The 288,358-nt window shown below is 27.4% G+C and overlaps 23 protein-coding genes, 1 long non-coding RNA gene and 1 pseudogene across 48 annotated transcripts; 11 read left to right on the forward strand and 14 right to left on the reverse strand.

The window, feature by feature from the left end:
* The first annotated feature begins 11,172 nt into the window (after positions 1–11,172).
* LOC149055849 (uncharacterized) lies at positions 11,173–17,186 on the forward strand. 3 transcript variants are annotated; one of them, XM_089227476.1, is made up of 10 exons: positions 11,173–11,619; positions 14,330–14,540; positions 14,706–14,858; positions 14,938–15,039; positions 15,141–15,287; positions 15,486–15,602; positions 15,675–15,776; positions 16,003–16,286; positions 16,410–16,569; positions 16,752–17,186. In XM_089227476.1, the coding sequence occupies exons 2-10, from the start codon at positions 14,342–14,344 to the stop codon at positions 16,877–16,879; spliced, it is 1,392 nt and encodes a 463-aa protein (XP_089083602.1). In that variant the 5' UTR covers positions 11,173–11,619; positions 14,330–14,341; the 3' UTR covers positions 16,880–17,186. The 3 variants fall into 3 exon arrangements, with proteins under 3 accessions (XP_089083602.1, XP_089083601.1, XP_089083603.1); XM_089227475.1 differs by having other exon boundaries at positions 11,177–11,633; XM_089227477.1 differs by lacking the exon at positions 14,330–14,540 and having other exon boundaries at positions 11,196–11,633; positions 16,752–17,185.
* On the forward strand, positions 11,677–14,173 carry LOC149055850 (uncharacterized). Its single transcript, XM_089227474.1, has one exon. It carries the CDS (start codon positions 12,002–12,004, stop codon positions 14,171–14,173), a length of 2,172 nt encoding a protein of 723 aa, XP_089083600.1. The 5' UTR covers positions 11,677–12,001.
* Positions 17,187–29,752: 12,566 nt separating the features above from the next.
* SdhA (succinate dehydrogenase, subunit A (flavoprotein)) lies at positions 29,753–40,001 on the reverse strand. Its single transcript, XM_015508215.2, has 12 exons — positions 39,765–40,001; positions 36,928–37,005; positions 36,483–36,700; positions 36,222–36,322; positions 34,997–35,283; positions 34,620–34,927; positions 34,064–34,259; positions 32,579–32,776; positions 32,302–32,493; positions 30,309–30,452; positions 30,139–30,252; positions 29,753–30,079 (listed from the first exon to the last, which is right to left on the reverse strand). Exons 1-12 carry the CDS (start codon positions 39,819–39,821, stop codon positions 29,993–29,995), a joined length of 1,980 nt encoding a protein of 659 aa, XP_015363701.1. The 5' UTR covers positions 39,822–40,001; the 3' UTR covers positions 29,753–29,992.
* A 232-nt stretch (positions 40,002–40,233) lies between these two features.
* LOC107161711 (cytochrome c-like) lies at positions 40,234–41,415 on the forward strand. Its single transcript, XM_015508226.2, has 4 exons — positions 40,234–40,384; positions 40,565–40,629; positions 40,689–40,830; positions 41,215–41,415. Exons 2-4 carry the CDS (start codon positions 40,603–40,605, stop codon positions 41,358–41,360), a joined length of 315 nt encoding a protein of 104 aa, XP_015363712.1. The 5' UTR covers positions 40,234–40,384; positions 40,565–40,602; the 3' UTR covers positions 41,361–41,415.
* Positions 41,416–52,608: 11,193 nt separating this feature from the next.
* Polr1B (RNA polymerase I subunit Rpl135) lies at positions 52,609–64,013 on the reverse strand. The gene is made up of 21 exons (XM_015524697.2): positions 63,779–64,013; positions 63,573–63,710; positions 63,189–63,383; positions 62,809–63,048; positions 62,563–62,735; positions 62,316–62,465; positions 62,092–62,254; positions 61,829–62,027; positions 56,710–56,912; positions 56,383–56,595; positions 56,035–56,238; positions 55,856–55,963; positions 55,599–55,775; positions 55,419–55,517; positions 55,239–55,351; positions 55,030–55,174; positions 54,801–54,957; positions 54,609–54,734; positions 54,345–54,472; positions 54,119–54,283; positions 52,609–52,897 (listed from the first exon to the last, which is right to left on the reverse strand). The coding sequence occupies exons 1-21, from the start codon at positions 63,845–63,847 to the stop codon at positions 52,697–52,699; spliced, it is 3,366 nt and encodes a 1,121-aa protein (XP_015380183.1). The 5' UTR covers positions 63,848–64,013; the 3' UTR covers positions 52,609–52,696.
* A 6,259-nt stretch (positions 64,014–70,272) lies between these two features.
* LOC107161493 (mitochondrial coenzyme A diphosphatase NUDT8) lies at positions 70,273–71,986 on the reverse strand. Of its 5 annotated transcripts, none has more exons than XM_089226809.1 (3): positions 71,408–71,986; positions 71,283–71,332; positions 70,273–71,211 (listed from the first exon to the last, which is right to left on the reverse strand). In XM_089226809.1, the coding sequence occupies exons 1-3, from the start codon at positions 71,760–71,762 to the stop codon at positions 71,197–71,199; spliced, it is 420 nt and encodes a 139-aa protein (XP_089082935.1). In that variant the 5' UTR covers positions 71,763–71,986; the 3' UTR covers positions 70,273–71,196. The 5 variants fall into 5 exon arrangements, with proteins under 5 accessions (XP_089082935.1, XP_015363413.2, XP_089082933.1 ...); XM_015507927.2 differs by having other exon boundaries at positions 71,278–71,332; XM_089226807.1 differs by having other exon boundaries at positions 70,273–71,332.
* Positions 71,987–73,586: 1,600 nt separating this feature from the next.
* On the forward strand, positions 73,587–79,901 carry Mlf (myeloid leukemia factor). Of its 2 annotated transcripts, XM_089226804.1 has the most exons (6): positions 73,691–74,331; positions 75,031–75,280; positions 75,352–75,553; positions 76,178–76,265; positions 77,145–77,222; positions 79,738–79,901. In XM_089226804.1, the coding sequence occupies exons 1-6, from the start codon at positions 74,279–74,281 to the stop codon at positions 79,838–79,840; spliced, it is 774 nt and encodes a 257-aa protein (XP_089082930.1). In that variant the 5' UTR covers positions 73,691–74,278; the 3' UTR covers positions 79,841–79,901. The 2 variants fall into 2 exon arrangements, with proteins under 2 accessions (XP_089082931.1, XP_089082930.1); XM_089226805.1 differs by lacking the exon at positions 77,145–77,222 and having other exon boundaries at positions 73,587–74,331.
* A 297-nt stretch (positions 79,902–80,198) lies between these two features.
* Positions 80,199–84,658, reverse strand: LOC107162136 (uncharacterized). The gene is made up of 6 exons (XM_015508914.2): positions 83,940–84,658; positions 81,600–81,969; positions 81,338–81,536; positions 81,086–81,263; positions 80,682–81,025; positions 80,199–80,617 (listed from the first exon to the last, which is right to left on the reverse strand). The coding sequence occupies exons 3-6, from the start codon at positions 81,362–81,364 to the stop codon at positions 80,399–80,401; spliced, it is 768 nt and encodes a 255-aa protein (XP_015364400.1). The 5' UTR covers positions 81,365–81,536; positions 81,600–81,969; positions 83,940–84,658; the 3' UTR covers positions 80,199–80,398.
* A 1,224-nt stretch (positions 84,659–85,882) lies between these two features.
* LOC107161543 (uncharacterized) lies at positions 85,883–104,744 on the forward strand. Its single transcript, XM_015507990.2, has 4 exons — positions 85,883–85,982; positions 96,003–96,232; positions 97,316–97,485; positions 103,792–104,744. Exons 2-4 carry the CDS (start codon positions 96,167–96,169, stop codon positions 104,162–104,164), a joined length of 609 nt encoding a protein of 202 aa, XP_015363476.1. The 5' UTR covers positions 85,883–85,982; positions 96,003–96,166; the 3' UTR covers positions 104,165–104,744.
* Positions 104,745–108,184: 3,440 nt separating this feature from the next.
* Positions 108,185–114,202, reverse strand: LOC107161668 (ferric reductase SjCytb561-like). 5 transcript variants are annotated; one of them, XM_015508189.2, is made up of 6 exons: positions 113,928–114,202; positions 111,461–111,597; positions 111,264–111,405; positions 108,963–109,171; positions 108,706–108,860; positions 108,185–108,641 (listed from the first exon to the last, which is right to left on the reverse strand). In XM_015508189.2, exons 1-6 carry the CDS (start codon positions 113,929–113,931, stop codon positions 108,476–108,478), a joined length of 813 nt encoding a protein of 270 aa, XP_015363675.1. In that variant the 5' UTR covers positions 113,932–114,202; the 3' UTR covers positions 108,185–108,475. The 5 variants fall into 5 exon arrangements, with proteins under 5 accessions (XP_015363675.1, XP_015363666.1, XP_015363658.1 ...); XM_015508180.2 differs by having other exon boundaries at positions 113,919–114,201; XM_015508172.2 differs by lacking the exon at positions 113,928–114,202 and adding an exon at positions 112,953–113,094.
* LOC107173843 (glutathione synthetase-like) lies at positions 113,112–131,720 on the forward strand. 6 transcript variants are annotated; one of them, XM_089225260.1, is made up of 14 exons: positions 113,115–113,252; positions 114,496–114,569; positions 117,044–117,182; positions 117,247–117,430; positions 117,493–117,568; positions 118,273–118,409; positions 124,867–124,909; positions 129,033–129,106; positions 129,309–129,473; positions 129,548–129,701; positions 129,923–130,030; positions 130,104–130,217; positions 130,292–130,461; positions 131,410–131,720. In XM_089225260.1, the coding sequence occupies exons 2-14, from the start codon at positions 114,567–114,569 to the stop codon at positions 131,537–131,539; spliced, it is 1,497 nt and encodes a 498-aa protein (XP_089081386.1). In that variant the 5' UTR covers positions 113,115–113,252; positions 114,496–114,566; the 3' UTR covers positions 131,540–131,720. The 6 variants fall into 6 exon arrangements, with proteins under 6 accessions (XP_089081391.1, XP_089081386.1, XP_089081390.1 ...); XM_089225264.1 differs by lacking the exons at positions 113,115–113,252; positions 114,496–114,569 and adding exons at positions 115,571–115,854; positions 116,261–116,347; XM_089225265.1 differs by lacking the exon at positions 114,496–114,569 and having other exon boundaries at positions 113,112–113,252.
* On the forward strand, positions 126,751–129,017 carry LOC149055851 (uncharacterized; annotated as a pseudogene).
* A 3,542-nt stretch (positions 131,721–135,262) lies between the features above and the next one.
* On the reverse strand, positions 135,263–146,132 carry pds5 (cohesin associated factor B pds5). Its single transcript, XM_015508334.2, has 20 exons — positions 145,641–146,132; positions 145,055–145,163; positions 144,795–144,995; positions 144,548–144,732; positions 144,265–144,472; positions 143,702–144,208; positions 143,335–143,633; positions 143,084–143,265; positions 142,847–143,016; positions 140,921–141,025; positions 140,712–140,853; positions 140,367–140,644; positions 139,078–139,182; positions 138,755–139,012; positions 138,468–138,690; positions 138,130–138,398; positions 137,783–137,953; positions 137,613–137,723; positions 136,078–136,122; positions 135,263–136,014 (listed from the first exon to the last, which is right to left on the reverse strand). The coding sequence occupies exons 2-20, from the start codon at positions 145,136–145,138 to the stop codon at positions 135,946–135,948; spliced, it is 3,612 nt and encodes a 1,203-aa protein (XP_015363820.2). The 5' UTR covers positions 145,139–145,163; positions 145,641–146,132; the 3' UTR covers positions 135,263–135,945.
* A 6,533-nt stretch (positions 146,133–152,665) lies between these two features.
* Positions 152,666–175,891, reverse strand: LOC107162108 (oxysterol-binding protein-related protein 6-like). Of its 3 annotated transcripts, none has more exons than XM_015508857.2 (17): positions 175,627–175,891; positions 175,481–175,568; positions 175,156–175,298; positions 174,913–175,080; positions 170,735–170,861; positions 170,384–170,544; positions 170,124–170,300; positions 169,954–170,065; positions 169,691–169,884; positions 169,379–169,628; positions 157,662–157,837; positions 157,075–157,287; positions 156,893–157,010; positions 156,644–156,816; positions 156,285–156,438; positions 156,087–156,213; positions 152,666–155,652 (listed from the first exon to the last, which is right to left on the reverse strand). In XM_015508857.2, exons 1-17 carry the CDS (start codon positions 175,729–175,731, stop codon positions 155,424–155,426), a joined length of 2,715 nt encoding a protein of 904 aa, XP_015364343.2. In that variant the 5' UTR covers positions 175,732–175,891; the 3' UTR covers positions 152,666–155,423. The 3 variants fall into 3 exon arrangements, with proteins under 3 accessions (XP_015364343.2, XP_015364332.2, XP_089081520.1); XM_015508846.2 differs by having other exon boundaries at positions 157,662–157,840; XM_089225394.1 differs by lacking the exons at positions 175,481–175,568; positions 175,627–175,891 and having other exon boundaries at positions 157,662–157,840; positions 175,147–175,286.
* Positions 175,892–176,026: 135 nt separating this feature from the next.
* On the forward strand, positions 176,027–179,902 carry LOC149055852 (uncharacterized). Of its 2 annotated transcripts, XR_016191343.1 has the most exons (3): positions 176,027–176,683; positions 177,347–177,460; positions 178,828–179,902. It is a non-coding gene; the product is annotated as an uncharacterized LOC149055852 (long non-coding RNA). The 2 variants fall into 2 exon arrangements; XR_016191342.1 differs by lacking the exon at positions 176,027–176,683 and having other exon boundaries at positions 176,695–177,460.
* On the reverse strand, positions 178,036–181,699 carry Rs1 (Dead-box helicase Rs1). The gene is made up of 14 exons (XM_015524956.2): positions 181,539–181,699; positions 181,338–181,469; positions 181,093–181,275; positions 180,948–181,032; positions 180,523–180,880; positions 180,333–180,456; positions 179,946–180,271; positions 179,729–179,873; positions 179,541–179,675; positions 179,310–179,487; positions 179,000–179,218; positions 178,554–178,751; positions 178,388–178,499; positions 178,036–178,296 (listed from the first exon to the last, which is right to left on the reverse strand). The coding sequence occupies exons 2-14, from the start codon at positions 181,425–181,427 to the stop codon at positions 178,152–178,154; spliced, it is 2,298 nt and encodes a 765-aa protein (XP_015380442.2). The 5' UTR covers positions 181,428–181,469; positions 181,539–181,699; the 3' UTR covers positions 178,036–178,151.
* A 3,421-nt stretch (positions 181,700–185,120) lies between these two features.
* LOC107173834 (uncharacterized) lies at positions 185,121–195,569 on the reverse strand. The gene is made up of 19 exons (XM_089227946.1): positions 195,108–195,569; positions 194,083–194,252; positions 193,299–193,433; positions 192,656–192,923; positions 192,485–192,583; positions 192,304–192,408; positions 192,123–192,227; positions 191,949–192,053; positions 191,775–191,879; positions 191,537–191,623; positions 190,923–191,066; positions 189,986–190,237; positions 188,347–188,451; positions 187,904–187,984; positions 187,633–187,829; positions 187,151–187,336; positions 186,938–187,062; positions 186,498–186,619; positions 185,121–185,589 (listed from the first exon to the last, which is right to left on the reverse strand). Exons 1-19 carry the CDS (start codon positions 195,168–195,170, stop codon positions 185,275–185,277), a joined length of 2,769 nt encoding a protein of 922 aa, XP_089084072.1. The 5' UTR covers positions 195,171–195,569; the 3' UTR covers positions 185,121–185,274.
* An 87-nt stretch (positions 195,570–195,656) lies between these two features.
* IntS8 (integrator complex subunit 8) lies at positions 195,657–205,142 on the forward strand. 2 transcript variants are annotated; one of them, XM_015508961.2, is made up of 16 exons: positions 195,657–196,020; positions 196,652–196,865; positions 196,972–197,193; positions 197,339–197,540; positions 197,620–197,847; positions 197,945–198,202; positions 198,622–198,868; positions 198,949–199,088; positions 199,355–199,465; positions 199,584–199,734; positions 199,832–200,074; positions 200,135–200,378; positions 200,524–200,642; positions 201,571–201,725; positions 201,792–201,974; positions 204,874–205,142. In XM_015508961.2, exons 1-16 carry the CDS (start codon positions 195,903–195,905, stop codon positions 204,994–204,996), a joined length of 2,958 nt encoding a protein of 985 aa, XP_015364447.1. In that variant the 5' UTR covers positions 195,657–195,902; the 3' UTR covers positions 204,997–205,142. The 2 variants fall into 2 exon arrangements, with proteins under 2 accessions (XP_015364447.1, XP_015364455.1); XM_015508969.2 differs by having other exon boundaries at positions 200,527–200,642.
* Neto (Neuropilin and tolloid-like) lies at positions 204,752–234,921 on the reverse strand. Of its 2 annotated transcripts, XM_015509007.2 has the most exons (11): positions 233,778–234,921; positions 213,201–213,245; positions 212,921–213,112; positions 212,692–212,845; positions 212,412–212,518; positions 211,465–211,622; positions 209,385–209,628; positions 207,473–207,582; positions 207,242–207,388; positions 205,980–206,091; positions 204,752–205,898 (listed from the first exon to the last, which is right to left on the reverse strand). In XM_015509007.2, the coding sequence occupies exons 1-11, from the start codon at positions 233,827–233,829 to the stop codon at positions 205,504–205,506; spliced, it is 1,716 nt and encodes a 571-aa protein (XP_015364493.1). In that variant the 5' UTR covers positions 233,830–234,921; the 3' UTR covers positions 204,752–205,503. The 2 variants fall into 2 exon arrangements, with proteins under 2 accessions (XP_015364493.1, XP_015364483.1); XM_015508997.2 differs by having other exon boundaries at positions 204,752–206,091; positions 233,778–234,920.
* Positions 234,922–245,665: 10,744 nt separating this feature from the next.
* GatB (glutamyl-tRNA(Gln) amidotransferase subunit B, mitochondrial) lies at positions 245,666–249,438 on the reverse strand. Its single transcript, XM_015507657.2, has 10 exons — positions 249,182–249,438; positions 248,844–248,988; positions 248,655–248,768; positions 247,857–248,029; positions 247,461–247,609; positions 246,707–246,939; positions 246,481–246,639; positions 246,267–246,403; positions 246,072–246,195; positions 245,666–245,982 (listed from the first exon to the last, which is right to left on the reverse strand). The coding sequence occupies exons 1-10, from the start codon at positions 249,277–249,279 to the stop codon at positions 245,761–245,763; spliced, it is 1,554 nt and encodes a 517-aa protein (XP_015363143.2). The 5' UTR covers positions 249,280–249,438; the 3' UTR covers positions 245,666–245,760.
* Positions 249,439–249,773: 335 nt separating this feature from the next.
* On the forward strand, positions 249,774–251,895 carry NELF-B (negative elongation factor B). The gene has a single exon (XM_015508736.2). It carries the CDS (start codon positions 250,011–250,013, stop codon positions 251,781–251,783), a length of 1,773 nt encoding a protein of 590 aa, XP_015364222.1. The 5' UTR covers positions 249,774–250,010; the 3' UTR covers positions 251,784–251,895.
* Positions 251,896–251,929: 34 nt separating this feature from the next.
* Positions 251,930–255,798, reverse strand: Dhpr (dihydropteridine reductase). Of its 2 annotated transcripts, none has more exons than XM_089225869.1 (6): positions 255,665–255,798; positions 254,861–255,019; positions 253,423–253,506; positions 252,862–252,967; positions 252,448–252,781; positions 251,930–252,156 (listed from the first exon to the last, which is right to left on the reverse strand). In XM_089225869.1, exons 2-6 carry the CDS (start codon positions 254,942–254,944, stop codon positions 252,057–252,059), a joined length of 708 nt encoding a protein of 235 aa, XP_089081995.1. In that variant the 5' UTR covers positions 254,945–255,019; positions 255,665–255,798; the 3' UTR covers positions 251,930–252,056. The 2 variants fall into 2 exon arrangements, with proteins under 2 accessions (XP_089081995.1, XP_015364245.2); XM_015508759.2 differs by lacking the exon at positions 255,665–255,798 and adding an exon at positions 255,150–255,567.
* Positions 255,799–259,597: 3,799 nt separating this feature from the next.
* On the forward strand, positions 259,598–267,865 carry LOC107174132 (zinc finger and BTB domain-containing protein 41-like). Of its 3 annotated transcripts, none has more exons than XM_089226207.1 (4): positions 259,598–259,865; positions 261,009–261,386; positions 261,553–261,741; positions 267,810–267,865. In XM_089226207.1, the coding sequence occupies exons 1-4, from the start codon at positions 259,850–259,852 to the stop codon at positions 267,848–267,850; spliced, it is 624 nt and encodes a 207-aa protein (XP_089082333.1). In that variant the 5' UTR covers positions 259,598–259,849; the 3' UTR covers positions 267,851–267,865. The 3 variants fall into 3 exon arrangements, with proteins under 3 accessions (XP_089082333.1, XP_015380462.2, XP_015380454.2); XM_015524976.2 differs by lacking the exon at positions 267,810–267,865 and adding an exon at positions 263,373–264,511 and having other exon boundaries at positions 259,599–259,865; XM_015524968.2 differs by lacking the exon at positions 267,810–267,865 and having other exon boundaries at positions 259,600–259,865; positions 261,553–264,511.
* Positions 264,692–279,072, reverse strand: tsl (membrane-attack complex domain containing protein torso-like). Its single transcript, XM_015524998.2, has 5 exons — positions 278,924–279,072; positions 266,888–267,122; positions 266,576–266,760; positions 266,027–266,259; positions 264,692–265,112 (listed from the first exon to the last, which is right to left on the reverse strand). The coding sequence occupies exons 1-5, from the start codon at positions 278,925–278,927 to the stop codon at positions 264,717–264,719; spliced, it is 1,053 nt and encodes a 350-aa protein (XP_015380484.1). The 5' UTR covers positions 278,928–279,072; the 3' UTR covers positions 264,692–264,716.
* LOC149055853 (uncharacterized) lies at positions 271,825–273,708 on the reverse strand. The gene is made up of 2 exons (XM_089226208.1): positions 273,008–273,708; positions 271,825–272,927 (listed from the first exon to the last, which is right to left on the reverse strand). Exon 1 carries the CDS (start codon positions 273,665–273,667, stop codon positions 273,305–273,307), a length of 363 nt encoding a protein of 120 aa, XP_089082334.1. The 5' UTR covers positions 273,668–273,708; the 3' UTR covers positions 271,825–272,927; positions 273,008–273,304.
* Positions 279,073–288,358: the final 9,286 nt, after the last annotated feature.

Raw genomic sequence — 288,358 nt, forward strand, 5'->3', positions numbered from 1 at the left:
GTTTCGTGTTATATAACATTATTACCTATACATTAATTTAAAAACACATATTATTAAAATTGACAATTTCTGTGGCTTGCATTGAATTACTTATGATAACTATTACAAACTTGAAACTAATCAGTTATAACTTATAACTATTAACTACGATTAGAATTTAGATGACTGATGCGCACTACTGCACGTCTGCACTAGTAATAAATAATATAATTTTAAAAAGTGAACAAGTAAAAATATTAAAATCCACTCTGCTGTGCAGTCGATTCATTTCGTCATTGAGCACTGAATTCAACAAAATTAATTGTCCTCACAAGTCACAATTACACATGCATAGGCACAAATCCCTGGTAAAGTGGTAAAGGCTAAACTACTAAACCTCAAAAATGCTATTTGGGTTTATGATTCATAGGTAATAATAATATTCTAGAGTCTAAATTTAGTATATAATACGTAGACATATAGAGGTAATTAAAAACAAATATTAAAGTCCGGATAGTATATTGATATTTTATAATTGCTATACCTATATTACCTATAGGTATTAATAATGTGTTATTGTTATAAACTTGAAGGTACAGTAAATGCTTTACAATTTATATCCATCATCCATGTACTGTTTAATAGGAATGGACGTACAGAGGACTATTTTTTCTGCGATGTTTTGTTTCAAAATTTACCTATATAACTAAAGGTGTCACGAAACCGCATATCAAACTTTCCACAATCTTTGATGGCTGATGACAGAAGTTAAGTAAATATTTTTTGGTTGTGTATATGTGTACAACGGTAATTTTGAACCACTAGATATTTATCTAATATGGTGGATGGTAGTTATGTGTCAAATTTGCACAAGTTGTTTATTTTTTAATGCAGCAGTAGCGGATCTGAAAATCATTTGAGGAGGAGGGGAATTGGTATCATAGATTGATAGGTACCAACAAGAATTTTCACTGAATACACATTTCCTATATTCATATTAAAAAAAATACTTTTTTGTATCATTTAAACATAAGTTTGAAGTTATAGTTATAACTTATGAATTTCATATTAATTTTATCATATGGCGCTATAATTTCAAGTAAAAAAAGCCATAGGGAGGGGTAATAATCACATCACCCCCCCCCCTTTCAAATCCGCCACTGGTTTTATGACAATGCAACTGATGGTAGGTATATGTATTAAACAGTAATAACGTTATATATATTATAACATATAATAAATATATGTAATATATTGCATTTTTCATATGACTTCATATTATAAATTTCAAATAACCTTGTTAAAATATGTATTAAATATTGAATTTCATACAAATAAATTTATTGTTAAAAAAATTAATCCATAAAGATAGTAAAATAATTAGCCTTTTTTTTATTATGAAAGTCTGCTTAATAGTTAATAGGTCTACAGACCTTTAAGCTGTAATTTTCATAAAACTTAAAAGTAACAATATACATTAACTTTAGTCAATATTCATTATAGTTTAATATCATATTTACTTTTCAACAAGCTTCGTAGGTACTCAAAGAAATAGGCGCTAATTGCTGCGCCTTCAATATAATAATATATTAACCCGTTAATAGCTGTTACTTAGATTGTTAGATACCTATAACCTAACCTATTTGTAATTGACGGTAAAAACTACCGACTGGTTTAAATATTAATATGAATTCTATTTTAAATAAAGAGTTATTTAAATCAAATTATAACCACAATTCGTTTTAAAAATTAGAAGTTGTAAAAGCATAAACTTCCACTACAGTCATAATTGAATCGTGCCAATTTCTCAACTTCTATTTATGTACGCAATTGATATCTATATGTAGTATATGTCATAAACTATGACCGATAATATATTAATTTATATTAGATTGCCTAATAAAATTCAATATGTTCATATTAAACAATTAAACATTTGGGAAATGGTAAACACATAAATAACTTAATAACTGTACGTGATAAATAGTAATAAATAGCCGATGATTGACTAAATATAAGTATTATTGAGTATTGGCTATTGTCTCTATCGACAGTGGAAGAAATAATAATAGAAGATTTAATTAATCTTATGTCAACAAAAAAATATATTACAGACAATGATACATCGATATGCTCTAGACCAAAAATAACGTAAATATAATAGATTATTAGAGCATATAATTAACCGTATGTTATTGTTACCAATTACCATGAGATGGCATTAGGACAACGAATATCGTGGTGGATGGACACAACGTGATTGTAAGATTATTATATTTCCCTTTGTACTTTGCAGTATATAGTTAGTGCCTCCACGAGCGGGTGGTTAGATCTGGAGTACTGTGGATATCCGTTAAAATTTGTAATTTTTGAAATTTTTATAGCTATGCATCTTATTTTATATTAAATACAATTTTCTGATATATATATATTATGCTTATTTGTTGGTTTGTCCGCATATTGTTAATTATGCTCGCCAACTATAATAAATGTCTATCTACCTAATGGCTAATGGAGGTCTGATACAGTGGTACTGGTTTGTTTGTTGTGCTATACATATGCTTCCAATTTATAACTTATAACTTATAAGGTACAAGTTATAAATATGTTAATAATATATAATATATATTTTTTTTTGTTCTGCAGTAAGCTTTTATTAAATAATTAATAATCATAAATGGAATTTTAATCTTCTTAGAAATTAAAATCATTATAATCACATGATACAACTAAACAAATATTATACAGCTTACTAAAATGTCTAAAACTAAATATATGTATAATATTATAATTTATAATCATACAGCTATCTATATTAAATAAAAATAAAATAAAATGTTTGTATATATTAGAGGTGTGGGAAGAGGCTCGTTAGAGGAGCTGCTCCCCACATTCATTTTGTTCTTGAGATCATTTGGGCTCAAGCCATGCATTTGAGGACCCTATATTTACGTCGATAACAACAATATAAACTATATGTGGAAAGTTATAAGTAAGTTAATGTTTAAATTATTACTTTTGATTAATGAAAAGTGATATTTAAGGAGAAAATCTAAAATATGGACAATATAGTGAATATAGTAATTTTCTTATTAAGACTTAGTATAAACCTTCCTGTCAAAACTGCTTTTGATCAGTAACAGACGTTACGACTATGTTATATTGCTGATATTTATTTCTGTTGAGTACTGACCAGTAACCAACCGCAACTGACTATTTGTCCACTAGAAATAATAATAAACGTATTCGCTATTCACGTAATGAAATTATGTATTACATTAGTATAGGTAACTATTATTTATTAGTAAATTACACTACTACAACAGTACTAGACATAATATATAGATGAAGTATATTAGTATATACCGTATAGTATAGTGCATATTATTCTCTTACAATAAAATATTATCAATTACCTACTTAACTTTTTCCAAGAACATGAGAAGTCACATATTACATCATCGGGTACTGGATAGCGTAAAAATTAATATATCAAAAAATAAATGGTAAGATTACAGAATCCTTCAAAATAAGTATTTTTACACCTAATTTAAATAATAATTGGTTATCAATTTATCAACATAATATACGAATTATAAATAATAAATATCATTGCACAAACTTTATACAACAGCAGATTGGGCTAATACGCCAGTATTTGGCAGATAATGGATCATTCATGAAATACTTTTGAAAATAAAGAGTATTATAAAATTAATAAAATTTATTATGTTCTATTTCACTGACTGCAAGGTCAGTTATATTTAGAAAAATTATGATGTTTGTTTTCTATAAAATCTTCTTTCATACATTTTAATTAGGATCAATGTGTATAAACTATAAAGTGTTGAGTACATTTTGACCAAATTAGAGGCCTGATGTTATTTTTGTATTTGATAAAGTTTGAATAACTCATCGATTATTTTAAATGTAATTTATAATTATGATATGAAACTGGTAGTTGACAATTATCATTACTGACTTTTATCATTTCCTTTATTTTAATTAACTGTACTTACTGATTTTCTACCTCACAATAGTCACATTATTCTATTTCAGTAGCTATATAATCAGTACGACAATACTTAAAAAGGTATAATGTATAAATTATAATATAAATACATACATATATAACATGTAAAAGTTTAAGGTTATATACCTACCTACATGCCAACGTCACAGTTTATTATTTTTGATTTTTCCTTGTTTTTAAATTAAATATTACTATGGTACTATTTTACTATTTTAGTTAGTTTTAAATGATTATCATAATATTATATGTGATTATTAATTACTACAAGGTACACTTTATAGTCGTTTATACAGTATGCACCCTTGAAAAACCATACAATTATCTATTATTTGTTTTTATTGATCTAAAATATACTTCAACTAGTTTTAAAATTGTTTATTATAATATTGTCACATTTTTAAAATGGCAGCTAGGATAAATCACATTTAGATTTATATGATAATATATGGACAATTTTATAGAAAAAAGGGTTAATAAACTTTATGATTTTATTTTTTATTGACTAATACGTATGAGTATCATGAGGTAGTAAGTGTATTTTATAATTTCTGAGAAAAACAAATATTATAATACTAATTCTTGAATGTTATTATGAAACGTCAAAATGGATTTATGCTGAATGATTCGACCTTGAACGTAAAAATCTTGAACTATTCATTCCTTGAACGTAAAAATTAAACGTATGTCGTACCTATTCTGCTATTCCAACAAAGTGTACTTGAATGAAATAATCTTGAACCTTGTAATTAATTATTATAGTAATTACACATTAATACATTATGTAAGTTTTAAAAAAGCTTTAAAAATAATTTTCAAGAAACTTTTTAAAGATTACTAGTATTATTAGTAACTAGCATAGGTATTATTATACAACATTACGCGATGCAAAGCCAGGTATCTCACTTCTGCCTTATATAGTTACGTATATGTATATAAGTATAGAATGTATTAATGTATATAATATATATACATATATCTATAGATATAATTTAGTAAGTCACTATAATGGATTTGTTAGGTTTAAAAATTGAATTCTTATAAGGGCCCGTCACTGAATAGCTACTTTGGTCTTAATTTTTAGCCTCTTTTTATATAATTTCTATCTATAAATCTATTTGCGTAATTTTTTGGTACAGAATAAAAATTATATATTTGTATAAAAAAAAAATCAATTAAATAACAAATTTGTGTTGTTGGAAAACGATTTTAAGCGAAGGAGGCGGGTGAATTAATAACTATTTCTAAGGATATTTTATCTTAACAACGACATTCTAAAAAGAAAATATTCATAGATACATGTAATTTCAAAAACTTTCAAGTGCCAGTGATTTATCACAATTCAATGACAACTAGACAGCTAAAATTCATTGAGGAAATATTGTTGTTAATATCCAATTTTCAACATAAAAAACTAACACATATATATTGTTGTATTAACATAAATATGTTTTTGGGATGAGTACATTTCTTTTTTTCTAATTTCTTTTTAGAGGTCATTTTACATAACGCTATGTTTATTACCATAGAACGTAAATAAAAAATAAAAACAAAAAAAATGTAATTTAAATCCTAACAAAATATACCGTGTTGCTATATGATTATCCAATGCCCTATACTCAAAAACATATCTATGATTCCTCAATTCTCCTTACTGAGAAAAAATATCTAAGTAGCAGGCTACTTATAATAATATATACTTATGGCATTTTTTTAAATTTTACAAAAAACTGTACTCTGTTCGGTGAAAGAATACCTTGATCCCCGCGTTACCCTGCTACGGAAACCGGTTCCCCTTTGACATTGTGTTGCTTTAAGGATTTGCAGAAGAACAGATTTTGGTCCGTCAACGGTGCGTTCTCTCTCAGAACCAGGGTCTTAGTTATGGGGAGGGTTTTGGGGGTTCTAAGCCCCCCTTTAGCAAAATATAAAATGTAAAAATGTTTATAATATTCTAAAATTAAAAATTTTAAAAATATCTTAAAAAATACTTAATATAATATTATAGTAAATTTATAGTATAGTGCCTAAGGTATATTGGTAGTGCCTGAAGTGTATTGTGATTATTTATAAGAGTTTAAATAATAAAACAAAATATAGAGACAAATTAATTCCAATCATTGAATGCATTTTGTGTGGTATACCAGGAATTCCATGCTCCCATGCTCTGAGTATATAATAAGTATCGTTTATAATTTTATATCTTATATGAAATTAATAATGCTTATTAAATAAATTATAAATTAATAAGTTAATAAATAAATAAACACCCTTTTAATTTTATAAAGTCGTCATTACGTTAATTTTAAATACTAAGTAAATATTTTATTTATATTTTACAAACTTAATCTATATTATTTATTTATAGTTGATTTAATTTTGTCAGTAGCCACTTACCAGTAAAATTGGCACTATACGTAGGTACCTACGCATTATTCAATATGTAGGTAGGTAATTATTTGCTTCTCGATCAATTAATTAAAATGCACATAAAGTATGTCAACAAAAGTCAAATTATACACTATAAGCACAAGAATTTTAACTATTTGTATTGCTTATAAAAATATTTATTGGTTACATTTGGCTTGTATAAAATATATATTTTATTTTAAAATGTATTATTTATAGGTAATTATTAATTTTATGCTAAATTTCACACAGACATAAATCTATCGTTTTATTTTTGTTAATAGTTTTCATGCCTTTTCACTCTTCCGATAAATTATGTTAGTAAAATAGATGTTTTTTTATTCATGTTATACACTACAAGTGTGCATACAAACCATAAATACACAGTTCCCCAGTCCTAAATAAGACAATTAGTATGTTCTACCTATAGTACCTATAATATATTATTAATAGGTATGTACGATGTACCTATGTCAAGGTGGGTTACCCTGGCACCCCAGTGTTCGAATTTTTTATTATTTTTTTTTATCATTAATTGTACTATAATTTGTACCAATTTGTACCGTAAATTTCAGAATTTATACCAAAGTATTTCCCCCGGAAAAATCGATTTTCCACTGGGGTGCCAGGGTAACGTTACACCAGCACCCCCGTTGCTAAAAAATGGACTTTTAACAATTATTTTTTTACCATTAATTGTACTATAATTTGTACCGATTTGTACCATAAGTTTCAGAATTTGTACCTAAGTATTTCCCCCGGGAAAATCGATTTTCCGCCGGAGCGCCAAACGTTACACCAGCACCCCCGTTGCTAATTTGACTAATAAAAATGTTTGCTTACTTATACAGCTGAATTTGCGCCTTTTATTTGTCGGGTTGAGTATTTAAATGCAGGGTACTATATCATGAGCAATATTTGTATTTTGTACCTAATTTTTCCTAGTACAATCCAGAAGACAGAATAAGTTTGTGTAGTCAAAAAAAATATTTAAAAAAATGTCTAATACAATGTATTATTATACACATTTTATACGGTATAAAATTAAAATTATTTTTTTACGTACACAAATTACTATTATCATATAGAAGATAAATATTATAACGAACCTAACCTAGATAACCTAGAAACCCAGATAAAAGGCGCAAATTCAGCTTTATCTTGATTTGTGGAGATTTGTGCTTTACGAAAATGATAATGTCAACCCGTAATATGGGCACTTTTATTTCCACTGACGATAAATGTATACTAGATAGATAGGGGCTGCATCCGAAATGGGTCCCAAAAATATTATAAATGTTGAAACCAAGTATAAAAATACATACTATATAATATAAATATAGCCATATAGGTGAAAGTGAAAAAAAAGCGGGTAAGTCGTGGATGTCGCTCAGCTGTACAGTCGGTTACTGTAATGGATGGGATTAAATTTGAATGCAATGATAGGTATCATTGTATACGAAAAACGATTCTGAACGGAGATGATTTGTCAGTCTAGGATATATTATATTTACATATTGTCATATATTCTATTTTGAAACAAATAAATTATTTTTCAATTAGGACGCATTTTAAATAAGGCATGGTTAATCAATTTTTCCAAAAACATTGCATGTAGTTATCATAATTCATAATACTTTATATTATCATAGATATACAAATACCTGGTTTGAGGATAAATCGTTATCATTACGCGATTTCATAAAAATTTAAAACTCAAATGCTCAAAACATTTTTCCTATAATGACGCTTCAAATTTCCTCTATAGCTATTTGAAGCAAAACTTATGGAAAACTTAGTGTTAAATTTTATAACCTTAGATATAAATACAAAAAATTTTATGATTTTTCAACTTCAAAATTACTTGCAAATTTTCACGTTTTCGACAGATTTCGTAAAAATTTGAACTATAAACGCTTATAAAATTAAATTGTGACTAACGATTTTTAATTTTTTTTAGCTACAATTAGAACAACTCATAAGTAACCTTGTATTAAATTTTTATGTTTTTTTGGTTGTCCAACATTTTTTTACCGATACTTCAAAAAAAATTCTCAAAAAAATCGAAAATTTCAGTGGTCTATAAATAACTAAAAAAAGTCAAATTTTTGAAAATTATACTGTATATAGATATCACTAATATTAACATTTGGTGCAAATTTCAAGTATTTACAGTGATTAGTTTTTGAATTACAACCATATAAAAATATCGATTTTTTTGAAAACTGTTGGAAAATGTTTACTTTTGACCTGTTTAATGCACCAAGGATATTCACTTTTACATCGGAAACCACCCCCTAAGTTTGAAATCGAAGCATTATTTCGACTAGTTATGCTGTACAACAGACAAAAAACACACATCATTGTAAAATCAATACATTCATTACTTCGTTCAGAATCTAAAATATTAAAAATGTTAAAATAATTACAGTAAAACTCCCTTATTAAGACGCTTTCCCGCATAAGACGCTGTTTTTAGTCGGTCCCTAGACATTTCCTATACTAGTCAATGTAAATATCACCTGTTAAGACGCTCAGTTTTTCTCTGTCTAATCGGGTAAAACGCTCTTTTTTTCAGCAGATTACGATAAATTTTAGTAGTTTTGTGAAAATAAAAATAGAATTTTTAGTATTATACTTGTTCTTATCGTTTTATTTTATCACTATACCTATTTTATTATTACTTATTATAACAGTTTCACTGTATTTCATCGTATTATGAGATTTAGTAAGTGCTGTTCGTTCGCATGTGTATAACCGTAATTTCGTTATGGCTAGTTAGGGCTATCGATTTCGGACAAACTCAACATTTTGAAAAAGTACGATGAAGGATTAGCTGAGAAAAAAAACAAAAGGATATTGCTAATGAACTGGGGATACCTCCTTCCACTTTAAGAACTTTATTGAAAAATTGTAATTATAATTAATTTATAAGTGTATTTCTCATTAAATTATGTTTAATAATAAAAAAATAAACTCGATATTTCAACCACATCATTTTGTTTCATTCCCGCATAAGACGCTTTCCCGCTTAAGACGTTCTAGAGAGCTGGTCCCTTAAAGAGCGTCTTAAGCGATTTTTACTGTATATGATATAAATACAAATAAAATAATATTTATTGAAAAATCACACAAATGTGTGTTGTTGAAAATATATACGACATTAATTTTACAAAATCAAATCGATTGCTGCAATTTTTTTATTCATATTGTCATCTACAAACTTTGTAAAACACAAAAGTGATTAATTTTTATAAAATTCTAATAACTTATATTTTAATGGAAAAGAAACAAAAAAAAAATACTGTAAAAAACATTTTTAACCATACCTGTGGTCTAAATAGATTATAGACAGTCCTAAAGTCTGTTAAAATGGGAAGGAAAATGTTAGTATAGTGTAGTACTTACCAAAAAATATTCAAGAACTAATGTTGTAGCTAAAATAATTCAGGACCCAACTAGTGTAGTAGGTAACTATAAAAATCCGGGACCGAACTAGTATAGTACCTACAAAAATCCGGGACCCAACTAGTGTAGTACCTACAAAAATCCGGGACCCAACTAGTGTAGTACCTGCGATTAGACCCTAGTACCTACTCCTAACCTAACCTAACCTAACCTTTAATGATGTGTAAAAATGGAGCATGGTTGAGTTTACCATCATCGCCATAGCACCCATAGCAACGATTTTTTAACCACAGTCGCTGTATAATTGTGTAAAGGCAGGTTTCTCTAAACAAGTTTGGTTAAATCACTTGCTATGATTGGTTGATTAGGTTAGGTTACCACAATACCACACGATTAACCAAATTTACGTGTTATTGGACATGTGTGAATATTTTCAGTGTACACGGCACACATGTATTGTGGAAACCCACCTTAAAGCACGGTCAATATTGTACGAACACAAATGGAAGCCGGTAAGTTATATAGCTACCCACACAACAATTATCAATCAATACGATTGTATAAATATTCGAAATAGATTGCAGTTTAAATATTTAAAATCAAATATGTGTACATCATTGAATAAATATATATATTTTTTAATTGTAATCGAAATATTTAATACTGATTAATAAACATTTAAATTAAAATATTTTTTTTTCAATCAACATTTTGGATTACAGGAACTTTTAATTGTAATGCATATTAAATATATTTTAATTATATTTTATTGAATGTTGGCGTATCATAATTTACTCAATATATATATTTAAAATTTAATTTTTATTTATTTTTCATTAATTCAAAAATTTTTAACTTATTATTGTAGTAAAAATATATTTAAATAATATTAATATTAAATATTAAAAAGGTTGGCAAATATATGGTTTATATCACATTTTAGTCGTATTACAGTCTGTCAGTCTACTCTACTGCAGAATGCAGATACTATAGATTGGGCATACTGCATAGTTATAATAACAAAAACAGTATAATTAATATACTACAATACCTAGTTAATAATTATCGTATTATATATCGTCGGCTAAGACGTAATACCTCGTAAGTCAAAAATATTCATTTATAAGTTAAAAAAGAATTATGAATAAAATATTATTGAGTCTTACGCAATAAGTCACAAGTCACAACCGGTGTACAATCTGTAGTTGTACTATAATATCGTACAATGTACTATACAATATTATATAGCAATTTTATTTGTCTTGATTTCAACGTTTTCGTTATTGACTATTATTATTAAATATTAATAAATAATAATACATTATACGTAATTTATCGTTACCGCACCGCCCTATTCCGCATACCCATTATAATATGCTTCGTCCTCCGTCTAATATAAAAAAAGAAGTCGGGTAAAACCACCGTCTACCGATAAATATTATAACTGTTATCTGTGTGTAAAACGAATTCTATGTTTAGAGTGTTTACTATTTCGACATGGATATCGATGGCAATGAGCGAAGTGCGGGGCGCGCGACAACGGTCTGGTGTTTACGATTATTACATAATATATAGATTTGATTAGATTAGATTAATTTTAGTTTATTATTTCGTGGTTTTGTCTTCTGCAGTACAGACGTTCGTTTTAGAGTTTCAGAGTTTCAGACATTTCAGTTGTATATTGGTGTTTATTCTTACCTAACCGTAAATCATCGTTATCCATCTGGCATCATCAGTTTTCTTTTTGCGACATTTGCATTTCGCTTCATAGTTCATAGCATTTTACGTACTGTGTAAGCTACACCAGGTAAGTATACAATTTCATTCGTAATACATAATTTAAGTATATTGTATAATAAAATATAAAACCTAATGAATAATAGGTATTTATTATATTTTTATATTTTTTTCTCCAAGTAAACCAGTAATGCGATTATACAGTTTTATGAACCTTCTATTTTTACCTATTTTAATGTTATAAACTTGAAACACATTTTTGTTTTTATATTAGATAATTTGTTTTTGTTTAATCATTTTTTAAATTTTTTTTAATTATGAAAATTAATTTTGCTACAGACTAAATCTACTATATTATAGTCAGACCTAACCTAATTATTACTATATTAATTTTGTTAAGTTTTTGTCAGTACCTAATCTAAATAAGTACCTATCATTATGTCACTCAATAAAAATACTGTTAGTAGGTCTACTAAACGTAGAAGGTTTTTGGAAGATTTAGAAATGGTAGATTATTTGTATGAGAATGATACAAATGTAGAATGTGAATTACAACCATGTACATCATACAATTCTAATTTAGCAAATGAAAATATAAATTTATCAGTTTCAAATTCCAACAATCCATTTACTGACATAAATTTGCCATGTAACCCAATCTTAGGTGATAGGCTTTCAATTGATTCTATAAATTTAGCTGATAATGAATTTGAAAATGTGTTGTTTTCTTCAGATTCAGATTCAGATTCTGATATTGACATTAATAACCACCTTAAAATTAGTGGTACATTTGATGTATTTGAGGGCAATGATTGTATTTTAAAACCATTAGCAAAATGGGCAGTGACTAACAATATTACACTTGCTTCTTTTTCTTCTTTACTGAAAGTATTAAAAAGTCACAAATGTTTTAAAGATATCCCAGTTGATGCTAGAACTGTATTAAAAACTAACAAAACTAAGCAAGTTAATGATATTCAAATTGTGGCACCGGGTTTGTATTATCATTTTGGGGTCGCTAATGGCTTAAATTCTTTTGGTGATATGCTAGTCAATTTTAATGATGTAATCAAAATTGTAATAGGAATTGATGGATTGCCCCTTACAAAAAGTTCTTCAAGTACATTTTGGCCAATTTTAGGATATGCTCGAGACCCTATTACTCCCTATAGTCAACATATATTTATTATAGGGTTGTACTGGGGAAGAGAAAAACCTAAATCTTCTAATGATTATTTAAAATATTTGGTTTGTGAACTAAAAGATTTGTATAAAAATGGCATGCAAACAAAGTTTGGTAAAAAAATTGTGATAGTTGATGCTTTTTGTTGTGACTGTCCGGCTAAGAGTTTCATTTTATCTGTAAAAGGGCATGCTGGATATTCATCTTGTATAAGATGTAAAATTGAAGGAGAACGTATAAACAATACAACGTGTTTTTTAGAAATCGACTTTTCTAAAAGAACTCATTTAGATTTCTTAAATCGTGTAGATGAAGATCACCATATCACATCTACTATTTCTATAGTTACTGAAATACCAGGTATAAATATAGTTGAAGATTTCACTCTTGACTATATGCATTTGGTATGTTTGGGAGTTATGAAAAAAATGTTATTACTCTGGTTAGGTGTATTAAAACATGCTCCTGTCAATGTTCGTATTCCAAATCGAAGTGTTTACTGTATTTCAAATAATTTATTGTTATTGAACACATTTATACCTAGTGATTTTTCAAGAAAATGCAGAGGGTTAAATGAAATTTGCAGGTTTAAAGCAACTGAATATAGGTTATTCTTATTATATACAGGACCTGTCGTCTTAAAAGATATTTTAAATGATAATTGCTATTTTCATTTTTTGTGTTTACACATCAGTTTTAGAGTTCTCTTATGTCCTGGTAGTTCTGAAAAGTTAGTGAATTTCAGTGAAAATTTAATTAAATTTTTTGTTAAAAACTTTAGTAAATTATATGGCCCTCAGTTTGTTTCTCATAATGTCCATGGACTATTGCACATAGTTGACGATTACAGAAAATTTAAATCGCTTGAAGAGTGTTCATGTTTTCCTTTCGAGAATTATATGAAGGTTTTAAAAAAGATGGTTAGGAAGCATGAAAAACCACTCGAACAAGTTATTAAACGCTACCAAGAATCTTTATTATTTAACCAACCTGTACTCTTAAAATCTCCTAAAGAAATAAATTATAGAAAACCTCACAGTAATGGACCTTCAGCATTCGAGCACTTAACTGTTCCAAATTTCCAGATAGTTATAAAAAATAATATTAAAATAAATATTAAGTCTACATCTGACAGCTATATAGGTTTCACAGATGAAACTGGTCTTAAAATTTTTAAAGTTTTTAATATATGTCTTGATTCTACCACGGAAAAATATGTTTTTTTAGTTAAGCATTTTGAAATTATTGGAAATTTTTTTGATAAGCCCATCAGTAGTCTTAAATTAGGTATTGCTGTCGTTAAAAATTTATCAGAATTTTATTCCATTATAGACATAGAGAATACTGAATTCATAAAATATATGATATTGTCTAGTAATAGTAATGTAAATATTGCATACCCTATTTTGCATACATTTATTATTTGAAATAATTACAATTTTAATTATGTTGCTATTATTAGTATAAAATGTAATGTATATGTTTTCTTAGGATTATTAAGTTTTTTTAAAATTAATGTTAATTGTATTCTATTGTAATTTATTGTATTCAATAGTTTGTATTATTTTTGTATATACCTATAGTGTAATATAAAGATGTCCCAATATTTGGTTGTTGAATTTGAGGATAATTCAATAGAAGCTGTTCCGGCTGGCTGGTTTAAAAAAAAAGAAGGCACATGTGCGTGGCCAACCACTAAAAATACTAACTTTATAAGAAAATGTGTTGAGTTCAAAAGTATTCCGAATGATGTTGAATACAGTTACCATGCAGCTAAAGTTTTGAAAATATCTGGTAAAAAAATATAGGTTATTTCTGTAACATAATTTAGTTAATCTAGTTGTATAATATATTATTGTGTATTGTATACTGTCTTATATTATAAGATATAGGTTATTTTTCAGATTTATTATTGAAGCTAGTTATTGTTAGTATAAACTATATGCATATATTTTACAGATTCATTATTTAAAGCAAGAAAAATGGTAAAAAAAGGATTAAAAAACATTGATATATCATCTACCGATGATGATATTTTATTAAAACCCAAACAAAGAACAGCTAAAACTGCATCAAATCTACAGTTTTCATCATCATGTCCAACATTTTCAGGTGTTATATTTAATAAAATTATAAAAATGTTATATAATCAAATCTTCATGCTATTCATAACTATTAATATCCAATTTAGCATCTGAAGATGATAACTGCAGCAGTGATGAGAATATTAAGAAGAACGGTACTAGCAGGACATTATTAAATGGATGGTCGCCATCTCCTAAAAAAGTTAAACGTATGTCCTCTTCATTAGCTAATAAAATTAAATCTTTCAATACTTTCACAGTTAATATTGTGTTTAATTACTTTTATTATTGGTTATTTATTTATATTTAGTTTATGAAGGACTGAAAAATCCACCAAATAATAGCCTTACAAAAGATAGTTATATTAATACTTCTAAGTCATCAACTGTGAAAAAATTATCTTTTAGTGATGATAATAATACATCTTTGAATGGTACTTTGAAGTACAAAAATATAGGTAAATGTTTACAACAATAAATTTATGTATAGAATTGATTAATATGTGTGGTTTAAATGGTAGGTACAGGTAAATCAAATAATATATTTTATTGGTTATATAGTTTTTTTTATCAAATGCCATTTATAATTATATAGTTGTTTAAGAATTGTAAAACAATAATATAGTATCTAATTTTATACATTTCTTTTTTTATAGTTGATCAAACAAATCTTGCTTGTGACGTTATTGATATAAACTCTGTGGATAATTATGTTTTTGAAACTCCCGGGAATCTGAGATATAATGTTATTAAATCAACTGATCTTGAACTCGGTAATTATTGCATTAAATTATATTTTACCTTTTAAACAATCAAAAAACTTAATATTTCTCATTTAATTATAGATAAAGAAAACTCAGATGTTATTGTAATATCAGGGACACCTCAATATACCATTGATCCATTACCATCGACCAAAACCCCAGAAAATGTATCAACTCCAAAAAGTTAGTATGATAAATTAATATAAATTGTTAAATATCCATTTCAACAATACATTGTTACTTAAGATGTTGACTGCACACATAATCTATTTAAAATTTAAAACATTTAAATATTTTAGACTCCAATTTTGCAGATATATGTAGTTATTGTACTTAATACAGAATGTTTGTATAAACTAAAAAATTTTAATTTAAATTATAAATAAACAATATTTTTTTTTTTATTCAGGTACTACAGAATTCGAAAAAGAAGTGCTTCATAGGCTAACATTTTTAAAATTTGAATTAAAGCGAGCTGTTAATAATCAAAGGGAAATGGTCCAAAGATTGGAAATGATAGAAGGTAGACTTGAAAATATTCCATCACATGGCGTATCCACTTTTAACAATAACAATAATGGTGATCAATCATCTTTAATTGATAAAGATTTCAATATTCCTCTTGACAACATAATCGATCTTGAAATATTTGAAGACAAAATTTCTGACAATAAAGAATTCCGTAATAAATTGGTAATTATATATATATTAAATAATAATTGTTGGGTATAGTGATGGTTTTTTATACATTATATTTTTTCTTATAAAGTAAAAAAAATGTGTTTATTTTATTTTTTATGTTTAATAATTTTTTAGGTAAATGAACTTTCATACATAGGCGGTAAGCATGTTAAAGCAATGGTCAAACGGGTGATGGGAAAATTGTTTAAAGATGAATTATTAAAAGATTTCTCTTACACTGGTAAGAAAGGCAAAAAAAAATTCTGTTGCTTGGGTTGCTGTTCTGTGATTTTTGGTAAGTATTATGTTATATTATGTTATAATATTTACCATTACTATTATTACACATAATGGAATAAATTTAATAAATTTTGGTTTATAGTGATAAAATAATACACCCATACCTATATCCTAAATATATTTTTGCTATCCATATAATTATGTGTTTATTATAATACATTTGTAAATATTTTCTAGATGCTGTCAAAAAGCAAAATAAATTTAAACATTCATCTCAAAATGAAATGGAGGATATCATCAAATATGTCCTTGCTCAAGCCCCATTTAATTTAAAAAGAATTTCGGACAAGAATTTTTCTACTTAATTATTATTATTATATAATTTTGTTTTAATAAATAACCATTATATTTTAATAACCGGCCAACCCATATAATTTTCATAAGCAGTTTTATCTTATTTTCATAAGACAATAATGTTTAAAGTTTGTTTGTATAATATAATATAATATCATTTTATTTTAATAATTTTTTTTCAATTTATAATATGTAACATATTTAATTTTCACAAGATTTGTTGGTATTATTATATTATATTATTTTATTTTAATAAATAACCATGATATTTTAATAACCAAGTTCATAAAATTTTCACAAGCAGTGATGATGATGATTAAAGTTTTTTTGTATTATTATATTATATAATTTTATTTTAATAATTTTTTTAAATTTATAATATGTTCATATTTCATTTTCACAAGATTTGTTGGTATTATTATATTATATTATTTTATTTTAATAAATAACCATGATATTTTAATAACCAAGTTCATAAAATTTTCACAAGCAGTGATGATGATGATTAAAGTTTTTTTGTATTAATATATTATATTATTTTTTTTTTTAAATTTATAATATGTTACGTTTATTTTCACATTATATAATTTTATTTAAAAAATATTAGGTATAATGTATTTAATTATATAATATAACATATAATATTCATAATACTTATGAAAATCATAATTACGAGTTATTATTAGCATTGTTATTATTTATAATTACTTTGTCATAACAATTAATATATATACATATTCACCAATAATGTTTTTTATGAAAATAAATAGTTGCACGCGCTTTTATTATGCCTCCAATTTTTTTTACCTAATCTTTACCTGTTTTACATATGTTATCTATATATGACACATATATGTATATAGAATATGCAAACTAATAAATAATTTTAAGTATAATAATATTTTATTTTACAAGTGGTAAAAATAGTCCACTGTAACTCTAATATTCAAGAAATTTTTTCTCTATTTATTTTAATTAGGAAGAATAATATATATAATATAATTATTGATGATAATAAATTAACGATTATTAGATATATAATTTTCAATATATAATGAACGTTAATCGTTAATAAAAATTAAATATTTGTTTAGAAATATTTATCGTAAAACTCCAAATGGTTCAAACGTAGTTTATTAAACATTGATAAAATATTTAAAAATGAAAAATCAATAACAATAAAATATTTATTAATCACCAACATTTTTTTAAAAATATTTATTGTACTTAAAATAAATATATGTATGTTGTGTGGGTATATAGGTACTCGCTAGACTGACGTTAGTGAGTAACCGCGATATTATCTGATGGTTCCAACCTTCACCACCAATCATTTTTTCCACATTTGTCGTTTTAATGATACATTGTCAAAAACAATTTTCAAATCACCGCCGCCACCGTCCAGACCGTTTAATATATAGTATTATTATATAATATTATTATAGCAGAGGCCTAAGGGAATATTATATTAAATTATAGTAATATGGAAACTGTAGAGCAACGACATTCTATAACGAAACAAGTGCAGTACGTTCCGTATACTTGTGACTTGTGAGCCAGTTTCATTATTTCCGGTTAGACGAAACACATCGCCCGTTCACCAAGAACAGGGTGTCAACATAAGATAAGAGTGTTAGTATGTGACATTATAGAGACTAAGACACACTTAATGGCACATCATGATGGGTACTAGTATATTTTTTATGGGTTCCCTAAGTGGGTTAGTAAAATCTAAACAAAACCTTGATCTTATGGCCACTATACGTTATTCGCTATCAGATGATTTTTAGTATAAAAGTATAAATATGAAAATAATATGATGTTTAAAGTCACTTAGTTTTATTCATATTATATATGATGTAGGTATCTAGATCCTAGTAAAACTTAAATAGAGTTCTTTTACAAAATCAGTAAATTATAAACTACAGCACCACAACACAACAACATAATTTGGTATAGGAGGGTGAAATAACTGAAATATAACAACGCCCGTGCTTGTCAATATTAAAAAAAAATATTCATCGAGTTTCCCACTTTAAAGTAAAGATGTAAAAACTAAGCGTTTATGCCTAATCATAAATTCATTGTCATTCATTGAGATTAGGCCTACAAAAACAATCAAATTATATATAATGATAATGACATATTATGACTATATGAGTGAAATTATTGTACACGAATAGCTTGATGGAAAAAGCTTTTAGTGTAATACTTCCTATAAGATTTTTCAGATTCTGAACGAAGTGATGAATGTATTGATTTTACAATGATGTGTGTTTTTTTTGTGTGTGTGTCTGTGTACAGCATAACTAGTCGAAATAATGCTTCAATTTCAAACTTTGGGGGTGGTTTCCGATGTAAAAGTGAATATCCTTGGTGCATTATACAGGTCAAAAGTAAACATTTTCCAATAGTTTTCAAAAAAATCGAGAAAAACAAAAAAAAAAATGACAGAAAAACGGGAATTTTTACGCAAAATCAGTTTTCGAACAAATCGATTTTTTTATATGGTTGTCATTCAAAAACTAATCACTGTAAATACTTGAAATTTTCACCAAATGTTTATGTTAGTGCTATCTATATACAGTTTAATTTTCAAAAATTTGACTTTTTTTAGTTATTTATAGACCACTGAAATTTTCGATTTTTTTGAGAATTTTTTTTGAAGTATCGGTAAAAAAATGTTGGACAACCAAAAAAACTTGAAAATTTAATACACGGTTCCTTATGAGTTGATCTTATTGCACTCAAAAAAAATTAAAAATCGTAAGTCACAATTTTTTTAATAAGCGTTAACAGTTCAAAATTTTACGAATTCTGTCGAAAAGGCGAAAATTTGCAAGTAATTTTAAAGTTGAAAAAGGATTAAAAATACAACACTAAGTTTTCCTTCAAGTAGCTATAGAGAAAATACGAAGCATCATTATAGGAAAAAATTTTTGAGTGTTTGAGTTTTAAATTTTTATGAAATCAGGTTTATGTATATCTATGATTAACCATGCCTTATGCAAAATGCGTCCTAATTGAAAAATAAAATATTTGTTTCAAAATAGAATACATGACAATATTTAAATATAATATATCCTTGACTGACAAATCATCTCCGTTCAGAATCGCTTTTCGTATACAATGATACCTATCATTGCATTCAAATCTAACCTACCCTAGTCAGAGGTCCACCCCACCACCTAATGTACAGCAGAGCGACATCCACTTTCCCGCTTTTTTTATTTAGAAAACCCATATATATTGATATAATGTATTTGAGTGGTTGATGACGAATGGTTTTGTATATGGACATAACGTTTTCTCTTTGGTTTCGGATAAATCGTTTATGAATTGTTTATTCTCCATGTAGTGTAGCGTAATATTTATTATAATACAGTTATTAAGTTTTCTTGATAATCTATTAAATCATGCGATTATTGCATAATATATTGAGTGGCCGAGTTTATTTGTTTATATTAGATCAAATTGATTACGTGTAAAATAAGAATATATTATGGTGAAGACCAGGGGATTAACCAGTGAAGCAATTGTTTTACTTAGGGAATACTTTGCGGTTTGCAGGATAAAAGTCAAAATTAACATTAAATAAAATCCAGTAACTATATACCAAAAAACAATAAATGTTGTTATGGATTAACTGCAAAACTTGGAACCTTTATGATTTTTTCGGTTTCGGTTCCAATTCGGTTCATCGAATAAAAAATTCTGTTTTGGTTCTTAAAATTACAGAATTAAGATTTCGGTTCCGGTACCGATAAATACCGGTATTTAGAGGTATATTATTTTCAAAAAGTAAAAAAATCCAAATATATCGTATTAGTAAGTACACAATACTTATTATTTAAAAAATAATAAGATTACATTATTGCTGTCCAATGGGTTAAAGTAAGTTCGCAATTTTGTTTTTAAAAAAGCCAAAATAAACATTAAAAAATAGTATTGACTCATGTTAATATTACAAATTATTCGTTATCGCCCATTACTCCATATTTTAATATTATAGGAAAATTTTCAGAATTTATATTTAATATTATGTATATGTATTATATACACATAAATAAATAGCTATAATTAATAACATTATTAGTCCATGTCACAATCTGATAATAGTGATAACAATTTATACGGGCGTGTATTTTGATCGTTTTAATAATAATTTTATTAGACATCATTCCTCAACATCAGTTCCAGACATCGTCATCCAAGACTATTTATAAATAATGAAGTATAAGGAAATAATCATAACACAGGTTATACAATTTTACGGGAGAATAATAAATGACAATATTCATTATTTATAAATTTTTATTTTGGTAACTGCACTCATATTTCATCGTTTTCTGAAATTGTTGGATTATACTATTAAACAATTGTAAATACACGTATACATTTTTAACTACATCAACCAAATTTTATGAATCAACTATTATTATTTAATATTTATTATACCTAACCTAGAAGAGGATGAAATAATTTGCTTATCGAAATGACATAATTTTTAAATTATAATGACTATATATATATTTATAAAATCAAGGTATGTATGTCCTTTTTTCCCCTTAAGAATCGCCAACATGGAAGGGGGAACTACGCTAGCATTATATCCAATGACCTCAGTGGCGTAATTAGGAATTTGGCTTGAGGGGTAAATTATATGTTTTTGGCCAAATCAGTAAGCCTCATACAGTAACCTAAGCCACCAAATATAAAATTTTAACAGTAAAATAAAACATTTTGAGGGATATACTCCCTCATCCACCTTTAATTACCCCCCTGAATAACCTAGTACAGACAGTATAGTATACACATAATATGTTTCATGATTTTAACCAATTTAACCCCACAACCAGGGATAGCTTTAGAAAATCAGTTATGTGCATTCAAATTCATTTTGATATCTAAAGCTCAGAATCTTTCTAGTTTCTAAAATTTAAATTTCAAAATAACAACGAAATATTGGTAACTTATTTACTTATTCTTAAGTCTAAAATTAAAAGCAAATTTTGTATGTCATGTTTTAAAATAAATTTAAATAAGTTTGGTTTTCACCTGTGCGCCATAGGTTCATCTAAGGACCTAAGGTTAAATATGATATTGGTTCGAACTTAGACGGATTATAATATAATAGGCCGAACAATAATAACAATGGATATCATAATAAATTGACAATAATTATGCCTGCATTTTATGTTTGGAATTCTCATGCCTTATATACTTTTAAAAGTTTAAGCCTTCCTACCATACCCTCCCATCACCCAATGAATGTGTGTGTGTATGTGTTATCCACATACGTAAATTATTGTTCCGCGGCGCATTAAAATATTATAATACGATATAATATTATATTTATATGGTCTGTGTGCAGACGACGACGGCTTTATCGATGACCGGTGTCGCAAACGCCGAGTTCCCGTAAATAAAAATAATAGGCGTTGTCAGGCTGAATTTCGTATCGATTAAAACTTGCGGCAGCCACACGCTTACACGCGTATATAGTACGCGACTACACACCGCCACGCGTTTCCCTCTCGTTCGGCCACGACGACGAGGCCTATTTAATATATTATTATTATTATTATTATTATTATATGTATACGTGTAAACTCTCCATGCACTCGCCGCACCGCCAATGTCGGAATGCCATTCATTCGCAGATCCGGCAAAACGAACGACGACGAGTGCGGGCAGACATCGTTGCAACTACCACCGCCGCGCGCGCATACATAATATTATCTCGCTCACACACACACACACACACACATGTGCGGGCGCGAGTTAACCGGCCTCTGCGGACGCGATCACCGTCGCATTCCACAGCATCCGGCGTACGGCTGTCGACGCCGCCGCAACCGCAACCACCACTCTTCCTAAAGTATAAACGACGCCGCGCGTCCCGCGACTGTGTCGTCGTCGTCAACGCGTGTGTGTATGTGTGTGTGTGTGTGTATATATATGTAATACAATATATACGTGGACGCGCGCGCGTACATATTATATACGCCATGTCGCGCCGTTTTGCGAATCGACCCGCGGAATACGCCCTACAGACGACTTAGTCTAGACGTCTTGTTATAATACGGATGCGACGACCTACACAAATAACAAAAATAGATTATTTAAAGGTGTCTCATCTCTCTATATCGCTCTGTACAATACAGAAATGCGATGTCTTAAACCACCGATGCTCGCACTCATGCACACATTATTATTTTATGTAATATATTATACGAATATAATATAGTTAATAGTTATATTTATACCTTACAATATAATAATATAACAGTGTGCGTTTACGATTAGGTACCTACTTGGGATCTATTTTAGCGGTATATTGTTCCTATATTATATATTAATCATAGTAATACACTCTTCATATAATCAAGAACAATTTTATACGAAATTCGTTTTCGGCTACTTCCTTGATAATATTTTATTAGTTATAAATATGCATAAAGTACTTCTAATAAAGTAGACTGAGTAGATATATATATATATATAATGTATATCCGGTATCGGTATAATATTATGTGCAAATGCGTATCACTACTTCACTAGTGTGCGCGCGTGCAATGCTAACTGCAGCACATTGCAGTAAGCAGTTACTGCAGTAAACCTACAAGTTAAAAACTTATTTCATTGCAGTCCAGCGACTACCGTTATGTTATTATTATGTATATAAATACAATAATATTATATACAGTAATCGTTACTGAGTAATGCAGTATACTCATATATGACTATAGTCTTAAATCATTTACTTCTCATTTCACGTTCGATGGTTATTATAAATGTTAGGTCTACTAGTATATATTAATTAACTATAAATAATTCTATGGTTTCCTACGGTTTTTTTTTTTCATACAGCACTAATTGGTAAAAATTCAATCGCGATACAGGAGTATTACCGGCGTACGATATACCTACAACTGTTAACAAAACAAACTATCGAACGGACGTTCGTTTCGCGTTTCCGTTGTTTTATTAACGGAGAGGCAGCGCCATAAAGATAAATTATAATATTATAATTATTATATGCAATATGTCTATATGATATCAATGTGTACAGCATACCGTTAAACGTTAAAATCGAGACGCACACTCGCTAAAATGTCGCGCCGTGCCACATATTTAGTGTCATGCACCATATATGTAGTGTACACGTTACAAACATGCATGCATGGTATATTTATTGTATAAATATAGATCTATACGAATGTATAAACGTGCGCGCTCTCGATTACACATACCTATAGATACGTCATACGATCGTTATTTACCGTGGAGAAAGAGGTACCTATATATATGACGTGCGCATACCTATGGTCTACATAGTAGGCACACGCACACACACGCTGTAAAAGTGTGTAAAATTAATAATTTGTGTTCGTTTGGTAGTCGTACAAAGCGAATATCTTCAGACAAGAGTAGATATAGGTACAAGACGATAATCAAATGTACCTTTAAACAACTAAAATAAGTATACTACTAAAAAATAAATGAGCTCATCGTATTAATTATACTAACATTCCCTACTCTCTAAATTTAGATATATGATCGTCTAATATAATTATTTATAAGCTCAATATGTCGATTATTTTTCATTAATTATGTATAATATAAAAAGGTTCAAATCTTCGTAAAATCAACACCGAGCGATAGTGGCGTACTTAGACCTGAACTTTGGGGGGCAGGTGGTTAATTTTTTAATTAACATATTGGATGACGTGACACCTGAACATAACAAATCATATAAAATATTTTAAAAGATAACAAATTTTTATTCATGACATTATTTTTAGTAATTGATAATTAAATATTAAATAATAATTAGGTACACCGATCGTCCACGTCAACAATATTTCGTGCGGATATATACTCATATTCCCATAGTTACCCACATTATTAGATAATGTAAGTTGTACTATTTTATATTTATAATCACAGTTACATAGAACAATATATTACAAAGGTATTTTAAAATTGTATGCTGTTTATTTTATTATGATTTATGATGGATAATTTGTTATACCCAAGTACCTACAAGACAATTAATTTACAGGTAGGTACCAGAAATTTTAGGTTTCTCATAATAAATCAAATCTACCAAACATTTCGGAAGGGGGTTAGCCCCCCTTCTCATCATTAATATACACCACTATATACCGACGTTATAATCGATTATATCATTCGACCAATTTGGCAGTTTTTAATACTGCAGTAAAGGATATTTAGGGCGTAAATATTTACATAATACTTATACATACCTATACAAATATACAATATTATTTATTTATTATACCTACTTAATAATAATAAGCCATTTATCCTCATATAGCAGGCTTGTATATTATTTTAAAACTTAAATACCAATTGTCATTATATAGGTAGGTATTAGTTATTTACATATTGTATATGAGTAGGTATATAATAATTAATATACGTAATAAACTTATAACTATAATATGTAATATGTTATATGTATAGTTGTAGTACGTATACGATAATCCAATAATCCATATAACTTTAAGATTCTGTTTCATAAAAAGAAAATATACGTAAATTTGCGAATAATGGGCTAATGAGTGATGGTTGAATGGTTGACACTACTCCGTATAAAGTTAAACAAATAAAGCAACATTTTTTTTCTCACAATAATATTATAAATTTGAATGACAATTTTTTTTACATGAGATAGATGTGCATGATTACTATAATTTGCCCAAGGAAACAATTTTTTTTAAAAGAGCAAGTTCAATTTTGACGCATATATAATATATAAAGTATTCATCGACTTTATACCTACCATTCGTTTTAAGATATTAGAATTATTACAAATTTATTGAACTTATGGTGATGGTATAGAGCCGTTTGTGATGGCAATTTCGCATATATACTGTCTATATTACTATAGGCATGCATACTGCAGTATAACTATAAGCATATACGTTCACACTCGATGAACTAGTCGAACTACTACTAGTATATATAGCATTGTATCTAAAAAATCTATTTTTGGAATTAGGGGCATCACAAATAATTTTTTAGGGGCCCCGCATATTTTAGCGCCGGCTCCGAGTGTCTCAGGTATGTATATACTATATGCAAGCATTTGCTTAATATAAACTGCATGAAAAGTATTCATATTTCAGCAATTAGTGGTCTGTCTTTGTCTTTGAATTCATCACAAATATATAATAAGTTATCTCCGAGTAATGAGTATTATTTTAATAAATAATCAACTAAAATTTTAAATATCAGGTGTCTTAATACTCTTAGGAATGACGAGATACACTTTACACCTTCTGTATATCAGTTTTTTCTAATTTGAATTGTTTCCGGAGTCCGGTTGCTTTCGGAGCCAATTTTAGCGTGCCCACCTAAATATTATAAATAATAATAATAAGTAGGTAGGAAAAGAATGGCTAAAGTGGCTGCTTTTATTACTTTAATAGATTTGATGAATTTTTTCACACTTCTAATTAAATTAAATATTCTACTAGAATATACCAATAAAATGTATATGGTCCTTTATTTTTTTTTTTTGATAACCTTCTTATAATATAAGAATATTAGTTATAAAATAAATTTAAAAAGTGGAAACTTTGCCCACATTATTCGGGTAAATGGTCAGTCCCTAAAAATATATTTTTAGTCATATAGTTTGATTCAAATTACATGTTGGTATGTTACAATATTATAATATTCATTTGGCTTATTGAAAATTGGTCGAAATACATTTATTTAAGTACAGCAAATAGACAAATCTTTGTTTGGCAAAGTGGTTACTTTTACCTTGTAGCTTTAACCTTTTAGACGGTCATATTGCCCGAAATGACGATTGACGAAAATAATAAACTATGGTCTGTGAGCTCTAATTTACATAACTATAAGCGTATTTAGACAAAGTACAAACAACGTTACAAAGCTTAAAAGGTTCTGAACAATCAATACTAGACCGAATAAAATATATACCTAATATCCTAATCCTAATAATTATTTATCTCAAATCAACAGTATTCACTATCACTGTCACATCCCAAATCGGGATGGTGAAAAATTACAAAAAAATTATATTAGAATTTTGAACGCGAACATATGTAATTAGTTAAAATATAATATAAATAGCTTGAAAATATAAACAATATTATATTCAACCATTGTTAAATCATGCAGCGACACAGTCCACAACCCCTCATAATTTCAGCGCTATAATAATACGAGTACCTACCTAGTACCTGTATCGGAGAAATTATACAGATTAAAATACATTAATATAATATAGGATCTATATTATAGGTACCTGGTCATATAAACTTATAAAGTTACAGTAATACAGTTATAAAGTAGGTATTTTTTAACTAAAAAGAAAGACATTTCCTAACAAAAGTTTCAGATGTGTTTTTTCGTGATAAATTAATAAATGTTTTATGAAGAAAATCTATGTCAAACTTAGTCAGAAACTCAGAACCAAGTCTAAGTATATTTAGCCACGGTCCGAATTTTCTGGATCTAAGTAAGTGGATATCTATAATACCGGATATATTTTTATCTATAAAAATATTGACGAGTACCGCCAGTAACCGGATATGTGCACGGTAGTAGGTATATAATATTTTATTCCCATACATCTCGTATTTTATTAAATTCCATCTATATTATTAAAAATGTTTAATGAATAATAAAGTGGTAAATAGTTTTAGGTTACATGTACCTACCTACATGCTTTAATATTTCGGTTGCGACTTACAAGTTACAACTCATAAAATAAATCATAATCTATTTTATTTTTTGTGTGGTATCATTATGATGTAATAGGAATAACGTGATGATTATTTATATAGACCTAACTTGTGAAGCTTAAAATAATTTTATATTAGTAACATTTTATCAACAATACATAGATTATAGGTTGTTGTATAGCCTGTTGATGCGTTTTATATCATAATTGAAGCTGTTTATCTGCGTTTTCAATATAGAAATTGATTCATATTATTATATACCTAAATCATAATTCATATTAGTCATAATATTAAATAACTAATGTATCATATAAATCGCAGTTTACTATTTAGTTACATATTAACAGCCAGGAAAACAGGTAATACTAAAATACCTATTACGTACCTACTATAAATTCATATTATTACATTTACCTTAATAGTTATAGTTTGAGGCATACCTATTGCTTTTAGTTGCACACCTACAACAATGTTTATATAACTGAGTTTTTAATTTTTAATTTTATCCATGATATTGAATATTGGACTCAAATAAAAAATTAACCTAATTTTGTATTTTTATGTAGGTGACAGGAAGTATTAAGAAATAAAATTTTATTAACCATCAACATAATGACTCACAAATTTAATTAAATTAATAGGTATAATATCTACTCTTTCTAGGTTCTTTCATACTGGGTATTTAGTTATTTCTTTAATATCAATTTTTCTTTATTTTTGTATTTTTCTTATTGTTTAAGAATAGAGAATACATTATAACTTATAAGGTTCTATTTTCTTAAATAATACAAATTCAAATATAATTTATATCATTAAACATTTAACACTATCTAAAATTTTACCATAATGTGTGGTGCATTTATTTATTTTAAAAACATTAAAAGTTTGTACATCTATGATGAGGTGAGCTGTCACTTATCCCCGTTTTACTAATATAACATATAACATACTTACAAAATTGTACGGTTATAATAATTCTAAATTCATATTGCTGTTATTTTTAATATTAGTGACTTGACCTATTATAAAATTTAAAGCAGAGAATATTATGCACCCTGTTGGTTATTTTAACATTGTTATTTCTATGCAAATAAAGTATTTAAAAATTTTAAATTTCATGACAGGTACTTTTAATTTATCAGTGTATTTATGTTTCAGTGACAGATTTAAAGGGAATAGAGACAGAGTTACAATGTGAAACTTAAAAAGTAGCAAGATTTGAAAACAAATACTTTTCAAATAATTGCATAGGGTTTTGAAAGATTAGTTTTCTAAATCTTAAAAGTTACTGGAACATTTAAATAGAGACCAGAGATAGAAATTGATTATTTTACAAGATAGTTAATTTTTACTAATTTTAACTACATTAAGTCATTCTTAGCTGGTACAGCGTTCACAACTATGGATGAGTCAATATTAAACTAAATTTATAAACCTTTCTTTTAGCACACAATTATTTGAATTAATATATTTATTTGACCAAATTGTGTATATATTGCTTTACCAAAAGTTTTTATTTTTAAATTTAAGTACAATACTAGAAAATTTCAATTTATTAAATTATTTCAAGTAAATGCTGCTATAATACACATTCATATTGGGAAGGAAATTTCAAAGATATAATATCAAACTGTAAATTATTGTCACTAATAACACATATTATATTATTTTTAGTAACTTATATAATAATAATAGAGTTATACTACTCTAAGTACTATTATTATTAAATTGTTATCACTTTATTTTATCATAATCCACTTAAGTGTAGACACATTAAAATAAATTAATATTAATTGTATATCCTAATATATGTATCTGAATAATAATAATAATATTGATGAGTAAAATTTACAATTCAGTTACTAGGATAAAAATGATTAAATATAATGTGAATATAACTAGTAAAATTATCTAAATAGTAAACATGTTTAGAAACAAATCATATGAATAACATGATAAAGTCTATAAACATTGAGTAAACAATTTAAATTTTAAAATAATCAAAATAAAGGATAATCATCTGCAAAAAAACACAACATTTTATCTAGGTTGTTGAAAATATATATATTACCAATTTCAACAAAGAAATCAGTTGAAATAATGATTTACAGGTAATAAAAAAATAAAACAATAACAATAGATTTATGAAATGTATTTTTACTATTATTAACTATTAATACTTCTTTGAATTCTGCTCGTAACTACTTGTATTAACAAATAAGTAGTATAGGATTTGCTGATATACCTTTTTAAAGGTTTTTTTTTTTTAATTAATATTTTTAAATGCAAATGAGATTCAAGATGTTTTGTGATTTGATTATAAGTGGGCAGACTAGGGTTACGAGCAATACCTGGTTGATTAGTGATGGTTGAATCTTAATATGATCTAATCATAGGCGGCACTGATTTTACTTCTTTTTCATCCAATGTGTGATCAATTACAGGTCTATAAGTTAATTTGATCTAAAAAAAAATTAAAAATAAAAATATAAAATTTAAAAAAAAATTCAAATTTTACTAACCTCTCCTGATTCTGGATTTATGCATGCAAGTGTATGCTTTCTCCAGTGTTTTTCAATTGGTACTTGGGTTTGTCCTTCTAATGGTTTTTTGTAATCAAATTCATCAATACGATCCTAAAAATTTTTTTATTTGAAATGTAGTAGAAAATATAATAATAATAATATAATACTTTGAAATCATCTCGTGCATGTGCCCCTCTGGATTCTTTACGTTCAGCAGCAGATACAATTGTTTGCTGAGCATTGATCATTAAGTTTTGTAATTCTAATGATTCCACCAAATCTGAATTCCAAACCATTGATCGATCATTTATCTATAAAAATATATGGTTGTATTTTATTTTGAGCGTAAGATTAATATTTGATCAAAAGATTTATTTATTTATTTATTCAAAAAAATAGGTAATTTTAAAAATGTTTAGGTTGGAAATTTCAACATTAGTAAGAAAATGTAGTTGAAAATTGTGTTATCCTTAAATATAAGACTAACTGAAATAATTGTGGTTTTAGTAATTATAGACTTTACATTTAAATAATTTTCAAAGTTTAAAATGCTATATTTGAAATTTTTGAAATTAACATCAAAGGCCAGTAAAAGATGAAAATTTTAGTATAAAATAAGTTGTTAATACATTTTCATAATTAGCTAATTTTGAGCATGAAGGACATTTCTCATACAATTATGTCCCTCCACATTCATCATATTTGACTTAACCCTAGATTACACGCATTAAAAATATTCACGAGGTTCCACGAACACGGTGTTTTTGACCGTGTATTAAAATATTTCAATTAAAACTCGATATATTGAAATAATCATTATTTTATTGATTTTAAATAAATAAAAATTGTCAAATGATTTTATTGATATATAATATAAACAAATTAAACTTTGTAGTTACACACAGTATGGCGAACCAATGTCAACTACAGTAGAACCTCTCTGATCCGTCACTTTCGGGACTGTGGGTGTGGTCGGAACGCGAAAAAGGTCGGATTATCAGAATATACAGAACATTTTTATATACATATTACATACAAGATTATATTAGAAATTTATTATATTTTACAATACTTAGAAAAAAAGCCAGTTATAGATTTTTCTTTAGCAAATGATATTCTAGACTTAGCTAAGACTAATAAGGGAAATATTAAACTAGCAATTATTTTTATATATGTACTATAAATAAGAAAATCCAAATTGTACTTTTTAAATTACATACATAATATTCATATCAATAATACTATGGTCGGATCAACCGGATCACTAGCCGAGGGTGTACGAGAGGGGTTCTACTGTAGCAGCAATCTTGCCAGTCTCAATGAAAATAAAATATTCATTTACATTTTATAGATAGAAAATAATGTCTTATCGGCGATAAGAGATTTTAAAAAAAACCCATATTTTGAGTTTTCATAAAATTAAATTGTGTATTAATGTCACATTATAGCACGCACACAGTCTTTAAGATTGGCAGAGTGAGTGGTACGGGGTTAACCCATAAAATGTTTGTCCACTACTCCACTTGTCTAAAATTTAAATACTTATAACTCATAAACTACTCGTCATAAATTTGATTTTTATGAATCAAAATACTTAGAAAAATATCCTGCTTATGAATATGAAATTAAAACTCTATGTTGTCATTCAAAAAAGTAAAAAACTTAAAAAATAAGGATAAAAAATATTTAAAAATATAATTTTTTAATAAAATAGTTTGTTTTTAACAACTTGAAATTATGTAAAAAAATATTTTGAAAAAAATCAATACTTTTTTAAATAATGAGTGTTCTTCGATAAAAAAAATACCCTGTATATAAATATATATATATCATATTATTTATAGATTTTTTGATATAGGGATGTGTTAATTAATAAATAATATACATAATATCTTCTTCTTCTTCTTTGGCTTTCTACAGACCTTTATTACATTAACTATCATAAAGCCACTCTGTTTGATTTCTTAATATATAAAATATGGAAACAGTTAATTATACTTAAAAAGTGTATTTTATATGAGATAAAACTATTTATGAATAATAGATTATTATTTTAGCAAGTAAAACCTTTATTTTGTGTAGTAATGTACATTACAATAGTAAAGGAGCTTTCTCAATATTCAAGTAAATTTTTATAAACAAATAAAGAAATAATAATACCTTAATATCCTTAAGCTTTGAATAAATGGTTTGCATTTTAGTACGGCCTTCATCAAGTGTAGATCCAGTTCTAAAAACAGCAGCATAAAGTTGCATAGTTTTTTGCATATCTAAACGTAAGTCTGCTGTAGGTATTGTTCCATTTTTGAAACGTAATTTATCAATGTTGGCAATGGATTCTTCACCAGCATTCTATAAAACAAATGTATCAATTATTTTTCATAGTTTTAATAATATAATATTTTAAATAGTAATACAATATTATTTTAAATTTTACATCACTAATTTGTGGTATTTTATCTCCAGGTTTGTTGTATTTAGCAATATCTAAAGCACAAGATCGTCCAAATACCACTAACTCAAGTAATGAATTAGCTCCAAGACGATTAGCTCCATGAACAGAAGTGCATGCAGCTTCACCACAAGCATACAATCCAGGTACTACTTTATCTTCCCCATTATCAGGATTGATTACCTAAATATAATAATGGATAATAAAAATTGAGTAACTGATGTGATATAATCAAAGATTTTTATAACTTAATATTATAACTAATACTAATCATCTTAATTATCTGCATTAACACATAGTTTAAGGGTCCTAAATAGTTATTTTAGTATTGGAAGTTAAATGGTTAAAAAATTATTTTAAAATTATGATTTATATAAATTTATATAAATAATTATATACCTACCTCCAACTTGCTTATTAATAAAAATATAAATAAAAGGCTACAAGGGGCTCTAGGTAAATTTTTAACTTTAAAGTTTTATTTTTGGTAAAATCTATTTAATATTATAGCTAACAACGCAAATGGCATCTGCTAAATGCAAATTTGGTATGATTTATGAGGGCCAAAGAGAAGAAACAAATAGTGGTCTGACATATTCTCATGTAACAAATAATGGTATATCCAACAATTATAATTTAAAATCCTTATTGAAGTAGTCAAAATGTTATATTTTTAACACAAGAATTGTTTGTATGTAATCTGAGTATTCATATAAAAAGTGTTAAATAACAATATTTAATATTAAATTATTATTTATAAGGTATATTAAATACCAAATGTGCTGATTTCTCAATACTGCATTGCATCGCTCTGCCTTTCAAAGTAAAATGAAACAAATAAGTAACTAAAATGAAGTTGCATCTAATATGTAGATATCACATTTGGTATTTAATACACCTTATAAATAATATTTTTATAATAAACATTGTTATTTGATACTTATAATTTCTGTATAAATATTCAGATAATATAGTTGTAATTTTACAAACAATTCTTGAATACAAAATATAAAATTTTGTCAACCTCAATAACGATTTTAAACTGAATTTGTTTGACATATCATTATTTGATACATTGAGGAGATGTCAGCCTACTATTTGTTTTTTCTGTTTGAACCTCATAAATCATAACCAAATTTGCATTCAGCAGATACAATTTTGTGGTGTTAGCTTGAGTATAGCTGCGTTTCAAAATAAAATGAAACAAATAAGCATTATCATATGATTTAAAAAAAAATTAACCCCCCGCTCCTCCCCAAGAAATTTTTGAAAATACGCTACTGCTTGTAAGTACACAGCTTCTAGATAGAATTTAATATTCTTAACATTTTAAAGTTGATTAAAATAATAATTTAAAAAAATAAAGACGAATACTATTGAATTTATATTTTTTATGAGACAAACTTCAAAGCTAAATTTTTTTAACATTGATTTAATATCATAATTCATATTAATAAATTATTTAATAACCTGTCCTCTATAGTTTGTTGGTATTCCACCCATGTTATAATGGACTGTTGGCAACACAGGAATAGGCTCTTTAGTAACATCAACTCCAGCAAATATCATGGCAGTTTCCGAAATACCAGGTAGTCTAGCATGAAGTTGTTCAGCTGGCAAATGATAAAGTTGAAGATAAACATGATCTTTTTCTGGACCACATCCTCTAAAACAATATTCAGTTAATTGGTCAAAGGATAAGCCTAATATTTTTTTCATAATTATATAATCGTCTTCAACCAACAAGTAATCAAATAACACATAGACATAATACATTTCTTAATTATAGGACAAACAAAATTTTTTCCTTATTTTTGTATCAGCTCTGTTATTATTTGAGTAAAACTATGCTAGTGTTGCATAAATATTAAATTATTGATCACCATGATAACCAAATAAATCAAACAACCAATAACATTGAAAATAGCAATGATATTACATTCTCTTGTAAGTTACTGAACCAAAATCTGATCTGTAGTTTAGTTTTCTTTTTTTTACATAATAACTTAAAAATATAAATATCTACCTTCCTTCCATGATTTCAATAGTCATTGACCTAGATACAACATCTCTAGATGCAAGTTCCTTAGCATTAGGTGCATATTTCTCCATAAATCTTTCACCTAAACCATTGATTAAATATCCTCCTTCACCACGACAACCTTCTGTCATTAAACAGCCAGCACCATATATACCAGTAGGGTGGAATTGTACAAATTCCATATCTTGCATTGGAATACCAGCTCTTGACGCTAAAGCTTGACCATCGCCTGTACAGGTATGAGCAGCTGTACATGAAAAGTAGGCCCTAGCATAACCACCAGTAGCTAAAACCTATAAAAATTGAATTAATAATGATATAAGTAAAATAAAATATTATTAGCAAGAAAAAAAAATACAAACAGTATTCTTAGCTCTAAATCGATGAATGGTACCATCTTCCAAGCATAAAGCAATAACTCCAACACATTCACCTTTATCCATAATTAAATCCAAAGCAAAATATTCCACAAAATAATTGCAATTAAATTTTAATGAATATCCATATAAAGTATGCAAGAGGGAATGACCAGTTCGGTCAGCTACACAACAAGTACGATGAGCCTGACCACCTTTTCCATATTGTAAGCTCTGGCCACCAAATGCGCGTTGATATATTTTACCTTCATCAGTGCGACTAAAAGGCATACCTATACAATTTTATAAATTATTATAATGTTAAAGAGACTTAACTTATAAGCTAATACATTTTTAGTAATAAATACAATCATTCTGCTAGTTATTTAATAATATATTAAAAATGTATAGATCCTGAGTGATTGTATTAATTTTATAATGAGCTGTTTATTTATTTATTTTTGTGTTTAACTTTTGGGATATTAAAAATCTTTAGTTATCTCCAATAACACATTTTTTGGAAGAAAAGTGAATCTAACTGGTACTTCAGAGGTTAAAATAAAAAATTTCCAGTTTTCAAAGGAGTTGGGAAAAACAAACAACAAATTAAGGAAAAACTGAGATTTTGTTTATAGTGTTTTTTATTAACTCTAATAAAAAAAACCATAAAGACATGAAATTATCGAAATATTGACTCATAAACAAAAAATGTCAAGTTTAATTTTTTTTTAATTTTTAAATTATGGTCAATTTTTTTTTTGGACAAAAGTTGAAAATGTAATATGACATTGTTGTGTAAAACATGAAGTTGTGCCTATTGAAAAATGTGTTTAAAAAAATTGAACGTAAATCCACAATAATAATGTAAAAGAATCTGAAGTCAAAATATTGATAAAATTCATCAAAATCAAGAAAATTGGTAAATATTTGTAAATTAGAAAATTCATAAAAATTATTTAATAGCAGTTGATCAATGTCAGAAATTAATTGGCATAATTTTTCTTTATGAATATTAAAAATTCAAATTTTGACTTAATTGTTTGTTGTTAATTTTATCGCCTTTGTCTTTTTGAAAACAATTGGGTATTTTGAATTTTGACCTTCTAAATGCGCTAACTAGATTACTTACCTAAAGGAAAAGATACTGAAATCAAAAACCACCTGCATTTTTTTCTTAAATATAAAATATAGATAACTTTTTTATTTAATATTAAGTTACAAATATATTTACCATAATTTTCTAACTCAATAACAGCTGCAGGTGCTTCTCTAGTTAAATAATGGATAGCATCCTGATCTCCTAACCAATCTGAACCTTTAACAGTATCAAACCTAAAATACAAATAAAATAACTTTTGAACAATATATTTCATAAATAAAATATTTTAGAGTTACAAAATGCTTAGTGGCTATGTGAGAATGTAAATTTATAAATAGATTCATGACTTTATTTACGGAGTACAAAAAAAAAAAAAAATTATAATTTACATACATATGCCATCGCCAGTCATCATCTTCCATATTCCCTAAAGCAGCATTAATTCCTCCTTGTGCAGCAACCGTATGAGATCTTGTCGGAAATAGTTTAGTAATAACTGCCGTTTTAAATCCTTCTTGTACCAAACCAAAAGCGGCTCGGAGACCAGCTCCTCCAGCTCCAACTACGACAGCATCATATTCATGATCAATTACTGAATATGCATTTGTTCCCTAGAAATTATTTTAAAGTAATTAAATAAACTGAACAAAATTATATTTTTATAATTGAAAAACAAAAATAATACTTGGGAAATCTATACTATTTATTAGAATTATTTCACATTAATTATAAATAAATTATACTCATTATATAATTTTAAATAAAAATAAATCTTAAGTTGTTCATTTTTGGATAAGCCATTAATTTTTTTTTCTTATACTTTGGGATATATACTTACTGCTGTACTCTGTTTAGATGAATAATATTTAGATAGATGTAAGTTTTTTGTGTAAATTAATGGACGGCTCCAATTGTTCTAAAATATAAAAAATATATAAATAAAATATAAAATACATTTTGTTAACTAATGCTACTTGAATACAGTGGTGCCATTACAGTTTATAATATGATAGGGCACAAGCCCATATAACTAAACCAAAAAAAAAAAAAAACTTATCATATTGCAAACAAATTTATACTTAGATTTTTATCTCGACACAATTCTTACCTTACATGAAATTATAAGTGTCTAAGCAAAATAGACACAGCAGAACAAACTAATTATGATACCTATCTCAGACTTTTTTTAAAGATCAGCTTAAACAAATAAAATATGATATGAATCACGACTACTAAGACAGAAAAATTGAAAATGTTAGATAAAATAGAAACTTGAAATTTACACCAAATGTTTATTTTATCAACTTCTATACTTGATAAAATTTTCAAAATATTTTAACTTTTTTAAAGATATTTATAGACATTTTAAATTTCAGTTTTTGTTCTATAAATGTCAATAAAATTTTATTCATTGGGTTAAATAACTTGAAAATTTAATACAAGATTACCCATAGGTTGATATAATAGCAATTTGAAAATAATTAAAGTACATAGGCCCTTTTTTTTAACCATTTGAATTTCAAATGTTGACAAAATTTATTTAATTGAAAATTTTTAAATTCTTTGGTTGGTAAAAATTTATAAAACATTTAACTTTTATAGCTAATGATCAAAAATTTAAAACAAGGTTCATCATAAGTAATATATTCTTCTGCAAAAAAAAAAATCTAAAACTCTACAAACACAGTTTTTTTTTTTTATATTTATTTTAATTTTAAATTTGGATGAATGAAGAATAGCAGTTGTAGTTATATTGTTGAAATTTAAAAATATTATTTGTAGGTATTTAAAAATTTCAAGAGTATACTTTATATTCTAATATTAATAGTTAATGCCATTAATGACTTATATTAATACTTTATAATAAATATTAAATTGTATATACCTACTATGAATGACATAGTGAGTCGGGTACATAATGAATCTGATTGATTAAATTCAATCAATTTTTCATTTGGAATTTATTTTATAGGTACCTACATTTTTTTTTTTTTTTTTGAAATTATAGCAATATAATTTACATGATATAAAACTAAAAAATATAATAGACTGACAAACCATCTTCATTCAGAAATGTTTATTGTATACAATGATATAATATCATTCAATTCAATTTTTTTTTTTAAATAGTTTATTTTTAAATCTAATTTTTAGAAATCTTTTTGTTGTAAAATCATTTATATAAGTCAAGTAATTTATTTTTTATGATTTTTAAAAATGTTAAAAATTATTATTGTAACCCCCATAATTTGAAAATTAAAGCACACAACTTAAATAAATGTATATACAGTGGAAATATCTACCTCCATGCCTCAAGTGACACCACTGAGCGAATAAAATATAATATTATTTTATAAATATAAATATATTTGAATTATATATTAAGATTATTTTACAGTTTATTTACATATTTTTAAGTGTACCCAAATAGATATTCAAAAAATGTTCAATTAACAATTATGTTAATATATTAATATATTAATTTATATATAATATATTAAAATTAACATGTAGGCAAATGAAAAATATAAATATAATTAAAAAAAATTTAATTAAATGTTTTTTTTTCCTTAAATCATTTAATTATTTAATCAATTTAACAAACAATTATTTACTGAATTGTTGCATCATATTACATCATATTTGCAATAACTAAAGCTTGAGTAACAAATGATAGATTTTAGTACATAATAATGATTAATGAGTTCTAATTAATGTTATGTTAAAATGGACAAATAAGTGTATGAATAATTAAGACCTTCACACCTCAGGATATTTTTTTAAGGATCTTTTTTGTGTCTTTTCCTGTGGTATTGAGGACCGGAGAAGGAACTATGTTGCCAATACTTCTCCTTAAATGGACACATAGTAAGTCCAATGAACACCCACCCAGAGGGATAAGATTTTTCTAACTTTGTGTCTAAGAGACTAAATAGCAGTAACTAATAACTTTAAATTTAAATATATTTATATAATTATTATTTTTAGATTCTTCTTCTTATATTATATTTGAAGTAAATATCCAATCTGTTGCTTCGATTGTAAAATAGGATAATTGGAGAAATCACATAAAGCAAGGGGGTTTTCTACTAGTGAAACTTATTTATAAAGGAGGAGGAGTGGACACACAGTGGATATTCCATAATAAATGGCCTGTCACACACATTATAATGCATTTTGTTTGTAAGATTTAAAATTAATATAAATATTGCAACTTTATTAAATCATCTTACTTTTTTTAAATGTTTTGGATATTTTGTTCTTAATTATAATTAAAAATGTGCCTTTTATACAATGAGAATTATCTAAATATTAGGAACTGATATGATAGCATATATATACAACTCTAACTTTACATAATTTCAACACACAAATAGCTTAACTTCTAGTAAATTATTTGAATTAACTAAAAATAATTAGGCTTTCATAATTTTAACTATTATACAAAAAAGTGTGAAGTGATAGTAATTAATTGAATGGGTCCAGAGATTAAAAGCTCAATAAAACAACTACAAAAATGAATATTTAAGTATTGTAGTGTAAAAATATTAAAATTAGACCAATAATTAATTTATAATTTAACTAATTTAATACAAAACTGTGCCAAACTACCTATACTTGTATTAGTTTGCAACCTAACTGGTTTACCAAATTCATTTAGGAACAAATACTTACAATTTTTGAATAAGTACTTCGTGGGATTGGATTCACAATTTTTAATAAACCAATCATTTTTATAAATTTTTAATGTTATTTTAATTTCACAGCGAAAATGTCGAATGTCACGGACTTGAGAAGACAAGAAATGGAAAGTGAACTTAATATGTCTTATAATTCAACTTATATTCTAATCAGCTGAAAAAGAAGAATAGTTGAGATATGAGATACTATTCGGTCTATTCGACAATAAACATTATTGTTAAAGCTGAAGCTGATTCATGGTAGGTTATAAAAACGCGCAATTACATATATATATATATATTTAGATTGCACGGTTGTAAGAGATAAACGAAATGAAATGTTTAACGCTATCTACAGTATCGCCACCTTGGTTCATATCTAATCAAAAATAATTAACACTAATCAATTCTTCAGTCATGGAGGATAAAAAACATGACCTTCCGGCGTCCCCACCCAATGGGCTTACGACATTATTCGCAATCGTGACGATCGGCATTGTGAGACTGGGTCAGTTCCTATATTCTATAATACGATTCTTTTACTTTTTCGTTCTTCGTTCTTTTCACATTGCATTTTGTGTTGACAGGTCGTGCGTACGCCCTTCTACTCAATTCGTAAGTACATATTTCAATTTTATGAATGTATTTGATTTTTAATAATATTTTCACAAAAAAAAAAAATTATTTGTTTAGTTTTGCAAATTATTATTTTTTATGCCATTTACTTATCTCATTTTGATTATTTTTTTGAGGTTTAATTCTCTGAGTCACGTTTTGATTTTTAAAATTTTACAGATTTAATTCATTTTAAAATACCTACCTAATTAACAAAAATGGGTGACGTAGAAAAAGGAGCCAAAGTAAGTAGTTTCAGGTATACTTAGTATTTAAACTAAATTAAATATTATCTGATTTTAAGGTATTCCAAACTAAATGCTCTCAATGCCACACGGTTGAAGCTGGCGGTAAACACAAAGTTGGGCCCAATTTGCATGGTTTATTTGGACGTAAAACTGGTCAAGCTGCTGGTTATTCTTATACTGATGCCAATAAACAAAAGGGTAATTTTTTTTTATTATATATCAGACTTTTATAGAACAGTTATTGTTTTTAAAATATGATTTTAGTTTTTAGTTAATTGGTGAATCATTAAAACTTTCAACTTTTATCATTTTACCAGTAATTTTTTTATTTTTCATATAGTACTAATAATAAATTATTCATTGTTTAAATATCAAAATGAGCAGTGCACTTATATTTTATGAAATCATCCTACTTTCTGTCCAAAGTTGAACTTTTATAAAAAAATTACATGTTATGTAAATCTAATATAATTTAAATATTTAACAGCAGATAACTTATTTTAACTTTTTGTTTTTGAAATGTATATGATGAAATTATGTTTTGTTAACCTTGGATAATTTATATATTTGTTTTGATAATAGGTATTACATGGAGTGAAACAACATTATTCGAGTACTTAGAAAATCCTAAGAAATATATACCTGGCACTAAAATGGTGTTTGCTGGCATTAAGAAAGTTGATGAAAGGAACAACGTAATTGCTTATTTGAAAAAAGCTACTGCGTAATGTCAGTATTTGTGACAACACTATAATAGATTAAATTATGAGTAAAACCACGTTATTTTTTTGTTATTATTATTCCCAGTGATTATACCTAGTAATTATTGTACACGTACACTTAAGAAATTAAGTTATTTCTTGTTTAAGTTTATTTGTTGTACAGTGTTATAGTGTCAAATATTAAATGTTTTAGAATTAATGCCTTGTAAAATTTATGTTGAAGGTCAAGGTTTAAAGAATACTGATAAAACTTGAATTGGAATTAACTAATAGATAAAATATGACTTTGACCTAAAAGTGCGTTTTCGTTTATTATTAATTGACAAATAGTATTAATTAAATTTAATATTTGTTAATGGTATTTAAATAGAATTTGGCACTAAGTGTGAACTATATTTCAACATTATTTTAAGAACTAGGTCAAGTTATTGGCACCCTAATTTAAACTTAAGATGTATTTAAAAGTTTACAGTTAATATTATAAAATCAAGTTTTTTAACTTTAATGTAATATTCAGTTTGAAGTTTTTTTGTCATATTAGTAGTTGTTACTGCTACACGTGACACAGGCAATAATCTTGTACATCCATGAGCATGACTAATAATTGCTATTTAGTATTTATTATCTTAATGTTCCCTGATATTTGGTAATCGGTTACAAATAAGTCGAGGCTTATCAATTTTATAACATTATTTTGTACATTTTTAATTTTGCTACAATGCACTTTACTAACTCTCGCTATCTTCATTTATTTTTCATTCTTAAAATGTTTTCTATTAACTTGTATTTTAGAAGTTATAGATGTTTCACATGTGACGTATGATAAATAATAAAATAGTATTATACAATATATCATAAACTAAGATATATAATCTTACTGCATCGAAGAGCTGAGTAAATTTAAATGAATATCAAATGTTATTTCATTCTAGCCTCATTGTAGATACTATATAGTTATGACATTATAGTCACTCTGTTGGTCGTAATTTGACGGCGTTGAGTTCAGTGAATTGACCGCAGTACTACCAAGAAGTGAAGAAAGGTGATATTTTTTATATAAATTTGTGTAGCGGCATACTCATGCATTAAAACTTAAAAATTAATGCAATCTACTTTTCAATCGATTTTAGTATTTAGTCAGCACGTTGATGAATTTACCTATAGTACTTATTTTATATATTGTTAATAATACCTAACCTATCATGAGTTGAAAATTGAACAGAAATAGAATTGTGTTGAGGACTTATCAAGAATATGAATATCTACCCGTTGAGTAATTCAGTAATTGTCATAAGTACATGATGTTCTCATACTGTCCAACGCCGACAGACAATTTAGGTTAGATGTAAACTATTTGAAAATGACATATTGAAGACCCTATGAGCTAACGTTAGTGCTAATCCAGGAGAAATATAGAATCCATGCTATGACCAGTTCTAACCATTTTATAATTTGGTAGTCACTCATCAGTCATCGGTAGATAAAAAAAAAAAAATATAAATCATAAATATGGATTCAAACATGTTATGAATGGATTGAACAACCATTTACAACAGCTATTATCACAGTCACGATTTTTCTATTGATAATTTGAATAATTCATATAGAAATAAGTTAGTTTAGCTCACGGTTTAAGATATCTTAAATCGTGGTTTAGCAGTTAAGAGGACGCTACACCCGCATGTATTGCCTCCGTCTTACAAGTGCGTAACATTGCAAAAACTGTTTCGCGCGGGAAAGAACCGAGAAGGCTACAGCTATAACTAAGAAACGAAATTTTCACCACATAATAAGAACATTTACTGTGCAACGTTGTTTTCAATTTTTCGATATCACAAATAGAAAAAAAGTTCTTATTGTTTCAAAATTCATTATTTTTGCATTTTTCAAAATCGAATAACTTTTTTTTCAGTTCTAATATCAAAAAAATAAAAACAACGTTGCACAGTCGAAATTCCCTTTTAGCTGTGGTGAGAATTTCGTTTTTTAGTTATGACTGTAGCCTTCTCGGTTCTTTCCCGCGCGAAACAGTTTTTGCAATGTTACGTACTTGTAAGACGGAGACAACACATGCAGGTGTAGCGTCCTCTTAAGCTAATTCGTGAGGAATTATTGTCCAAAACTTAAAAGTGTACAAGTGTAGTGTACTAATGCTAATTGAAACTTCTTTGGTCAGTGGAGTGTAGACACCATAGACTTATTAGTTAATAGGTCTATGGTAGACACCCTTGCATGGAATATTACACAAATCTAGCATCAAAATCCATTTTTTTCTTCCATGGACGAAAAAGTAGACGGCAATTTTTTACTAAAAATGGAGTTATAATCCTAGCTGTGCACGATTATCCTATGTTAGCATAAAATAGAAATAAATTATAACTATTAAATTAATTATTCACGATCTATTCTGTGTTATAATTATAGATAATTAAGTCTTTAATTATCTATGGCTATAATTCGACTATTTTCTGTATCATAGAAATGACAATAACAGCAATAACTAGTTTTCTGATATATTTAACAATTTATAATATAAGGACCTTTGTCTATCGTAACATTCGTAACATTAAAGTCTAAAGGTCATTTAACAATTTGTTATTTTTAATATTTTACAAAATTATTTGTTGTTCCAACTATATTTTTTTTATAATTTAGTATTAACTAATTCAAAATGATTAAAACTAGTGTAAGTTGTAAGTCGTTTAATTGATCACCATCGATCAGTTGTTAAAACAAAGTACCAAACAATATCTTAATATGGTCGTAGAAAATGTTGACGACCCTGAATCATTTGAAGTTGTCATTACCAACAGTCAAACTGGGTTTGCTTGGCTTGTTTGAGGCAACAGTGTCTATTGTGAGAATGACTGACGAGTGGTCAGAGCATAAGTAGATCATTGTCTCATTGAGGTTGATTAATGTGATGTGTGGGCTGTTTGGGATTTTCGTGATGAAGATACAGTGGCGTCATTTCAGGTTTTGATAGGGGGGGGGGGGGGCAAAAATTTCGACCGGCCCATAGGCCATAATTTAAAAAAAAACCACTCGCTAACAATTACTTTTTTATCTCAGTACAAACAGTCTTCTTACATCTTACACAATTATATACATACTAGTTTGTTATCTGTGATAACTGTGGTTACTTTATAGGCATAAATAACACATTTTTTTTTAAAGATAACAATGACTTATTAATACATAGGTATATAAAATATAATATGTAGAGGGATACCCTTATTACCTATTAGTATTTAGCATTGAGTAATTAATATATGCTTAATGCTTTTAGCTACTTATTTACGTGTTAGTAGGAGCCACGAATCATGGTTATATTCTATTCAGCAATGACATGAATGTTATGAATCATTTTTGCGGGCTTGTGGCCCAAAACTAGCACCATATACCCGGCCCGGGCCGGCCAAGTCGACCGGCCCGATAGTAGCCCGCTAATGACAAGGGGGGGGGGCAAATGCCCACCTTGCCCCCCACCCCTCAAATGACGCCACTGTGAAGATATCTAGTATATTTAGTCTTTTTCTAAGGAAAGTAGGATAATAGGTACTAGGTAAGAAAAAGATGGGCCAGGATTTTATAGTTATTTTGTGGCAATAGATTACCCATATACTCAAGGGTTTTGACGTGATAGCCGATTCGGCTCCCGACGCTCCCGTTTTACATAAAGCTCAATTTCAAAACGGCTCTCGTCAAAAAAGGTCTAACGAATAGGTTAATTCCTAAACGGCTCCCCAGTATTTTTACAACATAAATTCCTTCTCACTTTATACAGTTAGGATTGTCTTAAAAGAGGAGTAGTTAAAATATCTTGTAGTACTCTAAGTATATTATTATAATTATATATAAAAAAGCTTATATTTAAATTTTAAATTTTTAACGTTAAAAAAATGTTTGTATAGATAAAAATACAAAAAAAATTATACATATCGAGTAAATTTGTTAGGCGCAATTATTTCATGTACAGCATGTGCGTGCTATTTTGTTTGGCGAAAACTCGTAAATGATATTTTATTCAACAAGCTTTTATTTTTTTTCGATCTTAGTGTACTAAAATGACTTCAAGCAGTTCGAGCTCTAATTTGCGTTCCAGATTGTATATTGGTTTTTCAATATATCCTATATTTTTGGTATTCCGTTTTATAAATTTTAAATTTAAAAATATCATGCACACTGCACAGGAACTGTATATACTTTAGGTATAACAACAGCATTACGAGGAGCGTAAAAACATCACGCAGTTATTTGTAGGCTGTTTCGGAAGATAAACGGCTAAATAAATAAATAAATGTCCAATAATTATTGTAGAGTAAAATTATACAATAATACCTGTTTGTACATTTTGTTTTCGACGGGAGCTGTTTGAGAATTTACCTGTTCGTAAAACCTTATTTGATGGGAGCCATTTGGAAATAAATAAACAATAGACGGGAGCCGTTTGGGATCCCACGCCCCATTATATTATACTCGTAGGTTTTCGCATTTAGGATCGCTTCCGATCATTTACAAAATTATTTTGAAGGGGGGTGAAATAATTTTATAAATTAGTATAAAATACTCTTTAATCTTTATTATACCTTTTAGTAATTAGTCCTTAATGTTAAAGAATTAAAATACAGGTTAAAACCATTATTTTTAATTAAAAAATCCCGATAAAAAAAATTACATAATATTATATTATATCTTTTTGTTAGGAGCCCGTATCTCTATGCTCAAATATAGAGTAAATTGTGTTGTCACAAATTAAATTATAAAGTCAATTTTTCTTCTTTTATTTACCAATTCGTCAACATATTTTTAACGAGAGTATTACGATACCAACGAACAGTGATTACGAGTGTACCGATCTCGTAGGCAGGGTCAGGACTGGGTACCAAGGGCCTCACCGGCAATTTACTTATAAAGAGCCTCAACAATAGTGATAAATAATAATTCGCTTAAAAAATATGATTAATTTTTTTAACAATAAATTAATAAACTTTATAATTTACAAAATCGTTAAAAATGTTATTTATTAATTTAAGGCAAGTAGGTAAATGTAGAAGAGTATACCTATAGAATCAAAGGCATTGTGTTAATTGTTAAGACATAATATAAACAAATAATGAAATAATAATATTTCATTTCACTTTAAATACAACTTTTATAATATTCTAAATCAAGGATTGTAATAATTATAATTTAATAATTTATAATTAGAAAAATTTTATTCTAAAATAACAATCGCTTCATTTCATTAGATATACTTGCAAGCTTATCAATAATGTCATCATAGGATTCGGAAATAATATCTGCTTCAGAATTTATTAAAATTAAGGATTCCAACAAGTCTTGACCAATAAGTGATCTGAGACGAGTTTTGATAATTTTAAGCTTAGAGAAAGAACGTTCACATGAGACTTGGGTAAAAGAAATTGTTATAAAGTTTCATATACAATATATAAATCTGAGTATGCGCTACTATGTAAATTAAAATCTTTCAATAATTTAATAGCACATGGAATACACTTTTGACAGTTTTGATCAATAGAACAACGTGTTAGAGTTTCTTCTTCATAATTTTTTGAGATAATTATGATTTTTCTGTTAGGTAGGGCCCCATATCGTCATACAGACAAGGGGGCCTCACTGGCTAATACCAGTCTGTTGCATGTCCGACCCTGCTCGTAGGTAACGTTTAGACAACTGCGTCATAAAAACTATCTATTTAAAATAGAATATATAACTGCTCCGAAAATCTAGCTGTGTCGGCGTGTCGCGATCCTCTCGTTATTTTTATACACATGGTTTGCTTAAAATTATATTTATGTTTAATTATATTTTTATAATAATACAGTCAATATAGATAAAATCTTTATATTAATAAATTGAAAATTAAAGCGATTGGGTAACTTTATTCGCGCAACTTATTCCAAGAAAAACCATAATGAATTTTGCGGTTTAATATTTGTAATTTATTAGTTATAAAATTAAATATAGGTATCGTCGTATCGATTTAATCGAATTAAATCAATGCGTAGGCGGTACTGCGGTAGACAACAATAATAGTTTAAATATAATAATAAATAATAATACTGACCTTCACTGTCTTCTTTTCATTTGTCTTGAAGAATCCAATGTTTTTAATTTTTTTTTTGCTGGGTCCATTTCATAAACGTTATAAGTGTTATAACGTTATATTGTTTAATATTTTATGTTGTACACAGATGCATATTGCTTAGTACATACTGACAGTCACGAACTAAGATATAAATATTCTTATCGACCGATCATTTCCCCACATCAAATTATTTATATACCATAATATAATGTGTGTGAGTGCCGACAGTGTTGTGCGGTCGAATGTTACTATTATTATTATTCGATTACAATTTAATTATTAACAATATTTATATTTATTTTAAAATAGGTTATTTTTTTCATTATGCTTTATAAAATAAACAAACCATTATATTATAATATTATATAATACCATAATACCATAATACCATGTTATTACATTATTGATAATATGTTTAAAATTTGACATCTTCAATTTGGCCCTTGTGGCTTGTTGTGGTCGTTGTGGAGGGTAACCCTCCCACTGCTTCCGATCATAAATCTTTGTCCTAGTGTATTAAAAAAGTGCTGGAAGAGAGCTGGTGCATTATGGGGTAGCGGGTAGGACTGTATAGATTTTAGCATAGATATTAATTTCGATATTGTTTGATATTATAGAGAAACTCCGTATAGGCTTGTACCTATATAAGCTTTTATATATTTATTTGAATTAAGTTTATCATTCTTGAACACGTTTGCTTGCCAGGGCATACGTCCCCCTTTAAATTTTTTACTAATTTATATAACTGTAGTCTGTAGTCCAATATTAATTTTTAGCTGTACCTACCTATATATTACTTGACTTCGCCCGTTAAATTATAAAATGGAAAATATAGCGCTATATCATGGATCGCTTTGTGATCTATTTCGACTGAGATGGACAATTCGCCTGTGGTGAATTGGATATACATATTATAGTTTGATAAAAACGGTCAAATAGTTTTTGTGTACAAACTACCAAGATACCTACATTATCCTCGATTCTCGTGTTTCTTATAAGATATAATTTCTTTGTTCATGGCAGTATATGTGTCGATTTTATGCATACCTTTACCTCTTGTTCCCGAATAACCAATAGCAACAATGCAGCCGTTTGTTATATTATGTATAAAATAATATTGATTTCTAATAAATAATAATCTTTGGTTATCATTTATTGACAAAAATAAATAAATTCTTTTTCCGTCAAAAATCTCAAAATCCTTGTGCGCTAGAACCTCTTCAAAATGTGAATTTTGAAAAATCCTTTCTTAGTAATATCCTACATGGTGGTGGTGGTACGCAGATAAAAATTAAGCCTCCAGCTCTTATAACATTGTAATAATGTACCTATTTTGCCTATACTATACGCCGGATTACACTGTGTTAGTGGAAAATAAATAAAATACATCATATTATAAGGAATACGAGCTGTATCCAGGGCTTGTTTGATAAAATTAAGGTCAAGTGCATAATTTTTTTTTTGGCCTCCAAGTCAAAAAAAGTTCTAAAAAAATCTACATATAGATAGGGGAGAAATTTTGATAATAATAAAAAAATATTTATACGTTAAAACTTAAAAGAGTTAAATACCTATCACAAACCTTATAAAACATTTGTACATAAGTTCATATTTGTAATTTGTTAATGACTAAAAGTCTAAAAATATATTTTAGATTCTGAGCGGAGCGATGAATGTATTGATTATACCATGATGTGTGTGATTTTTTTTTCTTTTTTTGTGTCTGTCATCACGTTTTGGGGCAGTAAAAATGCTTCGATTTTTGACTTAAATACCTCGTTCAATCAGAAAGTGAATCTAGTTGGTACTTTGGGGGGTCAAAAGTAAAAAATTCTTAATATTTTTCTAAATAATCGGGATAAACAAACTAAAAATTAAGGGAAAACGGGAAATCAGTTTTCGACAAAATCAATTTTGGTTTTTGATGTAACTTTAAAAAAAATAACCATACATGAAATTTTCACCGAATGTTTATATAAGTATATTCTATCCACCATGCAATTTTCAAAAATTTTCGACTTAAGTTGAACTATTGCATAGGCTTATCCAATTTTCGATCAGTATTAGTTTTTTTAAAATTAATATCGATAAAAATTTATTTTTTGAGTAGAAGATCTTGAAAATTTAATACAAGGTTTTAAACATATTGTTACAATAGCAGTTGAAAAATAAAATAAATTCATGGTCACAATTTTTTTTTTTATAAGCATTCAAACTTTGAATTTTGACAAAATACGTAAAAATCACGAAAATTCGCAAATTATTTTAAGCTAGAAATTCATAAAAAAATTCTTTTTAAATCTAAGATTTGAAAATGTAATACAAGATTCCTTACAAGTTTGTCAATCTTTATCACAAAAAATAAATGACCACCGGAAATTCAAATTACATTTTTATGATCTTTTGAAATTTAAATTTTTACAACATTTGATTTTCACTAGATTTTACATTTAGCGATTTTCTTATTTTGGTGCAACTCTAAAACAAATGACCTCAGATACTTGAAATTTTCACTGAATGTTGATATATGGCATTTAATTATATTATTTTATATAATTTTCAATATATTTAGATTTGTTGTAAGCTGTTAACTGACATTTTAATTTTTCAACTTTTTTGGTTTTTTTTTCTATAATTACCGATAAAAATATATTTGTTCGGTATAAAAGCTTGAAAATTTAATACAAGGCTTCTAAACACATTGTAACAATAGCAGTTGAAAAATATTAAAAATACATTGACACGATTTTTTTTATAAGCATTTAAAGTTCAAAGTTTTACTAAATACGTAAAAGTTACGGCAATGTTTAAATTATATTATACAGCTAGGGTGATTTTTTTATCAAAAAACACTTATTATTTAAAAAATTATTGACTTTTTTCAAATTTGTAGATTTACACTCTTCTTGAATTGTTTATTTTTTTATATTTTTCACCCTTATATTTATTAGATAAACCACTATTAACTTTTGATTTTCAAATGGTACTTATACTTAAAATTTCATAAATTAATAAAGTTATTTTTTTTTTTGATTAATAATTACGTTAAAATTTCGAATTTAGCGGTACGGTAGTAGTTTATGAGTTTAGGTATTTAAAGTTTAGATTGGCAGAGTGGAGTGGTATACGGGGTTACCCCGCAAAATGTTTGTCCACTTCTCCGCTTGCCTAAACTTAAAATACTTATAACTCATAAACTACTCGTCTTAAATTCGATTTTTATGTATCAAAATGTTTAGAAAAATATTCTGCTTTGGAATATGAAATGAAAAAACTATGTTGCCATTCAAAAAAGTAAAAAACTTAAAAAATTATAAGGATAAAAAATATTTAAAAAAATATTTTTTTATAAAAGCTTTGGTTTTTTAACAACATGAAACTATGTAGAAAAATATTTTGAAAAAAGTCAATACTTTTTTAAATAATGAGTGTTGTTTGATAAAAGTATCACTCTATAGAAATTCATAAAAAAATTTCTATTTAAATCTAAGATTTGAAAATTTAATGCAAGATTCCTTACAAGTTTTTCAATCTTTACCACAAATAAAAAGTCCACCGGAAATTCAAATTAAATTTTTATGAGCATTTGAAATTTAAATTTTTACAACATTGGATTTTCACTTTTAACGATTTCCTTATTTTGGTGTAACTCTAAAACAAATGACCGCAGATACTTGAAATTTTCACTGAATGTTTATATAGGTATTTCATATATTTGTTAAAATTGTTTTGAGCTGTTTACTGACATTTTAATTTTTCAACTTTTTTAGTTTTTTTTTTCTATAAATATCGATAAAAAATTATTTGTTCGGTAGAAAAGCTTGAAAATTTAATACAAGGCTTCTAACACATTGTAACAATAGAAGTTAAAAAATATTAAAAATTCGTAGGCACAATTTTTTTTTATAAGCATTTAAAGTTCAAATTTTGACTAAATACGTAAAAATTACGGCAATGTTCAAACTATCTTAGATAGAAATTCATAAAAGTTTTTTTTTAATTCTAAGATTTGAAAATTTAATACAAGGCTCCTAACACATTTTAACAATAGCAGTTGAAAAATAAAAGAAATACATAGTCACAATTTTTTTTTTACAAGGATTCAAAGTTTGAATTTTGACAAACATACGTAAAAATCAAGAAAATTCACAAATTATTTTATGCTAGAAATTCATAGAAAAATTTTATTTTAAATCTAAGATTTGATTTTTCATAATCTATAATATATCCTAGACAGATAAACCTTTTCCGCTCAGAATCGTTTTTCGTATACAATGATATAATATCATTGGATTCAAATTTAATTCCATCTATTACAGTAACCCATTTGTAACCTACTATACAGCAGAGCGACTTCCACATTCCCGATTTTTTTAAATTTAATTATTTCTTAAAACAAAAAAAATAACTGTGAATAAAAATAAGTTGATAAAAGATTTAAAAAAACTGATAAATTTGACGCTTATTAAGTTTTTAATAAATTTTAAACAAGTACCATTAAAAAAATAATTGCTAGCTAGCTATAACACAATTCATTTAAATTAACACACATTTTTATAGATGGCAAATGGCAATGAGAAACTTTTTAGGTTAATAATCATATCATATTCTATATTATGTTTTAGTAACGCTTATCTAGTATTTTATTAAAGAATCGATCCATAGACCCTGAAAGTTTTTTATTTGTTCTTCTTTTCCGAATTTAATTTTCCACTTTGCCGCGACATGTTAGTTATTGCCTTTAAGACTTTCAAAACAATTATATTTAAAAGTCTAAAAAATATTCATGAAAAATTAAAAAGGAACAGCTAATCGGAACTCAACACAAGAGCAGACTGACCAGTGTGGTGACTCGTTAGTCAGTGATACATTGTAGTGTCATAGAATAAATAACATAAGGTGTTGATTTATACAGAATCATGTTGTTGAATTACTGTGTGTTTTGTATGAATATAAATAAATGGTTGTAACAGTAATGTTAAGGTTTTATATCAGTTTCACTGAATTCACACCATATCATATTTTATTTTTAAATTTAGGATTATAAGTTACAAATAATCTTTTGTTTCTAGGGAAATATGATGGAATACAAAAGGAAAACCTATAAAAATAATACCATCTAGAAGATCGAAAACAAGCATATCAGATAGTTTCAGTTTTTATTTATTTAATTGTAATAGAAAATATAAAAACTAATTTAAAATGTAATTATTTTTAATTTTCAAAACATTTATACTTCAATATTTAACTGTAGCTTAATATTAATTGCTGCGAGTTCAGAACATAAATATCGAAACACATTAGGTATTCCAATTTCTTGTACATGAGTAGAGTCACATGTTTTACATTTTGCCATTTTACTTGAATAACTGTCTTCTTTAAAGTGAATTAATGAAGTAAGTATTGTATGGCATTTCAAACACAACAGAGCCTAAAAAAACAAAGAATTAGGAATTTAGTGCAACATTTTTTAGAAAAAACAACAGTTATAAACTAAATACTTAAGTTTTCTAGTTTAAAATAATTTTACTAGTAATTGTTAGAAAATACAATATATTATGTGAAAGCTTGTATTCAAAATGTTTATGTTTATTAAGAGGAAGACACAGACGCATATGATCTTTGTCTTAAAAACATTAGAATATTAAGTCTTAAGGTTCACAATAAATCAGTTATTTCACTCTTTATTAAGAGGAGCCTACACCAGCATAATATGTTGTTTCCTTCTTTCAAGTGCGTAACATAGCAAATTTTATGCTAAGCTCAAAAGCTTAAATTTTAAAAGCATTTAAAGCTAAGCATCTCGTAGGCTTTTTATTATATTTTAATTTTAAAGTGAGTTATGTGTATTTTAAAATTGTAAATTGTTTGTATATCTTAAGATACTCATAACTCACTTTAAAATTAAAATATAATAAAAATCCTACGAGATGCCTTCAATAATAATGTTACCTTTAATTTTTGTAAGAGGTCAATTTACTCTAAATTTTAAACTAACGGAGCTAAACGTGATCTGCTGAACATAAAATTTGCTATGTTACGCGTTTGTAAAACGAAGACAACATATGGGGGTGCAGCATCCTCTTAATCTATTAAGGTTTTATCAGTTTATGTCACATTTAAGGTCCCCACACACTTCAGCAGTAGTATTGCATACTTTAATAAAATTTAAAGGCAATATTGTTAGGTAATTAAAACTATGGTTCTCAATCTTTTTATATCTACATACTCCCATACAGTTAGAAAATATTCATGTACCACATGACCAAATAACTTTTTTTTTTTGTGAATCAAAAATATGTAGGTTATTTGATAAATATAAAATTTAATTTTGTTAAGAAATAGAAAATCATAGTAATATAATCATTTATTGCACAAAAAGTAAATAAATATGAAAAATTATTATTAATATCAAATAAACCAAAATAATATTTATTATTTAATGTAAATAATGGATAGTGGAGCATTCATTTTTTTTTTTTTTTTTAAAGGAGATTTTCGTTGTATTCCTACCACCTATGAGGTTTCTGAATATTACTAGTGGTATCCATACCACAGGTTGAGAAACCCTGATCTTGGTCATCTTCAAGGATTTTATTGATATTTTAATTACTAAACAAATAATGAGCATTTTCAAATTGTAAATACTAACTGTTGATTTATCTGAACAATCCATAAATCGATCTTGCATTAAAAATGGAGTTCCGTGTGATATTAATGCATCTCTTTCCATCTCACCAACACGACCACCACCACCTCTTTTACGGCCTTTCACAGGTTGTTTTGTAACAGCATCAACTGGGCCAGTGCTTCGTACCTAAAATTAAATTAGTTAAATTTTTTCTTTTAAGTTATATACTGTTTTATGATATAATTACCTGCCACTTATCTGATACCATATGTCTCAATCTTTGATAATGAACAACACCAAAAAATATAGATGCCTTCATTGCTCTGCCATCTACACCACTATACATTTGTTCCGTTCCAAAATAATTGTATCCACCTAAGAATTTATAATAATAAATGTTATTTAATTCATATAATTTTATATCTTTAAAATAACCAAACATATCAATAACACTAAGATAAGAGTAAAAGACTAAATATATATTTTTTTCAATAAAATATAGATGTCTTACCTGCTTCTAAGAGTTTTCCAAAGAAATCAATTGCAGTATCTTCCTCACTATATTTAAAAGGTGTAGCATCATGTACTACACCATGCACTGCTGCAGATTTGCCCGCCATACATTCTATCATCATAGCTAAAGAGAACAATTTAAATTAGTTTATAAGAAAGTTTACAATTATAAGTATAGAAAAATATTCACCGATAGTCATTCTTGAAGGAAATCCATGAGGATTGAAAATAATATCTGGAACCATTCCACTTTCTGTAAATGGCAAGTCTTCTGCAGGCCAGCCTTTACTAAATATCCCTTTTTGTCCTGCACGACTTGCAAATTTATCTCCAACTGTTGGGTTTCTCTGATTAAATAAATAAAATTTAAAAAAAGATACATTTTTTTAATTTAATATATTTTAATTAAATGCACACACTTGAACTCTCACAGTAATAGTAGCTTTGTTTGGTATTTTTCGGCCAGTTGTAAAATCTCCACATTGACGAACTGAATCAACAATAACTTCTTCATTGCTTAAATACTTGGCTATTATAAATCCTTGTATTTGTTCATCAAAATAACTTATAAAAATAATATTTTAATTTCATAGAATAACTAGTAAAAATACTTAATAATTATAGTTACCTATAATATGGTGTTCCTTTAGACAATTTTAAGCCAATATGTGGAAGACCATCTACACCCAAAGAATCTGAAAGATCTTCTTTAAATGGATCACGCATAAAATAAGTATGTGGCTAAGTAAAATAGTTGAGTTAGGTTAGGTTTAATGAATAATATTAATATATAAAATTTCTATTATACTTTGGTTTCAATTAATTCAGTTTTGAAAATAGAACCATGAGCGAATCCTCGATCTAATGCCATTTTATTAATAATCATAGCATCTTCCATATCATAGCCCTAAAAATAATGTGATCATAGTTCACATTTTATTATATACTAATATACTATATATTATACTAATATAAAATTTTATTTTACTGTGTATGAAATGACAGCTATAACAGCATTTGTACCCATTGGAAAATCATCCATTGATAATGCATCATAATGAACAGGTCTGAACAATGGTGATGCTGGTGTTTGTATCCTATACAACTTTGTTTCCGACTGTAAATGCCAATTATGACAAGCGGTTCCCATTGTTTGTTTCCCCATCTAAAATTTAATATAAGTAATTAAACATAGATTTTAATACAAACATTATCTATTTTTTTAAAGTGTATTATTATAGTTACTTGGCACTGATACATATTACGAGGACTTTGATTGTAGTCTGGTAAAGGAATTAAACATGCTAAATGACTAAGAAAATCTGTTTTTGTAACTTCTCTATATGAAGTTATCTAAAATAAGAAAATAATACATGTTATTTTAAAATAGTTTTCAATTTTTAAAAGTTACGAGGTTTACACACATTAGGTCTAATTTCATCTTCTGAAATACTTATATCTAAGTAAACTTGCTCAAAAGTTCCAATCAGCTCTATTTGTTCTAAATCTAAATTAAAAACGGGCCTCATCATTCTTGCATTTCCAGTAAACAAAAAAAGACCTGGAAATTGACCCAAAATATTTTCTTCTTTCTTTTGAAGCCATACAATTTCAGTAGTCTCTGGTATCTAAAGATTTTAGTTTTAATTTATAATTTATAAATTAAGTAGGTATTAAGAATTGTATAGATTATAGTATAGATTGGCTAAGAAAATTAATGTAACTATTTTATAGGCAACACCTGTATGCGTTTGAATCTAAATTGTATTTACTTGTTTGCCTTTCACTTTCAGGGTACGAAGCTTGTTAATAAATAATGGTGTTAATGTTTCTGGTACATATCCAATTATACGACCATCGAGAATTACATCATACACAAATCCAATATTGATATCTTGAGGTTTAAATGATGTTTCACACATACCAAGGGATACTAATACCTTTGGGATGTCACGCAGTATTTTTCTACTGACTGATTTAGTGACCTAAATAAACATGTGTTTAATATTATTAAAACCAAATTAATTTAAATATAATATGCTACATTTAAAAATATTGTTTAATTTATACTAATTTTATAATTGTTAGTTGTTACTCACAATACAAGATTTTGTTAAATGATTAAGAAGTCCACAAGGAGTTCCATCAGGAGTATGAACAGGACATATGAAACCCCAAGCATCTGGCAGCAACCTTCGAGGTTCGGTTGTTCTCATTGATTCAAAAATAGCACCACGATGAACTGCACGGAAATGAGCCATATATCGCATTCGGCTAATATTTTCAACCAAAATGGTAAGACCTATGATAAAGAAATTTAAAAAGATAAAATTTTATAAATTGAAATAATTATTTGGTACTGGGTTTGTAAATGAGTATTATATACATATCTTCAACAAAATAAATAACTGATTAAGAACATCGCTCGGTTTTCAATTGGATCAATTTACCTAGTGATGTTGTGGTAAACATTTAAAAAAATATGAAAAAGGATCTATCGTTTAAATTGATGAATTCTTTTTTCTAAGGAAAAATAAAGTATAATAGAGGAAGACTATGTCTTAGAAAAATTATGGAAGCTGAGTTTATGTTTGCTAAGGATGATAATTATTTGATAATTGATATTAGGAGAGATCAAGAGTAGGACTTGGAAGTTATAAGAGCTATAAACTGAAAAAATTTCAAATATGCAAAAAAAAAAATTATTTTATGTTGTTGAATATGCACTAAAATAAATGTTAAATATGAAAAAATAAATTTATAATATTTCAAATAAGCCAAAAAATATATTTTAAAATATAGTATATCCGAATATTATTATGATTAATGAGATTCAATGCATATTGCACTATTGTTATTAAATTAATAGTTAACTGAAACGATAATAATAAATACCACTGAGCCTCTGAGGCTAAAATATATTTTTTGTTGTATTACACACTTTAAATATAACTTAAAAGTTAATGTTAGAGGCTCTGACACTCAAAAAACAATGTATTTAATCCATATACATTTTTTTTTTTAAATTAGGCTATGACTAGATCTATGGATATAATGAACATAATTTTTTGGCTATTTTAAAATGATAGTTAAATCCATACACATAAACAAAGGGTAGTCAATTTATATTTTTCTTTATCTACAAAGTACAGACTACACCACAATAAAATGCTATCAACCTTGAAAACATTACCTATGGACTATGGTCTATACAATTGAAGAAAAAACTGTAAAAAAAGTTTATAGTTATTACAGGCAATTATACTTTAATTTCGTATTATACACTTGGTATTTCGTACTGCATACAATTTTAGTCCCTGAAATACCTATATTATTTAATGTTGAGGTTAAGAAAGAAATTATCAACATTTTTAAGAAATTTTAAATATGGGTAAGAACATCAAAAAATATACACATTTTCCTAGTACAGTGAAACCTGTATATAACGGACAGTCGCGGGACCAAAATAATTGTCCGTTATAGACAGGTGTCCGTTGTAGACAGGTTTCAATGTTTTAAAAATTACAATTTGTATTGTTTTTTTATTTTATAATATGTATTAATATCATAATATGTATTATATATATTATACACATATTATAAATTTAATTTAAATTATTATTTTTATATTACATGTAATACATACATGCAATGACACATTACATATAAATTTATTATTTCTTAAAAAATGATTCTATTGATGTTTGTTTTTTGTGCTTCGATTTGGTAATTTCCAACTCGTGATGGATAATAATGAATTATGTATATATGGATAATGTAATTAGTCATAATCCGTGTTTTCACTTAATGTCCTAATTGTGTTTCTTATCAATGTAGTATGTATGTATTTTTTTCCGTTATGAAATTGTCGAGTAAAATATTTGTGTCCATGTCTGTAATAGAAGGAGTTTGTTATAGACAGGTTGAAATACATAGGAATGCCTATCTTTTTGCCGGGACCTGGTTATTTTGTCTGTTAAGAGAGGTGTCCGTTAAGTCAGGTTTCACTGTATTGACAAAATATCAAAATGTGTATACCAAATTTTCGATTTTTTCACCTTTATACAGAGTGATTCTTTTAAGTGGGTACACTAATTATCTCGAAAAGTATACTTTTTTCAAAATATTTTTTTACATGGTTTCAAGTTCTTAAAAACCCAACGTTTTCATTAAAAAATTATATTTTTAAATATTTTTTATCCTTATCATTTTTTAAGTTTTTTACTTTTTTGAATGACAACATAGGGTTTTAATTTCATATTCCAAAGCAGAATATTTTTCTAAGTATTTTGATATATAAAAATAGAATTTGGAGCTAGTAGTTTATGAGTTATAGGTATTTAAAGTTGATGATGCTATAAGCACTTTTACAGAAACTATTCTCAATGCTAAAAAAAATGCTTCCGTTCCGTTACACGGACCGAAGTCTGACCATCTTATCACACCTGAAATCAGACAACTTATAACTGAAAAACGCAGAGCCCGCAATCGCTGGCAACATTCCCACTATGCTGAGGACAGGCGAAAATACAACTCACTATCTAATAAACTTAAATCTCTCCTCAAGACCCACAGAAATGAACTCTACAAATCTCACCATGCTTCTCTTTCTCCAAACAATGGCACACTTTGGAAAAAAACCAAATCTCTCCTGCAACATAAGGAAACACTTCCACCACTACTCCGAGTTGACAACTCATTAGCAGTCGACGATCAAGACAAAACTGATCTATTAGCTTCTCACCTTGCTGACTCATTCAAGCCACATTCTTCTCTTCCTAGTCAAAATCACATTGACTTAGTTGAAACATATCTCATCTCTCCACTACCAATCGCCCTACCAGCCAAACACACAACTCCTGCTGAAGTCTCCAACATTATCAAAAACCTGAAAAACAACAAGTCACCCGGACACAATCAAATCTCAAATAAAATCATCAAAAACCTCCCTCCTAAATCAATTATTTGGCTGACTTCAATGCCCTACTTCGCCTATCTTATTTCCCTCCCACTTGGAAGAATTCAATCATCATAACAATATTGAAGCCAGGAAAGCCTTCAAACAGCCCTTCCTCGTACAGGCCAATCAGTCTCCTGCCGGCATTTGGTAAAATGTTTGAAAAAATAATACTAAAATGACTTATGCCAATAGTTCAAAATGAAAATATTCTGCCAGACATCCAGTTTGGCTTCCGTTCTAGACACTCAACCAACCATCAACTTCACCGCGTAACCCATTTCGTCTCCTCGACACTCGAATCAAAAAAATACTGTGCAGGAGTTTTCCTAGATGTTGCGAAGGCTTTTGATACCGTTTGGCACCAAGGACTATTGTTTAAACTTAAAAAAATATTCTCAGCCCCCTACTATCTACTCTTAAAGTCATACCTCGAAAACAGATCGTTCAGAGTCAGGATCAACACTAGATTATCAACCCACCATGAAATTCAAGCTGGCGTTCCGCAAGGTAGCGACATCGCCCCATTTCTCTACATTTTTTACACTGCTGATATCCCAGTTAGTCAGTTCACTCTCATCGGAACTTACGCCGATGACACAGCCATACTTGCCTCGAGTGTCAACCCTATCCTTGCCAGCCATCAAATCCAAACTCACCTAAACATCCTTATGCCTTGGTTCAATAAATGGGGAATTAAAATCAATGAAACCAAGTCATCGCATATAACATTTTCCTTAAGACCACATGACTGTCCGCCGATCATCATGAATAATTCCACTATTCCTCACTGCAAGACCATCAAATATCTCGGTCTCACTTTTGACAGAAAACTCACATGGGGTACCCGCCTCAAGGACAAACGAAAACAATTAAATAGTAGACTTCACCTACTTAGACCCTTACTAAGATCTAACACCAACATTCAAAACAAAATCCTTATATACAAATGCCTCCTCCAACCCTTATGGACCTACGGCATCGTACTTTGGGGCCCAACCAAAAAATCAAATGCAAACACGATCCAAGCATTCCAATCAATTCGCGTACGTATCATTGCCAAAGCTCCATGGTACGTAACGAACAAATTACTCCACGATGACCTCCAAATCAAAACTGTCCACGACACAGCCACCAATTTCTACAAAAGATTTCATGGGAAACTCTTCATGAACCACAACCACCTCATCTCTCAACTGGCCTCAAAAACTCTTCCAGACAACCCCACAAGACGTCTCAAATGCAACTGGTGCAGAGACCTGCTTAATCATTAAAATACACTTATATAAGTCATAAAAAAAATATTTTAAACTCTTTATAAAAGGTGACTTGACTGCGAGTCTTCCTTCATGTCACTCAGTCTTTATATTATTCTTATATCATATTTACTTATTGTATATAATGTACAGATTGTAAATTCTCAATAAACGCCATAATTTATAAAAAAAAAAAAAGGTATTTAAAGTTTAGATTGGCAGAGTGGAGTTGTACGGGGTTACCCCGCAAAATATTTGTCCACTTCTCCGCTTGTCTAAACTTTAAATACATATAACTCATAAACTACTCGTCCTAAATTCGATTTTTATGTATCAAAATTTTTAGAAAAATATTCTGCTTTGAAATATGAAATGAAAAAACTATGTTGCTATTCAAAAAAGTAAAAAACTTAAAAAATTATTAGGATAAAAAATATTAAAAAATATAATTTTTTAATAAAAGCGTTGGGTTTTTAACAACTTCGAACCCGAGACCCGAGCTGTTAGTGATTGTTAATAAATACATTGAGTGATAATTAGATGGTTGTTGTTTATTAAATAAGGTAACTTTAACATATGTAAAAAAATATTTTGAAAAAAGTAAATACTTTTCGATACTTTAAATACATAAACAGTTATTGTTTTATGGAAAAAATCTAACAAAAATATGGTACGAAATCTCATAGAGCTACCAACTTAATATATTGACAATTATAGGAAGACTGGTGGCTATCAGTCAATTTGATAAATGAATTTAGAAGTTGTCTAAAACGTCAAAAAATATATTTTTAGAAAATTAATATTTAGTCACATACTTTGATAAAAGTATGACAATTGATAAAATATAGACTTCAATTAATTAAAAATAAAATTATGTATACATTTGTTTGTACATTGCATATTAATAATATTTGTGATTCTCATATAATATCATATTATATGAGAACCATAAATGACAATGAAATAAATCATGAATTAATAATTAGACGATTCATAATGAAGTACCTTTGTCTTGCTGCATTCCTAGACCAGATTGACTATTGAGATTACCAGTAGCAAAAAAATTTGTCATAGTGTGTTCAATTAAATCACATCTTCTCAATGCAGTCATCATATCTCCAATAGATGGCTGACCACCTTGGTCAACTTTAAGTAAGTTGATTTTAACTAAATTCAACCATGTTTGCAACTTTTCTTTGAGAATCTGTTAAAATATTAATTTTGTAAATCTATTATTTAATTTGAAATATTATTTTTTTCTCTATTACTTTCAGATAAAGATGACCACCAAGCATTAGTTCTTGCATCATAATTCCATCAGCACCTTCAATTAAACATTTATTTTGAGCTACTGAAAATAACTTTTGTAACATAAAAATTAAAAGTTTGAGTTTATCAAAATCAGTATTCAAATGGATTAAAACGTAACTCCTGGAAAAAATTGAAAATTATAGCATTTAGTAACATGATTTATGACAATTATAACTCAAACCTGAGCATATAGTCGCAAACTTCTTTATTGGTTTTCCATTCTGGCAATTCATAAAATCTAGGTCTAAACAGAATGCCAACATATTCCTTAGCATCTTCTTGACAATGTATATTACTTTCATGCAAGGAACGCATCATTTCCATTACAGATCTTCAAAAAAATGTTTTTATTACTAAGAAAATTATTTTTGACAATTTTGACATAGAAGTGTTATGCACTTATAAATCATTTAGATTAACAAATTTACCTGATGAAATATAAATCACCTTCATGTCCCTTAATAATGTGTCTAAATATAAACTCATCCGAACTGTTAGTAAGACATCTTATAATTAAAAATATTGGTGCATAAAATACCCTCTTCTTAATAGGGATCATTAATTTAGCAGTGCCATTTGTTAAATAATGTAAATTATTTGTCTGAAAATAAATTGCTTCAATATAGAAAATATTTTTTGCAATAAATATTTAAAATTTGTTATATAAAACATACAACAGTTGTTAAATCATCTTTAACACATCTAATCAAAATACCAATATCTGAAAAATATTGATCTTTATTTTTCCAAGTATTTCTCTGAACAGCAGTTGGAAAATTCCTTCTCGTTCCTAGTAAAAGCCTTACTAAACGTTCCTTGCCTTTAACTATAAAATATCCACCCCATTCATCTTGATGTTCTCCAAGCTTAACTAATTGTTTTGGGGACATTTTTTCCAAATGACATAATTTAGACTAAAAAAAAATATTTTATTAGTATGTGTCATAATACAAATCATATTTGTAATTACACTTTTTGTATTAGCTTAATAATATTCAAAAATTATAAAAATAAAATATGTTTCTTAAATCAAATGATAATAATAATAAAATACCTTTAACATTATTGGTACTTGACCGATATCTCTGTCAATTATCACCTGTTCAACATCATTAATTCTCCAACCGAGTTTTATTTCAAGTCTCCCCGAATAAGTACCATGACGCTGTCGACATTCTAATGGATATATACTATCTGATTTAACACCAAGTGATCCTGTAGGTACTCGAGGTTTACAAATGGCTGCTTCCTAAAAAAATACATAGATTTTATTAGAAAAATTAAATATAAGAATCATATTACCTTTCAATGGTATAGATAGTAAATTAATACTTTTACTTAATTAAATTTGTAATTTCATTCAAGTTAAATCATTCAATAATTTATTTAGTAACTTATATGTAAAATTGTTAACAAGTAATAAAAGTACAATAATTACCAGTAAGGTAAGTTTCACACGATACTTTCCTTTTGTATCAAACTCAACAGGTAACAAATCAGAGATCGCTAAATTCAATCCTTCTTCAATCATATAATTAAAGGAGTCTATGTGCGGAGTACCCAATTCTTGTAGAATCTAAGAAATAATTTTCCAATTATTATGTGTATTAATTATCAATAATGAAAGTCATTTCAATAACTTACTTGATTTTGGCGATCAGGAGGTTTACCGTAGTCAACATTTGTTAAATTTTTAAGTGTTGGTTCATACATTTTTATTTTATTTTAAATGTATATAATAATTAATAGAATAAAACGTTCAACCCACGTGTATTATTCAAATTGTATATTTTAAATATTGATAAATATAAGATAACAGTTTGAACGTTATCACTGGAAATCACGGTAAGACACGATTTAAGATATACAGGTTACTCAACGAAACTAATTTTTTGGTGCTCTTAAAATTAACGATATTGTCATAGCAAGAATAACAGTTAGCGCTTTTGCATTTTAGTGATTTATCATGGTACTACAAAGAATATCATTATCAATAATATCAAATTATCAACAATTAATGTCAAATATCAATATTCAAAAATCAAAATTCAAATACCTATTCAATTAAGTTATTAACGATTTAAGATATATCTTAATTCTTAAATTGTGTATTTATAATATCAATAATTTTTATGAAATACATGCCTTTGCTTAAAATCAACTGTTTTTCTAAATACCTTTGGCTACAGTTATTAAATTTATTTAAAGTATAGAATGTTACAGCAACTGGAAAATTATTATCAACCATTGATATATCAAAAAACCATCCTTTTGGTAGAGCAATGGAGCCAATTTGACTCAGCACTGAATTAAATAATGATTCATCTTGTACAACAACTTCATTTACACTTTCAATGTCTTCTGTAACCTAATAATCAACAAATTTCCAAGTTTATGTAATTTGTTTATACCTATAGACAGCCCTACAAAGCTGTAGTTATAGAAAACTGAAAAACAAACCATCGAAATACAAGTTCGTTTAGCATCACCAATTCTGTGGTGCAACCATTCTATCTTAAGCCTTGCTAATAAGTAATAATCAATCTAATCAATAAGTTTCGATGAACATTTCACGGAAACTTTTAAAAATAAAAATAAAACTATGACATAAGCCAAGGGGGGGATCCGGACCCGGGGTCCACCCCCCTGGGTTCGCCACTGTACAGAACACTAGCGGCAAACTGAAAACTATTTTTTCGCATTAATTTATCAATTAGGGGGTATTAAAATTAATATATCTATTACATGATACATAAAAATCTATTTTTATTTTATTTTAAAGCCACTAGTATACAACTATGATAGGTAACTTGACACTTGACAGTTACAAAACAATACAAATTAAGATTAACAATAGATTAATTCTAATATACTAATATATAATATTATAAAGCCAGTCTCCAACAAAAATAATATTAATAAATAATAAATATTTCTATTGCATAATTATGAATTAAATATTTAAAATATTTAAATATCTTTTGTCTAGATTACATTAATATAATTGATCATTGATCTTTTTTTAATATATTAATTCAAATAATAAACCATCCAATTCATTACTTGATATAGTGTTACTTTTTATACAAATGTTGAAAAATATGTCCATTAGGCATTATTATTTGTCATCTCTATCTTACAAATACATAAAATACCTGCAAATTGTATGGTCTTAATAATTCACTAAACTCTGTTATACTTAATGTTATTGAATTTAAAAGTAAGATAATAATGTAATGGATGTCATATTTTTAAATTTTTATTTTAATGCGAGTTATAAGCATTGCAATTTCAATGATCTCAGAATTCGTTTTAAATTAAAGTATAAAAAAAAACCTAAGAGATTCATGAGATTATATATTCTTATTTTTCTCAATTATCTAATGATAACAATAATAATTTATTCGACGAAAAAAAAATAGCATACATACTAATTAGATACATACATAGTAATAAATTCGATTAAATTAAATAAGAATTAGATTAAATTAGAATAAAAAAAATAATGATAATAATAATAAATATTTTAAATATTTTATCCCGTCAAATGTAGAACCAATGAGAAAGCTGTATTTTCATATGGGTTTTATTTCGTGTGCAGAATGGTAATATGCAGCTTAATATAAATAAAAAGATTAAGAATAAAGATTTGAGAAAACGCCGGCGCGAAAAAAAAATTTACAATTACTTTAATTTTATTGTTATTGAATAATTTTAATTTGTAAATGTGGGCTTGACTTATTTATCTTAAGAGTATTTAATGCTTTTTAATTATTATAATCTCCAACTGTTATAATGCCAAAGTGTTGTGTCAAAGATTGTAGATTCTTAATAAGAATTCTTATGCATCCTTATTTAGCGTACCTAAAAATTTATAAAATTAATGGGAAATAGCTCTAAATATGGATTTAAACCACAATTCAAGGATATGTGCTACTCACTTTAATCCAGATGATATTGTTACAACGTGTGAATCTAGTGTTGGTGCGAGTTAATATTCTGTGAGTACATTTTACTACAGACAAAGATTCATTTTCTCTTCAACTTTCTTTTAATATTTTTCAATTATTTTTAGATTTGTTTGAAAAGACCAAAGCTTAAATCTGGTGCAATACCAGTTAAAATTTTGAAAATCAATGAAGATTTAGTTGTTTCTAACTATAGGGTATATTGCATAAAACATGATCATACATACTTCAAATTTGAAAATACATCTGATTCTCAATCATATGAAATTCAGCATGCATGAGGTAACTATTTATTAAATTATTGATAATTAACTAGGTATATGTAGACAAGTTTTTTGTATTGTAATGATATGCTCACATATCATAATTGTATATTGTGTTGTGCGCTGACTAAATTATTTGTTAGTTCTCACTTTAGGAATATTCAACACAACAACTTGTTTTTAAGAAGTTATTTATTTATTTAATTTAAGGAAAACACCGTTATAAAATAAAATTATATAATACACTTGTCTTAGCGGAATCGCTGGTCTTTCACGACTGTCTTATGAAAAACATAAATCAACCGGCGATTGCGTCGAACAATGCATTCTGCTTACATAGCTAACTATTCTTAATACTACAGCCAAGGGGTTCCCAACAATTGCTTAGTTATCAAATAAAATAAATAACGGTCAAGATTTCGCCAGCAAATAACCATTAAACCCCAATAAATTTATTTAATCACTGATGGAAGGAACGATCTGCATTGTTTGGTCACGTAGGAACCCAGACGTAGTTGTGACAATGTGTCGCCGCACATTTGATCTATTTTGTGTGCCTGCGTGCCGCCAGAGACAAGGGATGGCCCAATGAGGACCTCTGCGACCAAGGATAACGGTAAATCTTTAGAAACGCAGAGGCCTTTGATATAGCCGCCTGCGACCCTGGCTGGCTTGACCAAGTCGTCTCCTCTCATCAGTGCATGAGCACCACTCTCAAGTGCATGAGCACCACTCTTAAGTGCATGAGCATCATCCAACACTAAAACAACTTCAAGAGTGCAGGAGCACCTAAAATCTTTTCAACACCAGACATTGCGAGCGACAGCTGGACCGTTTCTTTTTTAAAATCGAAAATTTAACAGTGTTATTTTTCTTTAATCTGAGTGTTTAATAAAAAATCTTTATTTATTTTATTATGTCAACTGCATATCAAAGACAGCTGCGAATAAGGTAAGGTGCATGGGCATCAATAATCATATACTTATATAATTTTATACATTAAAATATTGTATTTATTAAATTTTTTATAATTTAATAATTAATATTTTATTACTACGGTGTACTTGATCATTCTCGAATCACGACCTCGAGAACCCTCCGACGATCAGGATGAAGGTAATTGCGCAAATTTAAAACAACAAGACATAAGTTAAGATAACTAAAAATAATTAATAACTTATAAATATATTTAAGGCATTCATTCAAGGCTTGTGTCCCTTGTGTTTGCCTTACAATTTATTCAGACCAATTCATCTCCCATAAATAAATAATAAATAATTACATTACTATATTTAAATAATATTATATTATATTAATATTATTATTATTAATTTTATTTTTAACATCTCTCTCTCTCTTAACCTTTTCCTTTTTCTTTTCTTTTATTTTTGCGTTATTACAGTATATAATTACAGTTTGCCAATGAAGTTATGACATTTTTTAAATTGATTTTTGAAAATGTATCATCAGTAAATATTCCATCTAAATGGTGTTTTGATATTAATTTTAATGGAGAGAAAAAAATAATTTCTTTCTATAAACTTAGTTTATATGGTGTACAAATTACAGTCTCTCAATTGAAAAACAGTTGGTTATTTCTGAAGGTAATAATTTGTCTTTTTATTTTGTAAATGTCGTCAACACCATGATGTATAACTTATCTTAGAATGTATTAATATTTAATACTCTTACATTACAGATTCTGATATATATTTTCATTTATATGGATAACTATTTGATATGACTAACATTTTGAGTATCTATGGATTAAAAACTTTTGAGGATCTTAAAAATATGTTAATTACTTTTGAAAATTTGAAGGTGTGCCCTGGTTTAACTAACAAAAGAGATTTTCAAAAAGTTAAATCCACATTTAGTCCAGATCCATATATTGAAACTCTTGAATGTTTTTGGCATGCACAATTCATTTCATTTGAATGGCATTCACATTGCATCTAATGAATTAAAGTATACTACAATAGTTTGATTATATATGTGATTTAATTTTAGGATGTGGTTATACATTTTATGATTTTAATAAATGTATTTGTTTCTGTTAGTGGTATTTGTAATTTGTGTAAGAAACTGTATTATTCCATGAGGCAAAAGCTATTAAGGTTAAAACATACCTAATAAACCAGTTGAAAGTTATTACTCTCCGAGAAAGGAAAAGCACATTAAGATTTTACAGTTAACACAAAAAAAAAAATACAAGAATTAAGAAGGTTGAAAAATGTTTTAAGTGATGTACATCTTCAGATGCAAAATGTTTCAGATACTTCTTAAAAAGAGTCATTAGCTAATTTTGGTGTAAATGATATACAGGATGAACTTATTAAAGACATTTTTGCCGCAGCTAAAACAAAAAATTCCAAAGGACGTAGGAATAGTGAAAATTGGATGATGTTGTGTCTGTTCTAAATAAGGTAAATCATTTTATCTAATTTACCATTTTCATTAATTCAAAACAATATTAAATATTAATGATACCATTAATTGATTATAAATAATGTAGATCACCAAGTAGATACAAATTTTTAAGAAAACAAAACATAATACCACTTCCATGTGTGAACACAATAAGAAAACACTTATTGGCAGTACAAATTGGTTGTGGCTTTGAAATTAATTTTTTCAAATTATTTAAAAAGAAATTTTCTATGAAAACAGAATATCAAAAAAAGGGTATACTTGTTTTGGATGAAATTTTTTTAAGATCAAGTATAGCTGTAAATAGTAGAACCCTTACATATTCTGGTCTTGAAGATTTTGGCGATAAAGTTAAAGAAGATTTAAAGAAGCTGATAAAGCTGATCATGGACTTGTACTGAAAGGACGAGTTAAAGGTGATGTACATCTATTTGAATTTTTTTTCTTAATTTCAATATTTTATTTCCAATAGGCATTGATTTGGAAAAGCTAGTCATCAAAGCAATTATGTTACTCGAGGATGCTGGTGGTCAAGTTGTAGGGCTTACAAGCATTACAAGCAGGTATATCTTAAACCGTGCTGGAAATCAAGAACTTGTTATCATAACATGCATTTTCCAACAAGGCGCATTGTATATATTATCTATTCAATACTTTTATTCAGTTATTCTCTCTCTTTGTTTAACATCACAGTCCACAGAACAATAATTACATGCCATATACCACAACGACAACGTCCACAACCACATATGCGAAATGCGATGTACAAATATAGGATTTTACTATTTTAGTTGTGTTCTTGTGTATTGTGTTCAATATCGTTTGATATAGTAAAGTGATAGTAAGAATTATAAAAACAGATTTGAATTTTTCTTGACGTAAGCTTAAGAATTTTGATTGACTCCCACATTATTGATTTTAACTTCCCCAAACATCGAAAAATACAATTTTTCACATGACATTTTTAGGAATTAGGGAATAATATCTAAAACGTGGGAAAGTCAATCCCAAGTAATCTTGAGAATTGATAATTATTTACATGGATTCTCATGAATAATTCATACTGTAACCAAAAATCTAGAAAAATATTTAATAGTTATTTTTTTTTAGACATTTTGTAGTAATTTAAAAATATTATTCGCAGGTACTTGTGAATACATAATTATATTGTATTTAGTATGTAGGTACTAATCTTTATTATATTAATAGATTATCCTTTTTAGAATTTGATAAATATTCCTTATAATTATCTACAGATAATTAAACAAACATTGATCATTAGCCACTACAATGTAATAATAATAAACATTTAATATAATTACTTTTTCTTGAAGAAAGACCTATGGGATTTAAAAATTCTTATATTGTCATCTCATTATTATTGATTTCTAACTTTTTGATGTATTTGCTTTTTGCTTACTTTATAGTTTACATCATTTTAGGTTTATAACAATTATGAAATAAAACAACAACTAAATAAATACATGCATATAAATTGTGTATTAATGTATTATTCATTATTAGAATTACATTCATAACAATTATTAACTTAACATATAAAATATAAAATTGAATTTATTTAGAAAAAATTTACTATAAATTTATTGCAAATAGATTTTAAAATTTTGTATCACAATTTATTTACTTACTTATACATTTAATCATAATTTTAACAACAAACATCAAGTAATTATTTCACATTACTAAAAATAGGGTTTTATATAATAGTAAATTATAAAAATATTTTAATACATTATTTTCACTACTCATTAGATACTAAACCAAGAGAATTTCGTAACTGCATGTGTTGTATCTTTATTACTGTTTCAGTGTTGCATAACACATCAAAATGTATCCAGCAGTAGTAATTTTCTGTTGTTAGCTTAAATATTAGAGTGAATTGACGTATTATTAAATTTAAATGTAAAAACATTAACTATTATCCTTATGGTTTTTTTTAAATTTTAAAATGAGTTGTATGATTATGCAAAATATTAATATTTGAAAATGCTTGTAATTAAATTAAAAATTTAAATATTGTAAAAAACCATAGAAAAAACATAGATAATATTCTTACATTTAAATGTTATAACTAGCCAATTCATTCAATTCATTCTAGTATTAAAATTAATAAGAAGAAATTGGAACTGCTGGCTATACATTTGATATGTTATGTGTTAGTAAAACATTAGCGGGTATGACGTCCTCATAATATAAGACTTAAAATGGTAACTATCAAAGATAAAACAATTATCATACTTTTCAACTTCTATATAATTATGAAGAAAGTTTTTGATCAAACTTATCTGGTATAATGGATTTTAATACCAACCAAGTCATATAAGCAGTCATTCCCCATATTCTTTTATATTCATTTGTGTATACTGGAATCATCATTAATTTATTTGGCGGTTTTCTGAAATATGTATATTTACAATTAGCTGGATCACAAAAATGTTTTAAGGGAACAGCAAATGCATACTGTACTTCTTCAATGGAAATATTTAATTTCTCTGGTTCTATAACACCAATATTTCCTAAAAATGGCATAATTGCTATGTCTTTAGAAATAATAAATCTACCACTTCCCCAAATATCAATACTGGTTTTACTTATTCCAAGTTCTTCACAAGATTCTCTTAATGCTGTATCTTGTAGTTGTTCATCTGTTTCACGCATACCACCAGGAAATGATACTTGACCACTATTTCTTTTTAAATTATTGGTCCTTAATGTATACAATAAGGATATTTCATCTTTAACAATGCATAACGGAATAAGAACAGCAGCTTGGCGTTTACCATCAATATTCAGCTTAGGACATAGAGATTTAAAACATTTCACAGATTTTAATGAGTTTTCTTTGGAAAACATATCATGAAAATTAAAATGTACAGTTCTAGCTGAATAAGTATTTAATAAGAATCTTGAATACTTTGAATAATATATTAATTGAAAAGACTGCATTATAATATATTTAGTATTTTAAATTATTTTAGTGTATTGAACTTTTATTTTCAATTTAATTTATTTTTGGCCAAAAAAATATTAAAGTAAATTATATGATACATTTTAAAAGAAAATTTTTAAACATAGTATATTAATATTCTCATTCTACATATTTGTTATTAACATAATGTAAAGATAAATTATTGAATATATAACACATAGTATGCACTTGGGAAAGGAAAACTCACCATTTGTAGTTTGTACTACCTATTATTATTGATATAATTAATCTTTAAATACATAAAAAATATGAACATTACAATACAAAACAATATAATTAAACAATAAGTGACTTTTGGTATGAACCCTTTATAGAGTTAACTAAAATCTAAATTGTATTTTTTCATATTAAAGGTCATTTTAACAATTTATTACGCTTACAAATTATTGAACATGTAATAAAAACACTTATTACTAATTAATGGCAACATTGCATAATGCAATAATGCATATATAGTCAATACTGCAATAGGAATTGGCATTGGCAAAAATAAAATTGTCATATTATTGACATTTTTTGACTATTTGAGTTGTATTTGACGCCTAAGTATTATCAGGAGTACGACACTGTGTGTATTGGCAAAATCGGGTGACTGTGGCCTTGAACCATGATTAAAGATATCTTTAATCATGCCTTGAACACGGTCTCCGGGAGGGCGTGGCATACGTTATCAATTAAATATATCATATCAATATTACCGCTGTACATTGCTATTTGATTACCACAAGGCACAAAACGATATTTGTAGTATTTGTACAATACTTAGTAATTTTACTAAGTTTGAATGTTTTAGCTTTTAGCATTAAAATGTAAAATAAATTATTTAATCAGGGCCGGCGTTAGAGGGAGGCAAAACGGGGCATTTTTCCAGGGCCTCGTGCTTAAATATATTTTGTATAGAAATCTTGCAATAAAATAAAACAAGAATAATATTCTACTTATATTATAAGTAATATTATATTAAATATGTATGATATTTTGAAAAGTAACGTGGTGCGGTAAAATTACAAAACCTTTGTATACCTTAATATATTTTTTGGAAGTTGTCTGTTTACTCGTATAATATGTAAGTTGACGTATTACACATACGTTTAAAAGTAATCATTAAATAGTTGAAAATTGATAATCGCTATTTCGCTAAAGTATTTTTTAATACCATTAAACATCATAGATGTAACTAGGGTCAACATTTTGGAAGAGCTTAACTCCTTAATATGTTAAATTTAATTAATAATAAAATTGTTTTATTTGGACTTGTATTTTTGATAATTTTTCGTTTTTAATTACACATATAGTCTATAAATTATAGATAACTATAATTATTGCTTTAATGGTTAAATAAATTAAATAGGTTTTGCACAGGCCCTCGCAAAAGGTAGCGCTGGCCCTGTATTTAATTAAAAACTCTAATGAAAAAAATATTAAAATACTTTAATTAATGGCTTATGTAATAACAGGATATTGAATTTGGAATAGAATACTAGGTTTAAAGAACAAACAAATTATAAATTTTGTTAGAATAAATTTTATTTAATCAATGAAAATAGAAACAAAAAAGTAAAATAAAAATAAAAAATAATATATTACATTAAGAGGGCACTACACCTGCATCCGTTTGTAAAACAGAGAACACATGTGGGTGTAGCGCCTTCTTAAAACTTAATCATTAGAATAAAAAAATGATTGTTTCATCCTGAAAAGGACTGTTTAGTTACGGGATTACGTAGATTACTTGATTACAGGATACAGGACGTGGTTAATGGCGTTAATGCCGCCAGCTTATACTAGTATAAGGTCTATGGTCCCTACGTAAACCCGCACAGCCTGCTGATCGAGTGTCTATAAATCCGTGGTCTATAAATTCCATATTGTTCTGTGTCTATACCAGATTGTTCCATGTCTATACTGTGGTTTAATCTTGTTTATTTGTCTATTTTGGGTTATCATAAATTATTTTAGCATCCCATTTGTGGTCACACTGATTATATGAAGAAAGTTCTCGATTTTACTAGAAATTACTTTGAGGTACAAGGTGTACAACCACAACAACCAATTTAATATACAATATACATATTAGTAAGTAAAGTAAGTTGTGGTAGTGACATTAATTATTGGAGAACTGAAAAGTGAAAATCAAAATAGTTAAACCATTCAGTTTTGATTATCTCATTACTCATTGTCATTCGCTCATCGCTGATCGCTGTTCATTCAGTTCATTGTTCTATTACTGCTTGATATCCATCATTTTCTAATTTTCAATAAAGGTTTAAGCTTGCGAATTCTGTATTGTGATCGTAATAATATCTAGCAGCCTTGTTACGTACTAGAATTCAGAATATCTATACTTGTAAAATTTTTCGCGTTTTGTCATATACACTGAATCAAAATACACTAACGTTAGGAGCATCAATTTGAAACTACAATCAACTTGACAATTTTTAAATAGAAGTTGATTTTTTTCAACGAATCTAACATGTTTCCCAATGCGTTGATGACCGACATGTTTGGAAACGATAATCCATACAGGTATGTATAATGCATTATAGATAATACTTTTTGTTATTTGTATGATATATTGTTGTTTTATTGTTGGAAAATGGGGAAGTAGGTTTCTATAGAATAGTAACATTAGGATATGGGGCCAACTTGAAAGTCAAAGTGGTACTATAGAAGATTTACTTTAACTACCATTTTGTAAATCATTCTTTCAGTGTATTAATTTTTAAACTATACCTACATTGTATTTGGTTCTGTAATTATAATTGACTATTATTTAGTAATAATATCACTACATAGGTTATAAATTTGCTCTTTAGTTTCATATATATACATGTTGTAAAATATTTTTATCTAATACTGTATAGCACTAAGTTTAAAAGACTTGTGCTGTGTGTCATAAACAATCACTAAATATTTAATCAATCTATTGTAACCTAATGATAAAGAAATTCATATAACATTAGTTACAGTAGCACATAAATGGTCCATTTAGTTTTAGTGTTCAGTAAACTATTAATTAATATATTTTATTGCAACTTGTCATTAAGCATAGACATTTATCATCAATTGAAAAACAGCAAAACAAAATAAATGATCAGTTTCCATGAAAAGCATTACAATATTATGTTACTATGATCATTGTTTAATCAATTCTATGATTCAAAATTAATAAAATATTTTCATACATCTTCATAAATAATTTATTATCTATTTTATTTCATTCAGAAATTCAATGCAGCAAATGGACCAAATGATGAATTCATTTTTTGGAGGATTTCCTGATCCAATGTCTGGATCCAATGGTATGATGATGCCATTTGGTGGCGGAATGTTTGGAAATTTTGGTTCCATGATGAATAATATGAATAATTCTATGAATATGATGGTCAGTGGTAATCACCCAGGCCAATCATTCAGCAGCAGTAGCAGTACATTTATGTCATACTCATCAAATGGCCCAAATGGCCAGCCACAAGTACTTCATAATCATAAAATATTATGTAAAATATGTTTTGTTTATCTGTTTTCATTTAAAATATTTCCTAGATTTATAAAGCTTCCACTTCTACTCGTACCGGTCCAGGAGGGGTAAAAGAGACAAAAAAAGCTGTTAGTGATTCAAGGACAGGTGTTAAGAAGTTGGCTATTGGGCATCATATTGGAGACCGTGCACACATTGTTGAACGTCAACAAAATGTATATTCTGGAGACCAAGAAGAAAACCAAGAATATATTAACTTGGATGATAGTTAGTATAGTGAAAAAACAAATAAAGCTAATCATAACTGCTAGATATTATTTATTAATATTTTCTTAAGCACGATAGCCCTATTTTTTTTTTGTACTAGGCTAAAGCAGATAATTGTATGAACATCTTTAAACTAATTGTGAATATAGTTTATTGTTACTATTTGCTATTCAAAATACCATACAGTATTTCTATAAACTTATTACGTTTCTTAAATATCTAAATTCCACTGTATGGCAAAATTACATCATTGTCTCTGTTTAATTATTATTTTATTCCATTACTAAGTAGTACTCTTTACATTAATTATAGTCAAATTTAATTCTTTTGTGTTTCTGATAATACAATTTATCTACTCCATGTTCATTTTCTCTAATTATCTAAAGTTTAAAATGTTTAATTGTTTAATGCTATTATTTAATCTATTAAAATGAAAGCATGATCAAAAGACAGCAAACTTCATTAAATATAATATTTTAATTAATACTGAACCAATGAATGATTTATTTACACTTCTGTATTTGTGATTTATATTATTTATTTTTTAATAATAATGCTGTTATACATTATTATTCAATATTCTATTTTAAAATTAAGACTTAACTTGAACATTTTAATTTTTAGATGAAGCTGAGGAGTTCAACAATGAATGGCGCAACAAAGCTCAAAACTTGAATTCTCATCGTAGTCGTTACTTGCCCTATACTCATAGGTATGTATTATTATATTTTATTTTATATTATTTTTTAAATAAATATTAGATGTTAGTTAATGTTATTAGAATCAAATGAATTTAGTAAAAAAAAAGTGAATAGCTTATGATTAGATGTTTAATACAAACAAGCAGATATCAAAACACTTTGAAGGGATTTGGCTGTATTATTAATTGGGCCAGTCTACTGGGTGTTGCTCATTCTGCTTGTAACTCCCCCGCATATTCTCTTGTGGGACTAAGTATAAGATTAATTTAAGCTACTGATACTATAAACATATTTAAACCGTCCTATGGAATTTCATGAACTTTAACTTATAATAACAGTTTATAATATATCATAATATAGATATTATGATTGGCTGCATTATTTTTGGTAACAATTATTCATCCCTCCATATTTTTATTTGATAAATAAATTACAAATATTTAGTGAGAAATATTGGTCGAATCATCTCCACTCCAAATTCTTTTTCTTTTAATACTAGTCATTGAATTTAAAATTAAGACATGATACTGAATCAGTACACAGTCATCAGTTATGAGGTATAGTAGGTATGCCACCACTGGTATGCATTTAAGCTTAATACCTTATATATAGCAGAGCACTTTATTTTTTAAAATTTGGTTTATAAATACTAGCATGGTTAGATAATTTATTTAAACGTTTATTTAATCATTGAGAAATGAATGCCTTATCTCATGGAGTTTATGTTTGATCTATGTTTATGTTATTTACTGCACTATTATTTAGTTTTGCCTTTTAAGAATTTAGATGTTGAAACGTCTATATTTTTAGACACATTGATATTAGTTGATTTTGTTTGCACACAAGTAATATTATTATTATTTTTTTGTTTGATTTTTCTGTTTCATTAGAATTCAAAATTCTTCAGTTCCTTTAAAAAAACATCTCAAGGCATTACCTTCCCCTACTCCTTCAACATCACGTAACAGGTATGTGTAGTAATTATAATTAATTTGTTATTTAAAATAAATTTATTATTTACAAAATATAGGCCTGATAAACATGTTTTTTTTATTAGAATTTGTGTTAGTTAGTTTTTAATACTAATAGTAAATATTGTTAGGATATTCATTATATGTTAAGTTGTATTCGCTTACATAAATAAATTAAATATGTTTTTTGTTTAGTTTATATTTAATACTAAAAGGTTAGTAATTATTGCTTTATTGTGTATAAAATAATAACATTATCTATAGGTAATATACATAATTTAGTTTTTAAATATATTATATAATAAAGATTAAAGTATATAACTCAGTGGTGTGCTGAGTACTTCTAAAGAAGGTTTTCCTAGACAATGACCATTTGTCATAACTGATAAAGATATAACAATAAAAAAATACAAAACCATTTAATATAATATGACTATTGTTATTTGCTGTAAAAATTATGTTGGTAGTTGCATACTTAATTTTTTGTCTTGCTTAAGTAGTTAAGTTTAAAAATTATTCACTATGCTACTGGTAGTATTAAAAATCATAAGACAGTTTTGTCAGGTGAGTTAAAATTTAAATGAAGTTTTTATTTGAGCATGTTTTTAATTATTTTTGGTTCTTTCAATTATGCCTATAGGTTACAAATTCTACTTTTAGATTCTGAGAATAATGATGAATGTATTGTTTTACAATATCTTTTTTTTGTGTGTCTGTGTACATAATATGTTGTCCAAATAATGCTCTGATTGTCAACTTCATTAGCTTTTCAGATTAGAAAGTGTATCTAGTTGGTGCATTAGGTTGGTCAAATTATGAAATTTTCTATTCTTGATAACATTTTTTAAATATTTTGAAGTCATTTATAGGAGTTTTTAAATTTTAAATTTTTTAGTTTTTTTTGTCTTATAAATGACTTTAAAATTTTATTGGTTTAGCAAAAAAGCTTAAAAGTTTAATTCAAGGCTCCTTATATATTTTCACAATGGTAGTTAAAGAATATTGAATATACATAGTCATAATTTTTTAATAAGCATTTAAAGTTAAAATAAATAAAAATTTATCTTTACCTAAGATTTGAAAATTCAATATAAGATTCTACATGACTTTGACTACTTTTATCAAATAAAAAATATCTACCAGAAAGTCAAATAAAATTTTTATTAGCATTTTAATATTACAACATTGGAATCACTCAAATTTTCTAGTACTGAATACTGATGTTATTATTTTTTAAATAATGAATAACCCTAGAAACTGGAAATTTACATCAAATGTTGTTTTTATCAATTCATATACGTAATAATATTATGCACATTATTTCAACAATTTCTAAGTTATTTGTATACATTTTTTTTTATTATATTATACATACAATTAAATACATACAATTGAATAAAAAATTATATACCTTCCGTAAGCATAGCTTGTGTCGAAGGTATAGAGTAAAATTTAAATAATATTAAAACTACTTATTGATTCTGATACTTCAAAATTTTCAAAAAAATTATCTACTGTATAATTTTAGTTTAAAAATTCTCATTTGAAATCAAAAAATTTTGTTCACGGATATTCTTTAAGAGGATGTTCACCCTCATGTGTTGTCTCCGTCTTACAAGTGCATAACATTGCAAAAACTGTTTCGCGCAAGAAAGAACCGAGAAAGCTACAGTTATAACTAAGAAACGAAATTTTCACCACATTAAAAGGAGAATTTTGTCTGTGCAATATCGTTTTTATTTTTTCGATATCACTTATACGAAAAAAATTCTTATTGTTTCATAATACATTAATTTTGTGTTTTTTAAGCATGAATAACTTTTTTTGTAGTTCTGATATCGAAAAAATAAATATGATATTGCACAGACAAAATTCTCCTTTTTATGTAGAGAAAATTTCGTTTCTTAGTTAAATTGTAGCTTTCTCGGTTCTTTCCCACGCGAAACAGTTTTTGCAATGTTACGCACTTGTAAGACGGAGACAACACATGCGGGTGTAACGTATGTGAGTGATGCATAATATCAAGAATTTAAAAATATAGTCCAAGTGAATTTAAAAATTCTTAAAATACCATTTTGATAAATTGTGTTAATGATAAATAAAAAGAGGGTTGACATATTTGGTGATTCACCTAACCATGATAAATCTACTATACAATATTTTATTTTTCCATTTATTACTACATCTCGAGTCATAGTTTGCCATAATAATTTAAAAATTGGTTGATTTCCCATTTGTTAAATATTCTCTCCATTTGGGTCATATTAAAATTCTTTGAAAATAGCCAAGAATTTGTATATAAATATTTTTAATTTACATCTATTTATATATGTATACATATTTAGAAGTGTGCAAGATATAGATAATAACTTTCATGAATGTTGTGTGTACTTCATAAGTTGTGAAATGTCTTGATACATTAATTTTTGAATCAATTAATAATAGTATTTTTTTAATGAAATAATTATTTATATTTATTTAAACTTAATTATAAATATATTTTGTTTTGCAGTGAGGTGTTAGCTGTGGAAGGTCATCAAGATCAAGGAAGAAAACGTGCAGCTAAGCAGCGGACACCTAAAAAGATTGAACAACATCCTGTAAATGATGCTTAAATTAAACTAGCATTTCAATTTTAAATCTTCATTAATTAAATAATATAGTTTTATGTTTTTTTATTGTCACAAATTCATTTTCAAGCTGTGTTCCATAAAACGATTTTAAGAAATGGATGTGAAAAAGTTTAAAATTAAAATAGGATATGTTTAATATTGTAATATTAATTATTTTATAAGAATTATTATGATTTGATATAGGATTAGACCATTTTTAATGTTAGGTAACTATTTTTTATTTTCTATTCTTTATATGTGAGCAATTAATTGATTTTGTTGAATTTAATTAGTGATTCTTGCTGGTAAAGCTTAGCTTATAGTTTGAACTTATAATAATCATATAAATAAAAAACAAAAATTTCTTCAAAAAAAAAATATTTATTTTCTAATCAAATTTTCCTTGTCCAATTGAATAACTAAAATAATAATAAATTAAAAAAAAAATTCTGTAAAATATTTAACTAGAAAAAATTCTATCTAAATACCACATGTGAAAATAATAATTTAGTAAAGTACATAATAGAAAAAAATAATATTTATGAAATTGTTAATGCTAAATTAACCGGATAAATTGTAATTATTAACGCCTTCATTATTGTTATTTTCATCAACTCCAAGTTTGTATATATCATCATTAATCTTACACATTTGATCAAGAAAGTCTTTATCTTCTAATATTTTTGCAAGTGCAGATAATATGTTACAAAACTGAATCTTAGTCATCTTGAGATGTTTACTACTTGTATCTAATATCTTCTCAACATCATTATCGATTTCCTAAAAATATATTGATATTTAAATAAATAGGATACAATTTAATATTTAATTCAGTTTTCTTTACATGTAATGTTATAAATTTAGCAGATGGAATTTTAATTCGGTGTTTAATTGTTGAAGCTTGGTCATCATCGCAAAACAATGTAAATGTGGACTGTGGCGCTGCTTTGAAATAGACACCAGCCAGCAAATGACCTTTTCTATCAGTGGCCAATAAGCTTCTAAAGTTGTAAACCAAATTTCGGCGTTCAGTGACAGACACTGGTGAATGATAAGACGCCCCTATATATACCAAGTTAGTTTCTGGTTTCGGTGATCCATTCCATACAGACCATTGCACATATTTTTCACCAACCATTGTTTGATAACAATACTCTTTTTGCGGACAGGATGATGGCACAAAACGACCTAATAAATATAACATATTTGAGTTTAAATAAATAACATAATTTAAGTCAAAATATTTACCGGTATGGGGATATTGTTGATCAACCATTACAGTTATGACTCTACCTATTTGATAACCAGGATCCAGCAATATCACACCACTACGACCGTTGATTTTAATTTGCATTGCAACCATTACATGTTCTTTATCACTTACCCATGGGTCTGGGTAGTCATTACTTATGTATCCCTCATGGCTCTAAGTATATGAAAACAAATTTAAGATTTTAGTAGAAATCTACATATTTATATTTGCATAAAATGAAAACTTACTTCTATAGATTCCTCACAAGATACCATATAAAGACTATTTTTAACACCAGGAAATCTCTTTTCTAACAATGCTAATTTCCCAATCAATAATAAACCAAGTCCAACACAGGTATTTGCATTTTTAGTTAATGGTGGCTTATATTCCCGAAAGAAGTTCTCCAGCGTATCACTTTTCCCATTTTTGTATTCATTATAAAATCTAAAAAATTAATTATAATTTAAGTTTGATATCATAAGTACATTTTTTTAATATTTTATTTACTTTATGAAGTTAGTTGTTGAATCATAATTATATGCCTGAAGTAAAATCTGTACTTCATTTTCAAATTGTCTAGTCAGCTCTTCATATTCCTCAATCGAGCTGACCGTATGGGGTGGCCTTGAACTACCCCATTTCGGCAAAGGCACAGGCTGACCAATAGGCCAGTCGGCCGCTTTCTGGCCATTGTTCAGCCAAAATGTATACTCGTCATCATCGTTGTGGTTGTCAGGAGAAGGCCGGGTTTCGAGTCAACTCGGCCATTCGTTTCCCCATCTACCGACTGTTGGTATGTAGCTGGATTCATCCCTGTAGCAGCTGTCTTCTGCAGCGCCAACAGGTCCTTCTACTTCTAGTAATTTTTTCTCACGCTCTTTAAACATAAATAAAATCAATGTTAAGATGCACTTAGATTTACTGACCTTAATTATCAGTATAGATTACATGGATTTATATATTTTAGAAATGAATAATGAATTAAAGAAAACCTGTATGTCTATTTTGTCATAGGAGTATAACAATAATAATGCTCAAAATTAAAAATATGAATTAAAAAATATTATGTAAGTGAACAACAAGCAGCAGGGTTATGTTGTATTCAAAATAAAATTCAATAGTCTTACATTTTTTATGTTGCCTAGATAATATTTATAGCAACTAAATTATTGTGACATCATAAAATTTGTTGTTGTATTATGTTACATACTATAAACTTATATATTATGAATTATGTACTTAATTAATTATATAAATTATGGTATCAAAGTAGGTATATTGGTATATTCTATAATGCAATAAATTTAATAAAGGTAATGGTAAGAATGTAACTATAAAAAAAATATGCAAGATCATAATAAATTTGTATGAAAAATTATTCAAAAAATCGATAAATGTTATTTTACCACAATCAGTGCTGCTTATAGTACGATGCATATTATTATACATTTTAAGTAAAATTAAATGAATTATGATGTAATACTAAATCAGCAATAACTAAAATAAGCTTTAAAAACAAAATTTTTATACATTTGAACCTAACAATGAATAAATTATACCCGACAATTAACAAATAAATTAGATTAATTGAACATTTATGATATCACTCATAAATCTATTAATAACGTATGATTCATTAAAATATTAAACAAAGTAACATAGGCACATAATATATATTATTGTCCACTCATAAATTATTCAGGAGAAATCATTAGGTTTGTATAAAAGATCTCAGTTTTTGTTAAAATATCTTTCGTAGAAAAATAAAGACGGAAATAACCTATTACAGCGTTATTTCAATCAAAAGAAGTTAAAACGAAACGAGATTAAATTCCAACTACAGCTCAAGACGATAAAAAAATCTTCATAGAAGTAAATACAATTTAATACTCTAAACGAAATTTTACTTTATGATAGTCATAATACAAATGATGCGTAATATTAAGCATTGATAAGTATTGAGTAAAATTGAGTAAAATCATTGGTAATAGTGTATACGATTAATAAATAGTAATAGAAAACTGTAAACGTAATGTATTTTTTTATCACATAATCGTTTCGACACGCCACAGTTTCGAAACTCGCAGCTCGGAATAAGTTAGTAATAACTAACTGGAAATAACAATAATTCTACAAAACACGTTTGGTGGTGTGGGTACGGGTCAAATTCAATGAAATTAATTAATACTCGCTCGATTTGACACAATATATTATTAAAAATATCGAAAGGCACGTACAAACAATAACTGTTGAAGTGTACAACGAACGGTACTGGAAAGAGCGAGTCCGTGGCGAGAACCAGAGATTGAAATGCTTATTATAATTGGGCCAAGGAGTTCGAACCCACTCTTTCGCGGTCCCATCATCGTTCGGGTGGTAAAATACGGGTGGGAACATTGACACAGTTACGTACGTCCGTGACAGCGGTACGTAATTACCTGCCCGACAATTATAATAATTATTAGGTATAAAACTATGAATATTAATATGGTCGGACACGGTAACTGGAAGTCAGTAACGAATTGTAACTTGTGGTGGCCAAGACCAGTGCGAGTAGGTGTCGAAAACGGACGGAAATAAGAAAACCGCTTAGAGCGGCGAATATAATATAGGTTGGTATGTTATTACTTATCACCTACACATTGGTAGTTACAGTGGTCAACGTCGTACAGTTGCAAATATTACCAAAACATTTCGCGTTGTCGAGCCCGACAAAGCCGTAACTGTTATGATTCTATTGTACAAACGACGCATCGCACCGTCACGTCTTCTTCTTAAGAGTATTACGTGATAATTTTGCGATAAATACATATATGGACATTAGTTATTATAGTGGTCGACACTCACCCATACAACGAAAACACACGACTTGAAGAATACCTCTGCACTCGTAGCGGCTTACGACTATGTTCAACCGTCGACTGACAACTGGTGCTCGTCCGACGACGAGCCGAGATATTTATACGGTTTTTACGCAACCGAACGCGGTGGGTACGGGGAAGGGGGCTGTGCGTACGGTTCTGGCGGACTGGTTGCGCGTTCCCCACTGTCTATACGACCCACGTACGACACGGCGAACAACAAATAAACAAAACAAACGAAAGGCACGGCGGAAGGGAAAACGAACACGTTACGCGTACACAATTAATTGCGATCGTTAAAGGCTGTTATTTAATGCGCACTGCGGCAATCTTCGATTACGCGAACCCAGACGGCCGCCGCGTGTCGGCGTGGTAAACAACAATAATAACAATCACCACTTAAACACGCGCTTGAAACGGGACGACACGACGTCCGAAGTCCAACAGTAACAATTGTACTGCAATATGACGACCGCTACACGTTTAACGTGTAGGGATATCGTCATCGTTGTCGTTAAACGGCGAAAATGGAACAACACGCTCGTGAATTAATAGTATTTTAGTAAAAAAAATACCATTGACGATAAACTGGGACAACGACAAAATGGTAAATTGCACTCGGATCGGTCACGACTCACGACGAGTGACGCACTCAGCACTGGGCACTGGCCACCGAAGTCGTTTTATTAATTAAAATTACGTACCTATTATTAATTCGATCGCTTCCCGTTCCGTCGAATGATGATAAGCGTGATAAGCAGAACGCACTGAACTCTATACATATAGAGTTCAGTGGCAGAACGAAAAATGGCGTAACCCTGGAACGGCGACAGTGTAGGCAGCCGAAAATAAATAAATGCCGCCAAACGTAAGGTCAAAAATGCTCTTGGACGACGGGATGGGTTTTATTTACCACTTCATTTCCTCCATACTTTCATATTATAATGACAAATAACACATTAATATACATGTAATTCACTTCTTACTCGTAACAATTAACTAAACAATTACAAACAAAAAGTCGATTTATTTATAGTTCTAGCAGAGATTATACGGTGTAGACCATTGCGATTTGCGAGACGATGAAACTTTTGCAGCGTCTACGGGACACGTTTCAATCACGTAGATTATGTTAATATCTATGTGATAATAATAAAATATTTGGCATAAATTCACTTTAACTACCCAGCGTGTTTTTTGATTTTTTACCGAATCATACGTATTCCAACGAGTTAAGAACGATGGAGCAAAAAAAAAACATTGCGGAAACCATTGTTTTGGAAGACTCCATATTTTGTGATTTTACGTTTATACGTATGCGTGTAACATTATTTTAATGCCACACGAAGTTGTTTAATCGAACTTTTTTTTAACTATAGGACTGTTTAGCCTTTGGTAGTTTACTGCCCGGAGCTGGAAGTCGAAGTGGGCCCCTTAAGTTTGGCGACCGGAGCCGTTAGGAGAAGGAAGCCGCTATATTAATATACTTAGGTATGTTACTTTAACTTAGCGGTACTAATAATGATGAAGAAACAGATATTGTTTATTAATTTATGTAAAATTATGTAGAAAAAAAAATTAAAATTCGTTATAGACGCTGTATAAACGTAAAATCGCAAACTTTGGAAGTCTATAACTTCCAAAATAATAGTTCTCATAAATTTTTTTTGCACCATCATTCTCAACTCGTTAAAATACATAATATGATTCGATAAAAAAAATAAAATATACTGGATAGCTACATACCCGTCAAATATTAATGCCATAGTGGATTTGATTCAAAACGTACTTTTTTCCTAAAAATGTAATTAATCATAATTTAAAAACGAACCGTAAGTCCGCAAATATCATTAAGCCATTCATTACACGAACCTATAAAATTGTGCGTAGAATCAACATAAAGTATTTGTTTGTCAGTCTAACTATTACAGTATTAAGTATTACCATTGAGTTCTGAGTAGTAATAATACTCAATAGTATTATTTACTTGATCAATATTAACAGTGGTATTAAATATGAATATACTAACGTAAGTACCTCTAACTATTATAATTTATAATTATATTATATGTTTGTCTTGCCAGAGTCTCACAATATTATAAATAAGTATCGATGTATTATAATTTATAGCCTACAGGCATATAAAATATAAATATTTTTTTTGACGATATGCTGTGAAAATTATTTCATAATCGTTTATATGTTTATAAAAATAATATAAATAAAATTATGTCAAGTTTAAAATTACAATATCATGTTTTTATTGTATATTTATAAGATTTTTCAAATAATAATGAAAATAACGAGCTGGTATATATGTAAGAAGATAGATATTATACAAAAAATTATGCATGGTAATTCAAGTTATATGCTAGTAGTTAACTTTTTATATTCATTTTATATCGATAAAAAAAATTTTCTGCATTCCAAAATATTTCCATTATACATTTTAACATTTTAATGAGCAGTTATATTTATCAAATTATTACGAAGCATTATAGTGTTGGAAATATGGAATAACAATCAGGATTTCTATCATAAATTAATTCTAATTGCCTTATTCGATAGAAAAAAATACGAATAACTTGATGATTCATGTATCACTATAGTCGCAACAATAAAATGTTATATTAAATATGTAATAAGTGTTACCATCTAGCATTTATTAAATTCTAACGCGGACTATATGTATATATTACAAATGTATAATAGTCAGGTATTAATTTATTACTTAAAAGTTAAAACCATAGACTTAAAAAAAGTTGAGTATGTCTGTGCGACTGTGCTTAACACATAATAATAGTGTAACACTTATGCTATATAATTAGTACTCACTTATTTATTTATATTACGCAGTACCCATAATAAATAAGTTAATATAAGGATTAAACACGATTTATTAAAATGTCACTAATTTTAAAGACAAAACGTAAAAAAATTAAAATTTCCTCTGCAGTAATTTTTAAATTTTATTAAATTAAAATTATCTATTCTATGGTTACAGTATTCAGTCGATTCAGTATTATTTCTTGGTGACTCGGGACCCGGGACAGGAGCTCGAATTTTGTTTAGTGATTATGATTGGATGGCTTAATTTTCACTCGTTGTTATAAAGTTAATAGTAATCAAATATTATGAATCGAGTGGGCAATAGCCAATAGCTAGGTTGAAGATGTGTTCGGATAGATTTTTAATCTAAATAATATACAGTGCTTGAATTGGGAAAAATTAAGTAGAGGAGCTGAATCCAACGATTTAAAAATTGCATTCCAAGTGCACAATTAATCAACACAAAACCAGAAACCGTGGGGGGCTTTGCCCCCCACACTCCCTCCCCATCACCCATCTTGCGTACATTTTGAATATCTACCACTTTTCAGTTACACATATTTAAATTCCAAATATAATATATTTTCATAACAATATCTAAATTGATTTAATTATATGAAAAATACTAATTTTATTGTTATAATCTTGTTCTGGTCTGTGTGAATGTGTAATTTGTAAAGAAAACATATTATAATATTTTTAATGTCTTCAATTATAATAATTTTAATAATTAATTGAACATAAAATTACTTAAAAAGCCGAAATTTGAATACATTGCAAAATCTAAAAATTCAAAACACCGATAAATGATAACCATCATAACAGTAATAACTGAAACTGATAACATTTCGTTCAGAACCATAAAGTAAGATCTTACACTATGTACGTAACACGATTTTTTTAGATAGTCCCGTGAAAATTTGTCATGGCTATAGTATACCATCGTCCATCACACACTTGTACCTGTGCACCATATATCTATTCTATGGACCGTAGAAAAGCACGGTTGTAGATATTGAACCGTATATATATCTTAAACTATGTGGAAAAGATTTAATAAATTATTAAACTATGATTTAAAAAATAATTTTGATATGAAAAATAGTAAAAATTTTATATAATTGACATAAATTAAAAATCCATATTTTAATAAAAATTATTTCGGACATTAGTTTGTACTGTCCCCCGTCTAAGTAAAAAAAAATAGCAGGGATGCGCCAAAAAAAAAATTAAATAGTAGGAGAGCTCCGTCCCCCTGCGCACCCCCACCCACTCAATTCGAGCACTAATATATTTTGGAATATGATTGGCATCTGTAGTGGAGGGGAAACTTTCACGCGTAGAAAAGTATGCTATTTATATCAACATGCAGGACTCGTTCTAAAGTCTACTGCTGTGGCCAAACGTATATACTTAAATCATGGATAGGATCCAGAGTACCTAACTGTGTCTTTTTTTTTTTTTTGCTGAATTGCAGATAATATTTCCATAACCAATGGCTGAAAGTATAAATGCTTTGTAGATTGTAGAAAGACTTTTTGTGTCAGATACCCAGGAGTTATTTTCGAGCATTTTGATCGTATAAATTCTTAATTGACCTTCGTATTTTAATTCCTAGAAGCACAGGATGCAGATACTATTTTTAACAGAAAGTTGTGAATTCATTAAATTAAATTTTGGTTGGGAATCTTATATGACCGAAAAACTTAAACCAATTTCTGAAAATCATCTGAAAATAGATTCAAGTGCTTGTTAGAGGAAAAGGGTAGCTTTTAATATGTGATTTGCTACAATACGTTTGACAGTTGTCAGAAAAGAGAGTAAACTTTACAGGTTTGGGTATGTTTTTTTCATATATCGTTTAAATTTAAAGTATTAAACCTACCAGAAAAAGATTGACACTGATGAGTACAGACCCTCGTTGTATTAGTCAATTTTCAATTATATGGGAAGATGATTGATGAGATCTTGTCGTAGATTTCTACACTACATTTTTGGTCTATTAGGAAGTTTTTTATGAAGTTGAGGAGGTTGCCATTTATTTCCATGAATGGAGTATTGTTAATTCTCTATTTTTCCAGACAATGTCATATAGTTTTGTGGTATCCAATGCTAAGGTGCTGCAGGTTACATTTAAACACTGATCTAATGTCCATATATGTTGTTGGTTGCATTATCTTAATATATGATATAATGATATGTTATATATAGATTATTTTTCATTTTAATATTATTATAAACCTTAGGTACAATCTTGAACTTATATTATAAAGCTTATAAAACTTAATTTAATTCATTTTCAATTTCAATACCTACTGAGTTTTGATTGGCCAATGCATCTACCTTGTCCTTAATATGTCATATTGACTTAACAAGCTTCTACTTAAATATTTTGTAAATTAAATTTTCAATAATAGATAGTTGGCAGTTAGCTGTGACTTATAGGGTTTATAATATTTCACATAGGTACTACGAGTTATATTGGTATCACTATCTACTACACGTAAAAAAAAAAATAATAATCCAATAAATAATTCATTAAAAAATATATTACATTATACATATATTTTTACTATAAGATAAGTTCGTAAATAAATAAATAAAAGATGGGTAGGTTGGTAGGTACCACGCTCTGCTGTACATAATATGTCTTGTGTGGTCAATGTAATGGATACAGTGCCGTAGAAACCGCCGGTGCAGGTGCAGGTGCAATGCACCGGGGCACTTGATCTTGAAAGGGCCCTACGCCCTTACCGATTATCTGATATAACATGACCTAAAATATACAACAAAGAAAAAAGAAAATTATGTTATAAAATTATGGGGCACCTACACCAATTTGCACCGGGGCACACTAGTATCTAGCTACGGCACTGAATGGATATGTGCTAAATTTGAATTCAATGATATTATATACCCGAATAATGATTCTGAAAAAGTCTGAACTAAGACGGTCTGCCAGTATATTCTACGAAGTACTTATGTTATATGTTGTATTAATATATTAGACTACCAAAATAATTTTATTCGATTTGGCTGAAAACTCGTTTTGTGTAAACATTCCCTTTTTTACTTATTTTTTTTTTTTGTTTTTCTTGATTATTTTGAAAAATATAGGAATTATTATTACTCAAAAATACCACCTAGACCAATTTTCTATCCGAAACCACCCTGAAAATTGAAAATTGTAGTATTTTTTCCAACTAATGTTGGTGTATAGAGATATTACTATTATAGACACTAACAAAAACCAATACAAAATTCAATACACTCATCGTTCCCTTCAGAATCTAAAAATGGAAACACTGACATTTTTTTAACGACAGTATTTCAGTATTTGACAAAATAAATTCTGTCTTTGTTCCATAACTACCTAATAATTGAAAATTGCAAGCATCGTCTGTTGAGTTATACTAAAAACCAAAATCGATTTTGTTACAAATTGGTTTAAAAAAATTATTTATTTAATAGGTAAGAGTAGAATAATATTTATTACCCATAATATTAATTAACTATTGCGCATTTCTATAGTTCGATTATTAGTACTTGTTAAAACTATTGTTATGAAAGTTACAAACATTGTTTGTGATGTTTATGTTTATTATTCTATTATTTTACTAAGCTATTAGTTATAGCTGTGTATATGATTTAAAAAGGAATTGCACAATTTCATTGCATGACATGTGCATGGTATTCTATAAACACTCGCGTGCGCATAATTCAATATTATAAGTGCAAAACAATTACCTGTACAATCTAATAAGTAAGCCTTGACCTAGGCACCATCACTAAGCTTTTTGTTTCTATAATAGTGAAATATTTATTTTGCGGTGTAGATATTAAATATTTTTTGATAACATAGAGTTTCGCATTTCACATATAAATTATATTTTATTCACAAATTATAAAAAAAAAAATAGTAATATATTATCAAATAGGTACGATGAGGTACTTCAGTTGGTGCCTTTAAGCTATGATATAAATCGTGACGTTTAAGTATATGATAGGTAGTGTCTGAAGTTAACTGATAGATTATTATAGTATTGTATATAAATAAATAAAATTATTTACTAACTTAAATTATTTAGTTAAATCAGCTTTATATACCTATTTAGTATTTACTATATCTAGTGGATAGTCAGGTAGTTGCGTATATCTAGAAATTTTTCCAGGTGGTAGATCATAATTAAAATGTTTTATTATATATGTTATGTTATACTGTAATAAATATAAATGTCACTTGTCAGCAGAAAATCGATGAAAAACATTTAAAAATCTAAAAATGTAAATTTACTAATTAAATAATTAATATTGTATAGGCGTAGACACCAGAATTGAACATTATTTAGGTACTATTTAAAAATTTACATTAGAAAGTAAAAAGTTTAGAAATAATTGGGTACTCAACATAAAACTGCCAAGTGTCGTACCATTTTTCGTCTTGCTGACTATTAATAAGTAATTGTTCTGTCGTTCTGTGATAATTGATAATACAAATAATATAATTTTAGGTTTCCATCAGTGGAGTGATTAGCGATTAAAGTTTTGGTTTTACAATGATATGTGGTTTTATTTATATCTGGCGTCACCTTTCGGGGTAACAGAAATACGTCAATTTTCTACTTCCGTATCTTATTTGGTATGAACATAAAGAATCTAGTTGGGGTGTTCAAAAATTTAAATTTTCATCAAAGAAGGTTACTTTCCATGTAAGATAAAATTTTCAAGATATTTTAAGTCTTCTTGACTGTTTTTACTGTTTTTAGTAATAAGAAATTTTTCTTCTACAAATGGTTGTCATTGGTTACATATTATATATTATATTACTAACTATAGTAGAATTTTGCATATAAATGGTTGCAATTGGTTACTCCGACAGATGAGGTAAAAGCATGCATCAAATCGTCCTATCATGGCCTTGAAAAAATAAACAATATCTTAAATGAAATATTTGACAGTATAATGGAGCACAAAAGTATTTTGAGAGCAGATGCAGTTAAAATAAGTTACCCACACATCGGCCATCGCCTATTGTTTTTATAAACAATAATATTTTTGCTGCATTCCATAACTTTACACACAACACACATATTAACCACTGTAGTTCACGGAAATTAATTATTATAGACCAAAATGTAGATTTTAAAGTTATAAATTCCCCTGTAACTTCAGGTATTTTTAACCCGCCCCATCAAGATAGTACATGCAGTTGCAGTACTTGTTAACCTATCTGGGCACTACTGTATAAGAGTTGAATTGGAGCTAATAAATATTCAAAAACAACTTGACTGATTTTGTGAAAATTTCAAACTACTCTAAGAGATAAACCGATATAATAGTGCTATAGTTAGCGGCGTAATTAGGAATTTGTCCTGGTCCCCGGGGATAGACATTTTTATTTACACACATAATACTAAATTTTCAGGCTCATGACCTCAGTTGTCGAAGCCTTAACCCTAATAAAAAAAAAAAAAAAAAAAAAAATACTAAATTTTGGTAGCTTAATGTTTTTTTTTAAATCTTTTTACTGGAAAAGTCTGATTATACAGTTTAGAATTGATGTTAATTTATTTTAAGTTAATAGTCTCAAAAAATATTCAATCGTTTTCAAAATATCAATAGAACCCTCACTAGAGGTTTGAAGAGTATATATTGTATATAGCTTATTTTTACCAAACCTAAACGTAGAAAAAGGTAAATATGAATTTTTTTCAACTCACGTAAAAATAATATTTTTTTCTTTATTTAAATAGCTGTTATTGGTTACATATATATTACTATTATAGTAAAAATATGGCATATACTTATACTTTGTTTTAAAAATATATTTATAATTTTTGGCACAGGTTTAATGCCTTGGACGGGAAAGCTATAATTAATTAGTAAGTAATATCTGATTTACCCAATCTTATATCACACCTATTAAAATGTAAGACACGTAATAGAACATCAATAATGTTCCCCATATTATGTTTATTATTTATGGCCCTCCAACCTAGGTACACTTAAACAAAAAGTGATGTTAAATTGATAACCTTGTTAGTTAAGATGTGTATAGGTATTCTGCTTTTCTATATACATTTAACTGTATTAACGCACTACGCAGTAAACTATAAACATCAAGCTGGCTTAATTTTTTAATGATTTATAATCCATTATTAATGGAGTATTAATATTATCTAATTCAGTATTTCCGTTTAATTATTAATTGGCATAAGTTAACTCATGTATGTACCACGAGTCCATGTATCATGTATTCATGTTGTAATAACCGTTATAAATATTTTACACGTGATTATTTACGCATAACACCTGTCATTGATTTACCAACGAGTTTGTAAAATAAAAAGCCACGGGGCACGGGTCCATGTAATGTTTACAATGTTTAGATACATGAGATTATAAAATCATAATATTTACCTATATTGACTATCACGTGTTTAAAAATCAAAGGTACTTTCAAGTTGAAGTTTAAACTAGTAAATTTGCAATTTGAAAAATCATGCAAGAAAAAAACTTTAGAGTATATCAGTATAATTATAGTAGATATTACATAAGTACAAAAAACATTAATAATGATAGCTAGTTATCTAAATTCTGAATATTGAAGAAAGATTATAAACTATAAACATTTTCCATAAATTATAAAGATGTAGGTACCTACTTATAATTTATATAATATAATTATATTGTAACAGTGATATATAGTCATTACTCATTACTCATTAGTCATTAGTGATGATTATATATTTAGTAGGTAGGTACACGGGTATACACAAAAATAACATATCATTATAAGCTCAATCAATTAATTGGTACGCTCAACATTAAAATAAATCTATTCAGAAATCTATTTATTTTTGTGATAAATTATAATATGTGAGGTAAAATCAAATTCATTAAGAAATTATGTATTTTTATTATATATTTATATTACCATTTAGATGGGTATATCAGCTATAATTTGAATTATTATTAGTTGTTCTGATCAAAAATAATTAAATAAAAGTAGTTTAAATGTTAAAAAAACGAATATATATAAAATACAATATAATATTTACATGAAAATCGGGCATAATATAATATGTTATTATATTTTGATGTATTTACTCAGTTAGGTAGTATATAATTTAAACTTTAGGTATATTTATTTATTAAAAATAATAATTGTATTAAAGAAAATATACTATACTAAATTATTAAAAGTTATATTAAAATATCATTACATGCAGAAGCGTATATGTAGTTGTTTTCATAAATATTTATTATATTTGCATGGGCAATATATAACAATATCGTTACACGCTCAACTAAATATTAAGTATTGAGATCACGGTGCATTGCATTATTTTATTAAAATTAATAAAGGCAACACAATATACCAAATAACAATAGACCGTGTGTATATTGGTAAGAGGGGAATAGCTTCAAGCGTGATACTGTTGTATAGTCGTATAGAATCATTTAGTTATGGTGACAAACAAGTGAACAGCTGATGTTATTTATACATAACTATTAAAATATTAATATTATTATTGGAATATATACCTACTTTTATTTAAATTAAAAACGTTTCCTCGATCACCCAGAAGTTAGGTAAATAAATTAATATTTGTTTAACATAAGATTTAAACAAAATAATACTGGTGGAAAAATTAAAATAAAGTTCAAGTTAAACCCATCCATTTATATAGGTACGACTATAACTATGTAATATGACTTTAATCATAAATATTCTAAACATTTTTGAAATTCTCAATGAGTTATACGGTTTCAATCATTTTTATGTATAAAAATATCCATTATTCCACAAAAAACATATGAGGGGATACTGTAATATACACTTGATAAAAACAATATATAAAAAGGATACGGCAGATGCTACTGCAGTCAACTAAGGGTGTAATGCTAATCGTATATCATAACACGCGGTTAAACGGAGGGCGACAGTGTTATTGAACAAATCAAAATATGTAGGGAGGCTTAGCGCGAATACCCTCATTTAGCAAAATATTTATTAAATTTGACATGCGTTTCGACACACGACTGATGCCGTAACAAATTAAATAATTTTCTAGCGCTTAATTTATTATTTTATACATATAACATTTTATATATAGAGTTCAAAGAAGGATTTGTATATTATATAACTCATATACGTCATAAATCATCCTAATATATCAGCTACTGCTGTCATAATAGATGAAATTACATTTTTTTGCCCAAATATACGATTAGTTTCATTCATTGTTTTTGTAGTTCAAAATTGTTCAACGACCATACGTTAATAAATCATTGTTCATTACATCCATGAGATAAAATATATGGTTATAAATATGGATACCTTTTAAATTATTCTTACCCAGGTTTTACAATTGGACGTAGGTAACAATGGTAACATATAGTTATAGTCTATAGAAAAAAAATTTTCTTTTTATATCTAAGATTTGAAAATTTAATACAAGGCTCATAATATATTTTTACAATAAAAATTGAAAAATAAAAGAAATGCGTAGTCACAATTTTTTTTTTACAAGCATTCAAAGTTTGAATTTTGACAACATATATAAAAATCACGAAAATTCGCAAATTATTTCAAACTAGAAATTCATAAAAAATTTTCTTTTTAAAACTAAGATTTGAAAATTTTTAATAATCTATAATATATCCTAGACAGATAAACCGTCTTCGCTCAGAATCGTTTTTTGTATACAATGATATAATATCATTAGATTCAAATTTAATTCCATCCATTACAGTAACCCACTTGTAACCTACTGTACAGCAGAGCGACAAACACGACTTACCCGCTTTTTTTTTTTCATTTCTATTGTTGAATAATTTTGATGTGCAAATTGATGTAGGGTCTTTTAAACGGTCAATGTGCAAACGATAGATGATGGATGTATAACCATAACCCAAAAACCGAACGATGCGCAAATGTCTTACAAAAAAGGTTAAAATCAACAATAGTGATGCGCAAACGATAACCAGTGTTTACATTACACGTTGGTTGTAAAAAAATTAGAATTTTACTTATATAGATCTTTATCGTTTTTATATTTATATTTCATTCTGCAAATACCTACCTACCGGCTACCACACTACTAAAATGCCCTAAAAACGCAACATTCCTTTCCATACTTCGTATATTATATTATTTCTGATTATCAACAATTCAAGTAATGAATTTAGTTGGACATTTTTATGATTTTTACAGAATTACAAAATAATATTTCAAGGCAACAAGAGGGTTGAAACGGACCAACACCTGCTTGCATCGCCATTGGCTAATCTGATGGACCAATATCAAGCTTTTACAAAAAGCGAATACGCCCCCGGTAAACTCACTGTACTTGCTCTCATATTCTGGAGAACCGCACAATGATGAGCAACGGATTCGCAATTACGGGTCATACACCCACTTGGGATTCAAGTTTGACGAACACAGTAAGTAAACAATTTTCAACAAATATCTAGGATAATTAAGAGTTAATCCAGTTGTTGTTAATATGAAAAAATATTATAACTTTTCCAGTACAATTTTTTTTTTTTTTATGTAATTTTAAAAAGGACCTCCGCTATAGTTATGAGATTTCATCATAAGGCAAGCATCTTGAATTCAGCTCTTATATTATAACCCGTGCACTTTGTAGCCTGTTAAAAATCCTACCTTTTATATGTCTCAAACTGCAGTGGGTTAAATTCGTTAACTGTGATTATGCTTGCAGTATATTTTTATACATATAGATGGATAACGGTTAAAATATATATTGTAATAAATAATAATCCTACCATGATATTTAATTTAGATTGTCATTATGAAATTTTATTCGTTTTATTGAGAACATTTTAACAAATTATCGTTTTTTTAATCTCAATAAGTTTTTTAGATTTTTTTAAGAGGGTATTTCCTTATATTTATACTTGTTTGTGGCCTTTTTCATCCTTATTGGATGTGCATTAAGTCCTAAAATTGCTTAATGTTTATAATTAATAATGGTTAAAACAATTACTCTGCTTATATAACATGCAAGTAATACAATACTATATATAGTTGGTTTAACTCATTTTTGGTGAGGAGCACCACACTTGTACATTATAACGAAATTTCCATCACAGCAAAAAAAAAAATTAAACCAGCTATTATTGCTTATTTGCGTTTTCCAAATAATGCCATGCAACCGACCAACGACAGCCTACTACTTTTAGTTTTTACTACTAAGTACTAATTTTTTGAACTATAATTAACAGGTTTTATGCTGTAGATTGTAGAACGTATGTTACATATTAAGTAAGACACATATTACCTATGCGTAGAATCTATATTTTTATTTTGTATGATATACCTATTCTCTAAGGTGGCTTGGTATTTTGTGGCAGTGGGATCACCCATCCACCAACAATTTTTAAGGAGCAATTGCTCCAAAATAATACCTTCAACACGCAACTGGTCTAACTGTATTGGTTATAAATGTATAAAAATATAATTTATTATTAAAATAATACAATAAATATATAACACGTTAACAGGATAGTCAAAGTTACGATGAATGTTGGCCGGATGCTCACCTCTATCATCACCATCATCATTTACACCATCACCATATTCACCAACACTCATCTACAGTATCTCAAATGTGGCCTAACCCGCATAACCATCATTCTCAGCAACAAAGTATAACTCAAAATGCTCTTACCAGGTAATAATTTTATAATTTATTTATTTATATATCTACTTAATACACAATTTTCTGATACCACTTTATGTGTATTATATCGTTGTTTTCCGTGTTAACTTTATAGTAAATTATAGCACTCTACTATAAGTATATCAGCATATGCTTATAGATAATGCATAAGTATATGATTTTTGATTTTTATGATTAATCCAATAAAACAGTCTAAAAAAAAATAGGGAACCTTCCTATATTGCACCACGCACCTATCTTAAATACGCCCCATGTAATTGTACGAAAAGCTTAGAACTGCAGCAGTATTCAGCACTATATTATTTTTCTAGTTTTTTTTTTATTTATTTATTGGTATACCAATATATTTATATATACCAATATATAAATTATTAAGCATCCAGAGACGTCTTTTGAAGAGGTGATAGGGTACTATCAGGTAGGTGGACATTTTCTTAGAAATTTAAAAACGGAAAAGTATTGCTCATAACCTACGTCCTACTACTATATAGTTTATCAATCAAGAGATATAATAATATTATCATAATATCATTATAAATGTATGCATTATTTAATTAATTCATTCATTATATAAATTATTTATTTTATTTTATTTGTATTCATTCATTTATTTTTCATCAATTTTATTTTATTTTATTATTATTCCGGATAAAATATTGTAGACATGGTTAAAACATATCGATTATAAAACTATTTTACTTTCATATATTATACACAGGACCAAGATGTAACAGAAATACCTGACAAAACATTTTTTTACAAGTTAAACATATGGATAATAAAATATAATTTAAGAAATACCATTGACAGGAAATTACGTTCCAATATCCAATCTAATTGGTTTTTAAATATTTTAACTATGAATCATATTTAATACTTGGACTTAACGAATTATTATCAATTAAACGAATAAACAATAGAAACACAAGAGTGTCTATACTACGTATATGATATTATGAGATATGTCTATAAGGTATTGAGATGTATGAGTAAATATGACATAAGTGAGATAAGAATAGAACCGTATTCGTTCTAAAGAAGTAATCTACAATCTACATATTTATATATTATATTATGATACCTGCACACTGCAATTATTCGAAATTTCTATATACAATAATTATTAAATAAAAAAAAAGTTAAAATAATAATTTTTGATGGGAAGCGAAGGCAAGTACCTGTTTATGCAAATAATTCACGTCCCATGTATTATACATATTATAATAGCTAGGTATCTCAATATATATGTACAATTATTTCTGTAGACTTCTATATTAGTTGGTACATTTCACGCTGTTATTACTGAGAAAATATTATAAACTATTTAATAACAATAATAATAATAACCTATTTATGCTACAAAACATAATGCCGACACCTATACTAATACTATTAAATAAACAATACTATGTATAAGGTATGACGTATATTGTTGTATGTTTTATATTATTATATGGTCTAAAACAGTTTTACGCTGCACTACACGTTTACACGTATGCTATAAAAGTATAGGTAGGCCATAGTAGGTAGGTACCTACTAAATCAACAATTGTAAATACTTATAACATAAATAAATTGTACATTGATTTCTGAATTTTGGCATATTAAGCTCATATCGAGATACGCTATATAACCTTCTTTTCTTATATTAATTGTTTATACGGCACTTAATAACTTAATAAGTTAAGGTTAACTCTATGGGCCATTAGCTTCGCTATTATAATGAAATAGTTATGTTTTAAAGTCTTTATAAAACACAGAGGCGTACTCGGGAGTTTTCAATGGGGTGGGGGGTGGGGGGTGAACATTTTGTTTTTTATCACTGGGACTTCGTCACCTTCTTTTTAAAAATTTTGATAGATTATCAACATTGATGTTTGATAGAGATCTAATCTTATCTTACTTACCTATCTAATCTTACAGTTCTTAACAGATAATGCATGTAATCGTTGTATATTGCATGTTGACATACAATTTAAAATAGATCCTACCTATTTTGTTTATTTTTTCCCTTTAAAAATTTTTTTTTAGAAAATTGCTCCTGTGAGTTATATTATATTTATATATAATGTGAATTATGAAATTGCATAAATTATGTGCACGAACGCAAAAGACTAAATATAGGTTAGTGAGGTCATGGGGGAGGTTCAAACCCCATCACGACCCCCCCCCCCCCTTGAGTACGCCCCTGATACAACACATACACACATATACATATATATATACCATATGTATAATATATTTATATAATATAACAATAAACAATTGAGTTAAATAGTTGAAAATTAATTGCAAACCATATTTTTAAATAATTGAAATAGATAAAACTTATATCATTAGATTAAATTATTTACATAATTGAGTACTTTATTGTAAATCAGATTTGTTGACCGGCTGATGTTGGTATTAAAATTTTATAACATTAATATTCGATAAAATTTGAGTTTAGATTCTGAGCAAAGCTATGAATGCTTAGTGTAAATTCAGCTATGTGTTTTCTTTATATAGTGCATAAGTTTTGAATTTTATTATTTTTTCAGATAGGTAACTGAAAAGTGAAAATATTTGGAGCTTCATATATAGTTTATGGAGCCAAAATAAAAAATACTCAGTACCTACTTTTCTTAATAATTAAAAAAAAACCAAGAAAGTTGCTCTCCTGTCTAAAAGTCACTGTAATAGATGTTTTAGATTTGAATTAAATGATATGAAATTATTGTATTCGAAAAACGATTCTGAGTGAAGATGGTCTGCAGTCAGCATATAATATTCCTAGGCATATTTTATGATATTATACTATTATAGGTATTGTGATTGCTGATTAATGTAATTTATTTTATTATTAGGCATTAGCAGATAATATCATTGCATTTTAAATTCATTTTCGTCGAAAAAATTGAAAATATCATTCGTGTGTGTATATAAATTACAATTTACAATCGTAAAGTTCTAAGTAACCACGAATAATAATTATAACCTAATAACTGCATCATGTTATTCTTGGTTTAAAAATTAAAAAATGTAATTTCGTTAAAAGTTGAACTTGAAATTCCAGTTAAAAAGAACTATGTTTATATAATATATATATATATATATATTATACTTATGGTTACAGTATGAATTACTTACGTGGAACCTTGGTATACATATTCCATTCTTAACTATAAAACTTTAACATTTTATAAATTTTAACTGTAAAGTAATACATTTTCGAGAAATTGATGAGATTTGTCAAAATTTGTGCTTAAAATATTTAAAACATCGCACCCATGGATATTTGATATTTTTCAACAATTACTATAACAACTTATGAAGAATCATGTATATACTATATTGTATTAATAAATTTGTATGGTTGTTTGTAAGGTTGATGAATTCTCCCCTCAGATCCAAACGTTATCAAAAAACACGTAATTGTTAAATCATTTCGCTCACAAATCTAAAACTAATAAATATCGAAATTTTCTTATGCTTATATAATAAGGTTAAAAAGGTCAAAAAGAGTCGATGTAATTAATGGTGTAAAAAGTGTTAATACCATTATAGTATTATACTGTATGTTACAGTACCGGATTAAGATATTTTGCGCCTGTAGGCAAACATTTTTCTGGCACCCCACCCTACCCAGGCCTTTGAAAGTAAATGTAAATATTATGTACCTAACATAATATACTAATTATTCGTAAGTGCATAGGATTATAAAATTAATAATATATACTAGATAATATTGTATTTGTTTAACATTATTATCAGTAAACACAGTATTCAAATTTAGGAGGGGATGCTGGGAGACATTGTTTTTTTAGCACTAGGTTACACTTTAGATATACAAAATACAATATTTTATCATAAATTAGATTAAATTAAATTTGTAACTTATACATAAAAAAAACAACACAAATTTGTTTTAATTATTACTACTTTATTTTATAAAACAAATTGTCGCTTTCTAGTCTTACATTCAGGGAATTCTTTTATTATATTAATAAATGATATTTCATTTAAGAGTTCCCTTTCTATGATTAGTAATGCTAAAGAATTTAAGCGTTCAGCACTAGTAGTAGACCTTAAATAATTTTTGATTCATTTCAATACTGAAAACGATCGCTCTCCAGAACAATTTGTCGGTGATAATAAAATATAATCATTAAAATTACTTTTCATTTTTCATTTTACTTATTATAGTGTATATTTTTTGTAATATAAAATTTATACAACAAAAAAATATTTTTTAGAATTTTTCTAATTTTCAATAAATGTATTAAATTTTGGCGCCCCTCAAAAGCGGCGCCTGTAGGCACGTGCCTACCGTGCCTAGTGGTTAATCCGGCACTGTGTACTATGTACTATAAAGTATGTTACTCGATAACAATATATATCTACATTACTCGACACCTAGCTACTATATATCAGAACGATTAGCAAATTTTTATTTTTTGCACATTTATTTTTACAATAAAAAAAATTATTAGTAGGTATAGGTGCCTAAATTTTTTTCAACATTGTTATGTAAAGTTTTCTTTAGACGGGTAACATCATACTCCAAGTTATTCATAGTTTTAGTTTAAATCGTTTTAAAAAAGTTCTTATTTAATTTAAGTGAACAATACATTATATAATTAGTAATTAATTACATATTTCATCAGTTAATAAACATTAATTTTAAACAACTATTTATGGTTAAATTATTAAAAGTAGAACCTCAATTTCCCAAATTAATACCAAAAGGTAATTAATGAGTTATTTTTTTCATTGTTAATAAAGTATTAATTATAATATTATTATTATTATTATCATTTTATTTTGTATTTCGATAATTCTCATAACTATAATATTAACTAAGTTGTTTACTAATCACTGATCAGATACACAATTTTTATTATAACAAATACAAATTAATTGTGTTAAGTTAAATATTATTTAATGAAACTATGACCAATATTGTAAGAGGAATTTAATGACACCACGCCTTACTAGAAAAAAAACAGAGTTCATCACATTTGTGATTTCCTAATCATATACTAGCTAATATGGATAGTATATGTTCATATATCGACATATTATTATAACGAATTAAACAAAATTTAAAACGTTAATAAATAATCTATGAATTTATATTGTGCAATTTTCTATTTTAATACCTAATAAAAATAAAAGTTATTCAATTGATCCTTTTTCAAGCATTGCGCAACTTATCATTTTGAATATAAAAAAAAAACTTTAAATTTGTTTTGCTTATAATTAGCTCAACATGATTTAAAAAAATTGTATGATGTAAATATAATACTAACATAAAGATTCAATGAAAATGTCATTTAATCTACAGTAATTTGTATTTAGAGTTAAACCAAAATAAATTTTGAAAAAAACCGATTTTGCTTAAAAATTTCCGTTTTTTCTTAATCTTTTTTTTTTTTTTTGTTCCACACATTACTATAAGATCAATACATTTATTGCTTCGCTCAGAATTCAAAACTACTAGGTATTATCTTTAATATAATGATGAATGAACTATGAAGTTATGCTACGAGAACGAAACACTTTTTTGATTTCGAGTGATACTACTAACATAAAATAAATTTTAAATCAGGAAAACAAAATGTAAAAACAATAAACAAAATTTTAACAAATATAATAGATAATAATAATACACCACAATCTACTACAAGCAATAAAGTTTTTTCTTTATGGTTTATGACAACGTAGAGCGACCAATATTTATACTTTAACTAATGGTTACCATAAACAAAAAAAAAAGTAATACATTTCCGTTGCCGAAACAAAATCCTTGGTGAGCTCATCTTTAAAATGAGAATTTAGAAAAAATACTTTTTTAGTGCACTCCTACCCATAGGTAAACAAGACATTTGACAAGTGTACATTTTAAAGACTCTTTATATGTCCACTTTAGATTTTGAACGGAGTGATTTTCAAACCTTTTGGAGCAGTAAAAACGCTTTGATAATCAATAACTTCAACAATTTTTCGTGTAGAAAAGTTAATCGATTTCGTTCTTTGTAGGGTGGTTGGGGGAGGGGGAATTAAAAAATGCCCATTCCATGAAGCCTATTGTCTATTATGGACGTATATCATATACAAGGTTAGATAGAATAGAATAGAATAGATAATTTAAATAGAATAGAATAGATTCAACCATTATTGTCTTTGTATTATTATAATACAATTAATATAATTTGTCCTGCGACAATATTATCGAATTTCTAAGCGGCAACGGCCGCACTGTTGTTGTATAAAATCGAGTTGGATATATTATAATATTTATTATGATCGTTTCAGGAGCAGCGGCGGTAGTTCGCAAAAGTCGTCGTCAATGGCGTCGTCGAAGAAAATCCGGCGGCGGGTGGCCACGCTGGCGCAACGGCGTGCGGCCAACATTCGCGAGCGCAGGCGCATGTACAACCTGAACGAGGCGTTTGACAAGCTCCGGCGCAAAGTGCCCACGTTCGCGTACGAAAAGCGGCTGTCCCGGATCGAAACGCTCAGGCTGGCCATCACGTACATCGGGTTCATGACCGAACTGCTGCAGTCGACCCCGTCGCACGGTGCGGGCGCCGACGCTGTCCAGTCACCCGCGGCCGCGGCGTACGCTCTGCCGACCCAACACCACGACATTCCCTACGCGCCTTATTCGTTGATTCCACCCGTCTGAGGGATGAAGGTGCAGATGTATAGTGCACACCCCTCCGCGTTATTTGATTTTTCGAAAGTTGTTGCGCTGCAATATATTATTATATAATTTATTATGTACAAAACAATAATATTATGTATATGTATATACGTGTTGACCGCACGCAAAAATCTCCAGTTAGTTAAATTATATATAAATATCTGCAGCAGCTGTGAAATCGATCTGAACCTGTTGCCATTATAGTTATTGACATTATTATTGCTCCCCAAATTACCCCCCATATTAGAATACGGAGAGAATGACGAAATAATATTATTAAAAATATTGTTGTTATAATTTATACGTTTTACGATATTTTGAAAAATGTATATGATATATTATAAAAAATGATATTTTAACTATATTTTTGATACCGGAATCTGTGCGGGTTACAAAAAAGTCACGCTCTATCCACCTCTCCGTGTATGTATAGGTATAAACTATCTGTAGTAATACAAAATATTAACACTTACGAGTGAAATTTTGTACTTAAATAATGTATAAAAATATTATTGTATTTATCATTTATATTATAAAGGTATAAGTAAACATTATGATTTTATATGTTTTTTATTGATCTTGAAAAAATAATATCGACAGCAAAGGACATTATCTATAGTTACAAAAAGGTTTAGACATTAAAATGTTTAAATACAAAGATAAGTTAAAAAAATTGGGATATATATTATATTTATTTATATTTGATTGAATAGTTATGTTTGTTTCTTAAAATTCATTATGTCTAAGTTTTTTTCAGGATTGGGATCGAGTGCAGAGTCTAAGTTGTAGGATATCCTGTGCTCGACTCAACATTATGAGATATGCTAAAAAAAACCGTCTACAGTTATTCTGAGTGTTATTAGATATTGAAGTATTGATTTTACAAAAATAAGCTTTTTCAAACTCTTAATCAATCAGTATAATACCAGCTCAATAACGAGATGAACAATCGAAACCAGCTTATTTGCTATACATCAGAGCGTATTTCTAGAACTTTAATAATGCCATTGCCCGCAATTTTTTATTTATTTCAAAATTTCGATTTATTATTCATAACGTATAGCAGATATTATTCGTCAAACACCAAATTTGTTGGAAGAAACATGAAGTTCATTACATCGTCGTATGGAAAAGTGCATTGAAGTTAAGGGGGGTCACATCGAACAACTTTTGTAGATACAAATTGATTTTAAAAATAAAGTTTATTTTAAATATGATTATTTAATAATAATAATTTAATAATTAACACAGGGTTTATAAATCGTGTATGTTAAAATTTAAACGACAACAAATAACTATCAGTACTATCACCATTGCTTACCTTGAATTTTTCTCATATACGAATCGACGTGGCACACCATTTTTTTTTTTTTTAGTCGGCCATTCGAGCATGAAAATGATGTGATACCTCGATTCGTATAAGCATTTTACAAAAAATACAACTTGGATGTTTATTTTTACATTTAAGACAATTTTCCAAAAATAAATTGAATAAACCCAGGTTTTGAAGATTGAAAAAAATGTCAAAAAAATCTTCATTGGGTCATCACACTGAGTACGCATATAGGTACTAGTTACCTCAACCATTTCAGAAATACCCTGTATATTATATAACTAAAAATACATGATAATTAACTTCAAGTTTAGTCAATATTTTGACTGTAGGAATTATATAGCATATGTACGTAACTGATTAGCAATATGATAGATGGCTAACCAGTATATCTGATAAATTTTGGTTTTCTCAAACCATAAAAATCGTGACATTTTGTAATAGCAAAAGGTGAGGTTGGCGTTAGGTTATTCATATTCATATTCATATAATTTAACGAAATTTCAACCCAGAGAAATTTTTTTTTTAAATGTCATAGTGTCTCACTGTGACCCAGCCTTGTACACAATGAGACATACGTCACGGGGCACTATGGTACATAATATAAAACCTTTTAAATTTGTAGTTTATCTTTTATATTTAAACTTTTCATTTCACAACATTTATATAATATGATAAAACAATTAAAGAGAATTTTTTTATCAAATTTTAAGATAATTAATTGTGTTTTTGTACAATTAAAAAAATGTAGGTGTTCACTTTGTTTATTTCAATAGTTTTATGTTTAAGTTTTAAAAATTAAATAAATATCATAACCTAATATCACTTTATTATGATCACAATTTATTTCAACAGTCTTGTTTTAGAGTTAACAGATGTTGGGTACAGCGAGACAACTACAGTATTTATTTCCGCTTTTCTGTCATTTTTTTTTGTTTTTCTCGATTTTTTTTAAAACTGTTGGAAAATGTTAACTTTTGACCTCTATAATGCACCAAGGATATTCACTTTTACATCGGAAACCACCCCCAAAGTTTGAAATTGAAGCATACAATACCTTATACAATACCTTAAATACCTACCTTATCGAAAAATCGAAAATTATTGTAATCGTTTTGTTTTTAGAACTTCTATGGTATCTACACAACAGGTCAACAGCGTTTATATGTAAGTTTGAACTAAAAATATTTATTTATATTATAGTGACTTAAGTATTTTAATGCTTATACTATATTATATTTCCTCAAAATTAAAAAATATAGTTCTGCTATTTCACCAACAACTGGACCAACAATTGCTGCATAATATTATGGACTGGATTAAAAATGTATGAAACAGGCAAGTACAGTATTGTCAGTTGATAGGTACGTTTTTAATTCTATAGTAATGAAATAATTTCCACTTGGTTAAATGCGTTAAAATTGTTATATTGACAGCACCATTTCTTAGCGGGTTGTTTACTCGTAGACTGTAGGAAAAGCAAATGTTTTGATCTGTAGACCATAATAATATATACTGATATTAATATTTAATACACAAATATTAAGAGGACGAGATACCCGCATGTGTTGTCTCCGTCTTACAAGTACGTAATATAACAAATTTTACGCTCAGCAGAACACCATATAGCTGAGCGTAAAAATGGCCATGTAACGCACTTGTAAGACGGAGACAAGACATGGGAATATCACGTCCTCATTACTCATTAGAAACCAATAATGAATATATACAATAAAAATTGTTTCTTGGAAAATATTAAAATTAAAATAATATACTGTATATGTAACCCAATTACTGAGCTTTTTAATTAGTTTACATAATATAGTATTCCCACGTAAATTAACTTTTATTTATTCTTAAAAATTTAAACAACTAAGAACCTCTCACCTATCATTTAGGAATGTTTATCACATAATTATTACCACTTTTTGGCAAAATAACTTTATAGAAACTTTTAAACATACAATAGCCTCTAGGTGCTACATCACTTGCTAGTTTTTCTTTCATAGCCAGAGCCGCGTTTAACGAGGGGCAACCACCCAGGGGCGGAAAATTTTTGAAGTTCGACATAAAATAAAAAACTAAGGAAGGCATATTTTAATTTGCCCTAGAGCGGCAACATAGCTTAATGTGGCACTGTTTATAGATCACTCCAAAAAATACTTCCATATACGCCACTGCACTGAATCTGAATCAACTAGTTTAGTCGCGTGTACTATAGGTAATGTTTTTATATTTGATAACAATATAACATAAACAAATATCAAAATCTGTATGTACCTATATTTTAAATACTATATGTGCTGTGTCTGTACTATATGATACATTATACATATAAAAATATAATATTTATATGAATTAATTAAAGTGATGACAACATTTTTAAATAAGTTTAAAAAAAAATCAACAAATCAATGAAATTTAGTTGGTATTGTATTTCAATAGGTATAAAGTTCAGCATCTGCAGGTGCAAAAGCATATCTTTGCACCTGCTACATAATACCAGGGGGTACAAGTGCCCAAGTAATCCCCGTAATTACGCCACTGGAGAGAACAATCATAATGGTTATTTAAAAACAACAATTGGCAATGAAAATATTAATAGGTAGTTTCAATAATATAATGGATTTCATTATTATTGAAACTGATATTTAAATAACAAAAATACCTTTCAGTATATTTTTCAAGTATATTTTGACAAAAAAATAAATTATAATTGTGTAAAACAATATTTGTAAAAAACTTAATATTTTAATTTTGTATAGTAAAAAATAAAAGTAAAAAATGCAAAAGTAAAATTGTTTGTGTTAAACAAATTGTTGGAAAACAATTGTTTAACACAAAGTTCACAAAAAATAGTAAACAAAAGCAAAATCAGGTTTATTTAATTATAGAAATTGGGACATGGAAAAATAAAATATCCTAATTGATTTTATTAATAAATATATTTATTGTATCAGTTATTCTAAAGCTCCAGTTAGCAGCACACCATCTTCAGGTTTGGGTAATCTCTTAAAATCTGGTTTTGTTACCATATATACTACTAATCCACCGTAAAAAATAAATAGTAAGCCCAAAAAATTGCCAAACAATCCTTCTTTTGGAAAATGTTTGTATTCTTTATCCCTAATTAACAAAACATTAGTAATTAATAATATATCATTAACATAATTATCACTTGAATACATACAAAGCAAAAATCAATTTTTCACAGAGTCCAAGGACTGAGGTAGCAATTGCCAGAATAAAATTGAAAATTCCAAAGAAAATGTGATAAGGCATTACAGCTTCCCTATATTCGGCAGCTATTCCAGGATACAAGAAGGACACAACACCACTTACAAACTAAAATATTAGTAAAACAAATGCAGATAATAAATTAATATATTGAAAAACATAAATATAAAACAAATATATAATATTTATAATGAATAAAATTTAACTAACCTGAGAGAGGAACATTGAAATTGTAACAACACCCACCCAACTGTGTAAAGTATACAAATTTGGAATAGGAGGATTACTATAAAGATGAGAAGCAAAAGAAGCCCAACCACCAAGTAACACCAGAACAATTATACAGCCATGAATAATTGCATGTTGATTTTTCAAATCTCGTTTCTTCAAACTTCGGAATGTTCTATAATGAAGAATAGCTAAAAAAGAAAAAAAAGTGTCAACAAATAATTCATACATCATTTACAGACAAATAAATTTGTATTAAAAATGTATGCTGAGCTAATAAACTTTTATCAATTTAATGGTAGTAGTTTCATATGTCATAGAAAATATATGTAGTCTATGATGCAAAGATGTCTTGGAATACTTAAACAATTTTAAGCATCAAAAAAAAAAAATTTTAAAGGTAGAATTTTTGTTTTAAATATTTTGTGTTTATAAAAATTGAATTGTCAATGTATATTTAAGTTTTATAATTGGAAATACACAATTTTAATTTTGAAAAATAATTTTAAGTCAATAGCCTTTCTCTATATTTGTAAGAAACAGATTTTCAACTTTCGGATAGTTTATGTAGAATGGTTTCAAATTAATTTACTGAATTTCTCATAATAAACATGATCTTTAAAGGTATCTCAGAATTCAGTTTGTAAAACTTACCAACATTTTATAAAAATAACACAGATATTCACTTAACTAATTTTTTAAACTATCTTACTGTATTAATTTTTATTTTGTAATTTATAATTTTTGACATAGCCAGTGGCGGCTCAAAGCGAGTATATTTGAATCATGTGATTCACAAAAATATTATGGGTGGGTCTTATGGTTGGAAAAGGTAGACTGGTCCATTTTTGCAGGTAGTTAATTTAAATATTAAATTATAAATAATAAATATAATATATAGCTGTAATGTGTACTCAGCAGATAATGTACAGTAATAAGTAATAACTATATTTTAGGGTGGGTGGTGTAAAAATATTAAACGTGATTCGTGGGAAAAAAGTTCAAGCCGTCACTGGACAAAGCCCTGAGAAATAAGTAATCTGAGTTGACAGTACTATAGTTTTTGAAAAATGTAATCAACTATGTAAGTTTTTCTTAGATAATTTTTTTTTAAAGCAAAAAAAAATATGCATATACAATCTTTAATTAAATGTATAAAATATGCAATATGGGGGATGGATACAAGTATACAAGACTGTATGGCTTAAAAAAAGAGGAGAGGTTCAATGACAATTTCATAATTTTAGGCTGTTTTTTTTTAATATTGAGAAGACCTCGCCAATTATGCTAAAAACAATGTGGTGGGTTATCATTTTATCAGGAACTGTAAGAAAGAAAAGGTTTTATATTAGGGCCTAGGGGATTTGAATGGTTGAATGTGTTTTTGTGAAATAGTTTATAATAGTGGAAGATTAGCAAATCAATATTATGGATTTTGAGGTCAGTGCGAAGGGAGAAATTGCTGACATACCAGGGGCCATTTGTAATGAGGCGAAGTTAAATTGTCTGAAATTATTGGACATTTTTGATTGTTGAAGTTTTGGCCATACCCCATAGCTGAATTCTGAAGGTCTAGTTAGTTTGTTTTTGAATTTAGTGTAGGGAATACATTTTATGACTTGATAGTATAGGATTGATGTCAATATTTTTTCTAGAATTTTTGAGAAAAATGGTTAGACTGATTGGGCGATTAGAAGAGATTAGGTTTGGTAGCTTGTCAGGTTTTGGTATAAAAATTATAATGGAATGTTTCCATCAATGAGGTATGTGTGAGAGATGAAGAATGGAGTAAAAAATTAAGGTAAAGAATAGAATGGCTTGCATGGTTGATGTTATCTGTCGTGATGAGGAGAGAAAATGCTTTGAAGATGAAGGACTAATAGGTTTGATTTTCCTGGACTGGCCTTAGAATGATCAATCAGGATATATAATAGGCGGTATTTTCTTGGCTTAAAATCATTTTTATTGATGAAAGCCGAAACAGCAGAGTCAATCTCTGTGGGTTTTTTTTAAAGATATTTGTAGAGATAAACAACAATTCAATTATATGAGGATTGGTTCCAATTTGTTTTACCTGGGGTAAGAGTCTGGTATTTTTATTGTGTGGATAATTTGATTGTTAAAAGTGAGTAAGATTGGTATATGATCCGATGAAAGGTCAAAATGTTATATAAAATTTGGTGTGATTTGGTAGCGTGTGTATGAATAAATCAAGAAGATTTGGGGTTCTGTTTGTGTGATTATGCCAGTAAGGTGGCCCAGGAATAGTTAATTAAAACTTACAATTTGCAAATAAATAAACAAATCCAATTGTCATAAATAGAGGATGCCAGTTGAATATGATTTTGGGATCAGTAAATCCAAATCCTCCTCGGAAATTGAGAATCCAGTAAAATATAGAAAATACAAGTAGTAATCCAACAATCTAAAACAAAAAATGCCATAGTAAAAACTAAAAATAACTTTTAAAAAGTACTTACCTGGAATATTGTATACAACGAGGAATATGCACCAACATGGTTGAAATTTTGGGATGGCGCTTTGTTACGATTTTCTTCAGTCATATTATTCAATGTTACCGCTTCCTCAATTCTATTGTTCTCTAACTCTGGTGTAACTGAAATAATAGTAATACTTTGTTATTTATTAAAATTTAAAATACTAATCAATATGGTAATTTGATGTGTAAAATGTTATGTTTTATAATACAGATAGTAATCAGCATCAAATATTTTTAAAAATGATGATCGATTAATTTTTTAGATGGCTTACACAGATAATTCCTAACACTGAAAAATAGGGACGCCCAACAGAAATATTTAGACCAAATACCAATACTATTCAGCAACAGGATACGTAAGTTCGTTTTCGTTGCCAAGGAGACATTGCCAATATGTAAGGATTGAACGCCGAACGGCGCATGGTTAAAATTATGTATGATAAGATATTAGCTGTGTATATACTATATACACTATACAGGACGTTTCATTCATCTACAACTTACAGTCGACGGCAAACGTCCAATATTTCTTGACAATTTAATCAAATAACTATTTTGTATTTTTATCTCTCCGCGAGTCCTACAATGTTTGATCCCGCTTCGTTCTAATATTTGATTTTGAGAGATAATAATTCTGTTTTAGAAATATAACTGTATCATTAATAAAGTGATAATTATGTGTACAATAAAGATGACGCCAAACCCAAAATATTGTCAATAACGTCAATAATGTCAAATAACATACTTCTATATATTTATGTGTAAATTACAAATAAACAATATAACTAAAAGCGTTTTGCGCGGGATAACATTGCTCCCTCTGTACTTATAGTAGAATTACAAAATTCCACAACGCACTGTAGGGAAGAACTTTATCTGTGTCGTAGCTTTTTAATTTTTTTAATAGCACTAAGCCACTAACCAATATTGCTTACTAATTAAAAAAAAAAAGCATGTTTCAAACTGATAACATTAATTATATTTAATTAACATTTATGTTGTCCGACAAAAATAAAATTCTTCCCTGTACGTTGTGAAGTTTTGGTATTACTTCTATAAATACAGAGGGAGTAAAGTTAGTTGTCTAGCGCTAAACAGTTTAATATATTATGTTGTAAATTTATCTGACCGAGACAACACATGCGGGTGTAGTGTCCTTTAAATAACAAATTAAGATTTGTGCTTGTGAGTTGTGGTATAAATCAAGGTGTTTTGCCTTAAAATATTTGATTAAAAATTATAAAAGTGTAGAATATTTAAAGATTTACGTTTAAAATCACTCTGTAGATAACATGAACATCGCAGACTATTTTTTAAATTGTAATATCTATTAGTACCATAGATATTATAAGTTATAAATTATAATATTATTAAGATCCAGCAATGAGGAGCTCGGGGAATAAACATAATGTTCATTGTGATATTATTTTATCGTATCAACAAAATAATGTTAATTTATTATATATACTTACTTTTTAATCGTTTCCTAGTCATTTTTTTTTATACAGTACTGATATAATTTCGTTTGATTTATAATAAAAATCGTTATTAACCTCAAAACGTACGTTGCCGATAAGTTTTAGCGATAAAATTTACCGAAATGCTAAAGCGAACTTGTTTGAACTACGAGTAGAGTGCTTAATTTATTTACATTTCCTATTACCTTTTCATACACGTAATTAATTGTTTATCAGTTTCAATGAAATCAACATATATTTTAATCATACATTTCAGACGGCGATAATATTTTTATTATTATTATAGGTACCTACGTGAGTACATAATTACTTATTTCATTATGCGCTAGTAAGTAGTGATTGTAGGACATTTTGCGTACTGGTATATCACACGTATTATAATAACCTAGTAGGCAGTATAATATAATTACACTTAAGTCGTAATTCGTAATCAAAATTTTAAGTAGTGATCGACAATCGAAAAACGCACCGAATCATTTCAATAACAATTTTGTTTTATTTATCCGATAAATAAATAAGATACAAGAGCTTAAACATGCAAATCGCGACTAAGCGATTTTGAAGGCAGACGTGACATGAAAATAATATTAAATTAAAATAATTAGATAGTGAGTAGCGGCGATAACCGGATAATTACATAAAATAAAATATAGTATAATATAGTGCCGGAAACGACATCATTATAATATGTATTATTTTATGATGATTTGACATAGTATAGTTAGTTATACACACATATTTAACTATAATAATTAATAATACTCAATAGTATATTATAATTTGTTAATCCTGTATACTTTATGTTACGAGCGTATAGTATACACAAAGAACAGTATACCTACACTATATGTATATACATAGTGATAGTATACCTAAATAGTTAAATATAATGTATAGTAATTGTTATATTATGATGTTTGCAAATTATTGTTATTTATTGTAAAAACATAATACTCGTACCAATCGTACCCATGTTGAATGTTCAATATAATAGTGTTCAAATGCCTTTAACGATAAATAGATAAAATAGACAATAATACTATCATAACGGCGAGTCCGTCAACAGTTGAATTATGTTCTTTTTTCCACACCATCAATCGGGTTTTGTGACCAAAATCGTATTTATTCACTGCTTTTTTTTTAACGTTATAAATATTAAGTCATAGCTAGGTAGACCGTAGACACCATACTGAGCACTGACGATATAGTGATTAACTCGGTGACTAATTAGTGTCGAACTGTCGACTATCGAGTGATAAATACATCGATCTGTTAGGTTAGACCAGGGGTGGCCAACCCATGTACACTTTAATAATATAGGGACCAGTTTTGAGCATTTTACGAAGTGTCTGTAACAGCTATTGGATGTTATTCAATAGGTATGGAGGGCCGGAGGGGTAACCCAACACGAAATTTTTTTATAATTTTGTTATTAAAATTGATTCAAACAGGTTGTCTTGAGTTACAATTTAAAAAAAATATAACATTACTTTTGTATAAATTGTATGGTTAAAAATTAAAACGCGATTTTTACTAGGACATTTTCGCCATCACCGGCATCCAGGCAGCCAGACGTGGGTATAAAGAGGAAAGGGGAAGGAGCCATTCATGGTAAGGGATATATTATTGTAATTCATGGCATACCTCAAATACTCCCAACCCCCAAAAAATATAATTGTGTTACATTCAGTGTCAACAACGTGATGTTTTGATATAATTTGCGAGTATTCAAAAAAAGTTGCTAGTTACCTTTACTCATAAATTCCATTTTTCGAACGTCAAGTTGATCCAAAATTGGACAGTCTATTATAATCTATTGACAATAGATATTAAGAAAATTAAGAGAGAAAAACGGCGTCAAATGTTTTATAAAATTGGACAATAATTTGCTCAATGTTCACTGCTATTGCTTCCAGCAGAACCTGTGATATATCATATATGATATATACCATGACTAAAACAAAATATTAAATATTTAGTGTTATTATTTAGTCATGATATAAATTGTACGGGGTGCATATGACATATAAAACAATATTTATTGTGATGGTCTTTACACCCTTTGTAAAGTATACTTTACTTATCAAGATTGATTTATTAATTGATATATTATTAATTATATTAGATTATCAATCTTAGACTTTAATTTATGATGTTGAATTGTTGATCCCATGACCATAGTATAGCAAGATGTTCTGCTGGAGCCCGGAAGCACCTAAGTATTAACTATTAAATGCCGGAAGCTCTAGTAATCATCAATATCCATCTAATCTGTATTTTATGTCAGTATCTGGCCAAATACTATAAATATCTTATATCTTATCTATAGTATTTGATCTGGCACGAATTAAGATATATCTTAATTCTTAATTCGTGGCATGAACTAAGATATCTTAGTTCATGATTCGTGGCTTCTGGTTTTTGTAAAATTATTTATTTGATAAGAACATTAAACGTCACATAGTATTGCAACTTTAATAGGTAATTATATTATCATTTATCACAGAAGAGAGAAATGAATAATGATAAGTTCATTAAATTCTAGGTTTCTGGTTTATAGATAATATTATCTATTATCTATAAACCTTGCATCAAATTTACTATGATTAGTATGATTTCATAAAATACTTTAATAGAGCCTAGTGGACGGTGTCAGTTTAGTGGTTTAGTCCTTAAGATTATAGACTTTGGGTATCTATATTATATTGTATTGATCTTAGTATTCAGTAATTGTCATAATTATTAATACCAATAGAATGATAGAATAAAGCCAAAGACACTGTAAGACTTAAAAGAACGGCATACTTCCAAGTTCTAGTTTGTGTGTAAAAACATTTAAATTGTGAATAACTAGTCATAACTATTTTGATTTTATACAATATAACCGTGGCCGTGGGTGAGTTGGTGCATGTAGTATTTTACATTAAAACTTATAGATATAAATTGCTTATACTATAAAAAATTAAAATCTTTGAACAAGACACATTTGTAATATTTAATCTGTCTCCTTTTCTTCATAAACTAAAGATAACACATAAGTAGTTAAGATTATGAAAACTTATACAAATAATTACCTACTTCGTAAGGTTCAAGATATATATCATAGAAAAATAAGTATAATATTATTATCTTAGATATTATATATAAAAATTAATCATTTGTATAGTTTTTTTTCAAGTTTAAATGAATTAAAATTAATTTTATGATGTTTTTATTGGTAACCTCAAAGAAATTTTTATTAAATGTATAACATAAACTAAAGTATGATTAGCAACGTAACTGTGTATTTTGTCTAACAACAGTGTGACAAAAACCAAAATTTTGTCTGCTGGGCTCCCTGTCTATTCAACTTTGATTTTTAGTTTTTACACAATACTACGTTATAATAAGTAAGTCATTAATAATTTTAACATAAATTATTGTACCTAGACTTATAGCAATATAAAAAAATAATTATTATAATAATATAAAGAATAAATTTAAAGTTTATACAGGTTATTTCTTGAACCTATTGAAAGAAACAAATATTAAAAATTTGAGATACTGAGGGAAAAATAATTAATTTAAATAGCATCAATCAAGTGAAACGGAGAGATTATTAATGAGTAAATGTTAAAGGTCACATATTTCTCCTAGACTGTTAGGTAGGGTACAAAAAGAACTTGAATGAGCTAACATTTATATGATTAGAATGGTGCTAGGGGAGTGATAGGGTAGTGATATATATATGAGTGTTAGGGGAGAGATCATTTTTTATATTATTTTGCACCTAAAGGCAAAGATTCTGGAAGGTTTCCTATTCCAATATCAAATTTAAATTTAAACTAAATTTTTTAAATTAAATATTTATATTAAATGAACTTAAACATTTTTTTTAAAGAGGTACAAAATTAGATCTACTAAATTTCTTGTGCAATTTATTACTTTATAAAATAGCTAAAATATAGTTAAAAAAAAATATATATTTATTCATGATTAAAATCATATTTTCTACCTCGGTTTAAAATACTACCTATATCATGTGATTAAATTTTATACATATTTTATTTTACCATTCATAATTTCATATTATTTGTGTTATTTAGATTCAAAATCGTATACACTCATCAATATATCATAAAATGGCTGCAAGTTTAAATCCATGTGTATCACTTCCAATTAGTTTGGATGAAAATGATTTTAAAGATCTTGTACAGAAGGTTAAAGATTGGACCATCATGCACGGTTATTATAATAATGTTTACAAATTTTTATAAACATGTTAATTAACTCATACACATTATTTTAGGTGGTGGTATGAGGTCTAAAACACAATACTCCAATGATTCCCTAACTGTGGTGCCATTTACACTTTTACCATCGGTGTTCCCACGATCTGAATTCCAAAAAGCAGTTGCAATACAACCAGCGCTGAATGAGCTTACGCATCGAGTATCTAATGATCATGCATTTTTATACTCTTGTTTAGAAAAGTATTTCAATTTTTAATCAGTTATCATACAGATTGAAAAAAAAAATTATTTTTTATTTTTAGAACGATAGAAGTTGATGAATTTACGCGTAATTTATATAAATTATATGAAACTATGCGCAATGAAGGTTTCACTCAGGTAAGTTTCTGATTTTTATAAAGCATGTCTCACATTTTTCACTATTTTAAACAGTTATATACCTATATTTTTACATTCAACAAGCATTTTGAACTGTATGTAAGATAAAGTCCAAATATAACTAGATTGTTCCATAATCATGCACTTGGGTGGGACAGGATGAGCATGTGCAAATAACATTTTTATGTGTGACTACTACTAGGAGTTTTATACTTCTAAAATTATTATAGATAATGACACATTTTATGTATGTAAATCCCCCAAGTTAGGGGGGGGGGGTACACAAATGGTAAGATATCTTTTGCTAATAATTATTGAAAACCACTATAAACAACTGATTTAGGGTTTTGTTAAAACATTTTAATAAATAAGTTTTAAGATATAATAATTAAATAACAGCCTAATAATCTAGATGTTACATTATTCATATATAAATACATATTACTAAATGCTTTTTAGTCTAATACTCTAATAGCTTCATTCAAATTTTTTTTATAAAAAGATTACTAATACAATAATACAAATAATAATAATAATAAAAAAGAAAAATCATTATTCGAGTAGTGATAATAATCGCATCATTATTAAAAGCTAAAATTCATTATAATTATTAGCAATTCTTATGGAAATGCTAAGAAATTATAACATTTCATTTCATCTCAATGGGGATATACATATATGCTTATCACGTATGATTTTTCAAGCGCTTGAGCCTTGGAATATTGCGCTCAGACATCATGCAGGAAAAGGAAGCAAGCGATGATTGCATCAAACAAGTTGAAATGAACACAATTGCTAGCGGATTTGGTTGGCTTGGTATCGTTTCCGGGGACATTCACAGGTCAGGATTTAACACACCTAACTTTCTATATATCTGGACCCAAATCTTTATTTAAATATTATGTATATCAGACCTTTGTCTTTATCGAGTATCAGATACTGATTGGTTTGCGCCCCTTCTAATTTAAATAGTTTTTTATATGTTCTGACAATATAACAATATCATAAGTTATTTAAAATATGTATTTATCTTACTAAATCAATTATTATACAATCAGCTGTATCTGTTTAAATTTTTATGACAATATACGGGTGTAACCTGTTTGTGCATGTTTTAACAATTTTACTCATAAATTAATAGTATGTTTGCGCTTAAATAATAAAAAACTAACTCATTTGGACACATTCTTACAGATTCATTGCATAAAAATTTTTCCTTAATAACTTTTTTAATTATTATACTTATGTAAAATTGGATGAATCAAAAATCCCAATGTTAAAAAATTTTTTGATTATGGATTATAGCATTATATCAGATATTTAAATTTATGTAAAATAAAAAGTAAAAAATGTATTAAAAACTCATAAATGTATAGTATACAATAAGTTATAAACACTTTTATATATATTATTTTAATAATTGAGAAGATAGAAATTTAAATCTTATTTATTTAAAAATTTCAAATATCCCATATTGGGTGACATTGATTGGTATTCAATTCAATATTTCAACAAATTTAAAATTTTTTTTGAATTTATGTTCCTATTTTACATTTTTTTAAAAATATGTTTTAGAAAATATATAGCCAGGAATTTGTTGAAGCAGTGGAAAGTTTTAATCCTCAATTAATGCTTTTTTTTATTTTTTATTTTAAATTTATAAGTCATAACTAATAGATTACATAATATAATTTATGAACATGTTTTACATTGTCAAAATGTAATCTGAAAAAGTAATAGAAATTTATTTTACACAACATAATCAGAGCTAAATTATTTACTATTAGAAGGGTAATATTTGAATTATATTATAGAGGAAGTATACTTAGTGTGTAGTCATCATTTTAATCTGTTATTTTAAATATTAGAGTGAAATGATCTATTACAAATTTAAGGTAAGAATTGTATTTAGTGCCAAAAGTCACTCTATTTTTCATATTATAATTTTAAAGCAAGTTGTGTGTATTTTAAAATTGTAAATTTCTTTTAAAGTACTATGTTATTTAATATATATCCAATATTTGACTACATTTTAATATCACGAATAAAATATTTAAACGATAAAACTTTAATAATTGTAATGAGTGGACCTAAAAATCAATAAGATTTACTAATATTATTAAAAAAAAAAATTTGTTCACAAACCAGTTGTAAGATTATACCCAAACTTGTCATGAACCTTTTTTAAATTTGCACGCAAAAAGTTTTTTTTGGTCTTGTATGTGCGCAAACAGGATACACCCATATAAATTCTATTTAACTGTATTTTATAATCGTAAATCTATAAATGCATCATGTTACTCATATGCCTGGCTTAATATTACTAATTAGTTTCTATAGCTTAACCTATTAATTTATACCTGCAATTAATTTAGTTATGTTTAATTTTTACTATTTTGTATATTTGAATTTATTACTGACTGTTTAAATTTTGTAGTCTTTTTATAGGTTTTTATATAAATATGTATATTTAATTTATTATATTTTAATAAATTTAAATTATTTTGGTGGAGATTTAAGTACTGAACTATTTTAAGAATACCTCTAATTTCAACTTTTTTTTGTTAATATTGAAGTCCTTAATATATTATTAATACTATTTGGAAAAAATTATAAAAAATAGTTAATTAACGTTTCCTCGATATTGTTGAAATACATATTAGTAACTATTAAACAAGATATTTATAAATTAAATTCTCCAAGGTTTGAAACTATTCAAGTAAATGTTAAAAACAGTTTGTTCCACAAGTTCATTTTAATAGTATAGGTATTGTTATTAAAATGTTATAGTTAAACATAAGAACATTATGAACTATATGTAAATTTGTATGTTCTAAAATTATAAACAAGAATAGCAATTGATTTAATATAACACTATACACACTATTAAATAATAAAATACAAAGAATTGACACATAATAACAATGTATATTAATTTAATTTAATTTAAAATCTGTTTATTTATTATTAACAATAGTTGTGTTTTATTTTTATTAAAATAATAAGTATTTACTAAAATTAACTTAGTATAAGAAATAAATAGTATTAAAATACTGGTAAATATTAAAACTTATTTAGTAGTGTTGTTTTACTCTCATATGACTAGTGTAATAACTTGCTAGTTAAATTTTGCTGTTATTTAATATATTATTAATGCAATAGTTAGTTAGTTATAAGTTAATGTATGCTTTATAGTTTATTTGTTTTTATTGCAGATAAGCATGTACATAAAACTACTTGTTGTATTAGACTAAAAAAGGATCGTATTAACTATTGATTGCTATTACTTATAGAATTTTATACTATAACATTTATTTTCTCGAGAGTTAACCTGCTGAATAATTTAGGTTGAGTGTACCTCTTCATTGAGTAGTTTACTACAATGGATATTTTAAATTTGGATTCAATGATTGACATTGATGAATCATTGTATAAGAAAAATATATCATATTTTATGTATATTTATTATTTATATTGCCATCAGTAATTAATTTTTTACTAATATAGTAGATTAAACTATCTTACCAAAAACGAATCGCACATATTACCTATATATTTATAATTATTATTTTAATTTAAATTACTAATTGTTTTTTTTAAATATAAATGCCATTATATGTAGAAGGTGTGATAGCTACATGATATAAATTACTCTAAAAGTCAATCTTAATAATTTTAAAGTTTGATTGTGTCTAACAATTATAATATATATTGTGGTAAAAATCTTAGAATAAAATTTTTTATTGCAACTATTAATACTCACACGTTACTACATTTTAATGTATTGCCTGTAGTTCTATTGAGGAGGGAATTCACACAAGAAAACAGGACAATCGGTCTTTATATTACTAACGATTATACATATATTACAACTTAAATTTAATATTATTTAAAATATATTATATGTAGAATATATACTTAATTTCAATTTTTATTGGGGAAGGACCACATTATTTTTAGAATTTTACCACTTGCGCTCCATTTCCATGGCACTTGTTTTTTTTATTAGTTATTATCTCACTATTTTTACTATTGTTGTAATATCCATGATAATATTAATATCTATATAATATCCATATATCCATACACTCTTTTCCATGTCTGTTGTTAATGTTTCTATAATTTCTTCTGTCTCCACATCAATGGTGTAAATATAAAAATCCTGTACAATTGCAAAAGAACCAAAAATAGGTACCAAGTACTCTGGAAGATATGTTTGGTGATTTAAACTGACTAAAATGCTTCTTGGACATAAAGGCTTCAATGCGTCAATTTTTTAACATATTACAAACCTTGTTTTCTCTCGTACCAATGTACCATTAGTAAAAAGAATAAGGATAAGGAGTTTCAGATAAGTAACAATTTTGATACCATTATGGATATTAACTTATCATAATATAAATTAAATGTATGATTAAAATCAGAACTACCTATAGTCTTCAGACTTTAAAAATTATGTCTTAATTAGGTCAAGATGTGTTATTTAATATTGCATTACTTACAACTTACATCTAGATTTTTAATTGTACTTAGATTTTGTGTAAATTTGTGATTGCTCTTAACACCTATATAATTGTTGATCTTCGCTTGAATTGAAATTTCTTCGTTTTTTTCTACGCTTCTTATGGTTAGTATTTTAATTGTATTTACTGCTTCTTCTTCATGCACGTCTGACATAATTAGTATTCACATACTTTTGTGGTTATTTCATACTTTCTGGTAATGGTTTGCAAATGTTTCATTATCTTTAAATATTTGATCTAATTGGTGAAGAGTGTTAAGACTCGTTATAAACTTATCTTAAAGTATTGGTAGGACATAACTATTGTTTTTTAACATACATATCTAAGATTTGGTTCATCGATTAATTAACATCTTTCCATTATTCTTTAAATTTTAATTCCCATCGATAATAATTAAAGAGTAATTTAGGAGATAAGGTTTACACTATTTTGCAGCAGCATTAAAATATTTGATGAATAAATGTTGTCACTTTTCTTATTTTTGGCGTACTGTTCATCATTAAAATTGCATTATTTTTCCAAACAAAGATCCCGTGGATAATGTCCTCGGCATTCGTAGCATATTACTGTTATTCACGGCCTCACGGGAATAAACCTCTGTATGTGGTAAATTTATGATTTTGAGGTTTTGGTATCCCTAGATCTCCATCTTAGAAAAATTCACTTATATGTATTATCAACTATATAAATCGTTTATAAAAAAACTCCGATGTGATTTTTTTTTAAACGTTTTTTATGTTTCTTGAAAACTACGTTTTTTTCACGTAGCAAGTTTTTCCCGTGAAGAATAATATAAACAATACATAATATATAAAATTATAATATGCCGTATCGATGCTGTTTTTTGTCTTTTCTCATACACTCGTATACACACACGTACGTGGTACACATATTTATGCATAGTTAGAGATTGTATATAATATATAGTTATTAGTTATTTCTTTGAAACCTCTAAAGGGATCTTTTTAAAAAAAAAATGCTTGTTGGATGGATGTTGGTAGAAAATAACATAAAACATCATTTGTATGAATCTTTGCGCGGGGTTTAGACGACTCTTCTGTAGAAAGATACACTTTGTGTATTTGTGTTGATGTATGGTGCTTTACAGTCGCGGTGTCTGGGATTATTGAGATCCGACTACTTGTTGGACGTTTGCAATTCCACATCCGTGAAACAAGTGGAAATGAACACGATCGCTTCGAGCTTTGGTGGTTTGACATCTTCAGCCCCAACTCACAGGTACATAACAATCACCAGCAACTGCAAACAAATATCGTTGGATCTATACTCTATCATCTATATACTGTCTTATTAATACCGCCCCTTAACAATATATATTCTACATCTATATACCAGCTATATGTATTATATGGTAGTCAGAAAAAAAGCCACGGAAAAAAAGCCAAGAAAAAAGGCTACGGAAAAAATAATTCACAGAAAAAAAAGCGATGTGAAAAATAAGCCACGGAAAAAAAGTCAAATTACAATAATTAAATATACCTATAACAATTAAAATTAAAGTATTAAATTAAGTATTATTTAAAAATTGTTTTCAAATTATTGGTAAAATGTATAAAAAAATAATTATAGACTATAGTTAAATATATAAAAAAAATTAAATCTATAGTATTATTCAAAATTTTTAAACATTGGTCATATTGTATATATATGTATATATATATATATATATATAATTATTAATATACAGGTTATATATTAATTAATTTAAAATTTTTAACACAGTTTATCATAATATTAATATACTGTATTGTCCGAATTTATATATAAAAATAAAATTGTTAATATTATAGTATACATTGAATAAAAATAACATAATATATTGTGGATATATTAGGGTGATATACTGATATGTATAAGTATAATGTATATACTTTAAATAAATTTTAAAAAAAAAATACCATACAAATAAAAAAAAATATATACTTTGTACAGGGCGATTCTTTTTTAAATGTACATGTTGCAGTATGAACTACATGCCATCTTGAAATAAATTAATTTTTGTATATTTTTAATTTAAATTTTTTGTTAAAAAATCAATACATTTTCATTGCTGTTTAGAATCTAAAATATATTTATTACTATGAATAATAAATAATAACATATAACCTAGCTGTGTATTAATAATTATATAATATTATATATATACATATATACAATATGACCAATAATGTGTAAAATTATTTTAAATAATACCTAATTTAATACTTTAGTTTAAATTGTTATATATTTAATTATTGTTATTTGACTTTTTTTTTCGTGGCTTATTTTTCCCTGGATTTCTTTTCTTGGCATTTTTTTCCGTGGATTTTTTTTGTTGGTTTTTTTCTCTACATTCGTATCATATGTTTTCATACGCCTCTATATTATAAGTGTAGATAATATACATATATTTAGCGCCTTTACACCTATCTTATAATAATAATTTTATTATTATATTATTTATAAGTATGCTGTATGCACCTCTATTTGAGGTAGATATAGACCTCTGCCTATATAATATATATACATTTATATTACCGCCGCCTAGATACTTATTTTCTTTCTTCTCACTCGTAAAATTGTAAAATTGACCAAGGACAGAGTCTAATGTCGGATCGATGAATTATCTATACTACAAATAATAGTAATAGTACCTACTATCTACTACCTAGGTACGTACCTAATCCATAATATATACCAAAAATGCCAGCTCGCGGTTCGAAAATAACACGGTTATACCATCGACAATGTGAAAATCACTTTCTTTTTTTTCAGGTTTGTATTTCAACAGTTGGGCTTGTTGGACAAACTGGATGTGGTAAGTATTATTTTTAGTACTTGTGTAGATGTATTTAATCCCTCCGTTGTCTTCTTAATACAATAATACAATTATCAATTGCACTGCGTGATGAGCCATGTATTTATGAATTTGTTCTGAGTGGAGAGAGAGGGGATGGATAATTTTTAAACAATTTTCATATTATTGTCATAATGCTCTGTTTTTTTAACCCCTATGTACAAATAAATAATTTAAATTAAACATTTTAAATACATGATTCAAAATTTTTTATCGATATTCATTGAAAAAAAGTGGGAAAGTGGATGTCGCTCTGCTGTACAGTAGAGGTTACAAGTGGGTTACTGTAATGGATGGAATTAAATTTGAATCCAATGATATTATATCATTGTATACGAAAAACGCTTCTGAGCGAAGACGGTTTATCTGTCTAGGATATATTATAGATTATTAAAAATTTTCAAATCATCTTAGATTTAAAAGAAAATTTTTTATGAATTTCTAGTTTGAAATAATTTGCGAATTTTCGTGATTTTTACGTATGTTGACAAATTTAAAATTTGATTGCTTGTTAAAAAAAAATTGTGACTATGTATTTTTAGTATTTTTTAACTGCTATTGTTACAATGTGTTCGAAGCCTTGTATTACATTTTCAAGCTTTTGAACCCAACAAATAAATTTTTATCGATATTTATAGAAAAAAAATACTAAAATATTTTGAAAATTTTGTAAAATATATAAAATGCTTATATAAACATTCAGTGAAAATTTCAAGTATCTGCGGTAATTTGTTTTAGACTTTTAGAGTTACACCAAAATAAGAAAATCACTAAATGTGAAATTCAGTGAAAATCCAATGTTGTAAAAATTTAAATTTCGAATGCTCATAAAAATTTAATTTGAATTTCCGGTGGACTTTTTATTTGTGATAAAAATTGACAAACTTGTAAGGAATCTTGTATTAAATTTTCAAATCTTAGATTTAAAAAGAAAATTTTTATGAATTTCTAGCTTAAAATAATTTGTGAATTTTCGTGATTTTTACATAATATGTTGGCAAAATTCAAACTTTGAATGCTTATAAAAAGAAATTGTAACTATGAATTTATTTTATTTTTCAACTGCTATTGTAACAATATGTTAAGAGCCTTGAATTAAATTTTCAAGCTTTTTTGCCTAACAAATACATTTTTATCAATATTATTAATTTAAAAAAAACTAATAATGATCGAAAATTTAAAATGCCTATGAATAGTTCAACTTAATTCGAAAATTTTTGAAAATTGCATGGTGGATAGAATATACTTATATAAACATTTGGTGAGGTTAAATGAATTTCATGTATCTATGGTCATTTGTTTTAAAATTACATCAAAAACCAAAATCGATTTTGTCGAAAAATGAGTGTGCGTAAAATTTCCCGTTTTTCCCTTAATTTTTAGTTTGTTTTTCTCGATTATTTAGAAAAGCACTTTTACTGCCCCAAAACGTGATGGCAGACACAAAAAAAAAAACACACCATGATAAAATCAATACATTCATCGCTCCGCTCAGAATCTAAAATAAAATTTTCTTTCAAAAGACATACTTTAAGTTAAACATTATACATGGTAAAAATATAGATTATGTATACAGACAAAAAAATAATGATTTAACGAAATACATTGTAATAAGCAACATTGTATATTTTATTGCTTCGCTCATAATCTAAAAGGGTAGTCAGAAAAAAAAGCCACGGAAAAAAAAGTCAAATTACAATAATTAAATATATAACAATTAAAATTAAAGTATTAAATTAGGTATTATTTAAAAATTGTTTACACATTATTGATCAAATATATAAAAAATAATTGTAATTAAATATATAAAAATAGAATCTAAAGTATTATTCAAAATTTTTAAACATTGGTCATATTGTATATATATATATTTAGCCATTTAGGTATATATAAAATTTTTAATACACAGGTTATATGTTAATTAATTTAAAATATTTAACACCGTTGATCGTACTGTATTTTCCGTATTGATATATAAAAATAAAATTGTTGATATTATAATATACATTGAATAAAAATAACATAATACCTATCTTGAAATCAATTGAATTATGTCTTACATCCTAGAAATGTATAAGTATAATGTATATACTTTGTACAGGGTGATTCTTTTTAAATGTACATGTTGCAGTATGAACTACATACTATCTTAAAATAAATTAATTTATGTAAATTAAAATTTTTGTTTAATAAAATCAATACATTCATTGCTGTTTAGAATCTAAAATATATTTATCACTAGAGTTAGGATGTTGATGACTTTTGCGTTTTATTTTCTTTTATTCTGTACAATTCTATCCTAGCTAAAAATTTGTTTCATACTCCCTTGATGCAGAATATTCTAATTTTATTTTGCATTTTTTTGTTTTTTAACGTCATTTTCAAGTCATTTTTTCATCTTTTAAGGCATTTTTTGTACTTTTTATACAATGTAGGGCATTTTTCACAAATTATAGATTTTAGGGCAAATGTTACATCCAAGTTTGGAAACAAATTGAATTTATTAAAATCTAACTTTGGATTTGGACAATTAGTAAAAATTTATATCATTTTATCGCGTTCCGATAAGATTTACTCTTTGAGTGTTATATATTGATTAAACGAGTGCTCTTAATAAAATAATTCAACAATCGTCAAAATATTTGATAAATCTATGTTTATACTATGGCCTCTTGGTCAACGTTTTACTTTTTTTATCTGACGCAGCTCCATACATGTTAAAAGCAGGAAAAGTTATACAAAACCTATATTCCAAAATGATACACGCGTAATTTGCATGGCACATGCGGTTCATAGCTTGGCTGAAGAAATTGGGACAAATTTTCAAGATATAAATAAATTTATATCAAGTGTTAAAAAAGTATTTCTGAAAGCGCCATATCGAGTACAAATTTTTAAAACTATTGCTCTCGGAATTCCTTTGCCACCTGAACCCGTACTCACGCGCTGCAGGGGAACATGGATAAACGCAGCAAATTATTATTGTGAGCATTTATCTGATATAAAAAAAGTGATTCTGGAATTAGACAAAAATGATTCAGTCGCAATTAAAGACGCAATAGAACAAGTGTTAAACCCAAGTTTGGAAACAAATTTAATTTATTTAAAATCTAACTTTGGATTTATACCTTCGGAAATAACTCAGTTAGAGACGTCTGGGATGTTATTATCAGAGTCAATTAAATGCATAAAAAAAATTGAGTCTTTAAACCAAAAAGCTCCAAATAAAATTGAACAAACAATAGCAACCAAAATGTAGAATGTCATTTTGAAGAATAATGGATTTAAAATTGTAACTAAGATCTCTGAAATGCTAGATGGCAAAAGCGCAAGAGGAGAAGATATTCTAGAAGATTTAACTACTGATGACATGACCTACTTCAAGTATGCACCCATAACGTCCGTTGATGTTGAGAGAAGTTTTTCATCATCCAAAAATTTATTAACTGATCGTCGTCGTCATCTTTTGTTTGATAACATCAGACACATATTAATTGTACAATGCAACAATGCAATATGAATATTATTATAACATCAACATCCCAACACTAATAATGAAAATATTTTTAATATAATTTTTTTAAATTTATATTTTACTTTTAAATTTATTTTTAATATTGAAATTTATTTATACCCATATCTCTAATAAAAATTATAATTTATAAATAAGTTTTTTCACTTACTTAATTAGTATTTTAGATAATTTTTAAGGTCATTTTTTGAAGTTTTTATGGCATTTTTGCACTTTTTTAAAGGATTTTTTGCATTTTTTTTAGGGCATTTTTGTGTGTTTTATAGGTCATCAACATCCTAACTCTATTTATTACTAAGAATCATAAATAATAACATATAACCTGTGTATAAATAATTATATATACAATATGACCAATAATGTGTAAACATTTTTAAAAATAATACCTAATTTAATACTTTAATTTTAATTGTTATATATTTGATTATTGTAGTTTGACTTTTTTTTCCTATATTCATATAAAGGCTCCGGGGAGAAGGATCCGTTGCACTGCATCACTCCTATCTGCTGCAGTGCTGCATATATTATAATCGACTCGTTTTCAATTTTTAGTTACCCAAGAATAATGCATTACAAGGTCTGACTTCAGCGATCATTAAAGCTTGGGAACTGTTCAATGAAAAAGAGTATGTAAATTGTTAGATATAATTTATCCAAATAAAATAAAAATATTATATTTCAGTCCTAGACCGAAGCCGATTTGAATTTTTTTTATACCTTTACACTGATTGGACAATTACAGATGACAGAAAATGACAATATAATAATATATGATAATAACTATAATAACTATATGATACATTATACTACGTTTTTAAATTGTTTCAGTTCAGTTATCTTGGTGATTGTCGAAAATCAACCGATGAATATCTGTGACCAGCGTTTTCACCAATTCGAAATCGCTCGCCAAAGACCAGAAGTCAAAGTCATCGTCAAGACGCTGACGCAAATATCCAATGAAGCGAAGCTATCAGATTCCAAAGGCCTATTAATGTAAATTGATAAAAAATGATATATGAATCTATTAGCAAACTACGTCTACTGGTTAATGTAAATTCAATTTTCAGCCAAGGGAAAAAGGTCGCTGTCGTGTACTACAGGGCCGGTTATTCACCTGATCATTATTTTGGTCAGGCCGAATGGTCAGCACGCTTAATGATTGAACGTTCGACAGCTATCAAATGTCCGAACATACAATATCATTTGGCAGGAACTAAAAAAGTACGTAAATAAAGCATGAAATCCGGAATTCGAACACGTTATCGTCATCGGATTTAGAATTATAGGATAATTTAAACTATGCACTCGTACAAATGCAGTACATATTTGGATTTTATTTGTTGTGTGAATAAAATATTAATATAATTATAGCTTGAAATGCCGCTGCGTTATTTTTAGCACCTATTAAAAATAGTGTCGCATTTTTTGAAACTTTACTTCAGGTACAACAAGCATTAGCAACTCCAGGAACTCTAGAACGTTTTGTTAAAGACGCCAAGAAAGCTGCAGAAATCCGAAAAGTGTTCACAGGATTATACGCACTGGACTTGGTAAGCAATGATTGCCGCCTGTATGACAGTATTGTTAAGTGCGGATGCATTCATTTTTATCATCTTTTTTTAGGACGAAAATGGTGACAAAGCTGTCAAAATGGCTTTGGATGCTCCTGATCGGTTTGTGATGAAACCTCAAAGAGAAGGCGGAGGAAATAATTTGTATGGAGAGGATATCAGAAAAGTAATGTTTTGTGACTGAAAGATATTTAAATACTTATGTTATGTACTTATATATGTTTTATGTATATTTTTTAGAAACTCATGAGCTGTATGAATAGTAAAGAACGATCAGCTTGGATTCTGATGGATAAAATAAATCCTCCCGTCCAAAAAAATTATCTAATTAGACCAAATCAGGATTTCGATAAAAACTCTGCATTATGTGAAGTAATTTCTGAGATGGGCATTTTTGGTACCATATTATGGTGTGTATCTTCTTACGTTATTTATTATTGTATCATAATAGAAATCGGAAAATATAACGTATTTATAGTAACAGAGGTCGAAGCTATATAATTAACAGCTAGTAAAAATTGTAAGCAAAATGATATGTATTTAAGTACTAACCATCATTGTGTACACACAATAAAATAAGTCCCACGTTAAAAACTATCATACCTACCTGTCAATTTAATTTCGAAATAAAAAGTTAATGAACCTACCTATATTAAATTGATAAAATCCTATTTTAAAATTACATCGAAATAACTAAAATTGTTAGTTTTAAATTTTTAATACGTAATTTCATCCAAATTTGAGTTTAAAATATTTGTAAAAAAATAACTGCGTATTTTCATACTTTTTAGTTTTTTCGGTTTACAGTACGTATTAGCTTTTTATGACTGTAAGAATCCTTTACATTTTCGATAATTGTCTAAAAAAATTGAACATTTTATAATTTTTTAAATACTATAAATTATAAAATTTTTGAGATTTTGATACATTTCTTCAAAATTTGAATTTGAAATACTTATAAAAACATCATGCTTATGGATCTTTAAAATTTATTGACTGAAATTATATACAAAAAAAAATTGTACTACCAAAGAAAAATTTAATTATCGTGTTGAATAATAATAAATTATTATTATTTTTATAATTCTGTATCATCAGTTTATGTAATATGTAAACATAAGTAAATTATATAATTTGTATAGTTGATTGACATAAATGTCTTAGTACAATAATTAAGGGTGTTCTGTTGTGAATAAGTTTTCATTACACTATTTACATAAAATAATAATATAAACATGTACCCTAATTTTTTAAGAGTATGCATGTGCTTGTGCTAGAGTTTTAGCTCATAATTATTATGCTATACTCTGTTTCTAGCAGTTTTATTGTTGTTATTTATTTACAAACAAATGTTTCAGTGATGGTGATGAAATATTAATTAACGAACAAGTAGGACATATGATGCGCACAAAATTGACGTCGTCCAATGAGGGCGGTGTGCATGCTGGTGATGGTGTGTTGGACAGCCCATTCCTCATTGATGACTAGTGACCACGAATTAAGGTATACTTAAGTATATCTTAATTCTTATTAATCGTAAATTTAAAAAAATATAGCCTTGGGACCATATACAAAAATATTTTATTATTGTTATATTATATTAATTATTATGTATAAATTCTTTGCAAACGTTACCAATAAATATTATGAAATATCAAAGTATACACAAGTTTGAATATTTATTTTGTGATAAAACAGGTATAATATTTATACTTTATTCACAGTTTATTGTGAATACAAAGTACTGCGTGTCGTGTGTAGTTTCTAGAAACTAAAAAAAATATTAAAAATCAGGAAATTAATGAAAATAACATTTTGAAATGTCAATATTTTTAGAAAAATAAACTCCACAAAATGGCTATCTTTAATTTTTTTGGAAATAATTAAATAAAAAAATATATTTTTTAACTTTTTTACCAAAACATTAAAATCAATTAAAATATGAAATAATTGTAGTTATTATCCCTGTGAGTCTTATTACAAAACGAGAATTTCGATATCACCATTATTTCGGAAGATATTGCAATGGGTAAATCCTTACGAGACACCCTGTATTTTCTATATAATTCTAAACTTATACTAAATACCAACATTATAAACGAAGGCACTGCAATTGTAAGTGTACGAGTTTTGGACAAATGTGATGATAGCGTCGGCTGTGCAATTATCTATTTCAAATAATTATTTTCGTATATATAGGTACTCGTATTTAAATTGACAATTTGTTGTACCTATAATTAGGGATATTATATTAAGTCAAACCCTTGAAATATCGTTCAAAATCAAAAATGTATTCATGTATTTTCTGTAATATTTATCTATTTTTCGTATATTATAATGTATTTTTATATTCTGTTATAAGTTTTCATTGATTGATTTTTATTTTACGCGGGATTCTTCTACGTCTACTTTTTTCAATATATTGTCCCTGTGCCACATATATATGTTTTATAATTATATATAATAGTTAGTAGCCATTTTATAGTACCGACATGACAAATAGGTTCGATCAATCTTGAAAATTTAACCTACATATTATGTTATTTTTATTAGGAATTATGGCAATTAAAAATATAAATAACATTTATAAACACGATATTTCTTTAAAGTTTAAATATAGAAAAAATAATATATGTATTTAAATCACGATTTTCGTAATTTTTATTTTATTTATTAATTTAAGAGGACGCCACACCCGCGTGTGTTGTCTCCGTCTTACAAACGTATAACATAGCAAAATCTGTTTAGCGCGGGACAACTGTTCTCCCTCAATATTTATAATAGAATTTTCAAAATTTCACAACGCATAGGTAAGAACTTTATCTGTGTCATAGCGTCGTTATTTTTTTGATAGCACAAACCAATAATTTTAAGTAATTTAATGAAAAAATAAAAAATAAATGTATTTTCTTAACCTTATAACTTTAATTATATTTATGTTATCAAAAAATGAAAAAAATAACGACGCTATGATACAGATAAAGTTCTTACCTATGCGTTGTGAAATTTTGAAAATTCTATTATAAATATTGAGGGAGAACAGTTGTCCCGCGCTAAACAGATTTTGCTATGTTATACGTTTGTAAGACGGAGACAACACATGCGGGTGTGGCGTCCTCTTAATTGTGATGAATACCAAGTATTTTTACAATATTAATTAAATTTAAAATTAATATGTTTGCAATTATGTTTACATTGTTTACAACAATATTTACAAAAACTTTTAATTTTGAATAGCTAAAAGTCTAGATTCGAATTTGAATCTAAAATACCTTCTTTAGGTTCAAGTAGAATATTCTGTGCCCTGTGGTAGCCATAGTTTTAATCTTAGATTAGCGTATCTTCTGTCAATTTTTTAGTAATTTTGTTGTCGTTCAATATTTGAGGTGACATAAACTTTTAGTACATTTATGATACCTAGGTATGATTGTTAAAAAATCAATTCTTCACTAATAAGTTCTTAATTTTAGTTAATAAATATATATATGTCTATACCAAAAACCTTTCAAAATACTTGTATTTAGATTAATATTAACTTTAAAATTGATAATTATCTGTATATATAAAACTTGTCCTGGGTGACTCATCATCTCCTAGCCAGAACCACTTAAGCTATGAGTATAGACTTTGGACAGTATAGTATTGTTTTATGGATTTACACTCACTAATAAGTAAGGATTTTAAAAATTCAACCCCTGCCGGGGTTAAAAGGGTTGAAAATTAAAAATTACTTAGCCGGAACCACCGAAGATATGAGTATGGAATTGTGTCGGTAAATTCATTTTATAATGCGAAAACCCCCTGAGACATGATTTTTCAAAATTCAACCCCTACCGATTTGTTTGATCGGTAATTTTTGGAAAAATTGAACTGATTTTAAATTGTTTACCATCAGAAAGCTATATAATCCCATGAATCTATAGGCTATTATTATATCTTGATAAGTTATGCTTAATTTTTTTATTGGAAATTTGAGATTAATGATAATTTTGTGTATTATGTGGTCGCTCTTGGTTATACATACAATTTAGTATGGAAGAATAAGAAATTAGCAATTTGTTATTAGGTACCAATTATAAAAGTTCTTTCATTTTTTAGATTCTGAACGAAGTGATGAATGTATTGATTTTACAATGATGTGTGTGTGTGTTTTTTTTTTGTGTCTGTGTACAGCATAACTAGTCGAAATAATGCTTCGATTTCAAACTTTGGGGGTGGTTTCCGATGTAAAATTGAAAATCCTTGGTGCATTATAGAGGTCAAAAGTAAACATTTTCCAACAGTTTTCAAAAAAATCGAAAACAAAAAAAAAAAATGACAGAAAAACGGGATTTTTTGCGCAAAACCAATTTTCGACCAAATCGATATTTTTATATGGTTGTAATTCAAAAACTAATCACTGTAAATACTTGAAATTTTCACCAAATGTTAATGTTAATGATATCTATATACAGTTTAATTGTCAAAAATTTTCGACTTTTTTTGAGTTATTTATAGACCACTGAAATTTTCGATTTTTTTTACGTATTGGTAAAAAAATGTTGGATCACCAAAAATACTTGAAAATTTAATACAAGGTTCATTATGAGTTGTTCTTATTGTAGATAAAAAAAATTAAAATTCGTTAGTCACAATTTTTTTCTATAAGCGTTTATAGTTCATATTTTTACGAAATTTGTCGAAAACGTGAAAATTTGCTAGTAATTTTGAAGTTGAAAAATCATAAAATGTTTTGTGTTTATAACTAAGGATTGAAAATACAACACTAAGTTTTCCATAAGTTTTACTTTAAGTAGCTATAGAGAAAACACGAAGCATTATTATAGGAAAAATTTTATGTGCGTTTGAATTTCAAATTTTTACACGAAATAGCGGTAACGATAACGATTTATCCTCAAACGATTTTAAATATTTATTATTATTCAAAAAGTATAAGTCGTAGATACTTGAAAATTTTACCAGTTATTTAGATTATACATTTTCTTTACATGATTTAATTTTCAAAATATTTTGACTTTTTTTGAGGTATTTATAGACAACTGAAATTTTCAATTTTTCCAGTATACGAGTACTCCCTTCGAACAGTTCGAACCGCCACTGCCATAAATGTAAAATAACGTTATTTTGTTAAGTGGTACACAAACATATGTCCGCCTATTTTCAATTTTTTTTTATAAAATATTGTAATGAAAAAAAGTTACAATAATAAAATTCTAGTCAAAAATATTTTTTATTTTAAGAAAATAATTTATTATAAACATATGTTTACTTATAATATAGCTTATTCAGTATTAAACTCTTAATCTAAACTAATTATAAATGTAATAATTAAAAAATAAACAGTATTTTTATCTAACAGTTTAACTTGAAATTTTTACAAAAATATGATCAGAATCAATTTAATTATTAATGAACAACAGTGCTCTAAATTCCTTATTTTACATTTCATTAAGCAAGAAAAATTTTCATAAATGTAATATTTTGTATCATCACAACCTCCTTATGCCAAATTTAGGTATTATTTTTAAATACCTATTCATATTTTTTATTTCAAATACTATACTTAAAATATATCTTTTTATTTTTATTAAAAAAAAAAATTGGTTTGTGATTGAACAAGTAGAGGAATACTGATCAGAATATAAGACATATTTCAAGATGGAAAAATTATATGTGTAAAAACCATATAATCTTTTAGTTTAACATACAAGACTGATACCAAAATTTCACTTAATAAATTACTTACATAGCAAATTGATGTTGAGAATTTAAAATTTAAAAAAATAAAATCGAAAATATTAACAAAATAAATAAGTATTAACAGTTTTTAGTAGGTATATAACAATTAAAATATACAGATTAGCTGAAACACTAACTTAGTCCACACATGAATTTCAACTAAAATTATTGTTACGAGTGGTTCTCCTACGCTTAGGTTCAATAACGTCTTCATCTTCTTCTCTCTGTAAAAAATTTAAATCATCAAAATAAAGAATGTGGTGCTTGTTAATTAAATTCACACTTACTTCTACAGACATGTCTAACATAGTAGAATCTTGAGCGTCATTATTCTGTAGAAAAAAAGGTACGGTAAATAACAATAAAAAAAAAAGTTAAAAAGTTATTGAAGTAAACATAATATACTCAGACCTAGTGGAAAACACAAGACCTGGGGCGGTATTTTCTTGGTGATAGGTTGGGTCATATTTAAGATAGTATGTTCCTCCTTAGGCAAAATTTAGTGAATTATAGCTTAAAGGTATACTGTTATTTAAGCCCAAAGTGGGCATAAACATGTTTGAGGAAATGGTTAAGAAGATAAGGGGTAAATAGAAAGATTTATAATAATAGGGAGGCAAATTAGGATTTTGCTATTGTAAATATTTTGACTAAAGCCGGCTCCGAATAAACTGTTCATTCATTATTATTAGTTAGGCCATAAATCGAAAGACATAAAGAAAACATTGAAAAAAAAATGACAAGTTACCATACTGTTTTTATAGTTTATAAGAATAGATAAAATTATATTATTCTATTTGTTTGAAGTATAATTTTGTGAAATACTAAGACAAAGCATAAATAAAATAATAAAACTCCAGAAGAAAATTGAGGCCAAAGCCCTATTATAACTAATAAGCTTGGCTGATACTGTTAACATTCTTTAATATTAATTATAAACAGAACAAAAAATCTTAATATATGTTTTTGATATTGACTTCAGACCTCCTGTGAACAACAGTCCAGATTAAGAGGTCCCAAATTTCAAGTCATTTTCCTTACAAGACAAGGAATAAGCTCGCAAGGATGGTTTTGTCATCATTAGTCAGATTTTTACAAAACTATTCAGTATTCTAGTTAAATCTTCTGATCTCTAAAGGTACGTCTCCGCCAAAACAAAGTAACAGTTTAGGAGGAGACGCACCTTAATATATCCTTATGTAGGACCCACTTTGGATCTTATTGTAAAAAATGCCTAGCAACTACAATTAACACACTATTATTAACAGAACTATAATTTTAAAATATATTTTTAATATTGACACAGGCCTCCGAAGGAGCACAGTTCAGTTTAAAAGGTCCCAAATTTTAAGTCATTTTCCTTACAAAGCAAGAAATAAGCTCGGGAGGAAGGTTTTGTTATCATTAATCAGTTTTATTCACAGTTATCTAACTTATTATCTAGTACTCTAATTACAATAATTTTTTTATCACAAACATTTCCTATAACATTGGTATGGAAGTGGTGCCGAGCGTTCTAAATAAATACAACTTTACGTTTTGGCAAATATTTTTTGAAAGTTTTAAATGTTGGAAGGATAATTTACTTTTTGAAATTAATTATGAAATATTTCATTTTGAAATGTTATCGTATATTGAAAAACTCTTCAAAACTTATATTTTAGAGTTTATAAAGGACAAACAAAATAAATATTGTCTCTTTATACATTAGTTAAGATACAGATTAATTGTTGGAATAGGGCTGGTCCAAACATTTATATATAATCATTAATTGTACACTTACAATTAAATTATTAGGTTAATTTAGAGTAAAAATACTCACTACTTTAGATTCATTAGCACGACTAGTTTGTATGTTATTTTTCTGAATTCGAGGTTTAGTGGTTCTTAAGGCAGCCGAAAGTCCAGTTTTTTTCCCATTATTGTTTACTTGCTAAAATTCAAAAAGAAAATTGTTAGTATCAAATCCATCTCTTCATTACAAAAAGTTACTTTGATCTGGAATTTTTCTGGCAAATAAACCTTTACGTTCACAAACATGGGATCATCATGCCTCTTGAAAAACATTGCCGAAATTCTGATTTCAGAAAAAGGAGATGTTTCAAAAGTACTAGTATGAACTACTAATACACTCATTGCCAAATCACAAAGAGCCCACATTTTCTAAAACAAAAGTTTAATATACATTATAAATATAAAATTACTGTTGTGTAATAAGGTTTTATCAAAATTAATTTAGCAAAAAAATATTTTATTTTTTAAGTTGAACCTTCTTAAATTTTCAATACTTAAAAGTACATTACATAAGAAATAAAATGTTAGAAAATAATTATTATTACAGCATTAACAGTCTCATTAGTTGGTTCTACAGCGTCAACATAATTTTTGACTCGCTCCAACATCTCTTTATAAAATCCAAAGTTATAAGAATCATTTTTGGTGATCAATGGTTCAAGAATAAACCATAGGCACTGTTGCATCAATGTCAGACTTTCTTCATCTCTGTTATCTTTATACACTGGAGAATGGGTTAAAATTGATATAGCAAACAACAACATATAATCAGGTAAAATATGAGGTAATTGCGCCATTGCTTTTTCAATTGAACCTATACAAATTAAAACATAAAATAATGAACTTTGAAAGACATTAAAAACCACTAGAGTAAATAATATACATGTGGCAGATCCTTGAGTTAAATTTCTGGCATAATCACGTCTTCTGTTTATATCTTTTAAAACATAATCATAGATTTTACTCCTTAATCGTTCATCTGCTTCCAGTCCAGCCAGAGCGTACATTCCCATAAAATCTAACGGGAGACATTTGAAAGGTAAACCTCTTCCTAAGCCTTTATGGAGTTTTGCAGCAAAAATTTCTCGCACTTCTAAAACTTCATCCTGAAATTCATTTAATTTATTACACATTAAGATAGAAAAATAAAACGCCAAGATTAAAATATACCATCATAAGTCTTGATAATAAAAAGAACTGTTCAGCTGTATATTGATCTCCAACACCTTTTTGTTCACAAATCTTTAACATAGAACAGCCTGCTTGTAATCGTAGCCAAGCTAATTCAGATTTTGATAAGATTCCAGATTGTGTAAGGTCGCCTTTTTGTGACAAAAAAGCATTAAACATTCTAAATGTTTTTTGAGCTGATACTTTATCATTCTTTAAGCCAATAAGCCACCTTGCCATAGCCTTCATACCTTCAGCCTTAAAATACAACATAAAAATAAGCATACAATATTTATATTAAAACTTTAAAAGTTATAGCTTACTCTACACTTAGTGCCTTTTGGTAAAATTTCTTCGGAACACCAATTAGCATCAGCATTATAAAGTTCACTTTTAACAGACACTTTTACTAATAATTCTTTGACAATCTAAAATAAAGCAAATAACATATTTAAAGCTGTTATTCAATATTCACATATTTAAGACATGTGTAAACAGATACGTGCCAAAAACTTGAAGTCCACTATATTAGTCAATAGTTTACTGACTCCTTGTTTTGTCGTACACTGTTACTAATAATAGGCATGGATATAATAATTAGGATTATGCCTAAATACAGCCTTAGAAACGTGTTTTAAAATAATTTATGTTAAAATCACAATTTAAATAATACATTTTACATTCCTCACAGCCATTATGCTATACATAATTTATTATGTATAGCTATTATTATCAGAACTTTTAAGCTTTAATTTATAATCTATATTGTTTTGAAAAACTATTGACTTCAGACCTCCTAAAAAACAACAGTTCTATTTAAGAGGTCCCAAGTGTAAAGTCATTTTCTTTACACAGTAAAGAATAAGCTCGCAAGGATGGTTAGTCATCATTAGTCAATATAATTGTATGTATTATATATTATGTTATACTAGCTGATCCCTGCGCATTTTGTTGCAAATAATAAACTTTCCCCACACACTAAAAGTGAGCATAAACTTCCCCTTTCAAATTTCTTTAGAGCCGAATGAAGTCTTTGATAAAGCTTGTTATATAGTCTTGAATGATTCTAGAAATGTTTTGAGGATAGATGTGAGCCTGATGTAATTTCTTTTAAAACTGATGTTGGTTAGGAAATTTTAGGTATAACTACTTTTTCACCAATACAGCATAGTCCATGAGCTTTTTTATTCTTCAATTCTTGGTTGGGGCAGTTTTTAATTTTTTTTTATTTAAACAATGCAAAAAATCTGAAACATCAAAACTGATTCAAACAAGAGACATTCAGTACATTAATTTTACTGAAGTATCATTGCGTCATAGATTTTTGATCCACAAAACAAATTTTACGGCTTTTTAAACAGCAAATTCATAAATATCTCATAAATTCTTAAGTTCTGACTTAACCTGTGGACTCTACAAAATTTATATAGCTTATAACCTTCCTCGGTTAACCATAATAATATGGATAATTGCTTTATATTTTCAAAAAGATTAGCGCAACATATAAGGCCGTTTCACAGCACACAGATTAAAAACTGTTTTTTTTCCATCATATTTTAAATATCACAATTACACTTTGAAATTTCAAGCAATTTATATTAGTTTAACTTACCTTTCGAGAAATCATATTCTTGAAGTGGACATTATATTTTTCAGCCACATTAATAGCTAAATGTCCGAGAGCTACTATTGCTGTTTCATAATGCTTTGAATCTGGTTCTAAATTAGTTTTAGTAGCCTCCACAATATCGTCAAAAATGTCATTTTTGGATTTATATACATTGACATATAAACAACGTATAGCTCCTTTAGCTTGTTTTGGAGTACCACTCACTGCCAGTTTCTTACATATTGGTATTAGTTTTTCTGTGAATTCTGGGTACGAATCGCCTATAATATTTACAGAAGTATTATTTTATTTGATAATTTAATAGTATATTTTAAAAGAAAAATTTACCAAGTGCACTATATTTGCCTATTGTAGTCAAAATTGTGAGAACTTGAGGGGCGATGTATTCATCATCATGATGTGATAAATCTAATAGCTTATCCAGAATGTCTGGATGATAAAAGTGGCAAGCAAATGTATTTGATAATACCTAAAGTTATTAGATAGTATATAAATTATTATGATTAGAAAATAGGTGATAAAATAAATTAATTTACATTAAGAAGCTCAAGTCCTCTATAAGCGGCAGTTTCTGGGTGCAAACCAAGTTCTTCTATCATATTTCCACCACTCAAGCAGTTTTCCACATGATTAAACAATTCCTAATGAAAAACATAATGTTAAATTTAATACAATGAACATATATACTTTGACATGACAAATAGAAAATAATAACACAATATTTTAGGACTTAAATATGTTTAGTAGCTAAAAGGAAAATATAAATTCAATGAATCTATATGAGTTGTTTTAGTCTTACAAACATTTAGCAGACTAAATTTATGTTTTATAGAAATATGTAAAGTTAGTTTTTGTAATTAAAATTAACTAATAATTATTAGGCTTCTCCAAGGTTAGGTATTTGAAATTCAATATTGATATTGTGAAATTTATTTCGGGAATGGGGATTTGTGGATTAATCATCATCAATTTTTATTTTAAGGCACGTGCTGAACACATGCACTTCGTAGTCCATTAAAAATCCTACCTCTTACGTCTCAACTGTGTGAAAATTCGTTACTTGTGATTATACTAGCAGTATATTTTTATGTATAAAGATAGATAAGAGTTAAAATATACTTATGAATAATCTTACAACAATATTCAATCTAGTTTATCAAATAAATTTTTCTGACGCGTAAATTGATAAATAAAATGAAAAATTTCTATCGTAATCTCAAAATATCTGTTTGAGCGCCTCCCGTATTTGTCATTAGCAGTAATATTCCAGCAGTCATAGATTTGACCTTGGATTTTGAATATTGGCATGTAATTGTCGCACACAATAGTCGTTGCTCCCAATAATGTAATTAGGAAACACTAATTGTATTTGCGGATGTTTTCTAGAAATGTTTCTATATGCTCATGGTGCCTGATACCAACATTTGGGAACGTTAACAATTCATTTGGATGTTGGATGTTATTCTGGCAATTTTACTTTTCTGTCAGCACAGCACATAACTGATGCCTCATTATTAAATTTGAATGTTTTAAAATATATGCACAATTCATCACTTTTCCGACAACCACACTTGAATGACTGCTGTTATTATAATTAATAAACGTAAAAGAATGCACTGAGATTCAAATCTGTTCGAGTGACTAGTCCATATCGAGCATTAAGTTGTCATCGGTTTCCAATTTTGTATCTCATTGCTCAGTTGTTTCAGATGAACGGAATTGAGCTCAACTTTCTTTGACAGTTCCCGACATTGCATCTCTTTGCTCGTATTTTTCGTGCTTTAGATGTGCAACCGATAGATCTTCTTTGAGGGCCATAATTTAAGTGGTAGAATTTTCTACAGACTATGAGTGCACAGTTAACAATAACTCAAGGGTGTATGTTATAACAATAATTAGCGACCACTTATAAACAATAATATCCATTGTAAATCTCAAAATTTCTTTTTAAGCATCTCCTGTGGTCAGTTTTATCACTTACTGACTTGGCCTATCTTTTGCCCATAGGTCTAATACCTCTGTACCAAATTTTGCGCAATCGGTCCATACATTTAAGAATGCACAAAGGACAAACAACATAAATGTGATGTGTGTGTGTATATAGATAATATTAACTATATCAATATTTTTCAATGTATCGATACTTTTTTGATATAGAACTTTAATATCGCAGAAAACAAAACTGTATCAATACTCAAAAATATATTATTGGAAAAGCCTACTAAGTACTAAGAATGAATTGACCTTCTAACAAGAGAATGCCATACTTGTATTAGTTAACACCATATTAAAACTGTGTGACATGGCTAATGTACGGTCTATGTTTACGTTTAGCTTATCTAATTAAAAAATTAGAGCGAATAAACCTATCATTAAACTTCAAAGGACGTCAAATAATTGCCTTTTTCACTCCCTCCCCTCCAACAAATATAAAATGTAATTAATTATTAAGATTTATATACTTTAAGTGCTTGAGAGTCTATCATCACCGATGATGCTCTTTCCAAAAGTGCTTTTACAGTGTTGTAATATAGATTTGTCATTACTGGTTGACCAAGCTTCCTTAAAACTAAATTAGTAGCTTCAGATATTTCAGCAGTACTAGAATTCTGTTTTGCAATTGTATCCATACCTTTGAAAAGGATAACACGTTATTTTAATTTATTACTATATGTAATAGTTTGATAAAATCAACTTACAACTTAATAGTGTAGAATCTTTGATTAGATGCTGTGAAAATTTTCCAATAAACTCTGCTGCTTTAACTGATTCAGGTAAATACCGAGTTAATATTTTTATACTCGCCTGAATTTCTTTGTCTTTTTGAGGACTATCTTCTTTCTTGTGATTATCAAGAAATTCTTTTAAATGCGAACGGATTCTACATTTTTTTTTTAAATAAATAAATAAATGATACATTTTTCAAACAATTGAAATTATAGTTACTTACAAAAGTTGAGTTTTTTGAATCTCCATGAAAGCTTTTTTAGCATAATCATCAATTGTGCCATACAAATGATAAAGTCTCTTCATTCTCTCTTCAGGTGATAGTTGATATGGTACTAAAGATGTATTCACTAATCGTTCAACCAATGATTTATCTTCAACACAACTTCTATAATAGCCATGCAAAATTTTATCTTTGATCCAAGTGAATGCTTTTTTAGTGCCTTGAGGAATGTCTGGATCATTTAAATATGTCTTGTATATAAATGCTAACCCAGATGTTGCTTCTTTTCTTATTTTAAACTATAACAAATTCATTATTGTTTAAAATTAAGTAATGGTTTTTAGTTAAATATAATAAAATATAATACCTTTTTATCACACATTCTTTGCTTAACAACTAAAAGTAATTCTTCATTATCTGCAATCGGTTCAAAGTCATGTTTAGCTGTCGATACAATAGCCATAACTGTCTCATGCCGTACATTCATGTCACTATCAGAGCTTCTTAAACGCAATGCTTCTGTCAGATCTTGGCGAAGTTCAGGTTGATTTAAAAGTAAATGCATAGCGTACTGCACACACTTAATACGGATGCTAACAGATATATCATTAAATCGGCTAAGAAATGCTTGCCACAAAATATTATGATGACGAGCAAGATTTGAATCTCTTTCTGAAAACATACGAGCTAAAAGAGACACAGTACCATGACGTTCTTGCTCAACGGTTGACTTCAGTTTGCATTCAAGTTGTGGGAGAACTGCCAACAATACAGATGGACTGATTCTGTTCAGTTCATAAATGAGATCATAAGTTTTAGTACTTATAGCTAGATTTTTTTCATTCTTTCCCAATATCAAAACATGATTGAAAAACTAAAAAAAAAATAGTTAAAATGTAAATTATAATACTATTTTATCAATGTATTTACCGATTGGATGTAAGGCTCTAAAGTGTTTGAGCATTTAAGAATAAGATCTTTAGCCAATGAATAAGCATTTTTTCTTTGTGATTTATTGGGTTCAACAATATTTATTAAAATAATATCAAGAAGTTCACTGGCTACCATATCTGATTCACATATTAATGGACATAAAATGTCAAGCATAAAAGATTTGACTTTAGTTGAATGTTCATCACTAAAAAACAATATAACATTAATAATTAAATAAAGCAAAATAATAAGTAAAAAATAAATGTGTATTTGTGCATACTTGACAATTTTGAACATGAGTGAAAATAATTTGCAAAATATTTCTTGACAGTCCTCAAGTTCAAAGCACATATTAAAGGACTTGACATAAGCAAGATTTTCCAAAAGATAAAAATAACGTTTAAATGCTGGATCCTTAGGATCTTTTAGGCCAGCAAGTTGCTTGATTAGGAACATAAATATACCCTTTAACAAAAATACATTGATATCAAAAAAACTGAATCTTAGTTATAGCAAATATTTCGTACTTTAACTTGCTCTGGATCTTTGTATGGAGCTTCAGGAGCATAAACTCTAAGTACATCAGCGATACAACATGCTATTAAAAGCTGAACATCTTTACTAGCATGTTTTAGAAAATAATCTTCGGCCAAATGTAAAGTCAATGGTATATATTGTTGATACATGCCTTCATCTTGTCCCATTGCTTGAAGAGTATGAGCTAATGTCTAAAACATCAAACAAATTTTAATACAATTAATAGACTTTAATTATTAATTCATTTTACTTTTAATCGACGAATAAGTTCATCTGGACCCAGATCATCTGTAACTGGACGGCATCCAGCCGGGTATGTCATATCTTCCTGCATATTTATAATAGTTGATTACTTTTTTCTGAAACACAAGGACAAAATTGTAATTTAGTTAATTCACTTCTATAATAAATTCAAGTATCTAAGTACTCGTGGGAAACTATCAGTGTGATGGCGCTTTATTATCTGGCATATAATACATCATATAAACTATAATTTTCCTATTTAAAGTCAAGACAATTATCAATCTCATTCAATCATAAAAATTAAAATTAACTTGGCAATTATAACTTTGGGAGAGAAAAATAAACAAATTACCGAACCAATGGAAGATTTTTATATAAGTACCTACAACACAAATTATTGCAGAACAATTATAATGACAAACGATGATAGTTTATCAACTAAATTAAGTAAAATAAATTTAAAAACATTACCAGTCTAACAATATCGCCACTAATGTCATACGACAACAAAAGGTAACGATTGGCATGCCTTTGCTTAGAACCGTGGATTGAGGAACTAATGGAACGTGTTTGAAAAAATTGTATTTACTTACAAAACGTGACCGATCCCGCGCAAACAGCAGTATTGCATTTCCGAATGTATACTTGTCTAGTTGACTATAAGCGTCGGCTGGTGTAACGAGTAAACACGGATCGGCGAAAACAACGGGTTATCACATTGGTCACATCGTTGCACTGATCATCAAAGAAATAGAAACGATCGTCAACAAAAATTATCGAAACCGACATACAAGCGCGTACGTCAGTTCCGGCGACGATTATTGTAACGTGTTTGTGTTATAATAATATTCGATCTGTAGCTACTCAGTACGCGCACTGATCGAGTGAAAACTAAAAACCTGTAAATACTGAATAGTAATCACTAATCACTATTCACAAATGGAGAAGAATTTTCGGTTGGGCCTTGGAAGTGTTTGACGGAACTGTAAAGACTAAAGAGGAGCGACAAATATGAAAATATATAATATATTAAAAGTAAAAACCGCTAAGGAGTAAGGGATGCGATACAATAATAATAATAATATTGTAAATAGAACACGAACGAAAAAGAAAACACAACATACGTAATAAACGGACTCCCAAAGTCCCAACTCCAAAGATGCTAGTAAAGTCAAGCTGGTTCTGCAGTGTGACCACGTTAAATGACGATGATTTACCAACTGAAAATTTTTATTTTTCCTAAATTATTTTGTTCACAGAAGTAGTAGGTAAGTTTAGAGAACAGATATTAACAGAATTTATAGAATCTACAATTCTAAATTAGAATATTATATTTTGTAATATGCTTAATGAAAAATGTTTCGATATAATTCATTACTCAGGGTTGTAAAGTATTTGAGTAAAAGTTTTTTAATACTTGACTTTTTGTTATCTTAATTCTTAATTAGTTTCTATTTTCTATTAATAATTCTTGAAAAATAAAAATTCAGTACTGTCTAGCTTCACCATTAGGTATAACAATATTGTATTATATATTTATTATTTATCATTAATGGGCAATTCAACTTTGGTTTTCGTCAGTTAAATGTTTTTTTTTTCTCCAGGAAACAGTTTATTGTCCAATATTAAAGGCTATGATTTTATTTATAACTATTTCTGAATGTGGAAATATTATAACTATTTTTTTTTTTTATAATTATTACTACTGTACTAGGTACCTATTTACCACGGAATAGATTAAATCTATTCTGTGTATTTACCGAGAAAATGGTTATCATTATCAATTGACAATTATCAGTATCGCTTATCGTCGACGAAGATCGAATGGGAAATTCAAGTACCACAATTTTAGAGAATACCTGATCTTTCTTCTCTATATCACAGATTATGTAATCTGTGTCTAATGTCTATGTCTATATCGACATATCGTGCCAAATATTTACAGCTTTAAATTAAACTATCACTAAAAGGAACTAACATGATATGTTATTATTTACATTTTTAAAATGCAATAAACACATTTTTGACTGCAATAAATTATTTCAGAACTAACATTTTTTTTTTTTTTTTGAAGATTATTTCAAATACTTTACTATTTAATATAGTAATCGAGTGGTATTTTAAATACTTTATTAATAAAGTATTTTTTACAACACTGCTAATTAACGAGTTAATAGAAGGTGAATAAAGATGGAGATTGAACATCAGTAGGTACTTTCTTATATGAAACAACATAATAAGGAGTAGAAAACTATAAATTGTTCACTACGCGCCTGATAGGATTATACGAATATATTAACACTGTTCTATGATATTAAGTAGCATTGGCTCAAATTGGTGGGGGCTTGGGGGACTAAGTCTCCCCATATTTTTGCCAAGTCCCCCCAGTTCAAAAGTCATTAATTAGTACTGAGAATAAATAATTTTTGGAAAATATTATAGGAGGAGCTTTAGTCCCCCCAAAATAATTTGTCTATTTGCGCCTATGTTATAAGGTAATTGATATTTCCCTTGATATTTCGATTTGATAGCAACATTCTTTGATCTTCGATCACATACTATTATTATACCAATATGCCATCAATACAACATCAATGCAATTTATCAATGAACTATTGGGTCGTGAAGCGTGAACGTCATTTCAAGTTTTTTATGTTCTGCAAGGCTTCAAGCAAACCATTTTGAAATTTCACTTTGTTAAATAAAAATATATATATCTATGTATATTATCCTATTTTTATATTTTGTCCATAGATCACGAACTGCGTCAATACAAGTAGTTAAAAGTTTTATAAAAACTAAAAGATAATAAATAAGGTTCGTAATTCAAAGAATATAATAAGGTAAATATTCACGAAAAATTAATAAAATATTATAAATAATGAGCATAAATTAAAATTATACAAAATTCTAAAATAAAAATTATGAAAAATACAAATATATAAAATGGAAAAATAAATTTATACTTACAAAATATGGCGGAAATTATAGTTGGCATTACGAACTTTTATTGAACTGAAAAATTATTTAATTATTATAATTTAGTATTTATAGCAGTGGCGGCGCCAGAATTTTAATACCAAGTGGGCCAGGCTGGGGCCCAAATATTTTAGGGAGGGCCAAATTGTTGACTTGATATTTATATATAATATATGACAGGCAATTACGCAGAGGGGGGAGGGGGAGGGTCAACTTCCAATTTTTCAATTTTTTTTACACTTCATCGTGTTAACTTACTAAAACAATGATTTGTAAATATGTATTAATAGTATTTATTTCCTAACAAAATATATATTCATGTAAAAGTATATAAAAATAGATTGCTTTCCCTTGTATTTTCTTTATCATAGGTAGTTGGTTAATAATCCAATCCCGTTGTTCATGGAATTTTCAACAAAATTATTAATAACCTTGATTAATATTTAATAATAACTAGTAAGTATAACTTATTATTTTCGTATTCAGCCGCTGGAAAATACACGTTATTTATGAGGCTTGAAAGCATAGTGCATAGTTTTTAACCCATTCAAAATGTTGTTCACGCCATCTATTATGACTTTATATTTTCATATTTTGATTTATTCATGAGATATTTTTTAGTATTCTAGTATGATTAAATTAAATTTTTGGGGTGGGCCCGAGACTTTTTATGGTGGGCCCGTGCCCACCCTGGCGCCGCCACTGATTTATAGGTTCAGTACATTTTGTGAAGTTTTAATATGGAATAAATATAAATATAGATATAGCATACATTTTTGGGTTATTGCATTAAATTCAAGTATTCAAACACTAATATTTTCTCAGATTATTTAAAGAAATTATTGATCGACTGTGACGATACCAAATCAATAAACGTATACGTTAAATAGTACTGAGTTTTATACTGTTATTAAATAGGTGAAGAAAGAAAAAAACAAATTTTTTTAAAAATATTAAATATTCATAATACACATATGAATATCATGAAATAAGCAGTTTTTCCAAAAGTTTTTCCCTAAAATAGAGGAGGTATGCAAAATATGCATTTTATTTTTTATTTTCAACACACCATTGTATTATGAAGGTATTATGACTTGTAAGTCTAGACTCTAGGTGACTAGCTCTGTAATAAATCTAGCTATTACATCATTAAAGTCCTAATAATAAATAATTTATTTCTATAGTAAGTATACTTAGCCTGTGAAAATAAATAAGTAGTGCATTAAAAGCTTGAAAATTATAAATTTAATGAAGAAAAAATAGCATATATATAAAAAATGTACTTATAAGTAAATTATTAGTAAATATTAAAAATATTAAATATTATTCCTTTGCAAACTGCAAGGAAAATTGAGGAATCATTAATATATTTTTGACAATGAAGGATTTAAGGGTTCAAATAGAATGGGCGTAGCAAAAGAGGAGCTTCGTACAAAATGAATTGGTAACATATATACGAAATTGCTTTTTTACCAACCAAACGTAACCTAATAACTGTATAAAATCGGAGTTTCCGAAATGAAATGTTATTATTATCATTTGATAAAAAATAAAATAAAACTTACCATATAAGTTAGGTGGGCTTCCATATAAATTTCGGCATTTGCCGACTAAGCGACCGTTACCCCCCAAATGACATCCCTAAGATTTAATTCTGAGAATACAGAAAAAAATGTATATTATTGCTGATTGTAGCTAACACAAAATACTATATTCATTCTTTATGAACTGTCTGAACTATTTAGTCTTTTATTCATATTAAGATGAATAAGATGTATAGTTCGTATTCTATAATTTATAACAAATTTCAAATTTCGAGAATTATTAACTACTGAATTACAGGGAAAACTTTTAGCTTAGTAACATTATGCATAATTGGGCTGATTTCAGATTTTCAGTAAAACGAATTTAGTTATGTGTAAAGTACTACAGCAACCGCATAGAATTGATATCATAATGACCAAATTAAAACTGGCAACTGTATAATGTATGTCTGTATGATGGGGTATATCGTAGGTATATGATACCTGGAATAATAATTAAGTATATAAAATGTTTTATATTTATTTACAAATTTAAACTAAGTTTTCTATGAAATATTCTCTCAAATCAATGTTAATATTAATGCATACCGAATACCGATTCCTAAATTCCTTATTACGATAATATGCATTTATACAAGAGTACAAGACGCAGAATTCAGTTCGCAGTTGTCGTACTTCATACATATATAGTGGTTCAGTTAGTTTAATACTTGCAGTGACGTATTTTTTTGGTGAGGGGGAGTTCCACGGTGTCTGAACGGGGGGTCCCCCCCCAAAAAAAAAAAATTCAATCTTTAATTCTGATAAATTTTAAAGGGAATTTGACAAACAAAAATATGTGGTTTGTTATAAACAATTTTAATATTACATTCAAGTCCTTAACTAATTAGGAAAGAAAATAAATTTAGTTTTAAATAATGGACTTATTATTCTATTACATTTTTAATTATTTATAAAACTGTTATTCTTATTATAGTACCACTGGTATCGAATGTAATAAACAAAATATATAGTAATATTTATTAAATTATTGTGACCGATGATATGATAACTACTAATAGGTACTATTGTACTAATGTAGGTAGGTAGGTATATTAATATGTTTGAATAATATTATGTTATTATTATTCTATTACAGTATACATGCAATTTATATTTTTATCTTGCGGCTCCGTGCCTTCATATTATGTCTGTATTACTTGTTTTTCCAGCGGGAATTTGTGTATATTTAGATATAGCAAATGCTGTTTATTTTAAAAATATATTGATACATTGGATCTTAAACGTCCATGTACATTTATTTTAAAACATATTATTTATCGATTGAATTTGAATCATTTTGCATCTAATCGTCGTCTAAGAAACAAAGCAGATAAAATGTATTATCATATTATTGTGATTGGTGAGTGGTAGTAGATGTAAAACAGAGAAATATTGCAAGTGCAACCAATTAACAAATAAGTATATACCTATGTTATCTGAACACCCCCAAAAATACGCCTCTATATACTTAAAATCATACTTTTAGACTACTGGTTCCTTCTTTACGCGGAAAAGCCCAATTGTTTCATCGTCGAAACGAGATTTCAATACACTAGCTTGTGGTATTTTCCCTAATATTTGCACAATCTACGTCATGCTAGGCAAGAAGTATTTTACAGCCAAATTTAAATAGGTAACAGTCCCCTTAAAAATCAAAGAAATTTATTGGTGCGGAAAACGAATTCTAAGTTTTTTTTAAATTAAAATCCGAAGTTACGAAAATAGAACTATATCATCATTTTTACTAGGAATATTGCTTAAAATATTTCAGTTCATTAATTTAATGTTAGTTAGATAATATTTTGATTATAATCATCCAATGTCCAAACGGCTATATCGCCTATACTTCCACCCATTTGTATCTATTTGGGAAATAAATAATAATGCATATTAGAATCTACATGATGTGTTAATTCATAGACATATTAACATATTTCTTGATATGTCTATGGTTTAATAAAATTTACTTTTTATTGTTATTTAATATACTGTAGTGTTACTACTGAGTAACTACTCGCCTTAAGCAATTCACTGCCACTAATATAGGTATATATTATTTTCCTGTATGCTTATCGTAATTATTAATTATGTTTACAGATTGTATATTTTCTAATACCTAAATGTTAAAAAAAAAAAATTATACGTTGATTAATATTTTAAGTATTTATTTACATATTTGTTATGTATAAAATGCATAACGAAAAAAAAATATATAAATAATCTTCACTGAATTTCAATCTTATATAATTAATTTATTTGATTGACATGAGGTCGGCTGTTACCAATTTAGTAAACCATACAATTACATTCCATTTACATATTATAATCAAAATCAGTAACAATACAATATAATCAATATTATATAGTTTACATTCCTAAAATTATTCAAATATATGGGTAGTATTTGTTTTTTTTATATGTTGGTAGCAACTTTTTAAAATATAACTAATCAGTTGTCCTTATCACTCTTCTGAAAATTCAATGTTTTCGAAAACATTTGAAAAACACTGCTTGTTTTCTCCCAAGCTTATGCACAATTTACGCAATATCAATATATCATTTATTTAATGTTTTTGAGTTGTCTTTGAGTGAAATCGCTCATTACAAAAAGTATAGATTTTAATATTGTAAAAAAAAATTTTAAGTTCATTTGAATTTACATATTTTTTATTTTCATTGTGAGTCATATACAAAATCGAATGATAATAAGTAATGACATTTAAACCTGATATGGTTATATTTCAAACCTTCAAACTATTATCCTCTATAATTTCTGTAATAGCTGATTTGGTATTGGTTTACGATGGCTATTCAGGGTGAGCACAAACTTATGCTATGATGGCTTTAGTTTTTGCTCGCCTGAGGTTAGAAACAACAATTGGTAACAAACCAGTACTGGTGAATTTAGTCTTAGATTACAACAAAATTATAAAAACTGATTTTACATGATTGCGTATTATATTTGCTGCATTTGACTTTGGGAGAGATAACAAATATTGCTGACCTCCTCTTAAATAAAAATGTAATATAGATAATTAAGAAACACAATAAAAATTATTTAAGAAACTTTATTATGTTTAATAATAACATGCTATAGTATTATTAATAAATTATAATTGCATAATATATTAATTTATTGAAATGGTATGAAATATTTTATTGCTCAAAAACGTCATATTTTCTGCATAATGTAAAAAGTATCTTCTTAATATTGTGAGTTACTGTTACTGTCTTATTATCTTAACGTTGAGATGTTGACAAAATATGTTTTACGATCAGTTATATATACAGGGCGATTTTTTTATCATGAACCACTCATTATTTCAAAAAGTATCAATGTTTTTTAAAATATTTTTTTACAAAGTTTCATATTGTTAAAAAAACAACGTTTTTATGAAAAAATTATATTTTTTAATATTTTTTATCCTTATAATTTTTTAAGTTTTTTACTTTTTTGAATGGCAACCTAGAGTTTTAATTTCATATTCCAAAGCAGAATATTTTTCTAAGTATTTTGATACGTAAAAATCGAATTTTGGACGAATAGTTCATGAGTTATAAGTATTTAAAGTTTAGACAAGCGGAGTAGTGGACAAACATTTTGCGGGGTAACCCCGTACCACTCCACTCCGCCAATCTAAACTTTAAATACTTATAACTCATGAACTATTCGTCCAAAATTCGATTTTTACGTATCAAAATACTTAGAAAAATATTCTGCTTTGGAATATGAAATTAAAACTCTAGGTTGCCATTCAAAAAAGTAAAAAACTTAAAAAATTATAAGGATAAAAAATATTAAAAAATATAATTTTTTCATAAAAACGTTGTTTTTTTAACAATATGAAACTTTGTAAAAAAATATTTTAAAAAACATTGATACTTTTTGAAATAATGAGTGGTTCATGATAAAAAAATCACCCTGTATTCAATGGTGTTAACAACATGTATTTATAATTTATAATGCTCTATATATTTTCAGAATTCAATAATAATTACACAACAATAAAAAAAACCTACAAAATCAATTTTAAGCAAAAATAAAAATATAACAGACCACAACCTACATAAACAATTATCATAATTTAAATAATGTAATAATAGGTCATATGAATACAAACACACATGGTGTAATGTGTGTATAAGTTTATAGACTCATATAATTTAAGTAGCTTACTTAAATGAGATAATCACCCCTCCATTGTTAGATTAACATTTAATAACAAACAAAATTAATAAAGACAATGATAATGGTCAATAATATATCTATTAATAAAATAAAAATGTATGTTTTCGATTTTGTTTTTATGAGCCAATTAATAACGCTAATGTTAATAATGTACATTGGGAATGTAAGATGTTAGTATAATATTATTGACACAATAACTGGTATTAACGTTTAAAAAACGTATCACAGAATAAATATATCATAGTATATTGATATTTTTAAATTTAAATTAATCTTATTGCATTTATAATAAAATGCATTTTAGTTATGAATATAATTATAATCTAAATTAATTGTAAAAAAAAAAAAAAAAAAGAAGAAATATTGTAGTGATGTACTATTAGTTATTATAATTTATAATTTTTGTTCTATAATTTGATATTTATTTAATTGAAATGGAAAAATATATGTTTAACGTACTCTTGAGCTTACTTCATTATACAATTCAGTTAAATAATTTTTAATTAATTAATTAATTTACAATAAAAATAATCGTTGTACTAAAAATACATTATTACAATTGTTAGCTAGTTTCTGACCACAATACCTCAAGAAAAATAATAAGTGTAACATACAATATTGTTGTATTTACATTATTATTTTAAGTTTTGTCTATATGTAATAAAGTAATAGTATTAAATTAAAATAGTAATTAAAATTATTTTTACCTTTGTAGCTTAAAAAACTGTTTATTTAATTTTTCAATAGTTAAAATATTTATGTTAATGAAATTATATGACATAACTATGTCCGCCAATTTCATTCTATCTTAATGAAAAATAAAATAGGAATGTTTAATCATTGATTAAAAATAGCTAAAGAAATTATTCAGCTTAAAGTTTATCAAAAAGCCTTTTTTTTTTTTAAGTTGGGTTACCAATTAGTTAGAAATAGTTTGATGCCTACAAATGGATACCTACAGTCAACAATAAATAGTGTTATGATTAAAATTGTAACAAAACAATTACAATACATAAAAAATAAGATGTAATATTTTTATATTGCAAATTTTAAATTATTAAAAATTATAGTTAATAATAGATTTGGTCATGGAATTGATACAATAAAACTGAATGAAAATTAATGATTATATATTCAAAAATAATTAAGTTGTTCATTTATTTTTTCATATTCTGATTTGATAAATTGTTTGAAAATATTAGTGTATTTATATTAATTATACATCTACATTTTGATAATCAAGTTTCCATTCATTATAGTATATTATTTGTGTACCATGAACACAAAAAAAAAAAGTAAATAGCCATTTGACATACTAAAATTTAATAAAAAATATTATTTAATAAAGCCATTTAGTTAAACTAACAAAGGTGTTTTATAGAGATGAAAGACTGAAATGTATCAAAAGTGATTTTTAATGGAAGAAAATTAAATATAATGGAAAAGTACAAACACATGAGTGTGAAAGTATTGACTAGATTAACTAATTCGTCTCAGTTTCGAGACTATTTGATTCGTATTATTTTGTTCACCAGATTTTATTAAAACATAAGGCTAACCTAACCATAACACCACTAACTGACCAAATGACACTTTGATTACATAACGCTTAATGGTAACCTTCACCAAAGTTTTTCAAGATTATAATTTGTAAATCCTGGATTTTTACGTACATCCCAATACGTATTATTAAACTCCCAAGTTTCAATGCCATTTCTAACAGTTTTTCTAAACCATTTAGGTTCATGTTGTTCTCCTGTTTCTTCTTTTTGTTTACGACGTTCACGCTGAGTTTGCTCTAAATTGAGTTTCATTGCTTCCGCACGATTCAGATTTCCTTCTTCTAGTAACCTTTATTAATACAATTAATTAATTGACAGCCAATTGAAATTAATATATAAAATAATCATTGGCGCAACTTAGGTAAAAATTCTGGGGGGGGGGAGGACTATAGTCCCAAACAAATTTATTTGCTTCCATTTGACATTTAATATATAATGTTTTAATCAAAAAATAAATTCAAATAATAAATTTTCAAAATAATTGTTATTCTATTTATGCTATATTAATCAGTCCATTCAATTTATTATATTTTTCCAATATGCCATTATTATTTATATTTTTGGACATATATCTATCTTAGTATTTATAAATTAAAGAAACTTGACAGAAAAACTGGGGGTGAAGCTATTTGATAAAGTGGGAGGACTAAGCCCCCTTAGTTGCACTTATGAAAATAATTATCAAGAAAATTAATTCTTTTGAAATGTCAGTAGGTTAAATACCTTTGATCAGGTCGAAATCGAGTATCAGTTTTTGGTAAAAACTTGGCAGTTTCTAAGTCAAGCTCATTTAATTCCATTGCAAATCTCGTAAATCCATAGTATAACTCATAATCTTCTGGCATAGTACCTATAAAAAAAAATAAATTGATTGATCCACTCAAACAAATTAAAAAAACATTATTCATTTCATTCAAATACCTGGTCTCCATATACATTTTGCTGAAGGTGCAGCGGAAACTCCACAATACAGAGCTTCATTCCATTTACCAAATAGTTTACGTACAACTTTTCCTTCGTTATCATCAATAACAACACCATGTATTTCATGACGTTTGGCAGAAAAATAACTAGCCTATAAAATAAAACAACATAATAAGTTTGATTTTTTAAATGATTATAAAAAGCAATAAATATATACAAGATTTGTAATTAATTAATACTAATGATAATATACTATCCACTATTAGGTCACCCAAAATTAATTTAAAAAGATAAAAATATTTTAATTTTTTTAAACAAAATATTACATAAGCCACGATGATTACTTAAATACAAACCTTCAAAAATGTTAATTTGCAAGTAATATTTTTATCCAAATTAGTAATTTTCAGTTCACCGTATTGATCAACAGATCTTTGACCACCAAATAAGTTATGGACACAAGTTGTCACTTTATTCCATCTATAATGATCTTTGCTATCCTGACATAGTAATTGTACATTTACATACCCTAAAAAGTAAAATTAAATTTTAAAATATGATAGAAAATTTAAAAATATAATAAAATTTTATCACATTTAACAAACCTGTTGGTTGAAACTCCATCGATTTCCCCCAAAATTTTGTCTTAATTCTAACATCTTGCCAAAATATAAAATTTTTCGATTCAGCATGACATACACTAACTGGTGGATGATGACTAACCTAAAATAAAATGTAAAAGTATTTCATATTATAAGTGTAAAAATTAATAAAAGAATATTAATACCTGTTCCGCAATAAATTTGAAGCCTTTATCATCTCGTATGCATTCATAAGTCTCGCCCAAAAGTGGGTTAAATGGTTTTGAACCAGCTCGATAATAACTGGATCCATAACTAGACACTGCAAATGCTGCTACATATACCATGCGTTCATAAACATCAGATTGTTCTGATGCTTTATCTAAAAGTTCACTGTATTCTAGTTCTTCACACATGCGCTATAAAAATAAATATATAATATATAAAAATACGGGTTTAAACTTTAATGTAAAAATAATTATATTATGATTTAAATATAGAATATATTATTATCTATTTATAATATATTTTGATAAATAATATTTAACAAAAAAATGTGTTGAAATTAAATCCTATAATCAATTTTATATACAATAACTACAATTAATATTAATATGGATTTCAAAACTAAAAGTTTGATATTTCAATTTGGTTGGATTACACCAACAAATTAAAAAAAAAAAACAGTTTTAAAAAATTGCAAAAAAAAAACATATTTTATTATATTATTATTATACTTCTATTATATTTATAAAATAAAAAATATACAACGAAATTACATTTTAGGGTTTACCTGTAACATATTAAGAGGTTCATTAAGCGCAACTGGCATAGAAACTTGGGAAAGATCTTTACCAATGTTTTTGCATAAGAGATTCCATAAGGACAATCCTTCGGTGTCAGGTTTTGGACATGGTAGCTTTGTACGCCGTCCAGTCATATTCCGGGTATCCCCAGATCCTCCACAATCTGCTATAAGAAATAACAACAATTATTTTAGCAATAACAAAAATTAAAATTAGTATGTATGATAACTGATAACGCTTTTATTGTAAATTATTTAACTCACGAAAAATTATTTATCCATCTTCCATTATAAACATTTATTTTTGTAAGCTCACGTAAAATATTAATAATTTTAAAACGGGAAAATGTCTTATCAGAACATATTTTGTAAAATGTAGAAAATGGTGATTAGTATTTACTCAGGAAAATGCATTGATTTTACGAGGATAGTGGGAGAAATATAGTCTCGCCTGAACTTTTACCAGTGTGCAAACTTTAACAGAGTAGCCACTATCGCGTGTGCGAAATATTTGGTATTTTGCCAAACTTTCATCGTACCAATAAAACTGAAATAATCTCATATTAGAAGATAAGTTATACTTGAAAAGTTGAATACTTGAATACAAGTCAGGATACTATAAGAAAATTAAATTATATTTGTTTTTTATAAATTTTATTTTATGAGAATTCGTAATTTTAATTACCGTAAATGCATAATAAATACATAGTAATCTAAATTCATGATCGTTTTCCAAAATGTACAACGTAAGCTTATGTTTTTAGAACCAAGTGTAAACATCTTTATAAAATAGTACATAACATGGGTGTTTAAGTTAACTATATTTAGAAATACAGTAAACATGACATGATTATTGGACTTGATCACATAAAATATTTATATTTTTTCCAGTTCAAAATTAAAGTATTGAAAGTAAAATTGTATATTAATATATTATGTACATCATTAATATTATGTATTAATAAATTAAACAATAAAAACATTCTACAACCAAGTCAACATAATTTATATTAAGTAAATATTTAATAAATACAATATAGTCGCTCAAACAATATAGGTTAGCTTTAGGTTTTTTTACTGAACTTTTCGAATGATTATTATTTAGTAGGTATTTCGGTTTTAATTGCATCTATTTAATATTGTTCTCTATCAAAACCTTACCTTACCTTATTTCTATAGGAATAAGAATATGATAATAAACATAATTTAATACATTTATGTTAGGTACCAAGAGTGGTGAAAACAAAAGGGTAGGTACAGGGTAGATGTCAAACCAGCAAACTGAGTTACGTGAAAAAAATCAATTTTTCAAATTTATATTAAATCGTACAGAACCATTATTTTTATTATAAGTGTTATAATTCTGAGTAGACCGATGAATGTACTGACTTTATAAATTGTTAAAAATGATTTTTTTATTTTTTGGTTATAAGAATATTTGGAATAGTTGAGTTTTTTTTCGATTTATGAGACCATACTACTCATTAACCAATGGGTTGCATAAAACGATAAAAATACATAAGAAATTCAGCTGGATTCACTTAAGATATTGTGTACGTTATTCGATATGACGTTGATCAATAACGTACCAAACGATTTATATATTATATTAATTTAGTACTCCTTACCAATCAAATAGTATACAATAATATGATACAATATCGAATTATCATTTTCATCAAAATTATGTAGGACACAATTTACGGACTCGATAAAAAAAAAATCTGGACCACCTTACTTAGCTACCTGCAGTGGCGTGACTAAAATCTATTATCGGAAGGGGTTATATATAATATATAAATAAATAAATAATCAAATAATCAATAATATATTTAAACTTACATATATGTCAGCTATTATATAAAAGCACAATTTCCAATAATAAAATGCACAAAGAGACAAGGAATCGCGAAACCTAACCTAACCAAACCTATCACAGAGATATAATTTCAACATTTAGAGCATATTAATGGAGGGCACAATAAGTACAGTACATATTTTTATGTATACATCGAAAAAATCCACTTGATTCCCTCGCTAGGTACCCAACTTGTAACTACCATTATATTTATTATTATTATTATAAATACTGAAAGTGCTATAGTAAACAGTTGATTTTCGACGAATAACTACACGCGCATCACTTTGGAGACAAATAATTTTTTTACAGTGTTGAGTAACCTGTATATATTTTTAAATCGTGATACTAAGCAATAATATAGAATATTTTCGGTTAGGCATACTTTATAGAAGCGTACTCATCTTATTGGAGAATTGGAGATAAGTGATAAATAATTTTCGTTTCATTAAAATGTGTATGAAGTATCACGGCCCGTAATAGATCTAGTGCCTAGATAGAAACGTACTTAGATTTACACATTGACCTATTATAATAGGTCAGTGGATTTACACGATCCAGGTAAGATTTTATTACTATCCCTAATACATTCCCTCACCACAAAAAATGTCAATATTAGAAAAATAGTTATTGACAAACTGGCCATACATTTTATACACATAACATAACACAATAATTTACGCCTATGGATTTCTGCTCACTGAACTCTAAAGTCTTGTATATTTTTTCATACAATACATACTTAAGCGATTTTATATTTTAATTCACATTGCACTTGAAAATCAAAATTATAAAATGGCACCGGAGCGTTAGGCGTTTGCGCCTCAATGTAGGACAATTTGTTTCATATCCTATTTAAACCACATCGTTTATAGCCAAGATTTTTTTAGTGGTGGGGGAAGGGTGAAAAGTAAAAAATTTTAAGACCACCGGTATGGTAATTATATTATAAACAATTATCATTCCCCATGTGGGCCTAGCTACACATAGGTTCTGCATATAGTTTACTTATATAGTTTAGTAAACAATAATACTGCAACTAACAGAGTATGAATGATTTAACGATAACTGACCAAAAACATCTAAATAAAAGATATAGTACCTATTTTCTTAAATCATACCATAGAACAGTACCAAATCATACAGAATACGTAAATCGATAATTACTATTAGATTGTGATAATATGCAATATGTCTAAGTCTAGAACGTCCTAGTAGAATTAATAAATAATAATAATTGATAAGATTAAAATAATAATAATAAAAATGAAATATAAATAAGTATTTTCGTAAAATGTATAGGATTGTCTTATTACAAAAAGTTTACTGCATTGTTGTACGTAGGACAAATGAAACAAATGTAGGGCAATCCTCCCCGATGAAGGACGGTTGGCAACCCTAATATGCGACATGCACAAAGATAAATGTAGCATATTTATCAATGTTTTATATGAATTAAAAATTAAAAAATTAAATATTTATGTTAATTAATGTCTATACTATTTATTTTTAAGAACTATTATCCGTATCGCTGCTATTATGTATATTTTTCTTCTATATGATTATTATGCTATCTTGTTTAAAACCATAATTGTAATGTATTCTGTTTCATCGATAGAATTGTAAATGTTGAGCTATCATAGTATTTACTAATACCTAATAAAAAAAAATTAAAAACCAATAGCCAAATATGCAACGGTTCGCCTCATGCATGCGCACATCAAGCTCAGTCAGAGATTCGTCGTTTATAAATTAAAATATGTATATACGTTACAATTTTTCAAATTGTTTAAACTGGTGAGATACTGTTCTAGACGTGAAATCAGAAGATATTTAAAAAAACTCACATTTTAAAGATGAGCTCACACAGAAATTTTCGGCAAACAGAAATCTAATATTGTTTTTTTTTTAGTATATATAATATATATACATAATATATGGTTGACATTATTGGTTAAGTACAGTGTACAGAGACTAAAATAGTTATTATGATTGCCGATTGGAATGATTGGATATAATTTACAAAATTATATTTTAGATTCTGAGCGGAGCGATGAATGTATTGATTTTGCCATGATATGTTTTTTTTTTTTTTTTATTGTGTCTGTCATCACGTTTTGGGACAGTAAAAGTGCTTCGATTTTTGACTTCAGTACCTCATTCGATCAGAAAGTGAATCTAGTTGGTACTTAGGGGGTCAAATTCTTAATACTTTACTAAATAATCGAGAAAAACAAACTAAAAATTAAGGGGAAAACGGGAAATTTTACGCACACTTATTTTTCGACAAAATCGATTTTGGTTTTTGATGTTATTTTAAAACAAATGATCATAGATACATGCAATTTTCATCGAATGTTTATATAAGTATATTCTACACACCATCCAATTTTCAAAAATTTTCGACCAAAGTTGAACTATTCATAGGCATTTGAAATTTTCGATCATTATTAGTTTTTTAAAATTAATATTGATAAAAAATTTATTTGTTAGGCAGGAAAGCTTGAAAATCTAATACGAGGCTCTTAACATATTTTTACAATAGCAGTTGAAAAATAAAAGAAATTCATAGTCACAATTTTGACAAAATACGTAAAAATCAAGGAAATTCACAAATTATTTTAAGCTAGAAATTTATAAAAATATTTTCTTTTTAAATCTAAGATTTGACAATTTAATACAAGAGTCCTTACAAGTTTTTCAATCTTTATCACAAATAAAAAGTCTACCGGAAATTCAAATTACATTTTTATGAGCATTTGAAATTTAAATTTTTACGACATTGGATTTTCACTTTTAGCGATTTTCTTATTTTGGTGTAACTCTAAAACAAATGACCGCAGATACTTGAAATTTTCACTGAATGTTTATATAAGCATTTTATATATTTGATAAAACTTTCAAAATATTTAGATTTGTTTTGAGCTGTTTACTGACATTTTAATTTTTAATTTTTTGGTTTTTTTTCTATAAATACCGATAAAAATGTATTTGTTGGGTAGAAAAGCTTGAAAATTGAATACAAGGCTTCTAACACATTGTAACAATAGCAGTTAAAAAATATTAAAAATACATAGGCACGATTTTTTTTTATAAGCATTCAAAGTTTGAATTTTGACAACATTTTTTTTTTTTTTGCTTTTACGGGCCATTTAGGTCCATTGCCGCAACAACTACTTGCTTCCATCTATCTCTATCTTGAGCTAGTTCTTTTCCGTCATTCACTCCCAGTCTCGATGCATCTTTTGCAATCCTGTCTTTCCACCGCTGTCTGGGTCGTCCTCTCGGCCTGCTTGTGTCCGGCTTCCAGTCTGTGGCCAATCCTATGGGGCCTCCGGATCTCCATACATGACCAGCCCATCCCAGTCTACTACTCTTAAGGACTCCAATTATATTTGTTTCACCATATAGTTCTTCTACTTCTCGGTTTGTTCTTAATTCGAAGTCCCTCAGAGCATTTCTTTTTGGTCCAAATATCCTTCTAAGAACCTTCCGTTCAAACGTAGCTAGTATATTTTCGTCCGTCATCGTTGTTGCCCATGCACCGCAGGCGTATAGTGCTACCGGTCTAATCAGAACTTTGTACAACGTTATTTTCGTTTTCCATGATAGGAGTTTTGACTTGAGTAGTGGTACTAGTCCAAAGTAACATTTATTTGCCGCTACTAGTCTTAGTCTTATTTCTTCGTGACTGTCCGCATTCTCATTAATATTTACCCCTAAATATTTAAAATCTGCTACCCTTTCAAATTTATAATTATTCACTTTCATATGCCTTATCTCATAATTGTGTCTCGTGACTATCATGTACTTTGTTTTTTCCTCATTCATCATTAATCCAATTTTTCCACCCTCTTCTATCAGTTTACTAGTAGTTCTTTTAAGGTCTTCCTCGATTTCCGCCATTATTATTACATCGTCTGCGTATCCTGCCACTACCAGTTACTGATCATTTCCTATTTTGATTCCCGTTGCTCCATCCAAAGTCTCTCTAATTGCTGATTCCAGTGCTATATTAAACAGGGCTGATGTTAAGGCGTCTCCCTGTCTTAAGAGGACGCTACACCCGCATACGTTGTATCCGTCTTACAAGTGCGTAACATAACAAATTTTATGCTCAGCAGATCACGTTTAGCTCCGTTAGTTTAAAATTTAGAGTAAATTGACTTCTTACAAAAATTAAAGGTAACATTATTATCGAGGGCATGACGTAGGCTTTTTATTATATTTTAATTTTAAAGTGAGTTATGTGTATTTTAAGATATACAAACAATTTTAAATTTTAAAATACACATAACTCACTTTAAAATTAAAATATAATGAAAAGCCTACGTCATGCCCTCGATAATAATGTTACCTTTAATTTTTGTAAGAAGTCAATTTACTCTAAATTTTAAACTAACGGAGCTAAACGTGATCTGCTGAGCATACAATTTGCTATGTTACGCACTTGTAAGACGGAGACAACATATGCGGGTGTAGCGTCCTCTTAAAGCCTGTCCTTACCTCAAATTCTTCTGATTCCTCCCCTCCATACTTAACTTTACACTTCGACCCATTCACACATGCTCGAATCATTCTTATGATCTTTCTTGGTATCCCCAATTGGTCCATTACTTTCCATAGTCTTTCTCTATTCACTGAATCATATTCAGCTTTGAAGTCCACAAACAGTAGATGGACATCTTTGTCAAACTCATGGCTTTTTTCGATTATCTGTTTGACAACATGGATTTGGTCCAGTGTCGATTTGCCAGCCATGAAACCAGCTTGGTAATCTCCAATAATTTCCTTTATGTACGGCTTTAATCTATTGAGTAGGACATTCGATAACACTTTTTACGATGTATTGAGTAGGGAAATCCCTCTATAATTTGTACAGCACATAGTGTCACCCTTTTTGAACACCGGGCATAGTACGGAGGTGCTCCATGCTATTGGTATTTCCTCTTGTTCCCAGATTTTATTAATTAGTTTATGCAGCTGCTTTATCAATTGCTCTCCTCCATTCTTAAGACATTCCGGTATTATATAATCTGCTCCAGGCGCTTTCCCATTCTTTAGCATATCCAGTCCTGTCTCCACTTCTTCCATTGATGGCCGTTCAATATTTTGTTCAACAGTGTCATATTCTTCCGTTACTTCATCTCTTCTAGGTTGATTCAAGAGTGTCTGAAACATGTTCTTGAATGCCTTTGCTATCTTGTCATTTTCTGTTAACAGAGTCCCATCCTCCCTTCTTATCATTGTATGTCTAGGGTTAAAACTTCTTCTCACCTCGTTTGCCTTTTCGAAGAATATCCTTGTATTATTTTTTCTGTTATCCTCTATTTCCTTCACTTTGTCTTTTTCCCATATTCTTTTATTCATCCTAATTATTCTTTTTGACTCTCTTTGTCTTATGGCTAATCCTCTTTTGTTCTCATCTGTTGGGTCTTGTACTACTCTTAAACGTGCTTTATCTCTATCTGCAATAGCTTCCTTACATTGTTCATTAAACCATGATTTTCTTTTTATCCTTGGTTCATCGCCCAAAACTTCTTCAGCGGACCTTTTAATTGCATTTCTCACTTTTTCCCAGCAGTGATTTATATCTGTATTATGATCTAAGCCATCTGGGTATTCCTTAAATTTTTCTTTGTACATTTCATTATTTTTGATCTTTCTACCGATATTCTAAATTTGACCCTGGCTCTTACTAGACAGTGATCCGAGACTGCACTGCTGCCCCTCATGCTTCTTACGTCATTTATGCTTAATCTAATTCGGTAGTCTATCATCACGTGATCTATTTGGTTTCTCACCTTCCCACATGGAGATATCCAAGTCTGTTTGTGGATATTTTTATGCGGGAACATTGTACCACTTCTCTACTACTCTAGCAGTTGCAAAAGTTATTAGTTTATTCCCATTATAATTTGTATCATTATGTAGACTATCCTTCCCTATTGTTGGTCTATAATTTTCTTCCTTCCCTATTTTTGTATTGAAATCACCTAAGATGATTTTTGGCTTTCCGGTTGGTAACGCATTGAAATCCTATCCAGTTCTTCGTAAAAAGCTTTTTTTATTTCTTCACTTTTTTCCTCAGTGGGAGCGTAGCAGTTAATTAGTAGTATGTTAAACTATTTACCTTTAAGCTCAACGTAGCATATTCTATCATCTATCGGTTCAATTCTCACAACATTTTGCAGGATACTGTTCTTAATTACAAAGCCCACTCCCCTTTCATGTTTTTCTCCTCCGCTATAGAAGATTGTCATCTCCTGTGTCTTTAAACTACCAGATCTATCCCATCTTACTTCTTGAACAGCGGTAATGTCCAATCTGTATCGCTCAAGACACGATACAATTGTCGTCATAACTCCAGTCCTATACATAGAGCGCACATTCCAGGTTCCAATAAGTATATCCGTAAACTCCATTGTCCGAGGCATTGTTTGTTGTTGTTTCGAAATCACTGGTGTTTTATGTGTGGGGTGACGAATTTTGGCTGAAACACGATTGAGCATAAAACACCTTTTTTGCGACACGATTGAGCAAAATTGTCGGCGTATCAAAGGAAATTAAAATACAAAAGAAAACTTACACGATTGAGCATAAAAAACTCTGCAACGTTGCCATTTTCAATTTAAAAAAAGTAAAAATAAATAATTTAAATTTAAAAATATTTATTCAAATAATTATAATAATTTAAAATATAATATGCCAAAAAAATAACACAATTTTATAGTCAAAATTTAATATACCTAGTCACATTAAAATAGTATTTAGATCCAATTGATAATAACAATAATAATAGATATGGCATGAAAAAAATAAAATCAAAATATTTATAATAATAATAGTTATGACGTGAAAATAATAAAATTAAAATGTTTATAAATCAATAATAAATAATAGTCGCATTTTATAATAATATATAGATTTGTTTGAAAATAATAAAATTGTAATAAATTAAATTGAAATAAAGTTGGACTCGGCTCATTGCTCGCATCTGATATCATAATAATCGTGTTTAATAATAATACGTCAAAATAATAAATTACAAAATTTTGGCAACATGAATGTGGCAACATCGCATAAAATATTCTATGCTCAATCGTGTTGCTAAAAAGGTATATGCTCAATCGTTTTATGCTCAATCGTGCTTTACCGCGAATTTTGACAACATACGTATAAAAATCACGAAAATTCATAAATTATTTTATGGTAGAAATTCATAAAAAATTGTCCTTTTATATCTAAGATTTGAAAATTTAATACATGGCTGCTATCATATTTTTACAATAGCAATTGAAAAATAAAAGAAATGCATAGTCACAATTTTTTTTTACAAGCATTCATAGTTTGAATTTTGACAACATATTATGTAAAAATCACGAAAATTCGCAAATTATTTCAAACTAGAAATTCATAAAAAATCTTCTTTTAAATCTAAGATTTGAAAATTTTTAATAATCTATAATATATCCTAGACAGATAAAATGTCTTCGCTCAGAATCATTTTTCGTAAACAATGATATAATATCATTGGATTCAAATTTAATTCCATCCATTACAGTAACCCACTTGTAACCTACTGTATAGCAGAGTGACATCCACGACTTACCCGCTTTTTTATTTTATAACTGTCATAGGAACTTGATATAAGCCTTGTAATATAATTGGTGGGGAATTCTCGGATAAATATTATTTTCTAAAGGATAATTAATATGCGTTTCCTATTCAGCTACCGCATACCTTTGAATTATTGACTCTTGCAATTAAAAAAACGATCTTATTTTTTTTTTAACTTTACTTGTGTATTACATTTGACAAATTAAAAGTATTCAAATTGTATATGCATTGTAATTTATAAATGTACAACACTAATATTTTAAGAAACACGCACAGATATTTATTTGTCTGGGAAGCTTTGAACGAATTGAGATGAAACGATTGATGTGATGGGATTTTTACAGTTATATAACTTGGTAAATAAAATAATTATTATTAGGGTTCGAATTTCGATACAATATTTGAAATAAAGCTTTCCATTTAGTGGAGAGGTGGCTTAAGCCACAGATATAATTTTAAAAAAAAATTGATTTTCAAAAATTACATTTGGCCCTTTTTAAAATCCTAATGAGGACCGTTGGTCTACAGGCCACTAATCATGTTTACAACTTTGATGTAACATAAGAAAAAAATTGGGTATAACATATAGTAGATACTAGAATCCTAGTTGAAATCCAGGGTTTTTTTTTAAATATTCAACCAACAGTTACTTCATCAAGTGGTTATAGGTAAATAATTACTTATCCATAATTAAGATTTTCAAGATAAATTTTGTCATGATAATAATGAGTAGAGAAATTGTTTAACTTTAAAAAAGTACTTTAATTAAGAATTTCATGAATAAAAAGAAAAAGTTTATACTATGTTAAGGAGATTAATTCTTGTCACCTTGTCACTATTATGTATAACTATAAGTATGAGCTTGCATTCAAATTTTTCATATATTTATTTTAAGGTGTGTTAAAACTTATAAGTTATAAGCAAACTTATTGTCACTTATCTTCAACTAGATATAACAACCAGAATAAAAAAATTTGTGTATAATGTCCTTAAATAGTAGGTACTTTTATTTTTGAATAATGATATAAAACTTTAGGTACATAACTATGGTATACATTTGGGGGGAGGGAGGTAATCAAAAACTTGAGGACTTAGCTCCTCTATGCTCCCCTAGCTCTGCCTATTTTCAAGCTACAAATTTATGTCAAGCACACACTGTGCTATTTATGCTATTTACTTTTTTTCCGCATTTTTAGAGGTTTTCAATATTTAAGAGTATTATTTATTTTAAACTTATTTCTAGTACTATAACAAAAAAAACAGTAAAAATATAAAATACTATATATATCTAACCTTGTACTTTGTTATTTGCAAAAAATGATATCCCTATATGATTCAAAGTTTGTTCAATTTGTAATCTAACATTCGATGCAATAATTGTGTGCAACAAAACTTAAAAAATTTTCATCAACCAACTTGAAGAATCTCAAAATACTAGTGCAAGCTCTAGCACTAACATGGTGATACGAAGATATCATGAAAATTGCAAATCTCAAGATTTCATTGTTTTGGCTCTACGTTAATCAATCAATGAGACAATGAATCACTCAGTTTGATTATATTGTATAGCCATCCCGCACAAAAAGACTCACTAGTGATTATGCTAGCATAATATTATATTATCAAATAATATGCTAACTAGGTAATTTTTCCAATTTTAAAAATGAGCATCAAAACATAACTGGGTTTATAAATTGCTTGTATTCTGTGCTTTATCAACATGTGTATGACGTATAAATTTTGTTGGTAATGGCATAGACCTTTCTTGAGGATGTGCCTAAAGCCTGTCACAAATGGTGTATGTGTATATTGATTGGATGAATGCATTTAATAGATATTACATATGCAAACGGAAGTGCATATGCTTTATATTATATAAACATATTAAAACATATTTTTAACAAAATAAAATAAAGCCTATTTTACTCAGGGATAGTGAAGCATAAAAAATTTATAAAATTGGTTAATTCTTTTTAGAGATTTAATTTAAGGAATTTTGGTAATTCTTCTTTGAATATATAGGGAGTAAAGTCGTTCAGCCCAAAAACAGTTTTTGCTATGTTGTACATTTGTAAGACGAAGACAATGCATAAGGCCCACATCCTCTTAATACACTTACTATTAAAAAGTCCCATATATAAGACAAAATAACAAAGTCTTACTGTATATTATAAATAGAATAAATTAAAATCGATATATAGTTAAAAATATTTAAGATATTACTCACCACCTTGTGGATTATTGTATTCAGATGTGGCGCCGTCACTGTTTTCTGAAGATATAGATCCATCTTCAGATGACAAAGACCCGGCTTCAGAAGATGTATCAGAAGTTTGGGTAACTACTTCACCAGAAATTAATTCATTTGTTACAGTTTCATTACAATCATTCATTTTACCACCTTGATATTCTTCAGCATCAAAAAATACTTCTGAACCACTTACACCTGAACTATATGATAATGATGAACTTAGTACCTAAAAATAATACCATTATTATAGTTAAATATTTTATTTAAATCTATACTATGAAATCTTACAGGATCTGGAAAACTTGACGTATCTGAAGTAATATGAATATTATTTAATTTAGCACGAAGTTCACTATTTTGTTGAACGGCTTTATTTAAAGCTACTCTATAATTAGATAATTTGTCATCACTTGCATCACCAACAAAAATGTGACTGCGTTCTTCATTTATTGCATCCATTATGCACTTAAAACTATTTTGAACTACAATACGACGATAAGTTAACTTTTTATACCATTCAATATTTAAAAATACAAAAATATTAAACTTACTATCTTTAGCTAGAATGACAAAATCAGTATAGAGTTGAAGATCACTAGGTGATGGATTAACAGTTAAAGATGGATTGCTATTGGATAAATGTTGAGAAGCTATTCCAGTAGGCTAAAATAGAATATAATAAAATGCCTGAAAATATGTTTAAATTTGATGTTATACTTACAAAACCAGAGAAGTCTGTAACATCAACAGCTCTATTTGTTGATTGACTAATTGATTGATTCATATCAATGCCCCATCCAGCAATTGTACCACCCCAACTACCACCACCACTTTTTTTTTTACGCAAACGAAACCGGGTGCTCTTTTTTGCAACTGTAATTCCATCAAGTACACCAACCTTCAACAAAAGGACAAATGGTTGTAGGAAAAAATTTTTCTTTTTTAAATATACACAAAATAAAAAATAGTACTAATAATTACTTCATTATCAACTGATTCTAATTGATCAAGTATTCGGTTTAAAGATTTCAAATTTTGTTCAACTTGCTTAATTTCCGAAGTTGCTGGATCCAATTGTGAGCACCAGCCATTTAAACGTACATTCGGAGTACAGTTTTTAATTGACTCCACAGGAGATATTACTGTAAAATGAAGTAAAGAACATTAGACATTTTTACAAACCACTCTACCATGTGTCTTAAACCTCAACATAGTTAAAATAATCATTAATGAATATATTAAATACATTACTCAATGTGAGCCAATACAAATGTTTCAAATATAATTGATTTATATTTATTAAATTATAATATTTAATATACTCATATTTACAAGAAGTTTTTTTTTGTAGTGGAGACTGTGTTTGTTTTGTTTGACCAAATGTTAAAATATGTTGTCTATAGAGGCGATGTTGCTTTATTTCTTTCACCCATTCAGAAAATGCTTCAAAAGTTTTTGCCTATAACATAAAATAACATATTTATATAATATAAGATTAATAACTCAATATTTGTATTGAGATAGATTGTTGAATACAGTATGTTACACATTTTAAACCTTTTAATTTTAATAATAAACAATAATGTCAGAACTAATGTTATCAGTAATTTTAAAATAGTAGGATACATTAAAAATTAAGCTGATAAGTGTTTATTATTACAAGCCTTAGGAAATAAAATTTTCATTTATAACATTCACATACACAAAGTATTAAGTAAAACGCTAATAATATTTTTACAAACACATTTTTTATACAAATGTAGGTATACTTTATAATCTTTTAGTATAATAAATATTACATTTGTAATTGTATAACATAGCATATTATTATTGTGTGACAAGGGTAAAAAGAAAGCTATTTCAGCGTTGATATTTGTCATGTCTAAACACTAAATAAGGATAAATTAGGATTTTGAACAGGCCCATGAAAATTAATATTAAGCATTCTACTAGATCTGTATTTGGGGTAAATATTACATGTCAAAAATAAAAAAGTTATAAGAGCACTAGGCATAAGTAATAGGCAACAATTGTACTGCATTTAATATAATATTAGAAATGAAAATTAAAGTAAAATATAACTGAACTACTATTAAAATATTTACTAAATTACTTAATATTTATCAATTAAAAAAATTATTACTTAACTTACTTTTTAAAACTAATTTTAATTAACGGCCCTATATTTAAAATAAATTAATAATTATTGTATTATAATAAAGTTACCTAATTGGGATTAATATTTTCTGATACATGATCAAATGTTATTACACAACATTCACAAAAACGAAACAAAAAACAGTTATTATAGAGCCGTGTTGGCTGGTCCTGTTAGCTTAAGAGGACGCCACACCCGCTTGTGTTGTCTTCGTCTTTCAAGTGCGTAACATGGCAAATTTTATGCTCAGCAGTTCCAATTTAGCTCCGTTAGTTTACAACTTAGAGTAAATTGACCTCTTATTAGAATTAAAGGTAACATTATTATCTAGGTTTTCACAGAGGCTTTTTATTATATTTCAATTTTGAAGCAACTTATGAGTATTTTTAAAACTGTGAATTGCTTGTATATCTTAAAATATTCATAACTCGCTTCAAAATTGAAATAAAATCTTCTGTGAAAACCTAGATAATAATGCTACCTTTAAATCTTATAAGAGGTAAATTTAGATGAAGATGTAAACTAACGGAGCTAAATTGGAATTGCTGAGCATAAAATTTGCCATGTAACGCACTTGAAATACGAAGACAACACATGCGGGTGTGGCGTCCTCTTAAGTATGAGGAAGTTTTTCGATTTTCAGATGTGATGCCTCTATCTATCCCTGTGCATAATCATCATAGATTGACACATGGGCGGATAGGCCATTTATGGCCTACCGAAAAATCTTAAAAAGGAGCCCCCCCATGAAAAAAAAATTAATAATACATGATATTAAAGGGCCCCATTACCGAAATACAAAGTTGGGCCCACCGGAAAATGCCCGATAGCCTGGTAGGCCTATCCGCCCATGGCATTGACACAATGTAAAAATATGTATCACAACAGCAGTTAAAAAATTTTACAGTATATCAACTATTTTTAAGGGAAAAAATTATTCTCAAATAGTTATACAGCTTTTGGATTATTTTTGAAATAATATAATTAATTATTTAAAGCAATTTACAATCAGATAATTTTAGGCTTATCCTTTTAACAGGATTATTTACTAATTTAAACAAAGAAAATAAATACATAAATGGATTAATATTTAATGTGATTCATTAAGTTGGTTATAACTTTAAAAAATACCATCAGCGATGCACAGAGGTATTTTAAGAGCATATGCAGTTAAAAAAAGTTACCACCCAGCCACTTAATTTTTTATTTATAAAAAATGTTTTCATTTATTATTCACTGTTGTTCAAGGAATTTAATTATTATAGACTATAGTTTATGTTATAAATTTATAAACTTCCTTGTGAAACCTGCACACCCTTAGAGAACACATACAATTGCATTACTCGCTAACCTGCCTGGGCGCCACTGAATACCATTTTAGACTTATTATGCATTGATTCTGATGAATATAGACTAGAATACAAATATTCATAACAAAAATATGATTAAAGATCTTAAATGCCATAAAGTATAATATAATGGCTTTATTTTGAGTCTAAATTGTCTAATATATAATTACATTAACCCCACAGTAGTTACTCAACTATAACTAAAAACCTATTTTAAGATAATTTAATTAAAAATAAATAGTTAATATATTTTATTTTAATACTTTATATTTTACAATATTGATCTGTGTCCTTGGTAAATTTTTAATTAATAGCTTATTTAAGTGCTTCATAAAAATATCATTCATTAGTTAAGATCTAGATAGTTCTACAATATATTTTTAAATGATAATCTGATAATTTAGCATTATTAAAACATAATTTAAATATATAAATATATATAATATTAACTGTATAATAACTGTATAATAACTATATATATATTGTACATCTCTAATCCACCACCTTTGAGACTGGGGGTGTGGTCAGAACGCAAAAGAGGGTTGGACTATCAGAATATTCAGAACATTTTTATTTGAATATTACTTAGATTATATTAGAAATATATTATATTTATATGTACTTATAAATATGTATGTTATATTTTATACTACTTAGAAAAAAATCAATTAGAACATTTTGTTGAGAAATATTAAATTGGCAATTAATTTTATATATCTACTAAAAATAGGAAAATTCAAATGTATTTTAAAATTATTCATATCAATAATACTTTGGTCAGATCAACCAGAGTGACAGACGAGAAGAACAGCTTTATACTGTAAATATAAAACAGGTGTGCTATACCAGTTTTGTCAATTTTTTTTAACATGTTGAATGCATGTTACTTAGTAAGTAAAAGATTTAAGAAAGAAAAGGTATGATTAGACATTTTTATGTGATGAGTTTTTACTAAAATTTTTTAAAATATATGTGAATAAGAAACAATACAACAGTTAACAGAAAATATGATCAATTTGAATGCATTATTTTCAGAAATACTTAAGTAAAATACATGCTATGTAATAATTTCAACAAAACTAAAAGTTAGTTAATTTATTTAAGGCTAGTTGTGGTAGTATGTTTAATTCACGAGAAGGGAAATGCCTTAGATAATTTTATAAATTTGTATATATTGTTATTAATGTTTATTATTAAAAAAAAAAAAATACTTTTTAAAGCATTATATTATCAAATTGTTAAATTATTTTGTTTAAAATGTAAACATAATGGAATTCAATTTAAAACTATTGAAAATAAATAAGTTTAAAATATTTTAATGGTTTATATATGCCATAAGTTGATTAATTTAAAGTATGACAAAACTAAATTTTTTATTCAATATATAATAAAAATAAAATTTTGGACAAGTAGTTTATTGTTTGAAGTTTAGATAAGTGGAGTAGTGCCAGTAGTGGACCATAATTTTGTGGGACATCCTTTTACTACTTCTCACTGCCTATCAAAAATGTATAAACTTATTAAATTATTTTTTAAATAAGAAATTCAAAATAATTTTTTTTATAATGATAACAATGAAAAATATGGTTTTTTAACAAGTTAAAATTGTGTAAAAAATACATTCAAATATGCTAATAGTTTTTGAGATAATGAGTGTTGTATGATAGTTGAGTCACCCAATAGTATAAGCAGTGTAATGCTACACCCTATAAAATAGCATTCTCTGCAATGTATATTAGTCATGAAGAATAATTTTTTATTCCCCACCTTTTTTTATCTCACACCAACATGTTCAGCAATATGAACTATGATACACAGTTGTGATTTTGTTAAATTTAGGTTTAAATTGACTAGATTAAGTAATTTCTTATCCTAAGGTACAATCTGTAACTATCTATATTACTCTCGCAAAACTTATATAATATAGGTATTTATATATAGGTATAACCGGTATTGGTATGTATAAAATAGGTGCCTTTAAAAACAAACATATAAGTACTCACTTTTAAATGGTAAATGAATTCTTCAGCATCAATGTCTAATCGTTTTCGTTGATATTTAGTAGATATTACAGATAGTCCAATGTCAACTTGACCATGAATTTTACCTCTAGACATATCTAATGGATTTTTACCATATTTTAATATTCCTTTATCCAATACAAAATAACGCTGAAATTTTAGTTTACAGTTATTATTACTATATGCAATTGAATATAATTATTTGAATGAAACAACATTTTAAACCTTATGCCATCCTTTCAGTGGCCACTTTCGTTTCTTGTGTAAATAACCTTTAAAGGTTTCTGGTTTTTTGTCATATCTTTGTCCATCTTTTAGACCTTCGACTATTTCCCATTCTGTACCACGACGAATAATTTTTTTGGAACCTATAAAAATAAAATTACACAAGTAGCTATCAAAAAAATTTTATTAAATATAACTGTGCGTAATAAAAAAATATACTTCTGTATACTTTTCATATTATTAAATAATAAAAATAGTCAACACCCCAATAAGTCAATTAAATAATTATGTATCCATACTCAATACATCTATACTGTGATATTACCTGGTTCTCTAACAAGTTTCCTTTTATGATAAATAAAACTATCATCTTTTGATTCCACTGAAGGTGTGTTGCTGTCTACACTTGCATCCTACGGTCCAAGCATCAGCATTAATTTTGAATTTATACATAATTAGTTACAAATTTACCGAATCCGAGTTGGCAACAACTGTTCTTCTTTTGAAACTTAACTGAGGTGACTTTTTCTTCTCCATCTCACGAGGTACGGTTATAGAATTAGGACCACTTGCCATCACTGATTTTTCAAAGTAATAATTACAATATTAGAATTACTAATGAATACGAAGGTTGTTGGTAAACATCTTTGCGCACTTGCCAGTTGCCACTTGCCACTGCAGAGTGCAGACTGCGCTGCCAAGGTTAGCAATTATATTTTTTTGAATAATAATAATTATTATTATTATTGTGAATGTAATTACTGATTACGAATATGATAATAACAATATCATATTGTTTACTCAATGATTATTGCAGGGTTTTGTCGTTTTGATAACAGCTGTTATTATTGCGAAGTCTGATAAGATGGAATTCAGCTGGTGGGTGGAAGTTCCGCATAAAAGTTAAAACTTAGTGCTTACACTGCTTACAGTTATAAACCTATAGTTTACTTAGGATTATAATTATTTTATGTGCAATAGTCGTCGATATAAAAGTTAAAAAATGTCCGGTTTACATAATTAGGAGAAATAATATATACGATATGATGTACAATCAAAGTTTCAATTAGAGCTTTAAAGTTTAAATGTAAATGTAAATAATTTACCTGACAAAATAAATTATTATTACATATTATGTATAATGTTTTTGAATCATAATTTAATTTTTTTTATGCAGGTGACCTACTCAATAATTATAATTATTGAATTTTTTTTAAATATCGGTACATACGCCGGGCATTTTAGGCTTAGGACTTATCTATTATGGACCATTGGACGAAAACAATACATGATATACCTAATTGTTGTTCTGTGATGGTATTATAATCAGCCTTGCCGATTGGGTGGTAATTAGATCATATGGTGGTAATTTCATCTGGGTTGGGTTATAACTTGGATAATAATTAAATGTGGTAATGTGATTATGTGATGTCATCATTGTTCAGTATTAATCACATTGCATCCGCATGATGCATTAAGACGTGTAACATTTAAATTTGTTGATAAATCAAATTATTCGAAGAAAGCAGTTAAGTTTATTATACATTTACCTATATTAATACTATAGGTAGTTATGTAGTACAAATGATCTTACTACCAACTTAATTCTATTCTAAATAAGATGATTTGTATTCCTTATGCTGTGTCACAGCTAGAACTAGATGGGCCCCGGACCCCTGGGTGCAAATTAAATCTGTGGGCCCTTTACATTGGGTGCAAATGTAGGGAGTGCCGAAATAATTTATGGTACACAGATCTGTAGGGGACTTAGCCCCCCCCCCCCATCTAATAATGTAATAAGCTGCATTGCAATAATTTAAATTTTTTACTTTTTAATTATAATACAAATATGATCAATTAAAACTTTAATTAATTATACTTCAACACTAATTGTATAGAAAATTTTAATGACTAATAATAAAGTTGAAGTTGAATAAATGTTAATATAATCGCTACTCTTTATTTATTTAAGCTATTAAACAACCATACTAACATAATATATTATATACTCAAAATATTTAAAATTATTATATTATATATTATTACGTGGGAAATGGGGGTGCTATTATCCTAAAATAACAAAGTACTAACGGCATCATCATAGAATTATGATTTTATTAGAAAAAAAATTGTTATTAGAATAGATTCTTAATTCTTATATTAATTTATTTTATTATGGACCCCATATTAGATATTGAAACGTGGGGCCCTGTTTCAATGAACCACCCGCACCGGGGTTACTACGGCACTGTCCATATGTTAGACATGGCTAATGAGCTGATATCAATTAGGTCGCAGTTGCCAGGTACAGATTTATAAATATTCTGAAATTATCTATTTATACAATAAAAAATTATATTTATACTGTTGGTAATTCATCAGTAATAGTAATAATTGGACTGTGATAACTAACAAATCTTTCTAAGCCTGTTATTGTAATCTTGATTTCTTTTATTAAACTTTTGTTTATTTATTATAAATTACAATAAAGCTTTCAATTTTCTCAATTATATATACTTTTGTCTAGTAGTGTTTTCTTACAAAATATAAGGTCATTGTATAAGATGTTGATATAAATGTATATTGTATATTTGTTAAATTAGTAAAGAAAAGATATCATAATTTTAAAATTATTTTTGGAGTGTGTTTATCATGGTGATAATTTAACCATTATACTATGGTAATAAAAGTTTTGACATCATAAACATTGATTAATTACTGCTTATGATTTAACATAATAAATAATTGTAATGATTAATCAAAAGCATAAAGTAATTTAATTCAATGATCAAAAGGAGGATTAAGGACTAAAATTGTAGTTGTAAAAACAGTGATCAAGGATTTATATATTTAAACTAGCAAGTCATTTGAATAGCTCCATTTAAATTAAATTAAATATTTATTTAAATAATTAATATCATTAATGAATGCATTATTTTAGACAAATACAAAGTAAATAATAAAAATAAAATTTGTCAGTTTCCAAAATTATATGCTCATCTTCTTTTTCCTCCCTTTCCACCTTTTCCTCCGCCTCTTCCTTGAGATTTTGGATTCTTTGAAGATGTAGATTTTGCTTTTTGATTTTTTTGATTTAATACAGATTTCTTTTTAGCCAACATTCTTTTAGCTTGATTTGCCCTAAAAGCAAAAAAAAAAAATGTTGAATAATAATTAATTCAAATAAACCAAGATTTTCCAGTTCTAAATATTTGTAAATATATACACTTACTCGTATCTATACTTTTTAACGCCAGACTTGCTTACGTCTGTAAACTGAGAGTCAAAAATAGAACCTCCTTTCTTTTGCTTACCACTAGCAGACTTAGAAGAAAATTTACCACCTAGAAACATTATATATTTAATATATATAGAATAAAAAAAATAACTTAACAAACCTTGACCAAAATCTGACATTGCACTCATTTTCTTAGGTTTCATTTTATTTTTTGCACTTCTAGCTTGGAAATTAGCAACTCGCTGCATTTTTTTTTGATTTTCAATTTCTTCTTCTTCATTAACATCTTCTTCATTATTTTTCTTTTTTTTTTTAATATTTTTCTCTATTTTAGCTGAAAAGGCTTCTCTTGATCTTTCTAAAAATTCGGTAATTTTTAAATTAAAATTTGTATTTTAGAATACATATCAATACATGAACTATGTTTTATTCAGAAAACCAAACGGAAGGTAAAAACATGATGCTATTCATGGATCTATCCTCATTAAGCTGCCTCCACAAATCAGATTAATAAGCTCATTCCACCAAAATGTCTAATACTTAGTTGCGAAAAGTGAAGGCAGTCTTTTTATATTCTGAATAAGGTATATCAAACTAATAGCTTACTTTTAGCTTCTCCTCGCTCTTTTTGCGTCTGGAACCAATCTCTTTTCTTTTCATCTTTCTTTTTAATAAGACTACCAATACTAGTTTTTGCCATTTTTTCAGTTTTTTCAGCGAACTCTTCTGTTCGACTCATTTGTCGTTCTTCATATTCTTCATGCATTATACATTTAACCTCATTTCTAAGTGAATCTACACGCTCTTTATACTTATCCAAAATTTCTAGAATGCGTAAATAATTTGATAATATTAATTAAATAGTTTATGGTTAGATTATTACTATAAAAATAATTTTAGTAATAATTTTACATACCAATAGGAATAACACGATTTTTTACTGGATTCTTGGCCTTTCGTATGACTTCTTTTAGTACTCTACGGTCTTGTTCACTGGCAATAGATACAGAAACACCAGATCGTCCTGCTCTGGCTGTTCTACCAACTCGATGGATATAATGTTCAACAGTTGGTGGCATAGTATAATTTATAACCTAAATATTAAATAATATAAAACATATAATATATATTTAACTAATTATCTTACAGCTTTCACTCCTCGGATGTCCAATCCACGAGCAGCAACATCTGTGGCGATTAACAAATCAAGTTCTTCATCTTTAAACTGCCGTAACGCTTCCAATCTTTGAGGTTGAGATAAATTTCCATGTAATTCTCCAGCCTAGTAATGCATTAATTGTAAATTATAAATAATATAAATAAACATTATTTTACCTTGAGGCCAAAAAGTCCAAGTAAAATTTTCACTCTGTGTGCATCAGCTTTTGTTCTAACAAATATCATAGTATGATCTCTAAATGTTCGACAAACTAAAGCAGCTAATGTTGCATCACGATCTTGTTCTTTTCCTTGACGTAATCTAAAGCCAATAAAGAGTATTTATTTAAATTACTGACTCAATTATGTCTTATAATTTAAACTGTTTTTATACCTAACAAATTCTTGTCTTAGATTAAAAGCAACATCTGTATTACTGTCTACAAATATTTTAACTGGTTTACTCAAAGAAACAGTAGCAAGATCATTAACAGCATCAGTCATTGTTGCTGAAAACAACATTGTCTGTCTGGTTCGAGCACACATATTAATAATTTCTTTCATTTGGTCAGCAAAATTTTCATCTAACATTCTATCAGCTTCATCTAAAACTAATACTTCCAAATCTGATAATGAAAATGAAGGAGTATTTTGTAAATGATCTAACAAACGACCAGGTGTAGCTATTACAATATCAGGGTTTTTACGTAAAATTGATTCCTGAAAATAAGAATAGCTATAAGAATATCCATCAACAAACCATAATATGTATGTATCTTACTTGCACTTTGAGTTCTAACCCACCAACAGAAAGACCAACTTCAACTGATGTAAACTGTGCAAGTTGCTTTGTAACTTGGTATACTTGAACACCTAATTCTCGAGTTGGTACCAATACTAAGACCCTAACACAATACTACAATTAATTTTATAATATTAAAAATTTTACTACCATTAAAAAACTGATTTACCTTGTAATAGGAGTAAAACCTTTGGGTCTGTATAAAAGTCTTTCAAGAATGGGTAACATATAAGCTGCTGTCTTACCAGTACCAGTAGCAGCACAACCACAAATATCTCTTCCTAAGAGAGCCACTGGTATAGCAGCCGCTTGTATAGGTGTCGGATGAACATAGTTCAATGCGCTTATAGCTTTCATCAAAGGTCTTGAAATATTCATTTGATAAAAAGAAGCATTTTCTTCAAATGGTGGAGCGTCTTCAAAAAATTCTTCTTCATCTTCAACAGTTATTTCATTTTTATTTTCTTCAACTTCTTTCTTTTTTTTATTTCTTTTACCAACCAATTTTTGTCTATCTTTGATACCATCTGTAAAATAAATGGAGTGTGAAATTGAAATTCGTGTTAAAACTATAAATTGTAAACACGTCATAACCTTTTTTGAGTTCGTCTTCAGATAAAGAATCACAATCTGACTGTTCGTTATAATCTTCATGCTCTTCAGTAGTAACATCAGGTAGCTGAAAAAAACAAATTATTTACATTTAAAAGACTTAAAAATCATAAACGAGAATACTCACAAAAGACTTCACATATCTGCGGGATTTTTCTATTTTTTCATCAGTCCTATTGGTACCTTTACGTTTTATATATTTCTGTAAATCATCCCACGTGTCGTGATTATACTCTGAAGCCACGTTCAAGAATTTGAATTCGTCATCAAAATATGAATCACCCTTTGTCTTGTGTTTTTTAGGTTGGTGCTGAAAACATACATAATTAAAAATCTCAACACTTAAGTATATTTAAATCAATCTAGAATTACTTCGACTTCGACATCGGAATCCGACGAAGCATCGATCACATCGTCTTGATCGTCTATTGTTTTGATCATGTCCCATTTTATCGTACACATTTCTTAGTTCTTACTGATCCCAAAATATAAAATAGCTCTTGCCTATTGAAATATGTAATATTCTTTAATACCAATATTAAGTAAAAAATAAATAATGTCTTAGAAAATTACCTTTCTGGCAGCCTAACTTCCACTTAAAAGATTTTAAGGCTTCGTTCCGTATAGTGTTTACAATTTTACATGACCAAAATTTAAATTTGTATTTTGTATTTTGGTATAATGTAAGTTGTAATACGGCACCTATTTTGTTGTCAAAAATCACACATGTCACAAAACCGACATAACCTATAAATGGGAACGTATTGTGATAGTAATGTGATAAAAACCACTGAATTTGTGATAAATAGTGAGAACATTTTTTTTTTAAAACCACGGACTCATCTGAAGATCTCTTATTTTTATCATAGAACAATATATGTTTTTATTGTTTTTAATGTTTTAATAGTTTTATAGACCTTATAGGTACCACAGATTATATTAATTATATAATATAATATATTATAATATTATTATACTATAAGTACCTATAAGGTTTATGGAATATCTAAACAAATAGTAAGTGGCTATATTGTTACTCAATTCTTATTCTTGGCTTCTTGCCTGTTGATTGAGTTAGCAGCAAAGACTATATATCAACATAAATATTTAATAATAATAAATTATGTGATTAGTTGCTTATTATTGAACGAATTGCGGAAAAAAATCCCCAGACCACAATATTTTACTCACAACCTCATGAAAATGGTTGAACATATATTTTTAAACGTTAATTAACACCTACTCACAGTAAAAACATAGCATTTAAAAATATTTCGAATAATTAATGCGTCAATAATACAAAATATAGATAATAATTATAAAATTTTGCTATAATTATTTTTTAATAAAAGGCGGATTAAAAAAATAATAAAATTTATAATAATATAATAATTATCAAACAATAATCATTAAACGTAGGCACCTATTTATCGTAAAAACATACAATAATATAATTGTTTGTAGTTTTTTGAAATTTTCAACAAATGTTTTTATGATGTTTTCTATGTATGAATGTATGATAAAATTTTAAAATTTTTTAGAGCTATTTATAAATCAAACGTTATGATTATGACTTTATATATTAGACAAAAAACTGTTGACATTTTTAAATGTAATTATAACGAAAAACAAAAATAATTCATACCAAAAATTACAAACATTTTCTAAAAATGCAAAAAATTTTCAATTTCTATATAAGTATTGCAAATTTAAAACAAGGTTTCTCATAAGTAGTTGAAAAAAATCTAGAAATCTAAAAAAATATCTATACATCTTTACTCTAAAATACTCTATATTGGGACATACTAGGTACTCGGTATTTTTTATAGATATTTTTAGTTAAAATTATAAGGATAACAAATATTTAAAAATAACATTTTTTTAAAAAACTTTGTTTTTCTAACTATATTAATTTATTGAATGATATAGTATAATATAATATAATATGGTACGTATTTGTAATTAAATATTAATAATGCGGTAATTATAGATACCAATTAACGTTTAAAAAATATTCGTGAATGAGGTTGTAAGTAATATTATAGTCTGGGGATTTTTTTTCCGATTACCTATCGAACGCCTAATTCAGAGACTTGTTGCTACTTGCTAATATTGGCAACAAAATAATACCTTGTAGCTTCATCCATAGTATATGCCATAATATACTATAATATAATTTAAGGAACTCTTACAAGGTTTATACTTTTATCACAGATTATATAATCTATGCTTTTATAAATAAAAGGTAGGTATCTCATAGATCTTATATTAAGTACCTATAAAGTCTATGGCCCTATCGGTAATCTATAAGAATCTAGGACAAAATTTCCAAGGACAGTGACGATCGCAGGGGGGGGGGTTATAGAATAACTAGTTATTTAATAAAATAACGTATTACATACATTACCGCTAACATATATATATACAGGGTGATTTTTTAAGCATGCTCGCCCCATTTTTATGCTTAAATTATGCATATATTCAAATTTTGATTTTTGGAATATTTAAGTGTAGTTAAAGGCGATATTTATGAGTACTTAGATTTTTCACAACTTTTAAGGAGTATCCTGTAGCGATACCAACTTTGGTTTTTCAAATGACAACCTATATATTTTAAAGCAAAATGTGATTTAGATAATTTTTCTGAAAATTTTGACATATTGCAATCAAAATTCGAACGAAAACTTCCAGAGTTATTCTACTTGAAATACTAAGGAATAAGGATAAAAGTCTAATACTTAAATGCCTACGCTGTAAATGGATACACGTACATATTTCGCATTTGTGCTATTGTACACTATTGTTCGGTATTTTATTATAAGTAGGTATACCTATGTTACACAAATATTAACGTTGCCTATAAGGTATAGGTAACATGGATAAAATAAAAAGGATATTATTTTATTCATATTTTCTTTTCTTTTGAAAATTGTCAGATGCAATATTTGGCCATTTAGTAATAAGTAGTGATTATTAACAAATATTTTATTTTTATATTGTATACCGAATTATAATTATCGTATCCATTTACAACGTAGGCATTTAAGTATTAGACTTTTATCCTTATTCCTTAGTATTTCAAGTAGAATAACTCTGGAAGTTTTCGTTCGAATTTTGATTGCAATATGTCAAAATTTTCAGAAAAATTATCTGAATCACATTTTGCTTTAAAACATATAGGTTGTCATTTGAAAAACCAAAGTTGGTATCGCTACAGGATACTCCTTAAAAGTTGTGAAAAATCTAAGTACTCAAAAATATCGCCTTTAACTACACTTAAATATTCCAAAAATCAAAATTTGAATATATGCATAATTTAAGCATAAAAATGGGGCGAGCATGCTTAAAAAATCACCCTGTATATATATATATATATATATATATATTAATTACAAAATGGATCGACGCACAGTATACGTACACGCACATTTTTTTTTTAAACATTAGTTAACATAAAATAGTTTAGGTAGTCTTTTCTTTAGCACATTATTCCTGTATTTATAAAAACAAATTGTTTTACATTTTATTTTATATTTGACTATTTGACTAATGCTTGTGCAGTATATTTTGTTATATTATTATACTACTAACGTAATTAATCATACTGTAACCAAAAAATACTAAAAGCTACTTTTCTATTGACATTTTACATTCAAATTAGGAAGAAATTACATAATATTATAAAACCAAGTTATTTTTTTGTAATTCAAAAATATTATTCCGAAGGTACTTGAGACATTTAGGGCACATAATTATAGTTTATATAATTAACACACAATTACATATTCATCAAATGCAATTTTTTGGGGAAAAATCATTTTAACTTACTACAGTACAAATTTCTAATAGTAAATTGTAAAGTATATTACTTAAACCTGAATTTGATTAAAATATCATAAAATGTATTTATTATATAATATTAAAGACCGACTTCTCAGATTGATTTATTTGTATAAAATGATTATAGAATTTAAATTTAACACAACTATTATAGTGACTATCTGGTCACATAACATATAGCAGAGCATTTTACCCACTTAAACAATTTATTTAAAACGTTTTTTTCTTGTATTTTCAATCAAACTAAAGTAGATCATTAAATATTGTATAAAAAATTTAAAATAAGCAATAATCTAAATCAAGTATCAAAAAATATTATAGACAAAATTTTTTTATGTATTTTAAAAATACATTCTTTGTAAATTTATTAGTACAAAATATTAATTTAATTGTATTTACAAAACGAACTTGTATTCAATTGCTATTATAAGCATCGAAATAATTATATAATTGGACATAAATAACCATTTTAAACAATATTATATTTTTGTATGGCTTCCATGAACCATGAAATATGAAAAGCTTTTAAATGTTTCATATTGTACTTTATAAGCCTATTTGAATCTATTGTATATAATATGATGTTAGAAACATGAAACAACTGATCATTATTACGGCAGTGATATGGTATTATATTAGTTGGGCAATCTTCTGGATTTGGCATACGTATTAATAGTTTAGCTCCGAATTCAACAACCAGTTTTTTTAAATTTTCAAGTGTAAACTGATTCCAACCGCTACTTCCACATAAATGTATGTTCATTCCATCAAATAATTTTGGTAACTGTGTAACAAAAACAAGTAATAAAAAAAATTGAAATACAATACGATTCTCAAGTTTAAAAAGATATCAATTTATATAACCCAGTTAACTCGCATATTGAGAAATTGTCACCATGTTAACCCATAACTACACCACTGGTAAAAAAGAAGTATGAGAACTTTTAGTTTTTTTTTTCAATTTTTATCAATACATTTTTTAAGCTCTGTGAATAAAAGGTTTCTTATAGTAATTTTAATTAGAGAATTTAAAAAAAGTTAAGTTTAATTCATATAAATGTTTTATGTACATGTTTTTTAAAAAAAAAAAAAAAGATATTTTAAGTTCAAATTTGTTTGAAATCAGATAGTTAAATGGAGAATAACAATTCTAGCTACTTTTTTTCAGAATTTAAAAATATTATTAGTGGGTAGTTACTTGAAATTTTTTAAATATATCAAATATTATATTATTATAAGTATTTATTATTAATAATAAATTATAAATATTATTACATAACAAAATTGTGCATATTTGTTTCTGATATTATGTATCAAAATTGAACATATTAATTATATATATTAATATATTATGTAATTTAAATGTAACTTATGATTTAGAATCAAAAAAATTCCACTAACCAAATGTTCATATTTTCGAATTAGGTCTCAATCAGTTTGGATAGATAAGGTTTAACTGCAGTTCTAATTCTCAATTCAATTTTTAAAAAACATATTTTACTTGAATTTGTAAAAAAGTTACTGTTAATAGTTTTTATATACTATATCTTTGAAATCATGTATCAAAAATTTTTTAAGTTTCATGAGAGATCATGTTACTATTTTGGATTTGAAAACTTATTTTTCTTCATCAGTATTTAAATAGTATTAAATTATTTAACAATGTATCAGTTAAATTAGCTTTATATTTACCAGTTTTTGTTTACTTATTCGTGATATCTTTGGGCCATTACAATCAGCAAACAATGTTGTTCCACCGACTTCGTAATTTTCACATTTCATAAGTTTATTTTGGTCTAATGAATCAGAAATCCCTAATAAAAGAGTAATACATTGCAATAATATAGTTTATGATTAATTATGGTACATTTTTAATTGTTACACAGTAATATACAAGTCAAGACGGAAAATTCAACCATAACATTTTTGAATAATCTTTTATTATACTAGCATGCTAGAAGTTGAGCTTATACATGAATAAACAAAATCTATTAAGACTAATAAATGAAAAAATTTTCTATTATTCTTTTGAACAACCAGTATAGGAATCCAAAAAAAGTTGCTAGTAATTTAATAGCAGTTTATTAAAATGTAGTATTTCTAAGAGGTTTAAAAAAATGAAATATACTTACAGTTTTCATTAATTATAAATAATCCATTTGCTATGCCAGTTAAACATTCTAAATTAACATCACAAGTATTATTTTCTGTTTTTGGTACAATCAGGTGAGTAACTTGAGAAGGTTGCTTTTCTTTCCTTTGAGTCACAAAATTACATAAACATATTTATAGTAAAACCAATAAAAAAAAAAAAAAAAATGAAAAATAAATAACAATAAACATACAAGATACTTTTGACTAATTTAATATTGAATTGTTTACAAAATGTGTTCACAGTTGCACTTTTCAATGAAACATTATTTAGGACTATGACAGTTTCATCTAATTTATAGTTAAAATTGCAAATTTGTGTTGATTTACACAAAACTAGATTATCCAACAGCTCAGATAATTTTTCTTTATTAAGACATCTAAAACATTTTAAAATTATTAAAATAAATTAAGATAAACATAACAAGATGATTTACTGAACTTTTATTTACTAACGACTGTACACTCTGGCCCACGAGTGATCAGTATTTAATTAAAGAGCTACACAAATATTATTGAAAATATCACATAACACTTTAAAAGCTTTCAGATGAATAAAAAAATAATAGATTCAGATATTTATAGAAATTAAATATTTAATCTTTAAAAAAAATTGTTAACATAATAACTAGAATAATAATTTAATTATTCATTTCTTACTAAAATTAATTTTTACCTCGCATTATCTCCATACATATTTATAAAATTTGCATCGGCTCCATAATTTAGAATTGTTTTAGCAATTTCAAAATTACCATACTTTATAGCTGTATATAATGGGCTTTCATATTCAAAACCAGGAACATTTAAATATGCACCAAACTTGATCAATTCTTTCACAATATCTAAATTTCCAGATTTCACAGCTTCATGCTTTAAATAAAATTGTGTGAGCACTGTTTGTATATTATAAGGATAGAATAAATTTTATTAATCAAAATTAATACCATAGGTGTCCATCCAGCATTATCTTTAACATTAGGATTGAAGCCATCTTCAAGCAATGATGTTACCAAATCTAATTTTCCCTAAAATAGTAAAAAAGGTAACTTTAACATAGTTTAAAATTATAAAATAGAATTAACAGTATATAACGACACTTATTTTATTTCAAACTCTGGTCTTAACATAAAAAAAGGATAATAGATATCAGAAAATAATTAAATTTTTATACATTTTAGACCATCATTAAGTTCAAAAACTAAACAATTAATATATGAATATAATATAATAATATTTGTGTTTACTTGATCACTTTTGACACTTGGCCAAATTTGTGCTAAAGTGAAGAATTATAACAAATAGCAATTTAGAATATTTTTCAAATAAAAGCATTCATTTTCTAAACAATTAAAAAATTTAATGGAAACTCTATAAATGTTATTTTTACCTTGGTACAAGCTGAATGTAATTTTGTTTCTCCTTTACTATTTCGACTGTACACATTTTTTCCAACTTGTTTTATAGATTCATTTAATACCTTGACTGAATTTTTCTGAAAGAAAAATTATTATGCATTTGAATTAAGAGGATGTTGGCGCATATTTTTCTTTCTCTCCCTCTGACTAACGAGCAACATACCAAATTTTACTTTAATAATAATGATTAAAATCATAATAATTTATAAAGTCAGAGTGAAATTACTTCTAATAAAATTTAAAGGTAAGATTATAATTATAATCATCATTGTAAACATAAAATTTGAGATGCTGAATGTGGGCCAGTGAGAGAAAAAATGTTAAGATATCCTCTTGATAACTGATAAGTAATAACCAGGGTTGGGATTTTATAGCACTTAAAATTGCATAAATATGCGCTATAATATGACCTTAACTATCGCTAAATATGCGCTAAAAATATGCAATAAAAACAACAAAATATGCAAAAAGGTAGGTACCTATATAAAATGAATTGACTATAGTCTATAATACAACGTTGATAATCGGCGATTAATAATCGCAGTAGAAATCGACAAAAAAAAAACCAACAAAATTAGCAGATAACAAAAATTAGAACCAAATACCTAAAACTAAATTATCGTAGTATTATATTATACCTATATATTAACGCTGTACGGCATTGCATCATAGTAATCGGCCTATTTACTTAATCTATAGGTACATTTACAATTTATTTGATAATTCAATTGAGAAAAATCTAAAAACATGTTTACTAAAATATAATTTCATAACATTTTGACAGATTTTGATTCAAAAACAGGTAAAAATGCAAAAAAATCTCAAAAAACCCAAAAAAAGCAGTAAAAACTAAAAAATCGTAAAATATGCAAAAAAAAGCAAAATAAAATTTTTAATTTGAGTTCTCTGTATCATGAAACACATTTTTAGCTTACTCTGCTATTTTTTAAGCATCTCATAAGAAATATGCAAATGCTATAAAATCCCAACCCTGGTAATAACATTTAACTTTTGTCATCAATGATTATAAACTAAAATTCTATAATTGAAACTTAAAAATAATTAGTTGTTCAAATATTTTGTTTTGAATTACAAACATAATATAATGTTAAGTACCACTATGACTTAGCAGTATACTATTAAATAAATCAAATTATACAAGGGGGTTCATTCAAGTATCTATACTCGTTTATTTTGAAAAGTTTTGAACTTATAAAATTATTATTTTTTTTAACTAAAATTTTTTAAGTTTTTACTTTTTAGAATAACTTGATTTCAAAACATACATTTTTAATTTCATAGTTAAAACAAAATATTTATTTGAATACTTCAGTACAAAAAAATCAAAATTTTGGACAAGGATGTTATTTAGTTTTAAAAATTATTTTTAAATCATAAATGTGTGGCACAGAGTGGTTCTACTATAAATGCTTTATTATTCTAATAACAGTCTAGATTGTATTTATTAAGCTTAACAGACTTAATTTTTCGGCAGAGGCCAGATTGTTACCCTCTGAGGTTACTCTTATTTTATACAGAGTATAGACATAATAATATAAAGCATTAATAGACTTTAATAACTGCAAAACTTAATAATTAATTAAAACATACATTGTTATTGATATTATTTTTTCTTTCCACATTACTAGGAGAAGGTTTTTCTGTTTTCTTTTTTTTTGATTTGTTTTCAGAATCTGTTCCTGAATTTGATCTTTTTAATAGTTTTGTAGATGTTTTATTTATTTTATCATTAGTTTGCTTATTATTGGCCCGCGTACATCTAATAGATTTTGTAGAAGTTTCCAAACACATATTTGATGTTTCTTCACTATTAGAGCTTGCCTGAGCTGAATACAATTTATCCTATAAATTTGTAAATTTTTAAATTGAATATATATAAAATAGAGTAAATCATACCCGAGTAGATTGTCTCTGTCTTAGATATTTATAATATATCAAATAAATATTATACATTCTTAATATAGTTTTTTTATAATTAAAGTTCATAATTTGTAGAAAAAAATGTATCCTATGCTTGAGCAAAAAGCCATTTTTATAAATATGTATTACATATTATATTAAGTTTTATAAACTAGAAATTATTCAAGTGCTTTAAGTTATAATTTATTAAAAAATTAAAATTATAAATCTTTGCTTGAGCACAGTTGACACTTTCTACACATTTTCTTTATTAAAGTATTAACTACAAATTATACTCTGTTGTAAGAATTTGGAACAAAAATTTAACTTATTAGAAGAATGTAAGACGACAACAATATATGTGGGTATAACTTCCTCTTAAGAATAAATCTTGGTGGCCAAATTATGCACCTGTAGAATACTAAATAGCAGACATATAGTCTTACAGATGATTGACTCAGTCCATGGCGTATATTTATGAGTTGTGGTGGGGAGTTCCCCAACATTAATTTATATTTACGCCACTGGACTCAGTAGTCAGTAGAAATATTGCCTGAGCGCAGTCTGACAAAAACTGTTAACCACCAAGATTCCTTCTAACTCAATGTGAATAGAATATAGTGCATACCTCATTCACAACCTTGTCATTTTTATTATTTTTTATGTTGTTTGATATGTTTTCTTTCACACAACCAGAAATAAATGAATTTTTGAATTGAGACTCAGTTAATATTGAATCAACTGGTAAAATATTCACCACATTTGAATTGATCTTAAAATTAATCAAAATATAAATTATAAATGTAATAAATATAAGGTATGACCCCTTTAAAAGAGATTCAGTTAATTAGAACCACCCAATAAAAAAGTTAAGTTTTAAAGCATGTAATTAACTATGAAATTCTTCAGTTGTGAAGGCTTTTATTTTTTATGGTGTTGAAGCCCTCACAACTAATCCAGCCCTGTCTGTGGATAGTGTGACGTGAAGACTACACAGCTAGCCATGATGTGGGCAGTCAACAGTTCGACCTGGCATAATACATAAAATATTACTTTGTAGTCTCTCTCCACCTCTGTTCCAATTGTTCCATCTTTCCTGTCAGACCTTCTTAGAGGAGGTAGCAGTGAGCTAAATATACTTTAACTTTCCAAAATGAAAAGATATTGATAGACTGATAAGATCATTTCAATAAACTAATACGAAAAAAGGAAATAAATATATATCTCATTTAATTTAAATACCTCATCAATTTTTTTCTCATGATCATTAGTTGTACTTATTGTAGAGTTATGTCTTGGAGATGCTATTATTTGATTTTGATTATTTTTCTAAACATTAAAAATATATATAGTTTAGTAATATGCATGGCTCAGAAGCTAAAGAAGTAAAATAAATGTAAAATATAAACTAAATAAAAATTGCATAATGTATATGAAAAAATTAAAATTAAATTCAAATGCCAAACTATAACATATGTACCATAGAAATTTCTGTCTTGTAATCATTATTTGAACTTTCAGGAACATCATGTTTTAAAAAAGTTGCATCTGACCATGTTCCTATTTTAATTTGAGTATTATTTACCTAAAATATTTAATATAATTTACTGTTTAGAAAATATCTCCTAAGATTTAAAGTAATCATAATTAATACCATATCAATTCCTTTCTTGTGATTATCAGTTGAATTTTCAAGAGTATCATGTTCTGGAGAAGATATATCTGGTGATGTTATTATTTTATTTTGAATATTATTTACCTGAAATATTTAATATGATTTATTGTTTGGTAAATAATTTATAAGATTTAAAGTAATCATAATTAATACCATATCAATCCCTTTCTTGTGATTATCAGTAGAATTTTCAAGAGTATCATGTTCTGGAGAAGTTACATCTGGCGATGTTATTATTTTATTTTGAATATTATTTACCTGAAATATTTAATATGATTTACTATTTAAAATTATGCAAATAGTAAATAAGCTATAATATAATCATAATTAATACCATATCAATCCCTTTCTTGTGATAATCAGTTGAATTTTCAAGAGTATCATGTTCTGGAGAAGTTACATCTGGTAATGTTATTATTTTATTTTGAACATTATTTACCTGAAATATTTAATATGATTTATAGTATACAGTTAAGTGAATATTTAATAAGCTATAGTATAATCATAATTAATACCATTTCAATTCCTTTCTCGTGATTATTAGTTAAATTTTCATGGGAATCATGCTTGGGAGAAGTTATTTTTGGCAGTATTAATTCATTTTGAGTATTTTTCTAAACATTTAAAATATAGTTAAATAATAAATAATAAGTTATCAATTATTCAGCTGTCAGAATATTAAATACCATAAAAATGTCAATCTTGTGATCATTAGTTAAACTTCCAGGGTAATCTTCATTTTTTAGTGTAGTCATATCTGGCAATGTCATTATTTCATTTTGAGAATTAGCTACAGACCTTGATTTATTATTTTGTTCATGAGAACCTGTATTTTCATCAAGTTCTTTACAATGTAAATTATTTTTTGTACTTTGTCTATTATAAATTGTTTTGAATAACTGTTCTTGCATTTTTTCATTAGATTTTAATGATTCTCCATTGAAGTATTTTAATCTTGAAATCATACATATCATTAAGTAATTTTCAAAAACCATAGTAAAATATTAGGTTAGTATAAATTTCTCGATCTTAGAAGCAAACTAAAGTCACTTGTTAACTCTTGAGAAAATTGTAGTAACCACTTAAAACTAGTACCAACTGTATAATACTAACAATTTTAAATGTTGCCATAATTTATTTTTACCTCATTTAAATAAAATGTATGTTTAATTTGATTTTAGATTTTAGAACTTTATGAAACTTTATTATTAATTTTAAAAGTATGTTAGCGGTTACAATGTAGGTACTTAATAATATTATATAAATATTTGCATTCATTGTGTTTAATGTTTCCTCAAAAATATTAATAAACATAACAAAATAACATACTTAAGATCAAGCCATGATATTATATTTTCCATGTATGTTGCAAACTCATAATGTCTATATTTTAATTCTGTTTCACGATGATAACATTCAGTTTTCAATATGCGGTCTAAATGAGGAATTGTCATAACTTTATCACTAAAATTAAATGAAACAACAATATATACCTGTTACAATTAAATAATCACATATTTTACAGAATATATTTCTGTATTCTTTCTAGTTTAATACAATGTATGTCTATTTTTGAAGCATAACCCTCTATAGGTTTCAGTGGCGGGGGGGGGGGGATATATCCCCCATGGGCTTTTTTTTTTTTAGTCGACTTTAAACATTACTGAAATTTGGATTTCTAGTTCATCAAAATAATGTGTAGTTAATGAACATACATTGAGACATTCCATTAGCTACTGAACATATTATAATTAACAAATTTACTGTAAAAGCCAGAAGGATGAATTTCCGCCTTGACAAATTTTTTTTTTTTGTATTATAATAAAGATAGAAAATAATACATTTTTATTTATGAAATCCCCTACCCATACCAAATTCCTGGGCACGCCACTGATAGGTTTCCTGCTTGAATTTTTAAACCTAAATAATTCTTTGAATACTTAATAAAAATCGACAATTGAACTTTTAAAATAAATAGGCAATATAAATTTAATATTAGTTACCAATATTAAACTTATTGAAACAAAAAAAAGAGAAGACATTGTTTAAAAATTAATTTTTACCAAAGTTCAATTAGTATTTATAATAAAATAATCAATAGATTAGAACTTACCAATAAAATGCTCCAAACGCATATAAAAAATCATCTCTGATATATTTATCATAGTTAGTCTTTAAATATTCAGAATTATATAAGTAAATTTCACTCTCTTGTGATGTCTTAATTCTTTTTATACATTGACTCATATTGCTAACATTGCTCTCTGTTGGAATCAACTTAGCCTATAAAAATAAATTGTAGTTATTTTAATTTTACACAATTAATATGTAAATTATAAAAAAGAAAAATTCTAGAAAGTAAAAAAACAATTTAGGATATAATTTTAGATATTATTTATTCAACAATTTCAGTGATTATTGAACAAACATAATTTGACCTAATATTTCTATCAAAAAGCATAAATGGAGGAGACAAGTATGTAAGAAGGTAAGGACATAGTAGATTTTTTAATCACATTGAATTATAGCCTAGAGAAAGATTAATAATGCTTCACATCCGGTATCAATCTGTTGTCAAATTTTATCCAGTTATCGCTAAATTTAGATGGAGCTCGGTAAATAATAGACTTTAGTATCAAATAAAATTGAACATCGCAAATCCTCTCCACTTTCTCTATATATGTAATCATTAGATAAAGGTATCTAACTATCTACACTAAAATAGTAAAATTCAGAGTAAAATTAGCTCTATTAATTATTACCAATACTCAAGTCGGGAAGTTTTCCTTTCAAATTATACATCTATCTCTATACAGTTTTGCATATCAAAATTATTTTTAAATACATTAAGCCAATTTAAATGAAATATTTATGGAAAAAAACAAGACTTATGGCCTAATCGTTCAATAGCGAAGACATCACTCTATCGCGTTATTATTTATTTTATTCATTAATTTGTGTTTGATGCGTTAAAAAATTATTCTCAGGTAAATTATAAAGTAATTAATAAAAAGCTTTTTAATCCAAGGATTACAAGACGTCAATTTAAATAGGTACTTGTGAAATACATTTTCGGCACAAAAACACTAAACAGTGCCATCAATCACCGCAATGAGGACCACGCGTGATACAACTTACGTTACATTCAGTGGTCTGTCCATTGGCCGCTGCTCTCGGCTTTTCGCTAAGTGCAAACTCCATTACAGCTTAGCTTACCACGCAAGATGTCAAGACGAATGTAGAATTAATGTAACAGAATCATGTGTACAGACGTAATCGACTGTAGAAGAGTGAGCCCGAGATTATGAGCATATAGTATATTAGTGTGTAAAGATAGTTAAGAGTGTACGACTACCAAATCACCATAGTTTAGCAGGTACTTAATCATGAATGTACGGTTTAATTCAGGAATTAACTGAGAATATTATACTATTGTATTGTCATTTGTCTCTAAAAACAACAGAATTCCTTGATTTAATGATTCATGAACTTTTAACAGTTGATCGTCATTCGCCAGTTCGTGAGTTCGTCACTGTCGTCACGGTTACGGTTTATTGTTGAAACTTGAAACTAGTTGAAACTTAAAACCACACTAGTACACTACCACGGATAAATATATATTTTTATAGAATATAGATTAAAGAAGAAAGGAGTAAGGACGGAAAATTCAAATCGCGGGAATTTTTTGTTTGATATGATAAGTGATAAAGATATCAGTTTTGATGATAACCAAAATATCCAGATAACGATTTGTTATTAAAAATCGTAATGTCTATCCATAATCATGGCTTGATGGCTATGTTTAATTGTAAACAAAATTGAAAATTTGAAAATGTTTAATGAAATACTAAAATACTTTTAAATGACAGTTTCTTAGAGCATTATAACTCGGATATAGGTATTGTAAGACAATTGACTCAAGTGTTTTTAAACATGGACGTAGATCTTTTGCGACCTGGTATGATACCAATTGCACCTAACACAAAACTTTGGTTTGAATTTCTCATTGAACCATCTCTTCTTGAAGAACATTTGAACAAATCTCATGCAGGTATGAGTATAAATATTATTAATTTTTTTTCTAATTTGTGTAAATAAGTATTGTCAACATTTATAGATCTATATTTTACATAAAGCTATTTTAAGTAAATATAATGTTTATCAGATTTTTTATGGATGATAGGTACTAAAGTAGACATGCAATTAAAGATTTTATTGCATGTGTTATGATTAAATATTAAGCTTCATTGTATTTTATTTAAAGACTGATGTGTTTTGTATGAAAAATACAAATTAAAAATACTATAGCTTAACCTTAGTGAAGTCTATCCTTTAACTCAATTGTACAACATCTAATTCAATAAGTGCATGAAATTTCGTGTTTTAATTAAATTTGTGAAGTTATTCTTTTAATTAAGATATCCTAGTATGACTTTATGTCCCACATTCAGAGATTATCTCACTTTTAAGATTTAAACCCTCCCCCTCTTTTTGAATCACTTTTTGACTGATCGCATTGAAGTTTTAAGTAATTTGTGAAACATTTTTTGCTAATATAAATAAAATAAAGGTATATTTATTAGTTAAGGTTAAGTAATTTTTTACAATAATTCCTAACTTGTTATGAGGCAAGGTTGTTATATTTTTTGCACTTGGTAGCTTACAATATTTGATTTATACAGATCCTAGTGCCACAGAACTACTAATAAAATTTCTCTATTCATCCATGGAGAGGCCAAAAGACTTGCCACTGATTGATATTGACGATTTAATGGACAACTCAAGAATCGACAAAAAAATTGAATATCGAAAACGTAAAAAATATGAATGTTTAAAAATATTAGCTATGAAAATTGTCAGTTTTTGGGAATGGGACTTAAACATCTTTCAAACTAAGTAAGTTTTTTTTTCGGTTTGTGATTTTGTTTAAATTTAAAATTTATATTTTAGTAGGTATACCTAGTATTTATATTACTAACAAAATTAATTTTGATTTATTTAGGGTTCCAATAAGTCTTCAAATAATATTTGTCCAAGACCTTTTAGATTTAGTTTCCAATGGTCTCAATTTAATTGATTTTGAGTCTCATAGTTCAATTGAAGACTTATCACAGCTAAAAGATGAACAAGTATTTGCTATTGCACTATTTCATAGATGGACATTAACTGTTATTATAAATTATACACTGTCCAAAAAATCATCATTTAATCTAGGTCCTGTACAGTAAGTTATATTATAATTATTAATAAAGTATTCAAAAATTCTTAAAATTTTACTTAGATATTTCTGTAATATTGTTTAAATATGCATAAAAATAATGTATACTAATACACTATTCATATTTACCTTTATACTGCTGTTGATTTAGAGATGGAAATGAAGATGTTTTATTAAAATTAGAAATGCAAAGTGAACTTAGTGAAAAAATGTTGTTACGACTTTTAGATTTGAAAAGATCATCATACACCATACCAACAATAAATACATTTGATCCGCCTGATGAGTTAAACCCTTTATCTTGTCATTGGTTTAAAGGCCTAACTGTATCATCAGCTGAATTTCTTTCTCAGGTATTTATATTAATAATCTTTATTCATATTAAATATTATAAAATACTATAGTCGTTTTATTTTTTTAACCACTATTTAGATTATGTATGATTACGCCAAGTACAAATTTTTCAAAGCACAGTATGAAGAAGCTGGAATTTATTTTAAAAAGTGTAAAGAATTAAATATTAACTTGACACCAAGTTCTTTCCATAAAATAAAACTAGAAGAATTAAATGGATTCTACGCTGCCTGTTCGTCTGAAATAACAGAAAATTCTAGTTTATTAATGCAATTTTTGTATTCTACTCAAACTAACCATAATGCTGTAAATATAATTCATTATTATATATTACTATTATTATTATTACCTTTTTATCTTTTTAAATGATTAAGTATGATTATTTCTTATTATTTCTGAACAGGGAATTCTAAAAATTTTAGAAATTGATAACCAGGTTATGGAAATTCCAATGTTTTTAAGAGACTCCTTAGAACTTGACTTGGCTTCCATGTTATCCTTGGGAAAATTCACTGCATCGAGAGACATGTTACTTCATATACATACAATGAATGCTATTCGAAGAGCATCAGTAACTTCTGGAGAAATTGTCTTGTTACCCCCTGAAGATTATGTTACTAAAATTAAATTTAATCTGAGAGGTCCTGAGATATTTTTAAAGGTAATTTATAACTTATTAATCAAAATGTGAGATCTATTTTAAATATGTAACTTATTCAGAAAAAGTATATGCATAGATAAATTTTCTTTGGTTACCACACAGTTATCATTACAAATTATTATTATTTTTTAACTATGTGTAGTTTTGACCAAGAGGTATAGTAAAAACTGTGCAGTCACATATTGGTGGTCGACTAATTTTGAATTTTTAATGGTATTGTTTATAGCTAATTTCGCGATTGCCTTAATTTTATTAAAAAATATAATTTGTTAATGATTGCCAAGTGTTAAAAATAAATAATGATCAAGTATTTAGTAAATAATAATTTGTTGCATAATATAATAGTTCATTAAATAAAGAGTTGGCTCAAACTTTTTTCTAAAGTACATCATAAACTTTATTTTATTTTTAATTTCTAGGATTTAAAACTTTGCACGCAAATTAAAGATAAAAAATTTAGAAAAAACATTAAGATGTTTGTGTGTAATGTTTTACTAAAATGTCCTAAGAACTTGGTAAAAGATATTTTAAAAGATGGACATGAGGAAATAAACGAATTATTGGGTGATGTTGACATACATAAATTATTAGCGTCACCTGAAGATATACCGACTGTTAACATTGATATGTCTAAACGTTTGGATCGATTAAAAATCACCCAAATAAGTATGTACACTTTTATTTTTATATTATTATTTTTTTTTTTTTATTATTATTATGCTATTTGTTTTATATTTTGTTTTTAGATAATATTAATGTACAAAAAGTTTTATTAAAAAACAAAATAAGTATTGAATATGATTCAAGCAACTTACGCAATTTATTACAACAATTACACAAAATGGATGTGGATCCAATGTTTAGTATTTTAGATATTAATTATGAAGTGAGTTATTAGTTTTAATATTTTTATTTTTAAACATGTTTCTATGCAATTGATAATGTGCATTTAGAGTTAATTAGATTTCACCAATAAAACGAAAAAGGAATTAATATGCAATATGCACTTACTCTCCATTTATGGTTATCACTCATTGTAAATAAACGTGATATATTAGTTCATTATCATTTGTACTGAATATATTGTATAATATTAGATAAATCTATGATTTAATTTATCTTCAATACCACAATACCATTGTTTTTTCTCAGTGGCAAGTTCCATTACCTTTGCAAAGTCTTTTAATAGGATTACCTAATGGATTATTTAAATTTTTGGTCATCATCCTAATTGCTAAATCGAAAGAAATGATTAAATTAAATGTAAGTCAAATTATGAATTTAAATAATTTTTTTATCTATATATTGTTATTGCACAAATTCCTCTGTACGAATACAAATAGAAATAATATTAATCGATAGTAAAATATTTTTTTGTTAGGACTTTGAAAGAGCAAAACTGTTACTACGAGAAGCTGAAACAGAAACAAAAATTAATAATAACATTATGTATTCCAAAATTAGACAATTAATTTCATGGGAAGGTTTATATACTGAAATGCTTCAATTCCAATATGAATTTAAAAATTTTGGTTAGTATTTATATCATGGCTACCTAAAAAATAACTAATATATAATTATTTATTTATATTCAATTACATAAAAGTTTAAATTTTTTTACTTTTATAGCCATTGGAGATCTTGTGGAACGCTGTAAGCAATGCCTAGAATTTGTACAAAGTGATAATTTAATACCGCGTCAAGAAATAGCTGAACAGTGTGTATTAACTCTATTAAATGTTGGTGAATGGGAATATTTAACAAAAAGACATTATAATTGCTTTAAATTACCATTAGCTATTGCTTATACTTGTCTTGATGTTAATAAATTTAAAGGCACTAAAAAAAGTGCTAAAGAAGTTTGGGATTTAAGTAAGTGTTGAAAAATGTATTTAACAAAGTTGTGTAATTAATTATGTTAAATGTTTGTAGTTTTACCAGTGTTTGATTATGGTTATTCTGCTACTAATAAAAGACCTTTAGATGGTGATCCTCAATGTACTCAAAACCGAGTACTAAGCCAAAATGACATTATGCGTGTGTTTTTGAGTTTAAGGGACCAAAATGCCATTCAAATAGTTCTTTCACTATTAGCAAAAATTCAAAATGTTCTTAGAGATGAATCTGCCATGGAACTTATAATGCCTTTCCTCAATATATGGCCCGTCGTTCCCAAGTTTGTTTAATATATTATATATATTATATATATTATATATATTATTTGTTAATATCTATCATATTTTGTTACTCAAGTTATTAATTAATTTTTAAGTTATTAAGACATTTAGTGAATCCAATTTAAAATATGTACTGTGTTTTAGCAGTATGAATATTCCTCTAAGAAATATAACAGAAGTATTAGGAATTGTCTTAACTGAATCACTCAAGTACCATCCAAATCATATAATTTTATTGAAACTAAAAGGCGATCTACAATATGGTAACTTTAATATTATATTCTATATTTTGTTATAAATTCTTCTTAGGCAGTTTTTGTTAAACCTTCATTTTAAACTTTCTTCGATTCTTTTTTTTCTAGTAAAAATTATAAAAATATCATAATTATGTGTTAAAGTAAATATTATTTAATTTACATTGTTAATTAAAAAGTTATTTTTTAATTTAGTTCAACTATAGAAGTCTGGTAGCCGTCCAATAAATAATAAGTCTTATATAGATTTTAAAAAGAACTAGATAGTCATTCGTTATGATTGAAGTTTATTGGGAATAAGACTATATGTTAATATTTACAAAATATTTAATTTATAACAGATTACATATCTAAATTAAAAAATGATACTGTTATACTAACAATTTCTTCTGACTACTCTCATAATTTAATGATTAGATTATCTATCTTATTTGTTGTAATATTTTGTAAGCATTGTCCTGAATACATTTGACTGCAGACTTTAGTGCTCTAACTAAATAAGACATAATCGGCTATCCATTTGTTTTATATGCCTATGAAATTATGTCACTAATTTCACATGGATATTTTTGTGTTACACCAAATCACTGTTGGTATAAATTTATAATTTTTTATTCAATACAATATAATATTATTAATATTGTAAGTAATATTATATTACTCGGTCTAGTCGGTCTTAATAATGTATATCATATAATTATAATGTAAGTTGCTGAAGTTTTAAGATAAGTATGTGAAAACATATCTACATTCTAGATACTAGATTAAAAAATATCCAATTAGAAAAATAAAAATTTTGATTAAATTTTATTGACATTATTATGACTGAAGTTTTAATTTTTTTAGTTTTTAATGGTTTAAGAATTAAACATTTCAATTAATAATACATAATATTATAACAATTCAAAGAGTATAATTACTAATTATTGACTTGCAGTAATGGGCCACTACAGTTCGGCAATGAAATGGTATCTAGAAGCCATTGTTATAGTCAGCGACTACTTTGCTCGGCCAGTTTTGAAGCCAATGATAGAAGATTATGTTTATAAAAGAATGATGAAATGTTGTATGCAAATGCAAAATTTTACACAGGTAATAATCTATAAGCATTAAACTTATTTCAAACAATACAAAAATGTTTATATTTTTTTTGTATAGGCAGCAATATTATGTCTGTTTCAAGAAGAAATAGATTATGCAACTGCATTTAAATGTGCTTCTGAGACAAATTCATGTGATGCTTTGGATGAATATTATGATTACATATGGGATATAAGTTTGTTGGAATTCCTCATATATTGGCATACTAAACTAAATCATCAGGAACACAGACAAAAGCTTGTAAGTGATTTTATTTTCATCAATACCTATGCAAAATTAATAAGTCATTTGCCTATTCATTCAAACTCTCAGGATTTTATAACTTGAAGATTTTAACAAATGATTCTCTAATGAATTTCATGTTTTATTTTCATAGTGATGATTTAGTTTAGCTTCCTAAATTACACAAGCACATAAAATTCTGCAATTTGAATAGAATCACTGGCATAATCTTTATTATTTTCTATATAATCAGAATTTATAATCATGTAATGTCATTACAAATTCAATCACAGGCATCCTATCAAAAACAAAACAAAAATCTATATTCACAAACTTGATATATCTATGAATATTCACTATATATTGTACTACAAATATAATTTAGTTGATATTTTATTAATCATTTTAGATTCTGAGTGGAGTGATATATTCAGTGTAAAGCCACATTAGATTTTATAAGCATTTGAAAATTAAATTTCAACGTATTTGGATATTCATACAAAAACAACAATGTTTCACTACAGAAATATAAGTTATTTTGTTATAAATTAGAAAATTTTAACTGTAACAACTTAAAATATTCTTATTTTACCAAAATTATCATTTGTATAAGCAATACAATTTTTCAAAATATTCAGACCAATTTAAGGATATTTATACCATGAATTTATTTATTCTGTTCTACTATATGCCCGTATTTACTTGAAAGTTAATAACAATTATATTTTTATGTAATACATCCGTAAAGTTTATGGCAAAAATTAATTCAAAGTACCATAATATTAATATAATTGCAAAATACTCTTAACAATAAAGACTGATGTCTTACACCATTGCAGCTTTAAATAAATGTTTGTATGCAATTGTTTATCATTGAATTCGAATTAACATATCCTTCACAGTGATTTACTCAATGACAATGTACACTTAAAACCTTTGAACCATGCAACAGAGCTACTTTCACGGTTATTTATAAGTAATTATAGTAAGTCTTCTTTTAACATTGTTAATGTTTGATATCATATCATGGAATTATAACTCTTGTGTTCCGCCTAACAATGAAACAGTTTCAGTATAACATTGTTTTTAATATCAGAAATATATAGGTATGTAATTTAATTTTAGTTACCTTGTATGAAGTGTATACTCACAGAGTCCAAAGAATTTTTTACGAGAGTCATCATCTGGACGGGTAATGTGTTTCTAGGGATTATGAATAGCAGTGTACCTCTGGGACACAACATGACCTGTCTAGGTCTTTGAGTATTCTGTATTTGCTGGTCATTGCACACTGTTACTATCTTAAATATACTAAGCTTTTCTTTAATAAATTAGTTTGAGCAGTACTGCTATGCGTCATCCGAGCATACTTATTCTTTCAAGACCGTCTCCTGGCATTATCTAGACAAGCAATAATGTAATTCTGGGACTTGCTATCTTATTATATGTTTGTAATATTTCGTATTTTAGAACTTCATTTGATGGATAATAAGCACTAAGTTGTTTAATGACACTATTCCTGTTTAGTACTTTACAGTTGTCATACCTATTATTTATTTTTATAATATATTTTAGTTTACCTATTGTGTTATTTAGGTATTGGTAGGAACGCTAGGAACACATTCAAATTATGTGTCTTTTTAAAGTGTTTCACTTAATTTTATGTTTTCTAGGAACTTAGGTTCAAAGTTAAATGAAGACTTACTGTATTATATACCTACAAAGTTTTTTTGAAATTAAATTAAAGTAAATTTCTTTAACTCGAATACATCTACATCAGCGTTTCTTAAACTGTGTTCTGCGGAACCTTGGGGTTCCGCGTAGATCACTTCAGGGTTCCGCAAAGCTTAAGTAATTTTTTTTAAATGTTCAAGAAAATTACTTTAAAATATCCATTATGGAAAATAATACTTGTATATTAAATAATAATGTATAAGCCATATGGAATAATCTATCAGCTAACTCTATATATTCAATAATCTATACTTCTACTTAATATTATAATTTATTTGCAAATAATCCTAAAAAAAACTAAAAAGGTAAAAAGAAGTAGGGGTTCCACGATAAAAGTGGACATCAAAAAGGGTTCCATGGATAAAGAAGTTTAAGAAATACTGATCTACATTATGAATTTTATTTTAGTTCCTTAATGATTTGAAGGACTATGGTATATTTATTTTTAATTGGTCAGAAAAAGTAAATGGAATTATTATTTGTTGAGGGGTAAAGAATATTGATCATAATACATTGCAAGTTATTTGTTTTGTAAGCGTGCAGAGAGATTCTTTTATCAAAAAACTCATTACAATGTGTTTTTTTGTTATATCATTTTAGGCATCACTAAACATATTTTTATAATTTTATTGTTATTACTTTAAAGTTTCTCACTTCAAACCATACATTTTTAATTGCATATTCCAAAGTAAAACATTTCTTTAATTTTTCGATTTATAAAAATAGAATTTTGAACCGGCATTTAATTATTTATAAAGTATTAAAGTTCAGGTAAACAGATTAATGTTATATAGGATATTAAAATAATGTATTACTCCACTCCTGTTCATTTAAGATTTAAAGTTTAAATATTATCAAGTTATAGCTTATTAATGACATGTTCAAAAATTTGATTTTTGTTTACCTAACCTTGGTAAAATATTCTGTTTTGAAAATCATACAAAAATTAAATAAAAAATTTGTCGTCATTCTCAAATTAAAAAACTAAAACTTTTGAAAAAGTTTTAGTAGTTCAAGTTAATGACTAATGAGTGTTAAGTTTGAAAAAAAGTCCCTTGATATCATATATATAATACATTTAATATATTGTAATATAAATTCTATTTACATTTTGAAAGTACAATTTTTTATTTTATATGTATATCTATTTAAAATGGAGTGTTTTTTTTTTTTACATATATAGTTGAAAACAATTGGTGCGTTGGAGTTAAATGCAAATAATAATGAAGAAATTAAAAGAGAAGCAGCCAATATAAGAAAACTAAAGTTTTTAAGAGCACTATCACAGCAATATGTACATCCGTAAAAAATTAACTGAAGGTCTATCTACAATAATAATATATACAATGATTTTATACATTTAAAATACTAAAACAAAAAAAAATGAAAAAAAATAATAAACATTGATTGTAATTGTGTATGTTTAAATTTTAATAAACATAATAAAGTATATTGATGATAAAAAAAAAAAAAACATAATACTTACTAATTAGGAATAATTTACGTGACATTCTTAAATAGTTTAAAATAATACAGTTGTTTCCAATTATCACTCAGAACATAAGACAGTATAGATATCTAAAGGTTGAACAATATTTTCATTGATAAATCTTAACAATTGACAAACATGACAAATTTCTAAATGTATAATTTATTGAAAATATTAATTATACTCAGATTTAGTGTACATTATCTCATTTATTTTAGTCCAATTCATTATTTGAGCATTTCGTTTAATTTTTGGCTTTTCTTAACAACAAGCTTACTTTAATTAATTAAAATAATAGTAATATTGTATACAATTGTATACTAATCAGTGCATAACTATGACGTCTGGAGCTGATTTAGTTGATTCAATACTATAAGGCCTTTGACTTAGTTCAGATGAAAATTTATCCATTTCAATAACAGCCTCAGCCCTAAATTTTGATGGCTTTGCATCAGCAGAACTGTCTGAATCTTTTCGATATCCAAAAGTAGAAAATCCTAATGGTGGTCTGAAAGGTGATTCTGATGGTCTTACTCTATAGTGGGCAGCAGTTTTTGGTACAACTGAAGTGTCGAAAAGGCTCTCTCTAGTTTGACACTCAATATCTTTAGTTTCAGCTGTTATTGGATAGGAACTCATCAATCCATCACCTTCTTCGTCTTCAACAGAAGGATAATGGCAAGGAGGGTCATGCTTCATTAACACTGGAATAAGGTCACCTGATGGAACATAACAATCAGAACTAGATATGTTAGTATGTTTGCTTTGGATTAGGTTAGTGGTTTGACTACTGTTATCACTTTGTGGATAGTCATGTCCTTGTGGACCAGAATCTTCAAGTGATTGTTCGTCTGTTACATGTATTCTTCCAATTTGATCTAAATGATCTTCTCTTGAATGGCGCATATGTTCCTGATAAAAAAAAAAAAAAATTACAATTACAATAAATTGAAACTAAGTTGGATACATAGGCGCCAGGTTTTGTAAATGCCAATGGGGGCCGAATTTGCTACATATTAGCCTTAACTTTTGCTCTTCAAAATAATTTATATATGTGGTTAAAGAGTAGAGATGCAGGAAGTGGACTACTTATATCTATATTTTTAATTGTATCCTCTTAAATTTTAAATCAGGGGAACACTCAAAATTTTTCATTAATAACGGTTCCACTCAAATTTTTAGTCACTTAAAGTCTTAGTTTAAACTAATTCAAATATGTAAAATATGATAAAATAAATACTACCTGTAGTATAACACAAAATAAATTAAAAATATTTATTTACTTTAATTTATTTAACATTTACAATGTTCTCGAATCTCGGATATATTATTCTGTAAACATGATTTGGGAAATTCAAATCTCAATCTTTTCAATGGGGGCTGAGCCCTGACTCCATCTTTTCAATGGGGGCTGCGGCCCCCGAGCCCCCATGTAGTCGGCGCCTATGGTTGGATAGGTATAATAAAGACGCTTATTTATAAATTTATAATGTTCAGGTATATCGAATATCAGCCATGCATAATGGGATTCTTATACATCTCCATTCTCAAAAGTGATATAAAAACAAAACTTTAGGTTCTGTTATTCTGAACACAAATATATTTGTCTTACAATAATATTATTTTTTAATCCATTTTAAGTTCTAATTTGGATAAAATTGAATATTCAAACCAAATATAATGATTTCTCCTCTTAATCATTTTAGTTTGGGTGTTTTAATTTAAAAAAATATTAAAGTTTTAATATATATATATATATATATATATATATATATATATATATTATTTTATTCTATACAGTTTAGGAACTTAAAAATGTTCAAAATATTTATACTAATTTTGAGCTATAACATGAACCTATTCACTTCGTTCTATGTGACTTTATATAATAGTTGGAAAAAGAGTTAATGCTGGAAATTATTATATCTTGGTAGACATTCGTATACACATTTATATATTACATATCTATCTCATTATTGTTTCTCATTTGCATGGTAGTTAAACATTGTTATAAATGTATAATCCACATTTTATGCTAATTAAACAATTTTATAAAACTTACTTTTATAATTCGGTGATCGTGCACAAGTTTTCGGACAATATTGGTAATGAATGCTGAACACATGCCGCATAGAATTAAAAAAAACACTACCAGAATAACTATTATGTCAAAACTTGAAAATAGTTGCATCAATCTGTTGTCTTCTGCCTAAAATGATTTTAAATTCATAGGTTATAATACAAATTTTATACAAAACAAAATTCGAGTAAATAATGATTGCAGAATACAAACCGGACATCCGTCTTCATCCCATCGAAAACGACAGTTCTCGACTTGATTGCACCGTAATTCGGCCGCAATACATGTTAAGTCTTCACAATCGTACTGATCACTACCGCACGCTGTAAAATATAGTTTTGAATTTATTAAGACATAATATGTGTCATATAAACGCACAAATGTACAAGTCTGTGATATCATTTTATTGGAATTTACTTATAAAATTGTCTGAGTTATTGTGAGTGGAAGGGGAGGGGGTAATCCTTATAATTTTCATTGAAAAACTGCTGCTTTAAAGCTATAATACCTATCCCTAACTTAAATGTCGAGTTTATATATATGTCTGACTGACCGAGTTATAATCAGCTGTTGTATATAGCTATATTATAATAAACTTAACTTAGTGTTCTAATAATTTAGACTGAGGCGTGCTCATAGAATATTATGAACTATTTTATAAAAGTTAGTTAATTTCCTTATTAATAATTAACTTAATGATCCCACTGAAAGCAAAGAGTTTTTTTTAGAAATTCCATAATCGTTTACTTGGTGCCAAAGGTAGGGTACCTACTTTATAGTATAACCGTACATTCGTATCCACTACCCACTTATCACTGGATTGGTAGTCATAATATTTTGTAATTTAAGAGAACGTGAGACGCGAAACTAGTATTGTCTCTGTATTATAAGTGAGTAACATTGCAAATTTACGCTCAGCAGATCACATGTGGTTAAAGCTAACCTTCGTTAGTTTAAAAATTAGAGACTAAAGTGACTTCTTATGAAACATGATGACAAGAACATTGCGCAATGTAATAAACATGTTTATGTTTGTACATGAGTTTTTTTTTTGCAATAGTACAATTTTTTAGCAAGTTTTACGTATATAAAATATCGTAAATTAAAAATGCTCGTAACCCACTATAAAATTAATCTACCATCGTATAAAACCCTCATACAAACACAGGTAATGTCCATACCATCAAGAGCAGCAGAGCAGTAGAACTCTGCTCTACTAATTTTGAGAACTTCTGCTGTGTAGTGTACACGATAATCTACCATTGATTACCATCTGACACAATTAATCTTTAATTTTATTTTAGTACACCGCACTGATTATTTTTATTAGGTCTAAAATAGTAAGAAATCAAATTTCCTTATTTGGTGTCCATTTCATCAATATTTATAGCTACAAATGCAACTAACTAAACAGTTGTTCCAAACAAATAAAAATAACGACAATTTCGTGCAATTTATCTACTACAAAACAATTCGATAATAAAATATAATTTGATTTTACTATTTTAGTCTGAAATTAATAAATAGATTAAACATCATGTTTATACTAATTATACATAACAAATGTACGACTGTACAGCGTGTGATGGAATTTCAGCGAAATGAACTATACAGAAGTACCTACTTAATTTTTTGTTTATCACCTATAATACTATTTCTTAATTTTTTTACTACACATAAAAATGGAAAAACCGCCAGAAAATACTCTTAGATAATTGTTTGTACCTAAAAGGCTAAAACAAAACACTTGCAAAACATCATAAGTATATCACTATATGTCCCTATTTAAAAATTATTTTTTAACGGTAATACCTATCTACCTATAGCTATAGCTATTGGTTCAAAGGCTAGTATGTATGTTATTCGAGTGCAGTCGAGTATTAAATTACAAAACTAATACATCCCGAATTTCAATGTGTAAGTATTATGTATATCACAGTGACACAGGATGTATAGACATTTTGTAAGGTATAGGTAATAATATTCACAGAAACTTTTTGATCTTAAACTTACTGCAATATACAATATATATATATATATATAAGTTTATGTATATGAAATACCTTTTACCCTTATACTAGTTTGCTGTTACTTATAAGTAAATGTTATAATATCATACCCATACCTTCGTCTTTAGTTTTGGTACGGTATGCAGTATAAAGTGCCGAGAATTTCGATTTCACTCCTTTTCCTTCTGCCAAGAATCGCACGTGCAACGTGTTGCCCGGCGATTGCACCATTTCGGCTATCGATCCACAAAACACTTTGAGCCGCGAAGCCATGTCTGTGCGATTCGAGAAAATCTCCACTACGTTCAATCCGCAATCGTTGGGCTTTTCTAAAGAAAACTCTTTGAAGTTAAGCTGAATCTAGAATAAATATATATAATGGTTTTGAGTGAATAATTATGTTGAACATATAGAGCCAATCATAAATGTAATATATGTATATAGATCCTGATTAATGGTAATTTTTATTTTATATTTGAAGGCCCAACAAGACAATTTTCTGAAACAAAATATAAAAATGCTCACAGTTAACCAAAAAAATGCGAGCAAGTCGTGGATGTCACTGTGCTGTACAGTAGGTTACAAGTGGATTACTGTAATGGATGGAATTAAATTTGAATCCAATGGAATTATATCACTATACGAAAAACGATTCTGAGTGGAGACTGTTTATCTGTCTAGGATATATCATATAGATTATTAAAAATTTACAAATCTTAGATATAAAAGGAAAATTTCTTATGAATTTCTAGCTTAAGACAATTTTCGAATTTTCGTGATTCTTACGTAGGTATGTTGTCAAAATTCAAACTTTGAAGGCTTATAAAAAAATTTGCAGTGACTACGTATTTCTTTTATTTTTCAACTGCTATTGTAACAATATGTTAGGAGCCTTGTAATAAATGTTCAAGCTTTTTTACCCTACAAAAATACATTTTCATCAATATTAATTTAAAAAAAAACTAATAATGATCGAAAAATATTGCATATGCCTGTAAATGTTCAACTTAAGTCAACATTTTTTAAAAATTGCATGGTGGATAAAATATACTTATATAAACATTATGTGAAGATTTCGTGTATCTATGGTCATTTTTTTTTATTTAAATCAAAAACCAAAATCGATTTTGTCGAAAACTGATTGTGCGTAAAATTTTCCCGTTTTTCCCTTAATTTTTAGTTTGTTTATCCCGATTATTTAGAAAGAAATTGTGAATTTTTCACTCTTGATCCCCCCCCCCCAAAAAAAGTACCCACTAGATTCACTTTCTGATCGAACGAGGTACTGAACACGAAAATCGAAGCACTTTTACTGCCCCAAAACGCGATGACAGATACAAAAAAAAAAAAAATTAAAAATTAAAAAAAAAAATACACACACATCATGGTAAAATCAATACATTCCTCGCTCCACTCAGAATCTAAAATTTCACTGTAACACATATGTGTATTAGGTGGACGACCGGTACACACAACATTTAAAAACTTGAAAAAACTAATTTCAGAATAATAGCTAAAGTTTATAAATCTAATTAAGGTGGTTTTAGTTGGTCATAAACTCATAACATATAATTTTAAGATGTTCCGATGTGACACGAATGTAAGACTGGCTTGTCTTATTACTGCAGTTTTTTTTAAAATTTTTTGAATGTTTTTCGAATATTTTGTCGAAACAGATGAATATGAATTTCCGATACTGGGATGGTTAAACCAAATTTCCATATTTACTTGTGTAGCAGTATATAATATTTGAGGTGGACATTTATACTAAGGTAATGTTCTAGTGGATTTTAAAAATGCGACTTAATCGTATCGTGCCGGGAGGTGATTTTTTGTCAGTATTACTCATAATAAGTCATAATATAGAGCGTGTTTCTTTTTACCAGCCTAATAGTTACCAACAAATGATTTGATGAGTATAGAAGCCCCTTTATATAATCGAATCAAATTTGATTTGAAGCCGACTACATATAGATTAAATTTAGAACATTATAACAGGTAAACTCGAGGTATTTACAGAGTTAAAGTGAGATTAGTCAAAGTCTCACAATTTCGTCGCACCCGAAGCATTTTTATATTCAAAAAATTTAAACGCTCCCCAAAACCATTAGCTAAACCCACCCAATATTTGTGTCTAAATAAAGCGCTAAACGTGAGCATATACGTATACGAGTATCTCAAATATAAAAATATTACCTTCCAACCAGGTTTAACTTGTATTATCCACATGCAGTCTAACGGCACTTGGTTCAAGACTGTTTTATTTTTTAAATCGTCAACCTCCGTACTATTTATGTACCCCTGTGAACCATCCACAAATTTACGACAAGGCGGAAGCTCCGATTTTTCTATGTCTGCAAAATATGATCAACACAAGATTCAAAACGTATTTAATTTTTGATTTTATAATGCCATTAGCATAAAAATCATGGTATTTTTTTTCAACAAACATTGATTACATTTGTTTTGTGAGTAGGGGTGGTCAACATGCGACTTGCGTGCAGTCGCGTCATAGTTGTATGCGCGGTTCGATATTACTAAAAAAAAACACTATTTACTTTTTATCCATAAAATACAATAAAATTGTACAAATTTTAAAATGAATTTTTAACATTTTTGCTCTTGATATCAATATATTACTGTATTTGTCCATGTAGCTCGTGGACGTATTCATGTTGGCCACCCCTGGTATAGAGTTTGGTAAAATAATGAACCATATTATTATATTAAAATACAAACAATCATTCTGGTTTATTTGGCGCATTATATGTGCAATTAATATTACCAATTTCAGGTTCAACGTTTTTCTCAATGGCATGTAAAAATTTGAAAAAAAAATTTTTAAAAACCCCGTGAACTAAGCCCCAAAAAAACTTCCATATAGGAGGTGCCTGCTACTACATCGTGTATATATTATTATATATAGCCAACTCTAGGTACTTGTTAAAACGACAAACATAGGAAAAGTGTGTCGTGTACATGAAAATACATCATATAGGTACCTACGACGTTATTCATTCCTGCAGAGTACATATTTTATTATATGTATAGCCAGTATTTCCTATAGTATCCCACTGTGAAAAAATTTTAACGGTTTTCTACCAAGTAAAAATATTTATGGAGTGTTAATTATTATTGTTCACCTGGTGGAGGCTTCTTAATGAATTTGTAAACGGCATGGAATCCTTCATATTCAATATTTTCGTCCGACCGAAATCTCAACCATAAATACTTCCCCGATGAAATTATTCTAGAAAAGAAGGATAATACCGAATAATAATATATTATAATGCATATTTATACGAACAAAATATTACACTTAAAGTGCACTGAGGCTATAATATTATAATAATAATGCAGTTATTCATATTGCAATTTGTATTTTAACAAGATATTTTAATTTAGACAATTAAAAATACTTACTTGGGTGGGAACTGATTTCCGCAGTAGTAATACGCTGGAACGGAATATCCATATGGTCCATCTCGAATTTCCAAGTGGTCGTGTTTACACCCAATACTTGGTTCAATAGTAAACGAGTCCCTAAAGTCTAGTTCAATAATCTCTCCAGGGCCAGCTAAAGAAAAGTCTCCAATGTTATTTGTTCCATTCAAAATTATAAATTATTTTAATAAAGTTCCTGTTCACCCACCTTCTAACAATCTAATACATTCTGTATTATTGGGATATGGTTGAGGATAACCTGGAGAGTAGAACTCGAAATCTGATTCAAATGGTTGACACGGTGAAGTAGCCATCAAAGTTTCAGACGCCATGTCTTGAACCGGTATATCATAATCAATAGTAGTTGTTAACGAAACATTACTATCGATTAAATCCGAATCTAAAATTTTAGTTTTGATATTAAAAAACAAAATTAACAATTGTATCAAATACACCTGTATAAAATATTTTTATAATGTAATATTTACCTAATCCAAATACTTTTTTTGAAATTATTAATAATACCGCAATACCTAAAAAAAAAAAAACGTTGTAATTTAAAATCTAACTATTTTAATTTGTCATGTTTTAATTGTGTATCATTATAAATCAATGCTTTTTTAAAATTTAAACAACTTGTTTACAATAAGTGCAGGGGTTGCGTATAAAAATGACGGATAGGTATAACCAATTAATAATAACGATGTATTATAGGCCATATAGGAAAAAATAGAGATGAAATAATAAATTCATAATAACGCCAACCACCCATTAATATTATCACAAAACATATAAAATAGAGTACATAATAGTAAATAAGTATGTCTTTTTAGGTATATCATAAAAAAAAATTATTCGTAAGAACCTATTGTTGCTGATATAGAAAATAATACGGTCAGGCCCGAAGTAAGATGCGGGGACTAAAGGGAGTGTCCCTAGGGACAACACTATTATGGGACTCCCAGTAAAAAAACTTAAGAATTCTATACTTTACTGCCATAAATAAAGAAGTAGTAAATTAAAGTAAATTAAAAAAAAATTATGTTGGAAAATATTAAATGTTTTTTTCCATTATTTGTGTATCCCGATAGTTAAGGTTAATAAGCGTTAAGAAATATCGATAGCTTTTATACGATCTAACTATAAATCATTTAAGTATTTAAGTATTTAAGTATTTTATAATATGCATATCAGATATATATTTTAATATTGTATATTATAAAATTAATGATCATATATACCTGTAGCGTATAGAAATAGAATGTGTTCACTATATGACCCTATGGGAATCGATAACTATACGTAAAATCCGATATTATACTTATATGCAATATACATATTATGTTTTTATTTAAAATCGCGATTTTTATTTATTTCTTATGATTTATTGTTCGATAGTTCGGTACTTGTTAGTTTTTATATCAATATAAATAACAGTTGTATACTAGTTGTAGTATATAGTACAACTTTCATAGACACATTACTATACTAGTATTACCTAAATGAAATACTTACTTTTGGACCTAAATATTATTTCATTAAATTAAAAAATATTTTAGGAAGTATATTTATAACAAGTTGTATATTTGGTGGGGCCTTTTATTCTATAAATCTGGGTTTGGATAGTGAATGCAGTGCAGTATATGGAATAGAGAATAAATAAATAAACTGAAATAATAAGGACAACTTATAATAAAGTCGCCAAGAATAAATATTATTATAGTAAATGTCTGTAGAGAGACAAATATAAAATAAATTTGGTAAAGTCTGATACCTGCACCCGTACTAATTATTTGTATGTAATCCCAATTAATAAAGACATTTTGAAGTAATATATTTTTGTTGTCAATTAAAAGCGTGGAGTTTTTTTTTTATCTTTTATTCGATTTATTTCAAAGAACAATAAGACAACTGAGGTAATATATAGAAATAAAAATAAAACAAATAGATAGATATAACTGAGCGTAGAAGCCTCCCAGTGGAGGTATTACAATAAAAAAAAAAAACATGAATATTAAGATTGAAATAGTTTGTCAGTAGGTTTCTACACCACTTGCGCTTTATAAATATAATATAATGAGGGAACTAAAGACTTAACTAGTAAACAATTAACAATTACTATTACAGAACCTTAATGACAATATAATACTACTATCAGTGAAAGTATTGGCTTGAATAAGTTTTTAAACTGTTGATCATATTAATAGAAATATTATTTATTTTTTTAGATGAAAAATATGCAGTCATGTTTTATTATTACATGCAATTTTCGTTCCAACAAGTAACAAAATGACAAGAGACGAAAATGGCAAAAAAAACCTGGTCGAATATTCGATAAAGAATAGTCAAGCTCAAGACATGTTTATGATTTTCAAATCCTCAATAGCTGAAATTGAAGAATATACATGATATATTTCAGCGTCGTAATGAAAATACGCCGATCCAACCTTTTATTTTGATTTGTGGTACTCCTAACAAACCCAAAGAAATAATTGTATTTTTTGATTATTTAAAAATTAAAACTTTTTCAATATCATCACCAATTGATGTATATGCTTCAAGATTTTTCATATTTTTAATTTGGAATATCCATCACAATCACCAATTGTATAGCTGTTTATACAAAAGTATTTTTATGCTTTCACCACAAAATATGATAAAGGCTATGACACCTTAGGACAGATTTTATCTGATTTAAACGATGAATGAATTATATATTTTTTTTAATAATTCAAATATACTTATAATAATAATTAAATAATTAAATACTATATATTATGTATAAATAAATAATCTAAGTATAAAAAAAAAGTTTTATTATTTTAAACATTGTAAGTAGGTAACTACAATATAATAATTTGTATACTCTTTAAAATTTAGAGTAAACACTAAAGTCTAAAGGTTTGATTAATTTTTTTTTTAAAGCGTTATAGTATACCTAGTATTGAATATTGATCATATACGAGATACGACTAAAAAAAAACATAACATTTATAGAGATAATATTCTATGTTAGATTGACAAAATTCTTGTTGATATAGAGCCGACAAGACACCGTGTGATATTGATAATAATTGTATTAGTATAATCAATGGTATAAAATCAATTATCATTATAATTATACAACAAAATAATATTATTTATAGTGATGATCCTTCAACAATCCATATATGTTGTGATGACAATACATAGTACTATTGATCCTACTAATACAACTATTATAACTATTATCAATATAACAAGGTATCTTGTCGGCTCTATATCAACAAGAATTTTGTCAATCTAAGGGCTAGTTGTACCAACTCCGATTAAAGTTAACCGGAGTTTAATCAGCCGAATTTGCCCGGTTGAATATCTGGCATCAGCTGATTAAGCATAATCGAAGTTTAACCGTAGACCGTAGACGATACAACTGGCCCTGACATAGAATTTTATCTCTATGAATGTGATTTTCTTTGAGTGTAGTCGTTTGGGAGGATTTCCAGGGATAGTCGAGGACTCGAGGAAAAGATATCATGCATGAGTGGGTTTCTGTGGTTTAAGCTGGCAGCTATGATCATTGAGCGTTAAACGTTTGGAGCGTATATGAGGAGCCCATGTGAGCCGGTGGTTTAGGGTTAGTCCAAGATATTTGACGTTTGGAGAGTAGGATAGAGGTTGATTATTGAGAAATAGTTGTGGACAGTCTCTGGGGCGTAGTGTGGAGGTTAGTCTAGTGCGTAGTGGAGCGATTTTGTTTGGTTTAATTTCAGGCCCTATTCTGTGTACCATGAGGCTAGTAGATCAAGATGAGTTTGCATAAAAGAGGCAGCTATGTCTGGGTCAAAGTGGCATGCAAGTAGTGCTTTGTCGTCCACAAAGTCGGCTACCATTGTGCTTTGAGTATTGGGTTGGCCCGCGATGTAGATGTAAAAAAGGAGTGGTGCAATAACTACATCTTGCGGACTCCGGCTTCTATTTAAGAAATATTTGAAAAAGTCGTTCCTGAGCGCACAGAGAAGTGGCTATCACTAAAATATAGTTTTATAAATAAATAAAAGTATGGGGAGAAAATTGCTTTAATTTCGTGGAGAGCCCTTGGTTCCAAACTCGATCAAATGTCTTTTCAATAATGTCCAAGAACACTCCTGTGCATATGAGCTTTTCTTAAAGAGTAAAGAGATCTTATCTACAAGACGGTGGATCTGATGTATTGTAGAATAATCGTGCCTAAATCCGAATTGAGTATTGAGAAGGTTTATTTCTATGATTGTTAGGAGACGTTTAAGAATCAGTTTTTCGAAAATTTTCGAGAAATAGGGCAAGAGGATGATTGATCTGAACGATTGATGCATTTCTGTAAGTTTGCCTGGCTTATGGATCATTATTATTATTGAATATTTCCAGAGTAAAGGAAATTAGGCGAGCCTTATTATATAATTGTACATAAAAGTGAGAAACAGAAAAGCCTTTTTTGGGAGATAAACTGCAACTTCGAATGTGATTAAATCGACCTGGAGATTTGTATTTCTATGAATTATTAATTAGATATGCAACTTCATGAGGAGATATATGTTTGGGTGGCATTATCAAATTGTCATACGTGAAGTAGAATCAAGAGATGTGTTTATTTCGTCGATAAGTCAGTAGTATTAACATACATGATAAGTTTCTAACATAATAATATGTTATACTTATACATACCTATAAAAATGATTATTGATTAAAATTTATATTTCGAAGCAATTGATTTTTATATAATTTATGGTGAATTAGGTTGTGCTCTAAAATTATAATTTTATATAATATATGATTTTAATATCTATCGGTATCTATCATCAGAATTAAAAACGAAGAATAAATAATATAGTCTTTACATATGTATACTTTAGAATTTAGACTTGGCAAGTAGTTGTTTCTATTTAGTTTCTTATAAAATTTTAATACAAGACACAGTAAGCAAAAAGTACACGTTTTACATTATACATTCATTGTTCAGTATTGTTTACTGTCTCTGCTCTACACTTTAATATTAAACTCTTACATTAAACTTATTATACCTAAATGATAACGCATTTTCTATTAATCATTCAACAAGAGATTAATTATTTATTTAATTTGGATCTCTTGGGACGTTACCTTCTTCCGTTTTACATATTTAAACATGATATTGGAATTAAATTTATAGGATACTTGACCTGCAAACTACACATATATAACGCGAATGACAAATCAAAAAAAAAAAAAAAACGATTGTGATCCAATAAATTTATAATATGTTTTCATTAATGGGTTCTAAGAATACTAATACTAAATTACTATTCTAAATACTAATTATTATAATATTTTTTAAATGTATGTTCAAAATACTTTGGCCAATTAATATAGGTGTCTACACTCTACATAGCTAATAATTTATTGTTTTCAATATTTATATTAGATGTACAAATATATTGTCTTGTGGTCTTGTCATTATATTAGGTACCTATACAGTACACAATAGTTTGGGTTTTTCTATATGACTATACTCATTACAAAATATTTTAACCTATATAGCTATTTTTCTTTTTACTTCTGTTATACCTCGATTTAACATGCATAATACTTGAAGATACATTTTACATGACGCATTAATAGTTAATAGTGTTGCATCATCACTATACCCAATTGTAATTATTAAAACTATAATACAAGTATTAGAAGGACAAAAACGTTAAATGTGTAATAGTACCTATATTGTGTATGTATAGTATTTGATTTTCTGTTTAAACAAAAATATATGAGTATAGGTACACTAACTACTTTTTCTTTAAAATTTTCAGAACGATTATATTAGGCGAATAAAATTAGAAACAAAATAGAAAATTATTTTGATTTAATGTGCCTTTTTAGTATTTTCTGTTAGAAATCCTTAATCATCTTTGAAAACTCGTTAATACAAAACCTATTAAAGGGTAAATTGTGTACAGTTATGTAAATCGATATTAATAGATGACAGTAATTATGTAGTTATTAATTAACTCAATGATTTTTTTTTTTGTTATTAGATATTATATAGCAATATACGTAAGTACCTAATAAGTTTTTTAATTCATTTATATTAAACATATTGAAAATTCAAAAGGTATAACATAGGGACCTGAGCAGTGACAGATGACATAATTAATACCTAATAATAGTAATAAAAAAAAAGCGGGTAAGTGGATGTCACTCTGCTGTACATTAGGTGGTGGGGTGGACCTCTGACTAAGGTAGGTTAGATTTGAATGCAATGATAGGTATCATTGTATACGAAAAACGATTCTGAACGGAGATGATTTGTCAGTCTAGAATAAATTATATTTAAATATTGTCATATATTCTATTTTGAAACAAATATATTATTTTTCAATTAAGACACATTTTGAATAAGGCATGGTTAATCAATTTTTCCAAAAACATTGCATGTAGTTATCATAATTCATAATACCTTATATTATCATAGATATACATATACCCACCTGATTTCGTAAAAATTTAAAATTCAAACGCAATTAAAATTTTTCCTATAATGACGCTTCGAGTTTTCTCTATAGCTACTTGAAGTAAAACTTATGGAAAACTTAGTGATGTATTCTTAATCTTTAGTTATAAACACAAAAAATTTTATGATTTTTCAGCTTCAAAATTACTTGCAAATTTTCACATTTTCGACAGATTTCGTAAAAATTTGAACTATAAACGCTTATAAAAAAAAATTGTGCCTATGTATTCTTATAATTTTTTAATCACTTTAAGAATAACTTATGAGGAACTTTGTATTAAATTTTCAAGTATTTTGATAGGGCCAAAAAAATTTTATCGACACTTCAAAAAAAAATTTTCAGACAAATTGAAAATTTCAGTCGTCTATAAATATCTCAAAAAAAGTCAAAATATTTTGAAAATTTAATCATGTAAAGAAAATACCAATCCTAATAACTGGTAAAATTTTCAAGTATCTAGGACTTATACTTTTTGAATAATAACAAATATTTAAAATCGTTTCAGGATAAATCGTTATCGTTACGCTATTTCGTAAAAATTTAAAATTCAAACGCACTTAAAATTTTTTCTATAATGATACTTCGAGTTTTCTCTATAGCTACTTGAAGGAAAACTTATGGAGAACTTAGTGTTGTATTTTTAATCCTTAGTTATAAACGCAAAAAATTTTATGATTTTTCAACTTCAAAATTACTTGCAAATTTTCGCGTTTTCGACAGATTTCGTAAAATTTTGAACTATAAAAGCTTATTAAAAAAAATTGTGACTTACGATTTTTAATTTTTTTTAGCTACAATAAGAAAAACTCATAAGGAACCTTGTATTAAATTTTCAAGTTTTTTTGGTCGTCCAACATTTTTTTACCGACACTTCAAAAAAAACTTCTCAAAAAAGTGTAAATTTCAGTGGTCTATAAATAACTCAAAAAAAGTCAAAAATTTTTGAAAATTAAACTGTATATAGAGAACACTAACATAAACATTTGGTGAAAATTTCAAGTATTTCAAGTGATTATTTTTTGAATTACAATCGTATAAAAAAATCGATTTGGTCGAAAACTGATTTTGCGTAAAAATTCCCGTTTTTCTGTCATTTTTTTTTTGTTTTTCTCGATGTTTTTGAAAACTGTTGGAAAATGTTTACTTTTGACCTCTATAATGCACCAAGGATCTTCAATTTTACATCGGAAACCACCCCCAAAGTTTGAAATCGAAGCATTATTTCGACTAGTTATGCTGTACACAGACACAAAAAAAAAAACAAAAAAAAAAAAAAACACACATCATTGTAAAATCAATACATTCATCACTTCGTTCAGAATCTAAAATAAGACCAATGACCATAAGATCACAATTTATTGATCAAAATCAGGAAAATAATTTATCAAACAATTCATCTAGAATTCAGTGGTTCCCAACCTTTTTGAGACTATTACACATAAGTCAGGTTAGATATTAACAAATCTCGCCCGACCCAAAAAAAGTTGATTAAAAAAAAAAAAAACAAAATATATATTATTAAAATTTCATTTACAGTCATAATACACATGAACCCCCCAAAAAATCGCGTTTTACTCCTTAGGAGGTAATTACCCTCAGGTTGGGAACCGCTGATCTAGATCATACATACATTGAGATCTCAAAACTCAGATTAATCAATTGACGAAAATAATCGCCAACTATACCAAATTCATGACAAACCGAGAAAAAGCATATAAGGAAAGACCAGTGGCGCCTAACCTAAACCTAAGACCTTTTTTTTTCGGTGGGTGGGGTCGTAGTGGGCCGTGCGTACCCCAACAAATGAACAAACTATTTATGAATTATGTTCCTAATTCCTAACTCCTGAGCTATTAATATATATGGACATATGGTATTTGTATACATATGCAGCACTGTAGCAGGCCGTAAGGAATAGCGAATAGGATCATAAGGATAAACAACTAGCCTGAGTTAGTGAGTAAAGTTGGCTGACAATGTATTAATATGAAATAACTTATTAATAACATACGCACTACATGCATTGGTATTTGGTACTAATAAATAATAATCAAATTATTTAAGTTAAAAGTATTTCAGGTATGTAGCCATGGCCCATGTAGATACCTACGTATAAAATACGTTATACTTATTTGGCTGTTTAAAAAAAACTTGGTAAATTATAAATTAATACATTTGACTTTATATTTGTTAAGTAAATCATGAAACTAGTTGTGAACACTCATTAGGAATAATAAAATGAAAATAGTTTTTTATTTTGTAAACAGGGGTGGTGGTCCGTATAACTTTTTACTTGCCCCCCTTTTAAAATATAGTTCGGCGCCACTGGGAAAGACAGATTTTTGCATTAACTACTCAAGCAGAACATACTACCATCAATATAGATGTTTGATCCAGTATTTTCTCTCGACAATTTCTATTCGGTCTGAGACAGTATAGCTTACAGTTTATAGGTGAACATGTGACCGTACATAATTTTAAAAGTAGGTATCAAGCAATTAATCAACGTGAATTTTAATTAATCATACAATGTTCATATTATTCAAGGACGATGCACCGTAATCAATATACAAAGTTATATATTTAATTACATTTTACTAAATTAAATGAATATATAATATATAGGTACTGTTATAAATCACTTTAAGACTTGGGATAATATTTTTATAATAACAATGACTAAATGATTTATAATCTGTCCCAAACCAATTTATTATCTAATTCCTCCCTAATGTAACTATTGGGGGAAAACTTTCATTATAAAAATAATATATGTTAGATAAAATATATAATAGTTACATATTAGAAAATTGCTGAAACATTATAACACGCAATAAAAGGGCGTTGTTTTTTATTCTCCCCTAGTATTTTTCAAATGTTGAACATTTCTTGTAATTGTAATTAATTTGGTAAGAATAATGTTTTTATACATAACTACGCAATATAACGCATAACTAATATGATAATGTAAAACGATAAACATAACATGTGTAAATATTAATTAATATAATATAATCGTATATGTATATATTACACCTACATATGTATAGGTATATTGTAACTATAACTATTATATATCATATAAGAGCGACAAGAGCGTATAAGACACCATATTTTTGTATAACTAAAATCAAAAAAACAAAATATATGAAGTCCATCTGCTGTATGATAGGTATAAAGTTCGAGCTTTAAGAGTTCGTCGTTTGTGCACCAATATTGTTCATTTCGACTTGTTGTGTAAGACATCATTCGATTTTGGGTTTTGTTTAATAAAATTATTGTTTGAACATCACACATTTACTTTATATTACGTCAAAATATTGTATCCCTATGCTCATCAGAATATTTAAAAATATAACTTTAAACGATTTTAGGAGTGTCCAAAATCGCAAGTTACTTACTTGTTTTTAGCTTCCAATTTGGAAATCGTTATATTCAACATATTAATATTTAGTACGATTATAGGTACCTATAAGGCTATAAGTAAGTATTCCTGCTAAAAAATGTTAAATATATAAACTTATAACCAGATAAAAAAACTAAAGTGTATACCGTACGGGTGAATTGTAAATAGTAACCATGACCAATCCATATAGATTTTTATCATTTAATAATGTATATGTATTTTTTAAATTTAAATGAATAAGAGTAATTTATTTTATAAATAAATAACAATTAATAAAAGATTACTCTATTGTACTACTTTGAACCCTAATTATTTATTAACTTATCGACTAATTGGAAAAATTGGATTTATTTTGTTATCTTGAATTCAGCAATATCGAGTTTGCTTGCTCAAAAATATTGATATTTAAAAAAATTGTAAAAAATCAGACATTTGACTTAAATAAGTGATTTTAACATATAAATTTTACTAAAAATCAGATTTACAAATTGACCATATTGAATGTTTCGAAAAAAATTTTTATCAATTTTTAAGTTTTTTATTTTCAGTATTAAAAAATAAAAAATAAAAAATTGTCCATGGATTATATTTAAAAGAAATTTTTAAAAAATATTGATTAGAACAAAAGTTATTTCATTTGTCAGAATATCAGATCTCTTTGGGACACCCTGTATATAGACATATAGTATATTAGTATATACTTATGTATATTTATGTAAATAATAAAATATATGAATAAAGTTATCGAATCTTCAAGTTAAATCATTGTAATATATGGTATACTTTTTTGATATTTTTAATATTTTCAAGATCTTTTACCGAGATAATTTATTGTTTATCAATTATTTAGTCGAAAAAAAATAAAAGTCAAAAATCTCAAAAAAAGAGGTAAATTACATAATTTCAAAATGATATCCATTAGATTTATACTAATATAAAATAATTCAAGTATTTACAGTTAGGTATTCATTTTTAATTTCAAGCATTTCAATAATAAAATGAATTTTAAATGTGGTGTTTCATTTAATATATATACCCATTTATTTTTAACTGTTTATTAATTTTTAATAGAATGCAATTAAAAATATTGGGAATTATTTATTATATCCAATTTGTTTATTTTTCGTATGTCCACTTTAACCATCCCCAGTAACCCTCCAAGGAAATTAAAAAGAAAATGGCCAAGAGACACCCTTTCTTAATACGAAAAATAAATAAACGGTCTCTCCATATGAACCCACCAAATTAAACAACAGGTACTGTTGATGGATGTTTTCCCCCCTCAAACAGATCAATTCTTCATCTTTTTATTACTATTATTGTTAACCAATTTCCTTATTTTACTTTATGTATAAATTACAGTAAATATAGCTTTTTAAAAATAAAAAAATAAATCCTATTTGCAATCAAAAACTACCTTTAACATTGGAAATTAAGCATTTTGTCTACTGTATAGAGTTTCTTATCAGAAGTCAGATACAAAGTTTTTAAATACACATTATTCAATCATTGTAAATTTAAAAATATTCCGGAATCTTAAAAAATTAAGACCAAAATCAGTAACTACAATGTACATAATTAGTGTTGTGATCTTTTATTCCTTCGCTCACCTCGTTATATAAAATATATTCCTTTAATATATATAATAACTTCAATACATCTCTTAAAAGTGAGAAGTACTTAAAACTTAAAATATATTTAAATTTACCTAGAGTTTATTGTGTAAAATGTTATTTTTCAGACATAAATAGTCACTAAAGTAATTAGTGACCATAGTGGTTAAAAGTAAAATGGATTTGGCACGTAATCTGTATATTATATATTATATAGGTCATAGGTATATAGTAGAACACATACTCATTTTTACCTCATTATCATTTGTAATATAAAATTATAAAAGACAATAAAAGTAAAAAAGATTAAATACATACATTTTATTTGTTTTTAAAAACTTGATACAAGAAAAATATCATAAGCCCTCTTGCTATAAAATAATACAAATTACTAATTAGTAATTACGAAATAAAAATCTTATAGGTGGTATATACCATGAACATATAATAATTAGTTAATTTTGAAATTGCCCATAGTCCGTAACAGTATCCAATATACTCTTAAGCACTTCTAGAAGTATACTATCTACGTATATGTCATGTTAGTATGGATTTAGGTATTTATCATTTAATAAATACCATTAATTTGTTTTTAATTTATTTTGAAAAAAACTATGATTTTGGGTTTAAGAAATTTATGTTTGAATTTTGAATACAGTTATACAAGTGATAAATACAACTTAAAGTGTTTTCTGAATATAAAGTAAAAATATTTAAAAATCTTGATTTACAATTTTTTTTTAATTATGTATCATAATTAATATAAATTATGTTTAAACTATGTTATCGATAAAATGACAAAATTACGATATAAACTTATTGTATAGTTGTATCTAATATAATTATGTCAATTATTATTTAAAGCACAGATTATAAATTAATAATACGTTTTAAATAATTGATAGGATTTTAGCGTGAAAAATATAATATAAAGATGTTAATATTAGGAATGTTACGACGTAACTATATCCGAATATATAGGTACCAGAATTGAGTATAGTAGTATATTATGGTAGTTATAGTATTTCCATACTCAATGGTACCAGTTATTTGTTTGAAAACGATTAATATAAAAAATACTATATACTTTTTGTAATGACTAATATTTAGTTGGCTGAAAAACAAATAACAATATAAATCCCAATTGTATTTATAGGGAATAGTAAGGAAATTATATCTCTACAGTGCCTACTAATAGGCAATAATTGATTAAATCGTTATCAAATCACTAGGTAGGGGAGACCGGGGACAAAAGTAACACGGGGCGAAAGTAACATGCTCAATTTCTTATTCCATGATAATTATTTAAATCCAGTATGTAGTGTATCATTTGCACCATTATACGGGGCATATTTGCACATATTTGTTTTGTCGTAGTCCCATTCTTCTTATCACAAAAAGAACATAAACTGATATCGCCATACAAAAGTGATAATAAAATTGTTAACAGTTTTTTTTTTAAAAAATTAAATTTTAACACTAGAAGCAAACTTAATACATTTAAATCTGCCAAAAGTTGTCCTTTTTCTTTTGCAAGTATCAGAAACGTCGAATCAGGTATGTTTAATACTTTTTTAATCTACATAAGAAAAAATGTCTGTATGGGGTCGAAAGAAACAAATTTTGTGGGGTCAGAAGTAACACTATGTAGCTCCTACATATCTTAGCTTATATTATTTTACTATGTTTTTTTATATGAATTTTAAATATATTGTTTTGTTAACTTTTCTTACAAGTTTTTACTGTCGAGACTGACTATTATATTTAATTTTTTTTGTTATTTATGAATAATATTTTGTATTTATTTAGTTACAGTGTCTTAATTGAAAGTTCTGGCACATAAAAGTTAGTTACTTAAATTTTATTTTAAATATATTGTTTTGTTAACTTTTCTTACAAGTTTTTACTGTCAAGACTGACTATTATATTATATATATTTTTTGTTTATGAATATTTAATATTGATATACATTACTTCAGTACAAGTCTGGTACATAATTAGGTATATTAATATTTTATATTTTTAAGTTTTAGTTCAGATAAACAATTGTACCTATTGTTTTTATTTTATTTGAATATAATATGTACCTAATTGCTAATGTACCTAATTGATTTTGTTTATAATATTTTATTGTACTATTACCATACATGTTACTTTTGTACCCAATAGGTGTTACTTTCGGTACTTGCAAGGGGTCGAAAGAAACGTTTTTTTTTTTTGTTTTTTTTTTTAAATATCTTAAGGTTTAAATTAAATTTATGAAGATATTATGATATCATTTGAAAGGTATTAACTTGTTCTATCAAATAGAAATAGTTTTATCTGAAAATTACAAATAGTTTTTTTTAAATTTATAGTTAAGTGAAAAATGTTACTTTTGTCCCCGGTCTCCCCTACTGTTCGACGTTCGAGTATAAATGTATAATAATGATACAAGTACTCAGTGGTGCCGAACCCTATGTTAAGGTCGGGCCATCATGGCCCGATATATTTTGAAAATTTAGGATTGGGCTTGGGCCACTTTATATATGTATGTTGATTACTTTACTCTCCATGCAAGGTACGCCTTTTTTTGTCGTTTGGCCTCTTGAAATATGTTTCACCCTACTAGATTTTTAGGACTTCAGCGCCACTGCAGGTACTTGTACAGTATACACGTTAAATTGATATAAATTACTTAATACTTTACTTGTTAATTATTATCTATACTAATTAATAATATGCTTGTATAGGTACTTATATTACCATAATAATAGCTATGTGCCTATAAAATATTTAATTTAGGTTAATAAATTATAAACAACAACTAATAATATTGTAGGTACATTTAAAATTTATTTACATACTAAATGTAATTCATTATTAAATTAAAGACATTTATAAAAAAAAAAACGAATTAATTTAATGCACTTGCATTGTATTGTATCATATTGTATTAAATTTTATATTATGTGTTAGTTAATAAAAATACAGAATTAACTTTTTTGCGTTGATGTCTATCATTTTAATTACTCAACTATTAACAAAAAAAACATAATTTTTATTTCTTTTTTTTATCATAAAAAAATACATTATACTTTACGGTGTTATTTAAAAGGATAGGTACAACTATTCTACGACACCAAAGTTCGTATTAAGTTTTGGTTTCGTGGTTATTATCCTTATTAACAAAACTATATTTATGGTTCATAGATTTTTCTTACAAAGGGAAAATATCGAGTAGCTTGAAGAAATGGGGGGGTCAGTATAGTTAGTAAACTGAAATGGTTATTTCTGAATAATCTACAGCTTTTAATATTTTTATTAAATTTTATCAGGTGAAATTACACCTCAGGCCACGATCTAATATATTATTCCAATGTTATCTTAAATTGTGTTTCAGACGAAAATTACATGACAGTACAGCGTCCGCAAGTTATTATGAAGAATCGACTAAGGTTTAGGTTAGGTAGTATCAAATAAGTGCTTTGTGCTTGGATATACATTTTTTCAAAGTAACTTGTATTTTAAAAGTTTCTTTGTGTAACTTATTGTGGTTAATAATCATTATAAGTAGTAAATTTCTAGGTCTTTAATATTTTTAAGGGATATTGGTATGTATAATTTTACTATGTCCACTGTTCAGAGTTAGGCTTTCATATCTTGTTCAATAGATCAATATTACAATTATTTAGTGTACTTACATTGTGCAGTTTTTATACCTACCTCTCAGATTAGATCATATACCTAATAAGAACTTATTACTTATTAACAAGACGAGAAATTAATATTAGTTACTACGTTTATTTTACTTTATATTATGTACTATTTTGTAGTACATAAAATCTATAACATAGATAATATTAATTTTTTACATTGCATCTACACATATGTACATTCTGAGCATTGTAGCCCCTGAGCCTCCCTACATTCTACGTTAATATCAAGACTACGAACTGCAAACGTTGCTTTGACGTTAATAAAACAAACATCCAACGAACGTTAGTTCAACACTGACAGTCTTGCAATTTTTTTTTTAGATTCCTATCTAGTGCTATTTTATATAATACACATTCTTTTCGTTTTCAATTGAAGTTCGTTAATATGTATAATAATGAAAATATGCTGTGTTTATAAAGAACATCGTTCATGCACACACGTTCACGTTTATATATTTTGGTGAACGATATGTGAAAGTTACTCGTATTATTTTTTATTTTTTTAAATTCAACGTGAACGTGATTGACATTTATATTTTAATGAAATTAAAATGATTTTTAAGATGCTCAACTTATTTACCATTAAATAAAAAAAAATACCATTCAAAAATATCTAAATCATATATTTAATATTTGATATTTAATTTAGATACTTTTTAAATTGTATATGTTAGGTTAAAGTCTAAACTGTGTTTTTATTTTTGGGTTGGGTTCGTATTTATTTATGGGATTTTATATTGACTACAGATTAACGATTCATAAAAAAAAACAATTAAAAAATTAAATGAACGACCCTATTCTTATCCCATTCTCATTATTAAGAACGTGAACGCGATGGTTTGAAAAAAACACGATCGTGAACGAGAAGCATGTTTAATTCGATGGGTCACGCGAAATTTGGGGCGTCTTAATAATACAATGTAGCCAAATGTTTTTGAATACCCTGAATTCTTAAGAATGAAATAGGAATAATAGTAAAAATTAGTACATATTATTGAAAAATGGACCGCTAATTTTTTTGGGCTAATTAAAATCCTAGAAATTGGAAGGCTGATACCTACGTATTTTAGCATATTGCATATCTGGCGCTGTATGCAACACTACTGATATATCTTTAATATATAAATAAAATGCCAGAACATAAATGAAAGTAAGTCTGGTGATTATAATAATGAATAATAATGTTTTTATTTCAATAATACGTGGATTTTATTTTTATTTTTTTAGCTTATTTTTTTAATTTTAAATCTAGCTCAACAATTACATTAATACGTATAGAATATACCTAGATTTTATAATAATTTCAAGTTTAAAATTTTTATATAATGACGTGTAATAATTTGAAAACTAACTACTGGTTTGGTTTGGTTAGATTTAAGAAAAAGCATGATATAACTGATAATGGACTATATATACCCACTGAAATGTCTAAAAGATACATCTTTTATAAACATATTGGTACATAATTAATTTATGCTTTCAAAAATAAAAAAGGGTGTACCTGCAACCGAGTTTTAATTAAATCTGTTGAAAGACAAAAAAATACTACTGACCACCATTCGTCTCACTCCCTGTGTTCCATTATACGCATATGTACCAATTTACAAACATTTTAGTTTAATCACTTCAAAGTTTTCAGTGGTGTAATTTTTAATTAGGATTATTGTCACTGGGCCATTAGCGTCTACAATTTGTCTTAAGAACATTTATAGGAATAAAAAATTCTTTATCAGGTCACCATATTTTTTGAAACCTGACGTTTTTGTGTTATCTGTTTGGTCCACAAATCAAATATATTTTTAATTTGTGTGAAAAGCTACACTTAATGGAAAATAAATGGATTATGAAAGTGATACACTGATGCCACGATCTTATGTAAAAAAATTGTTTTTATTGCAATAAATTTATTACATTATTATATAATGACTTCATCAATTGATGGCTGCATGTAAACTGCGGCAAAATTTACCTTTTTCTAAAAGTCGATGTGTAAGCTGCGGCAAAAAAAAAATTAAGATTATACAATCTGCGACAAAACCGATAAGATACATCATACAAACTGCGGAAATGTATTTTATATACTTTCTATATATACTACGTATACATATCGTTACGATAATCTATATACACGTTTATCGTTTAATTAGGTATAATACATATTACGTGTTATGACAGCTATAAGTATCTCTTAGAGTATAAGGCTTAAATATAAAGAAAAACCAATTTTTAAATATTGAAAAGTATGTTATTGTTAAAAAATATTTTTTTAAATCGTATAATCAAAAAATCAATTTTAAAATTAAAAAAATATTATTATTATTAATTTATAAATTTTGATTCATATTTAAATTTGAATTTAAAATCGTTTAACACTGTTAATACTTTGCCATTCTGGCTAAACATTGTTGAAAATTCCATGACGTTGAATAAAATATACAAAACTTTTAACTACTTTTATTAAGTAACATCTAACACTTGAAGATAGGTACTAACTAGTATAATCAAAAGTAAAGGAATCGATAATACCAATATGTTTCTTTAAAACTTAAAAATACATTTGGATTTACCTTACAAATTTGTACTCAAGACGAAACATCACATAATTAATTTAACGATATACGAACATAAAATAAATTGCCGCAGTTTGTATGATGTATCTTATCGGTTTTGACGCAGATTGTATAATCTTAATTTTTTTTGCCGTAGCTTACATATCGACTTTTAGAAAAAGGTAAATTTTGCCGCAGTTTACGATCTCCACAATTGATAAAAGCGAACTACCGTAATCTCTATAGGCAGCTGCAAACACCAATCACTATTATCACTCTTATATATGAACTTCAATAAAACAAAAATGTGGAAAAGTAGATATACTGGATATCGCTCTGTTGTATAGTAGGTTACAAGTGAGTTACTGTAATGGATAGAATTAAATTTGAATCCAATGATATAATATCATTGTATACGAAAAACGATTCTGAGCGGAGACGGTTTATCTGTCTATGATATTTTATAGATTATTATTACTTATTATTATATAATACTTATCAAAATATTATTTATTTTATTTTTCAACTGCTATTGTTACAATATGTTAGGAGCCTTGTATTAAATGTTCAAGCTTTTCTATCCAACAAATACATTTTTATCGGTATTAATTTAAAAAAACTAATAATGATCGAAAATTGCATATGCCTATAAATAGTTCCACTTAAATCAAAATTTTTTGAAAATTACATGGTGGATAGAATATACTTATATAAACATCACGTGAAAATTGCGTGTATCTATGGTCATTCGTTTTATTTACATCACAAACCAAAATCGATTAAAATAAATAATTATATATTATAATTATTAAATTATAATAACAATTTCCCGTTTTTCCTTAATTTTTAGTTTGTTTATCCCGATTATCTAGAAAGAAATTGTAATTTTTTACTTTTAACTCCCCCCAAAGTACCAACTAGATTCACTTTCTGATCGAACGAGGTACTGAACCCGAAAATCAAAGCACTTTTACTGGCCCAAAACGTGATGACAGACACAAAAAAGCAAAATTGCTCGCTCCGGTCAGTATCTAAAATAGAGTTATTTTTATGAAAACCTTTAACTAATCGCGACATATGTGTTTAACCTTCGAAGTTCTATACAAAAGTTATGTTGTTTTTTACTGTTTTTACGTGATTTTTGTTATAGACTTAAAATTGGCATTCAATTTACTACAAACATGAATTTTTAATCAAATATATAATATATTTTCAAATAGAAAGACCCATTTTTATACTATTATTAATACTGTTCAAATAATACAATAATGTGATCTATCTATATGGACTTTAATGGGTATCTAAGCACTGGAAGTTTTGTAAACAAGATATTATGGCTTACTATTATATATACCCTACTGGCTATACTAATTACACCTATGTATTATATTTAAAAAAATATGGTTTTGATTTTCTTCATCTGATAGTAGGTATATTACATTCTATCTTTCTATCAAAAACAATAAATAAATATCTTGATTAAAAATATTTTTTATTGTTTTAAAGTCAACACTCCATTTGATCTCCACCATGAATATGCCATGCGTATTTTTAACTCTTCAACATTCAAAAAAATATTGAGTAGTAATATTAATATGGATTCTTTTGGGATTCCAAGTCGATGGATAAAGTTTGACGAATACTTGTGTACAATTGTATATTTTGTTAAATTTAATTATGGTATTACGAGCATTAAGTTGATGATTTTAAAAAATTGAAACATTTTTAACAAAGATAAAAAAAAATAAAAATATTTGCCTCATTACATTTTAACAAATTGTTTGAACAAATCTTCAAACTATAAAGATTAATATCAATGAAAAGCAGAAATAATAGTCGTGGTTAATTTATTTATATAGCAATTTTGATCTTTACAACACATTTGACAAATTGATGAAAAGCACGTGTAACGGCCCTAACTTATAAAGTTATTACAAACTGCAATAACAATTATTCCTTTAGGTTTAGCTACATGTGAACGGTCGTTTTCCTCAATGCGACGTGTTAAAAATTGGCCAACGACCAATTTGTTACAAGTGATTCGGTAATTTAAACAATTTAGCAATTTTAAATATCGAATGACTCATTAATTTCAGGACAAATTTTAAACAGTTAAAGAGCATTAAAGTAAAATTTGAATAAGGAATTAAACATTGTAATGTATTACTCGAAAGCAGACTGATGATGCAGGCAAAGAGTATGTTCAAAATTATTAAAACTATTATTGCGTCTATGATATGCAGGGTTCGACCTTGAACTCGACTAATCCTCATCTAAAAATGGAAATTTGGAATAGGAATGACGATTATTCTGGCCAGATCGTTTATAATATTCTATTCGACCACGTGTTTTAACGAACGCTTGAAAACGACGATATTATTACACTGTGATATAATAATAATATATTGCACCGACGACACATTATTGTAGTATTGTATCATTATTACTTATTAGTCCATGTTTGTAATTTATGTCCTTATTAATAATTGCTCCAACTGCCACCTAACCAACAATCTACTACCCATACTAAATTTAGACGTCGATACGTATAAGCACTAGGCATTAAGCTGTGGTGACGGAAAAGTTCGGGCGAAGAAACGAGTGCGGTTTCCGAGAAAGCAATCTTTTCGGTGTCGCACACTGGCTAGCGATGACGAATGACCCTCATCTCATACACACGTCACACGTCACATACGCGCGCACATACACACGCGCGAGAAGTATATTATATACAGTACGAGGCACAGAGAGACTTTATTATTTTTTTTTCACTTCGAACCGACAGTGTACCGATCTGTTTAACCCATTACTATTCCAAGGCATATAATAGCTGATCTATAGACATTTCAATGTAAACAATATTCTATTTGTTTGTTAATTGTTTCCGTTATAGCGGACTGCAGCGTTGCGTTCATCCATCAAATCGACAATATAATTACATAACAATATACGCTTCTCGGCGAATAATACCGAACATCATAGTAATGTGGTAGTCACGGAGAGGAATTATAGCCTTATAGGACTAATAGTTACTTATTTCGTACCCAAGCTGTATAATGTGTAATTCACTAATACGTGTATAGTGTATACAATATAATATTATTATATATTATATACAATATACGCGAGCCGAGACATATTGGCCGGGCCCCCGACGCCAAACAATGTTTCAGCTCTCGTTCTCTTTATTTTTTCGTTTTGGCAAACATTTTTGGCATTGATTTATTTATACACGGCGCATACCTACGATATAATAATAATAATAATAACATATAATTCCGTTGCGTTTTACTTACACAGCGCCGGACCACTACTACGTTGTCCCACGACGACCGCCAGCGGCAACATAATTCCGAAACCCGCTCCGCCGGAACCGATGACATTTAACGCCTTTATGACCGCCGCGTGAGACTGCACCGGACGAACCTTTACAGCAGTCGTCGTCGCCGTACGATGGGGTACGTTGTCGCAGTCACCAGTACCGCGCAGTCACCGCCACCGCCGCCGCCGACGTGGTGATGGTGTTGGTGGTCGTCGTGGCCGGCGTGGTCTTCGACGTCGTCTCGATCACTGCACCGTCACCATCGCCGTCTCTGCGCACAGTCGTCGCGTGACGTCGGCTCGTCTCCATATATCGTTACGACGACGACGCGATCGCTGCGTGTTCCGATCGCCGTCTGCAAGTTCGCTTGAAGTTTTCCACCTAAATACGTCGACCCTGAGAGTATTCCTAGTCCACAACCACAGTGGCGTTGACTCGATCGTATTATTCGGCGATATAGACTCAATAATAAACGCGATTTCGTTGTCTATAGTAGTATACTACCGCGACGACGGACCACTATCACTGCTCGAGAATGCCAGACAACGCGCGTGCATACGGGTGCCGCGTGGGTGGTGAGTGGGTACGCGACGAGTCAGGTGCGTTGACGGGAAGGCGCGAACGATGATGATATACTGCAATTACACCGGTCGACGTAAGTCCCCGGCGAACGTTATCGGCGGTCGCAGCGTTTCCGTAACGGTGTTATTCGTATGCACACCGTCGTATAGTGCGATGGCGCGCGAGACTACGTAGGTATATTATTGTTATTTTATTTAGTCTGTACTAAAATTATAATCAAGTACGTGAAACGACGCGTAACGCGTCTGTATATATTATAATATTATATTGTTGTGATGCCGACGTGACGGTAACGCGAATAATATTATACGCGAGTCGAACGCCGCGTGTTAATAATAAAACGACCGGGCCGCCGCCGTGCGTTACGGAAGACGTTCGCGCGCGCCAGATAGCCAAGCAGCAAGCGATCGGCGATGACGATGACGACGACGACGACGACGACAACCACGGACGTCGGGACGCCTCTATTTATATAAACGAGCGACGGAGACGGTGATTACGGCACCAACGTTATACACACACGCGCGCACCACACACACTAAAGCCGTATGAAAAGCGGCCGAGCGCTGCCACCGCCGCCGTCTTCGTTGTGCGCCAACGCCGGACGCTAACGGCGGCGACGGCTGAGCTAGGGAGTCTGCGCGCGCCCTAGAGAGATGAGCCGTGGCCGCCACCGCCACCGCCACCGCCTTATGTTTGTGTGCACCCGATTGTATATATGGGTCAAGAGCCACGACGCGCGTTTAACTCGTTCCAATTAATAGAACCGCCACTCTATACATATATCGCGTTTGATCCGATTTATGTATCATATATGTATAGAGCTCGTGACACATCGAAACTATATTATATTATGATCTGCACACAACCAGCGTGTTGACATTTGGTCCGCAATGTATATACATTTGCACATTTACAATCCAATATTATTGTGATTTGGCTCAAAGTGGTTGACCTAAAAAATAGATAAATTCTATAGATGGGGTTTGTACTTTGTACGGCCTGTATATAAAAACATGAGTACATCAAACAAAACATTTTTAATGACGCCACACTGCAGTGCATACAACGTCTATGATTGTAATGATAAAAAAAAAAATTTAGTTAAGACTTATAATACCGCTGAGTATAAAATATCATTGTTGTACGATTGAACGTGATGTATATAATATAGTCATAGTGTGCACAATGGTATTACGTTGGTGGTAGGTCCATGACGACGACGACGGAAAAAAAACAAAAAGGTTCAATTTCCGACGCTTGCGGATGCTACAGCATACCGATCGTCCATCGTGTAGACGGAATTTTTTCCCCCCATTTCAGACCGGACACTCGAGTTCTCTCCAAAAACGATTATTGCGTACCTAGTCTATCCGACGATGGCTGTTTTTTTTTAATCACTCGCACATATAAATAATAGCATATGACGTGTACATTGTATAATTATTATATAATATAGGAACACTTGCAAATATGTACCCTTGAAATCGCAATACTGTAAAATGTTTAAAGTTCAAAGAGAAGGAGCAATAAAAGAGTAATGCGTTACAATTCTCTGTACAGAGTAACTAAATAGATTGCATAACACATATTCACTATTCTTGATTGAACTTCAAAAATGCATTTACATTTATAATATGTTATTATGTTTATGTCATGAACTATTATGCTATATTATAAATATAATTTATCGACGTTTTCAAACATAAAAAAGGATATTATCATATACATACTTTACAAAATTGTAAAAAATAAAAATCATTGTTTCAGGGACTCACGCTTTCAATGACGTTTCAATAATTACTCAGCATACCATTTTATTGCTATAGCTCTGTATATAGTCTATATATAGGTTTATCTATAATTATTATAGAATTATTATATTTATTCGAAAAATCAATACTCAGTAAACAGTAATATTTAAATTATAATATTAAAATTGATATCGACGATATCGTATATTTTCTTTTTTAAATAAATTACTAGCCACTAGGTAGTATAATATTTCTCGTTCACTTACACACATGCAAGATGATTTCAAATCTGTCGTTGACAGTTGACAGCCAATATTTTCTAAGCAACCTGTATCGGAATTATTGAAACGATTATTTATTTTACGACTAGTATACCACACATATACATAACATTATTACAGACCTAATATTTATACAGTGGTTTCAATTGAATACTTATAGTGATTTAGATGATACATAAGATATTCTTCAGTATTGTGATAAATAGTTCTCACCCAGTCCTTATTTTTTGAACGGAGAAAAAAAAATATATCATTCTAAAAAATTGTGACATCATTTATCAGTACGTCGTGGATATTATTTAAAAATTTAATTATAGGTTTTAGTCATGTGGCAAACTGGTAAATAATAGACAAGTACTATAATATGTGGTAGACGGTAGATGCCTTGTGCGTATCTCTAAAACTTTAAGTTTATAGGTAGTTCTAATTTTATCTTATTCCGCCAGAAGATCAACAAATTATTTTAGTTATTGAAGAAGGTAAACTATACAAAAAAAAAATTAACTACAAAGGTGTGTCAAGAAATGTTTGCTAAACATAGAAAAATCATTCAGGTCGTTAGAAATAGATTATTTTTTGTATATAGTTTATATTTTTCTTTAAACATTATAAAAATAATAGATTTTTAAAATCTATAATATATTAATAGTTATGAAGATAACTATAGTTGTTTTATTATTGGTTATTTTTTAATAAATAAATAACGCTAATCATTCAAAAGTGTTTTCGACATTTGAAAGGAAATTATTTTAATTGTAATCTATCAAAAAGCAAAATAAATCACTATTATTATTTTAGTTTTAAATCATTTTAATAAACATTATTAAGATGCTGTAAATAATAAAAAAATTAAACTATTTTAAATTTAATTACATAAACATTTATTTTAACTGTTTTATTTCGCGAAGAAGTTGTAAAAAAAACATTTATATGTATTGCTACAAGCCATTAAAGTATAATAATAATAATGCTGGAAACTAAAGGATTTCAAGATCTCTGATTTAGAATGTTCTTGAAATTGTATTTTAAGATCGGGCAAAAATATAAAAATGTTTAAGTAAATCTTTAGTATAGGTATATTATAATGAACTATCTCAAACTAATATCTATAAGCAATAAACATAACTGTATTAACTATAGTAAATTGTAAATATAATGACGTGGATTGTATAAAATATTATATGAAGTAAAATTTAATATTTATAATATTATAAGACTATACTAAAAAAAAAAAATAGGAAATGTCACTAATGGGTGGCTTCTTCCAACAACCCATTCATGTCATTGTAAATTAGCCCATATTCTTATTGTGCCTCGGGGTACAGATTGTATATTTCTTATGAAAAAAAAAAAACTAATACTATAATAAGTAACTAATAATGTGTTGATTTAATTTATTCAACATGGCAACGTGAATACCTTAGTGGATTACTGTCCATAATAAACACATTAATTTTAAACGTTAACTTTTTCCACTTATTGGTATTTTTGAATTTTCGGTTTTTAAAAATGATATTTCAAAACTTTTAGCTTAGTATATATATATATATTTGAAGAAATTAAATTTTAAATTATTTTATATATTTATATACATCATCATGAACGTGGTTTTATCTATACAGTCTGCTTCTTATCGATTTCCATTTTAGCAAAACTTAAGTACCTATAAACATATTATAACTTTATACGCTGCACTGCTACAATATAACAGTTTAAGTTTTATCTTAGCCTAGTTAGATAATAGATACATAAATACTCTATTTATAGATTGTATTTAAAATACATTTCATATGTGTTAAAAAAAATTTTTATATCTTATTTAATAATGTAACTATTTGAATATGCCTAAAAAGTTGTGACACAAATTTGTCTAGTGTTTCGCAAATTTATCTTTCACTGTGTATAAACATAAACACGTCTTTTTTTACAGTCTTCATATTGACGCATAACCTATATTAATGAACTATTCTTAAATGAATATGTATTATTATGACCAAAAAACAAACAATGTTGGATTTAAAATGTTAAAATCAAAAAATGTATTTAAAGAGTTTAAGCGTAATATCACAGTGTTGAGATTACTTAAAATTGTTTTTACGATATAATTGAGTTAAATCAGAAAACACGAATTTCGAGATATAAATGTGGTAACAAAATAGTTGAAAAATGTTGCAAGAATGTCAAGTCAAAAAAACGTTTTGAAGCGTATCGGGAACCTGCGGAGTGACGCAGCGGTGGCACCCGGCCAACTTATAACAGATTTTACGAGATTTGAGTAATTCACAAACATCATATGGCTATGACAAAAGGATGTAGTAGTATTTTATATAACGTAGCACAACAATTAGTTTTTCTCTAAGGGCCCACCTCCACCTGTGCAGATAACGGATAAAAAGTAATTATTGACGGGGGAAAACACACATATAATAATTTTACAAAAGATTATAACACAAATAATTAATTTAATCACACGTTTTGGATTGTCAACTAACAATAAAGTATAAAAAAGACCACCAGTCACGGCAATCCTAAGAAAATTAACTTTTCGACCAAAAACATACCTACCTACCTTTCCCTTTTCGATCAAGCTTAAAATATTTCAATTCCCTTTTCGGCCAAAACAAACTTATACAAATTTAAAATAAAATGTAATAATGATTAATATTATATACTTTGTAGCTAAGTAGAGTACTTATAGAAAATTATTAAAATTAAAAGTTGCATAAAATGTTATACAATGAAATATAGAAAATTATTTAAAATGAAAAAATCCTTTATATTTTTTTTTTTTATTAGCCTTCAGTCATAGACTAAATTCTTTACATTAACTTTGTGTTTATGTAAAATGTTTAATGTTGTATACCTATTCATATGGTTTAAATTGATTTATAAATTTAAAAAAAAAATGATTTAAATAATATAAATAATAATTATAAATATAATATAATATTCAATGTATCTAATTGTGTTATTTCATTGGCTGATTTTAATTAGCGCTGGTTCATTTCTTCTGAAATAATTGTTTAAAACTAACTGATGTTATATTATTAAGTATTAGAATAAACATTAGATATTGTTGGAAGTTGGCTCTTAGAGAAAAACTTTTTTGCTGCCTCATATAAAGTACTAAATTTTGTTGTAACTGTCATCCAGAAATTCTTTTCGCTTAAGGATAGGTTCGAATATTTCACATATTGATAAACTATTTCCATTTTTTTTGACATGATAATGATATCCTTATTTATCGATCTTAAGGTTTCTTCGTGTATATTTTTGGGTTTCAAAAAAAAAAATCATTTAAAATTAATTATTTATCATGAATTCTAATGTTTTATTTACCATTTTTTTTTTGTATTTTGTCTTATATTCATGCAGTTCGTAATTGTAAGTGTAACCAATAAAAAAATTATGATTCCTCCAATCTTGAACATGTTACATACCTTCTTATTACATCTTCTTTCAAATTCTTCAAGTAAAGTATTTTTCTTAGAAATGTAATCTTCCTCAATCTATAATGAATTCAAAAAAATATTATTTCCAATTATAAACAATTCGAAAAACTAAATATTTTCGTACAGTTATATATACAATATACAAGCCTACAAGGGGACAATTATTCATAATCAGTTATAAGTCATCATGCAATGTTTTTCTGTTTTTAGCCAGAACGCCCAGAACACAAAACATTAGGTGACTTGATACCGACCGTTTTTTTTTCGAATAAAACACCAATATTTTGTTCATCAGTCCCGTGAACCTAATAATGCGATAATACATTTAAAAACTTATTTAATTCGTTATTATATCTTCTTGAAATCGGCCACGCCACTTTGTCAAATTTTGGCCCCTAATTTTTTAAATAATATGGATTTAAAAAGTTTGAAATTAAAAAATAATGTAAGTTTTGAATAGGTACCTACTTACATAGATTTAAAATTGTAAATTCGAAAAAGTGGCATGGCCGATCTCAAAAATACATGATAACGAATTCAAATCAGTTTTTAAAAGTTTTATCGCATTATTAGGACTATCGGACTGATTCACTGATGACTCAGATGACTGATGGACGAAAGATTGGAAAAACGGTCGATTTAATATTTTGCTCGCGTGCGCAACGTTTGTGGACATGTGCATGAACGTGCTTGAGTGTTTATTTCTACTACCTATGTCATCTCCAAAATAGAACCACTCGTCACTTACACTAATAATCAGTTACCATACACACGTAACCATATCTTGCACCCAGGTATTACCTGGCAGGTAATATAGAAATTGCCTACATTTAATTCCTTAAAACAGGTCGGTATCGAATCCCCTTTTAATCATAAATCATAATGTATTATTATAATATGCGTGTGTAGTAATATTTATTAGCGATGAATTTGTGACAACGCACTCATTGTAATATCACAGATTATATAAATTTATATGATCTGTGGTAATATTGTGTGGCTGCGGCCACACGATACAATGCGTTTATCATTATTATTTTAATTTTCATTCTAGTTCAGTCTTCACGGTTGTATACGCACTACAGACGTGACACGGCAACATTGTGTCCGCTGCTCTGTCTCGTTTCTTATTTATTTGTATAATATTGTAATAATTGGTAGTGTTTGATGTTTGATTAATTATTTGTGATATCTCGTGAATACATATGTTGTTTATCATTAATTGTTTGTCGCAAACTTAAATAAAGATTATATTTTATATATATATATTATATTATAATAATCGTTTATTCACAATAATCCTGACATAATTAATTTATGAGCCCTTACAAGTGCAATATATAGGATATTAATTATTATTGTCTAGCCCATTTCGTCTTTGTTGTGATTTGTGGTGGGTGACGGTGAGGGGGTGTTAGGTTTTGCATACTGCGCAAAACTATTGCAACTGTGATGATAGGTACTAGGTAAGTACCTATCTAGTTTGCCATGATGGTGTCTCCTGTCTTTTAATTCGTGATCTAACTTAACCTAATTCAATCCGTATGAATGCTAATTATGCACGTGTGTATTGCATGATCTTAAAATATGTAGCTCGAGTTAAACAAATAACGATTAAATTCATGTAACATCGAATATGTCTTTTGACGAATCTGGATTATGATGATATTGTGACGATCTTCAGGAGATTTTACCCTCCATAAAACACCCACGAGATCCTGGGACTTTGACCTCTTGACCTATGTATCACACCATGTAGAAACCCTAGGGCTTAGGTCGATGGAACACATAGGCTTTATTATTCCACGTATATTACATATTTATTGAAAATTAAAAATTTGTATTAAGAGATAACTCAAAGTTTAATTAATTCTAAGGGGAACAATAAAAATAAAAATGGGTTTTTAGTAAAATAATGAGGTTTCTGTATTTTATACATGTGTAATCATTATTTGCAAATTAATTGAATAGAAACTAGAAAGAGAATAATAGATTAAATTGTTGACGTAATTTAAAATGATTTTTACTATACTATTGAGTTATGTCACAAATCACGAATAATAATGTTTACATAATAATAACGTATTTTGTAACGTAACATTATTTGGTAACAAAATGGCTTAAAATTTTTGTAAAAATGCCAAGTCAAAACAAATTATGGATATTATTTTATTGTATAGTCGCGTGTCGAGTGCACTTACCTAGTATCATTGAGTATGTCACTGTAATAGATGTGTTAAATTTGAATTCAACAATAAATCTTTGCATACGAAAAAATATTATAGATTAATTCTAGGCATATTTTGTTATATTTTTTAAATCTTTTAGGTAGTAATTTATATTTATACTCTTTACTATTTTCGGCAGGTATAGGTAGATCAAATTAAATTTTTAAATTCAAAAAACATCAAACGCTTATAAAAAATTATTGTAGATTTACGTTCAACTTTTTTATTTAATTCTAGGATAACCGAATAACGAGGAATCTAAAAAACAATTTCAAGCTTTTTGGCTGAGCTAAAAAATGTGCATCAAAATGTATAGAAAAAAAATTTAATATCATTATATTGCATTATTGCAATAATATCGATAGCAATTATACTCAGAAAAGGGCAAAACAATGGGAAAATTATACGTGTAAAAAATACAAATATAAATATTTGTTAAAAATTTCGGGTATCTATATAATGTTATTTGTTATAGAATTAAAACAATTATGACTTAATAAGAAAATCGATTTTGTCAAAAACTTATTTGGCAATAAAATTCCCATTTTTTCTTAATTTTTTTTTTTTTTTTTTTGTTTCGTTATGTTTTTCCTGGTGCTTTTGGAAACTACTGAGAGTTTTTAATTTTGACCATCCAAAATCCGAATGCACCAAATAGTTTCACTTTCGTATTGGAAATGATACTGAAGTTGGAAATTGAAAAATTATTTCGACTACCTACTTATCGAGTTTACAGACACAAATAAAACACACGTCATTGTAAAATCAATATATCCATCGCTGTGTTCAGAATTTAAAATATAATAGCGTTGATCAAGTTTGACCCTGCGTTATAATTATAAAAGTTCTTGATAAAAGTTCAAAACCTGTGAAAAAAGTATATTTTTCGATAAAAAATTAAAGTAACTACATCAAGATAAAAAATTATTTGGACACATTTGCTAGGTACAATAAATTACGATTATTTACTATTATATCATATTATTATCATAAAATTAAAATTATTGAGTTTTTACTAGTTTTTAGATAGTTTTCTTCATTTTCATAATGCCGCGTGGTGAATGACATATTATGTTCTATGTTACTATAAAATATAAATAATTATTAATATTAAATTTCACGGGAAGATAACTAAGATTAATTATTGCCTTCGGGCATGATAATAAATTGAAGAAGTCCTATGGACACACAGTTGTATAAGGGGTATTGATAAATCATGGAATTTTCTGTGGTTTCTACACATTGGTGATATTAAATTGCATACCCATAGCGCCGAGTTACTTTTAATATCAAACAAAATTATTGGCAGAGTTTTTGAACTTTTATATTTTTTTGCCACTGAAATAGTGAATAATGTATTTGTGTATGAGTATGTGGCTGTTGCACTAATTGATTATATATTATACTTGATAATATTATGTACCTGCAATTTCTAAAATTCATCCTCGTGCATGACGTGTATATTCACGTTGAGTAGTATTTAAAGAATCGTTAATGCTTGTTAATCTATCCATTTAAAATTTAAATAATTTAATTTTACTTTAATTCTACTCAAATCATATAAAAAAAGTTTTCAAGTCATAGGCATCTTAAAAAACATCAACATTTTAAAAATATCAAAATATTAAAAAAACGTGTTTCATCATATAAAAGTTAATTTACTATTAAAGGTTTATGGGGGAAGGGGGGTTCTGACTTATTGTGGGTCTCAGATTGTATCGATGGTTCCTGTAATTGACACATCATATTTACCTCAACGTGTGGATTCGACAGATTTGAATTGATGATCATCAATTAATTTAACTGACATCATCGGAAGAGATAACTAAAACTTAGTTTAATCTAATGTCGTATCAAAGTTATAAACGTTCTGATTTCGCGTACGAATAAAATCATCCAGAAATATCAAGTATAAAGAAAGTTTTAATTCAATCCCCCACAACTTATTTATGCGAAAACACATTCTCCACTCTTGTTTATATTACAAACAAGTTTTAAAACCACGTAGATAAAAACTAGTCCAAACTATGATTAGAGCTTACGAGTAAACTTTAAGCCTTATGTTCAAAAACTGATGTTTGTTATGCGACACATGCTTCGCATTCAATGAATAAAAATTAAATGTATGGATTATATTTTACAACTTATATCATACAATAAAATACAAAATCTATTAATTTTTTTTGTGTTCCTGCTTATGTGGCAGTGACATAAAATAAATATTATAATATTGGTGATGATAAGATTCAACATTTTATTAAATGAAAAAAAAAATAATTTCAGTACCCATAAAGGGTCCACAGTTCAAAAAAATTATTTATTAAAGATCCTCGTATTAAAAGTTAAATGCCGATTTACATAAAAATTTGCTTGTTGTATATCTATACGTGATAAAATTTAGGTTAATTTTAAAGATCATTTTATACTCTTACGTGATACACCTACTGCGTTCGTATTAAATTGTTGTTTAAAAATTATAAATTAAAGTGGTCTAATGCTTAGTCTAACTTTTGAACAGTTTAATCCATTATTGGCTATTGTTTATACGAAGAAAAATTAGTTTACCATCAAAATCAGAGTATAATTTTATTTTAGAAATATTATCGAAATGTCTTGCTATCACATTTTCATACTATCATACTACATTTATATTAGTATATAACTTATAACCTACGTAGGTACAAATTATAAATTTCTTCTTCTACTTCTGGCATTGTAAATTTACCATATTCTATTATTAACAATAATAATATTAATATTATTATTTATAATAATAACAATGATACGAACAATTCTGATGAATCACTCACCTTGGTTAGTCAACAGTGGTACCTATGCAAGTACCTATATATTATGCTTTCTTCTCGGCTGTACCTAAATTAAATTCTTCTGATTAAACTGTGGTTTAATGACACAGAAACAAGACACTAGTGACTAATGTAATCATGTTCAGAATTATCTTGTCTTATATATATATATGAAAACTTCATTCAAAGTGAAAACTCTCTATAACGAATCTGAAGGGGCCATGTGATTTCTTTCGTTATTGAGAGTTTTCGTAATAGAGAGTAATTAATAGGTTTTAAATCAAACCAACCATTATACGTTAACTTAATGTGATTTACATAATATAGTTTTTCATTGTAATGAGTTTCGTTATAAAAGTTTTCACTGTATTTGTTATTATTGGTAGATTACCTATTGTCAAATCAATAAAATTCAATCTATAGACAATATATGTGATATTCAATAATAATCGATAAAGATCGATATGATATAATACCATTAGTTATATCTTATATAATGAACATAATATATGAATAGTTTTATTATTTATATAAGTACCTATAAATAAACCAGAAATATTAATTTTTAGTATTTTTTAAAAATGTTTCTTAATATATTTTGATAATGATCCATTATGATATTATTTTTATATTTTTTTTTTTTAAATCCATTTATTTCCAAGTCCAAACGGCTATTTGTCCCTATTCGATGGATGTGGATGTTTAAATATTAAAGTACTGCACCTAAGTTTAGGTATAAGAAGAAAGGAATCCAGTGGTTAGTTATACTGAACTGATTTTATTGTGTATTCAATTTATTTCAGACCACAAATCTAATTTATACAAAACAATAATAAAGCTTAACAAACACAATCTAATCATTTTTTAAGAATTCTTCTAAGTTTTTTGAAACAAGAGCTAAATTAGCACGATCATTTGTTTTCTTTGCAACATGATTTATTAAAAATTTTATGGCTTGTAATTTTCCTCTACGGTAGTCTTTGACAGCCTTTGGATACTCAAGCATAACTTCTTTACATAATTTATTTATTTCTTCTAAATCAGAAATTTGTTGCCAATTATTTTCTTCTACAATCTAAAAATTAATACAATTTTAGATAATTTAAATTTTAAGTAAAACTGTGCTTAGTTTTTAAATTAAGTTACATTAAAAAATAAACATACTTGAGATGGAGATTTATTTTTTTCATCAAATATTTTAGCAATAATTTTTCTTGCATGGACTAAGTTTACTAATTTATTATCCAGTAAATCTACTATTTCGCCAATGATATGTGAAGGAATTTGACTAAATATTTTTAAAAAAATCGTTTATATTAAATGTTTATAGAGAAAATTATTTCAAACAATATAACATACCTTTTTTTAGGTTCGATTGATCTCTTATTCAATTCTGTCATAAATTCAATGGTCAATACATTCCAAACTCTTGATGGGTTTCTAAATGTATCATAATTCATTATTTCAAAAAACATTGATAATAAAACAGGTTCATTCTAAAAAACATTATAATGTAAATATCATAAATAACTTAAAACTTATGTAAACATAAATGTTTTGAATATAAATTTACCATTAAAGTAGTAGTTTTCCTTATGTTCAAACCATATTTGCTCATAATGTTATTACGAGTTACAGTTGGTAATTCAGGAATCTTTGTTTGTAATTTATTAATATCAAACATATTTAAATTAAGTGGTAATAAATTAGGTTCGGGCATAAATCGATAATCCTAAAAATAGTAAAGTTTAATAATAGTTTATTATTAAATAAGATTATTGAATTTAATACTAAATTACTTGTAAAACTTCTTTGTCTCTCATTGATACTGTTTTGTTAGTAACAGAATCCCATCCTCTTGTTTCGTTCACTACTTCTTTTTTTTCTTTTATTAGGTTTAATTGACGAAAAATTTCATAATCGACTGCTAACTGTACAGCTCGTATGCTTCCCAAATTTTTTATTTCAGTCCGTGTGCCTAGTTGATCACAGTCAGTGATTGAAACATTAGCATCAACTCTTAAAGCACCCTCTATTTAATACAAAATACAGCATTAATACAAGTAACATCAGTCATCAACTATTATCATAAGAAGTATGATATAGCAAATATAGGAATACTTAAAATAATAACCATAAAATATGTTGTTAAAAATATGGTGTATTAAGTTACATAATTTTGGTAATAAAAACACAACATTTATACATATCGTTTATGATAATTCATAAGTATTACATATTAAGATAATTTTAACTTTGAGTCTTTAAAAATTTCTGATAGTTATTAATTATTATACCATATACATATTACATAGTATATTTAATTTATTTTAGCAAACTAAAATTGTCACAGTTTTCTTAAAGAAATGAAAATTCTAATAAATTAATTAATAAGAATTATGATTTTTTATTCTTTGATATATTTTAATTTAAATGTATATTTTATGGTTTCTTAAATAATAAATCTAAACAACTAGATCTAAATTCTACATGGATATAATAAAAAATTGAAAGTGATAAATTAAACATCTAAACTAGTCTAGTAGTACCTACCCTCCATACGACCAGAACATGTTTTGATACGTTCAAATATTAGTAATAACTCTTTGACTAAAGCAGAAGCTTCAAGACCATTGCACAAATCAGGTTCAAACACAAGTTCCATTAGCCCTGTCCCGGCACGATTTAAATCTATAAGTGAACTAAAGAATGCATTAAGTTTCTTGAAAATAAATTAACATGATTTCCATATAAATTTATTGCAATAATATATACCATAATTATTACTAACATTAATTAGGTAAGACATTTACTATGACTTGATGTCTAAGTCTACAAATATACGCAACTTAAAATTTAAATACATAATAATGTACATAATTTGAATAATTTAAAAATGGAAGGCTATCTTTTTAAAATATGATTGGAAATTATAATAAGATAAATTACGTTTTAGAAGAATCATCATGAATTGTACGTCCGCTGTCTTGTTCTAGCTGTATTTGTTTGATTAAAGAAGTTTTACTGTAGGGAACTATATTAATATTTTGATCTATAACATGAAAAGTAAGTTGACCATTTTCTGCTAATGGATGAAACTGTTGAGTTATTTGGTAACCTGCCTGAAAATATTTAAGAATAAATAAAAAATATTGTTTTAAGGATGTCAACATTATATCAAAGTCCTAGTTCAAAATTGAAACAGCTAAGATATTGATTTTTCGGATATAAAGTGTTTTCTATCTTGATTCTCTATGTAACGTATCATAAATTATAATATTGAAAATGTTCTCTCTTAGACAATAATTTAACTAGAATATTTTATTGCCTTATAAAAATTACATTGTTATAAGACTGTAGATAAAATAGTGTACATAGCATGAATTTATTGTAACTCAAGTTATTTCAGTTATGAACTGGGACGTCGATATACTGTATAAAGGCAGTATATTTAGAGAAGCAAGGAAATATAAACTTTGCATGGTGGTTAAAATTCATGGACGTATATTTCAGATATATCACCTCAATAAGATGTTAAGTTTACCTAGTGTTAGTCAGCACTACAGTCCACAGACCACATATTTTAATTATCAATTAATTTCAACAAACTATTCCTCTAACAAAGATTACCATAAGTTTGGTTATATATAAATCCAATACTATGCAGGGGTAATTTTTTATTTATGGTTAAAGGATGATAACTTAAAAACATTCTTGAATCAACATATAAAAAAGATATAATTTTACCGGCATATCTGCATAAAAGTAGTGTTTACGATCAAATAATGATACTGTATTAAGATTACATCCTAATACTAACGCAGTTAATATGGCTGTCTCAACACATTTTTCATTAATACTCTGTAAACAAATTTTGATATGTTTTAATATACATAATAATATGCGACATTTACAATTTAAGTAACTAAAACGTACAGGAAGTGTTCCAGGAATTGCAGCATCAAACAATGCCACTTGTGAATTTACCACTGCATCAAATTTAGTACCAGCTGCACTGAACAACTTTGATTCACTTGAAATTTGAGCATGTATTTCCAATCCAACAACACTTTTCCATTTACTACAAACAATAATAAACTGTTCTAAAATATATACACAGCTATATAACCAATTAAGTTTTATTCCAAATAACTATATTGGTAGACATTATGAAATAACATTTTTTTTTTATAGAACTATATTTTTAGTAAAAATTAAATGTAAAAGATAACATAAAATTTAATATAGAATAATATAATAACATCAAATATTACTGTTTATCAAAAGTTTTCATGCTCTTATTCCTTGAAAGTTTAAGCGGATTTAATACTTGTTGAAAGGTATTTTTCATCAATAGTTTTCTGGCATGCATTTTATTATTTTAAATACAATTCTAAATTAATTATTAAATTATTTTATAAATTATAATAGCATTGTAGTTTTGTTATAAAAAATATTAAATAATTACATTTTAACTTATAAGTAATAAATAATTTAAATAATATTTTAAGTAAAAAGTGATACAAAGGGGTGAATTTAAATTTTTAATGTTATCTGTATTCAGATAATATTATCAATTTAAAGTATTGTTATCTGGTTAAAAATAACTTAAATACTTGTGGGTATAATTGAATATATTTTATAATTTTTCAAAATTATTCTTTAACACTATGACCTCAGTTCACGCTTAAGCATTAGCTATATTTTGATCGATTTCAGTTTTTTTTCGGTTATTTCTTTTACATAAATTCCATCTTTTTATAAAATTTTGTAGTTTGTATTTGTGTTGTACACAATCTGTTATCACTGATATAACGTCATTGATGTTATTGTTATTTATTGTTTTGTTTACAGAAATTGATACCTAACTTTTATTCACGAAATCAAATTACCGTAAACTGTTATAGAACTATAACATTATAAACTCTAAAGCATGTGTATTGTGTAATATTGTAATTTACAAATTACAATTAAGGTTGTATTGTTGTATATTTTTTTTTTATATAATCAGTAGTTATGTATTTCAGAGAAACCCAATTAATTTCAATAGTGGGTATTTAATTTTATTTTGCTGTAGTACTAAACAAATTGAAATCGTTCAAAATGAGTGGTGGACGTCAACGTTCTATGTTCACGGTTCACCAAAGCCAACAGTCTGAATCAGGTATACATGGTCAAACGTATTTATTAGAAACACTGACAAACTGCACGGACCCCTTAAAAGCTATCGAAGAATTCCAAGTAGATAATGGAATACATTTGCCGTCACTCCGTCAAATGTTACCTTTGCTCGATCTCCATGGCATTCGTCGGTTAGATTTTCATAACTCTATTTTGGAAGCACTCCGTGATAAATTAGTGGCACATATTGAAGAAATCGGCAAAAAAGAAGGACGAGACCGGGATCGTAAGCTCAAGGACATGTTGGCCAAGAGTTTTCCTTCAGTTCATATAAAACAACTAAGACCCATAATTATGGCTATTCTGAAAAATATATCTCATATTGACGATAAATACTTAAATGTGTTAGTTAAAGATACTGAACTTTATAAAGATACAGACACGGAAGTGAAAAGACAAATTTGGAAGGACAATCAATCGTTATTAGTTAATGAAGTGTCTCCTCTACTAACACAGTACATAAGGGAAAAAGAAAATATTCTTTTTGACCACAATAATTTGACAAATTTATTCTTTACACCATCACCAAAATTAAGACGTCAAGGAGAAGTAGTACAAAAACTTGCACATATGATAGGATCGAGTGTAAAATTATACGATATGGTTTTGCAATTTTTGAGAACATTATTCTTGCGTACTCACAATGTGCATTATTGTACACTTAGAGCTGAACTTTTGATGGCACTGCATGATCTAGAAATCCAAGATATTATATCCATTGATCCATGTCATAAGTTCACATGGTGTCTCGATGCTTGTATTCGAGAACGCAATGTTGATGTTAAACGATCCCGTGAACTTCAAGGGTTTTTAGATAGCATTAAAAGAGGACATGAAACAGTATTGGGAGATTTATCTATGACATTATGTGATCCATATGCCATTAACTTTTTAGCCACTTCAACTATTCGAATACTTCATCATTTAATTAACAATGAAAATTTACCGAGGGAAAATCATGTGTTAGTTCTGTTGTTGAGAATGTTGTCCCTTGGTTTAAGTGCTTGGGTTATGATTGATACCCAAGATTTTAAGGAGCCAAAACTTGACAGTCAAGTAGTCACTAAGTTTATGCCTGCCTTGATGTCATTAATGGTAGATGATCAAGTTAGAGCTTTAAATACTAAAATGCCTCCTGATGAAAGAGAATCTGCAATTACCATAATTGAACACTCTGGACCTGTTCCAGATGCTGTGCAAGCATATATACAAGAAAGTAGCGTTGCTTGTACGGTTGCCATGTATTATACATTACATGTTGCTAAAGCTAAAGACAGGTTAGCATTAATGAGAATATTGGGGTCTTTGGCCAATTGTGATCACGACCGTGCTTTTGAGGATCCATTCCTTCATTTTTTGGTGGCACTATTAATACAACAAGTCGAAGAATTTGCTGCTGAAGACTTTTGTACTGTTGTCTTTGATGAATTTTTTTGTACTGGACTAAGCAGAGAAAATGTAGTAAGACATGTATTAAAACTAGTGTGGCATGTTTATCCAAAGTTACCACCAAGTAGATTAAGTACATTAACTAAAGTTTTACAACCAAGTTCAACACATGATGAGGCTGTACACAAACTATACACAGACTTTGTAGAAAAAATTTCAACAGATACAGAACCTCCACCAGAACCGCCAAGTTTTGATTATTTGGAATCGCCATTGATGAGTGTACCGACACCATCACATTATTAAACAATAATCGTTTCTGTATTTTGTTGATATTATTAAATAGTTCTTATTATTGCTATAAAATAATAAAATATGACAATATTGACATAAAATAAAATAAGATATACTTGAATAATATTTTTATGATTCATTAACTTGTCCTTTATCCATAGAGTAGAACAATATATATTTATTTTTTAAGTATGTAGTTATTGTGTATAAATAATATTAAGTACAATTATTTAATAGATAGAAATTTGAAGATTTGAAATGTTTTTTTATTTTACATTTAAAAAATTATTCAAATACTAAAGTTGTTTTATTTTCCTTTGTATTTAACTGAACAAGTGAACCATTTGGAGGTCTTTCTTCATTTTTAATCCATTTAGAAAATAATCTGAAAAATAAAATAAGAAATTTAAAAAACGGAATTTTTATATTTAGTTTAAAATGTATAAATAATAATACAGTCACATAATAGAGACAACAATTTTATATTTTATACTTTTTTTTTCAATTTAATAATCTTATTTAAATTGAAAATTGAATAAAAATGCAATATTTTTAAGGAATGATAACGATAATCATATACATGTAACACCATTTCTATACAATAAGAACTATTACAGTAAAATTAATGAATAAATTGTATTAATAATTAAATGTTGTTACACTGAATGGTACTTACTCTGCAACAAATTCTAATGGAGTCCACGTTGAAGTATCAGCTTTGGGCATCCATTTACGATTCATGGGTGTGTCAAGTGTCACAGGCAATATTGAAAGAGCCTGAGCTCCTGTTGGTAAACCACCATTTTCATCAGCTAATGATTTTGTCAAATGATGTATTGCTGCTTTAGCTAAACCATAACCAATCATTCCTGGTGTGGGTCCTAAAGCAGCTTTAGCACCAGTCAATACTAAAATACCTCCAGGTTTTAAGAACTTAGATGCAATAGATGAAGCTAATACTGAGCTCCAAACACTTTGTTTTAACATCATATCAGTATTTTTTACAAAATCTATATAAGAAAATCAAATAATAAACTATATTGTAAATATTTCACGATAAAATGAAAAATGCATTATAGTTTTTACTTGCCGTCAGAGCTCGAGCTACCACCAGCCCAACCACCAGCAACACATATTACAGCATCTAATTTTTCAGATCCTAGAACGGAATCAAGCTCCTTCAAAATTTGTGATTCCTTAAAAAGTACAAACAATTTCAAAAATTAAAAAACAATTATTTATTAATTTTACTGAATTTTAATTATAATTAAAAGATAATCAGTGATAAAATGATGGATTTGTATTAGTCAATCTTTTTACTATGCTGTGTTGTATAATATGTTTTCTTTTTATTTACAGCAAATAGATATAGACAAAATGAAAATCCCCACAAAAAAAGTGTTTCCAATCAAGTGAATCAATACCGTACAGTCAGGTATAGTCATATTTTAATGCAGTTCTTTGTCAAGTATCAAGTAATTTTTTGTTGCTCCAAATCTCAGGAAATACTTGACAGGAACAAACAGTTCAATTTAGAGAACATCAACTTTCCATTTTTAAATTTTTTTATTCATGCAAAAGATATTTAAAATTAACAGTGTTTAACATATTATATATATATATATAGGTAAGTATTTTGAGGTTCTTTTACTTGTTCTAATATTGTAGCATTACGTTCCACAATCACATTAGCATTTGCACTGTCATTTCGTGTTAGATCTATAGATCCAACCCACTGAAAATTAAAAATATATACCACTTAGTAATTATGTTATTGGACTAATTTTTGAGTAAGTATTTTATACATTCACATTATCTTAAGAGCAATATTCATGTTTTAAATTTTAACAGTTTAACCATTAATAATTTATTGATAGGATTAGTACTCATATATTACCCAAATCAATGAAAAGTGTATTCAACATATTCACATTGTTATTATGTAATACATAATGACTGTTTACCTGTTTGTTTGGCTATTTCATTTAATTAAACCTTTTATAATATAAAATTAATTGCTTTTACTAAGTAATTTATATTAAGTATATTGTGAACAACTATAACAAGAAATTTTTGAAATGATAATTCTAAGTATGTAATTATTAAATTATTCATAAGTATCTTAAAGGTACTTATTATTTGAAATATTTTCCAAACTTATTAATATTAATAAATACATCAACAATTAATATACATATAGTAAGGTAATTTAGGTACCTAAAATAATCATATCTTGATTATTTATCACTTGATTTTTCAAAAACTTAAATGGTCTTGACATTTTTGCAGATACTTTTATTATATTAATTATTACATTATATATGTAAGAAATATGATATATTTTATTATTGTATTATTTTATGTTTTCAAACTTTAAATTATAAAATCAAATAATTATGTGCTATTTGAGTGTTACAATGATTATAATAAAATATATTTTTAATGCTTTTAAATAGAGATCTATTAAAATTAATATTTGAATAGGTACTTTAGTTTTCTTGTTTATCGCATAAGTCATAACAAATCACATTTCATCATTTATATTAAGTTAAGATTACATTTTTTAATCATTAATACTCAACAATTAGGTTCTTAGTAATTGATAGAGTTAAACATCTCAGTAGACTAATTTTTAAAAATATAATCATATTTAATTATAAAATGTGATTCGTGTAATATGTATTCGTTTTCATTTGACTTCTGAAATTAAATAGGTTCTATACTTTTATTATAATATTATGTATTTATGTTACAAATTTACAATGTATTTATTATTTGTTTTTTTATGAGTGAGTTTATAGTTTTCTCAAATTAGCTCTAATTCGACTGAAAAACATATGAAATAAAAAGGTTGTAAAACTACCTATTTATAAACTTTCAAATGATCGTGAAATATAATAATTGTATTATTATACATATACATGGGTGACCTCGTATTATATAACGACGATTCGTATAATTATTTTATCGCTCGAATACTTTCATTGGTGTTTGAGTATTGAGTGGCGCTATAGCAGCAATAGAATTTATAATACTATTTCTTTTCTCCCACAGATAGGTAGTAGGTACAACATATTTATTATGCTTACATATTTTTGGGACGAAAGGAAAGATATGCACGTCGATCCCAACGCTCCTTTTCCTCCATAAACCAATACTTTGCCGGCAGCCATGGCGATTTGCGGTACAGTCTTGTCGTAGGCGACAGTGTTTTATGGAACACCGAAAACGCAAGTGACCAACAAGTCCTAGACAAAACGGTGGTAGGAATGTATTAACAAAAAATAACAAGCGACGGCGAGTGAGACGATGACCGACGAACGAGTACTATTATAGAGACGTGTAAACGTCTATTGACGACTGGTAATAATAACTAACGAGTTCGTGTCTGGTGAACAGCAGCTATAGTGAGAGACTACCATCGGAATTCGTAACGCGAACGCGAATGCAGTAATCCTTGTGGTACGTGAATATCGTGATAGCTTATTATTATTATTATGACTGTAATTTGTATTAGAAAGGCAGTGGACCGTGGACCGAACGGGTAGGCAGTACACGTCTGCGCCCGCCCGGTGGCTGCGGGGCGTTAACATTTTTAAATTTGTGGTGCGCAGACCCGGTACACTAGAAAATATCACAACAATGAATATTAAAAATAATGTTATGTTATTATTTTTCGATATTATGCCTACGTAACTTTGTTGTGTACATTCGAAATACACGTACGAAGTAACATCAGTATTCAGTTGTAGAGTCTCATTACAACCAATTCAAGCATTATCTACTCATTTGAGAACATAACATTATTATTTATAAATGTTTATCATGTTCACTAATGAGTGATGATATTAATCATTAATTAAATTATTAACCTAAGAAAAACAGCCACTAACCTTAGATAATTTACATTCGTAAAATGATTCGTTGGAACATTTTGCTACGAAAATAATTAGTGATAACACAAAGGGTACGATTTTCACGACGGCTGTTGATAGAGATTCTATCTACAGGTTACAGTCGGTGCGGTGTTCTGTTTGAGGAGGGGAGAAGGGGCGCTGTGAACTAAGTTTTAAAGTTAAAAATTTGATTTTCAAACGTTCCCAATGTTCCCATACTACTTTTCCCTGAAACAACGCAAGGTCACGCATTATTAATTATTTAATATTTTAAAAATATTGCGAAAGTATTTTGTATCATGTCCTAATATAATAATATCATCAAGTATTTTCATAGTGTTCTGAACATTTAAGAATGTTTTGAAAACATGTTCACATTTTTTTTTTAGCAAGAGATTAACATTTGAACATAATATGTTCAAAAATCTAAAATGAAAAAATAAAGCACAAAATATCAATTTTAAGTTAGGTACTTTAATATGCAAATGCTTGGAAATAACTTAATAATTAACTGGTTAATTATACCTATAAATAACGTATATAAACTATAAAGTACGATAGATAATTACTGATTTCACCAAAATGTTGAGTATAAGAATTTTAAATTTTTGCTAAAATTGAACTCAAAAATATGATTTTTTGAAAAATTGAGCATTTTGAAGTTTATTGATTTTAAGTTCTAGATAAAGTTTAAGCGGATTTTTTTGAAAGTACCAATGCAAAACCCACATTAAAAAAAATATCACTTGGAAACAAAACTAAAATTATTCCGGATATACCGTTGACCACCCGCCGCAACGTTCTACCGGCGACTGTTCGCTATCGACGCTATCCGAGTCCCACGAAATACGTTTATTTATCCGGAATATTAATGAATAAATACGCTGTTCAATATGTTGACGGAGTCTGAAACAGCGCGAAAACATTATTACATTGGTGAATAATTGAGGTTAAAATAGAACATATTTTGTGGCTCGACGTCTACTTCAAATCAAATATACCATTTTGTTACACAATGACATGATGATAATATTTATTGAGATGAAAAATATGAGATATTTTATACCTCTATCTCCCATTACGCTAATTGAATTTTGAACTTTTTGTTTGTGCCCTCCCCATAAGACGTTTCTAAATACGCCCCTGATTATGTACCTGATCTATCACCAGCACCGGCCAGTGTGGCAGTGTGTCATCAGTTTCCGGATGGGCGATCATTCGCATTTAGTGGAAAATCCTATTGTCATGCATACAACGTGTTTGAACCAATCATAAGATTACGGCACAGATGCGGTCGGCACAGTAAGTTGCGGTCAATACCTTTTTGGTGGCACTTGCGGTCACTATTTTTTTTTTACATATTTGAACTGGTTTTTACAATAAAGTTAAAGTTAAACTATATTAACTTTCCTTCGCACTTTTACAGGCTTAGAACTGGCAATAAATATTATTTAATATTTACTATATTTATATTATTTAATATTTACTGGCGTGCTTAAAAGTTGTTTTTTTATATATATTTATTGTAAACTATTCTGATATAAATATAAAATATATAATTATTAGACATGTCAGTTAATTGATTGCCTATTAATCAAGTTTTTGTATGAAAGAATAATTTTTGTATTAATTTTGCTCTTTGTTTTTATAATATTATTTAGTAACCAGGTACGTTAACAAATAAAATGAAGTAAAAGAATACAACTAATAGAATGTTTGAACTTTCAAAGTGAAGATAACGTTGAGTTAAAAGTATAAGTGTTATATATTATTATAAATTAGGATTTAATTTCTTTAAAATATGGTCGTGGTAACTGAGCGAGTTAATGTTAAATACATTTTTAGTTGGAACGCTGTTTTTTAAATTTAAATTTGAATTCTCTTTCTTTCAAGTTTAAATTTTCCAATTCGTAAACTATAACTCTACAGTAGATGAAAAATCGACAAAAACCAGAATCGATATATGTATATATATACGTATATCTTTTCTAGGTGAATCGTCATAAACCAGTAATTCTTTTTATTTTCGAAATAGAACTTTCAGCCTTATTATGTTATTATTATAGTTATTATACACTGAAGTTAGACTCTTCCAATATTTTTTCAGTTACGGATTTGCCAACTCTATATAAACATAGACCATTTGAATTCATATCCTCGACTTAAACAAAAAGTACGGTAATAACATATAGTTGAAACAATTCTTAAGTTTTACATATAGGTATACTGTTGGATATATTGAACAATGGACATAGATACATATTTTTTTAATAAGAACGTAGTTTTAATAAAATTTGTTTTATCAAATGTCCAAGTGTATACTTACTTACTGAACGTTTTCTAGTATTTTATACAAATTCTAAGTAATAATGGCTAATAGGTAGACAAATTAGAGCTTTGCATGTGCTGGTAGAATGAACTTTGTTTTTAGGACTTAATTACATTTTTATCAAAATAATAACAATACGCACTACCTATAGGTAATTATGCTATTCATCATTATCGTGGTATAAGACATTATAAATTCCTTTTACTTAGTACTTACACAGGGCAGTAGGTTATAATAATATACGACCTATATATACCTCTTAAAATATCCCGTGCCTCAAAATGGAAAATAGGTGTATGATTCCACTTATACATATTATTATCATTCTCAAAGTCAGTGCCTATTTAAAATTCGGAAACGCTATTACTGAACAGGTAGAAATTGTATAGAAATCATCGTTGATGCTTTTGTAGATATATAACTGAATACTTAAATATAGTTACTAACCAGTAATTTAAATTGGAAGTTGGGTGGCTTCTGATTAATATATATTAATTATATTATACACTAGTACACTACCTATCTATGTTTATAATATATCAAGATGATTATTATCTTATATATATGTATATTATATTTATATCCTGTCGTTGCATAGACATATTATTCTTAAATCTTAATATATCTATGTATCGATGGTGCTAGCAAAATTTTGTTACAGATGTGGTGGATTTTACTTTCTATAAAATTTCGAATTAAGACAATATATTTGTGATTAGTTTAATATTATGATAAATAGATATATTATTTGAATTCATTGTCTTTAGGTTTTCGACTCTTTTCAATAACTATTGCCTATCTCAACATTTTGATGGAAGAGAACTGAGAAGTAGAGAAGTAACTCTAACCGAGCCCAAAAGTCTCTTTGGACAACACATAGGTACTACTACTACATAATGTATATTATATACACAACTGTAGCTTGTTGTAGCCTTGTAAGTTGTTGGTGTACAACTGTTCTGTGGTAATAGGTTTATCGTAAATAGGTATATACTATATATTTCTGTAGTTTAACATAAAATATAATTTTAAAAAAAGTAAAATAATAATTTCAATCTAGATAGATATATAAATTTGTGTGCGATATCTAGAAATTCGCCATATTAAACCGGTGTAAAAAAATACACAGGGATATTTTTAGACCATATTGTTTACATATAGTTCATTATCCTGGTGAGGGATAATGTGGGGTAATCTTAAATCAGTTTATCCTAACAAATTTCTAGGTAGTTTGGTCACGAACTCACGAAGAATTATAGGGGTTGAAAAAAAAAGCTTAAAACATCCCCTGGGTCTCAAAAAATTGACTTTTTATTGAAATTGGTTCAGTATAGTGTATGAGATTAGTCTGATTAGACTGTTTAAATATACAAACTCTTCATCTTTATAATATTAGAAGATCGTAATATTATATTCAAGTTTATAATATCGGTAGATACGTCACTTATTCCAAATATTTACACACATGTTGTTTAGGATTTATGTCGTTATGAGTGCTAAAGATATATATATATATTATTGTCTATAGATAACTGAAGTAAAAACGATATTATCATAAACTTTATGATAATGTATTAAGTATAAACATAAACTTGTTAGATATTTTTTGTTCTATTCTAGAAATTAATAAATGTTCTTATTATTAATACCTTTTAACTATTAAATTATTATTAATCCATTATTAAGTACCTACCCACCATTTTGTTCAATAGATTTAGACTGAAAAAACTTTATAGTTTTCATAATATATTATTTTGTTCCAAGTGATATTTTGTTATATTTGTAAATATTGTTTTAAACTTTTTCATAAATTTAATCTAATGTGCAATTAAGTTTTTTAATTGATTTATCTGATGAATATTTATACAGGTAAATGGTTATGAAATTATAAAAAAATTATTTTGATCATGTTTTATATTTTTATAACTATTTGTTTCTGTTAAAAGACAATATTTTATGAATTTTCAATAGTTTAATGTAAAATTTTATAAATACTATCAATATATATATTTTACATAAATATTATCATTATTACTAGGCAAGAATAGTATTTAAGTTTTGGGGTACTGAAGTCCATACCAAACTACCAGATTCTTTTGAAACCTTTCTGGTATTATAAGATCCTTATTTTTTTTTTTTATAAATGTATAAAATCTTCCATTTTCTGGAAGGGCTTATTTTCTCCTGATATTTGTAACTGCGCATTTATTACAACTATCTGTTGTATTTATTATTTTACATCTCAAACATGAGAATTTCAAATATTTATAGTAAACCTATTTTTAAAAATAAGATAATATATAAAATGTATAAATACAAATTTTTAATGTAAATGGCTTACTTGGATGTTTAATCAAATTTTTGTTTTTCTAAAAAAGTATCAAGTAACTTAAAAAATATATAAGAATGGTTGTAAATGAGATAAAGCTATTTTACAATACTATTTATGTTTTATGATAAACATAGCAATATAGAAGCTGCTAATAAAAATACAATTTTCATGTGGGAGTGAGATTGTGAATTCCATTATTTTTCTTTTTATCAATGTTCATGAAATGTTTATATAGCTTATAAATGTTTTAATCTTAAGTTAAGCCTCATTAGATTTTTAACATGGAATTTTTGTACTTATGTTTACATACAGGTACTGAAGTATATATTTAAAATGTAGTATTGACTGACATATTTTCATTTATGCCTGAACTTTTTGTATAAAGTTCTCTATTACTAATACTAAATTTAAACTTTAAAATACAGTGGAACCTTGTAATTGAAATTGCCCCAAATGGTCAAACCCACAAAAAAAATAAAAGAGTTTTCAAAAATTTGAGTTATATAAAAAATTGAATTTATGCACATAAGTTGGGAGTCCAAGAAATTCCTTCCAGTTATAAAAAATTTGACTTATAGGTGTTTAAGTTATTGAGGTTACACTGTACTTTGTAAATGAACACTTAATTTCTATTAAATATTAATTCAATTTTCTAAACAATTCAATTTATTTATTTTCAGATTATTCTCAAAAATGCCCAGATTGCCACAAATGTTTTTATTCTGCTACTTCATTATTAATACATTTTTTTACTCACGTTGGTGAAGAAAAATTGGTTGATGCCGATAACAATGAAAGTAGTTCAGCTTCTAAAAAAAAACTTGTAGAAACTAGCAATCATGGATCTTCTAAGCCATTAAATTTAACAGTGAGTGAAACTCTTAATCCTTGGAAATATTGTTTAGCCACATATGAAGAAAATAATGATAATCCAGTTAACCCACCAAAAAAAGTAACTAAAAAAAATAAAGAAAAAGACAAGACTTTTGAATGTAGTTTATGCAGTAAAAAATTTGGTTGGACAACTGATCTTAAAAGACATTTACTCATTCACACAGGTATTAATTTTATGTTACTTAGTGTAGTTATTTATTTCAAATGTTGCTAGAAAATTAGTTTGTGAAAAATAATCGTGTTGAAGATTTATATTTTCATTTAAAAAATAAAGATAAATTTTGTTACTAATTGTTTTAATTAAATGTATTATGATTTGTATATTTAAAGGAGAAAGGCCCTTTAAATGTAATTCATGCCAAGCAGCATTTACAAGAAATTTTTTACTCCAAAAACATTTTGCTCGAGCTCATAAAAATGTATCGGAAGATGAATCAAAAAAGTTAGAGAATCATGTACACGCCAATGTTACTGAAATAAAATTAAAAATGAAGGAACTTGAGTGCCAAAGGGAGCATAGTAAGTCTATGTCAGATAATGACAGTCAATAAATTTATATTATTTAATTTAAAATAATCCATTTACTGTTAATAATAATTGTTACACAAGGAATTTAAAATTTGTACAAATTATAAATTTGAGTAATATTTTTATTTTATTTATATCTTCATATTTCTGTGGTTGTGGTATAAATTAAACTTTTTTCTTATGAAATGGGACAGTACCATTATTGTATGTGTCTTAAAAAAAAGTATATAGGTAGTTTTAAAATGAAAAATCACCAACCTATCTTGAATTCAAGTACATAATATTAAAACTAGTAATGCCTAATATTATATCAATAGTAATTTTTTAATGTTTTCAATATGATGATTGATTGAATAGATATTATTTTTAATGAACTGTCTAAACCAGATTAAATAATTAAATATTTAGGGCTTGTAACTGTTAAAAACCTAGTCCAATTTCAGATATTTCATTACATAGAAATTTAATATAGACTATATTATCTAAACTAGGAACCCTATTTTACTTGTATAAGAAAGTAGGAACATTTTCTTCAAAATAGTATTTTAGTATTTATAGTTAAAAATAATAACTAAAGCTCTGATTTATATACAAAATAATATTGAAAAATTATTTTTCAAAAAACTCAAAAACTGTGCGCTGTCAAAATAATATTATAGTACAATAAAAACACATAGAGATGAACGAAAATTTATTCAATTGATTATCGGTTAATAGGCTTGTAAAATATTAAGATAAGTTTGCAAATCGCTTATTTAATAACCAGATTACCTAATAAAATGCAAATGTATTAAAATCTGATCTCTAACAATAACTTTCCTATGTATTTTAAAGTATATTTTATAATTTTATTTTCTATACTCTAAAATGTATAACTCAGTGGTTCTCAATCTTTTTAATATCATGACTCAAATTTCCCCACCCCCACCCACAAATAATAAAAATCTTTTGCAACCCACGTGGTTTCACTTTACTAAATGTAGGTATAATTTCTTGGAATCTATATAAATCAAAAAACTTCTCACGGCCTACAGTTAGAGAAACGCTAGTGTAACTTATAAGAATGAATTATTTTTAGATTTATATACATAATTAATTTATGTATACCAATTATAATATTATATATATACATTCACCTAACCTAACTTATGTGTACAATTTATAGTTATTATATTCTTTGCCGTTAAAAATATTAACTTATTTTTTATATACCCGTTAAGTATACCCCATACTGGTTATAGCAGAGCAGCAGTTCTCAACCATAGGGTCGCCAATAATGTAAAGTTGAGAACCGCTGAGGTAGAGGGTTAAGTGTTTAAACACCTGCATTTTTTTTCTTTCTCTGTAACTCTTGAAGAGAATTCTTATAGATCAGAGCTTGGTGAACTTTGGGTCTTAAAAAAATTTTACTCTTCTCAGTCCCACTTAAAAATTAACCCAGTAATGGTCTTGTATATCTGATAAAATAATTGAATTACAAATAATTTATATACAGTAATATTGTAATAGTTAAATATATACGTTTTATAGTAGATTTCTAGAATCTATTTATATGACATAATACTATATAAGGTACAAAAAGTTACTGTATATTAATATTACTATATTATTAATAATTATAGGTATCTTACGTACAGAGACATGTCATTAAGATTTGGCACCCAGGGCAAAATTAAAAATATTTGCCCTTTTAAAGTTTAAAATATTATAAAAAAAATGTTTGACGCCCCTTTAAACCATACGCCTCGGGCGTTTTCCCCCTAGCCCCCCACGGCATGCCTCTGCTTATGTATACGTATATATAAGTATACCAATAATTATATAAAAAAATGTATAGTTATTATTACCTAGGTACTATTATTATTATTTATTAAAACTTATGTTGATGTACCTAAGTATTCTCAGTTAACAAATTAATTATTTGAATATTGTATAAAAATACATTTTGTGATTAGTAAATACTCGATAGACATCCCTATTATAATGCAGTGGCGGCATGAATAACTATTTATTAAAACTTTTATTTCACGTGAAAGTGGTGATGGGTATCTTAATAATAGACATGTTTATAATTGATGTACTTTTATGAATTTGGGTTGGCCATCCATATAAATACAAAAACAATTGTTGGGTAGATTGTGGGTACTTATTTTAAATAGTCTCTTCATAAAAAAAATTCATGACGCAACTGCTCTCGTGCTTAAGTTGGAGGGGAAAGTATGTGTTGAAGCTTCTTTTCTTTTAAAAAAATTTGCACACTTAAATTTCCTTAAGTAAAAGTCATTAAATAATTAGAAACACAAATTAATAAATTCAAACATTGTAACTATATTTTCACCAATTCAAGCACTAAAGATGGTAGATTTCTACTGATAATTGTAAAATATCAGTTGGTAAATTGTTAGTCGATAGTTACTTATGTACTCGTAATACCATAATGGAGAGGAAATGAGAGTTATTAAGGGACAGTTTTTCATGTACTTTTCTTTAGTTATTTTAAACTATTGTACAATATTTTATATTAATTTAATTTTTTTTTTATGCTAGGTAAAAAAAATGTATTTTTTATTTCAAGTACCTATTTTATAATTATTACTAGTCATATCTAGTCTTAGTTTTTAATATTAATTACCACATATTATTAAGTATACTGTATGACAATAAAATGCAAATGACAATAATTTTTGTTTGTAACTCAATAATAAACAATGACAATAATTTGTTTGTAACTTACATAAATAAAGACTTTATTAAAAACATATATGATAAATAATTATTTATAATACAATTCTTGTTGCTCAACAAGAAAACATACTAAAATTGCATTTTATATAGGTAATGATTTTAGGTACATTTAGTATTTGGCATTTGAGCGAAAGGTGGAATACTTACCTTATTAACAAATTATTAAAACTACTATAATAAATAATACACTGTAGTATTGTGTTTTATAGGAATTATTTTTATTACATATTAACTTCCCATAGTTTTAAATTATTATCCATTACTTCGTGGAACCAAGCTCGTTTTTGAATGTCCTTAAAAGCCGGCGCCAAGGTTTTTAAGTCGAGCTTGAGTAATGCTTCATTGCCTAACATTCCATTCAGTTCGCTTAACAGTTTCGTGTCTCCGTGCAATTTCAGCAAGGAGGCAAACCCAAAGACAAAAAATTTCACTCTTAGTCTTTGGTGCGCCCAATTTTCAACAGTTGCATTACCACTAGCTGATTGTATTTTACCCACATGCTCTGCATACCACGGTGAGAAGTATCCAATCAACTCTTGATTAGAGATCTGTGACACACCTTTTGTTTTTAAACGTTCTTTGATTACTTTGTAAGCATTTGGAGCGTATACATACACCTAAATGGTCAATACAAATTAAATATTAAGTACCATAGGTATTATATAGATATAAGTGAATTATTTGAAAATTCTAAAAGTGGAGGAAGAGGAATCACAAACAAATTAAACCACATGGGTACTCATAAATATCCCCATAATATGAGGTTAGTTTCGTGTATAATAATTGTAGTATAATTTGTTTACATATTAAGTTAAATGCAAATATATAATAATATGAAACACTTAAGGGATATTGTTCCTCCCCTGAGCCTGTAAATATACCTTTAATATGTAGGTAGCATTTAAATTTATTTTTTATATTTCGTACTTTATAATATATATTCCTATTAAGTCAGTTAGTGTAGAATAAAATGTTTTTACTACCTACTTAGATTACTAAGTATAAATTACAATAACATAATTATTTTCATAAAACACACGATATAAAACTTATCATGTCTTGAATGATTAAAATTTAAAATTTAAATTATTAGAATATTTCATATTATTTATGATATTTCTTGGTAGAAGCTCATGTGTTTTGAATAGAATTATTAAAAACAATTTTAAAAAAAAGTTTAAACTTCAAAATATTCTAGAGCAGTAATCAGCAAACTTTTTTGAAATTTTGATTGTATTATGTTAAATCATCGACATTTATTTGATCGGAAATGGAAAAAGAATCGTGTAAAATAACATGCAATATCTCTCCAGTGTTCAGATAACTAAATCGAATCTGATTGCTAGTAGGTAATTGGTGCCTTTATTTTCTGCAGATATAATAATAAGCTTTCTTGAGCAATAGTTTTACGACCAATGTATAGTGTCGTACTATCGCGTGTCATTATATCGTAATAAACTATATAGCTATGTTAGGACTTTAATTGCCAATGGATTAACTGCAGTAAGTACGTAAAACAATGGGCACTTGCCTGATAGAGAGAATTGCCCGTGACATATGACGTCACGTAATGAGATCCAAAACTCCTGACGAATTCAATGACCGACAAACTATCGCCGACATTAACAGAGGCCACCTGTTTGGCCACTGGCTCGTGAAGGTCGGTGCTCTCCATATCCATTTCTAAATCGGCAGTCTCCCTATGCCTAGCCACCCTGACGAGAACATAACAATGATCGCCGGTTACATAAGACACGTCTAAACCTGCATTGAAATATTATATATAACGATGGTTAGTATAGGTAAATAATTAATAATAATACATGAAGGTAGTGCATTGTTTCGAAATAAACCAGATCAATTAAGTTTTTGGAACCTATTCATGCACGACCAAAAACGTATAAGCATTATATCACATTATACACCATTTAGGACGGTCTTAATAGGACTTAAATGTATGTAATTGCAGTAATATACCTACATTTTAGGTGATAGGTTAACGTTTTCGACTTATCTATGCAATTCTATGGCATATGTGATATGAGCAATAATATAAATGTGTACCTATTATTTAACAAACCTAAATTTCTGGCCAACGTGAATTTCGACCAACTTCCCGTAAACGCCTGCCACGGCTTGTCCAGCCTCTCTACGGAAAAATCTCTGAAGTAAGCTTGTAATAATTGTTTTACGTTATCACAAAATTCCATGTGGAAGTCCCCTTGGAAGACTTGACCTCCACCACTTCCAATGCTTCTTTTGAGGCTAATAAACATACATTTTTTTTCTTTTAGATTTGGATACAATTAGATTTTTAATATCATGTATTCGCATGGTATATATATATGCGCAATTACAGTATTTATTCCATACCTATTTAATATTTACCTACCTTTGTTTTTCCGGCAGATTCGTAAACACGTCGACTGTGGGTTCTCTGAATATCCACGAATGATCGGTGTCATTTCTGGGGACTACTCTCATACTTATGCTAAAGTATCCATAACGATTGAACACGTTTATCGCGTTGCCCACTTTGATGTCCGCTTGAGCCTTTTGTTGAAACCTCAATGCGTAAAGAATAAAAACCATTAACGCCTTGGCCCCATCGAGGCCCATCGCTTGACCTGTAAAATGACAATACACATTATATTAAATTTGTATAATCATTGTTGCGACATAAAGGTTTGCGATGGTATCATGCTGCATGCAACGGACAAAAGTAATTTTTTGTTTTATTTTGATTGCATTTTTAATATTAAACACCGGTACGCGAATATAATATAAGGATAAGTACACGTACATATTTTGAGCGAGCTGTACTATAAATATCGTTTTTCAACACTCAAATTATTAAATTGTCATAATCGTATAGGATAACAAAATATTGATAATTTTAGATTATAAAAAACTATACTATTTTGGAAGTTCTGGAGAATAAAATAAAATGTAGCCTGGCGATAAGTTGTCCTCTTTTTACAATGGTATGCCACCAAAATTATGGAATGAACTTGATGTTTATAAATCAATATAATAGATTTTATATAATATACACAGGTATAATTCGATATCAATAATAGGCAAGAATTATGTTATTATACACTAATAATAAAAACGGTCCTGTTATTATATTTATTACAAATGTATATTTCAAATCTGTAAAAGTATACTGTTTTATGTTCTGTTCGTAGTAAGCTCGAACGTGATTCAAACTGTATTATTTATTAATGTTTCATTGTTTGTATATTTAAGTGTCGATAGTTAATATATGACCTAAGTAATGGATATATATAATAACATACATTATTACATAGGTACTATACGTGTCTATCTAAATATGTACGTACTCTGCTAGTATCTAACACCGCCATCATGTACCTACATCGGCTACATTCAAAACTAGGTATGTACATAATCTGGCACCAAAATAACATAATAAATAATAATAATGTAAATGTATACAGAATTACATACACAACGAAAAACGATAAACAATATACACAACACACACGTATATATGAGACATGCATGATTAAACACAGATAATACTACCTAGACCAACTATTTTCTATAACAACAAGTATGTACCTAATACTATATATATATAGTAGTACATATTTTAATTATACATTATATTTATTCACCTCTATACCGATTACCGATGTTGATCTCCAAAAAAAAAAACAATATAAGTACCTGCTATATTATGGTTTGTTTAATAATGCAGGTACATTTTAATATATATTAAGTATAGGTAATGTAAATTTGTATTTGTGTTCTGTGATGAATTAACTTATGTTACGATTATTATTATTATTATCGTTAATATTAAAATTACAATGAATGAATGTATTTATTGATGTGTATATGATTATTGATTATCATTAGTTGAACCATAATTTACAAAAATTAATAAAATATATAAATGATAATAACTATAAAAATCCAAAACTGGAAAGTTAGGCATTTTGTTACTATTTGCAACCGCTTTGATGCTTTCACATTTATTATTATTATTGCGTCATTGCGTGTCTAATCTCATCAAAATTGAAAAACTTATTTGGATAGATTTACGACTTTATGAACAATAACGGCTAGTCACTATAGTGATAATATTTGATGAGAGGGAAAGAAGATGAGTGAATATCTTGAGTAAAAAACAAGGGTATTTTATATGACAAGATTTTACAATTGCACATACCTAAACTAAAAAAATTGTCTAGATTTTGTTAAAAACTAGTCGAACTGTTGCGTCACACATACAGTTTAACATTACCATTTTATTACTTCCCATAAAGAAAATCAATGCATATATACAACATTATTATAGTATACTCATTCCGTTGCGTATATTATAGGTATCATTTAAAAAAATATAATATCATACAAAAAAAAGTTGTTATAAATAGATAGTCACACCATTCGCCAGACTATAAAAAAAAAAATGTCGGGGAATAAACTTTAGCCTTAGTTAGGGCTTTAAATAAATATTCATTTTATTGTAATATAGGTATAACTAAATTTAAGCACGAAGTAAGTGTATGATCTATGTAACATAATCTTATTATATGATACGTGCTAATATAAATTATGCCGATGGATATAATAACAATATGTATAAATCATTATCACGGATTTCTTTTATAAATAATATTATATAGGTACTTAAAACTATATTTATTTAAAGAATAGGTATAAGAGTGATGATATTTTGATCACCCCTTATTGATTTTTTTTCTAATTGGTCTTATACGTCGATGTGTATAATGTACCTATATATGTCTACACAAAATTATAATAATCACATGGAATATTCAACAAAATATAGGAATTGAAATAGTTTTAAATGCAATATATATAATGGGTGTCATAGCGAAAGATCCGAAAAAAAATTATGCTTATTAAACGTATGACAAAAATTGTTGATATTATATGATTTTAAATAATTTAAGTAATATATTCATATCAGAAAATTCTCAAAAATTATATTTTTTAAAAAGTTATTACGTTCCAAATTAATTCACCAAAAAATATTGAATTTTAAAAAAATTTTAAAAAATAAATTACTTGACTTAGATAAATATTTTTACCATAAAAATTTTTCTTATAATCAGATTCAAAAATAAATTATTTCCAATGTATCCAAAAAAATATTTATCAATTTTGAAGTTTTTTATTTTCAGTATTAAAAAATAAAAATAAAATTTTTTTTTAAATATTAAATATTGTAACAAAAGTTATTGCATATGTCAGATCATCGTGAGACACCCTGTATATATATATATATAAGTTACCAGTGGCGCCCAGACTGGTTAGCAATAGTAATGCAACTATATTGCATGTGTTCTCGAGAAGGTGGGTATATATTACTGCAGGTTTCATAAGGAAGTTTATACATTTATAACATAAACTATATAGTCTATAATAATTAATTTCCTTAAACTACAGTTATAAATAAGTGAAAAATATTTTTTATAAATAAAAAATTGGGTGGGTGAGCGACTAACTTTTTGAAACTACATGTGCTCTTAAAATATCTCTGTGCGTCATTGTAAGTTACATTATTTCATTGATTATAGAGGTTTTAATATTAAATGCACATATTGTGTTGACACATAAAACATTCTAATACTTAACTAACAAAACGTTGCACAAGAAGTTAATCAGACGGTTAAGATGATTGATTACAAAATAAAATATAAATAAACTTTGTAGAAAATAAAGTAAATATGAGAATAGAGTTGCTGTCCAGCGTTTCATAGAACCCTCCAATATCGTAATTAAAAAAAATTAAATAATAATAATGTTTCTGACAATATAATATACGACTACAATACTAAAAAACACTTATAATTATTGGACCTACTATTTACCATAGCTGAATTATATTGTTGTATTTTGTGTACAACTCGGTGGTCGACGAGTTAGTACAATTAAAATATTATTCTTTTGACTAATCGACCTTATTGAAATCGTTCATACGTAATATTACACTAATTATACAATTTCACAACCTATTTTTGAATAATGATGACATATTTATGGTTGTATGGGTAACTATATACAATTAATAAAATAATTTTAAAACGTGCATTATTATCTATGTATTATATATTGCGGTCGTTCATTATTCAATCTTCGGTCTAATGAATCAAAATTATAAAAATAAAAATACCACTACCACGCTCACGATTCTTCGTAGAGAAAAAAATAAATAAAGTTTTCATGATGCAATATGATGGAGTATGATTCCAGTATACATCATGACCTATGCATCTTTATTAAAAAAAACCTTTCCGAAGACTATACGAATTATTTGTCGGTAGCGTTGCATAAAATTCGTCAATATCTTTAAAAGACATCGACATCGAGATTATAAAAGAAATTATTTTGAAGGGTACTTAAGAGCAGTGCAAATTTCAGAGTATAATAATAATAATGATGATGATGGTGTGTATACGGATGAATAATACGACTGTGTACTATGTTGGGTCTGCAGTCTGTAACATTCGACCTGCATCGTATATCAATTATTTATACAGTGTTATACTAGGATTACCGTGTAACTTGAAATTTGCATCGAAATGCAGTTCACGAAACTATAAACGTCCAGACGAGATTTTGCAAAATGTTTTCGGTAATGCTGTAGTTCCGATTTTGTTTGTCCGCGTCCTTATTCAATTCCGGTTCATAGCCTCATAGGTTTATCTACATAATAAAGAATAATAAATATGGTGGTACATTTTCCGCGAAAAAGAAACATTATTATTGAAACATTTCCGTGACTGTTACGGATGTTTTACTTTTAATATCCTATAAAACATTATTGTACCTATATAAATTACATATAATAACAGTTATTAGGCTTGTTTTATATATTTATATATATATATATATATATATATATACGCTACCGTTATGATTAAATATTATCTAATCGTATTTAATTATATACGAACGCGAGCGTATTTTCGACCATTCTTTTTGGGTTGTAAGTAGACGATACAATTTATATTACATGCAATGAGTCTTATACTCTTATCTATTGTGTACATCAACGATCAACAGGTCGTCGACGAAAAAAAAAAGGATATTATAACTTATAAGTATCGTACCTACACTAACGTCCTAAATGTCTGGCCGGCCCACGCATACCGTCTACTTAATTTTGGTATACCTACCCAAGTAATTTTGTCGACTCGTAATATTCGTAATAATAGTATTATTGTTATAGTACTTTGTATGTGTATATAAACACGCTGGACGACAGATATTTATTATACCTATTTAATATTATAATTTGTATAATAATACGTACCTATATAATATATTATAAAGATGGAAATCTGCTGCGTCGTCATCACAATAAGTCCCTTGCGCGATTTCGAAACGTTATTTATTATTATGGCACCTACCTATAGTTATACCTACTATAATATTATAATGGTAGGTACGTAATTTAACATTGAAAAAAATCGTGAAATCTCCTACCCATCACGCAGCAGAAACTGGACGACGTTATAGCCTTCAAGTTATTGCAAAAAAAGTAAAAGAAAAAAGAGCATATTATTATCGTCATTATATTCGGATTGTTTTACACACAAAACGCGCGAGTTGTAGGTACAAAAAAAAAAAAAAACGACTGCCCGATCTATATAATATAACGTGTTCACATATATAATGCATATGCCATAAAGTATAACAATGATGTGTGTCTGTGTTTTTTATAAAAATATAAGACGTCGCCTAAGGGGAAAATTGTCCGTATATGTTTATAACGAACAAATAAAAACAATTTGTTGATCTCACCTCCGCGGTGGCTGGTCTGGGTGTCCTTCGACGGATAAAAAATTCTCAGATTTGATCTCAATAAAAAGTGCCATGCACTTATGTTACGCTCTTTATACTATATTATATGCACAGACATATTATACCCACAAGAGTATGCATGCTTGTATATACGTAAATAAATAAATATATATATGTATAGCCAATATAGGCAATGACGACCATCATGAACCACAAACTCGAGTAGTTTTCTTTGTCTCAAATAAATTTAATATATATTATATGCATGCGGAAACCTATATTGTATATATATATATATATAAACATTTATACACACAATAGTATCGTATAGTAATTGTATCGGAATTCCGGAGAGTTAATCGCATGTATAATGTAAGCCCGTGGTAATCGCGGTAGGTACACACTGTTAGTTGTTAATGTATATAATATACCTACCTGATGTATAGAGATGGATTTGACACTGAAATTAAAACGAATTATTACGCGTTCGATAATGATCCGACTGAGTGACTGACCACTGACGCATGTTTATCGCAGTTCAAGGTAGACTCCCAAAAAAATGTCTGTGGTTCACAACTTTACAAGTCCGTGGTGAAAAAGTTTGGTATATATAATTAGGTAAACTGGTAAAAGGAAGAATACGATGCGATTTATAATCAAAGTTCCAACTATTCATTTTAAATATTGTTATATATATTAATACTTATAGGTATATGCATATTATAATTTATTATTCCGGACTCTTTAGGTTTGAAATTAATGATTTATCTACTAAGTACTGATGTTTATGCTTCGGACTTCTTTCCTATGACTTTCTTTTGTGATTCACAGTTCAATAATAGGTAGATACCAAATTGTATATAGATAAACACGTTGAACACCGCATTTTTTTCCCTAATAACAAATTAATTTATACATTTTTAAGTTTATTTAAGATCAGATTTTCAAATACTTAGAATTTGTATACTATTTATAGGGAATGTCCCGTGGCGATACCAACTTATTCTATCCAAATGAGAACGACCAATTTTGCTGTAAGTTCTGGAGCTAATGACTCTTTTGAAAACGTTGATATACTCATCCAAATATAGAAATTCAAACGAGCAGCTTTTCGATTATTTAACTTTGTGTTGGTGCTGAGGTCTAAGGATAATAGGTCAATGATAATAGGTTTGAAAGATATGATGGTTTTAAAATTATAGTGATTAATAGTAATATCTATAATCAACATTTTATAACTCGTATAAAGATTGATGGAGTACCAACTAATACTAGATTCAATGTCATCTATCTTATATTTTTGTAAAACCATTTTTAAAGACTTATCTTTAGTTATACGAGTTATACTCGTCCAATTTTTCATTTCGATACATCAAAATTCTCAAAAAAGTCATCTGCATAATATTATATTACAGTAAATTATTAAAACAAGTATAAGTTCTTATTTGAAATAAAAAAGTTAGTATCGCCATAAAACGACAGCGCTTCAGTATAAAATGCACGGTATAAAATTTTTGTAGATAATTGTAAATATTTAATTTAAGTAGATAGATACTTATATTTTGATATCGAAAGATAAATAGGCTTCACTGAGAGCCGAGAGGAACTATCTCAGTAAATAGGTTCTAGGTCATTTTGTATGGTCGAGCATTAAAAGTGCGAAACGCGGACACTTTGTACTATTATATATGTAAAGTATTAGAGTATATACAAATGTATATATTATATACAATTTTATTAAAAATGTTATTAATTTTAAATATTATCTGGTAAATTTAAGTATCTTATACATTCTATGTATACATATATTTCCCAAGCTCGATATCGAAGTTAACCAAATTATCGTTGTATTTATCGTTGAACTGCATTTCACTATAAGACGACGACTGTCAAATCGTCACGATGGCAACAACAAAGCAATCTACTAAATTAAGACCAAAACTTTTTAAAGGTGGTTTTATACAATATTTAGAAAAAATTTAAACGATATACGTTGGAAATGTTCTATCACTACGTGTATAGGAAAAATGTCTACAAATCGTATTGAACCAATAAGTACATACTAGGCTACTTAAGTATACCTACATACTTTTAATTTTATTATTTTGACTAATAGTAATATCACTATAATATACTGTATTTTATAAAGTTTTTAACAAATTTACATTTTTTTATATTTAATTTTTACATTTTAATAATTTACATTATATTATATACTTAACACTTATGTATAACTATATACATTAATATATACTTTATGTACACAACAGTACAAACTGTCCGCGTTCTGCAGCATTCTAAAGTTTTACCATACCGTACTAAGTGATGTGCACTTTAAACAATGGAACGTACAAAGTGACCGTTTACCCTCAGCAAATACAGTAAATACTAAATTTGGTTTTCAAGTGGGGTGCTTAAAAATTCCAAATATCAGAACTTAAATATTAAATTCTGATTTATTAAATTAAAAAACTGGGATGAGCATACTTGAAGAATCAGCCTGCAGTGTATATACAACCATTAAATTATACACTCACTACACATAACACCTAAACACAATATTATATTATTACTTATATATAATTGTAATTGCACCAAAAACGCGCTGTATATACATCGCGTATCTATATAATAAATGCTAGCTAGTATATTATATAGTTGAAGGTATAATTTAGAGGTATATAATATATATATGTGTTGTATATTTATCAGCCATTATACCATGAGTATTTAACCGTCACAAACCAGCTAACAATATCCCGGAGACCCGGACCTGTCGACTCCGCAGCCCGCAGTTATGTATATTATTATTATTATTATTATCACAGGCGAGCGTTGCGGAACTAATGAAGTAATAACAACGTACTTACGCCCAGAAAAGTTCATCGATACGGGCCGAATAGCGTAGGTATCTAGTATATTATGTTGACTACGTTATATACCTATTGGTTTGTCAGGTATAGATTAGGTATATAGTCTGACAATAATTTTATTACTATATATTACGATTGAGCGCAGTCGCAGTGGCGTTTTGTAGTGACGTAATGCCGAACTATTATATTGTTATTGTAGATAGGTACCTACCCGCGCAGTGACACGCCTGGACGGGTACGTCTTGGATTATTTGACCGCCCGATCGTGACATACTGAAATCGATAAGTAGATAATATTATGTTTTCACGAAACGAAAATATCACTAGTTATACCACTCACCAGTTAACTCGATCACCAATTAAAATCTTCTTTTGTATACGACATGTTTATATCGAAAACATTTTAAAATTATATACATATACACATATCCGACATATGTGTGGTCATATGATATGTATAATAGATAACAGTCGAATTACGCATTGAATTCCTCACAAAAGTATTTTGTTTTAAAAACAATACATAGGTACATTAGGTTAGGTTAGATCGAAAAGCAATCATTGTTATACATTATTTTATATATAACATAAAATATTATGTCGTATTTTGTCCATTTTTTTCTCGAGTTTTTCTATGGTTTAATAATACACATATATACTATTATACAATGGAACCTCTATAGTCGAATTTTCGATTACTCGAAGGAATGCCTTGATCCCTGCCTTAAATAGTATAAACGATATGGCATGTTTAAAGGGAATGTTTGCTTTGATATAGTTTACCACTTTAGGTTCTATATTTTGCCACCCCTTCCCGGAAATGTTGTTCATGTACTCGAGTACTTACAACCCATGCAGTGTATGCGCTGGTTAGTAATAACTGGTTATTATAATATATTGAGTCGAATACTCGAATTATTGACCTCTATATTCATATTTACATAATATGTATGTATTTAAAATTGTTGAATACATCTCTTGGTATTTTTCGTTCAGAGTGTAAACAAAATTAGGTTTATCGTAACCTGTACAAGAATAATATCTATGAATAACATTAGCACGTTTTTTCAACTAACTACTTACCAAAAACATTTTTTAAATGTTTATCTGTATAACACTCCTAAATATCGTGCATTACGTCTCATACTTATATAATATACTATATTTACACATGTAGACATTCAGTGGTTCTTATTAAACATAATAATATACAACTATATTATAAACCAATGTACGTACTTAGGTACTTCTATACATTGTACACATCATACATAACTGCATTGCCCACGTACCTAAATAATTAATAAGCGATGCGTGCTCATAGCTAATCGTTCAATAATCAATCAAGGCTCCATATAATGCGATTAAGAAAAAATTTGCATATCGGTCATATTTTATAACGTATATTAAGTTTCTTTTCTTAAAACTAGACTAGGCGTTTACAGTTTATCCAATCTTTACGGGTTACATAACACATTAGATTATATACGAATTTTGAATTTGTCAACCCAGGGGCTAGATATATATTGAATCGAGGTAAAAAAAATCCAGTAGTAAAAAAGTCCAGTACATATATATAAAAATATTTAAAATAATTTATCAAAAAAAAAAAAAAATCAATAACTATAATTACTAAGTCATTATAATTAACATATGTATTGAGTATATGACTGTAGCCTGTATCAGCTAGTGTATGGTGTAAACATTAATAAACGATGACAGTATTAGAGAAGTAGTATTGTTCACATGGAGCCTCCTCTGCTGTCGGTTTTAACAGTAAAAAAAGTCATTACTTATATAAAAAAAATCGAAATTATTATTCATACAAAAACAACATACATAATAATTAATATTATATTATAATGATTTATTTCGTCAAGTAAATCATTTACAGTTGCAGATCTGATTTATATTAACACTAATTGGAACGTTTGATTGTGCAACATCACATCGTATTTTTCCTTTTCCTTAATTATATGTATACCTGTCTTTTTTACTCAGCCTTTTTTAATTTTTTGTTGGTTTACCGTATATATATTTTTATATCTAAAAATGTACATTTTGTATAGGGATATTATATATTTTCTTTTTTGATACAGAACACATATCTTTTCAAACCTTCGTCTTAAATTAATGAGTACCTACATAACTCGTAAACACGCTGTACCTAGCTATCTATGCATATTATAACTGGTCATCTACCAAGCTATACTTATAGGTATATCGATGCATCATACGTAATACTGCAGACTGCAGCATAAAATACGTGAAAAAACTAACAATAATGTATATATACATAGTACATTAATACCTACCTGCAACTCGAAGTGCACAGTGTTTTAGATGACCTTCGTATATATACGCCGCGTTACCAAAATATACGCCAACTCGGTTAACCAGATACCGTGTCAAGCATCAATATCGAAATATTACACCTACCTACCTATAATTGGTACTTATCCATGCGCAGCGCGACATAGGTCCTACTGCAATGATCGCCGTATGATATGTATAATATTTTATGTATTTATATAAACAATATGTGCAATATAGGTATAGATAGTCAATATGCTACTGGTTACTGGTTAATACATATTATATATATATATAATGTAGTAGACTGAAGTTAATTATGTGTGAAAATGAAGTATCGTAAATAATTTATACATAATATAGCGCACTTACCTAGTCAATATTATATAGTTGAAGCAGTATATGGAACAGTTAAATTTAATTAGGTATACATATATTAGACGTATAGGTTATACAACTAATAGAGGTACAGGCGAAACTTGGATTAAAAAAATTATGTTTTTCAGTGAGTAGGAGTTATTGGCCGTTTAAATTTTTGGATTTATTCAATATATAAATATAGGTACAACCAAATTTGTCTATTATGTATATAATTGAAAACGATTGAGATAGATTAGTCACCTTTTTAAGGCTCTAATTATTACACCTAATGGCTTATACATAGAGTAAACGACTAATTAAATATTACGTATTTGACGGGTAAAATGAGGGCAAGTATAATTTCATAAATATGTAAAACAACAGTATTTTAATATAGATCGTTTAAGGTGTGAAGTATTAAATGTTTTTTTTCTATTAGATGAAAAGGCTTCAACAACACAGGTTTTTATATTTAATCCTACATTTAATTAACATATTTTAGATATATTTAATTTATTAGTCGTTTAATTATAGGAATTTATAATATATAAGCAGTGGATAATTTCAATAAAAAAATTAGCATATTATATAGAATATTCCAAGATGAGTGTTAAGGACTTGTCGTCTCGCTTTGCTCAACTCAATGCAAGACTGATATGTTATTAATTATTATATAATAATTAAATTATTACAATCATAGAACATCACTTTTATAATTTCAAAATGTATCGAAAATAGCAAGAAGTACAAATATACGCATGAATATAACCTTGTATCATATAATGTTATACCTTGATTCCAAAATTAAATATTCTATTAAAAATAAAAATAAATAAAAAATTATTATGCAATGAAAGTAAAAAGATGATGTATAATTTAAATTTTGAATGTTTATAGTAAAAACAATTTTTTTCAAATATTTTTATGTCAAGACTATTCAGACATTTAAATTTTAAATATAGTCATCATAAAATTGTTCATTATTTTAAATATTAATAAACATTAACCTTGATTATTCATGTCAAGTTTTCTATTCAAATTTAAGATTTCATTAAAAAAACTTAGGGACTCACTCATTTTGTAGTAGTTTTCGAGTGTATCTCGTTGTTGATTAGATCACTATAATTAAAGTGTTAAATTTGATTTCAATGTTATAAATCATTAGGTATATACAAAAATAAAAACGATACTGAGTGCAAAGAGGAGTGCAGAGTGGATACTGTCATACTGAGTTAATCTCTAATTCTTAGAGTGATTAGTTATTTCTTTTTTTTTTGTATCGCGCTATGTCCGGGCATGAAGGCCTAGATCTGACGTCATTAGTATATAAATATAATTTATATGCATATATCGTCAATACTGACATACCATATTTTGGTATTTATTCGTGATGTTATTGTATAAATAGCTAATTAATCAAAATATTTTGGTAATGTCGTTGTGTGTAGGCAAACAGGCAATGATAATATACCTAAGTAATTTAGAAATATTTCACAACTATCTACATTGCAGTTAATAATTTTTCTTATGTTTATAACAAAATATCTAAAATTGTTAGAGGAAAAATCGTTATAGTTCGTTTGAGTATCATATTATTATTTTTCAAATTTTGGAATTTAAGTGTCTATAAATGACCTAAAACGAGATATGGTAGTAAGAAAATTATACTATGTCTATAGAAATGGTCATACAAATACTTGGTGAAAATCTTAAATCTTAAGTCTAATTTATGAATAGTATAAAACGTTTTTTTGTCAACAACACCTGGAATTGTGTTAAGAGGACGCCACACCCGCATGTGTTGTCTCCGTCTTACAAACGTATAACATAGCAAAATCTGTTTAGCGCGGGACAACTTTACCCCCTTTGTATTTATAGTAGAATTACCAAAATTTCACAACGCATATGTATGAACTTTATCTGTGTCATAGCGTCGATATTTTTTTGATAACATAAATATAATTAAAGTTATAAGCTTAAGAAAATACATTTATTTTTTATTTTTTCATTAAATTACTTAAAATCATTGGTTTGTGCTATCAAAAAAATAACGACGCTATGACACAGATAAAGTTCTTACCTACGCGTTGTGAAATTTTGAAAATTCTTTTATAAATATTGAGGGAGAAAAGTTGTCCCACGCTATAAACAGATTTTGCTATGTTATACGTTTGTAAGACGGTGGCAACACATGAGGGTGTGGCGTCCTCTTAAGATTCCTATTTTCTCGCTGTTTTTTGCATGGATTTTACAATTTATTAACATAAGATTTGGTACATTTCTTATCAGAAATCGCCCTTGATATTGAGCATTGGAATATTTTTTTTTGCTCCAAAACGTGATGACTATATAGATTATAGATACAAAAAGACGCACGTGCACGCATTCACACACACACACACACACATCAGCGTAAACCAATTCATTCATTAGTTCGCTTAAAATCAAAAATCATTAACTATAGGTATAGGAGTGGTCGTATAGTGATACGAGTAACGTAATGCGAAATCTTACAAAGTTTCATTCAATATAAAGGTCTTAAAATCTTAAGGATATATATTTAATTAAATAAAAACAGGAAAAACAGGAAAAATACCAGTTTTAATAATTACTACAACATTATAATATTACCGTTATACTTATAACCCAAAAATGTTAAAATATCAAACATGTTGATATCATAATATATAATGTCAACATCATTTAGTGAACATTTTAGAACAATATTTGTCTATTTCTACCACAATAACATATATATGAGTATATGATTAAAAATACAACGCATAATGTGTTGATGAATTCACGCAATATACTAGCAAGTACCAGATCTTATGTAGTTTAGTATAGTACTATAACAGAGTTATTTAATTTAAAAAATATATAGTTGCAATGTTGTATTACTAGTTTTTTTCATTTCCTAATACAATGAGATTAGGTTCATCGTTGGTGACCCACATAAAAATATTTTAACATAATACATGTAAATGATTGCCAAACTTCTTACAGCGCCATAAGGATGACCCATATACTCCATTATTGAACACTTTCTGCGAATAGAATTCAAGGAATGATCTAGGAGATTATCATCTATTTTTTATTTTTTTTATAATCCATAAATCAATAACATTGTTAGCTTAAAATATCTATTTCAACTTGTATTATACTATTGCATAATAAAAGACGCACATCGCTTATCATTTCTACGTATATAATTTTAATTTATAAAATAAAATAAAATAATTATTATTATTGGGATATTCGTTTTTAATTTAATTAATCAAATAATTATACATTATTAAGAATAATGATGAATGATGATCTATTAGTACAATAAATAATGTTATAGTTAGAAAATTCGATAACCTTAAGATCAGGATTATTATAATTATAAGTTTTTATTTTACATTAATAATTCGCAACACCTAGTATTAACGTAAAAAATATTTAAGTATTTAAAAAAATAGATTTGACCTTAAGGTCGAAGAACTTAGAACTATATGTGCAGTCTATATAGTATATACTATATACAATATAGATACCTAATATTAAATGTATAGTTCCTTACTTAATAGTTAATAGTCACACACGTTCTCTGATATTATGTTCAACTTAAACTATTGTTCAAACACAATACTATAATTTTTAGTTAATTTTTGGAGTATATTGAGTATCAGAGTATCTACCATGTATTATTTAATTAAAAAAATTGAATACAATTGAGAATCAAAAAATCAAGAGAATATTATTTATGCCAGTGGGTATATATATATTTTTAATAGGAGTTATTCAATTCTTTGTACTGAGTGATATGACTTTACGAATCTATAATAATAATATAAAATGAAGATGAGTTTTAGAGCGTTATTATATTTTGTAATAATGTATTTAACCATTTATTACTCTACACGTGTTTTTCTTTAAATACTCGTATTCTTATATCTCAATCTTATGTTATTTTAAAACAAACAACTTGATACAATTAATATTTAATTTCATTGTCTTACGATTATTGTACGTATCACTGTATCACTTGAACATGATAAATACGGTTATTATTAAAAATGAAACATGTAAATAAAATGTCTGAGGTTCGCGAGGATCATATTATTGGCCAAAAACTGAGAAGGTATTATTATTTATTTGTACATCTTTTAAAATTTCACTTATTTAAGTGCTCCCGAAGCACGTACACAACAGGTCTAAATGTAATGTATGCTGCCAACAAACATATCAAACTATGCCTAAATAGTAAATACCTATTTTGATTTCACTTGTTTTAGTAATTCAATCATATATTATTTTTAGGATCTTCTTATTTTTAAATAGATAGCAATTATTATTCAAAGTCAAATGAGCCACTGAATATGTTCAATTCATTCAGATAACTTTAATTCTAAATAATATACGCGTCACGCGATATACCGATTCGTCAATTTAAATACTACATTAGACATTTTATAGTTATCTACACGTTCTGGTATATTGGGTACATATTATGATGAATAAGTTTTCCTATGTGTCTGTGTAAATTTTATACCCAACTTAATATTAGAATAATATGTTTTCGATAATTAACCCAATCCTCGAATTGCAATGGAAAATTTAAAATATTGCCCACTAAAATATATAAATAACATTTTTTTTTTTTAAATATATAATAATAATATAAGTTATTGTGTTTGCCGATTTGAATTTAAATTATTTTATAATTAATATTTTATTCGAGAAAATTACTAAAATATTGTATTGTCTTTTATCTATGTTCAAATTCCCTCTAAATCAAACACTCAAATATAATACTGTTACGACACAAATATATTTTATTTTTATATTTATATTCAACAAACAGAATGTATACATTTGGAGATTTTAATATTTAGGTATTTTAAATAAAATGACAATACATAATGTTATACCATATCGTTATTACTTTTTTGTTTTCAATCTATATCCCTAAATTAGTCAAAAAGTAAAAAATTGTAATGACAAAATCAATTTTAATATATCTGTTAAAAAATGTGTGCATACATATGTATAATGTATAATATACATAACTCTGTAACGCATAGAGTAATTTCAACCGAATTTGTATATATGGACACTTTTTTCGTAGCAGATTAAAAACACTTACTACATTTAAACCCCAGCTATTTACCCATAATTATTCTCTCTGCATTCACATTTTTCACCTCCAATAGTAATATTTATATCCATTTTCGTAAAATTTAAGATTTGGTTGGTCATTATTGATTTTAAATTAATTTTGAACCAATTTTCTTGTATAACAAAATTATCAACTATAGATAGGTATTTTAACCTATTAGTATTTAAACGCAAATTTAACAAGTATATAGACTAGCGACAAATGACTTCTTTGGGCTTTGAGTACTATATTTATATTTTATAATATAATACTCACTATACACAATACTCAACAAAAAATCTTGATAATGATCTTTCATGATTAGGTACCAACACTACCAACTCATAATATGAGAACTTAATGTATTTATCATTTATTTGTGGATCTAAATGTGTGGGTTCTAACTTAAATTAGTTAATCTCATATTATATTAGTCATACGACGACGGTATAAACTATATAGCAAATAAGATGAATTCAGTGGAACTATTTTTTTTATTTCATATCTGTAGATTTTTCTTGAATGGACTCGGAAATACAGCTATTTTATAGTATAGGCTTTAAGTAGTAATCTATATAATAATATTTACATTAAATATTTAAATAGTAATATACCGAATTATGTTGTATCTCCGGATGACTGTTCTACTAAAAGTTAGTACACAGAAACCGGAAATCATTGTACTTTGATATATTTAACAATTAGAATCACATAATAAATCATTATGATATTATATAATTATTTAAAGTTAATTAGTTTAAACACTTTAAAGTGTATTACATTTTAAACAAACTATTATTATAAGCATATGTCTCATATAAAGTGTGCAGTACGAAAATTTAGATATTTTAGCCTCTGATTAAATAATATTTTGCTGTCATGATACAGATTAACTCAAATGTAATATTATGTATAATATATTTTTTATCCAGCTATACTTTGAAATTACAGTTTTTCGATACAATATTAGTACTTATCAAGGTTATTCTATAGGTCTGGGGGCGTTGATAATGATAGTAAAATAAAATAAAAAATAAAATACACCAACAAAGTAAAAGTAGGTGTATATTCATAATAATACAACTGCAGTGTACGAACAAGATAATGTTAAAGAATCGTTTTAAAATGGATAAATACGCATTGTAGTCACAAGTCATATTCATCTATACCTATAGGATGTCATAGTTGATGACATTTATTTTTCTGAAGACGGTAAAATAAAATAATACGTAGTACGACTTTCTATTAAATGCGATGTTTTTACGTATTATTATGCAATCAATATTAATAATTATCTGATAAGTTTTTGGCAGTGATGTTTTGCATATTTTTATGCCTATAATATGATATAACTTGACCTTGAGTGTCGTGATTTATGATTAAGATAAATTTTGATTTTGATTCGATGGGGAATTTATTACGTATAGTTATTACGTACCTACTTACGTGTAATTATAGTGTTAAATTCAAAAGAAAATACAAACAAACTGAAATGTTTATATTTCGGAATAAATCCAACGGCCTCGTGTAAGTATAGGTTAGCCGTTAAGTACTGGTAGTAGATAGCTGGTACCTACTTAATGTAGGTGCGAGATGTGTACATATTATAGTTAACGTGCGCCAAACACTTGTTGCGAAAGTACTATCAATCGCGAGAATCTATTTTGCAAGATAAAAAATATAGATAGAAGATATGCATAATAAACGTGTTTTAGTTGATAAAAATAATTATAATTAAACTAACAGACGACCACAATATTCCTAACTAAACGCGTGGATTACGAACTGAATTTATTGCAGAGACGGATTTTATATAATATATAAAATTATATAGTTTATATATATATATAGGTACACGATAATAATTTATGTCAAGATATATGAAATATCAATACTTATACGGAATATTGGGAGACTAAAAATCTGGTGCTCGGACTGCGAGACATTTAGGTACCACGAGTTGCTCACACATAATATTACGATGGTAATAACAATAATAAAAGATAAATATAATACCTACAAAAATATTACGATTAATTTATAACGGGAGAACGTACCTATCTACTGCAACGTATGTGGAGCTTTTCTAATGGTTAAACTCTTGAAATCCATGCCCGCTGCGGAACGCCGTGACACAATAATAATATTATATATATATATTATATAATAATATCAGCTGTATATTATATTGAAATATTCCGATTTACGATGGTTGTATATGCGTACAATATACACTCGGATGAAATATGTCGGTTATACAAACGAACGAAGTTAATTATTATTTTAATTATTACAATATTGACACAATGCGCGTAAATAAAATCGCAAAAGCCACGATGGACGTATAACAATCCAATGACGATGATATTGTATAACATTAATTATTATTTACTATATATAATATTGTACGTTGAGAAAAATAGCGAATCGAGTATAAGGTATATGATAATAATAAAAAAAAAGTAAAAAAACGAACGAAAATAAAACAAGAGTGAAAACAGATCGATGGAGAAAAAGGTATAATGAAAAGATACACCACTGATGAATAATAATATTATATTGTATGTTATTATTATTATATTAAAGCGTGTCCGTCGCGATCACCAGTCGAAAATCGAATCTACAGCGCCGCGCGGTACTCGCCGGACTGCGTGCTGCTGCTCTCCGCGGGTCGCCAGTCGGTTGCGAACACGACGCGACGCGCGCGCGTTTTTTTCCCTCCTTGACCCCTTCCCCCCCTCGACGCGCGGAACTTACGCGGACGACTTCTCGTCGCTAGCGCCTTATAATTACATTTTACATTTATTATTATTCACTGTATAACGCACGGTTATGATACTATTATTATTAAAACAGTGCGCTGAAAACCAGTTTTATGCTTACCGCTTACCACTGACATGTAAACACAATTATATTATTAATATATATATTTTTATTGAAATAATAATAATATGTAATACGCATCAGTCATCGTGTGACGCGTGATTTGTTATGGACACACACACGCACACGCGGTCGTAGACTCGTAGTCTGTCATCGTCTATCGTTTCGACGCGTACTGCTGCCGCGTGCGTGAGTTTCTGTACCTTAATAATTATACACAATATTATTATTATTATATAGGTGTACCTATACTCATGTATTAATAATTACTAATTGTATTAGTGTATTAAACTATTATACTGTAGATATAATTATATTGTTATGATACTAATTTATTATTAGTATATATTTATTATTTTATACCTATTACACATTGTACTTCATCGAAACTTTCGTGTGATTCGATTACTTCTTAATTTCCATATGATATAAAGGTATGAGGTTCATCGTTCATACCATTACCCTATTTACCCTCATAATATGACTATGTATTAAACAATTACATATACAAATACAATATACACCTACTGCCTACTGGTTACTACTTTACTACATGGTAAAGATACGCAAATTATGATTGGGCACACATACCTATATAACTATATTTCTATACTCGTGTTGATGTAACAATATTATTATTATATATACAGGGCGATTTTTTTATCATGAACCACTCATTATTTCAAAAAGTATCAATGTTTTTGAAAATATTTTTTTACAAAGTTTCATGTTGTTAAAAAAACAACGTTTTTATAAAAAAATTATATTTTTTAATATTTTTTATCCTTATAATTTTTGAAGTTTTTTACTTTTTTGAATGGCAACCTAGAGTTTTAATTTCATATTCCAAAGCAGAATATTTTTCTAAGTATTTTGATACGTAAAAATCGAATTTTGGACGAGTAGTTTATGAGTTATAAGTATTTAAAGTTTAGATTGGCGGAGTGGAGTGGTACGGGGTTACCCCGCAAAATGTTTGTCCACTACTCCGCTTGTCTAAACTTTAAATACTTATAACTCATGAACTATTCGTCCAAAATTCGATTTTTACGTATCAAAATACTTAGAAAAATATTCTGCTTTGGAATATGAAATTAAAACTCTAGGTTGCCATTCAAAAAAGTAAAAAACTTAAAAAATTATAAGGATAAAAAATATTAAAAAATATAATTTTTTCATAAAAACGTTGTTTTTTTAACAATATGAAACTTTGTAAAAAAATATTTTAAAAAACATTGATACTTTTTGAAATAATGAGTGGTTCATGATAAAAAAATCACCCTGTAGTCATAAATTATAACTATAAACTCATTAATCTTCAGATTTGTCTGCTCTAAAAATTTTTTTTAAATAATATGCTTAATGCATTAATTTGAAATAAATACCTAGTCAATATAAAACTATCCCACTATAATAGGCATATTTTTCATGTCGGCATATTTTATATTATTGTTAAAAAAAAATTCGTTAATTAAGAAAGAGGGGTGCAAATCGGTAAAATATTAGAACTCGGAGGATAATCTGGATTACCGAAGAGGAATCTCCATAAAAAAAGTTAATCAACATTCACCACTCTCCTGATCAATCTTTAGTCCACTTTAGTAACTATTGGTATTTTGGTGTTTTGGAAAAGTTTCTGAACAATACTACTAATACTAATACACGATTTTTAATGATGCGTGAACGCGTGATTGATACAAATTACAATTGGGTTTGTGTCATTTACATCATGCACGCGCATTACGTGGTTAGATTTTGAATAAACTGATTAAATACAAATTTACTAATATCAATTATACAGTTTTAATTATAAATAAAAATGAATACTGTTTGTTCGCCGTTTGGAAAGTTTTAAACAAAAATTTCACGTATTAAAAAATGTATAAATATCACACAATATTGCCTATGTTCCAATTTGAAATAACGCTTAGTTTTTTTAAGTCATTTTTACTAATCATTAAAATGTTGATAATTGTATATTTTTAAAAATAATACATTACATACCTATTTATATTAAGTACATAATATATATATATATTTAAACAAATTACATATGTAATTATATTTTATTATTATTAATATTTAATAATGTAGTACTACTTATGTATTTGTTGTTATGCGAGCTTGGCCGTAATGAAAATCAACAAGCTTTCAAATTTAAAATAAAATGTGCATTTGGTATGAAGGTATATATATATATATATATATATATATATAATACTGAGTTTATATAACGATTAACTGAACTCTATTTTTGAGATTTTTGCTTAATTAAATTATATTAACATTTTTATTTTGTATGTATAAGTAGGTAATAAAAAAAATAGTAAAATGTTATTTTTTAACCATCATTTTATTTAAATATTAATCTATTTGATGTCTTAAATACCTACTATAAAAATTATAAAATAATTATATTATATATGTAGGTTGCTTCTCAGCTAGTTCTCATTACTTATTTGCTAGACCATGCTTGCTTAAT

Source organism: Diuraphis noxia, unplaced genomic scaffold (genome assembly GCF_037042655.1).
Source record: "Diuraphis noxia isolate RWA-SAM2 unplaced genomic scaffold, SU_Dnox_SAM2 contig0004, whole genome shotgun sequence".
Lineage (NCBI taxonomy): Eukaryota > Metazoa > Arthropoda > Insecta > Hemiptera > Aphididae > Diuraphis > Diuraphis noxia.

Bases quoted from the DNA above. Each gene is read 5' to 3' on its own strand.
- LOC149055850 (XM_089227474.1), top strand. From the start codon at position 12,002: ATGTCACTCAATAAAAATACTGTTAGTAGGTCTACTAAACGTAGAAGG.
- LOC149055849 (XM_089227476.1), top strand. From the start codon at position 14,342: ATGTCCCAATATTTGGTTGTTGAATTTGAGGATAATTCAATAGAAGCT. The intron at 15,777-16,002 runs GTTAGTATGATA...TTTTTTATTCAG, and splicing joins AAATGTATCAACTCCAAAAA to GTACTACAGAATTCGAAAAA. The intron at 16,570-16,751 runs GTAAGTATTATG...AATATTTTCTAG, and splicing joins TTGCTGTTCTGTGATTTTTG to ATGCTGTCAAAAAGCAAAAT.
- SdhA (XM_015508215.2), bottom strand. From the start codon at position 39,821: ATGATTGGTTTATTAAAAATTGTGAATCCAATCCCACGAAGTACTTAT. The intron at 32,777-34,063 runs GTTATTAAATAA...TATTATATTTAG, and splicing joins CAACAAACTATAGAGGACAG to GTAATCAATCCTGATAATGG. The intron at 32,494-32,578 runs GTAAAATTTAAA...TTTGTTTTATAG, and splicing joins AAATACCACAAATTAGTGAT to AATGCTGGTGAAGAATCCAT.
- LOC107161711 (XM_015508226.2), top strand. From the start codon at position 40,603: ATGGGTGACGTAGAAAAAGGAGCCAAA. The intron at 40,630-40,688 runs GTAAGTAGTTTC...TCTGATTTTAAG, and splicing joins ACGTAGAAAAAGGAGCCAAA to GTATTCCAAACTAAATGCTC. The intron at 40,831-41,214 runs GTAATTTTTTTT...TTTTGATAATAG, and splicing joins TGATGCCAATAAACAAAAGG to GTATTACATGGAGTGAAACA.
- Polr1B (XM_015524697.2), bottom strand. From the start codon at position 63,847: ATGTATGAACCAACACTTAAAAATTTAACAAATGTTGACTACGGTAAA. The intron at 63,384-63,572 runs GTAATTATTGTA...GTATTTTTTTAG, and splicing joins GTGTGAAACTTACCTTACTG to GAAGCAGCCATTTGTAAACC. The intron at 55,352-55,418 runs GTATAATAGAAA...TATTTTACTTAG, and splicing joins CTGAATTAATTGAAACCAAA to CCACATACTTATTTTATGCG.
- LOC107161493 (XM_089226806.1), bottom strand. From the start codon at position 71,762: ATGCAGTCTTTTCAATTAATATATTATTCAAAGTATTCAAGATTCTTA. The intron at 71,212-71,277 runs GTATGCATTTGC...TACATATTTCAG, and splicing joins ATTTCCATTGAAGAAGTACA to AAAACCGCCAAATAAATTAA.
- Mlf (XM_089226804.1), top strand. From the start codon at position 74,279: ATGTTTCCCAATGCGTTGATGACCGACATGTTTGGAAACGATAATCCA. The intron at 74,332-75,030 runs GTATGTATAATG...TATTTCATTCAG, and splicing joins GGAAACGATAATCCATACAG to AAATTCAATGCAGCAAATGG. The intron at 76,266-77,144 runs GTATGTATTATT...CTGTTTCATTAG, and splicing joins TACTTGCCCTATACTCATAG to AATTCAAAATTCTTCAGTTC.
- LOC107162136 (XM_015508914.2), bottom strand. From the start codon at position 81,364: ATGGTATCTTGTGAGGAATCTATAGAA. The intron at 81,026-81,085 runs GTAAATATTTTG...TATATTTATTAG, and splicing joins TCAACAATATCCCCATACCG to GTCGTTTTGTGCCATCATCC. The intron at 80,618-80,681 runs GTAAAGAAAACT...ATATATTTTTAG, and splicing joins CTAAATTTATAACATTACAT to GAAATCGATAATGATGTTGA.
- LOC107161543 (XM_015507990.2), top strand. From the start codon at position 96,167: ATGATGAGCAACGGATTCGCAATTACGGGTCATACACCCACTTGGGAT. The intron at 96,233-97,315 runs GTAAGTAAACAA...ACACGTTAACAG, and splicing joins ATTCAAGTTTGACGAACACA to GATAGTCAAAGTTACGATGA. The intron at 97,486-103,791 runs GTAATAATTTTA...TGATCGTTTCAG, and splicing joins ACTCAAAATGCTCTTACCAG to GAGCAGCGGCGGTAGTTCGC.
- LOC107161668 (XM_015508172.2), bottom strand. From the start codon at position 112,974: ATGACTAGGAAACGATTAAAAA. The intron at 111,598-112,952 runs GTAAGTATATAT...CTATTATTTCAG, and splicing joins GACTAGGAAACGATTAAAAA to TTACACCAGAGTTAGAGAAC. The intron at 108,642-108,705 runs GTATGTATTCAA...TTTGTTAATTAG, and splicing joins GAAAAATTGATTTTTGCTTT to GGATAAAGAATACAAACATT.
- LOC107173843 (XM_089225260.1), top strand. The intron at 118,410-124,866 runs GTCAGGATTTAA...CTTTTTTTTCAG, and splicing joins GTTTCCGGGGACATTCACAG to GTTTGTATTTCAACAGTTGG. The intron at 130,031-130,103 runs GTAAGCAATGAT...ATCTTTTTTTAG, and splicing joins GATTATACGCACTGGACTTG to GACGAAAATGGTGACAAAGC.
- pds5 (XM_015508334.2), bottom strand. From the start codon at position 145,138: ATGCAGGAAGATATGACATACCCGGCTGGATGCCGTCCAGTTACAGAT. The intron at 144,733-144,794 runs GTACGAAATATT...TTTTTGTTAAAG, and splicing joins AAGATCCAGAGCAAGTTAAA to GGTATATTTATGTTCCTAAT. The intron at 143,634-143,701 runs GTATTATATTTT...AATTTGTTATAG, and splicing joins AAAGAATGTGTGATAAAAAG to TTTAAAATAAGAAAAGAAGC.
- LOC107162108 (XM_015508846.2), bottom strand. From the start codon at position 175,731: ATGGCAAGTGGTCCTAATTCTATAACCGTACCTCGTGAGATGGAGAAG. The intron at 175,569-175,626 runs GTAAATTTGTAA...CTTGGACCGTAG, and splicing joins TTGTTGCCAACTCGGATTCG to GATGCAAGTGTAGACAGCAA. The intron at 175,081-175,155 runs GTTTAAAATGTT...CTAAAATTTCAG, and splicing joins CACTGAAAGGATGGCATAAG to CGTTATTTTGTATTGGATAA.
- Rs1 (XM_015524956.2), bottom strand. From the start codon at position 181,427: ATGTGTACGATAAAATGGGACATGATCAAAACAATAGACGATCAAGAC. The intron at 180,457-180,522 runs GTAAATCAGTTT...GTATTGTGTTAG, and splicing joins GGTTTTACTCCTATTACAAG to GGTCTTAGTATTGGTACCAA. The intron at 179,676-179,728 runs GTAAAATAATGT...ATGCATTACTAG, and splicing joins TTGGACTTTTTGGCCTCAAG to GCTGGAGAATTACATGGAAA.
- LOC107173834 (XM_089227946.1), bottom strand. From the start codon at position 195,170: ATGGAGTTTGCACTTAGCGAAAAGCCGAGAGCAGCGGCCAATGGACAG. The intron at 191,067-191,536 runs GTATTTAAATTA...ATTAATTTTAAG, and splicing joins ATGAGAAAAAAATTGATGAG to ATCAATTCAAATGTGGTGAA. The intron at 187,830-187,903 runs GTATTAATTTTG...TTTTATTTAAAG, and splicing joins ATGCTGGATGGACACCTATG to CATGAAGCTGTGAAATCTGG.
- IntS8 (XM_015508961.2), top strand. From the start codon at position 195,903: ATGGACGTAGATCTTTTGCGACCTGGTATGATACCAATTGCACCTAAC. The intron at 199,466-199,583 runs GTAAGTCAAATT...TTTTTTTGTTAG, and splicing joins AAGAAATGATTAAATTAAAT to GACTTTGAAAGAGCAAAACT. The intron at 201,726-201,791 runs GTAATAATCTAT...TTTTTTGTATAG, and splicing joins AAATGCAAAATTTTACACAG to GCAGCAATATTATGTCTGTT.
- Neto (XM_015508997.2), bottom strand. From the start codon at position 233,829: ATGTTGCCGCTGGCGGTCGTCGTGGGACAACGTAGTAGTGGTCCGGCG. The intron at 211,623-212,411 runs GTGAACAATAAT...CATATTTTGCAG, and splicing joins CATTAAGAAGCCTCCACCAG to ACATAGAAAAATCGGAGCTT. The intron at 207,583-209,384 runs GTATGGGTATGA...TATATTTTACAG, and splicing joins TACCAAAACTAAAGACGAAG to CGTGCGGTAGTGATCAGTAC.
- GatB (XM_015507657.2), bottom strand. From the start codon at position 249,279: ATGCATGCCAGAAAACTATTGATGAAAAATACCTTTCAACAAGTATTA. The intron at 248,030-248,654 runs GTAAAATTATAT...AAATATTTTCAG, and splicing joins ACTTTTATGCAGATATGCCG to GCAGGTTACCAAATAACTCA. The intron at 245,983-246,071 runs GTATGTTTATTT...ATTAATTTTTAG, and splicing joins AAAATAAATCTCCATCTCAA to ATTGTAGAAGAAAATAATTG.
- NELF-B (XM_015508736.2), top strand. From the start codon at position 250,011: ATGAGTGGTGGACGTCAACGTTCTATGTTCACGGTTCACCAAAGCCAA.
- Dhpr (XM_089225869.1), bottom strand. From the start codon at position 254,944: ATGGCTGCCGGCAAAGTATTGGTTTATGGAGGAAAAGGAGCGTTGGGA. The intron at 252,968-253,422 runs GTAAAAGAACCT...GTACTTTTTAAG, and splicing joins ATGCTACAATATTAGAACAA to GAATCACAAATTTTGAAGGA. The intron at 252,782-252,861 runs GCAAGTAAAAAC...TTTCTTATATAG, and splicing joins TGGTAGCTCGAGCTCTGACG to ATTTTGTAAAAAATACTGAT.
- LOC107174132 (XM_089226207.1), top strand. The intron at 261,387-261,552 runs GTATTAATTTTA...GTATATTTAAAG, and splicing joins ACATTTACTCATTCACACAG to GAGAAAGGCCCTTTAAATGT. The intron at 261,742-267,809 runs GTAAGTCTATGT...ATTATTACATAG, and splicing joins TGAGTGCCAAAGGGAGCATA to GTACTATACGTGTCTATCTA.
- LOC149055853 (XM_089226208.1), bottom strand. From the start codon at position 273,667: ATGAAAAATTGGACGAGTATAACTCGTATAACTAAAGATAAGTCTTTA.
- tsl (XM_015524998.2), bottom strand. The intron at 266,761-266,887 runs GTAGGTAAATAT...TATGTTTATTAG, and splicing joins AATCTGCCGGAAAAACAAAG to CCTCAAAAGAAGCATTGGAA. The intron at 266,260-266,575 runs GTTTGTTAAATA...ATTTCAATGCAG, and splicing joins CACGTTGGCCAGAAATTTAG to GTTTAGACGTGTCTTATGTA.